At 42.8% G+C, this 246,359-nt stretch overlaps 45 protein-coding genes and 1 pseudogene across 50 annotated transcripts; all 46 read right to left on the bottom strand.

The window, feature by feature from the left end:
• Positions 1 to 17,142: 17,142 nt before the first annotated feature.
• LOC141013154 (protocadherin gamma-A2-like) lies at positions 17,143 to 124,324 on the bottom strand. Of its 6 annotated transcripts, none has more exons than XM_073486743.1 (4): positions 121,940 to 124,324; positions 24,197 to 24,255; positions 20,515 to 20,612; positions 17,143 to 18,824 (listed from the first exon to the last, which is right to left on the bottom strand). In XM_073486743.1, the coding sequence occupies exons 1-4, from the start codon at positions 124,322 to 124,324 to the stop codon at positions 18,541 to 18,543; spliced, it is 2,826 nt and encodes a 941-aa protein (XP_073342844.1). In that variant the 3' UTR covers positions 17,143 to 18,540. The 6 variants fall into 6 exon arrangements, with proteins under 6 accessions (XP_073342844.1, XP_073342843.1, XP_073342846.1 ...); XM_073486742.1 differs by lacking the exon at positions 121,940 to 124,324 and adding an exon at positions 118,516 to 120,909; XM_073486745.1 differs by lacking the exon at positions 121,940 to 124,324 and adding an exon at positions 83,776 to 86,160.
• Positions 33,032 to 34,468, bottom strand: LOC141013529 (protocadherin gamma-C5-like; the record flags this gene model as incomplete). The annotated part of the gene is made up of 1 exon (XM_073487283.1): positions 33,032 to 34,468. A coding segment is annotated over one exon (1,437 nt), but the record flags the coding sequence as incomplete, so codon positions are not given.
• Positions 34,503 to 37,655, bottom strand: LOC141013528 (protocadherin gamma-C5-like). Its single transcript, XM_073487282.1, has 2 exons — positions 35,202 to 37,655; positions 34,503 to 34,544 (listed from the first exon to the last, which is right to left on the bottom strand). Exons 1-2 carry the CDS (start codon positions 37,653 to 37,655, stop codon positions 34,503 to 34,505), a joined length of 2,496 nt encoding a protein of 831 aa, XP_073343383.1.
• LOC141013527 (protocadherin gamma-C5-like) lies at positions 38,737 to 41,208 on the bottom strand. The gene has a single exon (XM_073487280.1). The coding sequence runs from the start codon at positions 41,206 to 41,208 to the stop codon at positions 38,737 to 38,739; it is 2,472 nt and encodes an 823-aa protein (XP_073343381.1).
• On the bottom strand, positions 42,241 to 44,712 carry LOC141013526 (protocadherin gamma-C5-like). Its single transcript, XM_073487279.1, has one exon. The coding sequence runs from the start codon at positions 44,710 to 44,712 to the stop codon at positions 42,241 to 42,243; it is 2,472 nt and encodes an 823-aa protein (XP_073343380.1).
• Positions 45,680 to 48,145, bottom strand: LOC141013157 (protocadherin gamma-C5-like). The gene has a single exon (XM_073486747.1). The coding sequence runs from the start codon at positions 48,143 to 48,145 to the stop codon at positions 45,680 to 45,682; it is 2,466 nt and encodes an 821-aa protein (XP_073342848.1).
• On the bottom strand, positions 49,187 to 51,655 carry LOC141013525 (protocadherin gamma-C5-like). The gene has a single exon (XM_073487278.1). It carries the CDS (start codon positions 51,653 to 51,655, stop codon positions 49,187 to 49,189), a length of 2,469 nt encoding a protein of 822 aa, XP_073343379.1.
• On the bottom strand, positions 51,860 to 54,956 carry LOC141013523 (protocadherin gamma-C5-like). Its single transcript, XM_073487277.1, has 2 exons — positions 52,503 to 54,956; positions 51,860 to 51,865 (listed from the first exon to the last, which is right to left on the bottom strand). The coding sequence occupies exons 1-2, from the start codon at positions 54,954 to 54,956 to the stop codon at positions 51,860 to 51,862; spliced, it is 2,460 nt and encodes an 819-aa protein (XP_073343378.1).
• LOC141013156 (protocadherin gamma-C5-like) lies at positions 55,801 to 58,275 on the bottom strand. Its single transcript, XM_073486746.1, has one exon. It carries the CDS (start codon positions 58,273 to 58,275, stop codon positions 55,801 to 55,803), a length of 2,475 nt encoding a protein of 824 aa, XP_073342847.1.
• Positions 68,832 to 71,273, bottom strand: LOC141013522 (protocadherin gamma-A11-like). Its single transcript, XM_073487276.1, has one exon. It carries the CDS (start codon positions 71,271 to 71,273, stop codon positions 68,832 to 68,834), a length of 2,442 nt encoding a protein of 813 aa, XP_073343377.1.
• On the bottom strand, positions 74,704 to 77,103 carry LOC141013521 (protocadherin beta-16-like). Its single transcript, XM_073487275.1, has one exon. The coding sequence runs from the start codon at positions 77,101 to 77,103 to the stop codon at positions 74,704 to 74,706; it is 2,400 nt and encodes a 799-aa protein (XP_073343376.1).
• On the bottom strand, positions 77,725 to 80,115 carry LOC141013520 (protocadherin beta-16-like). The gene has a single exon (XM_073487274.1). It carries the CDS (start codon positions 80,113 to 80,115, stop codon positions 77,725 to 77,727), a length of 2,391 nt encoding a protein of 796 aa, XP_073343375.1.
• Positions 80,729 to 83,140, bottom strand: LOC141013518 (protocadherin beta-16-like). Its single transcript, XM_073487272.1, has one exon. It carries the CDS (start codon positions 83,129 to 83,131, stop codon positions 80,729 to 80,731), a length of 2,403 nt encoding a protein of 800 aa, XP_073343373.1. The 5' UTR covers positions 83,132 to 83,140.
• On the bottom strand, positions 87,235 to 89,664 carry LOC141013517 (protocadherin gamma-A7-like). Its single transcript, XM_073487271.1, has 2 exons — positions 89,336 to 89,664; positions 87,235 to 88,048 (listed from the first exon to the last, which is right to left on the bottom strand). The coding sequence occupies exons 1-2, from the start codon at positions 89,662 to 89,664 to the stop codon at positions 87,235 to 87,237; spliced, it is 1,143 nt and encodes a 380-aa protein (XP_073343372.1).
• On the bottom strand, positions 90,672 to 93,086 carry LOC141013516 (protocadherin gamma-A1-like). Its single transcript, XM_073487270.1, has one exon. The coding sequence runs from the start codon at positions 93,084 to 93,086 to the stop codon at positions 90,672 to 90,674; it is 2,415 nt and encodes an 804-aa protein (XP_073343371.1).
• LOC141013513 (protocadherin gamma-A1-like) lies at positions 93,819 to 96,218 on the bottom strand. The gene has a single exon (XM_073487267.1). The coding sequence runs from the start codon at positions 96,216 to 96,218 to the stop codon at positions 93,819 to 93,821; it is 2,400 nt and encodes a 799-aa protein (XP_073343368.1).
• On the bottom strand, positions 96,957 to 99,371 carry LOC141013511 (protocadherin beta-16-like). The gene has a single exon (XM_073487265.1). The coding sequence runs from the start codon at positions 99,369 to 99,371 to the stop codon at positions 96,957 to 96,959; it is 2,415 nt and encodes an 804-aa protein (XP_073343366.1).
• Positions 100,806 to 103,205, bottom strand: LOC141013510 (protocadherin gamma-A9-like). The gene has a single exon (XM_073487264.1). The coding sequence runs from the start codon at positions 103,203 to 103,205 to the stop codon at positions 100,806 to 100,808; it is 2,400 nt and encodes a 799-aa protein (XP_073343365.1).
• LOC141013508 (protocadherin gamma-A5-like) lies at positions 103,338 to 106,228 on the bottom strand. Its single transcript, XM_073487260.1, has 2 exons — positions 103,841 to 106,228; positions 103,338 to 103,403 (listed from the first exon to the last, which is right to left on the bottom strand). The coding sequence occupies exons 1-2, from the start codon at positions 106,223 to 106,225 to the stop codon at positions 103,338 to 103,340; spliced, it is 2,451 nt and encodes an 816-aa protein (XP_073343361.1). The 5' UTR covers positions 106,226 to 106,228.
• Positions 107,450 to 110,551, bottom strand: LOC141013507 (protocadherin gamma-A2-like). Its single transcript, XM_073487259.1, has 2 exons — positions 110,514 to 110,551; positions 107,450 to 109,853 (listed from the first exon to the last, which is right to left on the bottom strand). The coding sequence occupies exons 1-2, from the start codon at positions 110,549 to 110,551 to the stop codon at positions 107,450 to 107,452; spliced, it is 2,442 nt and encodes an 813-aa protein (XP_073343360.1).
• Positions 111,007 to 113,409, bottom strand: LOC141013506 (protocadherin gamma-A2-like). The gene has a single exon (XM_073487257.1). The coding sequence runs from the start codon at positions 113,398 to 113,400 to the stop codon at positions 111,007 to 111,009; it is 2,394 nt and encodes a 797-aa protein (XP_073343358.1). The 5' UTR covers positions 113,401 to 113,409.
• LOC141013505 (protocadherin gamma-A5-like) lies at positions 115,011 to 117,404 on the bottom strand. Its single transcript, XM_073487256.1, has one exon. The coding sequence runs from the start codon at positions 117,402 to 117,404 to the stop codon at positions 115,011 to 115,013; it is 2,394 nt and encodes a 797-aa protein (XP_073343357.1).
• Positions 124,325 to 124,733: 409 nt separating the features above from the next.
• LOC141013012 (protocadherin gamma-A11-like) lies at positions 124,734 to 127,567 on the bottom strand. The gene is made up of 2 exons (XM_073486551.1): positions 125,168 to 127,567; positions 124,734 to 124,754 (listed from the first exon to the last, which is right to left on the bottom strand). The coding sequence occupies exons 1-2, from the start codon at positions 127,565 to 127,567 to the stop codon at positions 124,734 to 124,736; spliced, it is 2,421 nt and encodes an 806-aa protein (XP_073342652.1).
• A 1,287-nt stretch (positions 127,568 to 128,854) lies between these two features.
• LOC141013011 (protocadherin gamma-A2-like) lies at positions 128,855 to 131,284 on the bottom strand. Its single transcript, XM_073486550.1, has one exon. It carries the CDS (start codon positions 131,282 to 131,284, stop codon positions 128,855 to 128,857), a length of 2,430 nt encoding a protein of 809 aa, XP_073342651.1.
• A 923-nt stretch (positions 131,285 to 132,207) lies between these two features.
• Positions 132,208 to 134,577, bottom strand: LOC141013010 (protocadherin gamma-A7-like). Its single transcript, XM_073486549.1, has 2 exons — positions 134,269 to 134,577; positions 132,208 to 132,984 (listed from the first exon to the last, which is right to left on the bottom strand). Exons 1-2 carry the CDS (start codon positions 134,575 to 134,577, stop codon positions 132,208 to 132,210), a joined length of 1,086 nt encoding a protein of 361 aa, XP_073342650.1.
• A 1,021-nt stretch (positions 134,578 to 135,598) lies between these two features.
• On the bottom strand, positions 135,599 to 138,043 carry LOC141013009 (protocadherin gamma-A7-like). Its single transcript, XM_073486548.1, has 2 exons — positions 137,664 to 138,043; positions 135,599 to 136,376 (listed from the first exon to the last, which is right to left on the bottom strand). Exons 1-2 carry the CDS (start codon positions 138,041 to 138,043, stop codon positions 135,599 to 135,601), a joined length of 1,158 nt encoding a protein of 385 aa, XP_073342649.1.
• Positions 138,044 to 138,784: 741 nt separating this feature from the next.
• LOC141013008 (protocadherin gamma-A10-like) lies at positions 138,785 to 147,305 on the bottom strand. The gene is made up of 4 exons (XM_073486547.1): positions 146,972 to 147,305; positions 145,623 to 146,797; positions 142,088 to 144,433; positions 138,785 to 139,537 (listed from the first exon to the last, which is right to left on the bottom strand). Exons 1-4 carry the CDS (start codon positions 147,303 to 147,305, stop codon positions 138,785 to 138,787), a joined length of 4,608 nt encoding a protein of 1,535 aa, XP_073342648.1.
• A 1,417-nt stretch (positions 147,306 to 148,722) lies between these two features.
• Positions 148,723 to 151,240, bottom strand: LOC141013007 (protocadherin gamma-A12-like). The gene is made up of 2 exons (XM_073486546.1): positions 148,857 to 151,240; positions 148,723 to 148,750 (listed from the first exon to the last, which is right to left on the bottom strand). Exons 1-2 carry the CDS (start codon positions 151,238 to 151,240, stop codon positions 148,723 to 148,725), a joined length of 2,412 nt encoding a protein of 803 aa, XP_073342647.1.
• An 876-nt stretch (positions 151,241 to 152,116) lies between these two features.
• LOC141013006 (protocadherin gamma-A7-like) lies at positions 152,117 to 154,845 on the bottom strand. The gene is made up of 4 exons (XM_073486544.1): positions 154,820 to 154,845; positions 154,271 to 154,552; positions 152,252 to 152,983; positions 152,117 to 152,153 (listed from the first exon to the last, which is right to left on the bottom strand). The coding sequence occupies exons 1-4, from the start codon at positions 154,843 to 154,845 to the stop codon at positions 152,117 to 152,119; spliced, it is 1,077 nt and encodes a 358-aa protein (XP_073342645.1).
• A 643-nt stretch (positions 154,846 to 155,488) lies between these two features.
• LOC141013005 (protocadherin gamma-A7-like) lies at positions 155,489 to 158,011 on the bottom strand. Its single transcript, XM_073486543.1, has 2 exons — positions 157,632 to 158,011; positions 155,489 to 156,359 (listed from the first exon to the last, which is right to left on the bottom strand). Exons 1-2 carry the CDS (start codon positions 158,009 to 158,011, stop codon positions 155,489 to 155,491), a joined length of 1,251 nt encoding a protein of 416 aa, XP_073342644.1.
• An 816-nt stretch (positions 158,012 to 158,827) lies between these two features.
• Positions 158,828 to 164,738, bottom strand: LOC141013004 (uncharacterized). The gene is made up of 2 exons (XM_073486542.1): positions 162,300 to 164,738; positions 158,828 to 161,350 (listed from the first exon to the last, which is right to left on the bottom strand). The coding sequence occupies exons 1-2, from the start codon at positions 164,736 to 164,738 to the stop codon at positions 158,828 to 158,830; spliced, it is 4,962 nt and encodes a 1,653-aa protein (XP_073342643.1).
• A 537-nt stretch (positions 164,739 to 165,275) lies between these two features.
• LOC141013002 (protocadherin gamma-A7-like) lies at positions 165,276 to 168,090 on the bottom strand. The gene is made up of 3 exons (XM_073486541.1): positions 167,807 to 168,090; positions 165,745 to 166,513; positions 165,276 to 165,293 (listed from the first exon to the last, which is right to left on the bottom strand). The coding sequence occupies exons 1-3, from the start codon at positions 168,088 to 168,090 to the stop codon at positions 165,276 to 165,278; spliced, it is 1,071 nt and encodes a 356-aa protein (XP_073342642.1).
• Positions 168,091 to 172,498: 4,408 nt separating this feature from the next.
• On the bottom strand, positions 172,499 to 174,853 carry LOC141013001 (protocadherin gamma-A7-like). The gene is made up of 2 exons (XM_073486540.1): positions 174,570 to 174,853; positions 172,499 to 173,276 (listed from the first exon to the last, which is right to left on the bottom strand). The coding sequence occupies exons 1-2, from the start codon at positions 174,851 to 174,853 to the stop codon at positions 172,499 to 172,501; spliced, it is 1,062 nt and encodes a 353-aa protein (XP_073342641.1).
• Positions 174,854 to 175,916: 1,063 nt separating this feature from the next.
• On the bottom strand, positions 175,917 to 181,722 carry LOC141013000 (protocadherin gamma-A11 pseudogene; annotated as a pseudogene).
• A 5,092-nt stretch (positions 181,723 to 186,814) lies between these two features.
• On the bottom strand, positions 186,815 to 189,208 carry LOC141012999 (protocadherin gamma-A6). Its single transcript, XM_073486539.1, has one exon. It carries the CDS (start codon positions 189,206 to 189,208, stop codon positions 186,815 to 186,817), a length of 2,394 nt encoding a protein of 797 aa, XP_073342640.1.
• Positions 189,209 to 191,798: 2,590 nt separating this feature from the next.
• LOC141012998 (protocadherin gamma-A11-like) lies at positions 191,799 to 194,114 on the bottom strand. Its single transcript, XM_073486538.1, has one exon. It carries the CDS (start codon positions 194,112 to 194,114, stop codon positions 191,799 to 191,801), a length of 2,316 nt encoding a protein of 771 aa, XP_073342639.1.
• Positions 194,115 to 197,837: 3,723 nt separating this feature from the next.
• On the bottom strand, positions 197,838 to 200,255 carry LOC141012997 (protocadherin beta-15-like). Its single transcript, XM_073486537.1, has one exon. It carries the CDS (start codon positions 200,253 to 200,255, stop codon positions 197,838 to 197,840), a length of 2,418 nt encoding a protein of 805 aa, XP_073342638.1.
• A 3,244-nt stretch (positions 200,256 to 203,499) lies between these two features.
• Positions 203,500 to 211,161, bottom strand: LOC141012996 (uncharacterized). Its single transcript, XM_073486536.1, has 2 exons — positions 208,885 to 211,161; positions 203,500 to 205,917 (listed from the first exon to the last, which is right to left on the bottom strand). The coding sequence occupies exons 1-2, from the start codon at positions 211,159 to 211,161 to the stop codon at positions 203,500 to 203,502; spliced, it is 4,695 nt and encodes a 1,564-aa protein (XP_073342637.1).
• Positions 211,162 to 213,706: 2,545 nt separating this feature from the next.
• On the bottom strand, positions 213,707 to 216,085 carry LOC141012995 (protocadherin gamma-A11-like). The gene has a single exon (XM_073486534.1). The coding sequence runs from the start codon at positions 216,074 to 216,076 to the stop codon at positions 213,707 to 213,709; it is 2,370 nt and encodes a 789-aa protein (XP_073342635.1). The 5' UTR covers positions 216,077 to 216,085.
• A 1,310-nt stretch (positions 216,086 to 217,395) lies between these two features.
• On the bottom strand, positions 217,396 to 219,810 carry LOC141012994 (protocadherin beta-15-like). The gene has a single exon (XM_073486533.1). The coding sequence runs from the start codon at positions 219,808 to 219,810 to the stop codon at positions 217,396 to 217,398; it is 2,415 nt and encodes an 804-aa protein (XP_073342634.1).
• Positions 219,811 to 221,785: 1,975 nt separating this feature from the next.
• Positions 221,786 to 224,218, bottom strand: LOC141012993 (protocadherin beta-15-like). Its single transcript, XM_073486532.1, has one exon. The coding sequence runs from the start codon at positions 224,216 to 224,218 to the stop codon at positions 221,786 to 221,788; it is 2,433 nt and encodes an 810-aa protein (XP_073342633.1).
• A 1,936-nt stretch (positions 224,219 to 226,154) lies between these two features.
• On the bottom strand, positions 226,155 to 228,587 carry LOC141012991 (protocadherin beta-15-like). The gene has a single exon (XM_073486531.1). The coding sequence runs from the start codon at positions 228,585 to 228,587 to the stop codon at positions 226,155 to 226,157; it is 2,433 nt and encodes an 810-aa protein (XP_073342632.1).
• Positions 228,588 to 229,878: 1,291 nt separating this feature from the next.
• Positions 229,879 to 232,314, bottom strand: LOC141012990 (protocadherin beta-15-like). The gene has a single exon (XM_073486530.1). The coding sequence runs from the start codon at positions 232,312 to 232,314 to the stop codon at positions 229,879 to 229,881; it is 2,436 nt and encodes an 811-aa protein (XP_073342631.1).
• A 1,359-nt stretch (positions 232,315 to 233,673) lies between these two features.
• LOC141012989 (protocadherin beta-15-like) lies at positions 233,674 to 236,109 on the bottom strand. The gene has a single exon (XM_073486529.1). The coding sequence runs from the start codon at positions 236,107 to 236,109 to the stop codon at positions 233,674 to 233,676; it is 2,436 nt and encodes an 811-aa protein (XP_073342630.1).
• A 1,371-nt stretch (positions 236,110 to 237,480) lies between these two features.
• LOC141012988 (protocadherin beta-15-like) lies at positions 237,481 to 239,916 on the bottom strand. Its single transcript, XM_073486528.1, has one exon. It carries the CDS (start codon positions 239,914 to 239,916, stop codon positions 237,481 to 237,483), a length of 2,436 nt encoding a protein of 811 aa, XP_073342629.1.
• A 1,706-nt stretch (positions 239,917 to 241,622) lies between these two features.
• On the bottom strand, positions 241,623 to 244,046 carry LOC141012987 (protocadherin gamma-A11-like). Its single transcript, XM_073486527.1, has one exon. The coding sequence runs from the start codon at positions 244,044 to 244,046 to the stop codon at positions 241,623 to 241,625; it is 2,424 nt and encodes an 807-aa protein (XP_073342628.1).
• Positions 244,047 to 246,359: the final 2,313 nt, after the last annotated feature.

Here is a 246,359-nt window from a genome sequence, read left to right as displayed (position 1 = left end):
CACACGTGTGCCACAGGGCGGTAATGACTCTGGCTCGACACTAAAGAAGATGGTGGATCAAAAATGTCTGCGTGATTTCTTTGTATCCATGTGTGTGTTCATCACTCTTCTGTCTCTTTTGAAGACAGAAATAGGCAGCCCTTCTGCAGCATCTGATCCTAATCAAAGTGAGAATAAACAGGGCTTTTCACTGGTGTTAGTGTGTTCCTTATGTTATCCACATGAGGGTTGCTGGAGCTATTCATGTGTCTCTGTGTTGCAGAATTGCAATAAGGATGTCCTCGCTAGTTAATGTATGTCAATATATGTAGAAAGGAATCTTCTTCATAGTCTTTAATAGTCTAGGAGGAACTTAAATCCTGTCGGGAGACAAACATGAGCCTTTACGAATGTACAGTATGTCTTCTGTGGGTTCATTCGCTTCTAAATGACAGGTTTCGGGTGTGAATGAAGGAAATGTCAGGATAAGGGATGGTGGATGATGAGGCTTTTAAAAGCAAGAAGGAGGAATGTTTTCAACACATGGATAATTTACACAGTAATAAGGAAACAGTGTCTCAAAGAGGCCTCCTTAATCCTGGAGGAGAGAGCTCGAGTGACTACAAGAGTTTGGAGCAGAGTGAGGGAGAGGGTGAGAGTCGCAATTAAAAACAGTGGGGAGTTTTGAGAATGAATGACATGAACATAAAGAGTAAATGAAAGAGGGTTTTGGAGATTTCAACAGAGAGAGGGAAGGCCGGCTGTGATGAAGTGATTAGCTGACAAACAGAAGTGAAGTTCTCTGGATGAAAAAGCTGCAGACTTTGTTCTCAGCCGCTCCCACAGTGCTGCTGGTGTGAACAGACGCACATTTGCATCATTGTGTAGATGTAACCTATAGGTGTGAGTGTGTGCTTATGTTCTGATACACTCATGCTTGTGACTGTTTACACACCACACGTGGCTGTGTAAACATGTGAGCACATCCTGTTCACAGTAGCCACAGGGCGCCAAAACAAGACGGACGGCAAACTCTGGTTTTGACTTCAGTTTGAAGTTTTATTGAACCGCCTCAGATTCACTATGTGTTTAGTGCTAACTGGCATTTGTTAGCAAGCTAAACTAAGATGGTAAACATAATAAACATTAAACCAGTTAGACATGATTATGTTAGCATTGTCATTGTTAGCTAGCGCGACCAGGTACTGCTCTTTATGTGGGAATACACAGCATTTTTCAACAATCATACAGGTCAGGTCTGTGGTAGTAAGCTAGAACATCATTTTTCCTGACTTGGAGAAAAAAAAAAATCATGTGGTCGTACTTAAAAAAGGAGCGTGCTAAGTATGAAACAGGATGCAGGCAACAGGTGTTGTTGTCTCATCCTTACTTTTCATTATATGAGCTTAACATGCTTCTCACTAAATGCTGCAGTTGCACAAGAAGCCAGGGTTGCAGAGGCACCACCTGTAGGAGAATCATACCAGGGGTTAAGTTTAGCAGAGGAACTAAAAATAGAACATATTTAGGTTTTGGTTCAGTCGAACTGTTTTGCGTTTAGTTGTGTTGTTTGTGGTTTAGGTTGGATCAAGGATATAGGGTTGATTGTGATTTATAATGACGTCTCATTGCTATGACTTTCAGGTCCTCTGATTCCCAGACTCCCTCAGCCTCTTGTGACATTGTGGGGAGTCGGAGGAGATTTGTATGCTTGTGTGTCACTGTGTGTGTGTGTGTGTGTGTGTGTGTGTGTGTGTGTGTGTGTGTGTGTGTGTGTGTGTGTGTGTGTGTGCGTCCTTATATGCGTGAAGGGGGTCTGCTGGAGAAAAGAGGTCTGAACAAAGAAAGGGGGCAGTATAATTGGCTTCAGCACTGCCAGACGACACAATGACACGGCCATTGATAGTGGAATGAGTTCCCGGGAGCGGTGGACCAATGGAAGAGCAGGAGTCTGTTTTTCACAGCCTCTGATTGGCTGGCCGAGGGAGGCTGTCGGTCTCCAGGTAGCAAAGTGAACCTCGGAGCATATCTGCCACCCCTCCGCCTCCTGGAGGGAGGGAGGGAGGGAGGGGGGATATGTGACCTCATGTGTGGAGAGAAAAAAACAAGACATGCAGCCAACATATAATCTCTTATATTCTGTATGTCTCCTCTCCCTCATCACTTCTACATGCAACTGTCTGTCTTCTTTCTCTCTGACCCAGACATGTTGTGTGTGTGTGCGTGGGTGGTTGGTTGGGTGGATGTGTAGCCTGTGTGTGTGTGCACTTCTCTGGCTGCCATCAGCATCCACATTGCCAGGGCTCTGAAATAAATTTGTTTCATTTGTCTTTAACTTGGCTGTACACTCCACTGCTTCTCTCTCTGTCTCCCAGTCTCAGTTTCTGAGAACTGTGGATTAAAGCTTCACTTCATTTGTTTAGATTGGCCATTTCTCAACTTTCCTGCTGTTTCAGGAAAGAAATACACACTACTGTGGCATTTAAAGTGCATAGAAACAGGGTTTGACTGGCTGGCTGAAGAATGTTTGAAAAGGAGGGCTGACGCTGATGCTTATGACTGCGTATATATGTGGATATGTGCTGAGTGTGTGTCTGTTTGTGCATTTGTGTGCTTGTTTGCATCGTTTTGCATTTGCCTGCGAGTGAGTGCATAAATTCACACGCCTGCATCTCAGTGTGTAAATGTGTCTGCCTGTTTCTTTCGGTCATCATATCTTGATAATATCTCCCTTGATCAAATTACTCGGCTGCTTGTATAACACTCTCCATGTGACACACAATTAGCAGACAATTAACATGGGCCAGCGAGTGTCAACCGATTGGCTGTGCCATCACACCGCTGAGTGACATCTCCATCATCACAGCGCTGCCCTGCACGGCCCTGAAGCAGCAGGGTGCAGAGATAAAAACACTGTCTGTCTGTCTCGTGCAGAAATCTGTGTCAGTCTGTGTCTGTATACATTCCTCTCTGTTGAGGTGCTCCAATATAGGATTCTCTTTCTCCTTATATGCTCTTTAAAAATGGTTTCTACTTGTTTGTTTCTGTCTGGCTTCCTCTCTCCTTTCATTTCTGATCATCTCCCCGTCCCGTATCTGCCTGTCATCAGATTTTTCTGCCTATTTGTGCTCCTTCTGCGTCTCCTTTGTGTGTTTGTTCATCTGGAAGTGAAGCGTGTCTTGCACTAAAACAATATGATGTGTCTACTGAAAAACAGTCAGCATGTCCTGCACATCAGCGTGAACTTATGTGACTGGCATCTTGTTATAAAAAGGACTTTGATGTGTGTGTGTTTGTTGCGGTGAGCGTCAGATCTGAAGACATCCAGCACCATATAGTGACAACTTAAGCATTAAATCCTATTAAAGAGCAGATGGGGCTTTTGTAAAGAGAATGGTGCATTATCTGAGGCCTCTGTGTGGCTTTTTGAGGAAATGTTGAGAAGTTTGGCGGTATTTTTTTTCCTTCTCCTTGTAATCCAGTTGCAAGGAAGCAAGCTGGCTATTTCTTGTACAGTCAACTAGCGTGATGAAACCGTGAGAAACATCAAATGCAACAGGAATATGCACACACAGACTTGTTTCGTCCCCTTTAAATTTTGAAGGCATGCTGATCTCAAATTCACCATGAACCCCACAATCCCTGAACCACTCCAACACCCATAAATACACACCAATCCTGCCACCACCCACAATTTTCATTTTTGAGCATTTTCTCACCCCTAATCCGCAATGTCATGGCTCATCTCGACGGATCATCGTCTCTCTCCGGGGATGAATTTCTCCCCTAAATATGGGAGAGATTTAGAGAGAGGAGGGTCTGTCTGCTCTGCAGGCTGTGCTGAAGGCTGATGCCAACAGAATATCAATAAGCACCGGGGGGTCACACAGCCACATGCACAACCACAGTGCTCTCTCTCTTTGACCCCCCTCCTCTTTCTCTTTCGGTCACGTGCACACAGGCTGTCGGGAATACCCACAGGGGTCCTTCTTATAAGCATTAGTCAATAGGTAAAAACACCCTGATAAGGCCTTTGTAAGATGCATATTAACTTTGGTAAGTCTATACAAGTGTTAATGAACATGTTAGATCACGAGACATTTATAAGCACTCATATGAAACTCGTTAACAGTTAATAAACTGCTTAGATTGTTTACTTTAATTCAACTTAAGCATTCAATCCGATTAAAGAGCAGATGGAGCTTTTTGAAGACATTCTTCTCACTTTAGATCTGGTAGCTGCAAAAATCAACAATTAACTGTTGATAAATGTATAATAAAGGATGTATAATCTTTAATAAAGCAACAGCTTAGTAAAGGTTTAACAATTATATAATGGGTAAATTAGTTAAACTCAGTAAATTCTCATATGAACAGTTATAAGAAAACTTAAAGGCTTTTATTAATGTGCTTCAGTGTCGTTAAACTGTTAACAAGTTTCCTATAAGTGCTTATAAATGTCTTATAACAGGAGTCAACAACCTGAGGCGCTGAGTAGCCTGACCAATGGCATACAAGCACTAAATCTGCAAGTTAGGCCATTTTTATTGCTGCTGAACAAGATTAATGATTTTACCTCAGATGTGGATGTTTTCATGAGGATAGCAGAGTTCTTGTATGGCGCTAATTTCGCTGCCATTTTCGTGCCATATCATTTGCAATATTCTACTGTTGTTTGTAGTATTTATGTAGCATTTATTTATACTGTTAACTACTGTCAGTTATTACATGCTGCAATATTTGTCAATATTATCTGTAGTTACAGTGTAGTACTAGGCACATATGTTACATCTCTGTTTCTAGTGGCAATTCTTTTTCTGAATCTAAGTGTATATATAGTTGTCACATATTACAGTTAAATACACATATTTTTTAAAGTTATATTATAATTTATCACATGTATGTTTATTTTTATTTATTCTTATTTCTTAGCTTCTCTCTATTTTTATCTTATTAAAATCCCTCTCTAGTGTCTACAGGGACCAACTGGATCTGACCAATTTCCCCTCTGGGACTTATAAAGTATTCTGATTCTGATTCTGATTACAACACTGGGAATGAGAGAAAGGCATTGAAAGCAGTAAGATGAAATGGAAACTCTGCCTTTAATCTGTAACCACAAGGAATAAGAACTTTTTTTTTTTTTACTTTATTGCTGATGAACAAGATTGGTGGAGGGCCGGTTGAGTTCATGATTTCAAGTTGATGTGGATGTTTTCAGGAGGGTGGCAGCCTTTGTGTATAGTGCTCTCATGTATATATCACAACAATCTCCTCATTATGGGAGAAAATTGTGTTTTAAAAATGTTGCTATGCATGTTTTGATGAAATGAAATTACAAATCTGTTGGATATTGACATTTTGATGTGGTGTCATAATAAAACTTATGTTAACCTTAAAGTTGATGTCTAATCAAGAAGAAGACTTTGGCATCATTAAGGTTGCCAACCACCTTAATATAAAGTGTTCACACACACAGCTTACAGTGACAAGTTAACAACCTATGGCCATATTTAGTGTCATAATCTTACAGTCCTGTCTGAGACACAGCTCCTGATGTTGTTAATGGTCATGACAGTGTGTTCATGTGACACAGCTGACCGATGCGAGGCGTTTTTGAGAGTCAGAAAAAAGTCTGTGAATGTAAAAGTGCAGGACGTCTGTCTGTCTGTCTCCACCAGTACTTCCTCAACTGTCTGTCAATGCTGTTAAAGTCTTTCATTAGAGCGTTCTCTCCTGCGTAGTTTATCTGGCTGTATTTAGTAACCAGTGATTGAAATAGAAGTTAAAAAAAGGCAGACACTGCCACAAGACAGGTTCTGGCTGCTCTTGGAACAATGCAGCTGCTCTGTGGCTTATGCTGAATGTTTGTGGTTTATAAAAAGACAGTAATGATTCTGTTCCTGCATTCGCTTGCTGAGAAAATAAGTAGTGTTCTTCAAGATCCAGAAATTATAATGCTGCCCTGTTTGTGGGCTTCATCGCTGTCCTTGAAGGTGCTTTATTGTGACGGTATAAACCACATGTTTTCTCAGGGCAGAGAGAACACTGATTATGGCTTATTGAGGTAAACAGATGAATAATCTTTATTCGTAAAGACCTGTTTCATCAAGATATATGTGGATGTCGGCGTCAGTGGTGGAGCTGTAGATGGTGACTGTTAACACTGATGTGAAGAAGTGATGCTGGCGTTCACGTGGAGACCTTGAGGCTGTTGTGTCTGTCTGGAGTAGTCATCCTCTGATCACGAGGGTCTGAGCCCCTGACCCATTTGATGAGGTCATCCTGTTTGCTTACTGTATGTTCATGTGCATGTTGTTTATACCTGCATGTTAAATTTTTAGTCAGTAGTTACAATTTCATGTTTTGTAGAAGAAAAGATTGAAACCAAGAGAGTTTGTTCTTATGTGTGTGTTTTTGTTTTAAACTGCATGTGTGTGTGTGTGCGTGCGCCCCTCCCTCCTGCTCTCTATCTGTCCGCACACATCGGTGGAGGTAGGGCATGTTGTCAGTCAATTGACCTACATTAGCTGAGCCTGCAGCAGTCTGATTTCCTCTGAGGGCAGTAAATGTCTGGGTGTGGTCCTTATGTTATATGTGTTTGTGTGTGTGTGTGTGAGGTTGTGCGTGCATGTCTTTGCCAGCATGTCTTGTGTGTGTGTGTGTGCATGCGTGTGTGTCCTATATAATGTATAACCCCGTCTCGAGAGGGTGAAGAAGGGGTGAAGTGAAGAGGCCAACATCCAGTGTGACATTTAGAGGTTAAACAGAGCAGACTGAAGCAGAGACAGACATTTAAAGCTCATAAAATGCTTTTGGCCACAGTGCTGAAGGATGGAGACGAGCTTTTATTGTGATCTGAGAAGTGATTTGTGTAAGTGCCATGTTATTGAGAGTCTTTGACTCTTGCTGTTTACTGTGTGGAAATCTTTGTGATCAACATCACAACCAAAGTGGAAAACAAGAGTTTAATGCCAAAATAGATCGATTAAATCCACAATAAACTATGAGTACATTTTTATTTTAACAATAGATCAATCGCTGAAATGATCAGTCTTGCAAAAATGCCAAATATGTTCAGGCTCCTGCCTTTCAAATTTGAGGATTTGTTGCTTTTTTCTTTTATATTTTCCACTGATAATCTCTTGAACTGATTGGTAAAGTAATAAACCAATCTGCTGATAATTACAATATTTTATAAGTGCAGCCTTACTCATATTTGAGCAGATGTTGTGGCCTTATCACTTCCTGTATTTAAGGGAAAAGAAATGAGCTTGGAGGACATGATTCAGAAAAGAGGTTAAGGTAAAACTGCAAGGTAATGATGAAGCTGGCACACACTGGGAATGTCTGATGTTGTGCCAGTGCATCTTTTATTATCTGTAAAGACTAAATTAAACTCATAAATCCAAAATTCACCAGCTCATTTACAGGATTGTCACCATTTTTTCTCCTGATGTGCAACAATAAAGTGCTGAGGGTGAAGAACAGACTCGCACTGCCAACCCCCAAAAATACCCCCACAATGCCAAGCACCTATTACAGGCGATGACATCACTCCTTTGCCTGGTAACCATGGTTACACTCACCTCCTGCTGGCAAAAATCAGCACCCATACCCGACTTTCTTTGATTTTTCCTTTTTTTCCCTTCTCTGTCTGTCTCGTCTGTGTTTCCTCTCTCAGGTCTCTTTCTCTTCTCTCATCATTTCCCCTTTTTATTCCTTCATGCCCTCCCCGTCTCTTCCCCACTGCTTGTTCTTTCTGGGCTTAATGTCTTTTGTCTTTTAAGGTTTCCTCCTCAAAATGGAGGCTGAGGTTGCGTTACCAGAGGAAAGGGAGCAAACAAAGACAAATGCAGAGATAGGGATGACCTACATAGACAAAGGCGACGCAGATGTGAACATACTATAGCTGCAGCTGAAACAGAGGGGTGATAAAACAGTGGATGTTAGTCAGTCAGGCATAAAATAAGGTTTGCAGCAGGCGATGAGAGGGAAAGATCAGGCCTGTAAACAATGACTAAACTGAGATTGGTGGACAGTTAGTACCACTGGACCGTGCAGGCGGGATGAGTCACCGCTCTATACTGATAAGGTAAAGGACAGATGGGTCAAGTGCTGCATTAAAATCCATTCCAGAGACGTAGTTCTGCAGGGAGGAAAGTTCAGAAAAGATACAAAGAAGTGCATGAGGATAGGGGCCAGTGCACTGCATTACAATCCATTTTACAGACAGACAGGCAGGCAGTGTGGGTAGGGGGTAAAAGAGGAGTATTAAAAGGCATTGTGAAGCTGTATTATAGTAAGCAGCTTACAGTCCCTGTGCCAGGCTGAAAGGACAAAGAAGCATCACAGAGGAGGAGACCAGGAGAGGCGAGAGCTGCGTGGAAGGCAGGAGAACAGGGAGACACGTCTTGGTGTCCTCCCCTCCTGAGAGATTTGTTTTTTGTCTTACATTCAATACACAATTACCACTTTTTTTTCTCCTTTTCTCTGATCAGTATGATTTTTTTGTAGTTTTCCTTCCACTCCTGACTTCATTATCTCCTCTACAAGTGATCTACTCCGTGTGATGCTTACATGTCTCCCCCCCTTTCTGCTACATGTTGCCAGAAAGGTAATCACCGCCGCCGCCACCATCCCTCTCTAGGCTGAGGCAGAGCGAGGAGGGGATGGATGGTGGATGGTGGAGGTTGCCATGGAAACTGTGAGTCTGTTGCCGGCCGACATCATCTGTTGTTGCACGATGCGGAGCGGGCACATGAATATTTGAGCTTTATGGACACGGGCAGACGAATGACACAAACTGCTCTCTGGACCTTCACCGCCATCTCTGACGGAAACACAGAGAGGTCACTAAAGGGGGAGAAGAGGGAGGGAAGGCAGGGGTGGATGGATGGATGGCTGGATGGATGGGTGGAGGAAAGGCGGGGTCACAAAGAGAAACTGACAGACCTCCATTTTATCTAGGGCAGAGAGTGTTTGGTTATCTGTGTTAGCAAAAGACAGACAAGGAAGTGGATGCATGGACAGGAATAGAAACGATTGGGGAAAACTGAAATGATTTCAACCACTGAAACAAGTTTTCTGGCTGAGAGAAATGCAGAGTAGATGATGGGAGCCGGAGAACAAAGAGAGAGATAGAGGGAGGGAGGGTGGGTGACGTGCCATGAGAGCAGTAAATTGGGGCACTGGAGCTTGTTTTTCCTCGCTCTTCCCTCCTCCTTTTTTTCTCCTTATTTCTCAGAACGTCCTGCAGTATTTTCTAATTAATCCTCTCGGAGGGTTGTTTCCTTTGCCTGCTGATACACACACACACACACACACACACACACACACACACACACACACACACACACATCCATGCAAACAAACTTCATGATTCATGCAGATTTCCAAATGAGACGCTGCACTGACTTGGGAAGTTTAATTGTGCACAGTGTGACTGCACTGCGTCAAAAGCACAGAAACTAGAACAAATATAGCTCATGTTTTCCCGTCCTCACCGGCTTACAGCTCTTATGGATTTTCTCGCACACTTAAAATACATTTAATTTACATAATAGATGCTGGAGTGAGCCTCATGCTGTAGGAATGTGTTTGTCTTTCCTTCTACATATTTCTATAATCAGTTTAAACCTCTGGCATGTCTTGTATTTTGAGTATTTCCCATGGTCCAAGAGTGAATTCCCAGCTTTGTGAGTGTCCTCCACTGCTGATGGGTTTAACACCTGCCCCAGAGGTCCCGGCGTGCAGCCCAGTCCCACCAACACTGCTGACATCAGACCACTGTCAGAATGTGAGATATTGCTCCTAAAATATTCCCATGATCCCCCTTGTTGATTTCGAATGTGTTTGGGTCCAGTTTGTTATTCCCCAGGGTTTCACAAATATTCAGCTTTCTCATATATTTTCCAGTTGTGTGTATATGTGTGTTCTGTTTGGACCCATTAGTGCTTGATTCAGTTTGTTCTTCATTGTAGATTTTAATTTCAGTCTTTAGAGACTCCACATGGGCATAAAAAGGCCCAACTAGTCTTTCTTCCATTGTCATGACCATGTACAATTATAGATGAGTTGAACATTAGATAGCAGTTTGCTGATATTTTGTCATCTTTTTGTGCAATTTGTTACCAAAAAAACTTGGATGTGCTTCTTATGATAGCAAAATATTAAAAGGCCCTGGACACGTATTTTCTATTTCCTCTTCTTTCAGTCATTATCTACTCACCTCCATGCCGATGGAAGGTCAGCTGAAGTTTCGTAGTCCACAAAACATTTCTGGAGCTTCACAGTAAAACAGTGTTTCTGACTTGTTTTAAAGCGTAACAAATTAATAAATATTCACTATTATATATAATTATTTATCACTAACACATCAATCTTATCAAGCCTGTTTGTACAGCTACAATTTTATCATACCTGATCAAAACAGAGGCCATACTTAACCTTAACATTATGCTTGAGCTCAGCAGAAAAAGGAAAAATTTTGAACTTTGGATAGAGGCAGGAGATCTGTTTCCCCGTGCTTCCAGTCTTTATGCTAAGCTAAGCTAAGTAGCTCCCGGCTCCAGCTCCATACATTATGGGAGTACTGACATTCTCATGTAACTCTTTGTAGCAAAGCAAATAAGTATATTTCTCATAATATCAAACAATTTCTGTGAGATATGAAATTAGGTTTTCAGGTTTAAGTTTGGGGTTTATAGTTAAGTCTTCTTTTGATGACAGCAGTTCTCGTGTCAGGGTGGCTGAAGATTCTTCATTAGCTCGGTCCTTTATCAAACAGCCAGCTGAATATGTAATAATGTTCAAGATGGACTCCCCTCAGTGTTTGCATTCTGGTCTTCAGCATGAGGCAGGGGTGTGTTGTTTCAGGGAACACAGAGGAGGAGTGGGGAGGGGAGCGTAGAGGAGCTTGATGGTGCATGCTTGTTAGCCTGAAATATCCATGCAGCAGCTGCACCATTTCCGCGGCAACACCTGTCGCCATGGCGCTGAGTTGTCGACATGCCTCTGTGTCAGTGTCTGCATGTCTGAGGCGCCGCAAATTCACAGCGTGTCCGACCTCTGAGAACGCACACACAGAGTACACACTTACTTCCCAAGCTAATGCTGTGCAATGTTCAAAATCTCATGCATGCAGCACAGCATCCTTCATGCAGTGGTGCCAACATGTCGCCCACTCACACACACACACATACATACATACACATACACCTCTATGGCAGTAGTGGGAAGAAACAGCGAAATACGTAAGAATACTTTTTAGCTCATCGGCTTCTTTGCTGCATCCTTACATATTTAATTCCCTGCTTCCCTCCCCGCTCCATTCCTTCTCTCGTCACTCAGATGGGGAATTTTGCGTTTCCATGACAACCACAGTGGTGGAGGAAATGGATTAGATACTCTGCACTGTCTGTACTGGGGGTGTGGTCGCTGCTGGATGGGGGGAGGTTATGGGTTTATGGGGTATATGGCTTGTAAAGAGGGATTGAGGTTATGGTTGAGAGTAGTTTGCATGTATGTGTGTGTGTGTGTGTGTGTGTGTGTGTGTATGAATGTGTGTGTTGGAGAGAGTGTAAAAACAGGGTGGGGGCAGGAGATGCCCTCAAACCACACTGCACCAGATGGAAGCTTTGGATCCCCTCAAAACAAACACATTGTTCCATCTTGTCGAGTCAATGGAAACCAAATTGAAGCTTCATTTTGCCTTTTGAAGATCACATAACTTTATTGATTTGTTTTGCACATTTGACTCTTATAATGAAGTGAAGTGACACCTGATGCAACCTCTTCCTCTCATCTTCTCTCTCCAACCTGCTGCAGTAAAATCATAACGAGGCAATTAACCCCAACTCTCACTATCCCCCAGCCTGTCTTTCCCCCCTTCATTCCTCGTCTCCCTGTCTCCCCTCTGTCTGATTTCCATCCTCCCAGCTGAGAAAACAGGCGCGAGAGCTCTTGGCAGAGGAGATGAGGCGAGAGCGGGAGAGGGAGAACGAGTAGAGAGGGGGCTTTTCAGAAGAAGAGAAAAAGGGTCCGCTGCTTTGAAAGGGAGCATTGTGTTCTTCTTCCACATTGCTACAGCTCCATCTCTGTGATTCAGTCGAGCCAGCAGCCAGCACATTACTGTGTCTCTTTAAATCAGGGTACTGTTAGCCTTAGCAACGCTCAGGCTCCAGTGCTCCAGTGCTCCTGCTCAATGGCCTGCTCCTCTTCTTTCAGCCCAAGACCCATGAACTTGTGGTTAATGGGCACATTCCTCTCAGCTGACATGATGAATGAAAACAGGCTTTTTGGAAATTATCTGAGAATCATCGTAAATATAGAGAGTAAGTTTAAAGTAATGGATCAGTGGACTTGATATTTGTTGTCGTGCAGGACAGTCAGGGTGTATTTTTGGAGCTGGCTGAGTGTGCCAACAGGACAAAAAAAGACTCCATTCCTCTCTCTCCGTGTTAATTTTTTATTAGGAACATCCATCCAAAACTCAGCAGAGTCTCTTTCTCTCTGTCTCTGCATGAGGAGAACTCACATTAACCCACTGCTGTCTGAGACTTTCATATGTAATCTCCTCTAAGTGTTCCACTTGGATTTAGGCCATGTTTAACTTAACTGTGGCACTCTGACCATGTACATTTCATCCCAGAGTCGTTGCCTGGTAAAAGTCCACATTAAGCTGGTCTTTATCCCTGCAGTGTGTCCACAGAGACGTGCTCTGTCCTCCAACATGTGGTGACCCAGAGACAGCTGCAGGATAGGAAGAAGGAGGGAGTCGAGTGGAGGGGGTGCAGGGAAGGAAGAAGAGAGGAAGTCAGAGAGAGAGGATGGGGGGGTGGAGGGTTCTTTCCTTTTGCTGCACTACTGGGGAGGGGGGGAGTAAAACAGGCGCGTAAACTCACTTCCTGTCCCGCCACAAGCAGCCGTTACGTCACATCCTGCTCTTTCCTCACATGGATTAGACGTGATCCTCCCCAGCCTGAAATCAGATCCTGGTTTCCTCTGGCTGGACTTGTCTGGCAGCTCACACACTGTGAGAGAGAAGAAACAGCTCCACTCTTCTCTCTGCTCCAATTCTAGACAAATTACATTCAATTTGTTTATGAGGCTATTCAAGAAAATTGGTTTTCCACACTTTTGTTTGTGAGTGTGTTGGAAAGTTTCGACTTATTTTTGTTTCACTGACTTACCAGTATGTATGAGTGTGCCACATGCCTGCTTACATAGACATGTGACACATTCAGGAAGTGATGATGCCTGTTGCTCTCTCTTGTGTCCGGGCTGTCTGACTAATGTTATTAAGTTCACAGGCGGGCCATTGTAAAGTTCCAGTCTGCTACGGCTTCCCTTCTTTGGACAGCACCGCTATACATTACTGATTTGAAGTTTTTTGCCTGTGTGTGACTGTGTGTGTGTCACTCTATTGTGTGTATGTCTGTGTGTGTGTAATCAGTAGGAATGTGCTTAATTAAGCGAGATAGGGTGGGGGGACCTAAACGGGGCAATAAAAGAACAATCTCTCCATTCTGCTGGGTCTCCCCTCAGGGAAATGGATGACACATGGGGACAGTGAGGACAGCAGGAGTCTCTGTGAATCACCGGATGACAAACATCAGCTGACAAAGTGACTCTAAAGCTACTCTTATAGCAAATATCAATGCAACACGTTTGTCTTTCCTCCCATTTTCCAAGATCTAAGACTTTCCTCACACAAAAGGTTTATTTCTCTCAAAGTTGGTTAGCCAGGATTATCTTTTAGGTGTGTCTTGGGCTGGGCACTAAAAAGGCCACTCTAAAATGTTCAGTTTCCTCTAAAAAAAGACATTTACTGGCTATTGGTTTCCACATGACTGGGCCTACAGATATGCATGTTTTGGTCACAGATACTCTACTCTAGCCTGACTCATCGGATGTGGACTGTGGGTATGACATGCACAAGAAAACCAGTCAGTATCTTGTCCACTCCTCTTCAGTAGCTGTGCAAAGCCTGGATATTACAGAGAAATGTAACACACTGCAGTACGTGTTGATCCAGAGCATCCCAAACATGCTCGCTGCCATGCAAGAACTAGGAGGGGAGAAGCACGCAGATGAGCTTCCCTGAGAAGATTTCTGACAATATGTGCCAAATTCTTTGGTTTTGTAAACCAACAGTTGTATCAGTTGTCTGGATGGCCGGTCTCTGGCAATCATACAGGTAAAGAAGCTGTAGATGGAGGTCCTGGGCTGGCGCGTCCACACGTGGTCTGGATCTGTAAGGCCAGTTGGATGTATTGCAACAGCTCTTGTGGACATTCCTGCAGTCAGTGTGCAAAAAAGACACTCCCTCAAAACTTGTGACATTTTTCCAGCTCGATATTTTATCGCGATATGTTGATATCAACCTGATATCAACACCTATCAGGTTGATGGATTATCTTGGCAAAGGAGAAGTGCTCTCTGACAAAAATTTGAGAGAACTGAGCCTTTTTGTGTGCACAGAAAAAGACTTGGATCTTTAATTAAAAAAGGAATGGGAGCAATAACAAGTGTTCTATTTTTATTTTTTGCCAAAGAGCATATAAATCATGGACCCTTTATAAATACTAATTCAATTTCCTTTCATTGTTCCTCACAATTAGAATAGCTCCCAAATGAAGTCACACAGTGAATCAAACTGGGATAAACCCAGTGCATTATTACCTCTGACTCATCCCTGTGTGTGGGATATCCTCCTCTCCACTCTGCCATGTTTCCTGCATATGACTCTGACAAAAAAAGTGTCCAGCTTTGACTAATGACTGAATATGTTTGTCTTCCTGCAGGTCATTCAGCTCAGAGCGGAGCCAATAATGGCCAGTGCATGGATCTGTAATGAAGACGTGGAGAACAGAGGAAAGCATCCAGCCGCTGGGGCTGACAGTTGCTGTGGCAACAACATAACACAATGAGAGAAGGGTGAGAGGAGTCGGCCATTTTGGGTATGTGAATCTGCAGTGTTTGATGTGGGAATGCTGCTGTGTGAATAACTGGATTATTGACTCAGAATGATTTTATTTAATCTAAAAGAAGGAATGTTCACCATGAAAACTAGTTTATTTTAAATAAATTAAGTGACCTTTTTCAGGTTTTCTCTCACGTCTCATAGCATTCGGTCTTGTGTTATCTTCAGCCTGTAACCTTAACTTGTAAGAATTGCATTAGCTGGCGTTGCCATGATTCATGAACAACATTCACATCATCGCCATCCCTCCAGCCCTCCTCCTTCCATCCCCCAACATCTGCAGCAGAGCCTGCTCCTTTTGTTTTGCTTGGTGACGTCCCATGGGCTATTTATAGGGACGTATGTTATTGTGTAAGACCTTATGAAAGGCACAAAGAGCCTGAGCAGGCTACCATGTTCCCTGTAGTGGCCCCAGGATCTCTGAGAGGAAAGCTTAAGAACATGTGGCTTTAGTATGATGAGCCAGAGGAGGAGATGGATAGTTTAGGTGGAATGAGCTGCGTGAATATAGATGTTTTTACTTTGATCGTTTCCTCATTGTGTTGTCTGAATACAAAAAACTGATTTATGGTAACAATAGCAGACATCACACAATGTAAGGTCAGGTGTTTATATGAGGTCAATTTACAGCCATTGTTTTTTGTTTAACCTTCTGATGATACCTATATCAATTGTATTAATCACCACTCTATGAGGACAAATCAGCTGACATGCTTGCCAGTAAACAGCAGTTAGGGAAGTGTTATCTGTACTGCTACATCAAAATGAAAGATTATCTAAAATACCACATTTTACTCCTAATTGGGGATTTGATATTTACTAAAATAATTCTCTTGCTGACTTTTAAAATGTACATTTTTATAATTAATTAATATTTTGTCTTCTTTTTACAGCCTTTTATCTGCCACAAAGAAACCCTGAAATGAACCAGGTATACAGCAAAGCTTCATGGGAAACATTGGGAGTGCTGCAGTCCTGCTGAATGTGGGTCACACAGACAAAAAGCCCCAAGCAAAAATTTTAATGCAAGACACGCTGGGTCTTAAATGATGCACAAAGTTAACTCACTCAAACTGTAGTCTGTATGAAATTTACACATATTAGCATAAAACAAATTACAGACACAAGTATTTTTTAAATGAATTTCAGAATCTTTTTATTTGAAATGTCAGTGTTCAAGAGAAAATAAAACAGCAATATAAATATTAGCATAAAAATAAGAGTAACACAGGGGTATAGCGTGGGGGGCTAAGCATTTGATAAGAAAGATAATACAGCAGGATAGAGTAGTATTAATTCAGCAGCGGACGGACTTACACATATATAATATTTATAATCATTTGTTCATATGGACAGAAAGAGAATGAGAGGCATTCTTTCACAAATGCACGAGATAAAATCACCGCAAAAGAACATTAAGAGGTTACAGAAGGATAGAAACATTTCCATATTTTTTTGTTTTGTTTCTTTACAGGGTGATAAAAGATAGAGAGAAAATGAACACAAAAATATGCGCAACACATATCACAAGTTAACTAGTCTACGTGTGTCACTTTGTTTACTTATCTAAAGTTATCTTTAATTCATTTATTTACACTGAAGAGTTAGTTGGCTTCCATGGTGCTTAGTTACTACATTGCAACACAAACTGTTGAAGAACATCTCAGATTTTTATTCATTATTGATTTTTTTTTTTTTAAACCGTGGTTTTCTTATTTTTCTTGAAAAACAAAATGCAACACATTCCAGTAGTAAGCCACGCCTTGTGGAGAGGGACTCTTGTTTTTGAAAATGTTGGACGTGGTCCCTGCTATACAAACAACTGGCTCATACCGTCGACAGGACTCGTGTTTATTTACAGTGGGAGAAGAGCCTCACAGGACCGGGGAGTGAAGGGGAGAGGGGAGTGGTAGAAAGGCTGGGGTTTCCCATTGATTTCAATGAAGAGGAGGGATATTTCAAAGGGCTCTCGAGTGGCATCTCCTCACCAACAGGGACAGCTGTGCTCGGCTCTGTTGACCTCTACCTGGGTCAGTGCATTAGAGAAAGTTTCAGGGATGGGCGGGTCAACAGTGGTTCCTCTGTACATTCAGTGGGTAGAGCCAAGGTGTTTTCCCCACCCCCCTGGTTGATGCCATGGTGCCACCCCAGCCTGTGTACCCCTCACCACAGCCCCCTCACTCCCCCTGACCTAGCCTGCAAGCTGCCTTTTCTCATGCAGTTGTATCTGGCCAAGAGGCCTGACAGACAGATGGACGTCAAAGTAAAGACTTCATATCTTATACAAACATTTCCTCTATGCTATCGAATCGTTATCTCCCAAAGAAAAAACATGTTACTGTGTCACATCAAGAAGTGTCTTCACTTCATAGATAGTGAGGGGAAATACTCTAGTGGCTTGCAAAGTCTCTAGAAACTCCTAAGCACTTAAGTTGACCACATCTATGCGTTTCCCTAAAGACTGAAGTGATTACTACCCCTACATCATCTCATCAGAATACGAACAGTGCATTTCTCTTTGTTTGGCTCTCAACGTGGGGTAGTGAGTGAGGGGAGGACACGAGCTGGGTGTGAAGAGGGGAGGGTAGAGGGTGCAGGGCAGCATGACATGTCTGTGCCCATCTGGAGGTGTTATACAAGAAGCCAGTCCCTGCTGCTATACCACCTGCATGGACAGCATGGCTCGTGACTCCATGACACAACGCCAGGCCACACCACCCCCACCCCCACCCTCTGCCAGCCACTCCTCTGGGTGCATGCTCAGGTCATAAAAATATCATTAAAATCCTTTTTTTAAACTATGATTACAAAAGTAATTCTCATTTTGTGTCAAGTAAATGCTACATGTGCATTATATTGACCTGCGATTGGAGGGAGGATTACAGATTCAGGATTTCCTCCTCTTTGCTTTTGCAATGCATAGTTTGCATCTCTAAACTAGTATATGCAGTTTGAACCTTAAAGAGCATGCAGAAGAGTTTGTAACACCTGTCAAACGAAAGCCTCATATCTACAGGACTTATGCTTTAAGACCCTGCAAGGCTGACCCTATATAGGAATCTAATGGATGGCAACTAGCGTACTTTACAATAGATGACTTTCCTCCTCAGGGAAAGAGCACAATAAATCCAACATGAACGACACTAACATTTCGTCTCTGAATACATCACTGCGTATAGCCTTGTCATCCCAGCAAGGTTCCTTACACTGAATCTTTTTGTCCAAGTTCATTTGATTTTGCCAAAATAAAAAACAAACAAAACAAAAATCACTATAACCCCCCATACCCTGCCAAAACTATCCACCGACAAAGATTACGTGAGAAATACTCGACCTTCAGCACAACACGGGTTATCAACACCAGTAACAGCCTTCAGCACATTCAGATTCTTTAGACACTCTTTCAAAGAACCATCAACATCGTCCATGTGGTCAAAAGTGATTTGCTGTCATTATTTAGACCGTGGCTAGCATGAGTGACAGCAGAGCAGTAAGATATTTAATGGGAAGGGTATGGGAGGTCGAATTTCTCATCAGATCAGGCCGGGTTTATCTCCACCTCTCTCCGTCCAGCTCTACTTCTTCTCCTTCTTGGTGGACTTCTTCTTGGAGGCAGGGGTCTGGGCGGCCTTGGGGGGCTCGGGCTGGGCTGAGGCCTGGGGCGGGGGCAGCGCCTGCTGGGTGGCCTGCTGGGCTGTGGCCTGCTGCTGCTGGGGGTTGGAGGTGAGGGTGGCCGTGCTGCCGGGGATGTAGACGTTCTGGCGATAGTCGGGCACGTGCTGCAAGGTGAACTGGGGGCTGTAGCGGGTGCTCAGGCCCATTGTGCCGGGTCCCAGAGTGGCTGTAGCCTCGCTCACTTCTGGGGAGAAGAGAGACAGAGTGGGGGAATAAGGGATGAGGAGGGAGAGGAGAGAGGGATGAAACTTGTTAGACAACAAGAAATTGAAAGTTTTAGTGTTGCAGTGTTATATTGAAGCAGTGAAATGAAAAAAGGGTCATAAAAGGAGACTAATCTCATTACTTTTAAAGCCTATTAAAGAGTTAAGGTACTTGATTGAAGAGGGATTCTGTATCAACATTGGATTTAATTTAAACAAATCCCAATGCTCAGCAAAACATGAGTTTGCAGTGAGCGAAACTAAAAACTGAGGGCATGAGTAGAAGAAAAATGAGCAAGAGAGGCAAAAGAGGTGTTACAAAATGGTCGATTGTGTGCAGATGTTTTCTTTCTACAAGCAATGATGAAACGATCTCCCCAGCAAACTCCTCTGCCTTCTGGTTTTCTATCACGCCTGCCCTGAGTGAGTATGTGCACGAGCATGACGTAGCTGCTCAGCTCATAATTCTCCCACAGCCCCTGCATTGCAGAGCCAGAGACACAAACGCTCCCTCCCCCAATCCTGTAGCTGCTCTCAGCCTACATAAACACACATGAGCACACAGATACTGTCATGCTCACCACACTGGCTTCCAAAAAGCCAAAGCAGTGACAGAAAACATTATGTTTTAATACTCTTTCTTCTCTAGCACAGCGCTTTATTAATTCATTGCGTTGTGCTTATCAACACAGTGACATTAAGTTTAGAGGAGACAGAGACGACCTTCAGTGTTTATCACATGCACTGTTTGCTCTTTCCTTCCTGATGGCACTGACTGTTCCTTCTATCTAACTTTGTGCTGACATGCAGGTTACAACGTAGCCCAAGACAGAGCCTTTTCTCTCTCTGTCTCTCTGTTCACTACAATGGAAAAATTTCACACCATGTCCGGTGCAGTGTCCAAGAGGGGGAGGGTGTGTGTGAGGAGGGAGGGCGGTGTGATGTGTCAATGGTTAAAATAACAGTGGAAACAATGACTTGAGTCTATGAGGTAATACATCTTGTTGAGTTTGTCCCTGCATCATTTCTGTGTATTTTGTGTTAGACTGTCACTGTAATTTGTGTTGCTCAGCCCATTCTCAAGGCCAACTTGATGTGTATTTTTCCAGGTTATTACGAAGGCTTCCACAGTAACAGCCCAAAGATGAATCACTGTATTCCCCTCCGTGCTAGTCACTGCAGGAACAGAGATATAGGACAGTAGATACGTTGTGAAATATGTGAATCTCTGGTTATGTATGAACCTACAGGTTGTATATTACATAACTGTTCATGTTGCTCTTCAGCCATCTGTTTATGATAAAACACTGTGCATGTGATTCATGTGTACAGTGGCAACATGCATCTCTGTAATGTTATTCAGTTCAACACATCAACTTGACTGTTTATCTGAGGAACTGCAGGTAGTGACGTCCAGTGTCTGGGTATCATATGAGGCTTCCTCTGGATGCTTTTTAGCACACGTAACCCCATGGAAACATCAATGTGGGCACAGAGAGGCTTTATCAATAAGCAAGTCTGGCTATTTGCCCTCTAACCAAACAGGAACCTAAATAAACTGCCGCTGCCCACGCACACCCTCGCTTAGCTTATGGAAGAAAGACATTGATGTGGAAAAGAGAGGATGAGTTGATATAAGGCAGGAAGAAGATGACGAGGTATAGGACTCACCGTTAGCTGCAGCCATCAGGGCCTGGAGCTGCTCAGCTTCAGTTGGGGGCTGGGGCCAGGGGCCAGTTCCCATGGCAACCTCGGGTCCTCCAGTTGCCCTGTGGCGAAAACGAGGAAAGAATAACTGTAAACAACTAGTGGCTCATCCTCTGCATTGTGTGTGTGTGTGTGTGTGTGTGTGTGTGTGTGTGTGTGTGTGTGTGTGTGTGGTTAGCTGACTGGTTTTAACAGTTGGTGGTTTATGGTGTAAAGGCAAAGCAGCTGATGGCAAAGGCACACAGCCTGAGGAGACCTCGGCAAGGATAACAAGGAGGATGTATAGTATACAAAACAGGGCGTGTCGCATACAAAGGTGCACTCTTAAACACACTCTCGTTAAGGCATGTGCAAATTGTGTCTGCACACAGACGCACAGTAGCAAGCGTGTTCGCGCACTCACACACAGTAAACACCGAGCAGCATTCACTCTCTCTCTGTAATGACCATGAGCACTGCGCCGTCTAGTAAATCTGATTAAATATTTAATGATGCCACCTTTAAAGGAAATAGCAGTCTGCATAGTCACACATGCAGCGCTCAGTGAGCACTGAACATTTCCATCTGGGCAAACTTCACCTTCAAAGGCTTGTTTACTTACAGTCTGCAATTTGCATGTGGGGCAACAGAGGAGAAAGCAGACCTGCGATTTATTATACCCACCTACTTATTTCCATTCCCACACTTGTGACACACCAACACTAGCTCTACAACTGACAACTGGGCTCTGCTCCTGTTCCCAAAGTGCTAATAAAGCCTTATCTTCTTTTTTACAGCACGTCAGTGTGATATCTTCACACTACTTGTACACTATGTAAAAAAAAGAAAAAGAAAAAACGAATAATGCAACTTTACTTCATTAGAAGACCTGCCAAAGTCACAGAAAATCAAATAAAACCACTATGGATGCTGCATCTAGAGTTGTTCCAGAGAAAAATCACTATTTATGGTTTAAACTACTCTCTGAACCTCTTGAATTTTGTTTCTGCGTGTGCAATATATTGGTTATTTGACTGTTCGGGGTATAACAAACCAACTGAGGACATTTAGCAGAGGATCATTATCCCACAGGGACATGGGTAAGAGGTCGTGGTGGAGTATACAGCTCCAAAGAGGATAGTAAACAACACATCAGGGATTAAAAGGACACAGAGGTTTCAGGTTCATCTTCCTCACAAATAAGGGCTGTAGTAGTAAATGAGGGAAGCTGGAATGTATGTAATAGATATTGTGTTAAATGCATGGGATGTGGAGAGGAACGCTCTTTTTTATTAAAACTAACAAAAAAGAACTCCTGGATAAATTGGTCTACTCTTAAAAGAAAGTAAAGGACACAGTGAGGGGAAAAAGTGAAAAAGGAATTCTAACAAAAAACAGCAATTTGTTTTAGAGCAGGTTGCCAGGTCTCACTGCCAAAACTCTGAAGTGGTTTTCAGTTCGGTGCCAGAGAGAGACCGAGGGAGAGAAACATGTACGTCCTGTGCCAGGCAGCCAATGAGAAACAGGCTGGGTAAAAGCAAGGTCACTGGAGCCAGGGGCAGCCATTTTGTGCCTCTCTTCATATCTCTTAAGATAAAAGGGAATGCTTCATTTGTGCTAAATTAGCGTCTCTCTGTACTTATCACATCCTGTGGTTGTGTAAAGCCCTTCCTGTGGTCAGGGTTATCACTTCCTGTGGGCAAGATTGTGAACTGTGGTCCAGAGGGATGTATGTGGTTGGCCAGACAGGGCTATCGTTTTTCCTCTGCAACCTTACATGACATGCTTAATGTCTACAGATGGCTCCCCTTGTTGTTTTGCAGAAAACCTCCTAGACTTTAACTTGAAACTTTAACTGAAGCCCATTTAGCCAGTCACATGGTGACCATGCTGACATCTGTCTCATCTGCATGTTGACCACAGGAGTTTAATGTGGATAACTGTTTCCTTCATGGAGGAACTTTTTAACCTCCACCAGGCATTTTAAGGTAATCAATCATGAGACAGCTGTCTGCATTGTCTCGGTCTTGTCTCGGTTGTCTTTAACTGGACAATTCACATGAAGAAGCCAAATGTGGGTGGTGATTGAGCTACAACCATCACAGACATACATCAAAGGCAACACTGTATGGTAAGCCAGTCTTCTAGAAGGAACAAGAGCTCTAACGATATAATGACCAAATGTATAGCACACATACAAGGCATAACAAATCTACAAAACACTGCACGCAAACTCAAAAGTGTCACAATCCTTTCTACGCCACAGCAGGCATTGTGGCCTATGCACATCGATCAACAAACCCCATCAAACTTTTAGGGAGACTAACAGAAGCTATGGGTTAGGTACATCTACACACAGCACAGCACTCAACTGCAGTGCACTATCTAAAAGATTTTAGCCACTCTCTGCCCTTATCAGCTGATGTGTGATCAGGTCAGTGAGTGAACAAAACTGAACACTGATCAGGTACTAAGGACAGAAAATGATCAAATACAGTCTACATCTAAATAGGTACCTTGTCCCATTCTTCGGAGTCCATCGTATGTGTGTACCGTATGGCATGTGGGGACTAAAAACACAACAAGTTATACAGTCTGAAAGAATCATTGTGTATTTGAAAGTTGGAGTTAGTCTAAGGAAAAGGAAACTGCTGCGCTGTTGTGCTCTAGATCTCAGTGGAAAATATGTTGAGTCTGTCATGTCCATTTAAAATACCAGAGATGGAGAGAGTTAGGTTTATTTTTCTCCACCACTGACATGAATCAGTTCCAATGTGTCTAAACTCCCTGTGGTATTCCATAACGACAGTGCCGTGTGTTTGTGTGTCTAACATTTTCCTGACTTGGCTCATAAAAGTGTTCTGCCCCAGCTGGTATGTTTCAGGGCGAAGCCTTGACTCACAGAATGTGTTGTGCAATCATTGTTGTGAAAACTGCACGCGCCCCATTTGAGCCCACAGAATATCGACAAATAGCATCATCAACCATCAACACAAAAGCTCACTAAAACACACAACTGAAATACAGAAACACAATTCATCTATTGGCATTTAACAGACGAGTCACAAGTGTCGAAATTAAATGTGACAGAACTAGTCAGTGCGACCTCTCAGATATCAGTATATGAAGAGAGAGCAAGAAGGATAAATACACTGTCCCATCCCCCCACTAGCTCTGGTCGCCGTCCCTCATCAGTAGTACTGAGTGATGGCGCACAGGCTCAGAGAGCGCAGAGAGGAGAGGAACAGGAGGAGGGGGAGGGGGAGGGGGAGTGGAAGCTGCGGCAGCCATTTTATAAAGCAGCCTGGAAACAGGCAGAGATGCTCAGTCAGGAGTGTAAATCAACAATCTGAATTCACTGAGCAGAATCATGCAGTAAAAAAAAATGCATCATCACTACACCATAATTAAAAGTCAGGTTCAGATGTTTGCATTGTGACTTTGATGTCATCACTACTTTTACAATCAGCATCCTGCAGGCAGCCAGTTCTTATGGTTACAGCACTCTCTATCCACCGTCTCCCGCTTTTTTTATTCCTCATCCTTCATCACTCCCTCTATCTTTATGATAAGCTCGCCTTGTGCAGCGCAACAACATGTCCTTCACATACTGGGCATTTTATCAGTGTGTGTGTGTGTGTGTGTGCGTGTGTGTCAGTTTACTCACCCGCTAGGTCCGGGTCTCTGTCCCTGTGTGAAGCGCCAGTCATTGTTGGGAGGCTTTTGCTGTGAAGAGAAACAGAAGATGCAACATGAATTGTATGTTTCATTGCAACAACAGTGAGACGTTTCCAAAGTGTAACCTTGTTCTGTGTGTGATGTTGTATGTCTGTGTGTCTGTCTGTGATTTAGAAAAAAGCTTTTCAGATTTTCAGTGACGCTCAACAAAAGGGTTACAGATGGCAACAAATATCTGTATGCTCAGGCATCCATGTTGTCCAAAAGCTGTGGAGCATAAAATGCTGCAGAGGAACACACACACGCTCATAAACAAACAGACTGGGGCTTTGCTGATAAAATGGGACTCATAACTACAAACAAAAGACAGTAATAATATCAAAGAAAAGAACTACATGATCACATAAATGAGAAAATAGCTATAAAACAGTGTAATAAGAATGAACCAATGAAGCCAGAAGATTAATCAAAGAAGAAGAATTTTGATACCAATAAGGCTAGAATGGTGGCTCTGCAGTGATAAAAGCCTCTCTCATATCTACATGTCCTTGCTACTCTCTATTAATGACTCCAAGCCTATTGCACTCTTGTCCATCTCTACCTCACTGACCATGCCACCATGTCTCTTCCATCTCTCTAGCTCTTTCCCTCTCTCTCAGGCTCTCTTGTTGTGCAGTGATGCGGTGAATAGACCTCTTGGCTTGGCTCCAGATTCTGCCGCCTAATCGACACAAGAGCTCCCGGGAGAGTGAGGCCAGCGGGATGATGTGCTGCATTATTAAAAGAGCTGTTCTACCCGAGGGAATGATGGGACGAAGCGAGAGAGCAGGAGAGTAAACAGAAGGAGAAAATCTCTAAAAACATATCTACACAAAAAGAACAGTATTGGAGGATAAACTGGAGCATCTACTGTAAAAGATAACAGGTAACTAAGAAACAAATGCACCGTAATGTAGTGGATGCACAAAAAGAACAAGTGAAATGGGGAATAGTGTTCAGTATCCATGCAGACAAAACTGACTGCCTCGCCACAAAAAAAGAATTACAGAGAAATTAACAGCAACCTAAATAAGGGAGTAAAAGAAGGAACTGTGGTGTATCGTCTGGTCTAAGGACCTGTGAAGGCCACGGGGGAAGTGTGGATGATAACGAAGCAACATAGCCATCAGTTTTCGTTCAACAATACAAAAATATTTGGCAGTGGATTAAGATTTGGTGTCATCTATAAAAGGGTCTGTTTCATCTTAGTGGTAACTCAAGACAATCCGTCTTCAACATTCGGGAATAAGAAAAAAAAGTCTGCTTGGTTATTGCAACACATTGCAATTCCAGCACTCAGAAGCTGTCATTATTATAACATAAAAGGATAGAGGTTGAGGATGAGAAGAGGAGGGCGGATCTGACCTCTTCTTCATAGCAGAGCTTGGTCGATGTTTATCTAAAAATGGATTGAGAGATGAGTTTATGTGCGTGGGCACATGAGTCTGTCTGAGCTTTGGTAGGGAGAGAAAAAGATCAGCACTGAGTGGAGGCAAACATCCACTGAGGGGCCCAGCATTCCAGCTGTGTGACTCGTTCTCACCACACAAACACTCACGGACACACGCTCGTCATTTCCAAGGTCAGATCCCACCGCAGGCATGGTGAATAAAGGGTAACTGACTGACTGGGCTGCACTGCTAGCTTAAGGTAAACACCTCATGTGCTCTTATCTTGCATGCTTCATTACACATAACAAACAGAGAGGTAATGTCCATACAAATGCAACTATTCTCTGCTTAAGAAGAAAGTCATACTGAGGGAGTTCAACCTTTTACTGAACTGAGCCACAAAATGGCATGCAGGCATGGATCAAAATGTAATTGACTTTAGCTCAAATTATCAGAGAATCTTTAGATGTGCTTGTTATTTTATTACATAGTCTCTGAAGTGAGTTGATCCCTTGAGTTGATCCCTTCAAAATGTACAAGACTATTTTTTTGTACAGTGCAAGTTAAAGGCACGAGCTACAGAGAGAGGGTCAAATAGTCTACTCAGGGAGACTAGCCAGCGGAAGAGATTACAGTTCTGTTGGCCTGAATTCTCATTCAATAGAAAGACTTTCATACCAGCATGGAAGCTTTAAACACTGTCAGTCTGCTTCCTTTACAGCTGTAAGAGCTTTGAGGGCTCCCCATGTGAATTACAACCTGACTGAGCAAACGGCAACACAGTCTGTCAGTTGAAGTACTATCATGTTAAGAGATGAGATGGATATTCATCATGTGAGCACTGGGTTCATCAGAGGGTATAAGCTGGACTTAGTGGCATATGTGGACATCTGGACTTCATCCACCATATGTAGAAACAAGTGAATGTGAACTTTGCTAAAACATCTGGTTTACTGCTTAACCAAGTCTCTATTGTGTTACAAAAAGATTTATCCAGGTGTACAAAAGAAAATCAATGCAATCACCTCCCTTTCTCTTTCTCTCTCTATGATAGGGGTGGAAAACAATACAATACACACAAACACTTCACACAGGTCCATCTGGTACTCTTTGTGGAAGATTCAGTTTCCTAACACGCACACACAAATTGTATTAGTGTTAAAAGAGCTGAGGCTGGACTGCAGCTGGTGCTCTGTCTGAAAAGAGGAAGTCGTGTCTGTTCTGTTGCTCTGATAACCTTCAATGTACACACACATACACGCCACGCCATAAAACCTTCAGCACACAGGCATACATTCACTCTGTTCTCAATTCTCAGCAATAATTAGACCAATAGAAACCTGAAAATATATTTAAAAATAGTAAACGTAACCACTAACATGCTGTGTCCCTTACACTGTTGAATCATTACTAGCATTATAGGGAAGTCCTGAGCACTGAGACAGAGCACAATGTGTGGTGTTGATTTTAATATTCCTCTCCCTTAAACAAACATCATGACTCAACTGACAAAAGCCCCGAGGACAGTTTTCCTGAATGAACTGCATGAGCCAGTTTGTCGCATGTTTAGCCTTATCAACCATAAAAAAAGCATATTTAGAAAACACTCGGCCAAACTCAGTGCACGCGCCAACCCTTATGAAGTCATACGGACTCAAAGAGTGAAAACTAACACATGGTCATGGTATTTTTCACATCCTGCTTTAAATCTAGGATTCTACAAGTATAGAGAGGGGAATAACTGAATAACTGGAAATAGAAGTGCAAGTGATAACAGGCAAATCAGTAAGTGAGTCCAACTCATGACATGAGGATTACATGATATTAACTTTGTCCACTGAACTGGAAAGCCCCTTTCATCATGGGAATATTTCTCTTTCAATGCAAAGATTTACATGTTGCACGCAAATAAACTGTATAATTTAGTTGCCAATGTTTCAGGAGAAAAAACTTCATTTTTTCGCAAAGTTTCTGTGTTAGCACCTGCTTAAATAAAGCATGCCAAAACAGCACACTGCAAATGAATAGAGGATCCAAACTAGGGGAACTGGGAAGTGACAGACAATCGGGCACTAAGGCCCCAGGGTCCTACTAAAATTACACACTACTGGAGGGCTCCTCTGTACACACGCAGGCATATAAACACCCACAGTGATGGCTCCTGCTCTAAAGCCATTATAGTGCAGTTACTGTGCAGTCTGTTGCTGCGGCACACGTGCGTAAAAGCTATCCTTCCTTTTCCCTTTATCCATCCCTCTATCTCTTTTTCTCTGTTGTCCTCATTGCACACGTGTCACTAGAGCAGGGAGACAGATGGTACCCTGCTGACCTCAGGGCCAACCTAATTCAGCACAGAGAGAGTGGATATATAATACAGACTCATGAGAAACAGGAGATTCTTATGGATATTAAACACACACTAGGATAAACATCCTGTTGTGTGGAAATGAAATAGTTTTCACCAATCACCTTCAATCATCAACTCTACATTAAACATGACTGGGAATGAACCCTGAGGATGAATGGACTTGAAAAAGGATGTTTTCATTGAACTCCCTAAAATGATTCATCCTAGTGACAGAACTGTCAGCCATTTTCTATCCCTAACAGTGCCTCCACGGCATTAAAACCCAAAATGGGTTGTCTGTGTCTCATTCATGCGATTATTCCATTTGCTAGCCTTCCTTCACACCCCACTCTGAACACATGGAAAACAAAGTGCCATTTCTGACGAAGGATGTAAGAATGGAAATTAGAAAAGTCTGTAGAGAACTGACACAGTGAGAACAGCCTAGCTCATGTGATGCTGAGTCCTGGAACCAATCACTGAAGGTTCAGAGGACAACAGGAAGTCAGAGGTCAGGCCACTGACCCCATGAATTCCTGTTTTTCAGCTACTGCTTTATTCTTTGACTCTGTCCTCCCCACCCCTCTCACCATTTTCTTTGCTTGGCCCTTTTCCTCTCCTTCAACCCCATCTCTCCCTCTGTCATACTGTTCCCCTCTGTCTCCCAGCCATTTCACTGAGCCAACACTGCAGGACCTATTTTCATCTGTTTGTCTCCTCCTCTCCATCTGTTAGAAGCACTTATGTTCCCCCCTTTCCCCTCTCTTTGCCTTTTCTTCAACCATCTCCAACTATGTTCTCTCTGCCTGACTTTATCTGTATCTCTCTTATCCATTAAGAACAGATCCTCTCTGCCAGTTTAGTTACTGGAAGTCAGACATAGTAACCACATTTCCTAGCCTGAGGCCAGATTAAATATTAAGCCCAAACCTGTCTAGTAGGACAACAAAGCTCTAAGAGCTTTTGTGCCATGTAGAGAGAGGGATCTTTGTGCTGGAGCAAGCAGAATCTCAGATAAAATACTGCAGAGCTACGTGACTGAGAATATCTAGGTTAGCACTCCACTGTCATGAGTCACAGCATCAAAACTTTGATTAACCCAATCATTGTATCGATAAACCATCAAAATATCAAGAGTGCATGTGATAAACATTTCTTGAGTCACTTAATGCATTTCTCAAACCTGTCTATAAATACTTAAACACATGTACTGGTCCTATCCTGCAATGGCATATCTCACTAATGCCATGCTTGTTCTCCCATTTAATCCCTCACCTCACAGGCTGAGTTCATAAGGTACTTCCTGCTGAGTGTCGTGTTGAGTGTGTTGTTGTGACTCAGCATGGGTGTCTTCATAAATACAAAGTCACTCCGGCTGGATATGGTGGAGTAGCAGGGCCTGTAGGTGCGTGTGTGCGGCTCCTGGGAGCCTCCCACAACCTCCATATAGCGTATGGGTCCATCAGTATTGATCTGCAGGTGCAGGTCCTTGCTGGGCCTCTGATGGTAGCGGCTGGACCTGTGGCGACCATAGCAGCAGCAGTCAGAGCCTCCTAGCCCTGGGTCACGGTGCCGTAGGCAGCGCACAATGACAACAACAAAGGTGATGAAGGACACAGCTGATACACAAGCTAGAGAGATGATCAGGTACAGGGTGATGTCTGACATCCCAGTGCGGTGGTAGAAAGGTGGGTGGCGAGGGCTTGCTGGAGCATCGCTGGCTGTGCCCTTCTCATCCACAGTTACTGTAATGTTCACAGAAATGGACTTCGGCGGGTCGCCGTTGTCCTGAATTATGATCATGATGTCATAAGTCGAGCCCTCTTCCTCCTCAGCCCACTTGCGGGCTGTGCGGAGCTCACCGCTGTGTGCCCCAATACGAAACATGCCAGCATTTGGTCCAGGGGCAATGGAGTAAAACAGCCACGCATTGTGCCCACTGTCTGCATCCACCCCTACAAGTTTATTTATGAGGTGCCCTGGGCCAGCAGATGGGGGCACAGTGAGCTGTAATCTTTTGTCTTTTGGGTAGGAGGGGTGTACAATCACTGGTGCATTGTCATTTACATCCACCAGAAAAACATGTACAGTGACGTTGGCTGTCCGTTGGGGCACCCCTGCATCCCGGGCCTGCACCTCAATACGGAAAGCGTTAAGCTGTTCATGATCCAGAGAGCGCATGCTGTAGATGTGGCCGCTCTCTGGGTTAATGTAGACATAAGAAGAGATGGGCGAGCCCTGGACCATACTGGGAAGGATGGAGTAGGAGATGCGAGCATTGTCACCTACATCTGGATCAGTGGCTGAAACGACAGCAATGGGGGCACTGGGAGCATTGTTCTCTGGGATGTCCACAGAGTATGAAGGCTGGGAGAAGATGGGGGCATTGTCATTTACATCAGAAAGCTCCACCACAAAGGTGATTTGTGATGAAAGGGGAGGTGAACCAGCATCAGTGGCCGTGATGACAACTGTGTACTCTGCCACAGTCTCACGGTCCAGGTTTCCAGCAGTAATGAGGCTGTAGTGCTTTTCATAAGGTGAATTTAGTTTGAATGGCAAACCTGGTTGGACAGTTACTGTAACCTTCCCATTCATACCAGAGTCCAGGTCCCGTGTACTTATGTACGCTATCACAGTCTCTGGTGCGGAGTCCTCTCTAACAGGACTGTGCACTGATGTCAGTGTCACCTCTGGCGCGTGGTCATTCACATCAATGACGTCCACTATGACGTTACAGGAGCCCTCCATAGCGGGAGAGCCTCCATCTCTGGCCTGCACTGTGATGTGGTATGCAGCAGCTTTCTCATAATCCACAACACCCTTCACACGGATCTCCCCGCTTTTAGGATCCACACTGAAAAGGCTGCGAACGTTTTCCGGTGTGTATTTACTAAACAGGAAAGATATGTCCCCGTTGTTCCCCGAATCCGCGTCAGTCGCGTTCAGTTTCGTTACTAAAGTGCCCCGTGTAACATTTTCTAATAGCCTAACTCTCTTAACCGGCTCGTCAAAGACGGGCGCATTGTCATTTACATCCAGAATTTTAATGAGCAGAAGTGTTGAGCCAGACTTCTCTGGCTGACCCCCATCTACAGCAGTGAGCAACAGGCGAAACGAGGCCTGCGTCTCCCTGTCCAAAGCCTTATCCACTACTAGCTCTGGAAACTTGCTGCCGTCACTTTTAGTTTCCACTTTCAAAATAAAAAAGTCATTTGTTGCGAGATGATAAGTGCGTAATGAGTTGGTCCCCACGTCTGGATCGTGTGCGCTCTCCAAGCGGAACTTGGTGCCCGGTGCGGCCGCCTCTGATATCTCCAAAGAAAAGTTGCTGGTTGAAAACTGCGGTGAGTTGTCATTCACATCCAGAATGTCCACCACGACGCGATGAATGTCTAAAGGGTTCTCCAGAAGTATTTGAAGGTGTAGTGAACATGTTGAACTTAGTTCGCACATTTGCTCCCTGTCAATTGTTTGTTTAATAACCAAATCTCCGGTCGCCTGCTTTACCTCAAAATACTGCGTTGTGGATTCGGAGACCACCCGTAACCTCCTCTGAACAATCCCCTCAGCCGTGAGACTCAAATCTTTAGCGATATTTCCAACGACAGAGCCCGGGCTTAGTTCCTCCGATACAGAATAGCTGAGCTGAGCGGACGCAGAGGAGAGGCAAGCGAGATAAAAGTAGAGCCTCCACAGCCTCCCTCCTCCGGAGCGCTTCCTCTGTCTGGAGTCCATTGTGCTGCGCTCCGAGGATCGGAGAATGGGAAAGTTTTTAACTTCTTCTTTCACCGTAACGTATCCATAGTACTGTTAAAACGAGGCTGCCAGGCTTGATAGTAAACATTTCCGCTTTAAAAACAGATCGATGGGAAGTTTTGAAGTGATCATGACGGCCGTCTTTTGAGAGAAAACGAGGACGAAAATCAAAGTACTTTCTGCCTCCAGTGAAACTCTCTGCTCTGTCTCCTCCGCCTCACTCCCCTCGTGGGCGGGGAGAGGCCACAGAGGCCTACCCTCTCATTGGAAGACAGGGGTGGACCAGCTCTGTCACACAGCTCACACACACACAGGCTGAAAACTCTTCAGTGGCTCCACTTCCACTGACAGGCAAGTATCAACTTATTCTCATTTTAAAGGTTTGAGAGGACAATGAGATTAGACTAACAGAAGGAGGAATAAGTTATGACTGTGAAAGATGAAATTTAACAAGATCCAAGACAGAATAAATATGAAGGCTAGATGTTATCTTCCTGAATAACATTCATTGAAAGATTCAGTCACGTGCTCTCATTGAGAAGTCCTCATAGTCAAAATCAAGCAGCTGTTATTTATAGCAATGCTATTTGTATCCGCAGGGGGGCATGGTTTCCAAACTGGTTTTCTCCCTTCTCTAAGTACCGGTGTATATCAGAGGAAAGTTTAAATGGGGCTTCGTAATAAAGTAAAGACAATCTACAAAATGTTTCAAAGTTTATGGTAGTGACAGAAATGCCACGTTGCACACAGTTTGAAGATTCAGGCAATGTAGCCCAAATTAAAGAGAACACATATTGTGTTCTATGAGCAACAGCAAAAATAAAACATCATTGTTGTGAACAATACAAAAAAAAAAGGAAAAAAAAAAAAAGTATGAATTGGACAATGAAAGGGGTTGGGCAGAAAAATAGTGATGTGACCAGTATCACATTATCTTATTATAGCACACCCAAGGTGTATGTGTATATGTGTATACATTTTATTTTAATCGATAGCTAAAGTGAATAAAAGGTATTATTACAAAACTGTGCTCTGTCATGTAACTTAAGAAAAGGAATAACAACCAACCTAGTCCTGACCCCAGGTCAGCAATACAAAACTTCAATTTAAAACGAGTTTGTTTGGATTTGGTTTCCATTAAAGAGAATCAGTACACACACTTCCAATGGTCACCTATAACCAACCGAAGAAATAGAGACAAAATATCGAGCATCGCTAATGATTATATACATATATATATATAGAGAAAAGCTTAATTAGGGGAAATCTTTTCATCCTTAAAACCAGATCACACAACGCTTTGCTGTTTTCTGCTCACCTGCTGGCTCTCAAAGGTCCAGGTGCTGTCGGGTAAAGACGCATCCAGGACACTGATCACCTCCTTAAAGTCAGTGGTGCTGCTGGGTTTGATCAAAGTGAAATCACTGTACTCTGACATCGGAGACATACAGGACCTGAAGGACTGACTCTGAGACAACATGTCTCCTCCCAGGACCTCCACGTACTTTATAGGTCCGTCAGTGTTGAGCTGAATCTGCAGGTTTCTGTTGGGGTTCTTGTAATCATCACAGTCGCCCCGTCTCATGCAGCAACTCCCGCTGCTTCTGCTGTTCCTGATGCATTTAACCGCTAAGATGAGAAAAGTCAGCACGGACAGCACGGACACCGAGGCCAGAGACAGAATCAAATAAAGGGTGATTCTGCCAGTTTTCTTGCTGGGCTCGGCCGCTTTCTGTCGGAGGTCTAAGATGGGCTCATGGAGGCCGTCCTCCAGCAGGATGGACACCGTGACGGTGGCAGACTGGACCGGTTCCCCGTCGTCCTTGACCTCTATAAGTAGCCTCTGAGAGGAGTCGTCCTGCTCGGACACAGCGCGTTTAGTCCTCACCTCCCCTGTGTACAGATTGACAGTGAACAGAGAGGCGTCTGTGGCCTCCGCCAGTTTGTAGGAGATCCAGGCGTTATGGCCCGAGTCAGCGTCCACGGCCGTCACCTTGGTAACCAGGTGACCCGCTTTAGCGGAGCGGGGCATCCTCTGATGAGAGAGGGAGCCCAGGGCAGCGGAGGAGGGGTAAATAACAGCGGGGGCATTGTCGTTCTGGTCCAGGATAAAAACATGGACAGTGGCGTTGCTGCTGAGAGACGGAGAGCCCTGGTCCTTTGCCTGAACCTGAATCTGAAACACCTTCAGTTTCTCATAGTCAAACGAGTGCATGCTGTAGATGCTGCCGTTATCTGAGTTAATGTAAACATAAGAGGAGACAGACACGTCCTGCACTTTAGAGTCCAGTATAGAGTAAGAGATTTTAGCGTTTTCACCAAAATCCAGGTCAGATGCTGATACTGAGTACAGTATAGACCCTGCTACCCCATTCTCTTTTAAATAGACATTATAGGAGGGCTGAGAGAATATAGGAGGGTTGTCATTCACATCAGTGATGCTGACAGGTATCATTTTCTTACTGGACAGAGGAGGAGAGCCTGAATCAGTGGCTGTTATCTCAATATTATACTCGGAAAATCTCTCTCGGTCCAAAACACCACTTGTAACCAGTGCGTAATTATTAGAAAACGATGGTTTTAGACTAAAGGGAGAGCCTTTAGTGAGATGTAACGTCACTTTACTGTTATCACCGGAGTCAAGGTCTCGTGCACTGATCAAAGCTACTACAGTACCACTTGGTGCGTCTTCACGTACTGGCTTTGGCTGGGAAGTGAACACGATTTAACCTTATACTCCGAGTATATGAGCCATTTACTTACTCTCCTCCCACCCCGATCATTGTGGTTTGGTGCTGAAGCTGCATGGGATGGGGGAGGGAGTAGATCTCTTTGTACAGTTCTCACTGCTATTGGTACACAGCCTCCATCTCTCTTATCCAATGAGAGGAAAACTGAGCAGCATCGTTAAAGACACACTAACCCTTTTGCACTGTCATCACAGAGCAAGTGAACGACCAGGAGAAGCTGATAAACATTCCCACGACTTATGTGAAGTACATACATGTTTTAAAATAGAAGTCCGTGTATTTATAAATTATATTTACTGTTAACATTATCACAGAAACAAAATGTATTTCCCTTGGTTTTAATTGATGATGCGTAAATACCATTTTTTTTTTTAACTTTATTTAAATATAATGTCCAGTAAATATAATACCTAAAATTAGTCATTAAATGTATTGGTTATATGTTTATGTATTTTCATTTTCATCCCTTGAGTTAAGGTCATCAACAACAATCTATTCTCGTACCGACAATACGCCCTATAGGTCAGAGTCGCTGTCCAACCCTGTGGTGCTGAAATGCTCAGCTCGAAAAACTGTTCAATATCCAACACACTCTTCAGGTCAACTGATAACAGCTGCTGTGTCACAAAATATGTTGAAGTTAACTAGACAAATTGCAAGTTTTAATTTGGGGATATATAAACCTCTTTTGTTCTTCTCACTGCTTACCTGCTGGCTCTCAAAGGTCCAGGTGCTGTCGGGTAAAGACGCATCCAGGACACTGATCACCTCCTTAAAGTCAGTGGTGCTGCTGGGTTTGATCAAAGTGAAATCACTGTACTCTGACATCGGAGACATACAGGACCTGAAAGACTGACTCTGAGACAACATGTCTCCTCCCAGGACCTCCACGTACTTTATAGGTCCGTCAGTGTTGAGCTGAATCTGCAGGTTTCTGTTGGGGTTCTTGTAATCATCACAGTCGCCCCGTCTCATGCAGCAACTCCCGCTGCTTCTGCTGTTCCTGATGCATTTAACCGCTAAGATGAGAAAAGTCAGCAGAGACAGCACGGACACCGAGGCCAGAGACAGAATCAAATAAAGGGTGATTCTGCCAGTTTTCTTGCTGGGCTCGGCCGCTTTCTGTCGGAGGTCTAAGATGGGCTCATGGAGGCCGTCCTCCAGCAGGATGGACACCGTGACGGTGGCGGACTGGACCGGTTCCCCGTCGTCCTTGACCTCTATAAGCAGCCTCTGAGAGGAGTCGTCCTGCTCGGACACAGCGCGTTTAGTCCTCACCTCCCCTGTGTACAGATTGACAGTGAACAGAGAGGCGTCTGTGGCCTCCGCCAGTTTGTAGGAGATCCAGGCGTTATGGCCCGAGTCAGCGTCCACGGCCGTCACCTTGGTAACCAGGTGACCCGCTTTAGCAGAGCGGGGCATCCTCTGATGAGAGAGGGAGCCCAGGGCAGCGGAGGAGGGGTAAATAACAGCGGGGGCATTGTCGTTCTGGTCCAGGATAAAAACATGGACAGTGGCGTTGCTGCTGAGAGACGGAGAGCCCTGGTCCTTTGCCTGAACCTGAATCTGAAACACCTTCAGTTTCTCATAGTCAAACGAGTGCATGCTGTAGATGCTGCCGTTATCTGAGTTAATGTAAACATAAGAGGAGACAGACACGTCCTGCACTTTAGAGTCCAGTATAGAGTAAGAGATTTTAGCGTTTTCACCAAAATCCAGGTCAGATGCTGATACTGAGTACAGTATAGACCCTGCTACCCCATTCTCCTTTAAATAGACATTATAGGAGGGCTGAGAGAATATAGGAGGGTTGTCATTCACATCAGTGATGCTGACAGATATAATTTTCTTACTGGACAGAGGAGGAGAGCCTGAATCAGTGGCTGTTATCTCAACGTTATACTCGGAAAAGCTCTCTCTGTCTAATGGACCAGTGGTAACCAGTGCGTAATTATTAGAAAAAGATGGTTTTAAACTGAAGGGTGAATTCTTTGCGAGTTTTAACGTCACTTTTCCGTTATTACCGGAGTCAAGGTCTCGTGCACTGATTAAGGCTACAACTGTGCCTCTCGGTGCATCCTCGCGTACTGGGTTTGGGTCAGAAGTGAGAACTATTTCTGGGGCATTATCATTAATGTCTATTACTACTACTTGCACACGACAGTGGCCCTCCATCTCAGGGACTCCTTTGTCTTTTGCAGTGATATCAATTTCATGTATTGCACTGCTCTCATAATCTAATGGCCCTACTAAGGATATCTCACCTGTGCCTGAATGTAAATGAAAAATGGATAACAATGACTGCGGTGTGTGCTCAGCAAATGCGTATTCAATCTCTCCATTAACACCCTCGTCTGCGTCGGTTGCCTCAACTTTTAAAAGCACAGAACCAGCGACACTATTTTCATGTACAGTTACATTATACAACGGCTTTTTGAAAACAGGGACATTGTCGTTGTTGTCGAGTACAGTAACTAAGATTTTTGTGGTTCCAGTTTTGACTGGATTGCCTCCGTCTAGTGCTGTCAGTAATAACTGATGGACACTTTGTTTCTCTCTGTCAAGTGATTTCTCTAACACTAGCTCTGGAACCTTTCGATTACCAGACAACTCTTTAATTCTTAAACTAAAACACTCATCTTTACTGAGAGTGTAAGATTTTACCGAATTACTACCAACGTCCTGGTCCTGTGCTGTTTCTAAAGGAAAGCGTATGCCTGTGGCTGTAGATTCTGCTATCTTTAAAGATCGCTCCTCTGTTGAAAAAATAGGAGAATTGTCATTTATGTCTCTTATTTCCACTTCTATCCGGTGAAGTTGTAGCGGATTCTCTGCTACAACCTGTAAAGTCAACACACAGCTGACGCTTTGTCCACATAAAGCCTCTCTGTCTATTCTGTCATTCACCACCAGCTCGCCCTTCCCCGCATCCACACTGAAATACTGCTTACCAGCCTCAGAGGCGACACGCAGCTTGCGGTCAAAAATGTCTGATAGTCCCAAACCCAGATCTTTGGCTAGATTTCCTACCACAGAGCCCTGTTTTAGTTCCTCTGGGATGCTGTATCGCGTCTGTCCGTTTATTGTACTCCACAAGAGAAAGAAATGATGCCACCAGAGCGCCTGCCATCTCCAGTCTCGGTATCCTATTGTCTTTGTCATCCTTGGTCCGTTAGAATACGCTATTTCCCATCGAGGTATTGTTCACATAGCATAACCAGCTCAACATTAATTCCACCGCCAGGATCGACACTCCAATATCAACAAATCCCCGAATAATTGGCAAAAACAAATGCCTAAATTCCGGACGCCTTCGAATAAGCGCATCTCCTCTCCTGCTCCGTTCACTGTGAGTGTTACCGTGGTGAGACTGAATGGGGGGATGGAGTAGATCTCTTTGTACAGTTCTGCATGCTATTGGTTCACACCATTCATCTCTGCTATCCAATCACAGAGAGGTAACAGTGCTGGTGAGGCAACTGCAACCCCTCCGTTGCAGTACAAACATGGCACAGAGGTGAATCTGACTTCTTTGAGAAGTCTCTTTGTATAAAATTTAAATGAAATAAAGCACATGAGAAAAGATGAATTATATTCTTATTTTCTGGACTGCTGCCATAACGAATCCTGACTATGCATATTCTTAAAATAATACTGATAACTGATGATTCAATTACTAAAAGGTTGGTAACATTCATTTTCAAATGTACAGTTTACTTCCGTTTAATAAATACTGTTTATTCTGGGAGTCTAATTAAAACATGTAAATAGTCCTATTTATGTGCAAATTTCCTGGTAAAACCTGGTCATTAAAAGATTTTTTTTCCTCCTTTGGAAAAACATTGTCTGAAACACCACATATATATTTCGACAAGATAACTAAATATACTTAAAAAGAAAACTTATTTATATTATGTTCAGTCTCATAAGACACAGAAATTGATAATAAAAACCCAACCAACTTTCGTAACATGTCAAACAGCACTCTCTGCATATAAGGCACCAAAGGTTTTTAAATGCTTATTGCATGAAGTTTACATGAGGATACTGATCATTACTAAAAGATAGAAGAGGCATCACAAATTTTACTCATGCTAAAAGTCAATCCATAAACTTGGAGCTGACAATAGAAAAATCAAAACAACACTCAAATTCCCTCAGCAGCACACATTAGTCACCACGGTTTTCTACGTTTAAAACGAAATTTCTATGATGGCAATTTCTGAAAATGTATAAAGCGGATCTATTGTTTTCTGCTCACCTGCTGGCTCTCAAAGGTCCAGGTACTGTCGGGTAAAGACGCATCCAGGACACTGATCACCTCCTTAAAGTCAGTGGTGCTGCTGGGTTTGATCAAAGTGAAATCACTGTACTCTGACATCGGAGACATACAGGACCTGAAGGACTGACTCTGAGACAACATGTCTCCTCCCAGGACCTCCACGTACTTTATAGGTCCGTCAGTGTTGAGCTGAATCTGCAGGTTTCTGTTGGGGTTCTTGTAATCATCACAGTCGCCCCGTCTCATGCAGCAACTCCCGCTGCTTCTGCTGTTCCTGATGCATTTAACCGCTAAGATGAGAAAAGTCAGCACAGACAGCACGGACACCGAGGCCAGAGACAGAATCAAATAAAGGGTGATTCTGCCAGTTTTCTTGCTGGGCTCGGCCGCTTTCTGTCGGAGGTCTAAGATGGGCTCGTGGAGGCCGTCCTCCAGGAGGATGGACACCGTGACGGTGGCGGACTGGACCGGTTCCCCGTCGTCCTTGACCTCTATAAGCAGCCTCTGAGAGGAGTCGTCCTGCTCGGACACAGCGCGTTTAGTCCTCACCTCCCCTGTGTACAGATTGACAGTGAACAGAGAGGCGTCTGTGGCCTCCGCCAGTTTGTAGGAGATCCAGGCGTTATGGCCCGAGTCAGCGTCCACGGCCGTCACCTTGGTAACCAGGTGACCCGCTTTAGCGGAGCGGGGCATCCTCTGATGAGAGAGGGAGCCCAGGGCAGCGGAGGAGGGGTAAATAACAGCGGGGGCATTGTCGTTCTGGTCCAGGATAAAAACATGGACAGTGGCGTTGCTGCTGAGAGACGGAGAGCCCTGGTCCTTTGCCTGAACCTGAATCTGAAACACCTTCAGTTTCTCATAGTCAAACGAGTGCATGCTGTAGATGCTGCCGTTATCTGAGTTAATGTAAACATAAGAGGAGACAGACACGTCCTGCACTTTAGAGTCCAGTATAGAGTAAGAGATTTTAGCGTTTTCACCAAAATCCAGGTCAGATGCTGATACTGAGTACAGTATAGACCCTGCTACCCCATTCTCCTTTAAATACACATTATAGGAGGGCTGAGAGAATATAGGAGGGTTGTCATTCACATCAGTGATGCTGACAGATATAATTTTCTTACTGGACAGAGGAGGAGAGCCCGAGTCAGTGGCTGTTATCTCAATATTGTACGCGGAGACATTTTCTCGATCTAAAGCTCCACTAGTAACCAGTGCGTAATTATTAGAAAAAGATGGCTTCAGAGTAAATGGAGACCCTTTGGGGAGCTGTAATATTACTTTACCATTGTCACCGGAGTCAAGGTCTCGGGCACTGATTAAAGCTACTACAGTGCCACTTGGTGCGTCCTCAGGCACAGAGTTTGGCTGGGAGGTCAGAAATATATTTGGCGCATTATCGTTAACATCTAACACTTCAACATGGACAGTGCAGTGTCCCTCCATTCTTGGAGTTCCTTTGTCTCTTGCGCAAATGTCTATTTCATAATTTGCATTTGTTTCGAAATCTAATTTCCCTATAAGACGTATTTCTCCGGTTAATGAATCAATATCAAACACAGATAAGACACTGTCTGGTGTGTGCGCTCCAAATGAATACTCTACCTCTCCATTAGGACCTTCATCAGTATCTTTTGCTGTAAGTTTTAGGATAGATGCACCTTGTACACTATTTTCGCTTATTGAGACTTTGTAAACATTTTTCTCAAATACAGGAAAATTGTCATTATTGTCAAGCACATTTATGGTTATCTGTGAGGTCCCAGATTTTACTGGGTTTCCCCCGTCCAGAGCTGTTAGTTGAAGCTGATGTATGGGCTTTTTTTCTCTGTCGAGAGATTTAGACAAGACTAGCTCTGGGACTTTCCTACCACCAGACACATCTTTAAGCTTTAAACTAAAAAAGTCATCTTTACTCAATGTATAGGACCTCACTGAATTTACTCCCACATCAAGATCTTGTGCGGTCTCCAAAGGAAAACGTGCCCCTGCCGCTGTCGACTCTGCTATTTGTAATATAATATCCTGCGAAGGGAACCTTGGAAAATTATCATTGATGTCTTGTATTTCCACCTCAACTCGGTACAGTTGTAACGGTTTATCAATGACCACTTGCAGAGGCAACACACAGCTGGCGCTTTGTCCACATAAAGCCTCTCTGTCTATTCTGTCATTCACCACCAGCTCGCCCTTCCCCGCATCCACACTGAAATACTGCTCACCAGCCTCAGAGGCGACACGCAGCTTACGGTCAAAAATCTCTGTTAGTCCTAAACCCAGATCTTTGGCTAGATTTCCTACCACAGAGCCCTGTTTTAGTTCCTCCGGGATGCTGTAACGAGTCTGTCCGTTTATTGTACTCCACAAGAGAAAGAAATGATGCCACCAAAGCGCCTGCCATCTCCAGTCTCGGTATCCTATTGTCTTTGTCATCCCCGATCCGTTAGAATTATTTCCCAATGAAGTAATCAAAAAATAGATAGTTCCCATCCATTGCCATCAAGCATTAATGCAAAACAAAGATCCAAAATCGCTTCATACCGAAAACTAAATACATTTTTTCCCTCTTTTTAATTCCGGTAAGAGCATCACTCCCTCTCATCCAGCTCCATACAATGAAATTGTGTACGGAGCTTTCGGCTGCGTGGGGGAGGGAGTAGATCTCTTTGTACAGTTCAGCGTTTCATTGGTGCACCATATCTGTCTCTACCAACCAGTAAGAAGGAGGGTGAGCAGCGCTTTTAAAGACACAGCCACCCTCGAAACAGTCTGGCTTGATGTATTGAGAGTGTGGAAAAAGAAACGATACGAGACCAGCTGTTACACTTCGACAATAACACAAATGAAATGAAATCTTATTGTAAAAATACAAATACAAAACACAGCCTGTCTTCTGGTTATTTCAACTTTTGATTCAACAATGTTTGTGATTTGAATCAGCAAAAGTCAAAAGCAGTTTAACCCTTTAATAGGCAAACTTGTCCAGGCTGTCGCTGTCCACATGTGTGGTGCTGAAACAAAGGGCCAGTCATACATCTATAAAAGGAGCAGTCCAAAATGCTAAAATACACCATACAAAAAGAGTTAAATACAAATCCTAACCTTTGTAACAATGCAGGCCCTTCTGGCAGAAACAAATATTAGGCAAGGTGGAAAGTCAGAATCAATTTTTCATAAACATTGGACGTGAGAATATGACTGGGTTGAAATGAAAACCTTGTGATGACCTTCTCGGGATCTTGTTGCATTGTTTAATTGACAATAACGATCGAACGAAATGATAGGATGTGATATTAAAAGTGTAAACTACGATCAGGACAGAAAACATAGAAATTCACCAGAACTCAAAAGAAAAAAAAATGCTTGTAATTATTACATGTGCCATACGTTTTAAAGGCACCGTGAAAGAGGATTTACAATTGACAAAAAAAGTAAAGAGGGATGTAAAAGTATAATGCAAGTCTACTATTGTTTGCTGCTCACCTGCTGGCTCTCAAAGGTCCAGGTGCTGTCGGGTAAAGACGCATCCAGGACACTGATCACCTCCTTAAAGTCAGTGGTGCTGCTGGGTTTGATCAAAGTGAAATCACTGTACTCTGACATCGGAGACATACAGGACCTGAAGGACTGACTCTGAGACAACATGTCTCCTCCCAGGACCTCCACGTACTTTATAGGTCCGTCAGTGTTGAGCTGAATCTGCAGGTTTCTGTTGGGGTTCTTGTAATCATCACAGTCGCCCCGTCTCATGCAGCAACTCCCGCTGCTTCTGCTGTTCCTGATGCATTTAACCGCTAAGATGAGAAAAGTCAGCACGGACAGCACGGACACCGAGGCCAGAGACAGAATCAAATAAAGGGTGATTCTTCCAGTTTTCTTGCTGGGCTCGGCCGCTTTCTGTCGGAGGTCTAAGATGGGCTCATGGAGGCCGTCCTCCAGCAGGATGGACACCGTGACAGTGGCGGACTGGACCGGTTCCCCGTCGTCCTTGACCTCTATAAGCAGCCTCTGAGAGGAGTCGTCCTGCTCGGACACAGCGCGTTTAGTCCTCACCTCCCCTGTGTACAGATTGACAGTGAACAGAGAGGCGTCTGTGGCCTCCGCCAGTTTGTAGGAGATCCAGGCGTTATGGCCCGAGTCAGCGTCCACGGCCGTCACCTTGGTAACCAGGTGACCCGCTTTAGCGGAGCGGGGCATCCTCTGATGAGAGAGGGAGCCCAGGGCAGCGGAGGAGGGGTAAATAACAGCGGGGGCATTGTCGTTCTGGTCCAGGATAAAAACATGGACAGTGGCGTTGCTGCTGAGAGACGGAGAGCCCTGGTCCTTTGCCTGAACCTGAATCTGAAACACCTTCAGTTTCTCATAGTCAAACGAGTGCATGCTGTAGATGCTGCCGTTATCTGAGTTAATGTAAACATAAGAGGAGACAGACACGTCCTGCACTTTAGAGTCCAGTATAGAGTAAGAGATCTTAGCGTTTTCACCAAAATCCAGGTCAGATGCTGATACTGAGTACAGTATAGACCCTGCTACCCCATTCTCCTTTAAATAGACATTATAGGAGGGCTGAGAGAATATAGGAGGGTTGTCATTCACATCAGTGATGCTGACAGGTATAATTTTCTTACTGGACAGAGGAGGAGAGCCGGAATCAGTGGCTGTTATCTCAATATTATACTCGGAAAATCTCTCTCGGTCCAAAGCACCACTGGTAACCAGTGCGTAATTATTAGAAAACGATGGTTTAAGAGTGAAAGGAGAACCTTTGGGTAATTGTAATGTCACTTTGCTATTGTTACCGGAGTCAGCGTCACGTGCATTGAGCAATGCCACCACTGTGCCACTTGGAGAGTCTTCGCGGACCGACTGCGGTTCAGAAGTGAGAACAATTTCTGGAGTGTTATCATTAACATCTACAACATCGATCTGTAAACGACATTGGCTCTCCATTTCAGGAAACCCATTGTCTTTCGCAGTTATTTCAATTTTGTAAGACGTGGCTCTTTCATAATCTAAGTCTCCTTTCAAACGTATTTCCCCTGTCAGTGAATTTATTTCAAATACTGATGAGACAGAATCTGGTGTCCGCGAGCCAAAAGAGAATTTAACTTCTGCGTTTGGGCCCTCGTCAGCATCAGTTGCTGTAATTTTGATAACGAAAGCATCTTTTGCAGTATTTTCTCCTAACGAAACTTTATATACATTCTTATCGAAAACTGGAAAATTGTCATTTGCATCAAGCACTGTGATTGTGATCTCTGAGGTACCAGACATGACTGGGTTTCCTCCGTCTAATGCAGTGAGCAGTAGCTGATGAACAGCTTTCTTCTCTCGGTCAAGGGGCTTCTCTAACACTAACTCCGGGACTGTTTTGCCGTCCTCCACTTCCTTCATTTTCAATGTAAAACAGTCGTTTTTAGTCAACATATAGGATTTAACTGAATTACTGCCAACGTCAGAATCTTCTGCACTCTCCAGGGGAAAACGAGTTCCCACCGCTGCCGATTCAGAAATTTTTAATGACAGTTCTTTTGTATGAAAAATAGGCGAATTGTCATTTATATCTTTTATTTCCACCTCAATTCGGTGTAAATTTAGAGGTTTTTCAAGAACAACCTGCAGAGGCAACACACAGCTGGCGCTTTGTCCACATAAAGCCTCTCTGTCTATTCTGTCATTCACCACCAGCTCGCCCTTCCCCGCATCCACACTGAAATACTGCTTACCAGCCTCAGAGGCGACACGCAGCTTGCGGTCAAAAATGTCTGATAGTCCTAAACTCAGATCTTTGGCTAGATTTCCTACCACAGAGCCCTGTTTCAGTTCCTCCGGGATGCTGTAACGAGTCTGTCCGTCTATTGTACTCCACAAGAGAAAGAAATGATGCCACCAAAGCGCAAGCCATCTCCAGTCTCGGTATCCCATTCTCTTTGTCATCCCGGATCCGTTAGAATATATTGTTCCCCATCGAGAAAAACGAAGGTAATATCCACTTCCGAGGAGCGTTAGCTATTCCCATAAATTTGTATAGATCATTTTTGCTCATGTCTGGAGCCTAAATTAACGATTTCTTTTTCAGCTTTGAGATATGAGCGCATCACACCGTCCTGCAGCTCTTTGCATTGTTAACGTTTACAGTGCTGAGGCTGCAAGGGGGAAGGGGTAGATCTCTTTGTACAATTCTGTACGCCATTGGTGCGCAGCATCCATCACTAGCATCCAATAGGAAGGGGGATGAGCTGATCTTTTAAAGACACAGCTGCGCTCATGAGAATCGGCCTACATGCACTGCTGTGTGTGATGGATGCAAAATCTCTCTCATTTCTCTGGTTTTATAAGTGTACTGCTGAGACAATATGCAATTTGTACGATCGAAGAAAATAAGAATTCCCAAAACAGAATATGCAGCAAAATGACAAAAGTATGCCAAGTCAAAACGTTATCAGCCCTACATAGCATGTACGAAAGGGTAAAAGCCGTCCTTGAAGTCAGAAATCACTACTTTCAATCATAAGTAAATAAAATATAAAATAAAAATAAATTGTGCCACTATTATGGAAAAATATGAGCTGTATGCTTTAGATACAGCTCATATTTTTTGAGTTGTTAGGTCAAATCTTTTTAGACAATTGTGAGTTGTTGATGTGGAGAGGTGTTGCTAAATATATCAGTTATGTATTACGCGTTTTAAAACAGCATCAACTAAGTCCACTCTTGACACAAACTATACAACAGTGGTCTTTGTATATTTTTCAGCATATGCGTTTGATAAAAACAAGATTAAGCAGGTCACCTTTCTGTTTTTGCCATAAAAAACACGATTGTCAGATGACAACCAGACATCACCACATATTATTTAAACAAAAACTTTTAAGAAACTTGACGGGGGATCAAAATAAACATGTCATCTGCTCACCTGCTGGCTCTCAAAGGTCCAGGTGCTGTCGGGTAAAGACGCATCCAAGACACTGATCACCTCCTTAAAGTCAGTGGTGCTGCTGGGTTTGATCAAAGTGAAATCACTGTACTCTGACATCGGAGACATACAGGACCTGAAGGACTGACTCTGAGACAACATGTCTCCTCCCAGGACCTCCACGTACTTTATAGGTCCGTCAGTGTTGAGCTGAATCTGCAGGTTTCTGTTGGGGTTCTTGTAATCATCACAGTCGCCCCGTCTCATGCAGCAACTCCCGCTGCTTCTGCTGTTCCTGATGCATTTAACCGCTAAGATGAGAAAAGTCAGCAGAGACAGCACGGACACCGAGGCCAGAGACAGAATCAAATAAAGGGTGATTCTCCCGGTTTTCTTGCTGGGCTCGGCCGCTTTCTGTCGGAGGTCTAAGATGGGCTCATGGAGGCCGTCCTCCAGCAGGATTGACACCGTGACAGTGGCGGACTGGACCGGTTCCCCGTCGTCCTTGACCTCTATAAGCAGCCTCTGAGAGGAGTCGTCCTGCTCGGACACAGCGCGTTTAGTCCTCACCTCCCCTGTGTACAGATTGACAGTGAACAGAGAGGCGTCTGTGGCCTCCGCCAGTTTGTAGGAGATCCAGGCGTTATGGCCCGAGTCAGCGTCCACGGCCGTCACCTTGGTAACCAGGTGACCCGCTTTAGCGGAGCGGGGCATCCTCTGATGAGAGAGGGAGCCCAGGGCAGCGGAGGAGGGGTAAATAACAGCGGGGGCATTGTCGTTCTGGTCCAGGATAAAAACATGGACAGTGGCGTTGCTGCTGAGAGACGGAGAGCCCTGGTCCTTTGCCTGAACCTGAATCTGAAACACCTTCAGCTTCTCATAGTCAAACGAGTGCATGCTGTAGATGCTGCCGTTATCTGAGTTAATGTAAACATAAGAGGAGACAGACACGTCCTGCACTTTAGAGTCCAGTATAGAGTAAGAGATTTTAGCGTTTTCACCAAAATCCAGGTCAGATGCTGATACTGAGTACAGTATAGACCCTGCTACCCCATTCTCCTTTAAATAGACATTATAGGAGGGCTGAGAGAATATAGGAGGGTTGTCATTCACATCAGTGATGCTGACAGGTATCATTTTCTTACTGGACAGAGGAGGAGAGCCTGAATCAGTGGCTGTTATCTCAATATTATACTCGGAAAATCTCTCTCGGTCCAAAGCACCACTTGTAACCAGTGCGTAATTATTAGAAAAAGATGGTTTAAGAGTAAAGGGAGAACGTTTGGGAAGTTGTAAATTCACTTTACCGTTATCACCAGAATCAAGGTCACGGACGCTGAGTAAAGCCACTACTGTCCCACTGCGAGAGTCTTCCGGCACAGAAGTGGGTTTTGAAGTCAGCACAATTTCTGGAGCGTTATCATTTACGTCTAAGACATCCACCTGCACACTGCAGTGACCCTCCATTTTGGGCAAGCCTTTGTCTTTTGCACTAATGTCTATTCGATACGAGGCTTGAGTTTCGTGGTCCAGCTGCTTTTTCAAAGATATATCTCCCGTCACAGGATCTATGTGAAATAATGACAGCACTGATGGCGGTGTGTGTATACCAAGCGAGTACTCTATTTCTCCATTTAAACCTTCATCTTTGTCTGATGCCTTTGTTGTGATTACAAATGAGCCGTCTGCACTGTTTTCTTGAACAGCAACTTTATAAAAAGTATTTTCGAATATTGGTGCATTATCATTAACATCAAGCACATTTACGGTTATTTTAGAAGTGCCAGACTTGACTGGATTTCCTCCGTCCATAGCAGTAAGAAATAAATTGTGAGTGGCTTTTTTCTCGAAATCCAATGATTTATTTAATACTAATTCTGGTACTTTTCTTCCATTTTCAATTTCTTTAACTTTTAAAGTGAAGCAATCATCTTTGCTTAGTATGTACGTCTTTAATCCGTTACTCCCAACATCGGGATCCTCTGCACTCTCTAAGGGGAAACGCACACCTACAACGGTGGATTCTGCGATTTCTATTACATGGTCGCTTTTGAGAAAACTAGGAGCATTGTCATTTACGTCTCTTATTTCCACTTCTATTCGGTGTAACTGTAGCGGGTTCTCTATTACAACCTGCAGAGGTAACACACAGCTGGCGCTTTGTCCACATAAAGCCTCTCTGTCTATTCTGTCATTCACCACCAGCTCGCCCTTCCCCGCATCCACACTGAAATACTGCTTACCAGCCTCAGAGGCGACACGCAGCTTACGGTCAAAAATGTCTGATAGTCCCAAACCCAAATCTTTGGCTAGATTTCCAACCGTAGAGCCCAGCTCCAGCTCCTCTGGGATGCTGTAACGCGTCTGTCCGTTTATTGTACTCCACAAGAGAAAGAAGTGATGCCACCAAAGCGCAAGCCATCTCCAGTCTTGGTATCCCATTCTCTTTGTCATCCCCGGTCCGTTACAATACGACGTGATTCCACATAGAAATATTGTTCAAAATAAAGAGGTCAATGTGAAAATCCACCAAAGATGAAGTTCCTTTACTCCAAAAATATCCATACTGATGCATCATGAGGCGCAAATAAAAGATATATTATTTAATCTGAGTGTTTAAGCGCATCCTCCTCTCACCTCGGGCTCAAAGCAATGTACTGACTACAGTGGTGAGGGTGGGGGGAGGGAGTAGATCTCTTTGTACAACTCCTAATGCTATTGGCGGAGCGCCTCTCCCCTACATCCAATGACATCGAGAGAGCAGTGTGTTTCAGACCCTGCACTGCAATTCAGAAATGTATGAAACGGCACAACGGGGAACCTCTTAATGATGAATTACATGAAATTGAACAAGTGTATTATATTACAGTGATTGTTATGGTTTTAAAAATCATTGCAAAGTCATTCACGCTGCAGTTTCCATAACTACATTCATTTCAAACTTGCAAGGTGTCTAAAAATGGAATTCACACTCAAATGAATAAAACTAAATGGAACATTAGACTTCCAGTACATGAGAGGGTCTTAATTAAGTAACTTGCAATGCCATCCATCACTGATATAGCCTCAAAAGTATTTCGCTATTTGAAACAGACAACCATTCAGTCTCAGTAGACTCTCTTACATAGTAGCTCACGGCAGTCTATGTAAGATGGAAAACATCAGTGCTGCAGGAGCATGTGACAATTGTGATGCTTAAATATGTCAAAACCCTACATACAGGCTAAAACACTTGACAATGAGCTATGTTAACATTTTGTCAGTTTGTTTTTATTTATCCAAGCGATTCCTTACTGGCACGTGTGCAGTAAAAATATGACAATGACCCAGAGCATGGCTGCAGAGGCCGTATCGCTCTATTGTATGTCACTTAAAAATAATATAAACCTGATTGTGATAATGCTTTAAAAGTCTGAATGCATCATAACGAATCAAATCCATCGAGACAAAAATACATGTGAATCCTGTCAGAGAATAAACAAATGGGAGATTATTTTACTCTCTGCTCACCTGCTGGCTCTCAAAGGTCCAGGTGCTGTCGGGTAAAGACGCATCCAGGACACTGATCACCTCCTTAAAGTCAGTGGTGCTGCTGGGTTTGATCAAAGTGAAATCACTGTACTCTGACATCGGAGACATACAGGACCTGAAGGACTGACTCTGAGACAACATGTCTCCTCCCAGGACCTCCACGTACTTTATAGGTCCGTCAGTGTTGAGCTGAATCTGCAGGTTTCTGTTGGGGTTCTTGTAATCATCACAGTCGCTCCGTCTCATGCAGCAACTCCCGCTGCTTCTGCTGTTCCTGATGCATTTAACCGCTAAGATGAGAAAAGTCAGCAGAGACAGCACGGACACCGAGGCCAGAGACAGAATCAAATAAAGGGTGATTCTCCCGGTTTTCTTGCTGGGCTCGGCCGCTTTCTGTCGGAGGTCTAAGATGGGCTCGTGGAGGCCGTCCTCCAGGAGGATGGACACCGTGACGGTGGCGGACTGGACCGGTTCCCCGTCGTCCTTGACCTCTATAAGCAGCCTCTGAGAGGAGTCGTCCTGCTCGGACACAGCGCGTTTAGTCCTCACCTCCCCTGTGTACAGATTGACAGTGAACAGAGAGGCGTCTGTGGCCTCCGCCAGTTTGTAGGAGATCCAGGCGTTATGGCCCGAGTCAGCGTCCACGGCCGTCACCTTGGTAACCAGGTGACCCGCTTTAGCGGAGCGGGGCATCCTCTGATGAGAGAGGGAGCCCAGGGCAGCGGAGGAGGGGTAAATAACAGCGGGGGCATTGTCGTTCTGGTCCAGGATAAAAACATGGACAGTGGCGTTGCTGCTGAGAGACGGAGAGCCCTGGTCCTTTGCCTGAACCTGAATCTGAAACACCTTCAGTTTCTCATAGTCAAACGAGTGCATGCTGTAGATGCTGCCGTTATCTGAGTTAATGTAAACATAAGAGGAGACAGACACGTCCTGCACTTTAGAGTCCAGTATAGAGTAAGAGATTTTAGCGTTTTCACCAAAATCCAGGTCAGATGCTGATACTGAGTACAGTATAGACCCTGCTACCCCATTCTCCTTTAAATAGACATTATAGGAGGGCTGAGAGAATATAGGAGGGTTGTCATTCACATCAGTGATGCTGACAGGTATCATTTTCTTACTGGACAGAGGAGGAGAGCCTGAATCAGTGGCTGTTATCTCAACGTTATATTCTGAGAATCTCTCTCTGTCTAAAGGACCACTGGTAACCAGTTCGTAATTATTAGAGAATGATGGTTTAAGAGTGAAAGGAGAACGCTTAGAAAGCTTTAAAGTTACTTTACCATTATCACCAGAGTCAAGGTCTCGTGCACTGATCAGAGCCACTACTGTGCCACTTGGTGCGTCTTCACGTGCTGGACTGGGTTTTGAAGTGAGCACAATTTCTGGAGCATTATCATTTATGTCTTCTACGTCCAACTGCACACGACAGTTACCGTCCATTTCAGGAGTGCCTTTGTCTTCAGCAGTTATATCGATAAGGAAAGATTTAGAACTTTCATAATCTAATGATCCTTTCAATATGAGTTCTCCTGTTCTTTCATTTATTTCAAATGTTGATAACACAAAGTCTGGAGTGCGGGACCCGAAAGAATATTTAACTTCACCATTAAGACCCTCGTCCGCATCTGTAGCTGTAAGTTTAATTACAAATGTTCCTTTGGTGCTGTTCTCCTTTAAAGAAACTTTGTATTCATTTTCACTGAATATTGGAAAATTGTCATTATTATCGAGTACATTAATCATTATCTTACAGGTGCCAGATGTGACCGGGGTTCCCCCGTCTAATGCTGTTAACACCAGCTGATGAAGAGCAATCTTTTCCCGGTCTAATGGCTTCTCTAACACTAATTCTGGGACCGTTTTACCATTTTTTGCATCTTTAAATTTGAGAGAAAAATATTCGTTTTTGCTTAGAGAGTACGTTTTCAAAGAATTGCTTCCAACATCAGGGTCCTCAGCACTCTCCAAAGGAAAGCGTTTGCCAAGTGCAACTGATTCTGGTATTTTAAGGTTAATCTGTTGTGTCAGAAAACGAGGAGAATTGTCATTTATGTCTCTTATTTCCACTTCAATTCGATGAGACTGCAAAGGATTTTCAACCACAACTTGCAGAGGTAGAACACAGCTGGCGCTTTGTCCGCATAAAGCCTCTCTGTCTATTCTGTCATTCACCACCAGCTCGCCCTTCCCTGCATCCACACTGAAATACTGCTTACCAGCCTCAGAGGCGACACGCAGCTTACGGTCAAAAATCTCTGATAGTCCCAAACCCAGATCTTTGGCTAGATTTCCTACCACAGACCCTTGTTTCAGTTCCTCCGGGATGCTGTAACGAGTCTGTCCGTTTATTGTACTCCACAAGAGAAAGAAATGATGCCACCAGAGCGCCTGCCATCTCCAGTCTCGGTATCCTATTGTCTTTGTCATCCTCGGTCCGCTATAACACAATAATTCCAATCGAGAGCTTGTTCATAAGAATGCTGGTATCCATGAAAGTCGGAAAAACCCCCAAAGAAACATTTCTACAAAATCTGCGCATTGCTGTAAGCTAAATTCACACGTTTAAATCTAAGAAAATACGAGCTCATCACCGTCTCTCCTCCAGCTCTTTGCATTCAAAGTGTTACAGCGCTAAGGCTGCATGGGGGCAGGGACAAGATTGCTTTGTACAGTTCTGAATCCTATTGGTGCACAGCATCCACCTCTACCATCCAATGAGAGAGACGCTGATCGACCCTGTTAAAGAGACAGCATCTATTCTTGCTGTGAGCTGTCGTCTGGGATGATTATAACTAGTATCATTGAATATGAAGTAATATAAGCAAACCTTGGCCTTTTCAAACATAAAATATAAATAAAAAACACCTTACAGTCTGTACATGAAATTAATTGAAAAGATTCAAATGTCATTTCTGACAACATAAAAAAAACTGAGTCCAAACATATATAAATTCATCAGACATCTATTGGCAAAATAGTTTTACAGAAAAAATAAATCAACACTGTTCCGACGTTAAGTGACCGTGGCTGCACTTCACAGCCGCTGTCCGCTCTCATGGTGCTGAACTGTTCAAATGTATGCGTGTAACACGAAACTGATGAATGCCTTCAACACGGTTCTGTTAACCGTCTTTGAATAGGCTACATTTACTGCACATTAACTTTTATTTCAGACAGATAGATAGATAGATAGATAGATAGATAGATAGATAGATAGATGCTTAATGATATTTTTTCTTTTCATTATAAAGATCAATGGTTCTTTTCTGCTCACCTGCTGGCTCTCAAAGGTCCAGGTGCTGTCCGGTAGAGACGCATCCAGGACACTGATCACCTCCTTAAAGTCAGTGGTGCTGCTGGGTTTGATCAAAGTGAAATCACTGTACTCTGACATCGGAGACATACAGGACCTGAAGGACTGACTCTGAGACAACATGTCTCCTCCCAGGACCTCCACGTACTTTATAGGTCCGTCAGTGTTGAGCTGAATCTGCAGGTTTCTGTTGGGGTTCTTGTAATCATCACAGTCGCCCCGTCTCATGCAGCAACTCCCGCTGCTTCTGCTGTTCCTGATGCATTTAACCGCTAAGATGAGAAAAGTCAGCAGAGACAGCACGGACACCGAGGCCAGAGACAGAATCAAATAAAGGGTGATTCTGCCAGTTTTCTTGCTGGGCTCGGCCGCTTTCTGTCGGAGGTCTAAGATGGGCTCATGGAGGCCGTCCTCCAGCAGGATGGACACCGTGACGGTGGCGGACTGGACCGGTTCTCCGTCGTCCTTGACCTCTATAAGCAGCCTCTGAGAGGAGTCGTCCTGCTCGGACACAGCGCGTTTAGTCCTCACCTCCCCTGTGTACAGATTGACAGTGAACAGAGAGGCGTCTGTGGCCTCCGCCAGTTTGTAGGAGATCCAGGCGTTATGGCCCGAGTCAGCGTCCACGGCCGTCACCTTGGTAACCAGGTGACCCGCTTTAGCGGAGCGGGGCATCCTCTGATGAGAGAGGGAGCCCAGGGCAGCGGAGGAGGGGTAAATAACAGCGGGGGCATTGTCGTTCTGGTCCAGGATAAAAACATGGACAGTGGCGTTGCTGCTGAGAGACGGAGAGCCCTGGTCCTTTGCCTGAACCTGAATCTGAAACACCTTCAGTTTCTCATAGTCAAACGAGTGCATGCTGTAGATGCTGCCGTTATCTGAGTTAATGTAAACATAAGAGGAGACAGACACGTCCTGCACTTTAGAGTCCAGTATAGAGTAAGAGATCTTAGCGTTTTCACCAAAATCCAGGTCAGATGCTGATACTGAGTACAGTATAGACCCTGCTACCCCATTCTCCTTTAAATAGACATTATAGGAGGGCTGAGAGAATATAGGAGGGTTGTCATTCACATCAGTGACGCTGACAGGTATCATTTTCTTACTGGACAGAGGAGGAGAGCCTGAATCAGTGGCTGTTATCTCAATATTATATTCTGGGATATTTTCTCGGTCTAAAGCACCACTGGTAACCAGTGCGTAATTATTAGAAAACGATGGTTTTAGGGAAAATGGGGATTTCTTGGGGAGCTGTAATGTGACTTTACCGTTAACATCCGAATCAAGGTCTCGGGCACTGATTAAAGCTACTACGGTGCCACTAGGCGAGTCTTCGCGCACTGGCTTCGGCTGAGAGGTGAGTATTATTTCTGGGGCATTATCGTTAACATCTAAAACGTCAACATGCACAGTACAATGCCCCTCTGTTCTCGGACTGCCTTTATCTTTAGCACTTATATCTAATTCATAATTTGAATTCACTTCGAAATCTAGTTTTCCTTTAAGAGATATTGCTCCCGTTATATGATCAATGCTAAAAACAGAGAGAACAGTGTCTGGTGTGTGAGCTCCAAATGAATATTCTACCTCTCCGTTTGGACCATCGTCCATATCCGTCGCCTTTGTTTGTACTATCAATGCACCTTCTGCAGCATTTTCACTAACAGATACTTTATACAACGGTTTCTCAAAAGCTGGGGCGTTATCGTTGATGTCAAGGACTCTAATAGATAGCTGAGCGGTCCCTGATTTCACAGGGTTGCCTCCATCTAGAGCTGTCAACAAAAGCTTATGAACAGCCTTTTTCTCTCTATCTAAGGTTTTTGCCAAAATCAATTCAGGGACTTTCCTTCCACCGGCAACTTCCTTAACTCTAATGTTAAAACATTCATCTTTACTGAGAGTGTATGACTTCAATGAATTACTGCCAACATCTGGATCTAAAGCGCTCTCTAATGGAAAACGAACCCCTAAACTCATAGATTCCGCAACCTCCAATGTGATATCATTTGATGGAAATCTAGGCGCGTTATCATTAATGTCTTGTATTTCTACCTCAACACGAAAAAGTTGTAATGGGTCTTCAATTACAACCTGCAGAGGTAGAACACAGCTGGCGCTTTGTCCACATAAAGCCTCTCTGTCTATTCTGTCATTCACCACCAGCTCGCCCTTCCCCGCATCCACACTGAAATACTGCTCACCAGCCTCAGAGGCGACACGCAGCTTACGGTCAAAAATCTCTGATAGTCCTAAACCCAGATCTTTGGCTAGATTTCCTACCACAGACCCTTGTTTCAGTTCCTCCGGGATGCTGTAACGAGTCTGTCCGTTTATTGTACTCCACAAGAGAAAGAAATGATTCCACCAGAGCGCCTGCCACCTCCAGTCTCGGTATCCTATTGTCTTTGTCATCCTCGGTCCGCTATAACACAATAATTCCAATCGACATATTGTATAGAACGATGCTGAAATCCATCATCGCAGATGATATCCCAACAGGAAATGTTCCGTAATTACTGAGCATGGCTGTGAGCTTAAATATAACATTTCCATATTGTAAAATACGAGCTCATTGCTGTCTCTCCTCGAGCTCGTTGCATTCTGTGTTACTGCACAGGGGCTGAATGGGGGCAGGGACAAGATTGCTTTGTACAGTTCCAAATCCTATTGGTGCAAAGCATCCACCTCTACCATCCAATGAGAGGGAGAATGATCTACACTCTTAAAGTCACAAGATCTATTCTCTTTGTCAGCCTGTACTTCAATCAAAGGCTGTTTTAGAATTAAGAGACGTCCAGGAACGTAAAGGTAGCATGCCACTATAACATACGTTTTTAAACCAGAAAGAAAGAAAGAAAGAAAGAAAGAAGATTTTTTTTAAAAGAAAGAAGAAAAAAAAAGAAAAAGAAAAAGCCAAACGCGCTCACACACATACTTTGATTACAGCCTACACGCCTCCCTGTATTCAACAAAGAATCGCTGTCCACCTGAGTGGTGCTGAACTATTCAGATATGACTATGGGAATGTGCGCGTGTGAGACCATACTGACAGATGTCTTGAACACAATTATTTTAACACTTCCTGAACACATTCTTGCCAGCTATTATTTTTTTCTTGCAAGATTTTAATCAAACATTAGATAGATTATTAGATTGTAAATGACTGTGAATGACTACTGTCACATTTTGTAGACAGATTATTGAATTTAAAAAAAAAAAATTGTATACAGCAACACAAAATTGCAAAATAGGTCTACTATTGTTTTTTGCTCACCTGCTGGCTCTCAAAGGTCCAGGTGCTGTCCGGTAAAGACGCATCCAGGACACTGATCACCTCCTTAAAGTCAGTGGTGCTGCTGGGTTTGATCAAAGTGAAATCACTGTACTCTGACATCGGAGACATACAGGACCTGAAGGACTGACTCTGAGACAACATGTCTCCTCCCAGGACCTCCACGTACTTTATAGGTCCGTCAGTGTTGAGCTGAATCTGCAGGTTTCTGTTGGGGTTCTTGTAATCATCACAGTCGCCCCGTCTCATGCAGCAACTCCCGCTGCTTCTGCTGTTCCTGATGCATTTAACCGCTAAGATGAGAAAAGTCAGCACGGACAGCACGGACACCGAGGCCAGAGACAGAATCAAATAAAGGGTGATTCTGCCAGTTTTCTTGCTGGGCTCGGCCGCTTTCTGTCGGAGGTCTAAGATGGGCTCGTGGAGGCCGTCCTCCAGCAGGATGGACACCGTGACGGTGGCGGACTGGACCGGTTCCCCGTCGTCCTTGACCTCTATAAGCAGCCTCTGAGAGGAGTCGTCCTGCTCGGACACAGCGCGTTTAGTCCTCACCTCCCCTGTGTACAGATTGACAGTGAACAGAGAGGCGTCTGTGGCCTCCGCCAGTTTGTAGGAGATCCAGGCGTTATGGCCCGAGTCAGCGTCCACGGCCGTCACCTTGGTAACCAGGTGACCCGCTTTAGCGGAGCGGGGCATCCTCTGATGAGAGAGGGAGCCCAGGGCAGCGGAGGAGGGGTAAATGACAGCGGGGGCATTGTCGTTCTGGTCCAGGATAAAAACATGGACAGTGGCGTTGCTGCTGAGAGACGGAGAGCCCTGGTCCTTTGCCTGAACCTGAATCTGAAACACCTTCAGTTTCTCATAGTCAAACGAGTGCATGCTGTAGATGCTGCCGTTATCTGAGTTAATGTAAACATAAGAGGAGACAGACACGTCCTGCACTTTAGAGTCCAAGATGGAGTAGGAAATCTTCGCGTTGTCGCCCGAATCAGCATCAGTTGCTGACACTGAGCACAGAATGTTCCCAGGAGGATAGTTCTCCTTTACATAAATGACATAGGAAGGCTGGGAGAAAACTGGTGGGTTGTCATTTACATCTAACAGTTCAACAAGTATTACTTTCTCACTCGATAATGGGGGCTTTCCAGAATCAGTAGCACGTATGTTGACACTATACTGGGCATTTTTTTCACGGTCAAGTGGCCCATTCGTCACTAAAGCATAATGGTTAGAGACCGATGGATTTAACTTGAAGGGGGATTTAGAAGTCACGCTCAACTTAATCTTGCCATTGTCGCCCGAATCTGGGTCTTTTGCACTTATTAGTGCAATAACTGTTCCGATTGCCGAATCTTCAGGAACAGGTGTTGTTAAAGACGTCACAATTATTTCAGGAACATTGTCGTTAATGTCAACTACTTTAATTTCAACACTACAATGTCCATCCATCTCAGGATTTCCTTTGTCTTTAGCAGTTATGTCAAATCTATGTAAGGGGTTCGTTTCATGGTCTAAATTTCCCTTGACAACAACAGCTCCAGATGGTTCAATGTTAAATAATGATAAAATCAGATCTGTAGTTTGCTCTGCAAAATGATATTCAATCTCTCCATTTAGTCCTTCGTCTGCGTCTGTAGCTTTAACATGCAATATCTCTGTTCCAGGTGTTGCCTTTTCGCTCACATTAGCTTCATATACCTGTCTCTCAAACTGCGGAGCATTGTCATTGTTGTCAAGTACTATGACTTTTATATCAGAGGTCCCTGAACGCACCGGGTCTCCACCATCTACAGCAGTGAGGATTAGATTGTGTACAGGCAGCTTTTCTCTGTCAAGTGTTTTTTCAAGCACCAGTTCAGGGATCTTTCTTCCGTCCTTGAGGGTTTTAACAGTCAATTTGAAATTGTCATTTTTGCTAATGAGGTAAGAGCGTACAGAATTGCTGCCTACATCGGGATCCTGTGCACTTTCTAAAGGAAAACGCGCGCCTGGATTTACCAGCTCTGCAATTTTCAACACTTTCTCTTTATTAAGAAAACTAGGAGAATTATCGTTTGTATCTTGTATTTCAATTTCGACTCTATGCAGCTGCAGGGGGTTATCTATTACTAGTTCCAAAGGCAACAGACATGACGGTCTTTGTCCACACAGTTCCTCCCTATCTATCCTATCAATCACCACCAGTTCTCCCTTCCCCAAGTCTATGTTAAAATACTGCTTACCAGCATCGGAGGTTATCCGCAATTTACGTCGATACAGTTCAGATACAACCAAACCCAAATCTTTGGCTAGATTTCCTACCACAGATCCCTGTTTCAGTTCCTCCGGAATGCTGTAGCGAGTCTGTCCGTCTATTGTACTCCACAAGAGAAAGAAATGATGCCACCACAAAAACACCTGCCATACAGGGAATTTGTTCCACATTATTCCTCGTTCCATAAATCCCATATCGCTTCGTTCCAATCCCAACTTCTCAACTGAGTGAATATAGATGGTCTATAATCCAATGTAGACGCGTCCTCACACATAACAGAGACATTCATGCTTTGTGTCTGCATATGCATCCCTCTCCTCCTGTGCAGATCATTGTAATGGGTACGACGCTGAAGCTACTCGCTGAGAGAGAGTAGATCTCTTTGTACAGCTCTGATTTTCATTGGTGGACAGAGTGTACCCATTTCCACCAATCGTGGCATCAGTAAACATCTACAGAGCAGTGACGTAAAAATATGATGCATAGAGAAGTCATTCTGGTTATTGTGGCTCCATCACATTAAATATCATTATACTACTAAATACACAGCCTCGACACACAGCCTACAATGTTTTGTAATTGTTTATCTGACGACTATCAACATAAATATGAATACTATACAATACATTCATTATTGATCAAAGCTGTAGAAAAATAGATGCCAGAATAGTGTCTTATAAATAATTGAATAGCTGATCATTGTAGGGTCACTCATATAATGCTTTGTGTTAATCCATCAATCCCCCTGCCTCTAAATACCTGCATGCATGCACATGCCTTTGTGGCTGACAAGGCTCTTCGTTGCCTTCCTGTGGCCAGAGAAAGCCAATGCAGCCTGCCTACGTCATGACGTCTTCATAGCTCTCAACGAGCCTCAGTGAAATAATTATGTCAGCAGCCAACGTAAAATACCCGTATGGAGGTCTGTAGAGCAAATGAAAAGGGAGGGGGAGCGCAGATGGTGTGGGAGGGCGTTTACTCCCGTTTTGCTTCTCTCTCTCTCTCTGTCTCTGTCTCTCTCTGTCTCTCCCATAGACAGACAGACAGACAAATAACAAAAACGGATAATATCTCATAATAAACAATAATACCAGTAATTATGAATTAACCCTCCGCTTGCAACAGGAATCACATGATGACATATTCAATAAAAATAAAGCTAAACACGCGAAATTCTGTGCTGCGGATGATTAAAAAAAATGCTTACATATATAATTTAATATGATCAAATAAAAAATAATCTCAGTAAAGTCATAAGTATGCAATAGTCATCTGCTCTAAATGGAGGCGGGTGACAGAGGGAGATGTGGAGAGGCAGTGTGGAGACAGGGAGAGGGAGGGGGAGAGCGCTGAGCTGATTTCAGCACCACACGTGTGGACAGCGCCACACAGGCGGCCAACTGCTGCTGCTGCAGGCTGCAGGCTGGAGAGGCAGCCAGCCCTATTACACAGGCTCTCACTGAGGACAGCAAGCAGCCAGGACAACACAATTTCAACCTTCTTACTATTGCTATTTTCTTACTACTTACTGTGAAGACAGGAATAAGTACAGGAGTACATTTTACTGCAGTAAACACATTACATGAAATATTACAAAAGTAAAATATGCTCAAGGATGTACTGTCAGACTTTAAAAAATCAAGTCTGGATAAATACAAAGTATATCGGTATGCTCACTTGATACTTTTTTTATCAATGAGAAGAGGACGAGAAAGAGCAACATTCAGATGTTAGATAATGAGATCATTTTAGGTTAAATTATGAAGTCAGTACAATATTTTTTGATGCTATTTTGCTTATAGTCCAGAGATGTTATTTTCATAAAGAAACACACAAAGTTTAATTCTGATGAAACACTTGGTTGCACACATGTATTTAAATGTCATGTTAAGCTTCATCAAGCATGTGTTCACTGTCTGGTGTTGACCTAGAGTACAAAGTACTGAGGCTGCATAGACTAACGTGGTTTCATTTTTTAACACACATTACTGATATTTCACCTCCATCCATTTAATCATTAATTTATTATTTATACCATCTTGTGCTGTGCAGGCTGGAACCTATCCCACCACACACAGGACAGGCCACCAGTTTAGCAGAGGGTAAACACATATCAACAAGCATACACAAAAGGACCACAAAATTGGACCAAGCTCCCCAGTGGATTCAAACTTCATTCAGTCACTGATCAATATGAAAATGACTGCAGTTAATGCATACTTTTAGTTAATACCCTAACATGTATCAGATGAATTGAGACTGAATGATAAGAAAGACACATGTACGGTATAAGCAATTTAATATAAGAGATCATCTATAAATACAACCCGACATACAGTATGTCTAGGTTATGTTAAGACTACTATGTTAGTGTGTTAAATTAGTTGCAGGGTTTGTTTACAGCTGTAGTGTATCGTGTTGGTCTGCATTATATAAAGTCTTTTCTAGTATTTGTCTAGTTCAGTTACATATACATCTGCCAGTTGATTAGGCACACCTATTTAAAAGATAAGTTCACCTAAAAAATGAAAAGTCAGTCATTGTCTATTCACCCCCTTGCAGATAGAAAGCTGGTGCTTCATAGTCCACTAAACATTTCTGGAGCTTGACGGCAAAACAGTGTTGCAGCATTCTCCTAAAAGTAAAACTTAAAAAGAAATAACTGACAACACAACAAAATGGCTCCATAAAGATTGTCCCTGGAAGTCTCTGGAAGCCCCAAGATCCCAAACTGATTCGGAAAGAAGTTATTAACACTCTTTTTTTGCAATGACTGTGCATCAAGGGAGTAAATAATCCCTTTTCAATTCAAATTGGGATCTCAGGGCTTCCAGAGACTTGAATTGCGCAGGACCAGCTGTATGGAACCATTTTATGTTTATTTTGAGTTGTTTGTTCAAGTTTTAAAAAAAGTCATCATCTACTCCAGTTGTTTTGGAGAATGCTGCAATGCTGTTTTGCTTTGAAGCTCCAGAAATGTTTTGTGGACTAAATAATTTCATCCGACTTCCCACTGCAATGGGAGTAGATAATGACTGAATTATCATTTTTGAGTGTATCCATCCTTTAAGTTCACACAGTCCAATACAACAGTCCTCAATACATTCTGTGGAAGTATTATAGTAGTAGTAGTAGTAATATTTTGGTCAGCTTTTGTTGGAACTGTTTTGGAAAGGTGTTGATGCAACTGTAAGTTAATTTTTGAGGCTGCATTTTCTAATGCTGGTGAAATGCATTGTGTTAAACTCACAGGTGTTTCTATTAATTTGTCCATCATATCTATGAGTGTAGGCTAAATAACAGAAACAATTCTCTTAAAATTATCACCCAGTTGAATCAACATCTCTCCAAAACAATTTTAACAAAAACAGATCATTATAACTTTCATAAAGGTCGGATTTATTGCAGAACTGATGTATTACGCTGCATTAGTTCTAATCTAGGTGTACCCAATATACTGGCAATTGAGTGTATGAACACACCTTACCATATAAAAAAATAACCTAAATTCATTCAACACTTTTTCCTATGATATGTTAAAATACTGTAGGTAGGCTTATAATGTCCCCTTGACATGCTATGTTTGTGTACATAGTTTACATATTTTCTGCACTGTTATTTGTCTTGTACTTTCTTTAATCACTGCATTGTAACATTTTTTTTAATTACTGTATTGTGTTGCTTTAGATAAAGTGGATCCAAGAAAAGTAAGGACAGTACAATCATTGCAACTGTATTCTGGCAGGAGTTACTTTAACAGCTGGTGTTCACTGCTAATACTTTCTTTAAACCATATAAGCCTGTTAGTAAGTAGAGCTGTTCAACTTATTCCATTGTTTTGCTCAAATGTACTTTGGTGCACTGATAAAGAGTGTATGTACAAAGGAGCAAGAGCACTGATTTAAAGTATTTAAGATTACTGTCTAAAAGTTAAACTTATATTTTATATATTTTTTGAAATTCAGTTACAGTGTAGATTATAAATTATGTTCATGTGATAATGAGTGTAATTCAGTGCCCAGTCAGATTAAACACATCAAACCACTCACACTCATACATGTTGTCAACAAAATGTCCGTCCATCAACACTTGATTGAAGCAATCATCAGTGCTGACAGATGTGTTGTGAGGTATGTGAACAGATGTGTTGCTTGTGGAAAATCTGATTAAATGCTTGACTAAGTGCCAATGCGTAATGTTTACACACTGTAAAACATGTCACCGCTATGTCTGTGTTTGATTTCTGTTCCTGCATGGTGATCTAGAGTGTGCTGTTCAGTCATCAGTGCATCAGTAATGTGTGCTGTGATATAGATGTAAACTATTTCTTACCTTATTTGGTGAGTCAGGATATAACAGGAGTCAGCGAGGAAACAGGAACAGCACCAGGCAACAAAGGGGACACATGAAAGAGAAAAACAAGAGAGAAAGGAAGTTAGTTAGACGGGTGGTCAGCATACAGAGTCTGGCTTTGGGAAGTACAGAAACCTAAATACTTACCATGTGGCCCCACCACAAATGGGGTTGTGAATTTGTGTGGTTATTCAATGAGTATGGAATTTCCGTTTATTAATAATAAATGGACTCTCACGAGTAGACAAAAACAATCTGCTGTGAGTGCACATAAGTTGTTTAAGTTAACAAATGTGGAAACAATTATGTGTTGTTTGATCAGCATCTAGTAAGTATGATAATAATAATAATAAGATTGAGCGCCCATCAGCATGTAACGTAAAAAATAAACACTAAGAAAATTCTTGTGAATGAACCAAGCTGGGTGTCAATCCAGGTCACAGAGCCTGAAGTAACAAACCCAAAAAATAGGGAACACATTGCCATATGAGCGTGTTTGTGTGTGTGTTAGTGAGTAAGAGAGAAAGATGGAGAAAGAGAAAAGAGTTTCAGGGAAACTGTGTTATAGCATCACTGTCCTTGTAAGAGAGCTGATAATTACAATCTAGAAAAAAGTTGGGACGATGTGTAAAACATAAATAAAACAGAATGTGATAATCTTGCGAATCCTTTTTGATATATGCTCAATTGAAACAGTACAAAGACACTATATTTAATGTTTTAACTCATCAACTGCATTGATTTTTGTAAATATATGCTTATACTGATTTTGAACAAGTTGGGACAGGAGCAACAAAAGACTGGGAAAGTTGTGGAATGGGCCAAAAACGACTGTTTGGAACATTCCACAGGTAAACAAATTGGCAACAGGTGACAGCATCATGATTAGGTATGAAAAGTGGCATCCTCTGAAAGCTCAGTCTCTTTCACAAGCAAGGACAGGGCGAGGTTCACCACTTTGTGAAACACATGATATAAGGGATATCACTACATGGGATTGGGAACATCACTGTCTGTAAAGACAGCTAGTTGGCAAATGATTGCATTCTGTTTTTATTTACATTTTACACAGCATCCCAACTTATTTGGAATTGGGGTTGTGTGATGAAACAAAATAAATAACATTGTTGAGTTAGATAGTGGCAGAATCTCAGTGGATGGAGTGTGGCTGATATGCCAAAAATGTATCAAGTCATAGTTTTGTGAATAATTTTCAACAGCATTCACTAAATAATATCTGGTATGTTACATTATGTTTGTCAATAGGAAATAGATTAACAATCACCTCCTCATTCAAACAGAAGCATGTAAATATATTGGTATGGCACAACCATTTCAGCCTGAACCAAAACACTAACACAATCATTACTGAGGGTACTTAAGAATGGAAAACCCTTTTAACACCACCAATGTATGAATCGTAACCCAAATACTGCACTGCACTGCTGCACAAAGCCACTACCCTCATCACAACAGCAGGGGGCCTCGAGGCGATGCCCTCACACAAATCCATGCCTTATTAATGAGATTCTCTGCTGTGTTACCCTGTGTTTGTCACAGCTGATGTCTGCAGAGTGTTTTTGAGAGAGCAAATTTAAGCTTCTTAGACAAAGCAGCAACTGCTTTTAGTTTAAATTGTACACTGTAGGAAATATACCTTTTGTTTGTGTACATGAATAAATATTAGATAGTAGCACAAGATCACAGTGTTGGTCCAAAAGCCACATACATGCAAAATAAACAGATCAACCAGGAAAATGAAAAAAAGAAAACAGGACAAAAAAGGCCTTTGTTCCTTTCATATAACAGAAACAAAGAATTTAATAATACTTTGGTTAATTTGAGCCTCTATATTAGTCAATATACTAATTATGGACATGGGTTTGCTGAAACAAGGGAAGGCGAGACAAACAGGGCAGCATCGATTAAAGCAGAAATCAAAAGCAGCCATGATCACCCTCTCCCCCCCCCCTTTTCTCCATCATCAGCCACCCCAGGTCTGAGGATGCTGCACCTAAGTGCCTAAAACAGGGGTGTCTCCTGCCCTCCCAGTATCAACAAATACCCAGAGCCATCACAGCTAAGAGGCTGTATCCGCTGCTGATCCCCCTGTGACTCAATGAAAAGTGGTACAGTCCTGCCCGTGAGTCAGCTTGTTGCTATGGTAACACATCCCATCTCGGTTGCTCGCATCCCACCCTGCATCATGTGAATTGGCAATGGAGGTAAAAAAAGAGCTACAAAAACAACAGGGATGATAGATGAGAAGACAGAAGACAGGAAGAGAAATGATGCTCAGACAGACACACATTTGCACACTGATGATATGGTGATCACACAAAGCACATGTTCAAGGACTTCTGGGTGATACAGAATCTCTTGATAAATGGCTGAAAATGACACATAAGAGATATTTTTTCTTGTCATGACCTACATAGGGATAAAATGACACTCTGGCATATGATACCTTTTTATAGACCAAACAAAATGTCCTACACAGAGCAATCTCCTCTCCCTTTCTCTATGTCTCTTTCTTTCTCTGCAGCAGAGTGGTGCAGCTGGAGAGGGGGAGGGGAGGGATGCAGAAAATGAGATCAAGAGGAAAAAGGAAGACTGTTGGAAACCAAGAATGACTGCTGAACAGAGGCCACCCAGTTTTAGCTACAATTTGTCACAATGTTGACTACTGTGATTGAGTAAAGAGCAATTCAAGTAGCAAAACATTTTTCAGTTATGATGCAAAATAATAAAATGAATATAATCCATGCTAATAATATTATGTAACTACAATATCATAGTTTAAATGCACTAAAGCTTCACTCTTAAAGAATGCAAGGCTATATCCTTCCAAATCACATTAGAAGTATTGGGGATGGGAACTAGATATGGTTTGATTAGAAATTGTGTATGTTTGAGTAGGAGAAACAGACACACACATAAATCATCCTACACTGACATCAAAATGTAAGAAATTTGACCTTTGAGAAAATATTTTACTAAAGCCTATACGGCTAGGTTTCTGGGTCTTTGTGTGCTTGACATGAGTTTGGCATTGCCCCATATTAAACTGTTCGAGGTAATCCCTGGTGTAATCCTTCCCAGAGAATCAGCCAATGCATAAACTCCGCACTTCCATCTCCGAGACACTGACACACAAACCAAAAGACGACACAAACTTATGTCTGGTTTACCTGACTTCATGCAAAGAAAGGTACAGTTAATTATACTATGTATGCGTTTGCTTGTATTCTCTTTAGTTTTCTTGCAAATAAACACTGTACAAATCAATTATCATCTTGTCATCAATCTAATGCACCTGAGGAATACAGTAAAATTAGGATCTGCACTACAGTAATCAACACATTTGCCATCTCTACATGTTTGACCAAGAAACATATCAATTACTGTTACATGCAAAGTGTGATCTTTACTAATAATGGCTGCACAGCCTTATTTCAATGTCATTGTAAGGGAAAATGTACTCTTTCCACAATGAAAGACAAAGTCAGCATCAGAAACAGAATAACTTTGTGTTGAGAGGACATTGAAGCTGAAGTTTAAAAATCCTCTTTAACTGCTCTGCCCCATCCTGTACAAGTTCAAATGCACCCTTTTGTATAAAGCAACAAAACAACAGTCCCAGGGGGACAGGCAGCAGCAGCAGTCATCAGTGGAGAGAGTCTTATACACTGGGGCTACGTATATACTACTGTTTTTCTTCTGTTGATATCATGTTCAGTGTATTAAAGTGTAGCATGCTTGCTTTGTGGGAATTAAATCACAACCAAAGGTTTCAGATATCTGGGATATCTTGTAAAAAAAAACACAATGAGGGGTTACAGTACAAACATTAACCACATCCCCAAACACACACAGTGCACAGTGTGTGGATGAGCCCCAACGGCATACACATGGACACACAGCTGCTCACCAGACAGCTTGGCTAAGAAGGCGGGACACCTAAACAAGAGCTGTGGCCTGTGGGAACCAGGAGCTTCATGCACGTGATTATAGTTTTGTGGCCAGTAACAAGTTGAGCAAGCTGATGATTGGGGTTTGTGTAGGATCAAAAATGAAGGATGACAGCTTCAAGGTAGGTTTTTCAAACAAGAGAAGATAAAACATCAACACACCAAAGAGGTAGAGGGCATGAAACAGGCTGAACCATTTAGCTGCCTGCAAAGACGTTTCTGTGAGCTTTGACCCCTATGGAGACACTGCCCAAAAGAATTTATGGTACTCAGTAAAAACCTGCGCCACTAACAAACCTGAGAAAATGAGACATTGTGGTTTAAACGCAGTTGAAACAGGTAAAGCAGTCACAGATGTGGGCTGATAATGATGACAAACTGCTTCCAGCGGATATGGGGGTTAACACCGTTAACCCAGGTTTCTGCCTTTAGTAGTTTCTATTTTCACATGCGCACACCCTGAACATCAAGCAGATTTTACTGCTTAAACCCATACACCACCCAGAGTGAACAGACAAGGCACATTATGACTTAATACTTCCTCTGATGTTTAACAAACCTCAAAAAGCATAACTATAAACAGACCACATCATACAAGCATTTAGTCATCACTCATGCATCAAGCTGGGTCTTTAAATGAATCTTTAAGCACCTTTTTATCTAAAGACACATTATTTTTACTAAAAGACAACAGATATTAAACACACACACCTTTATTTTCCTCATCACATGTATATAATGTAGGGAGATTTATACAGGAGGTGGAGAATCTAGTCTGTTACTGTGTAACTCTTACTAGCAGTTTATATTATGCTGATTAAAACCATGGTTTCATAGACTTTGTGGACAGCTAGATTTTTAATACATTCTAGGTCAGTTTTGTCATTACACTTTTCTTGTTCAGACACATTCAGCCTCTGTCCTCATTTCTCACATCCCCTTGCCATTTGTTATATAACTAATGTAGATTTCTCTCACTCTCTTTGTCTCTCTCTCTTGTCCATTCCTCTGTATTTTATCTAAGGTATCTCATCCTGTCCGTGTCCTTTACCTGACACAACTGTTTCACACATACAACTTCCCTGAGCCCTGTATTTCAGCACACAAAGAGGTCTGCACATCAAAATGGCTGCCGAGCATTGCACTAACACGAATGCTGCACAGGGATGGTGAATACTGTGCCGGTTTACCACGTGCCTCTTCCCCTCCCCCGCTGCATCTCTCATCCTCTCCATCACACTGCTCTTCTCCCTCGCTCCCAATCTCCCCAGCACCAGTTGTGACTGTTGCTTCTCATCCTCTAACACAATTTAAACCTAACCTAAATACATTTTATTATGTCAGTCTTTGTATTGTATATTGATTTGCATGACCTGCCTTTGTGATAGTTTGCCTGCATCCCTCCCTGATCCCTTTCTCTCTGTGTGTAGCCCTATGCCTTTGCCTTCACCGTGTTATGAAGTGAAGTAGGTCACTGAAAATGTAGTGCACTGTGTGGTTGTGTGTCTCTATGTGGAAGCAATCTGTAGCAATGCTGTAGTAGGGATGAAATCCAGAATGTTTTTCTTTAATTGTAGCTTCTGTATTGCTTCTGTACGTTATAAGTCAGTCTGCCAACTTGGAATGGGATCTAAGCATCAGTAGTCAAACATAATTCTACTTGTTTTGTCTGCACAAAATATAATTTGTCAATGCAAGATGATGCACAGAACTGCCAACACAATATGACAAATGAATCCATATAAATATTTTTAAAAATGAGCAGCAAAAAATCTGCCAATATATCAAGCAAGATGTGGTGCTATAAGGCAAAAACAAGAAGTATCTGACACAGCATACCATACACAAAATATACGAAAACCTACAGGTAGAGCCTCTGTACAAAGCATGCAAGAGAACCAACTACAGTGTGTATGTGCATGTGTATGTGCATTAAGTTTATGGAACGTTATTGGATGCATTTTGAATACTGAGCAAAACACAAAAAAAGAGAAAACCACAAATACATAATATTTAGCAATAGTCCCTGTTTTACTGAGTATCTTAAAATCTATATCCTTTTGTTGGGTAGAATTGGGCCACTAGAAAAGTAAGTGACATGAAGGTGGGCACAATATAAAGTCTATTGTTCATAGTTGCTGAACCACTGGAAAAAAAAACAGATGTTCAATTCAGTATTAAATGCAACATTTTCCCACTATCCCTAACACAATATTTAATTCTTACCCCAAAATATAACCACAACAAACTGTGAGATGCAAAGAGATACTTGAAGACTATTTTTAGGATGATAAGAATAGTCTCAAAATGGGTTGACGTGGGAGTATTTGTAATAGGTATATATACAAGAGCTATCCGAATAATGAGTGAGCAATGGCAAAACACAAACACCAAACAAAAATATGGGACCAAGGGTGTTAAAGAAGCAAGGAAGAGGCTGATCTCACCTCTATGAGTATATTCTCTGACTCTGTCTTATGTCTTGGCACTGTCCTGGTGGCACTATGGTCAACACTCAGAGTGCTCTGACTGAAGGGACGGGAGCAGTTTATATCACTCTTCCTGGAGTCAGTAGTTCCGTACACCTCGTAACTGAATGCCGGCTTCAATGTACCGGTACCTCCTACATCTGCGTAAAGGGGTGGGTAGTATGGAATAACAGGAAGATTCCCACTGGATTTGTAAAACAGGCGCTCATGTCTCCATCTGTAGATTTTCACTGATATAATAACCACTAAACACGTGATGAACAGGAAGGACACTACAGCCAAAGCCAGCACTAAGTAAAAAGTCAGGTTGTCATTGTACTCCTTGTCGTGAGGAAAGTCAGTGAACTCCGACAGCACTTCAGGGAAGCTGTCCGCCACCGCCACGTTAACAATGACTGTAGCTGAACGAGAGGGCTGCCCGTTGTCCTCCACTATAACAGTCAGTCTTTGTTTCACAGCATCTTTATCAGTCACCTGGCGGATAGTTCTGATTTCTCCATTCTGTAAGCCCACTTCAAACAGCGCCCTGTCTGTGGCTTTCTGCAGTTTATAGGAGAGCCAGGCATTCTGTCCAGAGTCAACATCAACAGCCACCACTTTAGTCACCAGGTAGCCCACATCTGCTGAACGAGGCACCATTTCAGCCACCAGAGAGCCACCAGTCTGGACTGGGTACAGAACCTGAGGGGGGTTGTCGTTCTGGTCCTGGATCATTATTTTCACACTCACATTACTACTGAGTGGAGGAGAGCCTCCATCCTGAGCTTTGACACGAACATGGAACTCTTTTGTCTGCTCATAGTCGAAGGATCGCACAGCAAGTATCTCTCCACTCTCTGCATGCACTGAAAAATAAGCTGAGGCTGACATCCCATTCAGTTGAGTATCTTCAAGGAAATAGGAAATGCGTGCATTGTTCCCAGAATCTTTATCACTGGCTTTAACAGAGACGAGTGACATGCCAGGAGAATTATTTTCAGTGATGAAAGCAGTCATAAATGGTTGTGGGAACATTGGGGCGTGGTCGTTTACATCTGATATTCTTAAATTAATAGTCTTATTTGTAGAATAAGGAGGGGAGCCCTCGTCCATTGCTATTATTGTTATGTTATATTCTGGCACCGTTTCACGGTCCAAAACATCGTCAGACATTAGGCTATAAAAATTAGTGGATGATGACTTGATTTTGAAAGGTAAATCTGGACTAATAAGACACTTAACTTGGCCATTTTTGCCTGAGTCCAAGTCTTTGATGTTGAGCATTGCTATAACAGTATCTGGAGCCGAATCCTCTGGTATGGGATTGGAGAGGGAAATTATGCTTATGACAGGGGCGTTATCATTTAGGTCGGTCACTTCAATTAGCACCTTGCATGCATCTGCTAACCCTCCTTTGTCTGTAGCTTCAATATCTATTTCATAATGTTTAGCTTTTTCGTAATCTAACAAACCAATTACGGTCATTTCCCCGGTATGAGGATCCATATTAAAGAGGGATGATGCACTATCGGTGTGCTGGGAAAACGAATACAATATCTCTTCGTTTGCTCCTTTATCATTATCAGTGGCACTGACTGTTAAAATCACACTGCCCCTTGACGCGTTTTCAGAAACAGTTACTCTATACACAGCCTGGCTGAATACTGGTGCATTGTCATTTGCATCCAACACAACGACATTTATTTTGACAGAGCCCGATTTCTGAGGATTACCACCGTCAAATGCTGTCAGTGTTAACTTATGCTCTTCTTGTTTTTCTCTGTCAAGCGACGTGTGAAGGACCATCTCAATATATTTTGTTCCGTCAGGTCGAGAAACAACATTTAATTTGAAATGATCTGTCGGGTTAAGTTTGTATGTTTGAATGGTGTTGTGTGCTACATCGGGGTCTCTGGCACTCTCAAGCAAATAGCGAGCCCCTGGTGAGGCAGATTCACTAACCTGGAAATTGTACTCCTTCTTTGAAAAAAACGGAGCATTATCATTAATATCTGTAATCTCTACATCAATTCGATGCAGCTCCATTGGATTTTCTAGGATGATTTGGAAATGAAGAGAGCAGGGAGACACTTGCTTGCACAATTCTTCTCTGTCTATTCTTTTAGCCACGACCAGAGTTCCCTTCTCTGCATTCAGACCAATGTACTCACTGCCGTCCTCGGTAAATATCCGAGCACGCCCAGATCTCAGTCGCTTAACATCCAAGCCAAGGTCCTGAACGATATTCCCGACAACCGAGCCTGTCGCCATCTCCTCGGGTATAGAATAACGGACCTGTCCGAGAGCCATTTCTGCGACGCAGATGCACATAAGGAGCGGCAACCATGATGTGGATTTTTTTTCGGCCGAACAACAAAGAAAAACCGTCATGATGATTTCAAAATCCCAACGGAAAAACAAAACCACCGTATCAAAATCCGACAAAATACTTGATCATGAGTTCATTGCTGAGTGCTGGGCGGCTGGAATGGTCAGGCTTGCAGTTCCGATTAAAATAGAGCTCTAACAACGCATCAGACAGACGAGGGAGGACTTCAGCCAGGAAAGAGCTGGATTTCCCTCACACTAACCAACAGCGGCACTTAGGGACGAGAAATGAAATAGCAGAAATGGCTATATAAATACGCAGTCATATGTTATTACTTATAGAGACTACATTAGATAGATAGATAGATAGATAGATAGATAGATAGATAGATAGATAGATAGATAGATAGATAGATAGATAGATAGATAGATAACATGGTTTCGAATATGTAATCACGTCACTCTCCAGGGTGCTGAAAATAAGAGGGAAGTGATTTAAAGCGTCAAACAGATACCTAGCGAATTCTAACCTCTAGAGGAGAGTCTGGTTCATCCAGGATGCTCTTCTCATTCTGCATCCGCTGCATCGTCCCTGTAGAACTGGGGTCCATTATCAACACGTTCTGACTACCAGCTCTGCCGAACTTACAGTCACTCTTTCTGGAGTCAGTCGTCCTGCACACCTCGTAGTTGTACACGTGTGGGAGAGTCCCTGTCCCCAAAGTGTCTGAGTAACGTGGTGGATAATATGGAATCACAGGGAGACTGGAGTGATACAGGACGCGAGACTGTCTCCATCTGTAGATTTTCACTGATATAATAACCACTAAACACGTGATGAAGAGGAAGGACACTACAGCCAAAGCCAGCACTAAGTAAAAAGTCAGGTTGTCATTGTACTCCTTGTCGTGAGGAAAGTCAGTGAACTCCGACAGCACTTCAGGGAAGCTGTCCGCCACCGCCACGTTAACAATGACTGTAGCTGAACGAGAGGGCTGCCCGTTGTCCTCCACTATAACAGTCAGTCTCTGTTTAACAGCATCTTTATCAGTCACCTGGCGGATAGTTCTGATTTCTCCATTCTGTAAGCCCACTTCAAACAGCGCCCTGTCTGTGGCTTTCTGTAGTTTATAGGAGAGCCAGGCATTCTGTCCAGAGTCCACATCAACAGCCACCACTTTAGTCACCAGGTAGCCCACATCTGCTGAACGAGGCACCATTTCAGCCACCAGAGAGCCACCAGTCTGGACTGGGTACAGAACCTGAGGAGGGTTGTCGTTCTGGTCCTGGATCATTATTTTCACACTCACATTACTACTGAGTGGAGGAGAGCCTCCATCCTGCGCTTTGACGCGGAACTGGAAATCTTTGATCTGCTCGTAGTCAAAAGAGCGCACTGCATGGATGACTCCACTATCAGCACTGACGGACACATATGAGGAGACTGGCACTCCGTTAACAGAGGAGTCCTCCAGGATGTAAGAAACACGAGCATTCTGGTTCCAGTCAGCGTCTCTGGCTTTCACTGTGAATATAGAGAGGCCTGGTGTGTTGTTTTCTACAATGTAGGCCTCATATGAGCTCCTCTCAAAGACAGGCGCGTTGTCATTCACATCAGAGATCTGTAAGGTGAGAGTGACGCTGCTGGAGAGGGAGGGCACTCCCTCATCAGAGCAGGTCACTGTTACATTATATTGGGACGCGATCTCTCTGTCTAAACCACTGTCTGTTATTAAACTATAGAAATCATTCGTTGTAGACTTCATCTCAAAAGGAATATTCTCATTTATACTGCACTGTACTTTGCCGTTTTCACCCGAGTCAGCGTCCTCAATATTTATCATTGTAACAACAGTACCAGGTTTGGCATCTTCTGATATCACATTTGATTTTGACAGTATATGGATATCGGGTTTATTGTCATTCATGTCAATGACGTCGATAATCACTTTACAGGAGTCAACTAGTCCTCCATCATCACTTGCACGAATGTTTATCTGAAAGGTTCGAGCTTTTTCATAGTCAACATTTCCTTTTAGCCGAATTTCACCACTTTCTTCATTTACTTCAAACAACCCTCGGGCATTATCTAACATACTTGAAATAGAATAAGTTATCCGACCATTAGATCCATGATCTGCATCTGTTGCAGTAACAGTCGCTACAACTGTTCCTACTGCTGCATTTTCTTGTATAGAGGCTTTATAAATAGGTTGTGTAAAGACAGGAGCATTATCATTAGCGTCTAAAACAGTGATCAGAATCTGCATTGTTCCTGTCATCTGTGGCTCTCCTCCATCCACCGCCGTCAGGAGTAAAGAAAGGTGCTCATTTTTTTCTCTGTCGAGAGGCTTTTCTAAGACCATCTCGACGTTTTTCGTCCCATCTGCTTGATCGTGTAATTTAACAACAAAATTGTCTGTCGGTTCAAGTTTATATGTTTGCAATCCATTTGAGCCTACATCACGATCAACTGCCCGGTCTAATATGAATTTAGCTCCACCGACAGCGGATTCACTTATCTTAAATTTAACGTCGGTCTTTTCAAAGGATGGAGGGTTGTCATTAACATCTGTGATCTCAATAGTCACACTGTAAAATTCCATCGGATTCTCTAATATAATCTTAAAATGCAAAGCGCAAGGCGTCGTCTGTCCACAGAGCGCCTCTCTGTCTATCCTTTCTTTGATGAGGAGGACTCCTCTGTCGTTATTCAGCTCAATGTATCCGTCACTGTCTCGAGTAAAAATGCGAGCCTTACCCGATTTCAGTCTTTTCACATCTAAACCAAAATCCCTTGCCATGTTGCCTACCAAAGAACCTTTTGGCATTTCCTCGGGAATGGAGTAGCTGACCTGTCCGAGCACCGAGCTGAGAGAGAAGACCGAGAAAAACAACAGCACTTGCCCTCTCATTGTTCTGTCCGACGATATCCCAGTGTAAACCAAGAATGGCTTTAGGATTTTTGCCCTCGGGATTTTTCAATCAACGCCAGTTTTTAAAGCATATTCCCAACGTGAAGAAAGCTTCCCTGTTCTGTAACTCCGGTAAATTCCAGACAGTGAGCTCCGCTTCTGCCTCTTTCTCTCTCTAAAATAAAGAGATGATGGGAGGTGCAATGAGTCTGCGGTAAATCTAATACAGGCTGGCCAACAGCGGCACTCTGAGTTCATAAAGTAGCATTGCATGTGAAAGTGCAAAAGAAATGGATATGGCGAGGTCAACAGCAAAGAAAACCTTTCTTTCGTGTGTGGACAGTATTGTTTCATACGCCAAATACTTGATCAATAAAATGGTGCCAAAATGGAGGACATGAGATGCACAAGTGTGAGAAAAAATAAATTGTGTGACAATAAAATAGCAAGTTTAAAAAGACACGAGAAGTGCAACTGAAAAATATACACAGGTTTGAATATGTAATCACGGCGCTCTCCAGGGTGCTGAACGGAGAGGAGCGCGATTTAAAACGTGACTTCAACGTAGGAACAGATAACTAGCACATTCTAACCTCTAGAGGAGAGTCTGGTTCATCCAGGATGCTCTTCTCACTCTGCATCCGCTGCATCGTCCCTGTAGAATTGGGGTCCATTATCAACACGTTCTGACTACCAGCTCTGCCGAACTTACAGTCACTCTTTCTGGAGTCAGTCGTCCTGCACACCTCGTAGTTGTACACGTGTGGGAGAGTCCCTGTCCCCAAAGTGTCTGAGTAACGTGGTGGATAATATGGAATCACAGGGAGACTGGAGTGATACAGGACGCGAGACTGTCTCCATCTGTAGATTTTCACTGATATAATAACCACTAAACACGTGATGAACAGGAAGGACACTACAGCCAAAGCCAGCACTAAGTAAAAAGTCAGGTTGTCATTGTACTCCTTGTCGTGAGGAAAGTCAGTGAACTCCGACAGCACTTCAGGGAAGCTGTCCGCCACCGCCACGTTAACAATGACTGTAGCTGAACGAGAGGGCTGCCCGTTGTCCTCCACTATAACAGTCAGTCTCTGTTTCACAGCATCTTTATCAGTCACCTGGCGGATAGTTCTGATTTCTCCATTCTGTAAGCCCACTTCAAACAGCGCCCTGTCTGTGGCTTTCTGCAGTTTATAGGAGAGCCAGGCATTCTGTCCAGAGTCCACATCAACAGCCACCACTTTAGTCACCAGGTAGCCCACATCTGCTGAACGAGGCACCATTTCAGCCACCAGAGAGCCACCAGTCTGGACTGGGTACAGAACCTGAGGGGGGTTGTCGTTCTGGTCCTGGATCATTATTTTCACACTCACATTACTACTGAGTGGAGGAGAGCCTCCATCCTGCGCTTTGACGCGGAACTGGAAATCTTTGATCTGCTCGTAGTCAAAAGAGCGCACTGCATGGATGACTCCACTATCAGCACTGACGGACACATATGAGGAGACTGGCACTCCGTTAACAGAGGAGTCCTCCAGGATGTAAGAAACACGAGCATTCTGGTTCCAGTCAGCATCTCTGGCTTTCACTGTGAATATAGAGAGGCCTGGTGTGTTGTTTTCTACAATGTAGGCCTCATATGAGCTCCTCTCAAAGACAGGCGCGTTGTCATTCACATCAGAGATCTGTAAGGTGAGAGTGACGCTGCTGGAGAGGGAGGGCACTCCCTCATCAGAGCAGGTCACACTAATATTATACTCAGAGGCTCTCTCTCTGTCCAGATCACTGTCTGTCACTAAACTATAGAAATTATTTGATGTTGATTTCAATACGAAAGGAATATTCTCATTTATGAAACACTGAACTTTACCATTTTCACCTGAGTCTGGGTCTTGGATGTTAATCATTGTAACGACTGTGTTGGGGTTCGCACTCTCTGATATAACAGCTGATTTAGACATGATTTTAATCGTTGGTTCATTGTCATTTATATCGACGACATCCACAATCACCTTACAAGAATCCGTTAGTCCCCCATTATCCATTGCACGTACATTGATCTGAAAATTTCTTTTCTTTTCATAATCTAACCGCCCCATCAACCTAACTTCGCCATTTTCCTCATTTACTTCAAACATTTGTCTGACGTCATCAAAAGTATTTGTGATTGCATAAGTTATTTTACCGTTTAAACCCTGATCAGCATCTGAGGCACTGACAGTCGTCACTATTGTGCCTTTCGCAGCATTTTCAGCTACAGTGCCTTTGTATATCGGCTGTGTAAAGACAGGAGCATTGTCATTCACATCCAACACTGTGATGAGAATCTGCATTGTTCCTGACATCTGCGGCTCTCCACCATCTAAAGCCGTTAACGCCAAAGACATGAACTCATTTTTCTCTCTGTCCAGAGGTTTTTGTAAAACCATTTCAACATTCTTTGTACCGTCGGCCTGGCTGTGCAGTTTCAGTAAGAAATTATCACTGGGCTTGAGCACGTAGCTTTGGAGACTATTTGTACCTACATCTAAATCCACAGCTCTTTCTAGTACAAATTTTGCTCCAACGACTGCAGACTCACTTATTCTGAATTTCATGTCGCTCTTTTCGAAAGATGGTGCGTTATCGTTAATATCTGTGATTTCAACTGTTACGCTGTAAAATTCCATCGGGTTCTCTAACACAATCTGAAAATGAACTGCACAAGGTGTCGTTTCACCGCACAACGCCTCTCTGTCTATTCTCTCCTTGATGAGGAGGACTCCTCTTTCGCTGTTCAGCTCGATGTATTCTCTGCTATCACCAGAATAAACACGAGCGTTACCCAACCTCAGTCGTTTCACATCTAATCCTAAATCTTGAGCTATATTACCAACTAAAGAGCCTTTCGCCATTTCCTCCGGAATGGAGTAGCTGACCTGTCCGAAGACTGAACTGAGAGAGAGGATCGACATAAACAACAGTACTTGCCGTCTCATTGTTTGAAATTATTCCGACAAGAAGAAACAATAACCTGTTAAAATCCGACGGAAAGATGGGCAGTCATTCAAACAGAATATGAATCCAAAATAGTCCTCGATTTTGACGCAAAAGTATTAAAACTGTGTCTCGTCGTGTATATCGGTCCTTCGACCGAAGACAATGCGGTCCGCGCCTGCCTTTCCTCTCTAATACACCGAAATGAAGAGGCGGTGCTGCTGTAAAGATACTACAACTGCAACAGACTAGGCAACAGCGGCCCATTGAGTTCAGAGAGGAAAACTGCAGTGAAGTGGTTTGAGAGGTGGAAAAAGCTGTGAAAATAACTTATAAAGGTTGGAAGTAAATTGTAACAGTACCCAGTCCAAGTTAAAAAATATACATATATCATAATTATTACATAATATAAATGTGCTGGAAAATATTTCAAAAGATCAACAACATTCAAATGAATGGGTGAGGAGTGATAATTTTCTTATCTGATACATTGAATAACACGAATGTATAAATACTGCTTGTTGCTCTCCAAGGTGCTGAAAAGAATTGACCAAATACTAGCGCATTTGATTAAAGCGTTCGGTACTGACAAGTCATAAAGGAGGGTGTGTGTAATGTAACACCTATCTAACCTCTAGAGGAGAGTCTGGTTCATCCAGGATGCTCTTCTCACTCTGCATCCGCTGCATCGTCCCTGTAGAACTGGGGTCCATTATCAGCACGTTCTGACTACCAGCTCCGCCGAACTTACAGTCACTCCTTCTGGAGTCAGTCGTCCTGCACACCTCGTAGTTGTACACGTGTGGGAGAGTCCCTGTCCCCAAAGTGTCTGAGTAACGTGGAGGATAATATGGAATCACAGGGAGACTGGAGTGATACAGGACGCGAGACTGTCTCCATCTGTAGATTTTCACTGATATAATAACCACTAAACACGTGATGAACAGGAAGGACACTACAGCCAAAGCCAGCACTAAGTAAAAAGTCAGGTTGTCATTGTACTCCTTGTCGTGAGGAAAGTCAGTGAACTCCGACAGCACTTCAGGGAAGCTGTCCGCCACCGCCACGTTAACAATGACTGTAGCTGAACGAGAGGGCTGCCCGTTGTCCTCCACTATAACAGTCAGTCTTTGTTTCACAGCATCTTTATCAGTCACCTGGCGGATAGTTCTGATTTCTCCATTCTGTAAGCCCACTTCAAACAGCGCCCTGTCTGTGGCTTTCTGCAGTTTATAAGAGAGCCAGGCATTCTGTCCAGAGTCCACATCAACAGCCACCACTTTAGTCACCAGATAGCCCACATCTGCTGAACGAGGCACCATTTCAGCCACCAGAGAGCCACCAGTCTGGACTGGGTACAGAACCTGAGGAGGGTTGTCGTTCTGGTCCTGGATCATTATTTTCACACTCACATTACTACTGAGTGGAGGAGAGCCTCCATCCTGCGCTTTGACGCGGAACTGGAAATCTTTGATCTGCTCGTAGTCAAAAGAGCGCACTGCATGGATGACTCCACTATCAGCACTGACGGACACATATGAGGAGACTGGCACTCCGTTAACAGAGGAGTCCTCCAGGATGTAAGAAACACGAGCATTCTGGTTCCAGTCAGCGTCTCTGGCTCTCACTGTGAATATAGAGAGGCCTGGTGTGTTGTTTTCTACAATGTAGGCCTCATATGAGCTCCTCTCAAAGACAGGCGCGTTGTCATTCACATCAGAGATCTGTAAGGTGAGAGTGACGCTGCTGGAGAGGGAGGGCACTCCCTCATCAGAGCAGGTCACACTAATATTATACTCAGAGGCTCTCTCTCTGTCCAGATCACTGTCTGTCACGATGCTATAGAAAGTGCTCGATGAAGGTGTAATTGTAAATGGTATATTTTTATTAATTGAACATCGGACCTTCCCGTTTTCCTCAGAATCAGGATCATTTACACTCATTACAGCTACCACTGTGTTGAGACGAGAATCTTCTCCGACTGAATTTGACGATGAAATCATATTAATAACAGGACTATTGTCATTAATGTCACCTACATCAATGATTACTTTACTTGAATCAGATAAACCGCCTTTGTCAACCGCCTCTATATCAATCTCGTATTTCTTAGCTTTTTCATAATCAATAGGCCCGTTTAATATGAGATGGCCGTCTTCAGTAACATGGAATAATTTTGAAACGCTCCTCATGCTATTTCCAATTACGTAGCTAACCTCTCCATTCGAGCCTTTGTCTGCATCGGAGGCACTCACTTTTGTTATGAGTGTTCCTGTGGGGGAGTTTTCTTTGACACTTGCTTTGTAAATGTTTTGCGTAAAAACAGGAGCATTATCATTAACGTCTAATACAGTAATATGAATCTGCATGGTCCCAGACCTCTGCGGCTCTCCTCCATCTACAGCCGTAAACAGTAATGATGCAAACTCCTGTTTCTCTCTATCCAGAGGCTTCTGTAAAATCATTTCGACCTTCTTACCGCCATCAGACTGACTATGCAATTTAAGTATGAAATTATCATTAGGTTTCAGTACATAGCTTTGAAGACCATTCAGCCCTATATCAGGGTCGATTGCTTTCTCTAGCATGAACTTAGAGCCGATGACTGCAGACTCGCTTATTTCAAACCTCCTCTCTTCCTTGTCGAAAACGGGAGCATTGTCATTAATATCTGTGATTTCGACAGTAATCGGGAATATTTCTATTGGGTTTTCTAAGGCAATCTGAAAATGCAAAGCGCAAGGCGTTGTCTGGCCACAGAGAGCTTCGCGGTCTATTCTCTCTTTGATAACGAGGAGCCCTTTTTCCTTGTTAAGCTGAATGTATTCTGCACTGTCTCCTGTGTGGATACGAGCTCTGCCAGCTTGCAGTCGTTTCAGATCTAAACCTAAATCCTGAGCTATGTTACCGACCAAGGAGCCTTTGGCCATTTCCTCGGGAATCGAGTAGCTGACCTGGCCGAGCACTGAACTGAGACAGAGGACCGAGAAAAACAACAGTACTTGCCGTCTCATTGTTCTGTCAGACACATCCGTCGAGCAAAACTAACGTGCACTCCTGCCTTTTGCAATCTGCGTCACCGATGCAAATCAAAAATGCAGAAGAGTCTTCTTAATCAACGACAGATGATGAAATGATCCAGATATGATATTCCGTGCATGGTGTTTCATCCACTGTCGCCTGTGCGTTATGCTTCGGAGTCCGTCTCCCTTGTGAAAGCACAGGGGATGTCCTCGTGTATAAAGATACATTTAAACGCCAAGACGCTGGTCAACAGCGGCCCACTGAGTTCACAACACGAAACTGCACGAGTTAAGAAAAAAGCAATACAGTTACCTCTTACCTTTCAATACATCACCATCAAGAACACAGTACTGTTATGATTTGATTGAAAAAATATGCCAAACAGCACAATATCATCAACGAGGAAATTACTACGAATATTGGCCAGACAAAATGGCAATCAACTTCAGTGTGAACGAAAGAGAAAATGTTCAGGTAAAGGAGGAATATAAAGGGAGAAAATTCAAGATAGGTCGTTCGATCGCTGTCCAAGGTACTGAGACAGTGTTGGTACTAATTGACAACACTGAAAACAAAATGAATATATAAAAATATGTTTCATTATTAGAATTGTAACAGTCTAACCTCTAGAGGAGAGTCTGGTTCATCCAGGATGCTCTTCTCACTCTGCATCCGCTGCATCGTCCCTGCAGAACTGGGGTCCATTATCAACACGTTCTGACTACCAGCTCTGCCGAACTTACAGTCACTCCTTCTGGAGTCAGTCGTCCTGCACACCTCGTAGTTGTACACGTGTGGGAGAGTCCCTGTCCCCAAAGTGTCTGAGTAACGTGGAGGATAATATGGAATCACAGGGAGACTAGAGTGATACAGGACGCGAGACTGTCTCCATCTGTAGATTTTCACTGATATAATAACCACTAAACACGTGATGAACAGGAAGGACACTACAGCCAAAGCCAGCACTAAGTAAAAAGTCAGGTTGTCATTGTACTCCTTGTCCTGAGGAAAGTCAGTGAACTCCGACAGCACTTCAGGGAAGCTGTCCGCCACCGCCACGTTCACAATGACTGTAGCTGAACGAGAGGGCTGCCCGTTGTCCTCCACTATAACAGTCAGTCTCTGTTTCACAGCATCTTTATCAGTCACCTGGCGGATAGTTCTGATTTCTCCATTCTGTAAGCCCACTTCAAACAGCGCCCTGTCTGTAGCTTTCTGCAGTTTGTAGGAGAGCCAGGCATTCTGTCCAGAGTCCACATCAACAGCCACCACTTTAGTCACCAGGTAGCCCACATCTGCTGAACGAGGCACCATTTCAGCCACCAGAGAGCCACCAGTCTGGACTGGGTACAGAACCTGAGGGGGGTTGTCGTTCTGGTCCTGGATCATTATTTTCACACTCACATTACTGCTGAGTGGAGGAGAGCCTCCATCCTGCGCTTTGACGCGGAACTGGAAATCTTTGATCTGCTCGTAGTCAAAAGAGCGCACTGCATGGATGACTCCACTATCAGCACTGACGGACACATATGAGGAGACTGGCACTCCGTTAACAGAGGAGTCCTCCAGGATGTAAGAAACACGAGCATTCTGGTTCCAATCAGCGTCTCTGGCTTTCACTGTGAATATAGAGAGGCCTGGTGTGTTGTTTTCTACAATGTAGGCCTCATATGAGCTCCTCTCAAAGACAGGCGCGTTGTCATTCACATCAGAGATCTGTAAGGTGAGAGTGACGCTGCTGGAGAGGGAGGGCACTCCTTCATCAGAGCAGGTCACACTAATATTATACTCAGAGGCTCTCTCTCTGTCTAGATCACTGTCTGTTACGATGCTATAGAAATTACTCGATGTAGGTGTAATTGTAAATGGTATATTTTCATTAATCACACACTGGACTTTCCCATTGGTTTCAGAATCAGGGTCATTTACACTCATTAAAGCTATTACTGTTTTGTGGGCTGAATTCTCTGGTATTGAGCCCGATGTTGATATCATATTTACAACAGGACTATTATCATTCACGTCAATCACATCAATTATTATCTTACTAGAATCAGAGAGTCCGCCTAGATCAATCGCCTCTATATCGATGTGATAATTTTTTTCTCTCTCATAGTCTATTGGACCATCTAGTATCACATCTCCCTCACTACTAATGTGAAATAGCTTTGACACAGTGTCCATGCTATTCCCGATGACGTAGGTCACCTCTCCATTTGAGCCTTTGTCTGCATCAGAAGCACTGATCTTAGTAACAAGTGTTCCTATAGCCGAGTTTTCTGTAATGCTTGCTTTGTAAACGGCTTTACTAAAAACAGGAGCATTGTCGTTTATATCCAACACAGTGACATAAATCTGCATTGTTCCAGTCATTTGAGGTTCTCCTCCATCCTCCGCTGTCAAAACTAAAGATATGTGTTCTTGTTTCTCTCTGTCTAACGGCTTTTGTAAAATCATTTCTACCTTTTTGCTTCCATCAGACTGACTGTGCAGTTTAAGCACAAAATTGTCAGTCGGCTTCAGAGTGTATCTCTGCAGACCATTCTGTCCGATATCAGGGTCCATTGCCTTCTCTAGCATGAATTTAGAGCCGACGACCGCTGACTCGCTTATTTCAAACCTCCTCTCCTCCTTTTGAAATACTGGAGCATTGTCGTTAATATCTGTGATTTCAACAGTAACAGGGAATAATTCCAGTGGGTTCTCTAACGTAATTTGAAAATGCAAAGCGCAAGGCGTTGTCTGTCTGCAGAGCGCTTCGCGGTCTATTTTTTCTTTAATAAGGAGGACTCCCCTCTCTCTATTCAGCTCGATGTACTGAACACTGTCTCCCGTATATATACGAGCTTTACCTGACTTAAGCCGTCTGACATCTAAACCTAAATCTTGTGCTATGTTGCCGACCAAAGAGCCTTTAGCCATTTCCTCCGGAATCGAGTAGCTGACCTGCCCGGTCACAGAACCGAGGCAGACGATGGAGAACAACAACAGTACTTGCCGTTTCATTGTTCTGTCCGATAGCTCTGTCGCACCACAGCCACCGAGTTTAATTCCGTTTCAAGAGTAAGATCCCGTTACGTGTAAATTACAAATGGAGGAGAAACAAGATGTAGATCCGCTCGTTAAAAAAATAGAATTCCAGCTGAAAATGTCCGTGGTTAGTATGGTCTGATCTCCGAAGTGTGCATTCTGCGTATGTGACTGTGCCTCAGCATTATGCCAGGACGATGACTGAGACACCCTGTTACAACAGCAAATCGCAACTGCAACATATTGGGCAACAGCGGCCCGATGAGTTCAGATGGTGAAAGTACATAAAAACAGCAATAGTGTCATGTAAATTCAAATACCAGAGTCAGGAAATTATAACAAAATCAGAAATAGCCCGCCAAACCTGCCGGAATAAAAAATAATAACAATAATTATCTTCTTCCTAAAGTGATACATTCGTATAAAATGGGAATAAAAATAATGCATAAAAAGAGACTATTACAGAGAGAGAGAAACATGAGGGGGATGCACAAACTGGAACTTTGGTGTCATTGTCACTGTCCAAGGTGCTGATATGGTGCCTAACTGACGCCTTTAAAATAAATGATCATTCACATAGTGCCAGCCAGCGCTTAAAACAGATTAACCATTTGACCAACCTCCAGAGGAGAGTCTGGTTCATCCAGGATGCTCTTCTCAGTCTGCATCCGCTGCATCGTCCCTGTAGAACTGGGGTCCATTATCAACACGTTCTGACTACCAGCTCTGCCGAACTTACAGTCACTCCTTCTGGAGTCAGTCGTCCTGCACACCTCGTAGTTGTACACGTGTGGGAGAGTCCCTGTCCCCAAAGTGTCTGAGTAACGTGGAGGATAATATGGAATCACAGGGAGACTGGAGTGATACAGGACGCGAGACTGTCTCCATCTGTAGATTTTCACTGATATAATAACCACTAAACACGTGATGAACAGGAAGGACACTACAGCCAAAGCCAGCACTAAGTAAAAAGTCAGGTTGTCATTGTACTCCTTGTCGTGAGGAAAGTCAGTGAACTCCGACAGCACTTCAGGGAAGCTGTCCGCCACCGCCACGTTAACAATGACTGTAGCTGAACGAGAAGGCTGCCCGTTGTCCTCCACTATAACAGTCAGTCTCTGTTTCACAGCATCTTTATCAGTCACCTGGCGGATAGTTCTGATTTCTCCATTCTGTAAGCCCACTTCAAACAGCGCCCTGTCTGTGGCTTTCTGCAGTTTATAGGAGAGCCAGGCATTCTGTCCAGAGTCCACATCAACAGCCACCACTTTAGTCACCAGATAGCCCACATCTGCTGAACGAGGCACCATTTCAGCCACCAGAGAGCCACCAGTCTGGACCGGGTACAGAACCTGAGGAGGGTTGTCGTTCTGGTCCTGGATCATTATTTTCACACTCACATTACTACTGAGTGGAGGAGAGCCTCCATCCTGCGCTTTGACGCGGAACTGGAAATCTTTGATCTGCTCGTAGTCAAAAGAGCGCACTGCATGGATGACTCCACTATCAGCACTGACGGACACATATGAGGAGACTGGCACTCCGTTAACAGAGGAGTCCTCCAGGATGTAAGAAACACGAGCATTCTGGTTCCAGTCAGCGTCTCTGGCTTTCACTGTGAATATAGAGAGGCCTGGTGTGTTGTTTTCTACAATGTAGGCCTCATATGAGCTCCTCTCAAAGACAGGCGCGTTGTCATTCACATCAGAGATCTGTAAGGTGAGAGTGACGCTGCTGGAGAGGGAGGGCACTCCTTCATCAGAGCAGGTCACACTTATATTATACTGGGAGGCGACTTCTCTGTCCAAAGCTATCTCCGTAACTAAACTATAAAATCCATTCATGTTTTTTTGTATTTTAAAAGGAATGTCATCATTAATATTACACTTCGCCTCTCCATTCCTCTCAGAGTCAGGGTCATTTACGCTTAGCATAGCAATGACAGTGCTCTCAGGAGAGTCTTCTAAAATGCTGTCTGATTTAGAGAGTATTTTCATCTGAGGGCTGTTGTCATTGACGTCAGTGATATCAATTAGGATTTTACTAGAATCAGAGAGTCCTCCATTATCTGAAGCCTCGATATCAATCTGGAAGAGCTTCGTTTTTTCATAATCTATATCACCGATCAGGATAACCTCTCCTGTTTTTCTGTCGATCTGAAATAGGTCGGATAATCGACGCTTGCTATTCGAAATTGCGTATGATATTTCTGCATTAGAGCCTCCATCTTTGTCAGACGCACGGACAGTTATAACACTGGTCCCCCTCGGGGAATTCTCGGTTAGTGTTGCCTTGTATAACGGCTTAGTGAAAATCGGTGCGTTGTCGTTTGCATCTAACACGTTAACTGTTATCTGCATTGTACCTGACATACGCGGCTGTCCGCCATCTACAGCAGTTAATAGCAGTGATATCTTTTCCTGCTGCTCTCGATCGAGAGGCTTCTGTAGCACCATTTCTACCTTTTTACTTCCGTCTGCCTGATTCTCCAGTTTCAATGCAAAATTATTTGTTGGATTAAGCGAATAGCTTTGGAGATCATTTGTACCAATGTCAGCATCAATAGCTTTCTCCAGTACAAATTTAGACCCAATAACTGCAGACTCGCTGATTTCAAAATGTTTCTCAGTCGATGCGAAGCTCGGAGCATTATCGTTTATGTCTGTGATTTCTATTGTAATGCTAAACAATTCCATCGGGTTTTCCAAAATCATCTGTAAATGTAATGCACAGGGCGTCGTTTCTCCACACAACGTTTCCCTGTCTATTCTCTGTTTGATGAGGAGGACTCCCCTCTCTCTATTCAGCTCGATATATTCTGCACTGTCGCCTGAATGAATACGAGCTTTACCCGATTTGAGCCTTTTAACATCTAAACCTAAATCCTGAGCTAAATTACAGACCAATGAACCTTTCTCCATTTCCTCGGGAATGGAGTAGCTGACCTGCCCGATCACCGAAGCGAGAGGGAGGACGAGGATGAACAACAGTACTTGCCGTCTCATTGTTTTGTCGGTGTATTCCAGTGTCGTTTAAAGAAAACTGTAATCCATATGAATGTAGTCAAAATTGCCGACCGAGCATGAAGGAAACGTTCAACAAAAAATAGCAGCTTTCCGTGTCCGTGAGCAGTTTTCCATTTCAACGAGGACTGGCGGTTAGTGCCTGTTTTATTGTCTACCATGTCACAATCTGAGGGGGAGGTACAGTTACCAGCCCTGTCGAAGACTGCCACACTCTGGCCAATAGCGGCCCTTTCTGTTCAATACACAGAACAGCAAATGTTGGAGAAAGGAGGATGAGAAACGTGGTTGATGATGGAAAAACAAACAGAAAAAATATTGTTATAATTATTATTATTATTATTACTATTATTATTATTATTATTATTATTATTATTATAACTACTACTATAGAAGCAATATTAGTAGCAATCTAGTATTTGGCTAGCCTCAGAACGGTTTTGGTTAAAGTCTGTGATATCACTATCTAATTACAGATCTATCAAAATGTAGTGTTTGCATTAAGATATCACAATTAGTAAAAGTATCATCTGATAGTTTCGTGAATGGATGAAATTATCCTGAAAGTCCATTAAGGATAAAATGAAACTATGAAGAGTTTGACACAAATCACTTCTTTTAACCACCAAACTCTGTGCCACCAAACCAAATAGGTAGAGTCAAAAGGTAAGAGTCACTTAACAAGCAGACAGTGATGTCAAAAAATGAAGAAATCAAGGCAAGCAAGCTCATGTATCATCTTCAATAGAGGGATGAAATCTAAGATATTAAGACATTGATACTCACAAAAAATAATACTAAAGTACAAATAATCAAGTCCTGCAACAAGGAATCATTTCAGAAAAATACTGGCCCCACCCACATCCCCTGCAGACTTACACGAACACACCTAGTCTATCAGACACACTCGCCACTGGCAACTGTATTAAGGGTCAAACAACACACGGAAACAATGTCCAGGGCTACAACAGCGCCTCTGTCCATGGTGCTGATAGCAAAAAAGTGATATATGGTGCTTGGTAAAACATCTATGATCACAGGGAACATGCAAACAGATTACACTGAAATTACCACATTAGGACCGACCTCTAGAGGAGAGTCTGGTTCATCCAGGATGCTCTTCTCAATCTGCATCCGCTGCATCGTCGCTGTAGAACTGGGGTCCATTATCAACACGTTCTGACTACCAGCTCTGCCGAACTTACAGTCACTCTTTCTGGAGTCAGTCGTCCTGCACACCTCGTAGTTGTACACGTGTGGGAGAGTCCCTGTCCCCAAAGTGTCTGAGTAACGTGGAGGATAATATGGAATCACAGGGAGACTGGAGTGATACAGGACGCGAGACTGTCTCCATCTGTAGATCTTCACTGATATAATAACCACTAAACACGTGATGAACAGGAAGGACACTACAGCCAAAGCCAGCACTAAGTAAAAAGTCAGGTTGTCATTGTACTCCTTGTCGTGAGGAAAGTCAGTGAACTCCGACAGCACTTCAGGGAAGCTGTCCGCCACCGCCACGTTCACAATGACTGTAGCTGAACGAGAGGGCTGCCCGTTGTCCTCCACTATAACAGTCAGTCTCTGTTTCACAGCATCTTTATCAGTCACCTGGCGGATAGTTCTGATTTCTCCATTCTGTAAGCCCACTTCAAACAGCGCCCTGTCTGTGGCTTTCTGCAGTTTGTAGGAGAGCCAGGCATTCTGTCCAGAGTCCACATCAACAGCCACCACTTTAGTCACCAGATAGCCCACATCTGCTGAACGAGGCACCATTTCAGCCACCAGAGAGCCACCAGTCTGGACTGGGTACAGAACCTGAGGGGGGTTGTCGTTCTGGTCCTGGATCATTATTTTCACACTCACATTACTACTGAGTGGAGGAGAGCCTCCATCCTGCGCTTTGACGCGGAACTGGAAATCTTTGATCTGCTCGTAGTCAAAAGAGCGCACTGCATGGATGACTCCACTATCAGCACTGACGGACACATATGAGGAGACTGGCACTCCGTTAACAGAGGAGTCCTCCAGGATGTAAGAGACACGAGCATTCTGGTTCCAGTCAGCGTCTCTGGCTTTCACTGTGAATATAGAGAGGCCTGGTGTGTTGTTTTCTACAATGTAGGCCTCATATGAGCTCCTCTCAAAGACAGGCGCGTTGTCATTCACATCAGAGATCTGTAAGGTGAGAGTGACGCTGCTGGAGAGGGAGGGCACTCCTTCGTCAGAGCAGGTCACACTAATATTATATTGTGACGCGATCTCTCTGTCTAATTCACTGTCTGTTACTAAACTATAGAAATTATTTGATGTCGACTTTATAGTCAAAGGGGTGTTATCGTTTATAAAACAGTGAACTTTACCGTTTTCATTTGAGTCTGGGTCTTGAACGTTCATCATTGCTACAACAGTGTTCAGTTTAGAGTGTTCAGATATCATGTTTGATTTCGACATGATATTAATTGTTGGTTTGTTGTCGTTCACATCCACCACTTCAACTCTGACTTTACATGAATCTGTGAGTCCACCATCATCACTTGCACGTATATTAATATCGTAATTCCGTGCTTTTTCATAATCAATGTGTCCAATTAATGTAATTTCACCACTGTCTTCGTTTATCTGAAACAGTGCATGTGCTTGATCTAAACTGTTTGTAATTGAATATTTTATTCTGCCATTCATTCCATAATCTGCATCTGACGCAGTAACGCTGGTGACAACCGTCCCATCTGGGGCATTTTCAAACACAGTGGCTGTGTAGGTGGACTGTGTAAAAACAGGCGCATTATCATTCACATCTAACACTGTGATGAAAATCCGAATTGTTCCTGACATTTGCGGGTCTCCTCCATCAAACGCTGTTAAAACTAAAGATATCAATTCTTCCTTTTCTCTGTCGAGAGGCTTCTGTAAAACCATCTCAACCTTTCCTGTCCCATCACCCTGACTGTCTCGTTTTAGTACAAAATTATCGGTGGGTTTAAGATCGTATTTTTGCAGACCATTTTTTCCGACGTCCAGATCTATTGCTCTGTCTAAGACAAATTTAGACCCAATTACAGCAGACTCGCTGATTTTAAAACTGACTTCATTTTTTTCAAATGTGGGAGGATTGTCATTTACATCGGTAATCTCGACTGTGACACTGTAGAACTCCATGGGGTTCTCCAAAATGATCTGAAAATGTAAAGCACAAGGCGTAGTCTGTCTGCAAATCGCTTCTCTGTCTATTTTGTCTTTGATGAGGAGGACTCCTCGTTCTTTATGTAGCTCGATGTATGCCGCACTGTCTCCCGTATAAACACGAGCTTTACCTGATTTTAGTCGTTTTATATCCAAACCCAAATCCTGAGCCATATTACCGACTAAAGATCCACTCGGCATTTCCTCAGGGATGGAGTAGCTGACCTGGCCGAGCACCGAAGTGAGATGAAGCACCAAGGAAAACAACAGTACTTGCCGTCTCATTGTTCTGTCCGACATTTTCCTCGCGAAATTTAATAAGACGAATTATGTTCCACTGTATCCGGATATGTATGGTCCATTACAATGAAAGAAAAACTGCAGAAATGTATCACTCCATATTCGTCCAAATCGGCATAAAACACGAGCTTGTGCGCTGTCGTCGTTTAAGTGCACGCCGACGTTGTAGCCCTGTGCCTTTCTTTCTCTCTCTGATATCATCATGATGGGGGAGGTTTCTCTTCAAATGTACCGAGAGACATCAACACACTGGCCAACAGCGGCCCTAAGAGTACAAAGGAATGAACTACAGAAAACACCGGGAGAAAAATAAACATACTGTACAGGAGGGAACACAATTAATATGTGTGCCAGATGAAAAGGCCAATTAAATAGTTGATAACATGTGCGCACAACAGGATAATGAGGGGCTTACTCCTTACTGTGGTTAAAGAAGGCCATCATATTTTACATTAAAACCCAGTAGAAATGAAACAATCATGACGCCATTTTCTTAAATGGACGAAGACTGAAATTCGAACAATAATTAACAACACGAATAAGTTAAAATAATTTGAATAATTTACGTGTTACGTTAAAGTTGGCATATAATGACAGACAGACAAAACAGACAGATAGACAGACAGACAAATAGTGAGTCCTTATCCGAGTAATCACTTCAGAAAAATGCTGGCCCGATCCAAACTCCCTGCAAACAAACACATGCAGGCTTTCAATCACACTCGTCATTGTCAACTATTTAAGGGTCCAAGGCGACAACAGCGCCTCTGTCCATGGTGCTGATAGCAAACAAATGACATATGAGGCCTGATACACCCCCTGCTGATTAAACACACACACGTAATCTTTCAAACACACTCGCCATCGGCAACTGTATTAAGGGTCAAACAAAACATGGGAACAAAGTCCAGGGCGACAACAGCGCCTCTGTCCATGGTACTGATAGCAAACAAGTGATATATAGCGCCTGGTAAAGAATCTGTGATCACAGACAACATGCAATTAGGTTACACTGAAATTACCATATTAGGACCGACCTCTAGAGGAGAGTCTGGTTCATCCAGGATGCTCTTCTCACTCTGCATCCGCTGCATCGTCCCTGTAGAACTGGGGTCCATTATCAGCACGTTCTGACTACCAGCTCTGCCGAACTTACAGTCACTCCTTCTGGAGTCAGTCGTCCTGCACACCTCGTAGTTGTACACGTGTGGGAGAGTCCCTGTCCCCAAAGTGTCTGAGTAACGTGGAGGATAATATGGAATCACAGGGAGACTGGAGTGATACAGGACGCGAGACTGTCTCCATCTGTAGATTTTCACTGATATAATAACCACTAAACACGTGATGAACAGGAAGGACACTACAGCCAAAGCCAGCACTAAGTAAAAAGTCAGGTTGTCATTGTACTCCTTGTCGTGAGGAAAGTCAGTGAACTCCGACAGCACTTCAGGGAAGCTGTCCGCCACCGCCACGTTCACAATGACTGTAGCTGAACGAGAGGGCTGCCCGTTGTCCTCCACTATAACAGTCAGTCTCTGTTTCACAGCATCTTTATCAGTCACCTGGCGGATAGTTCTGATTTCTCCATTCTGTAAGCCCACTTCAAACAGCGCCCTGTCTGTGGCTTTCTGCAGTTTGTAGGAGAGCCAGGCATTCTGTCCAGAGTCCACATCAACAGCCACCACTTTAGTCACCAGATAGCCCACATCTGCTGAACGAGGCACCATTTCAGCCACCAGAGAGCCACCAGTCTGGACTGGGTACAGAACCTGAGGGGGGTTGTCGTTCTGGTCCTGGATCATTATTTTCACACTCACATTGCTACTGAGTGGAGGAGAGCCTCCATCCTGCGCTTTGACGCGGAACTGGAAATCTTTGATCTGCTCGTAGTCAAAAGAGCGCACTGCATGGATGACTCCACTATCAGCACTGACGGACACATATGAGGAGACTGGCACTCCGTTAACAGAGGAGTCCTCCAGGATGTAAGAAACACGAGCATTCTGGTTCCAGTCAGCGTCTCTGGCTCTCACTGTGAATATAGAGAGGCCCGGTGTGTTGTTTTCTACAATGTAGGCCTCATATGAGCTCCTCTCAAAGACAGGCGCGTTGTCATTCACATCAGAGATCTGTAAGGTGAGAGTGACGCTGCTGGAGAGGGAGGGCACTCCTTCATCAGAGCAGGTCACACTAATATTATATTGTGACGCGATCTCTCTGTCTAAAGTGACCTCTGTGACTAAAGTATAAAATCCATTTAATGTACTTTGTATTTTAAAGGGAATGTTACGGTCTATATTACACTCTACCTCTCCATTATTCTCTGAATCTGGATCATTCACACTTAACATCGCTATAACAGTGTTTGGAGGCGAGTCCTCTAATATGGAGTCTGATTTAGAAACAATGTTTATTTGAGGATTATTGTCATTTATATCAATGACATCAACTATCACTTTAGTAGAATCAGACAGTCCTCCGCTGTCTACAGCTTCTATAGCCATTTGATATATTTTCGCCTTCTCATAATCTATTTCACCGACTAGGATAATTTCACCAGTCTTTGAATCAATCTCAAACAGTTCAGATATAAGACGTTTGCCGGTAGATATCAGATACGACACTTCTCTGTTTGAGCCGATGTCTTTATCAGATGCACTCACAGTAGTTACACTTGTGCCTTTTGGAGAGTTTTCCAGTATTTTTGCTCTGTATAGCGGTTTAGCGAATGTAGGTGCGTTGTCATTCACGTCTAATACATTAACAAATATCTGCATTGTCCCTGACATCTGCGGCTCTCCTCCATCTACAGCAGTTAACAGCAGTGAGATGTGCTCCTGCTTTTCTCGATCTAAAGGCTTCTGGAGAACCATTTCGACCTTTTTACTTCCGTCTAACTGATTTTCTAGTTTTAACACAAAGTTATCAGTTGGAGAAAGTGAGTATTGTTGTAATCCATTCATCCCGATGTCTGAATCAATGGCATTCGCTAATATGAATTTCGATCCAATCACAGCGGACTCGCTAATTTCAAAGCGTTTTTCTGCATTTGTAAAACTGGGGGTATTGTCGTTTATGTCGGTAATCTCCACTGTTACACGAAACAATTCCATCGGATTCTCCAGAATTAACTGGAAATGCAAAGCACAAGGCGTCGTCTCTCCACACAGCGCCTCTCTGTCTATCCTCTCCTGGATGAGGAGGACTCCTCTGTCTTTATTCAGCCCGATGTATTCTACACTGGCTCCTGTATAGACACGAGCTTTACCTGATTTCAGCCTTTTAAGATCCAAACCTAAATCATGCGCTATGTTACCAACTACAGATCCTTTGGTCATTTCTTCAGGAATTGAATAGCTGACCTGCCCGAGCGCGTAGCTCAGACACAGGACCGAGAGAAACAACAGTACTTGCCGTCTCATTGTTCTGTCCGCAGTCGTTTCCTTCACCATTAAAACAAAAGCATTCCCAATGCAGCCAATGCGACGGTAGGTATCAAAAATATCGTCGAAAATCCGACTGAAGGAAGCAAATAATGAATCCAGTTATTCCATTCGTCGCAGGGAGACTTATGAGCGCGGACCGTGTGCTCTGTCTTTCTCTGATTGTGCAAAACGTACCGACACGAAGGGGCAGGACACACAGAGAAAAAATAACATCTAGATACATCGCAACACGCTTGCCAACAGCGACGCTTTGAGTTGAAAATACAAATTACATCAAATAAAATCACAGAACCAGTTGAGTGCAAAGTCACACTGGTTATCAAGCTGAGCCAAGACCAAAGAGACAATTTGACCATAAATGTATGATATTGATATTTATAAATATATCCTTTGATTTTATTGTGCTCAAGTGGTTCAATGACATATGTGAATGTTAGATATCCAAAAGCAGCGCTTTTGAATTGTAGAAAGAGCAAAAGTTTTGAAGCAGAGACCTGAAATAAAACCTCAACACGTGTAGATTTACTGGTGTTGGCAGCGGTCAAGCGTCGCTGTCCATGGTGCTGAATAGGAAGTTTGTAGCATTACCTAAACCTCTCAATCATTTATATATGTTCTTTTTCAGACTGCTGCTGAAATAAACTGACTCATAAAATCAATGCACTAGTACCATGACTTTGATTTGAATGGATTAAAACATATGAAATGTTAGTGTTTTCTAACCTCCAGAGGAGAGTCTGGTTCATCCAGGATGCTCTTCTCACTCTGCATCCGCTGCATCGTCCCTGTAGAACTGGGGTCCATTATCAACACGTTCTGACTACCAGCTCTGCCGAACTTACAGTCACTCCTTCTGGAGTCAGTCGTCCTGCACACCTCGTAGTTGTACACGTGTGGGAGAGTCCCTGTCCCCAAAGTGTCTGAGTAACGTGGAGGATAATATGGAATCACAGGGAGACTGGAGTGATACAGGACGCGAGACTGTCTCCATCTGTAGATTTTCACTGATATAATAACCACTAAACACGTGATGAACAGGAAGGACACTACAGCCAAAGCCAGCACTAAGTAAAAAGTCAGGTTGTCATTGTACTCCTTGTCGTGAGGAAAGTCAGTGAACTCCGACAGCACTTCAGGGAAGCTGTCCGCCACCGCCACGTTAACAATGACTGTAGCTGAACGAGAGGGCTGCCCGTTGTCCTCCACTATAACAGTCAGTCTCTGTTTCACAGCATCTTTATCAGTCACCTGGCGGATAGTTCTGATTTCTCCATTCTGTAAGCCCACTTCAAACAGCGCCCTGTCTGTGGCTTTCTGCAGTTTATAGGAGAGCCAGGCATTCTGTCCAGAGTCCACATCAACAGCCACCACTTTAGTCACCAGATAGCCCACATCTGCTGAACGAGGCACCATTTCAGCCACCAGAGAGCCACCAGTCTGGACTGGGTACAGAACCTGAGGGGGGTTGTCGTTCTGGTCCTGGATCATTATTTTCACACTCACATTACTGCTGAGTGGAGGAGAGCCTCCATCCTGCGCTTTGACGCGGAACTGGAAATCTTTGATCTGCTCGTAGTCAAAAGAGCGCACTGCATGGATGACTCCACTATCAGCACTGACGGACACATATGAGGAGACTGGCACTCCGTTAACAGAGGAGTCCTCCAGGATGTAAGAAACACGAGCATTCTGGTTCCAGTCAGCGTCTCTGGCTTTCACTGTGAATATAGAGAGGCCTGGTGTGTTGTTTTCTACAATGTAGGCCTCATATGAGCTCCTCTCAAAGACAGGCGCGTTGTCATTCACATCAGAGATCTGTAAGGTGAGAGTGACGCTGCTGGAGAGGGAGGGCACTCCTTCATCAGAGCAGGTCACACTTATATTATATTGTGACGCGATCTCTCTGTCCAAAGTGACCTCTGTGACTAAAGTATAAAATCCATTTAATGTACTTTGTATTTTAAAGGGAATGTTACGGTCTATATTACACTCTACCTCTCCATTATTCTCTGAATCTGGGTCATTCACACTTAACATCGCTATAACAGTGTTTGGAGGCGAGTCCTCTAATATGGAGTCTGATTTAGAAACAATGTTAATTTGAGGATTATTGTCATTTATATCAATAACATCAACTATCACTTTAGTAGAATCAGACAGTCCCCCACTATCTACAGCTTCAATATCCATTTCATATATTTTCGCCTTCTCATAATCTATTTCACCGACCAGCATAATTTCACCAGTCTGTGGATCAATCTTAAACAGTGCAGTTATAAGACGTTCACTGGTAGATATAAGATACGACACTTCTCTGTTTGAGCCGATGTCTTTATCAGATGCATTCACAGTAGTTACACTTGTGCCTTTTGGAGAGTTTTCCAGTATTTTTGCTCTGTATAGCGGTTTAGAGAATGTAGGCGCGTTGTCATTCGCGTCTAATACATTAACAAATATCTGCATTGTCCCTGACATCTGCGGCTCTCCTCCATCTACAGCAGTTAACAGCAGTGAGATGTGCTCCTGCTTTTCTCGATCTAAAGGCTTCTGGAGAACCATTTCTACCTTCTTGCTTCTGTCTGCCTGATTTCCAGATTTTAATACAAAGTTATCGGTTGGAGAAAGTGAGTATTGTTGTAATCCATTCATCCCGATGTCGGAATCAATAGCTTTGTCTAATATGAATTTCGATCCAATCACAGCGGACTCGCTGATTTCAAAGCGTTTTTCTGCATTTGTAAAACTGGGGGTGTTGTCGTTTATGTCGGTGATCTCCACTGTTACACGAAACAATTCCATCGGATTCTCCAGAATTAACTGGAAATGCAAAGCACAAGGCGTCGTCTCTCCACACAGCGCCTCTCTGTCTATCCTCTCCTGGATGAGGAGGACTCCTCTGTCTTTATTCAGCCCGATGAATTCTACACTGGCTCCTGTATAGACACGAGCTTTACCTGATTTCAGCCTTTTAAGATCCAAACCTAAATCGTGCGCTATGTTACCAACTACAGATCCTTTGGTCATTTCTTCAGGAATTGAATAGCTGACCTGCCCGAGCGCGTAGCTCAGACACAGGACCGAGAGAAACAACAGTACTTGCCGTCTCATTGTTCTGTCCGCAGTCGTTTCCTTCACCATTAAAACAAAAGCATTCCCAATGCAGCCAATGCGACGGTAGGTAACAAAACTATCGTCCGAAATCCGACTGAAGGAAGCAAAATAATGAATCCAGTTATTCCATTCGTCGCAGGGAGACTTATGAGCGCGGACCGTGTGCTCTGTCTTTCTCTGATTGTGTCAAACGTACCGACACGAAGGGGCAGGACACACAGAGAGAAACAAATAACATCTAGATACATCGCAACACGCTTGCCAACAGCGACGCTTTGAGTTGAAAATACAAATTACATCAAATAAAATCACAGAACCAGTTGAGTGCAAAGTCACACTGGTTATCAAGCTGAGTTAAATCCAGACACAATCTGGCCACTAAAATATCATACTGATATTTCCCAAAATGTGAACTTTAAAAATAATGTGTCATATATTCTTGGAGACATAATAGAATGATGTAGCAACAGAAGCATTGTTTTAAAAAAGTTAATAATATAGAAGGTATGAAGCAGAGACGAATAATGAAAACACATCACATCGGGACATTTACTGGTGTTGCAGCGGTCAAGTGTCGCTGTCCATGGTGCTGAATATGACCGTTCGAGCATTGTCTAAATCTCTCAATCATTTACATATGGTCTGTTTTGGACTGCTGCTGAAATAAATTACCTTATTAAATGAATTCACCAGTACTATAGCTCTGATTTGTATAAGATTAAAACATATGAAATGTTAGTGTTTTCTAACCTCTAGAGGAGAGTCTGGTTCATCCAGGATGCTCTTCTCACTCTGCATCCGCTGCATCGTCCCTGTAGAACTGGGGTCCATTATCAACACGTTCTGACTACCAGCTCTGCCGAACTTACAGTCACTCTTTCTGGAGTCAGTCGTCCTGCACACCTCGTAGTTGTACACGTGTGGGAGAGTCCCTGTCCCCAAAGTGTCTGAGTAACGTGGAGGATAATATGGAATCACAGGGAGACTGGAGTGATACAGGACGCGAGACTGTCTCCATCTGTATATTTTCACTGATATAATAACCACTAAACACGTGATGAACAGGAAGGACACTACAGCCAAAGCCAGCACTAAGTAAAAAGTCAGGTTGTCATTGTACTCCTTGTCGTGAGGAAAGTCAGTGAACTCCGACAGCACTTCAGGGAAGCTGTCCGCCACCGCCACGTTAACAATGACTGTAGCTGAACGAGAGGGTTGCCCGTTGTCCTCCACTATAACAGTCAGTCTCTGTTTCACAGCATCTTTATCAGTCACCTGGCGGATAGTTCTGATTTCTCCATTCTGTAAGCCCACTTCAAACAGCGCCCTGTCTGTGGCTTTCTGCAGTTTATAGGAGAGCCAGGCATTCTGTCCAGAGTCCACATCAACAGCCACCACTTTAGTCACCAGATAGCCCACATCTGCTGAACGAGGCACCATTTCAGCCACCAGAGAGCCACCAGTCTGGACCGGGTACAGAACCTGAGGGGGGTTGTCGTTCTGGTCCTGGATCATTATTTTCACACTCACATTGCTACTGAGTGGAGGAGAGCCTCCATCCTGCGCTTTGACGCGGAACTGGAAATCTTTGATCTGCTCGTAGTCAAAAGAGCGCACTGCATGGATGACTCCACTATCAGCACTGACGGACACATATGAGGAGACTGGCACTCCGTTAACAGAGGAGTCCTCCAGGATGTAAGAAACACGAGCATTTTGGTTCCAGTCAGCGTCTCTGGCTTTCACTGTGAATATAGAGAGGCCTGGTGTGTTGTTTTCTACAATGTAGGCCTCATATGAGCTCCTCTCAAAGACAGGCGCGTTGTCATTCACATCAGAGATCTGTAAGGTGAGAGTGACGCTGCTGGAGAGGGAGGGCACTCCCTCATCAGAGCAGGTCACAGTAATATTATACTCAGAGGCTCTCTCTCTGTCTAATTCGCTGTCAGTCACTAGACTGAAGAATTTTTTCGACGTCGTTTTCATCAGAAATGGCATGTTTTCGCCGATATTACATGCGACTTTGCCATTTTCTCCAGAGTCAGGATCTTGAACATTAAATATAGTTACCACAGTTCCTGGCTTAGAATCTTCCGATATTGAATTAGTTTTAGACATAATATTAATAGACGGGTGATTATCGTTTGTATCTGTCACCTCTACAATAATCTTACATGAATCAGTCAGTCCTCCATCATCACTAGCCTGTACGTGTATTTCATAGTTCTGCGCCTTTTCATAATCCAGGTTTCCAGATAAAGCTATGACACCATTTTCTTCGTCAATTTGAAAAATAACGGGGACATCATCCAACGTGTTTGTTATTGAATATGACACTTGTCCATTTGAACCTTGATCTGCATCTACAGCACTAACAGTACATAAAATCGTGCCCTTTTGCGCAGTCTCCATTACAGTAACCTTATATACTTCCTGCGTAAATACCGGGGCATTGTCATTAGCGTCTAGCACTGATATTTCTATTTTCATTGTTCCCGACAGCTGAGGATCACCACCATCGATAGCTGTTAGAGCTAAAGAGAGGTGCTCTTGCGCCTCTCTGTCTAGTTGTTTTTGCAACACCATCTCCACTTTTTTACTCCCATCTTGCTGATTCTGGAGTTTCAGATGGAAATTGTCTGTAGGTTTTAGCGAATAACTCTGCAGTCCGTTCACACCGACGTCGAGATCCATAGCTCTTTCTAGCACAAATTTTGCTCCAATGACAGCAGACTCACTAATCCTGAATTTCATCTCATCCTTTTTGAAGCTGGGTGCATTATCGTTAATATCATTAATTTCGACTGTAACAGTGAAGAATTCAATCGGGTCTTCCAGTGTAATCTGCAGATGTAAAGCGCAAGGTGTTGTCTGTCCACAGAGCGCCTCTCTGTCGATTCTCTCCTTCACAAGCAGGACTCCTCTGTCTTTATTCAGCACGATGTACTCTGCATTGTCCTCTGTATATATGCGAGCTTTACCAGACTTCAGTCTTTTTACGTTTAACCCTAAATCCTGCGCTATGTTACCAACTAGAGAGCCTTTTGACATTTCCTCGGGAATGGAGTAAGTGACCTGCCCGAACACTGAGCTGAGCGAAAAAATCGAGATGAACAACAGTACTTGCCGTCTCATTGTTCTGTCCGACATTTTATCTCCGACAAACACTGTAGATGTAAAGAGATATTCCAAAGCATTCAGGTCCCCGTATCACCAAGTAATCCAGCGGAAGATTGATTATCTTCGTGTGTCTCGAAACCGAAATAAATGAATCTCAGAGCGGATATGTCCCGGTCACTGCGTCGACGGCTGTGTGCTTTCTGCGAGTCTCTTTCTCTGTTAAATATAACAAATGATGAGGGGGAAGGTTCTACACTAGCCAACAGCGGCCCTGAGAGTCCAAACACTTGCACTGCAGAAAACTACACCATGCAGTAGGAGGTTCAATATGAAGATAGAAAAACGACTTTCAGTCATTATAAAATGAATCAGGCAACACCTTACTTCCACATAAATTAAATAATATGTAACTGCCTAATTAAATCATGTAAATAACAAAAACATTTAAATTATCTCCCAAATAAATGCTCATTTAATATGAACTTAATTATCTCTTTTTAATAGGAACAGAGAACAAATTGTTTATTGGGGTACATTTTCTCTTAAAAGGAAGCTATAAAAAATGTATTATTAAATTCTAGTGAATTACTGAAATTATCTGTAATAAAAAGCCTTTTTTGAAGTTATGATGGTTGCTGATCACTGAGAAGAAAAATCCAACAGGCCATCCTTGAGCAGCTGGTACAACTTATTTCAAGCAGGAACTCCTTCTTGGTAATTAAACGTGTCAGCAATGACCAGCACCAAGCTGATAAATTCAACAACTAACATCATTCACCTGCCCTTTTTCTTTGCCACAGAGATGGAGCACAAGACGACTCATCGTCATATATGCAGCATGGAAATGTTACTCTGACAACATAATACACACTTACTGACTATTCTCTATTCATTCTCCACAGATTTAAATTTGATTTCAAAGTGACAAACACTCTTCATTTGTTGCTGTTGGTGTGTCTTTGCTGGGACTAATAGTTGATCAACAGGAGGTGGATAATGCAAACAACATACATGTAGAAAACTACGAAGTCACCCAAAAAGGCTGACACTGACCAGTTCTGAAAATTCCTGGATTACATTCAACAACTGTATTTTTTTTTTACCATGATGTGCCCTACTTTTTGCATATTCTAAAGTATTCCTACTATTGTAACACATATAAAGTATGATGAGGGTAGGGCTTGTATGTATAGGATTGAAAGGATCAAAGCTTAAATGTTACTGAATTTTACACAAGAGACTACTAGGTATGTCAAGATTTTATAAGACAATTAAAATGTGAAGTAGTGGATATTAAAGTGTCTTCTACAAGTATAAGGGCGGCCATTTGTAAGGATGCAAAACTGGCTAAAGACGAAAGAATAGCCACATTATGAACTTTCTAAGATCTGCAAGGTTAGTGAGCAACACTTCTGTCATGAATAGAAACAAATGCTGTCAGAAGGTGCAATGCCACACTTCATGTCATTCCACAAAACTAACCTCTATAGGAGAGTCTGGTTCATCCAGGATGCTCTTCTCAATCTGCATCCGCTGCATCGTCGCTGTAGAACTGGGGTCCATTATCAACACGTTCTGACTACCAGCTCTGCCGAACTTACAGTCACTCTTTCTGGAGTCAGTCGTCCTGCACACCTCGTAGTTGTACACGTGTGGGAGAGTCCCTGTCCCCAAAGTGTCTGAGTAACGTGGAGGATAATATGGAATCACAGGGAGACTGGAGTGATACAGGACGCGAGACTGTCTCCATCTGTAGATTTTCACTGATATAATAACCACTAAACACGTGATGAAGAGGAAGGACACTACAGCCAAAGCCAGCACTAAGTAAAAAGTCAGGTTGTCATTGTACTCCTTGTCGTGAGGAAAGTCGGTGAACTCCGACATCACTTCAGGGAAGCTGTCCGCCACCGCCACGTTAACAATGACTGTAGCTGAACGAGAGGGCTGCCCGTTGTCCTCCACTATAACAGTCAGTCTCTGTTTCACAGCATCTTTATCAGTCACCTGGCGGATAGTTCTGATTTCTCCATTCTGTAAGCCCACTTCAAACAGCGCCCTGTCTGTGGCTTTCTGCAGTTTATAGGAGAGCCAGGCATTCTGTCCAGAGTCCACATCAACAGCCACCACTTTAGTCACCAGGTAGCCCACATCTGCTGAACGAGGCACCATTTCAGCCACCAGAGAGCCACCAGTCTGGACTGGGTACAGAACCTGAGGAGGGTTGTCGTTCTGGTCCTGGATCATTATTTTCACACTCACATTACTGCTGAGTGGAGGAGAGCCTCCATCCTGCGCTTTGACGCGGAACTGGAAATCTTTGATCTGCTCGTAGTCAAAAGAGCGCACTGCATGGATGACTCCACTATCAGCACTGACGGACACATATGAGGAGACTGGCACTCCGTTAACAGAGGAGTCCTCCAGGATGTAAGAAACACGAGCATTCTGGTTCCAGTCAGCGTCTCTGGCTTTCACTGTGAATATAGAGAGGCCTGGTGTGTTGTTTTCTACAATGTAGGCCTCATATGAGCTCCTCTCAAAGACAGGCGCGTTGTCATTCACATCAGAGATCTGTAAGGTGAGAGTGACGCTACTGGAGAGGGAGGGCACTCCTTCATCAGAGCAGGTCACTGTGATATTATACTCAGAGACTCTCTCTCTGTCCAGATCACTGTCTGTCACTAAACTATAGAAATCATTTGAAGAAGTTGTTATAGTAAAGGGTATGTTGCCATTTATTCTACAGGTCACTTGACCATTGTTATTTGAATCTGGGTCAAGGACACTGAACATAACTATGACTGTATTTTGGGGAGAGTCCTCTGGGATCGAATCAGATTTGGAGAGTATACTGATTACAGGCTTGTTATCATTAATATCAATAACATCAACTATGACCTTACTGGAATCAGAAAGACCACCACTGTCATTAGCTTCAATATCAATTTGATAATACTTGGCTTTTTCATAGTCCACTGCCCCAACTAAAATCACTTCACCTTTTTCATTGATTGTAAATATGTCAGAGACACTGTCCATAGTGGTCGACACTGAATAAGACACGTCCCCGTTTGTTCCTTTGTCTGCATCAGAGGCACTCACTGTTGTCAGTGTTGTTCCTTTCGGAGAATTTTCCGCTATGGCTGCCTTATAAACTGACTGCATAAAAACAGGAGCATTGTCGTTTGCATCGAGCACAGTCACATAGATCTTTACTGTACCAGACATCTGAGGTTCCCCTCCATCTACAGCTGTTAACAGCAGTGATATTTGTTCCTCTTTCTCTCGATCTAACGGCTTGTGTAAGACCATTTCGACCTTTTTATTTCCATCTGAATGACTTTGTATTTTCAGTACAAAATTATCTGTAGGTTTCAAGCTGTAATTTTTCAGACCATTGACGCCAATGTCGGCGTCAACCGCTCTTTCTAACACAAATTTAGACCCTGTAACAGCGGATTCGCTAATTTCAAAACGTTTCTCCTCATTTTTAAAACTGGGGCTGTTGTCGTTGATGTCGGTAATCTCTACTGTAATTCGAAAAAGCTCCATTGGGTTTTCTAGAATAATCTGCAAATGCAGAGCACAAGGCGTCGTCTGTCTGCAGAGCGACTCTCTGTCGATCCTCTCTTTAACGAGCAGGAGTCCCCTTTCTCTACTCAGCTCGATGTACTCTGCACTGTCGCCTGTAAATATACGGGCTTTACCTGATTTCAATCTTTTCACATCCAAACCTAAATCCCGTGCTATGTTGCCTACAACAGAGCCCTTCGCCATTTCCTCCGGAATGGAGTAGCTGACTTGACCGAGGACTGAACCGAGAGAGAATATCGAGATGAAAAACAACACTTGCCGTCTCATTGTTCTATCCACAGTTTACGGTGCGCCACAAAAAGGGTGTCGGACTCAGGTTCACAATAAAAATATTTCCATGTGAAGATAAAAAAGGAAAAGGAATATCGATACAATCCGCAAATGTTGAAGGAGAATACATCAACTGAGTGTATCCATCGAGGAGACAATTTGTCCGTGAACACTGCTCTCTGCCTTTCTCTTTCTCTGAAATAAGGACATGACATGGGAGGGTCTGCTTTAAATCCTGTCTACATCTGCAACACGTTGACCAACAGCGGCCCATAGAGTTCAAAGAGTGACATTGCAAGAAAGGTAAACCTAAAATCAGCTCGACATAGTTGAAGAATCTGCATTTTATGCGCTACAGAAACAATGAAACAACTTTAAAATGAATCGTAAACGTGGGGCACTGTCCATACAATCATCATCAAATTGGCATGTATGAGCATGAAAAATAAATGTCAGAATAACCAAAACAACTCCAGGAAAATTATTCGAGCTGTGAGACACGTACTGAGAGAGAGGAAAAAGTGGTAGAGGGGTTACTGCCTCTGTCCGAGGTGCTGAAATTAAGATGTCAGCGAGCAGACAAACATTTAAACATGCAGCTTTGTCACAACCAAAAGGGGAACATTTCTAACCTCTAGAGGAGAGTCTGGTTCATCCAGGATGCTCTTCTCACTCTGTATCCGCTGCATCGTCCCTGTAGAACTGGGGTCCATTATCAACACGTTCTGACTACCAGCTCTGCCGAACTTACAGTCACTCCTTCTGGAGTCAGTCGTCCTGCACACCTCGTAGTTGTACACGTGTGGGAGAGTCCCTGTCCCCAAAGTGTCTGAGTAACGTGGAGGATAATATGGAATCACAGGGAGACTGGAGTGATACAGGACGCGAGACTGTCTCCATCTGTAGATTTTCACTGATATAATAACCACTAAACACGTGATGAAGAGGAAGGACACTACAGCCAAAGCCAGCACTAAGTAAAAAGTCAGGTTGTCATTGTACTCCTTGTCGTGAGGAAAGTCAGTGAACTCCGACAGCACTTCAGGGAAGCTGTCCGCCACCGCCACGTTCACAATGACTGTAGCTGAACGAGAGGGCTGCCCGTTGTCCTCCACTATAACAGTCAGTCTCTGTTTCACAGCATCTTTATCAGTCACCTGGCGGATAGTTCTGATTTCTCCATTCTGTGAGCCCACTTCAAACAGCGCCCTGTCTGTGGCTTTCTGCAGTTTATAGGAGAGCCAGGCATTCTGTCCAGAGTCCACATCAACAGCCACCACTTTAGTCACCAGATAGCCCACATCTGCTGAACGAGGCACCATTTCAGCCACCAGAGAGCCACCAGTCTGGACTGGGTACAGAACCTGAGGGGGGTTGTCGTTCTGGTCCTGGATCATTATTTTCACGCTCACATTACTACTGAGTGGAGGAGAGCCTCCATCCTGCGCTTTGACGTGGAACTGGAAATCTTTGATCTGCTCGTAGTCAAAAGAGCGCACTGCATGGATGACTCCACTTTCAGCACTGACGGACACATATGAGGAGACTAGCACTCCGTTAACAGAGGAGTCCTCCAGGATGTAAGAGACACGAGCATTCTGGTTCCAGTCAGCGTCTCTGGCTTTCACTGTGAATATAGAGAGGCCTGGTGTGTTGTTTTCTACAATGTTGGCCTCATATGAGCTCCTCTCAAAGACAGGCGCGTTGTCATTCACATCAGAGATCTGCAAGGTGAGAGTGACGCTGCTGGAGAGGGAGGGCACTCCCTCATCAGAGCAGGTCACACTTATATTATACTCAGAGGCTCTCTCTCTGTCCAGATCACTGTCTGTTACTAAACTATAGAAATTATTCGTTGATGCTTCCAAAGTGAAAGGTATATTATCGTTGATAAAGCATTGAACCTCTCCGTTTTCTCCTGAGTCCCTGTCCTCAATATTTATCATTGTAACAACTGTATTGAGTTTGGCATCCTCTGAAATCACAGTTGACTTTGACATTATGTTGATTTCAGGCTTGTTGTCATTAACATCTTGCACATCGACAATTAACTTGGAAGAATCAGTGAGTCCTCCCTCATCACTGGCAAGTAAATTAATTTGATAGTTTCGTGACTCCTCAAAGTCAATATTTCCAATTAAAGTCACTTCACCAGTTTCCTCATTTATCTCAAATACTCTCCCGACGTCATCTAACGTATTTGTGATTGAATAAGTTATTTTACCATTAGAGCCCTGATCAGCATCTGAGGCTGTAACAGTGGCTACAACAGTTCCTTTAGGTGAATTCTCAGTAACAGTAGCTTTGTATGTTTGCTGTGTAAAAACAGGAGCATTATCATTAGCGTCTAAAACTGTGATGACAATCAGCATTGTTCCTGACATCTGCGGCTCTCCTCCATCTACAGCCGTCAACACGAGAGATATCTGCTCTTGTTTCTCTCTGTCTAAAGGCTTCTGTAGCACCATCTCAACGTTTTTATTCCCATCAGCGTTATTGTGCAGCTTCAGAGCAAAATTATCTGTTGGTTTTAATTCGTAGCTTTTAAGATCGTTAATTCCAACATCAAGATCCACAGCCCTTTTCAGTACAAATTTTGCCCCGAGAGTCGCTGACTCGCTAATCTTGAATTTCATCTCATTTTTTTCAAAGGTTGGTGCATTATCATTAATGTCAGTGATCTGGACAGTAACCGTGTAAAATTCCATAGGATTTTCCAAAATGATCTGAAAATGTAAAGCACACGGCGTCGTCTGTCTGCAGAGCGCCTCTCTGTCGATTTTCTCTTTAACGATGAGGACTCCTCTTTCTCTGTTCAGCTCGATGTACTGGTCGCTGTCTCGTGTAAAAATTCGAGCTTTACCAGATGTGAGACGTTTCGTTTGTAAACCTAAATCGTGTGCTATATTACCGACTAAAGATCCTTTCGCCATTTCCTCCGGTATTGTGTAGCTGACCTGCCCGAGCACGGAGCCGACGAAGAGGACACAGATAAACAGCAGTACTTGCCTCGCCATTGTTCTATTCCAGTTATTTCCGTGTGATTCAGTGTTTATATCCCAAAAATATGATATCGATTCCACAATCAAACCTCAGTTTAGCGCCCGCATAATCCACAAAAGAGGAAGAAGGTCTCAAAGGTCGATGTTTTCTTTTCAAATATAGTACAAGACTCGAGAGTCCGTTCCTTCTCGTCGAGCTCTTTCTTTATTATGTCGACGTTACATGGGAGGTGCTGCTACAAACCTACAGTCAGCCATCGACACTCTGGTCAACAGCGGCCCTAAGAGTCCACATCATAAAACTGCAGAAAACCAACACAATAATCCTGTTCAGAGGACTTTCCATGAAATAACTCTGAAGTTGCATGAAAGTGATTTTGAATACAATGACAATGTCAACATGTTCTCAGTCCCATATCTTATCTCAAAAGGTGTTGTTGTACGTTTTTGCAGTCAATATTAAGCCACCTTTACTATATAACGCTGCATTTACTCTGTCACATATAACAGAATGCAGCCATTTGATTGAGGGAATGAAAACACAACATAGATTAAAGGAGTTTGAAACGATTTAGCCAGAAACCTGAATTGTGTACAAACGTATTTCACCATACAAACTGTGAACACTGAAGCAAGGTAAGACAAGCAGACACATTTGATGTCGCTGTCCGACGTTCTGAAATGGATACATTCTGATGAACGACCGACATCACCCCTCACTCCTGTCACGATACACATATTTTCTGTACTGATGCCCACAAAAAATATTATTGCGAAGACAAGAAGACGACCACATTACATATTATGCGGAAAATTCGCCAGTGTGTGTTCAAAATCAGTGGCAAAATATAAAAACAACAGGTTTATGGGTATGGGAAGGAAGTAGTGAAACAATCAGCTGAGCTTTTAAACATTATGCCAAGTCAGATTGTAAAAAAAATGACAGTTGTGTATCTGCCTCTAAAACAAGTTAAGAAAGAGGAAAGCAACAACGATATTAATACTAAACCCATACCATAGAACTGAACGTCAGCACAGAGATATGAAAAGAGATGGAAACACTAATGGATCCCTTTAAAGGACGAAAATTAAGTGATGAGGCCAAAAGAACAAATACAGACAGTTTAAGTAGACATGAAGATGATCTCTAATCCAGCGATTCGCATTATGTCTACTGGAAAACTATACGTGCTTTAAATTTAAAAGATAAATACCATTGTTTATCGTGAAGAAACAACGTTAAAACAGTCTAACCTCTAGAGGAGAGTCTGGTTCATCCAGGATGCTCTTCTCAATTTGCATCCGCTGCATCGTCCCTGTAGAACTGGGGTCCATTATCAACACGTTCTGACTACCAGCTCTGCCGAACTTACAGTCACTCTTTCTGGAGTCAGTCGTCCTGCACACCTCGTAGTTGTACACGTGTGGGAGAGTCCCTGTCCCCAAAGTGTCTGAGTAACGTGGAGGATAATATGGAATCACAGGGAGACTGGAGTGATACAGGACGCGAGACTGTCTCCATCTGTAGATTTTCACTGATATAATAACCACTAAACACGTGATGAACAGGAAGGACACTACAGCCAAAGCCAGCACTAAGTAAAAAGTCAGGTTGTCATTGTACTCCTTGTCGTGAGGAAAGTCAGTGAACTCCGACAGCACTTCAGGGAAGCTGTCCGCCACCGCCACGTTCACAATGACTGTAGCTGAACGAGAGGGCTGCCCGTTGTCCTCCACTATAACAGTCAGTCTCTGTTTCACAGCATCTTTATCAGTCACCTGGCGGATAGTTCTGATTTCTCCATTCTGTAAGCCCACTTCAAACAGCGCCCTGTCTGTGGCTTTCTGCAGTTTATAGGAGAGCCAGGCATTCTGTCCAGAGTCCACATCAACAGCCACCACTTTAGTCACCAGATAGCCCACATCTGCTGAACGAGGCACCATTTCAGCCACCAGAGAGCCACCAGTCTGGACTGGGTACAGAACCTGAGGGGGGTTGTCGTTCTGGTCCTGGATCATTATTTTCACGCTCACATTACTACTGAGTGGAGGAGAGCCTCCATCCTGCGCTTTGACGCGGAACTGGAAATCTTTGATCTGCTCGTAGTCAAAAGAGCGCACTGCATGGATGACTCCACTATCAGCACTGACGGACACATATGAGGAGACTGGCACTCCGTTAACAGAGGAGTCCTCCAGGATGTAAGAAACACGAGCATTCTGGTTCCAGTCAGCGTCTCTGGCTTTCACTGTGAATATAGAGAGGCCTGGTGTGTTGTTTTCTACAATGTAGGCCTCATATGAGCTCCTCTCAAAGACAGGCGCGTTGTCATTCACATCAGAGATCTGTAAGGTGAGAGTGACGCTGCTGGAGAGGGAGGGCACTCCTTCATCAGAGCAGGACACACTAATATTATACTCAGAGGCTCTCTCTCTGTCCAGATCACTGTCTGTCACTAAACTATAGAAATTATTGGCCGATGTTTTTAAAATGAAGGGTACATTTTCACTGATAAAACACTGCACTTTTCCGTTTTCTCCTGTGTCTTTGTCCTCAATATTTATCATTGTAACAACTGTATTGAGTTTGGCATCTTCTGAAATCACAGTTGACTTTGACATTATGTTGATTTCCGGCTTGTTGTCATTTACATCTTGCACATCAACAATTAACTTACAAGAATCAGTCAGTCCTCCATCGTCACTTGCAAGCAAATTTATTTGAAAATTTCGGGACTCCTCAAAGTCAATATTGCCAATTAAGGTAACTTCACCAGTTTCTTTGTTGATCTTAAATACTCTCCTGACATCATCAAATGTATTAGTGATTGAATAGGTTATTTTACCATTAGAGCCCTGATCAGCATCTGAGGCTTTAACAGTGGCTACAACAGTTCCTTTAGGTGAATTCTCAGTAACAGTAGCTTTGTATGTCTGCTGTGTAAAAACAGGAGCATTATCATTAGCGTCTAAAACTGTGATGACAATCAGCATTGTTCCTGACATCTGCGGCTCTCCTCCATCTACAGCTGTCAACACGAGAGATATCTGCTCTTGTTTCTCTCTGTCTAAAGGCTTCTGTAGCACCATCTCAACGTTTTTATTCCCATCGGCGTTATTGTGCAGCTTCAGAGAGAAATTATCTGTTGGTTTTAATTCATACCTTTGGAGATCATTCATTCCAACATCAAGATCCTCCGCCCTTTGTAGGACAAATTTTGCCCCGATTATAGCTGACTCACTTATTCTAAATCTGATTTCCCCCTCCTCAAAGTTTGGTGCGTTATCATTAATGTCAGTGATCTGGACAGTAACCGTGTAAAACTCCATAGGATTCTCTAAAATAATCTGAAAATGTAAAGCACACGGCGTCGTCTGTCTGCAGAGCGCCTCTCTGTCGATCCTGTCTTTGACGAGGAGGACTCCTCTTTCTCTGTTCAGCTCGATGTACTGGTCGCTGTCTCGGGTGTAAATTCGCGCTTTACCTGAAGTCAAACGTTTGCTTTCTAAACCCAAATCTTGTGCTATGTTACCGACTAAAGACCCTTTCGCCATTTCCTCCGGTATTGTGTAACTAACCTGCCCAATTACCGAGCCAAGGGAAAGGAGAGAGATCAACAACAGCGCTAGTCCCTCCATTGTTCTATCCGAGTATATTCTCAGCGAGGCTCCACAGTCCGGTTATTTATTCCATAAACTGAGATCCAGTCCAAAGTAAATCACAAATGCAGCAGCTGTATAATCCATACAATCAAAAGAAGAGTCTTGGACCTCGTCGTGTCTGTTATATATTCAACATATCCAGAATGTCTGTTCTCTCCCGTCGTGTTCTCTCTTCATTATGGCGATGGTACATGGGAGGTGCTGCCACAAAACTACTCTCAGCCGTGCACACTCTGGTCAACAGCGGCCCTAAGAGTTCATTCCACAAAACTACACAAGACCTACATTAATTCATCTCTGCAGAAAACGTGCTCTGAGAAAGGTCTCACCTGAAATAATGAAATAAAAGCCGAATAAGTAACATTATTCTCCTCACAAACAATGAGCTGCCGCCTCAAATCCGTTTATGGTTCTAATTTCTCCCCCTTTTTTAACTTCAGTTATAAGAATATGTAGAAAGAGACACAAACCACAGTAAAGTTATAAGAGTGAGGGGAAAATTAGAAAAGAAAAGAAAAGAAAAAACAACAAAACTACTTAGACATATGAGTAATACAAATCATGAAAACATGCGGACACAGAGGAAGAAGCTGAGTACAGAAAGTCGCTGTCCGAGGTGTTGAAATGATGAAAGTCTTACGAACGGCCACCACTATTGACAGTCACAAGAGCTTTCATGTAGACACAATTATTGCATGTACCGATCTTAACATACACATTAAAACGTCGCTGGTGTTTGAAAGAAATAATATATCAACAATTTGGATGACCAAACATATACCAACACTCTGTCACTGAAGAACTATGAATAGAAATGGGCAGCATTTTGGATACCATATACAGCGCTTATGATGGCATGTTATTAGTTGCTATTGAAAGCCAGAAGGTAAGTATACAAACAACCTGCATGAAAAACAGGTCAAAGTAGTCTGACCATAGTCCGTTTTAACACACAACGCATCCAAGTCAAAGTAACGTACATGTGAACTAGAACAGCCTGTCAATGACTGAGAATGCAAATAATGAGAAGCTGTCCATGGTTCTGAAATCTATGAAATAGCGTGTAAGAGTCCACGATCGATGCAACTAAACACTGAAAGACAAATGAAAGTGGAGAGACGAAACTGCATTATTTAACTGACCTCTAGAGGAGAGTCTGGTTCATCCAGGATGCTCTTCTCACTCTGCATCCGCTGCATCGTCGCTGTAGCACTGGGGTCCATTATCAACACGTTCTGACTACCAGCTCTGCCGAACTTACAGTCACTCTTTCTGGAGTCAGTCGTCCTGCACACCTCGTAGTTGTACACGTGTGGGAGAGTCCCTGTCCCCAAAGTGTCTGAGTAACGTGGAGGATAATATGGAATCACAGGGAGACTGGAGTGATACAGGACGCGAGACTGTCTCCATCTGTAGATTTTCACTGATATAATAACCACTAAACACGTGATGAACAGGAAGGACACTACAGCCAAAGCCAGCACTAAGTAAAAAGTCAGGTTGTCATTGTACTCCTTGTCGTGAGGAAAGTCAGTGAACTCCGACAGCACTTCAGGGAAGCTGTCCGCCACCGCCACGTTAACAATGACTGTAGCTGAACGAGAGGGCTGCCCGTTGTCCTCCACTATAACAGTCAGTCTCTGTTTCACAGCATCTTTATCAGTCACCTGGCGGATAGTTCTGATTTCTCCATTCTGTGAGCCCACTTCAAACAGCGCCCTGTCTGTGGCTTTCTGCAGTTTATAGGAGAGCCAGGCATTCTGTCCAGAGTCCACATCAACAGCCACCACTTTAGTCACCAGATAGCCCACATCTGCTGAACGAGGCACCATTTCAGCAACCAGAGAGCCACCAGTCTGGACTGGGTACAGAACCTGAGGGGGGTTGTCGTTCTGGTCCTGGATCATTATTTTCACACTCACATTACTACTGAGTGGAGGAGAGCCTCCATCCTGCGCTTTGACGCGGAACTGGAAATCTTTGATCTGCTCGTAGTCAAAAGAGCGCACTGCATGGATGACTCCACTATCAGCACTGACGGACACATATGAGGAGACTGGCACTCCGTTAACAGAGGAGTCCTCCAGGATGTAAGAAACACGAGCATTCTGGTTCCAGTCAGCGTCTCTGGCTTTCACTGTGAATATAGAGAGGCCTGGTGTGTTGTTTTCTACAATGTAGGCCTCATATGAGCTCCTCTCAAAGACAGGCGCGTTGTCATTCACATCAGAGATCTGTAAGGTGAGAGTGACGCTGCTGGAGAGGGAGGGCACTCCCTCATCAGAGCAGGTCACACTGATATTATACTCAGAGGCTCTCTCTCTGTCCAGATCACTGTCTGTCACTAAACTATAGAAATTATTTGTTGATGTTTTTAGATTAAATGGAACATTTTCACTGATAAAACACTGCACTTTTCCATTTTCTCCTGAATCTAAGTCCTCAATATTTATCATTGTAACGACTGTACTGAGTTTGGCATCCTCTGAAATCACATTTGATTTTGACATTATGTTAATTTCCGGCTTGTTGTCATTTACATCTCTCACATCGACAATTAACTTACAAGAATCAGTGAGTCCTCCATCGTCACTAGCACGCAAATTTATTTGAAAATGTTTTGACTTTTCGTAGTCAATGTTCCCAATTAAGGAAACTTCTCCATTTTCTTTATTTACCTCAAATATTTTCCTGATATTTCCTAACGTATTAGTGATTGAATACGTTATTTTACCATTAGAGCCTTGATCAGCATCTGAGGCTGTAACAGTGGCTACAACAGTTCCTTTAGGTGAATTCTCAGTAACAGTAGCTTTGTATGTTTGCTGTGTAAAAACAGGAGCATTATCATTGACGTCTAAAACTGTGATGACAATCAGCATTGTTCCTGACATCTGCGGCTCTCCTCCATCTACAGCCGTCAACACGAGAGATATCTGCTCTTGTTTCTCTCTGTCTAAAGGCTTCTGTAGGACCATCTCAACGTTTTTATTCCCATCAGCGTTATTATGCAGCTTCAGAGCAAAATTATCGGTTGGCTTTAATTCGTATCTATGAACACCATTAATTCCAACATCAAGATCCTCAGCTCTTTCCAGATCAAATTTTGCCCCGGTGATCGCTGACTCACTTATTTTAAAGGCAATTTCACCCTTTTCAAAGGTTGGTGCATTGTCATTAATGTCTGTGATCTCGACAGTAACCGTGTAAAACTCCATCGGATTCTCTAAAATAATCTGAAAATGTAAAGCACAAAGCGCCGTCTCTGTACACAGCACCTCTCTGTCGATCCTGTCTTTGACGAGGAGGACTCCTCTTTCTCTGTTCAGCTCGATGTACTGGTCGCTGTTCCTCGTGTAGATCTTAGCTTTACCGGATATTAAACGTTGTATTTCTAAACCTAAATCTTGTGCTATATTACCCACTAAGGAGCCTTTCGACATTTCTTCCGGAATAGAGTAACTGACCTGCCCGAAAACCGAGTCGAGCACAAGGAGAGAGACAAACAACAGTACTTGCCGATTCATTGTTCTATCCGATATTTCCCCACTGAGGCTTCACACTCTGTTTATATTCCAGAAAAAACAGATATCTCTTAAATACTGATGTGAGAAGTCAAACAAACAGCTCCATAATCCACTCGTTAGAAGCAAATCTCTTGCATGTCGAAATTTCTCCTCTTCTTTTAAAAAGATGTTTCGCAGTCAGAAATGTCCGTTCTTTCCCCGTCGTGATCTCTCTGTATTGTGTCGACGTAACATGGGAGGTGCTGCTACAACCCTGCTCTCATTCAGCAACACTCTGGTCAACAGCGGCCCTAAGAGTCCACATTATAAAACTGCAGAGCACCAACTAAAATTCAACACCGGAGAACACACTGTAAACCATCCGGACATTAAGTTACAGTACATTTACTTAAGTAATATCCTGGACTGCCCAAAAGACTGCGAGATGAAGACCTGAGTCATATACCTCATGTGATAGTAGGTCATGACAATAATATATTTAAAAGAGAATAGTGAAAGACACGGTTTATCAGATACTGAAGATTTATAAGGGATAGATGGATATAAAATCATATAGAAGAAGAATAAGACAAACACCTCGGAAAACAAAGGTCTCTCTACACAATGATAATTTGGGGGAATAAATGACAAGAATACAGGAAGATACCAATATTCATACTGTGGATACAGCAGCTGACAGACAAGATAAACATGTGGCTGTAATATTTAGGTTGCTGTCCGCAGTGCTGAAGTGAATCAACTCTGAATGAGAGTTAAAACTCCCATACTGCAATAGTTGTTTGAGTAACATGATAGTATACAGTGCTAAAACATCTGGAATCTGTTTTGAAAATTTTGAATGAAAACACAGTAATGTCGAATACTCCCAGGGTCACTACTGCTATAAATATTGCTAAAAGGAATAATCATTATTATTACCACTGTTTTCAAAACAAACCATCGTGTCTTGCAAGAAGACAAGTTGAGGTTAAAATGTTTTTGAAATTCCTTTAAGGAATGATCAAGTTGTGTTCACCTAAACTGTCTGAAAAAGAATCTAATTTACGAAGTTAGACAGAGAATAAAACCCCGTCCCCTAAAAGCAAAATTAATATATCGTAATACCAGAGAAGTCATTTGGATGTTTAATCAAAACCAGACACCAAGTTTCCCTCCAGAGAAATTACAGAATTGAAGAAAGGTTGCCATTTAAGAAAGGACAAAAAAACAACAACTTTTAAAATACAAATGTTCTCAAAAGAGCTAAGAAGTCATATGGACAGAGACTTTGACAGATATATGAAGTGTTTAAAATTCACATATCCAATTATCTGTCATTGAAGGCTGTAACAGATTTACTATTAAAAAGGTCTGTGGGGGGAAATAAATAAAAATGAGGGAGTTAGACCACTCAAACATCTATGGCAAAACTCGGTTCGCTCTGACACGCAACACATCCACGTAGAAGTAAGGTAGGAGAAAAACAGTACAACAGCCTCTCATTGAGTGAGAAAGTAGAAATTGAGGTGCTGTCCATGGTGCTGAAAACGGCGGAAAGCGTGCAGTAGTACACGATCGATGCAGTTTAGAACTAAAAGCGAAACAAAGACAAATAGACGAAACTGCATTATTTAACTGACCTCTAGAGGAGAGTCTGGTTCATCCAGGATGCTCTTCTCATTCTGCATCCGCTGCATCGTCGCTGTAGAACTGGGGTCCATTATCAACACGTTCTGACTACCAGCTCTGCCGAACTTACAGTCACTCTTTCTGGAGTCAGTCGTCCTGCACACCTCGTAGTTGTACACGTGTGGAAGAGTCCCTGTCCCCAAAGTGTCTGAGTAACGTGGAGGATAATATGGAATCACAGGGAGACTGGAGTGATACAGGACGCGAGACTGTCTCCATCTGTAGATTTTCACTGATATAATAACCACTAAACACGTGATGAACAGGAAGGACACTACAGCCAAAGCCAGCACTAAGTAAAAAGTCAGGTTGTCATTGTACTCCTTGTCGTGAGGAAAGTCAGTGAACTCCGACAGCACTTCAGGGAAGCTGTCCGCCACCGCCACGTTAACAATGACTGTAGCTGAACGAGAGGGCTGCCCGTTGTCCTCCACTATAACAGTCAGTCTCTGTTTCACAGCATCTTTATCAGTCACCTGGCGGATAGTTCTGATTTCTCCATTCTGTAAGCCCACTTCAAACAGCGCCCTGTCTGTGGCTTTCTGCAGTTTATAGGAGAGCCAGGCATTCTGTCCAGAGTCCACATCAACAGCCACCACTTTAGTCACCAGATAGCCCACATCTGCTGAACGAGGCACCATTTCAGCCACCAGAGAGCCACCAGTCTGGACTGGGTACAGAACCTGAGGGGGGTTGTCGTTCTGGTCCTGGATCATTATTTTCACACTCACATTACTACTGAGTGGAGGAGAGCCTCCATCCTGCGCTTTGACGCGGAACTGGAAATCTTTGATCTGCTCGTAGTCAAAAGAGCGCACTGCATGGATGACTCCACTATCAGCACTGACGGACACATATGTGGAGACTGGCACTCCGTTAACAGAGGAGTCCTCCAGGATGTAAGAAACACGAGCATTCTGGTTCCAGTCAGCGTCTCTGGCTTTCACTGTGAATATAGAGAGGCCTGGTGTGTTGTTTTCTACAATGTAGGCCTCATATGAGCTCCTCTCAAAGACAGGCGCGTTGTCATTCACATCAGAGATCTGTAAGGTGAGAGTGACGCTGCTGGAGAGGGAGGGCACTCCTTCATCAGAGCAGGTCACACTGATATTATACTCAGAGGCTCTCTCTCTGTCCAGATCACTGTCTGTTACTAAACTATAGAAATTATTTGTTGATGTTTTTAGATTAAATGGAACATTTTCACTGATAAAACACTGCACTTTTCCGTTTTCTCCTGAGTCTAAGTCCTCAATATTTATCATTGTAACAACTGTATTGAGTTTGGCATCCTCTGAAATCACATTTGACTTTGACATTATGTTGATTTCCGGCTTGTTGTCATTTACATCTCTCACATCAACAATTAACTTACAAGAATCAGTGAGTCCTCCCTCATCACTGGCAAGCAAATTTATTTGAAAATGTCTCGATTTTTCGTAGTCAATGTTCCCAATTAAAGACACTTCTCCGTTTTCCTCATTAACCTCAAATACATGTCTGACATTGTCTAATGTATTAGTGATTGAATAAGTTATTTTACCATTAGAGCCCTGATCAGCATCTGAGGCTGTAACAGTGGCTACAACAGTTCCTTTAGGTGAATTCTCAGTAACAGTAGCTTTGTATGTTTGCTGTGTAAAAACAGGAGCATTATCATTGACGTCTAAAACTGTGATGACAATCAGCATTGTTCCTGACATCTGCGGCTCTCCTCCATCTACAGCCGTCAACACGAGAGATATCTGCTCTTGTTTCTCTCTGTCTAAAGGCTTCTGTAGCACCATCTCAACGTTTTTATTCCCATCAGCGTTATTGTGCAGCTTCAGAGAGAAATTATCTGTTGGTTTTAATTCATAGGTTTGAAGATCATTAATCCCAACATCAAGATCTACAGCCCTTTTCAACACAAATTTTGCTCCGATGATCGCGGATTCACTTATTTTGAATTTCATCTCACCCTTTTCAAATGTTGGTGCATTATCATTAATGTCTGTGATCTCGACAGTAACCGTGTAAAACTCCATCGGATTCTCTAAAATAATCTGAAAATGTAAAGCACAAAGCGCCGTCTCTGTACACAGCACCTCTCTGTCGATCCTGTCTTTGACGAGGAGGACTCCTCTTTCTCTGTTCAGCTCGATGTACTGGTCGCTGTTCCTCGTGTAGATTTTAGCTTTACCGGATATCAGGCGTTTTATTTCTAAACCTAAATCTTGTGCTATATTGCCAACTAAAGAGCCTTTCGACATTTCTTCCGGAATAGAGTAACTGACCTGCCCGAACACCGAGTCGAGCACAAGGAAAGAGACAAACAACAGTACTTGCCGATTCATTGTTCTAGCCGATATTTTCCCACTGAGGCTTCACACTCTGTTTATATTCCAGAAAAAACAGATATCTCTTAAATACTGATGTTAGAAGTTAAACAGACAGCTCCATAATCCACTCGTTAGAAGCAAATCTCTTGCAGGTCGAAATTTCTCCTCTTCTTTTAAAAAGATGTTTCGCAGTCAGAAATGTCCGTTCTTTCCCCGTCGTGATCTATCTGTATTGTGTCGACGTTACATGGGAGGTGCTGCTACAACCCTGCTCTCATTCAGCAACACTCTGGTCAACAGCGGCCCTAAGAGTCCACATTATAAAACTGCAGAGCACCAACTAAAATTCAACACTGGAGAAAACACTGTAAATCTTCTGGACATTAAGTTACAATACATCTACCAATATAATATCTTGGACTTCTCATACGACTGAAGGAAGAAGACTTGAGTCATATTCAGCAAGTTTACCCTCAAAATGATTGTAAATATACATTTAAAGAGAATAGACACCCCACTGAAGACACTGTTTATGAGACGTCCCAGGGATGGGTGGATACAAAATCCGATTGAATGACTGGGACTGACAAATAGCTCAGAAAACAAAGGTTTCACTACATTTTTTTAATTATGGGGGAAATGAAAAGAGCAAAGAAAGAAACAGTTATTAAAACTATGTAAAAAGCCGTGGACAGACATATGTTGATGTCCTATTTATGTCGCTGTCCGCAGTTCTGAAGTGAATCACATATGAATGAGAGCCAGACTGCACAAGCTGTTCAAGTAACGGGATGTTAAGGTATAAAATATCCGGAAAATATTGCTGATACAATACTACTACTACTACTACTACTAATAATAATAATAATAATAATAATAATATGTATTACTATTGTAAAAAAAATCGTCGTGTCGTTCACGATGCAAAGTTTAAGTTAATACCTATTCGAGGAGCATGAGAAGTAAACTAGGGATCTCTTTTAAAAAAACAACCAGTTTACATTGTAATAAAGAGAATGATGCATAGTATATGCTCCCCAGTTTGTCACTTCAAGAAAAAAAAAGTTGTGCGTTATTGACTACAAACATTAAGACAATACTTAAACAGTTTAAAAAGCAGTCAAACCTCTAGAGGAGAGTCTGGTTCGTCCAGGATGCTCTTCTCACTCTGCATCCGCTGCATCGTCCCTGTAGAACTGGGGTCCATTATCAACACGTTCTGACTACCAGCTCTGCCGAACTTACAGTCACTCCTTCTGGAGTCAGTCGTCCTGCACACCTCGTAGTTGTACACGTGTGGGAGAGTCCCTGTCCCCAAAGTGTCTGAGTAACGTGGAGGATAATATGGAATCACAGGGAGACTGGAGTGATACAGGACGCGAGACTGTCTCCATCTGTAGATTTTCACTGATATAATAACCACTAAACACGTGATGAACAGGAAGGACACTACAGCCAAAGCCAGCACTAAGTAAAAAGTCAGGTTGTCATTGTACTCCTTGTCGTGAGGAAAGTCAGTGAACTCCGACAGCACTTCAGGGAAGCTGTCCGCCACCGCCACGTTAACAATGACTGTAGCTGAACGAGAGGGCTGCCCGTTGTCCTCCACTATAACAGTCAGTCTCTGTTTCACAGCATCTTTATCAGTCACCTGGCGGATAGTTCTGATTTCTCCATTCTGTAAGCCCACTTCAAACAGCGCCCTGTCTGTGGCTTTCTGCAGTTTATAGGAGAGCCAGGCATTCTGTCCAGAGTCCACATCAACAGCCACCACTTTAGTCACCAGATAGCCCACATCTGCTGAACGAGGCACCATTTCAGCCACCAGAGAGCCACCAGTCTGGACTGGGTACAGAACCTGAGGGGGGTTGTCGTTCTGGTCCTGGATCATTATTTTCACACTCACATTACTGCTGAGTGGAGGAGAGCCTCCATCCTGCGCTTTGACGCGGAACTGGAAATCTTTGATCTGCTCGTAGTCAAAAGAGCGCACTGCATGGATGACTCCACTATCAGCACTGACGGACACATATGAGGAGACTGGCACTCCGTTAACAGAGGAGTCCTCCAGGATGTAAGAAACACGAGCATTCTGGTTCCAGTCAGCGTCTCTGGCTTTCACTGTGAATATAGAGAGGCCTGGTGTGTTGTTTTCTACAATGTAGGCCTCATATGAGCTCCTCTCAAAGACAGGCGCGTTGTCATTCACATCAGAGATCTGTAAGGTGAGAGTGACGCTGCTGGAGAGGGAGGGCACTCCTTCATCAGAGCAGGTCACACTAATATTATACTCAGAGGCTCTCTCTCTGTCTAACTCACTGTCTGTCACAACGGTAAAGAAATTATTTGTTGTTGATTTAATGGCAAACGGAATATTTTCGTTTAAAACACACATGACTTTGCCATTTTCATTAGAGTCCGGATCTTGTATATTCAGCATTGTTACAACCGTCCCCTGTTTCATGTTCTCTGATACCGTGTTTGACTTAGACATGATGTTAATAGATGGAGGGTTATCATTAGTATCTGTCACGTCTACAATTACTTTACATGAGTCGGATAATCCTCCCTGATCTGACACCTGAACATCAATCTCATACAGTCTCCTTTTTTCATAATCTACATTTCCACTTAAGGTCAATAGTCCGTTATTGGCATCAATTTGAAAGAGACCCGCTGCTCCAGATTTTGAAATCATGTATGTTACTTTTCCGTTATTGCCTTTATCTATATCTGTAGCCCTTACAGTAGTTATTACAGTGCCAACAGGAGCGTTTTCTGTAACACTTGCCTTATACTCCGGTTTTGAACACACAGGCGCGTTGTCATTGACGTCTAACACAGTTATGATAATCTGCATAGTCCCCGAGAGCTGTGGTTCACCGCCATCCAGAGCAGTTAGTATTAATGATACATGCTCTTGATTCTCTCGGTCTAATGGTTTCTGTAAAACCATTTCGACATGCTTAGTCCCGTCTCCTCGGCTGACGGTTTTCAAAACAAAATTATCACTGGGTTTTAGGGCGTAGCTGCTCAAGCCGTTTACACCAACATCATCGTCTATGGCTTTCTCTAACACGAATCGAGCTCCAGTAAGGGCTGATTCGGGGATATCATATTTCATCTCACCTCTCTCAAATGTGGGAGGATTGTCATTTATATCGGTAATTTCGACAGTAACCGTGTAAAACTCCATTGGGTTTTCAAGGATCATCTGAAAATGGAGAGCGCAGGGCATTGTTTGACCGCATAGAGACTCTCTGTCTATTTTATCTTTAATCACTAGGACTCCTCTTTCTCTCTTCAGCTCGATATGCTCCTCGCTGTTCCCACTATAAATACGAGCTTTACCGGACTTCAGTCTTTCCACACTTAAACCTAAATCCTGGGCTACATTGCCTATTAAAGCCCCCTTTGCCATTTCCTCTGGAATGGAGTAGCTGACCTGCCCCTGCACTACACTGAGAGAGAGCACCGAGAAAAACAACAGCACTTGCCATCCCATCGTTCCCGTCGACATGTCTGTGAAGAAAAACCCCCAGAAAATCCTCTGTTTCTCTGCCTCAGGTTCCGATTTTGACTCGTAGGTACACGTATTTGGTCGAAAGATGGCACTTATCCTAAATTGTCGAACAAAGAAATCCCCTTGTGTCGTCCTGGCTCGTGGTAGTCCCGACTGTTAACTCTGCCTCTCTCTATGTCCCAGTGTAATATGTTGAGGTATAGGGGAGGTACTGCAACGAATGCTTCCTCAGCAACTCGATGGCCAACAGCGTCCCTCTCTGTTCAATGGACTGAACTACATGGCAAATTACTCTGGTAAACCAACTTGAATGAATTTTAACAAAAGGCAAGAAAGAGATCAGACCAATCTGCTGAACTGAACTCGAATATGAACATTAACACTCATATCTGTTTGCATTTATTAAAATGACAAACACGACAACAGCAACGGATAATAAAAAGTAAAATATGAAGCAATAATACAATCACGCAGGCAGCTACACATACCACAGTGTCAAAGAGCACAACAAAGGACGAAAGGTAAATGATTTGTCAAGTTACTGTAGCCTATTTAGTGAAGTGCAGAGACACAGCTTTCGTTTGCTCTGTCCGTGGTGCTGAATAATAATAAAAAAAACACTATTTAACGGAATGATTCTTTATGACCCTCTTTACATATGTATACAGAAACTGATTATACAAACTGCAGAATACAGAGGGACTTTTAAATGACACACATATTCACGAACACACAGGGAAATAGAGAGAGAGAGAAAAAAGAGAGAGAGAGAGTGAGTGAGAGAGAGAGAGAGAGAGAGAGAGAGAGAGTGAGAGAGAGAAATGGCACGTTTTTCTAGTCCTTACAGTGGCATATAAGTAACATGACTGCTCTGAGCGCTGTCCGTGGTGCTGCATCAGGATAACCGCAAAAATGACGTACACAACTGTTCCCAACGAGCTAATCTCAATGTGGCAACGTACCGTATTTGGGCCTACACCTAGTGGATGTAACAAATATGTATCTTCTGATCTTCTGGTATACTAACCTCTAGAGGTGAGTCTGGTTCGTCCAGGATGCTCTTCTCATTCTGCATCCGCTGCATCGTCCCTGTAGAACTGGGGTCCATTATCAACACGTTCTGACTACCAGCTCTGCCGAACTTACAGTCACTCCTTCTGGAGTCAGTCGTCCTGCACACCTCGTAGTTGTACACGTGTGGGAGAGTCCCTGTCCCCAAAGTGTCTGAGTAACGTGGTGGATAATATGGAATCACAGGGAGACTGGAGTGATACAGGACGCGAGACTGTCTCCATCTGTAGATTTTCACTGATATAATAACCACTAAACACGTGATGAACAGGAAGGACACTACAGCCAAAGCCAGCACTAAGTAAAAAGTCAGGTTGTCATTGTACTCCTTGTCGTGAGGAAAGTCAGTGAACTCCGACAGCACTTCAGGGAAGCTGTCCGCCACCGCCACGTTCACAATGACTGTAGCTGAACGAGAGGGCTGCCCGTTGTCCTCCACTATAACAGTCAGTCTCTGTTTCACAGCATCTTTATCAGTCACCTGGCGGATAGTTCTGATTTCTCCATTCTGTAAGCCCACTTCAAACAGCGCCCTGTCTGTGGCTTTCTGCAGTTTGTAGGAGAGCCAGGCATTCTGTCCAGAGTCCACATCAACAGCCACCACTTTAGTCACCAGGTAGCCCACATCTGCTGAACGAGGCACCATTTCAGCCACCAGAGAGCCACCAGTCTGGACTGGGTACAGAACCTGAGGGGGGTTGTCGTTCTGGTCCTGGATCATTATTTTCACACTCACATTACTACTGAGTGGAGGAGAGCCTCCATCCTGCGCTTTGACGCGGAACTGGAAATCTTTGATCTGCTCGTAGTCAAAAGAGCGCACTGCATGGATGACTCCACTATCAGCACTGACGGACACATATGAGGAGACTGGCACTCCGTTAACAGAGGAGTCCTCCAGGATGTAAGAAACACGAGCATTCTGGTTCCAGTCAGCGTCTCTGGCTTTCACTGTGAATATAGAGAGGCCTGGTGTGTTGTTTTCTACAATGTAGGCCTCATATGAGCTCCTCTCAAAGACAGGCGCGTTGTCATTCACATCAGAGATCTGTAAGGTGAGAGTGACGCTGCTGGAGAGGGAGGGCACTCCTTCATCAGAGCAGGTCACACTAATATTATACTCAGAGGCTCTCTCTCTGTCCAGATCACTGTCTGTTATCAGGTTAAAGAAATTCCCTGAGGTCGGCTTCAGTGTGAAAGGAATATTTTCATTGATTGCACACTGAACTTTGCCATTATCTCCGGAATCTAAATCCTGAACATTTACCATAGTAACAACTGTTGCTGGTTTAGAGTCTTCGAGAATTACATTAGTCTGTGACATTATATTAATCACTGGCTTGTTATCATTAATGTCAATCACTTCAACCGTAATCTTACATGAATCTGTCAGCCCTCCTTCATCACTGGCTTGCACATGTATTTGATAGAAACGTGCTTTTTCATAATCCACACTACTTCTCAAAATCAAATCCCCATTTACTTCATCCATCTCAAACATGTCTCGTACACCTGCAGCTGTGTTTGATATTGAATACGTAACCTTTGAGTTTGATCCTTTATCAGCATCTGAAGCACTGACCGTGGTTATGACTGTACCTTTAGGGGCGTTTTCGGGTATTGTAGCCTTATACACCGTCTTTGTAAAAACGGGTGCATTGTCATTTATATCAAGCACCGTAACATGTATCTGTGCTGTGCCAGATAGGTTTGGTTCCCCTCCGTCCACTGCAGTTAACACCAGAAATATCTCCTCTTGTTTTTCTCTGTCAAGAGGTTTTTGTAAAACCATTTCAACTATCTTCTCTCCATCGGGCTGTTCTTTTAATTTCAGAACAAAATTCTCGGTTTTGGTGAGAAAGTATCTCTGCAGACTGTTCATGCCAACATCAGCATCTATTGCCCTCTCTAACATGAATTTTGCTCCGATTACAGCAGATTCACTTATTTTGAATTTCATGTCAGATTTTTCAAAAGTTGGGGTGTTGTCATTAATATCTGTAATCTCGACAACAACCGTGTATAATTCCATAGGGTTTTCTAAAATGACCTGAAAATGCAAAGCGCAGGGCGTCGTCTGTCCACAGAGCGCCTCTCTGTCTATTTTCTCTTTGATGAGGAGGACTCCTCGTTCTCTGTTCAGCTCGATGTACTCTGCGCTGTCTCCTGTAAAAATCCGAGCTTTGCCAGATGTCAGTCGTTTTCTGTCCAAACCTAAATCCTGAGCGATGTTACCGATTAAAGACCCTTTAGCCATTTCCTCTGGAATAGAGTAGCTGACCTGCCCGACCACCGATGTGAGAGAAAGGATTGAGATGAACAACAGCACTTCCCCCCTCATTGTTCTGTCCGGTATTTCCATGAAGCACAAATCCCGTTACAGTCCTATATCCGTCGGAAAGAAAATCCGATGTATTTCCTCGGCAAATACAGCAATTTGAAGTAACCGATGAATTACAGTTAAATGCAACCGTCCGTGTCGGTGATAACAGCTCGCTTACAGTGCTATGTCCCTACTGCGTGTCTGCTTTTCTCTGACTTAAGAAAAAAGACGATGGGGAGGTACTGTTGAAACCTGCCCTACAATTATCACTGACTGGCCAACAGCGGCCCTACGAGTTCAATTTAATGTACTACACAGATCTGACAAAGAAGAAAGTATTGAAGCCCAGGAGCGTAGATAGACCAGGTATATGTCAGCCATTTCACACTAAAAGCTGCGCCTCATAACCGATTTCGAGAGGCACAATTTAACTGCAGAGGTCCACTACCTAAATCAGACAGCAATACTTTAAGATTTTATGAAGTTGGTAGAAGTACTCATCAAATAAAGGCTTCACCTTGTTTCAGGAGAAGTAATACCGCTCTCTCTCTCTCTCTCTCTCTCTCTCTCTCTCTCTCTCTCTCTCTCTCACACACACACACACACACACACACACACACACACACTCTCTCTCTCTCTCTCTCTCTCTCTCTCTCTCTCTCTCTCACACACACACACACACACACATTTTTTTTTTTTGCCTAATGAACAGCAAATATGAAACCAATATAAAGAGACAGACTTTGAAACCGAACGACAGTGCTAAAAACGAAAGGAGACTATCCACGCAAAAGTTGTGTGACATTAATTACATTTTTTTATCATTAAGAAAACACTGGAACAGTTTTGAAACAGTCTAACCTCTAGAGGAGAGTCTGGTTCATCCAGGATGCTCTTCTCACTCTGCATCCGCTGCATCGTCGCTGTAGAACTGGGGTCCATTATCAACACGTTCTGACTACCAGCTCTGCCGAACTTACAGTCACTCTTCCTGGAGTCAGTCGTCCTGCACACCTCGTAGTTGTACACGTGTGGGAGAGTCCCTGTCCCCAACGTGTCTGAGTAACGTGGAGGATAATATGGAATCACAGGGAGACTGGAGTGATACAGGACGCGAGACTGTCTCCATCTGTAGATTTTCACTGATATAATAACCACTAAACACGTGATGAACAGGAAGGACACTACAGCCAAAGCCAGCACTAAGTAAAAAGTCAGGTTGTCATTGTACTCCTTGTCGTGAGGAAAGTCAGTGAACTCCGACAGCACTTCAGGGAAGCTGTCCGCCACCGCCACGTTCACAATGACTGTAGCTGAGCGAGAGGGCTGCCCGTTGTCCTCCACTATAACAGTCAGTCTCTGTTTCACAGCATCTTTATCAGTCACCTGGCGGATAGTTCTGATTTCTCCATTCTGTAAGCCCACTTCAAACAGCGCCCTGTCTGTGGCTTTCTGCAGTTTATAGGAGAGCCAGGCATTCTGTCCAGAGTCCACATCAACAGCCACCACTTTAGTCACCAGATAGCCCACATCTGCTGAACGAGGCACCATTTCAGCCACCAGAGAGCCACCAGTCTGGACTGGGTACAGAACCTGAGGAGGGTTGTCGTTCTGGTCCTGGATCATTATTTTCACACTCACATTACTACTGAGTGGAGGAGAGCCTCCATCCTGCGCTCTGACGCGGAACTGGAAATCTTTGATCTGCTCGTAGTCAAAAGAGCGCACTGCATGGATGACTCCACTATCAGCACTGACGGACACATATGAGGAGACTGGCACTCCGTTAACAGAGGAGTCCTCCAGGATGTAAGAAACACGAGCATTCTGGTTCCAGTCAGCGTCTCTGGCTTTCACTGTGAATATAGAGAGGCCTGGTGTGTTGTTTTCTACAATGTAGGCCTCATATGAGCTCCTCTCAAAAACAGGCGCGTTGTCATTCACATCAGAGATCTGTAAGGTGAGAGTGACGCTGCTGGAGAGGGAGGGCACTCCTTCATCAGAGCAGGTCACACTAATATTATACTCAGAGGCTCTCTCTCTGTCCAGATCACTGTCTGTTGTCAAACTGAAGAAATTATTTGATGTTGAGGACATTGTGAATGGAATATTCTCGTTGATATAACACTGAACCTTTCCATTTTCACCTGAGTCTGGATCTTGGACGTTTATCATCGTCACAACAGTGCCAGGCGGAATGTCCTCTTTTATTGCACTGGACTTTGACATGACATTTATAGCAGGTATATTGTCATTTGTGTCCGTTATTTCAACTATAATTTTACATGAGTCAGTTAATCCTCCTTCATCACTGGCTTGGACATGTATTTGATACTGTCGCTTTTTTTCAAAGTCAGTGTTGCCGATCAGTATAACCTCTCCGGTCTCTCTATTTATCTCAAACAATTCCGATATATTATCGAGTACATTTTGTATAGCATAAGAAATTTTGCCATTAATTCCTTCATCGGAGTCCGAAGCACTAACAATCACTACTTGTGTCCCTGAGGGCGAGTTCTCTCTTATAGTGGACTTGTAGATTTTCTGAGTAAAAACTGGAGCATTATCATTGATATCTAGCACACTGATATGTATCTGAACTGTACCGGAGAGCTGCGGGTCACCACCGTCTACTGCAGTCAATACAAGCGACAAATGATCCTGTTTCTCTCGATCTAAGGGTTTCTGTAAAACCATTTCTACCATCTTGCTTCCGTCTGCTTGATTTTGCAGCTTCAAAACAAAATTATCGGTTGGCTTTAACAAATAACTTTGAAGGCCATTCACACCGACATCCAGATCTACTGCTTGTTGCAACAAGAACACTGCTCCGGTGATGGCTGACTCACTTATTCTGAATTTCATTTCACCTCTTTGAAAAATCGGGGCGTTGTCATTGATGTCTGTAACCTCGACAGTAATGCTATAAAACTCCATTGGATTCTCTAAAATGACCTGGAAATGCAAAGCGCAGGGCGCTGTCTGTGCGCAGATCACCTCTCTGTCTATCCTCTCTTTGACGAGGAGGACTCCTCTCTCTTTATTTAGCTCGATGTACTCTGCACTGTCTCCTGTATAAAGGCGAGCTTTTCCTGATTTCAGTCTTTTCACATCCAAACCCAAATCTTGCGCAATATCACCCACGAAAGAGCCTTTCGGCATTTCCTCTGGGATGGAGTAGCTGACCTGCCCAATCACTGAACTGAAAGAGAGAATCGAGATTAACAGCAGCACTTGCCGTCTCATTGTTCTGTCCGTCATGGTCTTGTAAAATGAACCGCGTGGTATTCCTGTTAAAAACGATTTTTTTCTTCGAAGATAATCCTTATTACGTCCTCCGTTGTATGTAATCACCAGTTATGTAAAAAAAATCAATCAAAAGAACAGTATCCGCCCAAATGAACGTTTAGAGCTCTGGTCGTCGTATTCTGTACTGATCCCTGTGTCTTTCTCTCGTTTTCTATCTGAAATGATGGGGGAGGTACTGCTGCTTGCTTCTCCTTAACTTACACAGACTGGCCAACAGCGGCCCTAAGAGTTCACAATGCTGAACTACAGAACACTATGAAATATAGAAAGTGATCAATGGTTTCAATATTGTTTGGTCCTGGATGCAGGTTGACCAGTTGTGTCAAATCTACAACAAATATTAAAATAAAAAAATATTCTTTTAACGATCTCTTGGGAAAATGGAGCAGAGCCTGACAGGTCAACCCCATTGAATGAAAAAAGAAGAAGAAAAGGGCCTTGGTAAATAAGATACAAACAGTGATGAGGAAAGATAAAGTCTCACAGTAGTAAACTCATACATTATGTTACACACACACACACACACACACACACACACACACACACACACACACACACACACACACAGTAGAGGTCTTGAAACTCACTCTGTCTACAGTGCTTTGAAGCTGTAATAACACGTTCCATCCTAAGCTAACTATATCATTTAAAATGAGTGGAAATCAAATTGATCGGTCTCATGCTTTGTAAACTATAATATCTCAAAAAGGTAGGAGAAATGCGAGCATTCCTCATTAGCAAAACAAGTTTGCTGCTCTCCAACATGAAGTAAATTGACGCCAAAGAAACGAAATAAAAAACAGATCATATGTACAAGTTTCAAATTGTGGAAGGACTTTCATTTAGGCAACATGCAGTCACACTGCAACAATGAACCGTTCTAGCATTCAGACCTAAAGAAATGAGGCAGCTGTCCATGGTGCTGAATTGAGAAAAAAGTAGTGAAGTATTTGTTTAATGAAACAGACTTTTTTATAACAGTCGAAAAGCTACTACACTGAAGAAAAATTCAAATATCCTTTTGGAAATAAGACTCCTGAAACATAAATCTGTAAAAGGAAAATAAAAGAAAAAAAAGAAAGAAAAACAAGCACGAGTTTAAGAAAATAGTTTGTTCATATTCAAGAAACAAAATACTACCGGAATGCCCAAGAAGTGTCAATATACTAACTTAAATGACAGGGGAAAATGAAAACACTCAACCACTTCACCTCGTAAAAAACATGGATATGCCATTAGTTACATTATCATTTCTGTAAAACTGACCTCTAGAGGAGAGTCTGGTTCGTCCAGGATGCTCTTCTCACTCTGTATCCGCTGCATCGTCCCTGTAGAACTGGGGTCCATTATCAACACGTTCTGACTACCAGCTCTGCCGAACTTACAGTCACTCCTTCTGGAGTCAGTCGTCCTGCACACCTCGTAGTTGTACACGTGTGGGAGAGTCCCTGTCCCCAAAGTGTCTGAGTAACGTGGTGGATAATATGGAATCACAGGGAGACTGGAGTGATACAGGACGCGAGACTGTCTCCATCTGTAGATTTTCACTGATATAATAACCACTAAACACGTGAAGAACAGGAAGGACACTACAGCCAAAGCCAGCACTAAGTAAAAAGTCAGGTTGTCATTGTACTCCTTGTCGTGAGGAAAGTCAGTGAACTCCGACAGCACTTCAGGGAAGCTGTCCGCCACCGCCACGTTAACAATGACTGTAGCTGAACGAGAGGGCTGCCCGTTGTCCTCCACTATAACAGTCAGTCTCTGTTTCACAGCATCTTTATCAGTCACCTGGCGGATAGTTCTGATTTCTCCATTCTGTAAGCCCACTTCAAACAGCGCCCTGTCTGTGGCTTTCTGCAGTTTATAGGAGAGCCAGGCATTCTGTCCAGAGTCCACATCAACAGCCACCACTTTAGTCACCAGATAGCCCACATCTGCTGAACGAGGCACCATTTCAGCCACCAGAGAGCCACCAGTCTGGACCGGGTACAGAACCTGAGGAGGGTTGTCGTTCTGGTCCTGGATCATTAATTTCACGCTCACATTACTACTGAGTGGAGGAGAGCCTCCATCCTGCGCTTTGACGCGGAACTGGAAATCTTTGATCTGCTCGTAGTCAAAAGAGCGCACTGCATGGATGACTCCACTATCAGCACTGACGGACACATATGAGGAGACTGGCACTCCGTTAACAGAGGAGTCCTCCAGGATGTAAGAGACACGAGCATTCTGGTTCCAGTCAGCGTCTCTGGCTCTCACTGTGAATATAGAGAGGCCTGGTGTGTTGTTTTCTACAATGTAGGCCTCATATGAGCTCCTCTCAAAGACAGGCGCGTTGTCATTCACATCAGAGATCTGTAAGGTGAGAGTGACGCTGCTGGAGAGGGAGGGCACTCCTTCATCAGAGCAGGTCACTGTTACATTATATTGTGACGCGATCTCTCTGTCTAATTCACCATCTGTCACCAAAGTAAAGAAATTATTTGATGTTGACATGATTTTAAATTGACTATTTTCATCTAAAACACAGTGGACTTTGCCATTTTCATCCGAATCTGGATCCTGAACGTTCATCATTGTCAGAACTGTGCCTGGTTTAACATCCTCAGATATACTGGATGACGTTGACATAATATTAATAGCTGGTGGGTTGTCGTTTGTGTCCAGCACCTCGATTATGACTTTGCAAACATCTGAGTTACCACCTTCATCTGATGCTTGGACATCTATCTCATAATGTCGAAATTTCTCATAGTCAAGTGTCCCCACTAACGTAACCACACCATTTTCCTGATCTACGTGAAAGAGGTCAAGTGCGCCCTCTGGAACATTAGACATTGAATACTGTATGTGTCCGTGCAGACCTTCATCTGCATCAGATGCGCTCACAGTGGTTAGAACAGCTCCTTTCAACGAATTTTCCTTTACATTAGTTTTATACTCTGTCTGAGTACAAACAGGTGAATTATCGTTTGCGTCCAACACAGTAATGACAATTTGGATCGTTCCAGAGAGCTGCGGGTCGCCACCATCTAAAGCAGTCAACACTAAAGACAAATGATCCTGTTTCTCTCGGTCAAGCTGCTTCTTTAAAACCATCTCAACATTTCTACTGCTGCCAATTCGATATGGGTTTAAAGTGAATGTATCACTTGAACTCAGTGAATAGCGCTTTAGACCATTTACCCCGACGTCATAATCTATTGCCTTTTCTAAAACAAATTTCGATCCGATTTGCGCCGTCTCACTAATGTCAAATTTCATTTCCCTATTTTTAAAACCAGGGGAGTTGTCGTTAATGTCGGTGATCTCGACCGTAATGCTGTAAAACTGCATAGGATTCTCCAAGATTATCTGAAAATCAAGAGCACAGGGCGTCGTCTGTCCGCAGAGCGCTTCTCTGTCTATCCGCTCTTTCATTACAAGGACTCCTCTCTCTTTATTCAGCTCGATGTATTCTGTACCTTCCCCGGTGTAAATACGAGCCTTCCCCGATTTCAGCCGTTTCACATCCAAACCTAAATCCTGAGCTATGTTGCCAACTAAAGATCCTTTTGCCATTTCCTCAGGAATAGAGTAGCTGACCTGCCCTAAAACCGAGCTGAGAGAAACAACCGACACAAACAACAGCAGGCCTACTTGCCGTTTCATTGTTCTGTCCGACATTCTGCCGTCCATAAAAATGGTAACAAATCCTTTATCCAGTGAAAGATTTTCGATACAAAAATCAGTAATCCAAACTCCCAAGAATGCTGATAATTCGCCTGGTATCTCCGTGTTTGATCATCTCCCTCTTCCACAACGTGCCTTTTAATTCTGTTTTTTCTTCCTCCGTAACATTTGGAGATGATGGGGGAGGTACAGCTGCAATGAGCTCTGAAATTTCAGCAGACTGGTCAACAGCGTCCCTGTGAGTTGGATTCACTGTACTGCACATTACAAAGACACTGCTGATTTTCAGGGGTGTTGATCAAAATGTATGTTCAGATATGTTTATGTTTACACGTTAAATACTAAAACATAGAGATAACTTGCTGTGCACATCAGTGAAATGTAAAACACACACACACACACACACACACACACACACACACACACACACTTATATACACACACACATATACACAGGCTCAGTGAAGCAGCTATACGAACACACGGAGGAGAGGCACTGGAAAAGGGAAAGGGACACAATGTTGCGCTGTCCATGGTGCTGACGGGCACTGACAGGACGGACAGAGGCAACAAGCAGACAGACCGTATAACTCTTACAGTGTGAATCTGTATATCTGACGCTAATTCGGATTGCATTAGCAAAGTTAAAATAGACAAAATAAAAGGCAGGACAAGGTACCCATTTTTTGCCGGTCAGTGCGCTTTGGCGGATGAAACAGGTTTAAAATGTTCATGCGGTACAAATTGATTCTTGTCAAATTTGTGTATCGGTCCACTTTTGATGAATACTTGAGTACTGATATTATTGATGCTGCAAAATGTGATGTGAGTAATTATCTGATAAGGCTAAATATTTGTATCGACACCAAATATCTAATATTTAAAAAAATAACATAAAATTGTACATTAATAGAACTTTAGAAAAAGACAAAGCTAACCTCAAGAGGAGAGTCTGGTTCATCCAGGATGCTCTTCTCACTTTGCATGCGCTGCATCGTCCCTGTAGAACTGGGGTCCATTATCAACACGTTCTGACTACCAGCTATGCCGAACTTACAGTCACTCCTTCTGGAGTCAGTCGTCCTGCACACCTCGTAGTTGTACACGTGTGGGAGAGTCCCTGTCCCCAAAGTGTCTGAGTAACGTGGAGGATAATATGGAATCACAGGGAGACTGGAGTGATACAGGACGCGAGACTGTCTCCATCTGTAGATTTTCACTGATATAATAACCACTAAACACGTGATGAAGAGGAAGGACACTACAGCCAAAGCCAGCACTAAGTAAAAAGTCAGGTTGTCATTGTACTCCTTGTCGTGAGGAAAGTCAGTGAACTCCGACAGCACTTCAGGGAAGCTGTCCGCCACCGCCACGTTCACAATGACTGTAGCTGAACGAGAGGGTTGCCCGTTGTCCTCCACTATAACAGTCAGTCTCTGTTTCACAGCATCTTTATCAGTCACCTGGCGGATAGTTCTGATTTCTCCATTCTGTAAGCCCACTTCAAACAGCGCCCTGTCTGTGGCTTTCTGCAGTTTATAGGAGAGCCAGGCATTCTGTCCAGAGTCCACATCAACAGCCACCACTTTAGTCACCAGATAGCCCACATCTGCTGAACGAGGCACCATTTCAGCCACCAGAGAGCCACCAGTCTGGACTGGGTACAGAACCTGAGGAGGGTTGTCGTTCTGGTCCTGGATCATTATTTTCACGCTCACATTACTACTGAGTGGAGGAGAGCCTCCATCCTGCGCTTTGACACTGAAAACCAGCTGCTTGATCTGCTCATAATCAAATGAGCGCACTGCGTGTATCACTCCGGTTTCAGAATTTATGGATACATAAGAGGAAACTGGGCTGCCACTGACCTGAGTGTCCTCAAGAAAGTATGAGATTCGTGCGTTCTGATTCCAGTCAGAATCTTGCGCGCTCACGGTGAATATTGACAAACCAGGGAGATTATTTTCAATTATATATGCAGAATAACTCGGTTTACTAAAGAGTGGAGCATTATCGTTTACATCAGAAAGTCTTAGGTGTAAAGTTGTTTTAGTAGAAAGTGGGGGTGACCCTGAATCAGTTGCAGTAATGGTTATGTTGTATTCTGTTTTCGTTTCACGATCAAAAGCTACATCTGAAAGCAAATTGTAATAATTAGTCAAAGAAGACTGGATTTTAAAAGGAAGACTAGAATCTATTGAGCATGTAATCTGACCGTTTCTTTCAGAATCTGCATCTTTAACATTAAAAACAGCTATAGTTGTGCCTGGAGGGACATCCTCTGAAATCAGGTTGGAGAAGGACATTATATTTATAACCGGTGCATTGTCATTTATGTCAGTGACCTCGATGACAACTTTAGTTGCGTCACTTAAGCCACCCTGATCTTTGGCGATCACTCTTATTTCGTATTTTTTGTCTTTTTCGAAATCAATATTATCAGCAACAGTTATTTTGCCTGATACACTGTCGATTTCAAATTTTTCGCCAGACTTTCCCTTTAAATTAGAAAAAGTATACGCGACCAAGCCATTAGACCCACTGTCGGCATCTGAAGCATTCACAGTGGTTATGTAGGTGCCTATGGGTGCATTTTCTATCACAGTAGCAGTGTAGAGTGATTGATTAAATACTGGAGGATTATCATTGACATCAAGAACAGTGATTTCTATATTCACTGTACCAGATCGCTGTGGAGTTCCTCCGTCTACTGCAATCAGCTTCAAAGAGAGGTGTGGATTTAGCTCTCTGTCTAATGGCTTCTGTAAAATCATCACAGCGAATGTGATTCCATCAGCGTTGGAGTGCTGCTTCAAAGCGAAATTATCATTCCGTGATAAAACATATTTCTGCAAGCTGTGAATTCCTGCATCGGGATCATATGCGCTTTCTAAATCAAAATGAGATCCTATCGTTGCAGATTCACTAATCTCTAGATTAATCACGTTATTTTTGAAGGTTGGCGCATGGTCATTGACGTCTAATATTTCTACTGTCACCCTGTGCAGTTCAATTGGATTTTCTAAAATAATTTCGAAGCTGAAGCTGCACGGTGTTACGTCTCCACAAAGCTCTTCCCGGTCTATTCTCTCATTCACGACTAGAATCCCTTTGTCTGTTCTTAGCTCAGTGTACTGGTTGTTTTCTCCGGTCACGATACGGGCCCGACCAGAACGGAGCCGATTCAGATCCAAACCAAGGTCTTGCGCTACATTACCGATCAGAGAGCCTTTCTTCATCTCCTCCGGTATTGAATAACGGATTTGAGCGTTGATAGTGGAAATCATGGAGACAAAAATGAACAGCTGCCATGTAAGTGTCCAACACAACAGCCATTTTCCGCATCGATGCTGGCGTGTCCCCATGTCGTAAAGAATAAAATCCTAAATGTATCTCAAAAAATATATCCACACACACACCACACATAGACGCAAGGTGTATTTCCAGTTCAATAGTCCTGCATTTATGTCCAGCAAAACTGTTCTTATCAAATAGAAAAAGCTGCTTCAAACCAGGCGACTGTATTCCCGTCGAACGCCTCCTTGTATGAGAACAGTGTTTCTCCCTCTCCCCTTTCTCTCCTCTATCACGGTTCTAACAACACCACACTGTTTTACTGATCAACAGCGTCGCTTAGAGTCCAAAAGGGGGAAAGAACCGAGCCAACTGCCATTAGATTATATAATAAAACATAAATAAAAATGTTTCAGTGTATTTTAATCTAGGGATACAGCAATTAGAAAATGAATAGGTGAAATATATCAATCCAGGATTTAACATATAAATACACACTCCTACCCAAACCAAGATCAGATAGTCAGCAATATGGCTGTGTGACCAAACAAGTCTCATTGAGTAAAAATGTTTAGCACTGCAGTTTATCATTTAATGGTTCAATTCTGCCAAAAGTTAGAATGTAGTAAATATAAATGTTAAAGAGACTAGAGAAAGAGACAAAGAGAAAGGAAATACATCATAGCAAACAAACATATACAAAAATGGCATTTTTGATTGCCAGTATTTAGCATATTTATAATATTGGGAACAAAACTAATTTTTAGTTCGCTTTAACATACAATGTAACTGAGTGAAGTAATGTGCGTGTGAAATAACCTGTCAGCATATCAACGGTTGAGAGTGTAGGTAATATTACAATTTTGAAGATCTGAATGTGAATAAAGAGGAAAGTGATACAAAGTGAGATGCTGTCCATGGTGCTGAAAATGTAGGTATAGAGCGCAGAGGTTCACTATCAATGTGACTAAACACAGGAGGAGAAATAATGACATCGAGACGAAGCTACATTATTTAACTGACCTCAAGAGGAGAGTCTGGTTCATCCAGGATGCTCTTCTCACTCTGCATCCGCTGCATCGTGCCTGTAGAACTGGGGTCCATTATCAACACGTTCTGACTTCCAGCTCTGCCGAACTTACAGTCACTCCTTCTGGAGTCAGTCGTCCTGCACACCTCGTAGTTGTACACGTGTGGGAGAGTCCCTGTCCCCAAAGTGTCTGAGTAACGTGGAGGATAATATGGAATCACAGGGAGACTGGAGTGATACATGACGCGAGACTGTCTCCATCTGTAGATTTTCACTGATATAATAACCACTAAACACGTGATGAACAGGAAGGACACTACAGCCAAAGCCAGCACTAAGTAAAAAGTCAGGTTGTCATTGTACTCCTTGTCGTGAGGAAAGTCAGTGAACTCCGACAGCACTTCAGGGAAGCTGTCCGCCACCGCCACGTTAACAATGACTGTAGCTGAACGAGAGGGCTGCCCGTTGTCCTCCACTATAACAGTCAGTCTCTGTTTCACAGCATCTTTATCAGTCACCTGGCGGATGGTTCTGATTTCTCCATTCTGTAAGCCCACTTCAAACAGCGCCCTGTCTGTGGCTTTCTGCAGTTTATAGGAGAGCCAGGCATTCTGTCCAGAGTCCACATCAACAGCCACCACTTTAGTCACCAGGTAGCCTACATCTGCTGAACGAGGCACCATTTCAGCCACCAGAGAGCCACCAGTCTGGACTGGGTACAGAACCTGAGGGGGGTTGTCGTTCTGGTCCTGGATCATTATTTTCACACTCACATTACTACTGAGTGGAGGAGAGCCTCCATCCTGCGCTTTGACGACGAGCTGCAGCTGTTTAATTTGCTCATAGTCAAACGAGCGCACTGCGTGTATAGCTCCAGTTTCACTGTTTATGGAGACGTAAGAGGAGGTGGGACTCCCATTGATCTGTGTTTCTTCGAGAAAGTATGATATCCTAGCGTTTTGGTTCCAGTCATTGTCCTGTGCTTTGACGGAAAATATGGACATTCCAGGGGAATTATTTTCTGGCACGTGAGAAACGTAGCTATTTTTTTCAAATACTGGAGCATTGTCATTCACATCAGAGATTCTCAGACGTAATATTGTTGTGCTTGACAAGGGTGGCGATCCCGAGTCGGTTGCTCTTACAGTGATATTATATTCTGGTACAACTTCTCTGTCAAAAGCTGAGTCCGTTACTAATGCATAGTAATTAGTTAATGTTGATTTAATTTTAAACGGGAGGCTGCTGTCTGTTGTACATATAATCTGGCCATTTTGCTCTGAGTCTGCGTCAATCACATTAATTATTGCAACTGTGGTACCCGGGGCTGAATCCTCCGGCACGGGGCTGGAGAATGACATCACATTTATGACAGGTGCGTTATCGTTGACGTCCACAATCTCAATTAGCACCTTACTTGAATCTGTCAGACCTCCTTGGTCCATAGCTTCAATCATAATCTCATGTTTCTTATCCCTTTCGTAATCTACCTGCCCTGTGAGTGTGATGACTCCCGTAATTTCGTCTAAGTTAAATATATCAACCAGCTGTTTTTTCATATTTGAGAATCTATATGTGACAAGACCGTTAGATCCACTGTCTGCATCACTGGCATTTACTGTGGTAATATAGGTGCCTTTTAATGCATTCTCTGAGACAGTAGCCCTGTAAAGAGTCTGGTTAAAAATGGGAGGATTATCATTAGCATCAAGCACTGTAATATCTATATTTACTGTACCAGATCTATGCGGAGTTCCACCGTCAACAGCGATGAGCTTCAGTGACATTCTTGGCTCGCTTTCTCTGTCTAATGGCTTTTGTAAGATCATTTCGGCATATTTTCGGCCATCTGGACTCGAGTGTTGCTTTAAACCAAATATGTCATTGGTAGTTAGTATGTATTTCTGGAGACCGTTACTGCCTACATCTGCGTCTTCGGCACTGGGTAACAAAAAGCGTGATCCCAGTGTGGCAGATTCGCTTATTTCAAATTTAATTTCATCCTTCGTAAACGTCGGAGCATTGTCATTTATGTCAACTATCTCCACTGTTACTCGGTGTAATTCCATAGGATTTTCTAAAATCACCTCAAAGCTGAAGCTGCAGGGTGTTACGTCTCCGCACAGCTGCTCTCGGTCTATTCTCTCGTTGACGACTAAAATGCCTTTGTCTGTTTTCAGCTCGGTGTACTGGATGCTTTGTCTTGTCACGATACGGGCCCGACCAGAACGAAGCCTTTGCACATCCAAACCAAGATCTTGAGCTACATTACCGATAAGAGATCCCTTTTTCAGCTCCTCCGGAATTGTATATCTGATTTGGCCAGACACGGTGTGAGTGAGACAGCAAAGGAACAGCAGAAACAGCCATACTGACCTGCTGTACAAACGCCATTTTACGCAAAAAGGAGGAGACCTTTCAAACGCCATTGCAAAAATAAGAAAAGGTGAAAACATATACAATCCACAGAGAACAAAGGCAGTATCATCAAACGATCCTCTGATTTTAAAGTCCTCGCTCCGAATGAAATTGTGACCGCAGCCCTGCTTATGAAGCCCACGGTTTGTCTTCTCTCCTGACTGAACAGAAAAATGAGGGCTCTGCCTCCTCTGAATCAACTCTGATCACTTGTTTCACTGACCAACAGCGTCCCTTACTGTCCAAAGCACGAATATCATGAACACAAGCAGAAAATAAAAGATAAAATGCCAAGCACTTTAGGTGTCGAAGAGCTAGAATTGTAGATCAAAACGCCAATACTGTAATCCATTCATATAAAACAGAAAACCAAAACTGTGTTTGATTCTTTCGCAAGTTTGTGTTGTATCTTTGATTACCATACCTTGTGTCTTTAATCAGAATAAAGGCTTTAGTCTCTCCGGATCTGCATTAATTTACATTGGACCAAATGCTATAAGGCATTAAATATGTGAAAATGCATCTATAGGAATTCAGGTAAGAAATGACATTAGGTTTTCAGTTAAAACAACACAAGGTTTTGCTTCATAGCGAATCAATTCACGAAATACGATTAACCTCCAGTCAGTGGAGCTGTCCATGAGCTGTAGTTCTGAAAATGTTTTATGGATTACCAGTGACATGTGAGCCCAAACACCACCCGCTGGTTAGTGATGCCTCTGAAAAAGCACACACACAATTAAAGGTGAAGATCAGTATGTCAAAGGCCTCACCTCTAGAGGAGAGTCTGGTTCGTCCAGGATGCTCTTCTCACTCTGCATCCGCTGCATCGTCCCTGTAGAACTGGGGTCCATTATCAACACGTTCTGACTACCAGCTCTGCCGAACTTACAGTCACTCCTTCTGGAGTCAGTCGTCCTGCACACCTCGTAGTTGTACACGTGTGGGAGAGTCCCTGTCCCCAAAGTGTCTGAGTAACGTGGAGGATAATATGGAATCACAGGGAGACTGGAGTGATACAGGACGCGAGACTGTCTCCATCTGTAGATTTTCACTGATATAATAACCACTAAACACGTGATGAAGAGGAAGGACACTACAGCCAAAGCCAGCACTAAGTAAAAAGTCAGGTTGTCATTGTACTCCTTGTCGTGAGGAAAGTCAGTGAACTCCGACAGCACTTCAGGGAAGCTGTCCGCCACCGCCACGTTAACAATGACTGTAGCTGAACGAGAGGGCTGCCCGTTGTCCTCCACTATAACAGTCAGTCTCTGTTTCACAGCATCTTTATCAGTCACCTGGCGGATAGTTCTGATTTCTCCATTCTGTGAGCCCACTTCAAACAGCGCCCTGTCTGTGGCTTTCTGCAGTTTATAGGAGAGCCAGGCATTCTGTCCAGAGTCCACATCAACAGCCACCACTTTAGTCACCAGATAGCCCACATCTGCTGAACGAGGCACCATTTCAGCCACCAGAGAGCCACCAGTCTGGACTGGGTACAGAACCTGAGGAGGGTTGTCGTTCTGATCTTGAATATTTAATTTAACTGTGGCGTTACTGCTTAAAGGCGGGGAACCCCCATCCTGTCCCCTTACAAAAATATTTAGACTTTTAATTTGCTCAAAGTCAAATGATCGAACTGCTTGTATAACTCCACTCTCTGCGTTAACAGATATGTAGGTGGATATGGGGTTACCATTTAATTCAGTATCAATAAGCAGGTAAGACACACGTGCGTTTTGGCCCGAGTCAGAGTCGTGTGCTTTCACAGAAAATACAGATAACCCTGGGGAGTTATTCTCCATGATATTAGCTTCATAATAACTCTGTTCAAATACAGGGGCATTATCATTAACGTCGGACACTCGAAGTGTTATTGTCTTGTTAGTCGAGAGTGCTGGGCTGCCTTCATCCATAGCAGTGAAAGTGATATTGTAATCAGGATTACGCTCCCTGTCAAGGACACCGTTTGTCACCACAGTATAATAATTCTTTAGAGATGAGTGGATTGCAAACGGGATGTTGCCATTAACTGAGCAGTCTACTTTCCCATTTTTGCCTGAATCTATATCTTTAACGTTTATGATTGCCACAGTGGTTCCAATAGGAGAATCCTCAGCGATGGCGCTAGAAAACGAGGTCAGCGTTATTACAGGTGCATTGTCATTAACATCCATCACCTCGATTATCACTTTTGTGGATGTGCTTTGTCCACCTTGATCTTTTGCCTGCACGCTAATCTCAAATACTTTATTCTCTTCATAATCAATCATACCGTTGACAGTTAAATCACCGCTGTTTTCATCCAGATGAAATAGCTCTGCAACATTACTAGACATGCGATTAAAGTGGTAGGTAACGCGGCCATACATCCCATCATCTGCATCCGTAGCGCTCAAGCGCACCACTAAAGTTCCCTTTGGAACATTTTCTTTAACAGTCGCCTTGATATTTGATTGCGTAAAAACCGGAGCGTTGTCATTTGTGTCGAGCACGGTTACATGTATTTTTAGTGTCCCTGATCTCTGTGGTTCGCCACCGTCCACAGCAGTAAGCATAAGGAGCAGCGTGTCTTCTTTCTCGCGGTCTAAGGCATTAGAAAGATACAACTGTGCATATTTATGACCATTTGGGCTGGACATGACCTTAATATTGAAATGCGTTGTGGGGTGTAACGTGTAGCCTTGTAAAGCGTTGATGCCTACATCAAGATCGGTGGCACTCTCTTGTAATATTTCTGTTCCAAGAAGAGCCGATTCTACTATTTCTACACGCACTTCTTTCTCAGGAAACACAGGCGCATTATCATTTACATCTAACACTTCCACTACGACGCTGTGTAGTTGCATTGGATTCATCATTATCATTTCGAAATTCAAGCTACAGGGCGATGTCTGCCCGCAGAGCTGCTCTCTATCTATCCTTTCTCCCACCACAAGAATCCCTTTGTCTGCATCCAGCCGGATGTACTCGCTGCTATCACCGCTAACAATCCGGGCACCGCCTGATTTCAGCCTTTTAGCGTCGATACCTAAATCTTCAGCCACATTTCCCACAAAGGAGCCCTTTCTCATCTCCTCTGGGACAGAGTAGCGGATTTGACAGCCTGCCGCGTCAATAAGAAAAACAAGGATGAAGGCCCTTACTTGCCATTTAATCGTGGGTTCACTGCTGATAAAAGGCATATTCCTGAAGCAATCCACCCAACTCCACACGAAGGTATCTCACAAAAACCCGTCCTATTATCCCCTATCGTCCTTCTGTTGATGTCTCTATAATCCACAGTGTCGAAACGACTACATTCGTCTGAGAATCCAAATGAAGACCGAATGTGTTGCTCTCCGCGAGACACTAAGAGAAATACAGGAGGTGTAGCTGCATTTCAAAAGCTCTAAACGTGCTTTAAAGACCAACAGCGGCCCTTAGAGTCCAATGGTAAAATGACAAGTGCTGTGAGTAAAGAAAAGGGGGGAAATATCATCTTTGAATAGTAGCAAAGAGAGTGTGGCTAACGTGTGGATTGATGTTTACTTCAATGAGTGCACGTGTGTTGTGTTAATATAGCTATACAGACATACAAAAAGCAGCTTATACAGGTGTTTAAATAAAGGGAAGAGATCAAGTGGAAGAGCAAAATGCTGCTATGCCACGATGTTGCTCACTGCAAACACGCTTTCATTATACTATTAAATTTGCTTTCGTTCTCCACCAAAAAAAAGAAAAACGCTTTGAAGGAAGCACAAAGTCTACGGATATTTTCTAATTACAAAAGACACAAACAACTCATCAAGTGCAGACAGCATCACAGGTAGGTAACACTTAAAGGCATCAGAGTAGTTCTGGGAAAGATGTTCATTCTCCTTAATTACTTTTTCAAACTTCAGTGAAATGATACAATTCAAAGAGGAGCTGTCCACCACGCATGGTGCTGAAGATGCTCTCTGAGAAGGCAGTGACACAAACCACAAAACCAAGTCATATTTGTGATCCAGAAAATACAATATGAATAATGCATTGAAGGTTTGTTAAGGAGGATGATGGACAAAATAACCCACCTCTAGAGGAGAGTCTGGTTCGTCCAGGATGCTCTTCTCACTCTGTATCCGCTGCATCGTCCCTGTAGAACTGGGGTCCATTATCAACACGTTCTGACTACCAGCTCTGCCGAACTTACAGTCACTCTTTCTGGAGTCAGTTGTCCTGCACACCTCGTAGTTGTACACGTGTGGGAGAGTCCCTGTCCCCAAAGTGTCTGAGTAACGTGGAGGATAATATGGAATCACAGGGAGACTGGAGTGATACAGGACGCGAGACTGTCTCCATCTGTAGATTTTCACTGATATAATAACCACTAAACACGTGATGAACAGGAAGGACACTACAGCCAAAGCCAGCACTAAGTAAAAAGTCAGGTTGTCATTGTACTCCTTGTCGTGAGGAAAGTCAGTGAACTCCGACAGCACTTCAGGGAAGCTGTCCGCCACCGCCACGTTCACAATGACTGTAGCTGAACGAGAGGGCTGCCCGTTGTCCTCCACTATAACAGTCAGTCTCTGTTTCACAGCATCTTTATCAGTCACCTGGCGGATAGTTCTGATTTCTCCATTCTGTAAGCCCACTTCAAACAGCGCCCTGTCTGTGGCTTTCTGCAGTTTGTAGGAGAGCCAAGCATTCTGTCCAGAGTCCACATCAACAGCCACCACTTTAGTCACCAGGTAGCCCACATCTGCTGAACGAGGCACCATTTCAGCCACCAGAGAGCCACCAGTCTGGACTGGGTACAGAACCTGAGGAGGGTTGTCATTCTGGTCCTGGACTATTATTCTGACTGTAGCCACTGAGCTCAGAGGAGGGGATCCAGCATCGCGAGCAGTCACGTTAAACTCAAACCACTTGATTTGCTCATAATCAAACGACCTCACTGCATGAATGACGCCATTTTCGGAATTTACAGACACTAACGAAGACACAGCAGCTCCATTAATCTCTTTCTCCTGCAGAAAGTAAGAAACTCGAGCGTTTTGGCCCCAGTCTGCATCAGTAGCACTGACAGTAAACACTGACAATCCAGGAGAGTTGTTCTCTGGTACAGTCTTACTATATTCTGACTGATCAAACTTTGGTGGGCTGTCATTCACGTCAGACACTTTAACATTGATGCTTTTACTGCTAGACAGAGGAGGAGAGCCTTGGTCAGAGACGGTGATGGTGATATTATACTCAGGAGTACTTTCTCTGTCTAAGAAGTCCTCTGTTACTATAGTGTAATATCCTGTTAATGAAGACTCGATTTTGAAGGGTACGTCAGAGTTAATGGAGCACTTGACGACACCGTTACCATCAGAGTCTTCATCATCAACGTTAACAACAGCTATAGTTGTACCTGGAGGAGAATCCTCGGATATGGAGTTAGAAAATGACATAAGCTGAATTGTAGGGACGTTGTCATTCTCGTCAATTATTTGAATATTAACTTTACACGTGTCTGTAAATCCCCCGTGGTCACTGGCCTTGACATTTAATTGATACATTTTAGACTTTTCATAATCCAGTTTACCTGCAACTTTAATCTCTCCAGTCTTAACATTTACTTCAAACAGCTGCTTTGTCTCTTTGGCTACATGTCCTATAGAATAAGTCACTTCAGCATTAACTCCTTTATCTGCATCATTTGCACTGACAGTGGTGACCACTGATCCTACAGCAGAGTTCTCCTTCACATCAGCTTTATAAACAGGCTGGCTACACACTGGCGCATTATCGTTAGCATCCAGCACAGTGATGTGAATACGCACCGTCCCTGATCTGTGTGGCTCCCCTCCATCTGAAGCGAGCAGCACCAGTGTGTGAGTCTCCTCTTTCTCTCGGTCTAACGGGTTTTGTAAAACCATTTCGATAAATGCTCCTCCATCAGGCTGACTCTGTACTTCCAATTTGAAATTATCTGATGGTTTAAGTGTGTATTTTTTAATATCATTAACACCAACATCGGGGTCGTCTGCACTCTCTAGTGAGAAACGAGTCCCTGCTGCAGCATTTTCAGCAATATTAAGATGTATTTCATCCTTTGGAAACGACGGACTGTTATCGTTGATGTCTATTACCTCCACTGTTACACGATAAAGCTGGATTGGATTTTCCAAAATGACCTCGAAACTGAAGCTACAGGGCGTCGTCTTCCCACACAGCTCTTCTCGGTCGATTCGCTCTTTAATAACAAGAGTGCCTTTGTCTCGGTTTAAATCAACGTACTGTCGGCTTCCTTTTGTAATGATACGAGCTTTACCTGATATGAGCCTCGCCACATCCAAACCCAAATCTCTACCAATGTTTCCGACGAAAGATCCCTCTGCCTGCTCCTCCGGTACGGAATACCGAGCCTGTCCGCTCACTGAGCTCAGCTTTAGTAGACAAAGAATGACAAACAGCGCTTGCCATCGGCCTCTGCGAGCGGAAATCCACAAACAATCCATCATAAATCCAGACGAAAAGACGCAGTGATCGCTTTCAATCAAAAACTGGTGTCATTAAATCCACAAAGTGAAAAGGTAAACGGGATTTCAGCTGAGAAAATAAACGAGAAACGCCACACGTTAGACCTCGACAGGCCAGACCGTCTTCTTTCTCAGCAGTAAAACACTGAAACGCATTAAAGGGGTGGACCACTGCACTGCTGGTTTACACTGTTAGTCAGTGATGTATCAACAGCGGCGCTCAGAGCCCATCCACGGTAATGTATGTGATGTGCACAGTATGGAGATCAGTTTAAATGTTATATTCAAACTTCATAAATAGTTTTAGATTTAAGTTTAATCTACAGAACACATGTAAAAATAAACAAAGATCAGTGTTAAACAAAAAAGCATATGTGAAACAAAGAAAAAATACAATGAACGAGACAAAAAAGAGTGAGGTGAAATTGTCTGTCCTGGTCCTTTTGTTATCAGTTGTCAAAGAAGTTTTGTTTTACCCTGTAAAATGTATATAAAGTCTTACTACAGCACAATTGTGGGTTCATGAAAAAAACTCTAATGAATATTAATAAAATCAAAACGTCACAAAGCAGGTTTGTAATGAAAAAAAACAAACAACAAAACTTCACAATTATTGATGCCACTTCCAATGAATTGAGTGTAACTGTTGTGGCTTCTGCCAAAAACAACAACCACATTACGGTTAGTGTGAATGTATTTTAATTTCTTACATTGTATCGTTGTCAGAGTAATGGTAGTGTTTTAACTTAGACAAATAGAGCGTCCTTTTACTACAAGACGGAAAGTAAGTTACATCAACATGGATCCATCGACCGTTTCAGTACCATGGACAGAGACACTATGGCGTCACAGACAGCCGTGCTCGTGCACGTCACTGTAAATAATACAGGAGAAAAGATTACAAGAACAAGAAGTAAACAGAGAACGAAGGATTAAATATATCACTCACCAAAGTTGACATTTGAGAACAGGTGCCTGACAGTTGCTTTTCCACCAGCGGTGCATCAGTCTCAGCTCCTTCCACACTCACTAAACTTTGACTCATCGGCTGCATATATTTCATGTCACTCTTTCTGGAGTCAGTCGTCCTGCACACCTCGTAGTTGTACACGTGTGGGAGAGTCCCTGTCCCCAAAGTGTCTGAGTAACGTGGTGGATAATATGGAATCACAGGGAGACTGGAGTGATACAGGACGCGAGACTGTCTCCATCTGTAGATTTTCACTGATATAATAACCACTAAACACGTGATGAAGAGGAAGGACACTACAGCCAAAGCCAGCACTAAGTAAAAAGTCAGGTTGTCATTGTACTCCTTGTCGTGAGGAAAGTCAGTGAACTCCGACAGCACTTCAGGGAAGCTGTCCGCCACCGCCACGTTAACAATGACTGTAGCTGAACGAGAGGGCTGCCCGTTGTCCTCCACTATAACAGTCAGTCTCTGTTTCACAGCATCTTTATCAGTCACCTGGCGGATAGTTCTGATTTCTCCATTCTGTAAGCCCACTTCAAACAGCGCCCTGTCTGTGGCTTTCTGCAGTTTATAGGAGAGCCAGGCATTCTGTCCAGAGTCCACATCAACAGCCACCACTTTAGTCACCAGGTAGCCCACATCTGCTGAACGAGGCACCATTTCAGCCACCAGAGAGCCACCAGTCTGGACCGGGTACAGAACCTGAGGGGGGTTGTCGTTCTGGTCCTGGATCATTATTTTGACTGTAGCCACTGAGCTCAGAGGAGGGGATCCAGCATCGCGAGCAGTCACGTTAAACTCAAACCACTTGATTTGCTCATAATCAAATGACCTCACTGCATGAATGACGCCATTTTCGGAATTTACTGACACTAACGAAGACACAGCAGCCCCATTAATCTGTTTCTCCTGCAGAAAGTAAGAAACTCGAGCGTTTTGGCCCCAGTCTGCATCACTAGCACTGACAGTAAACACTGAAAATCCAGGAGAGTTGTTTTCTGGTACAGTCTTACTATATTCTGACTGATCAAACTTTGGTGGGCTGTCATTCACGTCAGACACTTTAACATTGATGTTTTTACTGCTCGACAGAGGAGGAGAGCCTTGGTCAGAGACGGTGATGGTAATATTATACTCAGGAATACTTTCTCTGTCTAAGAAGTCCTCTGTTACTATAGTGTAATATCCTGTTAATGAAGACTCGATTTTGAAAGGCACGTCAGAGTTAATGGAGCACTTGACGACACCGTTACCATCAGAGTCTTCATCATCAACGTTAACAACAGCTATAGTTGTACCTGGAGGAGAATCCTCGGATATCGAGTTAGAAAATGACATAAGCTGAATTGTAGGGACGTTGTCATTCTCGTCAATTATCTGAATAATAACTTTGCACTTATCTGTATATCCACCATGGTCACTAGCCTGGACATTTAATTGATACATTTTAGACTTTTCATAATCAAGTTTACCTGCAACTTTAATTTCCCCAGTCTTAACATTTACTTCAAACAGCTGCTTTGTCTCTTTGGCGACATGACCTATAGAATAAGTCACTTCACCGTTAACTCCTTTATCTGCATCATTTGCACTGACAGTGGTGACCACTGATCCTACAGCAGAGTTCTCCTTCACATCAGCTTTATAAACAGGCTGGCTACACACTGGCGCATTATCGTTAGCATCCAGCACAGTGATGTGAATACGCACCGTCCCTGATCTGTGTGGCTCCCCTCCATCTGAAGCGAGCAGCACCAGTGTGTGAGTCTCCTCTTTCTCTCGGTCTAACGGGTTTTGTAAAACCATTTCGATTATTTTTTCTCCATCAGGCTGACTCTGTACTTCCAATTTAAAATTATCGGACGGTTTAAGTGTGTATTTTTGAATATCATTAACACCAACATCAGGGTCCTCAGCACTCTCTAGTGAGAATCGAGTCCCTGTTGCAACACTTTCAGCTATCTTCAAACTAATCTCATCCTTTGGGAAAGACGGACTGTTATCGTTGATGTCTATTACCTCCACTGTTACACGATAAAGCTGGATCGGATTTTCCAAAATGACCTCGAAACTGAAGCTACAGGGCGTCGTCTTCCCACACAGCTCTTCTCGGTCGATTCGCTCTTTAATAACAAGAGTGCCTTTGTCTCGGTTTAAATCAACGTACTGTCGGCTTCCTTTTGTAATAATACGAGCTTTACCTGATATGAGCCTCGCCACATCCAAACCCAAATCTCTACCAATGTTTCCGACGAAAGATCCCTCTGCCTGCTCCTCCGGTACGGAATACCGAGCCTGTCCGCTCACTGAGCTCAGCTTGAGAAGACAAAGAATGACAAACAGCGCTTGCCATCGGCCTCTGCGAGCGGAAATCCACAAACAATCCATCATAAATCCAGACGAACAGACGCAGTGATCGCTTTCAATGAAAAACTGGTATCATTAAATCCACAAAGTGAAAAGGTAAAGGTGTTTTCAGCTGAGAAAATAAACGAGAAACGCCACACGTTAGACCTCGACGGGCCAGACCGTCTTCTTTCTCGGCAGTAAAACACTGAAATGCATTAAAGGGGTGGACCACTGCACTGCTGGTTTACACTGTTAGTCAGTGATGTATCAACAGCGGCGCTCAGAGCCCATCCACGGTAATGTATGTGATGTGCACAGTATGGAGATCAGTTTAAATGTTATATTCAAACTTCATAAATGGTTTTAGATTCAAGTGTAATCTACAGAAAACATTTTAAAGTAAACAAAGATTAATGTTTAACCGATAAGCACATTTGAAATAAAGAAAAATGGCATGGGCAAGAGACAATGAGTGAGGTGAAAGTGTCTGTTCTGGTCCTTTTGTTATCATTCGTCAAATAAGTTAAATGTATATAAAGTTCTTACTACAGCACAATTGTGGGTTTCTGAAATAGATCTAATGAAACGTCAAAAAGCCGGTTTGTATTTTAAAAAATACAAAATAAAACTTCATAATTATTGATGCCACTTCCAGTGAGTTTGAGTGTAACTGTTGTGGCTTCTGCCAAAAACAACAACCACACTGCGGTTAGTGTGAATGTATTTTTACTTCTCACATTGTATCGTTGTCAGAGTAATGGAAGTGTTTTTATTTAGAAATGTAGAGCATCCTTTTTACTACAAGACGTAAAGAAAGTTACATCAACATGAATCCATCGACCGTTTCAGCACCATGGTCAGTGACACTATGACGTCATAGACAGCCGTGCTCGTGCACGTCACTGTAAATAATACAGGAGAAAAGATTACCAGAACAAGAAATAAACAGAGAACGAAGGATTAAATATATCACTCACCAAAGTTGACATTTGAGAACAGGTGCCTGACAGTTGCTTTTCCACCAGCGCTGCATCAGGCTCAGCTCCTTCCACACTCACTAAACTTTGACTGATCGGCTGCATATATTTCATGTCACTCTTTCTGGAGTCAGTCGTCCTGCACACCTCGTAGTTGTACACGTGTGGGAGAGTCCCTGTCCCCAAAGTGTCAGAGTAACGTGGAGGATAATACGGAATCACAGGGAGACTGGAGTGATACAGAACGCGAGACTGTCTCCATCTGTAGATTTTCACTGATATAATAACCACTAAACACGTGATGAACAGGAAGGACACTACAGCCAAAGCCAGCACTAAGTAAAAAGTCAGGTTGTCATTGTACTCCTTGTCGTGAGGAAAGTCAGTGAACTCCGACAGCACTTCAGGGAAGCTGTCCGCCACCGCCACGTTAACAATGACTGTAGCTGAACGAGAGGGCTGCCCGTTGTCCTCCACTAAAACAGTCAGTCTCTGTTTCACAGCATCTTTATCAGTCACCTGGCGGATAGTTCTGATTTCTCCATTCTGTAAGCCCACTTCAAACAGCGCCCTGTCTGTGGCTTTCTGCAGTTTATAGGAGAGCCAGGCATTCTGTCCAGAGTCCACATCAACAGCCACCACTTTAGTCACCAGGTAGCCCACATCTGCGGAACGAGGCACCATTTCAGCCACCAGAGAGCCACCAGTCTGGACTGGGTACAGAACCTGAGGGGGGTTGTCGTTCTGGTCCTGGACTATTATTCTGACTGTAGCCACTGAGCTCAGAGGAGGGGATCCAGCATCGCGAGCAGTCACGTTAAAATCAAACCACTTGATTTGCTCATAATCAAACGACCTCACTGCATGAATGACGCCATTTTCGGAATTTACTGACACTAACGAAGACACAGCAGCTCCATTAATCTCTTTCTCCTGCAGAAAGTAAGAAACTCGAGCGTTTTGGCCCCAGTCTGCATCAGTAGCACTGACAGCAAACACTGAAAATCCAGGAGAGTTGTTCTCTGGTACAGTCTTACTATATTCTGACTGATCAAACTTTGGTGGGCTGTCATTCACGTCAGACACTTTAACATTGATGTTTTTACTGCTAGACAGAGGAGGAGAGCCTTGGTCAGAGACGGTGATGGTGATATTGTACTCAGGAATACTTTCTCTGTCTAAGAAGTCCTCTGTTACTATAGTGTAATATCCTGTTAATGAAGACTCGATTTTGAAAGGTACGTCAGAGTTAATGGAGCACTTGACGACACCGTTACCATCAGAGTCTTCATCATCAACGTTAACAACAGCTATAGTTGTACCTGGAGGAGAATCCTCGGATATCGAGTTAGAAAATGACATAAGCTGAATTGTAGGGACGTTGTCATTCTCATCAATTATTTGAATATTAACTTTGCACGTGTCGGTATATCCACTGTGGTCACTTGCCTTGACGTTTAATTGATACACTTTAGACTTTTCATAATCCAGTTTACCTGCAACTTTAATCTCTCCAGTGTTCACATTTACTTCAAACAGCTGCTTTGTCTCTTTGGCGACATGACCTATAGAATAAGTCACTTCACCATTAACTCCTTTATCTGCATCATTTGCACTGACAGTGGTGACCACTGATCCTACAGCAGAGTTCTCCTTCACATCAGCTTTATAAACAGGCTGGCTACACACTGGCGCATTATCGTTAGCATCCAGCACAGTGATGTGAATACGCACCGTCCCTGATCTGTGTGGCTCCCCTCCATCTGAAGCGAGCAGCACCAGTGTGTGAGTCTCCTCTTTCTCTCGGTCTAACGGGTTTTGTAAAACCATTTCGATAAATGTTCCTCCATCAGGCTGATTCTGTACTTCCAATTTGAAATGATCTGATGGTTTCAGTGTGTATTTTTTTATGTCATTATTACCAACATCAGGGTCGTCTGCACTCTCTAGTGAGAAACGAGCACCTGGTGCAACACTTTCTGCAATTTTCAAACTGATCTCATCTTTTGGGAACGACGGACTGTTATCGTTTATATCTATTACCTCCACTGTTACACGATAAAGCTGGATCGGATTTTCCAAAATGACCTCGAAACTGAAGCTACAGGGCGTCGTCTTCCCACACAGCTCTTCTCGGTCGATTCGCTCTTTAATAACAAGAGTGCCTTTGTCTCGGTTTAAATCAACGTACTGTCGGCTTCCTTTTGTAATGATACGAGCTTTACCTGATATGAGCCTCGCCACATCCAAACCCAAATCTCTACCAATGTTTCCGACGAAAGATCCCTCTGCCTGCTCCTCCGGTACGGAATACCGAGCCTGTCCGCTCACTGAGCTCAGCTTGAGTAGACAAAGAATGACAAACAGCGCTTGCCATCGGCCTCTGCGAGCGGAAATCCACAAAAAATCCATCATAAATCCAGACGAAAAGACGCAGTGGTCGCTTTCAATCAAATACTGGTGTCATTAAATCCACAAAGTCAAAAGTTAACGGTGTTTTCAGCTGAGAAAATCAGCGAGAAACGCCACACGTTAGACCTCGACGGGCCAGACCGTCTTCTTTCTCAGCAGTAAAACACTGAAATGCATTAAAGGGGTGGACCACTGCACTGCTGGTTTACACTGTTAGTCAGTGATGTATCAACAGCGGCGCTCAGAGCCCATCCACGGTAATGTATGTGATGTGCACAGTATGGAGATCAGTTTAAATGTTATATTTAGACTTTATCAATAGTTTTAGATTCAAGTTTAATCTACATAATACATTTTAAAGTAAACAAAGATCAGTGTTAAACAAAAAAGCATATGTGAAACAAAGAAAAAATACAATGAACGAGACAAAAAAGAGTGAGGTGAAATTGTCTGTTCTGGTCCTTTTGTTATCAGTTGTCAAAGAAGTTTTGTTTTACCCTGTAAAATGTATATAAAGTCTTACTACAGCACAGTTGTGGGCTTCTGAAAAAAGTCTAATGAATATTAATATAATCAAAACGTCAAAAAGCAGGTTTGTAATGAAAAAAAAAAAAACAAAAAAAACAAAATCATAATTTTTTGATAACACTTACAATGAGTTGGGTGTAACTGTTGTGGCTTCTGCCAAAAAACAACAACCACATTGCGGTTAGTGTGTTTGTATTTTAATTTCTTACATTGTATCGTTTGTCAGAGTAATGGAAGTGCTTTAATTTAGAAATGTGGAGCATCCTTTTCACTACAAGACGTAAAGAAAGTTTCATTCATCAACATGAATCCATCGACCGTTTCAGCACCACGGACAGTAACCCTAAGGCGTCACAGACAGCCGTGCTCGTGCACGTCACTGTAAATACTACAGGAGAAAAAGAAGAACAGAACAGGAAGTAAACAGAGAACGAAGGATTAAATATATCACTCACCAAAGTTGACATTTGAGAACAGGTGCCTGACAGTTGCTTTTCCACCAGCGGTGCATCAGTCTCAGCTCCTTCCACACTCACTAAACTTTGACTAATCGGCTGCATATATTTCATGTCACTCTTTCTGGAGTCAGTCGTCCTGCACACCTCGTAGTTGTACACGTGTGGGAGAGTCCCTGTCCCCAAAGTGTCTGAGTAACGTGGTGGATAATATGGAATCACAGGGAGACTGGAGTGATACAGGACGCGAGACTGTCTCCATCTGTAGATTTTCACTGATATAATAACCACTAAACACGTGATGAACAGGAAGGACACTACAGCCAAAGCCAGCACTAAGTAAAAAGTCAGGTTGTCATTGTACTCCTTGTCGTGAGGAAAGTCAGTGAACTCCGACAGCACTTCAGGGAAGCTGTCCGCCACCGCCACGTTAACAATGACTGTAGCTGAACGAGAGGGCTGCCCGTTGTCCTCCACTATAACAGTCAGTCTCTGTTTCACAGCATCTTTATCAGTCACCTGGCGGATAGTTCTGATTTCTCCATTCTGTAAGCCCACTTCAAACAGCGCCCTGTCTGTGGCTTTCTGCAGTTTATAGGAGAGCCAGGCATTCTGTCCAGAGTCCACATCAACAGCCACCACTTTAGTCACCAGATAGCCCACATCTGCTGAACGAGGCACCATTTCAGCCACCAGAGAGCCACCAGTCTGGACTGGGTACAGAACCTGAGGAGGGTTGTCGTTCTGGTCCTGGATCATTATTTTCACACTCGCATTACTACTGAGTGGAGGAGAGCCTCCATCCTGCGCTTTGACGACGAGCTGAAGCTGTTTGATTTGTTCATAATCAAAAGAACGCACCGCATGTAAAACCCCAGTTTCAGAGTTTATCGACACATAGTTAGACACTGGATTACCGCTGATTTGCGTGTCCTCCAGGAAATATGAGACTCTCGCGTTTTGACTCCAGTCAGAGTCTCGCGCGCTGACAGAGGTGATGGACATTCCAGGTGAATTATTCTCTGTGACGTAAGCAGAATATGCGTTTCTGTCGAACAATGGAACGTTATCGTTGACGTCAGAGACTCTAAGCTGCAGTGTGACGGAGCTAGAAAGAGGAGGAGAGCCTGAGTCGGTGGCTGTGATTATAATCTCGTATTCAGAAGTCGTCTCTCTGTCAAAATGTTGATCCGCCACTAAATTATAGTAATTCGTTAACGATGACTGGATTTTAAACGGAAGCGTTTTGTCTATGGTACATTTTATCTGTCCATTTTTCTCTGAATCGGCGTCCTTGACATTGATTACAGCTATTGTTGTGCCGAGAGGGGCATCCTCTGATACAGTATTAGAAAATGACATGATATTAATCACTGGAGCATTGTCATTAACGTCACTAACATCGATTATAACTTTACTGGTCCCAGTCAGACCTCCTCGATCCCTTGCCTCTAACCTAAGCTCGTATTTTTTCTCTTTTTCAAAGTCTATAAGTCCAGCAACTGATATGACACCTGTGTTTTCATCGATACTAAACATAACCACCGTATTGCCTCTTATTTTTGAGAAACTGAATATTATTTCCCCGTTACTGCCTATGTCTAAATCAGTGGCGTTAACTGTTGTAATGTAAGTTCCTTTCGGAGCATTTTCAACGACGGTGGCCCGATAAACTGACTGGTTAAAAACAGGGGCATTATCGTTTGCATCTATAACAGACACATTTATATCCACCGTACCTGATCTCTGTGGGTTTCCACCGTCGACAGCTATTAATTTTAGAAGGACACGGGGGTGTTCCTCTCTGTCTAATGGCTTCTGAAGCACCAACTCAGCGTATTTACTGCCGTCTGGATTTGCATGTTGTTTCAGAACGAAATAATTATTCGGAGATAGAATGTAATTCTGTAATGCGTTCAGTCCAACGTCAGGATCAACTGCGCTTTCAACGGGAAATTTGGCTCCGATTGTCGCAGATTCGCTCAGTTCAAACTGAATGTCTTTATTTGGAAAGAAAGGGGTGTTGTCGTTTATGTCTAAAATTTCGACAGTGACACGATGAAGCTCGATTGGGTTTTCTAAAATTATTTCGAAGCTTAGGCTGCATGGTGTCACGTCTCCACACAGCTGCTCTCGGTCTATTCTCTCATTCACGACCAGAATCCCTTTGTCTGTCTTCAGCTCGGTGTACTGGTTGTTCTCCCCACTAACGATGCGGGCACGGCCAGAGCGGAGCCTTCTCAGATCCAGACCGAGGTCTTGTGCTACATTGCCAATAACGGAGCCTTTTTTCATCTCCTCCGGAATAGAATAACGAATCTGCCCGGCCACTCTATCACCAACACATGTCAGCAAAATGAGAAATCCCACTTGACATCGTAATATACTAGAAAATCGCCATCTTACACTTCTGGCGTAGGATTGGCCTCGAGTTGCCATGACAGAAACAATAGATCTTGGATGAATGATGCGTCCTCACTCGAAGAAAACAATTATGAGCTCGTAGTCCAGCTTCAAAATATTGCACTGCAACAACGTGTTCCTGGTATATTCCAAAGACAAACGTATAAAGAATTGCCTCTTCACTCCCTCTCCTCACACGAAGAACAGTATCTCCGCTGTCATGCTAAACTGTGGTAGTGAGGGAGGAGGAAAGGCTGGGTGTTAACACTGAAATTGTTTTGCTGACCAACAGCGTCCCTTAGAGTCCAAAACTTGAACTCATTACACTGGGACTTAGAGGCTCAGCAGGTATCGCCTGTTTGCATGTAGTTCTCAATTATTTACTAATACTATATTTACAAATTGTATTATGTTGAAAATAAGAATTCAGTTGAACCATTAAAACAACACAAAGCAATACACAAACTGCAACAACATCCCATTCAATCGTTTACGGTTTGAAAGAACAGATTACTTCCAAAGGGATAAAGTTGACTGTAATGAGAAAGTATAGGAATGTCGCTGTCTGTGGTACTGAAAAAGGCAGCATTAGGAATGCTGTGAAAAGACAGCAGGAGTCAGAGGGAAGTTGTGAAAATAATTATATGAAATCAAATGCAGTATCTCAACTACATTAACTGTGTGCTGCAGAGACCAACAAGTCATTAGTCAATTAATATGGAATACAATAGTAGCAATAAGTAAACAAAGTCATATACCTAATTTCTGCGGCAGAGATATAATATGGATTTACTTCAGTCAGGGCAAGGATTTCATCCCAGCTATCGGTTACTGTCATTTAAAATTCAAACAGCTGGCAGTGGAGTCAACAAACACAGCAAACAATCATCAGGGAGGAAATGGTGGGAGTGGAGTGCGCATGGAGCCAGGGAGTGTGAGTCAGGTGACGAAGTGAACTGACCTCTAGAGGAGAATCTGGTTCATCCAGGATGCTCTTCTCACTCTGCATCCGCTGCATCGTCGCTGTAGAACTGGGGTCCATTATCAACACGTTCTGACTACCAGCTCTGCCGAACTTACAGTCACTCCTTCTGGAGTCAGTCGTCCTGCACACCTCGTAGTTGTACACGTGTGGGAGAGTCCCTGTCCCCAAAGTGTCTGAGTAACGTGGTGGATAATATGGAATCACAGGGAGACTGGAGTGATACAGGACGCGAGACTGTCTCCATCTGTAGATTTTCACTGATATAATAACCACTAAACACGTGATGAAGAGGAAGGACACTACAGCCAAAGCCAGCACTAAGTAAAAAGTCAGGTTGTCATTGTACTCCTTGTCGTGAGGAAAGTCTGTGAACTCCGACAGCACTTCAGGGAAGCTGTCCGCCACCGCCACGTTAACAATGACTGTAGCTGAACGAGAGGGCTGCCCGTTGTCCTCCACTATAACAGTCAGTCTCTGTTTCACAGCATCTTTATCAGTCACCTGGCGGATAGTTCTGATTTCTCCATTCTGTAAGCCCACTTCAAACAGCGCCCTGTCTGTGGCTTTCTGCAGTTTGTAGGAGAGCCAGGCATTCTGTCCAGAGTCCACATCAACAGCCACCACTTTAGTCACCAGATAGCCCACATCTGCTGAACGAGGCACCATTTCAGCCACCAGAGAGCCACCAGTCTGGACTGGGTACAGAACCTGAGGGGGGTTGTCGTTCTGGTCCTGGATCATTAGTTTCACACTCACATTACTACTGAGTGGAGGAGAGCCTCCATCCTGCGCTTTGACGACGAAAACCAGCTGTTTGATCTGCTCATAATCAAATGAGCGCACTGCGTGTATGACTCCACTTTCTGCATTAACTGACACACAGCGAGATACTGGAGATCCGTCAAGATCAGAATCCACCAGAATATAAGATATTCGGGCGTTTTGGTTTTCATCCGGATCTTTAGCCCTAACAGTGACAAGAGAAACACCTGGAGAGTTGTTCTCTGTGATAAACGCATTGTAAACACCTTGTGGAAACACTGGAGCATTATCGTTCATATCAGAGATCTTTAAATTGAAGGTCTTCTTTGTCGAGAGAGGAGGCATTCCTGCATCTGTTGCAACTACAGTGATGTTATATTCTGAAACACTTTCACGATCTAATACAGTATCTGTTACCAAAGTGTAGTAATTCCTTAAATTAGATTTAATCTTGAAAGGTGCATTTTGTTCGATTCTACATGATACCTGTCCATTTTCACCTGAATCAAGATCTTTTATATTGATAATGCCAATAGTTGTGCCAGGAGGAGAGTCCTCTGATACAGGACTGGTGAATGACATGACGTTAAGAATAGGGGCGTTGTCATTTACATCATTCACCTCAATTATTACTTTACTTGAATCTGTCAAACCTCCCTGATCTTTTGCATCGATTCTAAGCTCATATTTTTTGTCTTTTTCAAAATCTATTGGACCTGAAGCAAATAATGCACCAGAGACTTGATCTATGGACAACAAATCAGCGATATTGCTTCTCACGTTTGATATTGAATATGTGATGTAACCATTCGATCCGCTATCTGCGTCTGTAGCATTAACAGTGACGATATTCGTGCCCTTTGACGCATTTTCAATCACCGTGGCTTTATACACTGACTGGTTGAAAACAGGAGCATTGTCATTTACATCTAGGACCGTTATGTCTATACTTACGGTGCCAGATCTCTGTGGATTCCCACCGTCTACTGCTATTAGCTTTAAAGAGAGATGGGGAGCCTCCTCTCTATCTAACTGCTTCTGCAGCACCATCTCTGCATATTTACTCCCGTCCGGATTTACATGCTGCTTCAAAACGAAATTGTCGTTTGAGGTTAAAACATAATTCTGAAGGCCATTGACGCCAACATCGGGATCCTCCGCACTGTCCAGCACAAATCGCGCCCCGAGGTTAGCTGACTCGCTTATGTCTAACATAATGTCTGATTTCTTGAACACAGGGGGATGATCATTCACATCTAACACTTCAATCGTTATGTGATGGAGCTCCATGGGATTTTCTAAAATGATTTCAAAGCTGAAACTGCACGGTGTTACGTCTCCACAAAGCTGCTCTCGGTCAATTCTCTCATTCACGACGAGAATCCCTTTGTCTGTCTTCAGCTCGGTGTACTGGATGTTTTCTCCGGTCACGATACGGGCCCGACCAGAACGGAGCCTTCTCAGATCCAAACCAAGATCCTGTGCTACATTACCGATCAGAGAGCCTTTCTTCATCTCCTCTGGTATAGAGTAGCGGATCTGTCCAGCCACAATATTAAACAAGAAAAACAACAACAGGATCATTACCCGCTGAGGTCCGAAATACAAACGCCATTTGCAGAGTGGTTGCTGATACGCCATGTCAGAGAGGGAAATTTCCGAGGAAAAAACAACTGAGATCCTCCGATCTGAATTCGTTAACATCCACTCCTCAAGATGTGCTTTGTTCAAATATCAAAAATGAGAAGAAAAAGCCAAGACCCGGAAAAAAAATATTATTTTCCAACAATGGATAGCTTCCTGATGCTGCCTCAAAGGCTACTTCAGTATGATCTCACAAAGAACGCCCCTGAATGCACCAGAGAGATGATGGGTACAAATTATATCCTTGTTCAACAGCGTCACTTAGAGTCCAAAACGTGAACACCAAACAGATTGAAAAAAAAACAATGATGAGTCTATCAAAAGCAATAAAGACAAATACTGCTCGCTATAATGTCAGCGCTTCTGACTAAAGAAAAAATGCAATTAATTTATTCTATAGGGTAAATTCACTTTGCGATTGTTGAGAAACGTGCCAAGCATGCGATAACAACAGCAACAGCTACAACAGTTACAACAACAACAACAACAACAGTAAAGAGGAAGGTTATTATTAATATTAATATTAACATTAATATAATTATAATATAAATTATTGTTATTATTATTACTACTACTATTATTGTTATCAATATTATCAGAAGCAGTACTATTTACAAACGGTAGTAATTCTAATGTTGATTGATGTGGACAGTGCAGAGTTATCAGGGCAGAAAACAGTGTCAGTTAAAGGGGAGCTGTCCGCACTGTGGTGCTGAAAAGAACCTTGTGCACTTGTTTTCGGTGAAACGGCAAGTAAATACCTATTGCGATGGCATTTCGATTCACAGCAACAGTGTTCACACAAGTGAATAATTACGTATTGCAACTCACCTCTAGAGGAGAGTCTGGTTCATCCAGGATGCTTTTCTCACTCTGCATCCGCTGCATCGTCCCTGTAGAACTGGGGTCCATTATCAACACGTTCTGACTACCAGCTCTGCCGAACTTACAGTCACTCCTTCTGGAGTCAGTCGTCCTGCACACCTCGTAGTTGTACACGTGCGGGAGAGTCCCTGTCCCCAAAGTGTCTGAGTAACGTGGAGGATAATATGGAATCACAGGGAGACTGGAGTGATACAGGACGCGAGACTGTCTCCATCTGTAGATCTTCACTGATATAATAACCACTAAACACGTGATGAACAGGAAGGACACTACAGCCAAAGCCAGCACTAAGTAAAAAGTCAGGTTGTCATTGTACTCCTTGTCGTGAGGAAAGTCAGTGAACTCCGACAGCACTTCAGGGAAGCTGTCCGCCACCGCCACGTTAACAATGACTGTAGCTGAACGAGAGGGCTGCCCGTTGTCCTCCACTATAACAGTCAGTCTCTGTTTCACAGCATCTTTATCAGTCACCTGGCGGATAGTTCTGATTTCTCCATTCTGTAAGCCCACTTCAAACAGCGCCCTGTCTGTGGTTTTCTGCAGCTTATAGGAGAGCCAGGCATTCTGTCCAGAGTCCACATCAACAGCCACCACTTTAGTCACCAGGTAGCCCACATCTGCTGAACGAGGCACCATTTCAGCCACCAGAGAGCCACCAGTCTGGACTGGGTACAGAACCTGAGGGGGGTTGTCGTTCTGGTCCTGGATCATTACTTTCACACTCACATTACTACTGAGTGGAGGAGAGCCTCCATCCTGCGCTTTGACGACGAAAACCAGCTGTTTGATCTGCTCATAATCAAATGAACGCACTGCGTGTATCACTCCGCTTTCTGCATTTATAGAAACATATTCAGAAACTGGAGACGCACCGATATTAGCATCTTCCAGAATATAAGATATTCGGGCGTTTTGGTTTTCATCCGGATCTTTAGCTCTTAGCGTGAGAACAGAAACACCTGGAGAGTTGTTCTCTGTGATAAACGCATTGTAAACACCTTGTGGAAACACTGGAGCATTATCGTTCACATCAGAGATCTTTAAATTAAAAGTTTTCTTTGTCGAGAGAGGAGGCATTCCTGCATCTGTTGCAACTACAGTGATGTTATATTCTGAAACACTTTCACGATCTAATACAGTATCTGTTACCAAAGTGTAGTAATTCCTTAAATTAGATTTAATCTTGAAAGGTGCATTTTGTTCGATTCTACAGTTTACTTGTCCGTTTTCACCTGAATCAAGATCTTTTACATTTATAATGCCAATAGTTGTACCAGAAGAGGAATCTTCTGATACAGGACTGGTGAATGACATGACGCTAAGAGTTGGGGCGTTGTCATTTACATCAATTACTTCAATTACTACTTTACTTGAATCAGATAAACCTCCCTGATCTTTTGCCTCGATTCTGAGTTCGTACTTTTTGTCTTTTTCATAATCAACAGATCCTGTAATTGAAATAGTACCGCTCTTTTCATTTACTGTAAACAAATTACTGAGTCCACTGCTGAGGTCCGAGAAATAATACGTCACTACACTATTTGACCCCAGATCCGCATCACTGGCATTAACAGTGGTGACGTAAGTGTCTCTGGGAGAGTTCTCCATCACTGTAGCTTTGTACACAGATTGATTAAATACAGGCGCATTATCATTGATATCAAGAACACTGATATCTATGTTTACTGTACCAGATCTCTGCGGAGTTCCACCGTCGACAGCTATTAGCTTCAGAGACAGATGAGGATTTGTCTCTCTGTCTAATGGCTTCTGTAACACCATCTCTGCATACTTCTTTCCATCTGCATTGGAGTTTTGCTTCAGAACAAAATTATCATTCTCAGTCAGAAAATATTCTCGGAGTCCATTCACATCTACATCTGGGTCTTCAGCACTAGTTAATGAAAAACGAGCACCAGCATTAGCTGATTCGCTGATTTCAAATTGCATTCTGTCTCTTTTAAACGAGGGCGAATGATCGTTTATATCTGTGATTTCAACTGTAATTTGATGAAGCTCCATGGGGTTTTCTAAAATCACCTCAAAGCTGAAACTACACGGTGTCACGTCCCCGCAAAGCTGCTCTCGGTCTATCCTCTCTTTGACGACTAGAATCCCTTTGTCTGTCTTCAGCTCGGTGTACTGGATGCTCTCTCCGGTCACGATACGGGCCCGACCAGAACGGAGCCTTCTCAGATCCAAACCAAGGTCCTGTGCTACATTACCGATTAAAGAGCCTTTCTTCATCTCCTCTGGGATTGAATATCGGATATGTCCGCTCACCATAGAGGTGAGATAAAAAAGGAAGAACAGAAGACGCCAATTCTGTCCGCAGCCAAAGCGCCATTTTACGCACCGGGTGTAGGCTGCTATTCCACGAGCCATAGCGAAAGAAAAGAACGAAAATATGTCCAACAGTGATCCAAGCACGACACTTATTCTGAAATAACTCTCAACAAAGAAGTAAGATAATCCTTTCTGGTCAATATACTGTATACATCTGGATGGTGATTTCAGTAAATGCGAGTCTGTTTTCCTCGCAAATCAGCCCACATAATGCACACTGTCTCCTTTTCTCTCATAGGCCACTGTGCTAAGGGAGGAGACAGTGTGGTAATGTTTTACAGGTTCTGTTGGATTGACCAACAGCGTCCCTTAGAGTCCAAAATCAGTAACACCATGCAACGTGGTAATATATCTGGAGATGTTAGGTGGTTTTAATAAAATTTAAATGGTGGATAATCACTACATTTCAATACAGTATTCCGCAGAACAACAGCAGCATTAAAACAAAACATAAATTTCACTATTTATGTATATTGCTGTCGTCATGTAATCCGATCCAAAATATATGCATGTGAATAAAAAAAACGAGGAAGCACACATCACAAAAATGAACAAAATCAAAATACCACGAAACGTCTCTCATGTGTCGGCTACACACGGGAAAACAAAACATAAGAAGCTTTATATAACTAGTTGATGTTAAACGATATGCAGCGAAGAGAGCATTCTTGATTGCCATGATAATAATTAAAGTCACATGCAAACCATTTGTTTCCAACTATGACGAGTGGCTGCACAAGAGACTCTAGAGATCAACTACACAGCATGAGCACATTTAGAAAATAGCAAGATATCAGCCCACAACAACACAAATTAGTAAGTCAGAGCAATGTGCCTGTCAAAAAGATTAGCATATTACTGACTGACAACTAAAGGCAACGTTGTAAAGTTCTTCATATCAAAAAAGAGGCAACACTCTTTTAAATGATCGAGAGGGAGATGCTGTCCAAGGTGCTGAAATTGAGTGTATGACGTGCAGCAGTTCACCATCAATGTAACCAAACACAGAAAGAGAAATAATGGCACAGAGACGAGACGACATTATTTGACTAACCTCTAGAGGAGAGTCTGGTTCATCCAGGATGCTCTTCTCACTCTGCATCCGCTGCATCGTCCCTGTAGAACTGGGGTCCATTATCAACACGTTCTGACTACCAGCTCTGCCGAACTTACAGTCACTCCTTCTGGAGTCAGTCGTCCTACACACCTCGTAGTTGTACACGTGTGGGAGAGTCCCTGTCCCCAAAGTGTCTGAGTAACGTGGTGGATAATATGGAATCACAGGGAGACTGGAGTGATACAGGACGCGAGACTGTCTCCATCTGTAGATTTTCACTGATATAATAACCACTAAACACGTGATGAACAGGAAGGACACTACAGCCAAAGCCAGCACTAAGTAAAAAGTCAGGTTGTCATTGTACTCCTTGTCGTGAGGAAAGTCAGTGAACTCCGACAGCACTTCAGGGAAGCTGTCCGCCACCGCCACGTTAACAATGACTGTAGCTGAACGAGAGGGCTGCCCGTTGTCCTCCACTATAACAGTCAGTCTCTGTTTCACAGCATCTTTATCAGTCACCTGGCGGATAGTTCTGATTTCTCCATTCTGTAAGCCCACTTCAAACAGCGCCCTGTCTGTGGCTTTCTGCAGTTTATAGGAGAGCCAGGCATTCTGTCCAGAGTCCACATCAACAGCCACCACTTTAGTCACCAGATAGCCCACATCTGCTGAACGAGGCACCATTTCAGCCACCAGAGAGCCACCAGTCTGGACTGGGTACAGAACCTGAGGGGGGTTGTCGTTCTGGTCCTGGATCATTATTTTCACACTCACATTACTACTGAGTGGAGGAGAGCCTCCATCCTGCGCTTTGACGACGAAAACCAGCTGTTTGATCTGCTCATAATCAAATGAGCGCACTGCGTGTATCACTCCGCTTTCTGCATTTATAGAAACATATTCAGAAACTGGAGACGCACCGATATTAGCATCTTCCAGAATATAAGATATTCGGGCGTTTTGGTTCTCATCCGGATCTTTAGCTCTTAGCGTGAGAACAGAAACACCTGGAGAGTTGTTCTCTGTGATAAACGCATTGTAAGCACTTTGTGGAAACACTGGAGCATTATCGTTCACATCAGAGACCTTTAAATGAAAAGTTTTCTTTGTCGAGAGAGGAGGCATTCCTGCATCTGTTGCAACTACAGTGATGTTATATTCAGAAACACTTTCACGATCTAATACAGTATCTGTTACCAAAGTGTAGTAATTCCTTAAATTAGATTTAATCTTGAAAGGTGCATTTTGTTCGATTCTACAGTTTACTTGTCCGTTTTCACCTGAATCAAGATCTTTTACATTTATAATGCCGATAGTTGTACCAGAAGGGGAATCTTCAGATACAGGACTGGTGAATGACATGACGCTAAGAGTTGGGGCGTTGTCATTTACATCAATTACTTCAATTACTACTTTACTTGAATCTGTCAAACCTCCCTGATCTTTTGCCTCGATCCTGAGTTCGTACTTTTTATCTTTTTCGTAATCAACAGATCCTGTTATTAAAATGATACCACTCTTTTCATTTACTGTAAACAACTCACCGAATCCACGATTGAGATCTGAAAAATAATACGTCACTACACTATTTGAGCCAAAATCTGCGTCACTGGCATTAACAGTGGTGACGTAAGTGTCTCTGGGAGAGTTCTCCATCACTGTAGCTTTGTACACAGATTGATTAAATACAGGCGCATTATCATTATTATCAAGAACACTGATATCTATGTTTACTGTACCAGATCTCTGCGGAGTTCCACCGTCGACACCTATTAGCTTTAGAGACAGATGAGGATTTGTTTCTCTGTCTAATGGCTTCTGTAACACCATCTCTGCATATTTCTTTCCATCTGCATTAGAGTTTTGCTTCAGAACAAAATTGTCATTCTCGGACAGATAATATTCTCTGAGTCCATTCACACCTACATCTGGGTCGTCTGCACTAGTCAGTGGAAAACGAGCACCAGCATTAGCTGATTCGCTGATTTCAAATTGCATTCTGTCTCTTTTAAACGAGGGCGAATGATCGTTTATATCTGTGATTTCAACTGTAATTTGATGAAGCTCCATGGGGTTTTCTAAAATCACCTCAAAGCTGAAACTACACGGTGTCACGTCCCCGCAAAGCTGCTCTCGGTCAATTCTCTCTTTGACGACTAGAATCCCTTTGTCTGTCTTCAGCTCGGTGTACTGGATGCTCTCTCCGGTCACGATACGGGCCCGACCAGAACGGAGCCTTCTCAGATCCAAACCAAGGTCCTGTGCTACATTACCGATCAGAGAGCCTTTCTTCATCTCTTCTGGGATTGAATATCGGATATGTCCGCTCACCATAGAGGTGAAATAAAAAAGGAAGAACAGAAGATGCCAATTCTGTCGGCAGCCAAAGCGCCATTTTACGCACCGGGTGTAGGCTGCTATTCCACGAGCCATCGCAAAAGAAAAACCCGAGAATATGTCCAACAATGATCCAAGCACGACACTTATTCTGAAATAACTCTCAAAAAAGAAGTAAGATAATCCTTTCTGGTCAATATACTGTATACATCTGGATGGAGATTTCAGCAAATGCGAGTCTGTTTTCCTCGCATATCAGCCCACATAATGCACACTGTCTCCTTTTCTCTCATAGGCCACTGTGCTAAGGGAGGAGACAGTGTGGTAATGTTTTACAGGTTCTGTTGGATTGACCAACAGCGTCCCTTAGAGTCCAAAATCAGTAACACCATGCAACGTGGTAATATATCTGGAGATGTTAAGTGATTAATAAAATGTAAATGGTGGATAATCACTCTATTTCAATACAGTATTCCGCAGAACAACAGCAGCATTAAAACACAAAACAATTTCACTATTGTTGTATATTGCTGTCGTCATGTAATCCGATCCAAAATATATACATGTGAATAAAAACACCAGGGAAGCACACGTCACAAAAATGAACAAAATCAAAATACCACGAAACGTCTCTCATGTGTCGGCTACACGCTGGAAAACAAAACATGAGGAGCTTTGTATAATTTTTAACGATATGCAGCGAAGAGAGCATTCTTGATTGCCTTGATAACAATTCAAGTCACATGCAAATCATTTGTTTAAAAACTTTGACGAGTGACTGCACAAGAGACCCTAGACATCAACTACACAGCATGAGCACACTTAGAAAATAGCTAGATATCAGCCCACAACAACACAAATTAGTAAGTCAGAGCAATGTGCCTGTCAAAAAGATTAGCATATTACTGACTGACAACTAAAGGCAACGTTGTAAAGTTCTTCATATCAAAAAAGAGGCAACACTCCTTTTAAATGATCGAGAGGGAGATGCTGTCCAAGGTGCTGAAATTGAGTGTATGACGTGCAGCAGTTCACCATCAATGTAACCAAACACAGAAAGAGAAATAATGGCACAGAGACGAGACGACATTATTTGACTAACCTCTAGAGGAGAGTCTGGTTCATCCAGGATGCTCTTCTCACTCTGCATCCGCTGCATCGTCCCTGTAGAACTGGGGTCCATTATCAACACGTTCTGACTACCAGCTCTGCCGAACTTACAGTCACTCCTTCTGGAGTCAGTCGTCCTGCACACCTCGTAGTTGTACACGTGTGGGAGAGTCCCTGTCCCCAAAGTGTCTGAGTACCGTGGTGGATAATATGGAATCACAGGGAGACTGGAGTGATACAGGACGCGAGACTGTCTCCATCTGTAGATTTTCACTGATATAATAACCACTAAACACGTGATGAAGAGGAAGGACACTACAGCCAAAGCCAGCACTAAGTAAAAAGTCAGGTTGTCATTGTATTCCTTGTCGTGAGGAAAGTCAGTGAACTCCGACAGCACTTCAGGGAAGCTGTCCGCCACCGCCACGTTAACAATGACTGTAGCTGAACGAGAGGGCTGCCCGTTGTCCTCCACTATAACAGTCAGTCTCTGTTTCACAGCATCTTTATCAGTCACCTGGCGGATAGTTCTGATTTCTCCATTCTGTAAGCCCACTTCAAACAGCGCCCTGTCTGTGGCTTTCTGCAGTTTATAGGAGAGCCAGGCATTCTGTCCAGAGTCCACATCAACAGCCACCACTTTAGTCACCAGATAGCCCACATCTGCTGAACGAGGCACCATTTCAGCCACCAGAGAGCCACCAGTCTGGACTGGGTACAGAACCTGAGGAGGGTTGTCGTTCTGGTCCTGGATCATTATTTTCACACTCACATTACTACTGAGTGGAGGAGAGCCTCCATCCTGCGCTTTGACGACGAGCTGCAGCTGTTTAATTTGCTCATAATCAAATGAACGAACCGCGCTAAGAACTCCAGTTTCAGAGTTTAAAGACACATAAGTAGAAACTGGACTTCCGCTGACTTGTGTGTCTTCTAAAAGATACGAGATTCTCGCGTTTTGATTCCAATCAGAGTCTCGCGCGCTGACAGCAAATATGGAAATTCCTGGGGAATTGTTCTCTGTGACGTAAGCAGAGTAGCTGTTTTTATTAAATAATGGTGCGTTGTCATTTACATCAGAAATCTTAAGGTGTAACTTTGTTGAACTGGAAAGAGGAGGAGACCCCAAATCAGTTGCTGTTACTGTTATGTTATATTTTGAGACAGATTCTCGATCAAAATGTTGATCTGAGATCAAATTGTAATAGTTTGTCAGAGATGACTCGATTTTAAAGGGAAGTTTTCCTTCTATCGAACATTTAATTTCCCCGTTGTTCTCAGAATCTGCGTCTTTCACGTTGAAAACAGCAATGGTTGTACCGGGAGGCGCATCCTCAGACAAGGGACTAGAAAATGACATAATATTTATAACTGGGGCGTTGTCGTTGATATCAACAACATCAATTATAACTTTACTTGTCCCGATTAGGCCACCGTGATCCTTTGCCTCCACCCTTACTTCATACTTTCTGTTTTTTTCATAATCTATCTGACCGGACACAGAAATTGCGCCGGTGTTTTCATCAATACTGAATATATCTGCTGCACTGCCTTTCATTTTAGACAAACTGTAAGTAATGAGTCCATTTGAACCGCTGTCAGCGTCTGTAGCATTTACTGTGATAATACTAGTGCCTTTAATTGTGTTTTCCATCACAGATGCTTTATACACTGATTGGTTAAAGACTGGAACGTTGTCGTTGGCATCTAACACAGTGACATCTATATTTACTGTACCAGATCTCTGTGGTGTTCCTCCGTCAACTGCGATCAGTTTCAAAGACAAACTGGGACGTTGTTCTCGGTCTAAAGGCTTCTGGAGCACAATTTCACAATGTTTACTCCCATCTGGATTTGCGTGTTGCTTCAATATGAAATTGTCGTTTGGGGATAAAATATAATCTTGCAGAGCGTTTTGCCCCACATCTAGATCCTCCGCACTCTGCAGAGGAAACTGCACTCCGACTGCGGCTGATTCACTTATCTCAAAAGTGATAGGTGTATCTTTATTTGGGAAGACAGGAGCGTGATCATTTATATCTAAAACCTCGACAGTAATTCTGTGCAGTTCGATTGGATTTTCCAAAATCACCTCAAAGCTGAAGCTACATGGCGTAACGTCTCCGCAGAGCTGCTCTCGGTCTATTCTCTCATTCACGACGAGAATCCCTTTGTCTGTCTTCAGCTCGGTGTACTGGATGTTTTCTCCGGTCACGATACGGGCCCGACCAGAACGGAGCCTTCTCAGATCTAAACCAAGATCCTGCGCTACGTTACCAATAACAGATCCTTTCTTCATCTCCTCTGGTATAGAATAACGAATCTGTCCACCTACCATGTTAACCACATGAAGCAGCAACACAAGCAGTCCTATTTGCCGTCGAAATCCATAAAACAATCGCCATCTTGCGCATATGTAGGTGAGAGATCCTCGAGTTGCCATCATGGCAACAAAGAATAGAAAAGGGTGACTTATATCCACTTGATATGACGATAAAGATGCCTCTAATATGTCCGTATCCTGGTAATATCTCAAGACGTCATCAACGTTTACATGTAAGTCTGAGAGACCATGTTCTCTCTTTAGTGCCTCAAACCTCGATTAAACACAGAGAGCCTTCTTCACTGTGCAGTCAGTCAGGGGATGGACTGAATGACGACACAACACAGAAAACATTTCACTGACCAACAGCGTCGCTTAGAGTCTAAAGAGTGAACATCAGGCTGAGACCACAGTACTGACACTGTAAAACAGACTGATAGAATTAACATTTCTAATATTGTGAATTAAAGATTGTCAGGATCACAATATTTGTAAATTAAAGCAAGTAATAATACAGCACATGTTATTATAACTAAATCACTGAAAACGAATAAAATGACGTATGACAACGACTTATTCAAAGTGAAAGAGAAAAAGATAGTAAACTCTTAATTTTCAAAAATGAGCCTACAACTCAGCTGGTCCACCTTAATACATGAAATTTCCGTCTTCAAATGAAGTAACACATACACATGAGCTAAAAGACAGTTATTGTAGTCAAAAAAAAGAGAGGTTTTTATCATAAAACCAAAGTTATGCATCCCAACAACAATGAATTTCCATACATGGTTTTACACTACATGTAGACTAATATGGAAATTAATCTGTCGTCAATGTAATATTGATGTGAAAAAAAATCTGTGTGATGATTCTGTTTAATGGGAAAATGTGGTGCCAATAGGAAGAGTAGGTTGTAGGGTGATTTTCATAAAGTGCAGCAGCAGAATTCCTATCAGGTGTCGCAAACAGAGTGAGGCACTGTCCAAGGTGCTGAAAGTGACAGTGTAGCGTCAAACTGCTTTTAATCAACGGAACGACAAAACACAGAGACCACAGGTGAATTTAAATTGTTTAACTAACCTCTAGAGGAGAGTCTGGTTCGTCCAGGATGCTCTTCTCACTCTGCATCCGCTGCATCGTCCCTGTAGAACTGGGGTCCATTATCAACACGTTCTGACTACCAGCTCTGCCGAACTTACAGTCACTCCTTCTGGAGTCAGTCGTCCTGCACACCTCGTAGTTGTACACGTGTGGGAGAGTCCCTGTCCCCAAAGTGTCTGAGTAACGTGGAGGATAATATGGAATCACAGGGAGACTGGAGTGATACAGGACGCGAGACTGTCTCCATCTGTAGATTTTCACTGATATAATAACCACTAAACACGTGATGAACAGGAAGGACACTACAGCCAAAGCCAGCACTAAGTAAAAAGTCAGGTTGTCATTGTACTCCTTGTCGTGAGGAAAGTCAGTGAACTCCGACAGCACTTCGGGGAAGCTGTCCGCCACCGCCACGTTAACAATGACTGTAGCTGAACGAGAGGGCTGCCCGTTGTCCTCCACTATAACAGTCAGTCTCTGTTTCACAGCATCTTTATCAGTCACCTGGCGGATAGTTCTGATTTCTCCATTCTGTAAGCCCACTTCAAACAGCGCCCTGTCTGTGGCTTTCTGCAGTTTATAGGAGAGCCAGGCATTCTGTCCAGAGTCCACATCAACAGCCACCACTTTAGTCACCAGGTAGCCCACATCTGCTGAACGAGGCACCATTTCAGCCACCAGAGAGCCACCAGTCTGGACTGGGTACAGAACCTGAGGAGGGTTGTCGTTCTGGTCCTGGATCATTACTTTCACACTCACATTACTACTCAGTGGAGGAGAGCCTCCATCCTGCGCTTTGACGACGAGCTGCAGCTGTTTAATTTGCTCATAATCAAATGAACGAACCGCGCTAAGAACTCCAGTTTCAGAGTTTAAAGACACATAAGTAGAAACTGGACTTCCGCTGACTTGTGTGTCTTCTAAAAGATACGAGATTCTCGCGTTTTGATTCCAATCAGAGTCTCGCGCGCTGACAGCAAATATGGAAATTCCTGGGGAATTATTCTCAGTGACGTAAGCAGAGTAGCTGTTTTTATTAAATAATGGTGCGTTGTCATTTACATCAGAAATTTTAAGATGTAACTTTGTTGAGCTGGAAAGAGGAGGAGACCCGAAATCAGTTGCTGTTACTGTTATGTTATATTCTGAGACAGATTCTCGATCAAAATGTTGATCTGAGATCAAATTGTAATAGTTTGTCAGAGATGACTCGATCTTAAAGGGGAGTTTTCCTTCTATCGAACATTTTATTTGCCCATTTTTCTCAGAATCTGCGTCTTTTATGTTCAAAATAGCAATGGTTGTACCAGGAGGCGCATCCTCAGACAAGGGACTAGAAAATGACATAATATTTATAACTGGGGCGTTGTCGTTCACATCAAAAACATCAAATATCACTTTACTTGTTCCAGTTAGGCCACCCTGATCCTTTGCCTCAACCCTTACTTCGTATTTTCGGTCGTTTTCATAATCTATCTGACTGGACACATATATTGTGCCGGTGTTTTCATCAATACTGAATATATCTGCTGCACTGCCTTTCATTTTAGACAAACTGTAAGTAATTTGTCCATTTGAGCCGCTGTCAGCGTCTGTAGCATTTACTGTGATAATACTAGTGCCTTTAATTGTGTTTTCCATCACAGATGCTTTATACACTGATTGGTTAAAGACTGGAGCATTGTCGTTGACATCTAACACAGTGACATCTATATTTACTGTACCAGATCTCTGTGGTGTTCCTCCGTCAACTGCGATCAGTTTCAAAGAGAAATGTGGGTGTCGCTCCCTGTCTAAAGCTTTCTGCAGCAGCATTTCAACATATTTGCTGCCGTCTGGATTTGCGTGTTGCTTCAATATGAAATTGTCATTTGCTGACAAAACATAGTCTTGCAGAGTGTTTTGCCCCACATCTAGATCCTCCGCACTCTGCAGAGGAAACTGTCCTCCAACTACAGCTGATTCACTTATTTCCAGGCTGATAGGTTTATCTCTATTTGGGAAGACAGGAGCGTGATCATTTATATCTAAAACCTCGACAGTTATTCTGTGCAATTCCATCGGGTTTTCCAAAATCACCTCAAAGCTGAAGCTACATGGCGTTACGTCTCTGCAAAGCTGCTCTCGGTCTATCCTCTCATTCACGACGAGAATCCCTTTGTCTGTCTTCAGCTCGGTGTACTGGATGTTTTCTCCGGTCACGATACGGGCCCGCCCAGAACGGAGCCTTCTCAGATCTAAACCAAGATCCTGCGCTACGTTACCAATAACAGATCCTTTCTTCATCTCCTCTGGTATAGAATAACGAATCTGTCCACCTACCATGTTAACCACATGAAGCAGCAACACAAGAAGTCCTATTTGCCGTCGAAATCCATAAAACAATCGCCATCTTGAGCATATGTAGGTGAGAGATCCTCGATCTGCCATCGTGGCAACAAAGAATAGAAAAAGGGGATTTATATCCACTTGATATGACGATAAAGATGCCTCTAATATGTCCGTATCCTGGTAATATCTCAAGACGTCATCAACGTTTACATGTAAGTCTGTGAGACCATGTTCTCTCTTTAGTGCCTCAAACCTCGATTAAACACAGAGAGCCTTCTTCACTGTGCAGTCAGTCAGGGGATGGACTGAATGACGACACAACACAGAAAACATTTCACTGACCAACAGCGTCGCTTAGAGTCTAAAGAGTGAACATCAGGCTGAGACCACAATACCAACATTCTAAATTAGACTCATAAAATTAACATTTCTAATATTGTGATTTTTATATTGTAGAAAATCACAACATATGTAAACTAAAGCAAGTAATAATACAACCAATGTTAATATAACTAATTCTATGGGTGAAAAAAAGAAACAGTGAAGCATAATAACGACTTATTAGAGGTAAAAGAGAAAAGACACTGAAGTCTTAATTTTCAACAATGTGCCTGCAACTCAGCTGGTCCACCTGAATACATGAAACTGCAGTTCTCAAACGAAGTAAGACATGAACATGAGCATAACGATAGTTATTGTTGTGAAAAAGGTTTTGGTCATGAAAACACAGTTATGAATCCCTACAACAACGCATTGCTGTACAAGGTGTTACGCTACAGAAAAACTAATATGTCAATCACAAAGTCGTTATTGCACTGTTCATGTCGGGAAAGAAAAAACATCTGTGTGAGCATTTCTGGGCAGAATTCATATCATGCGATGCAAACTGACTGAAACGCTGTCCAAGGTGCTGAAAGTGACAGTGTAGCGTCAAACTGCTTTTATTCAACGGAACGACATAACACAGAGACCACAGGTGAATTTAAATTGTTTAACTGACCTCTAGAGGAGAGTCTGGTTCATCCAGGATGCTCTTCTCACTCTGCATCCGCTGCATCGTCCCTGTAGAACTGGGGTCCATTATCAATACGTTCTGACTACCAGCTCTGCCGAACTTACAGTCACTCCTTCTGGAGTCAGTCGTCCTGCACACCTCGTAGTTGTACACGTGTGGGAGAGTCCCTGTCCCCAAAGTGTCCGAGTAACGTGGAGGATAATATGGAATCACAGGGAGACTGGAGTGATACAGGACGCGAGACTGTCTCCATCTGTAGATTTTCACTGATATAATAACCACTAAACACGTGATGAACAGGAAGGACACTACAGCCAAAGCCAGCACTAAGTAAAAAGTCAGGTTGTCATTGTACTCCTTGTCGTGAGGAAAGTCAGTGAACTCCGACAGCACTTCAGGGAAGCTGTCCGCCACCGCCACGTTAACAATGACTGTAGCTGAACGAGAGGGCTGCCCGTTGTCCTCCACTATAACAGTCAGTCTCTGTTTCACAGCATCTTTATCAGTCACCTGGCGGATAGTTCTGATTTCTCCATTCTGTAAGCCCACTTCAAACAGCGCCCTGTCTGTGGCTTTCTGCAGTTTGTAGGAGAGCCAGGCATTCTGTCCAGAGTCCACATCAACAGCCACCACTTTAGTCACCAGATAGCCCACATCTGCTGAACGAGGCACCATTTCAGCCACCAGAGAGCCACCAGTCTGGACCGGGTACAGAACCTGAGGAGGGTTGTCGTTCTGGTCCTGGATCATTATTTTCACGCTCACATTACTACTGAGTGGAGGAGAGCCTCCATCCTGCGCTTTGACGACGAGCTGCAGCTGTTTAATTTGCTCATAATCAAATGAACGAACTGCGCTGATAACTCCAGTTTCAGAGTTTAAAGACACATAAGAAGAAACTGGACTTCCGCTGACTTGTGTGTCTTCTAAAAGATACGAGATTCTCGCGTTTTGATTCCAATCAGAGTCTCGCGCGCTGACAGCAAATATGGAAATTCCTGGGGAATTGTTCTCTGTGACGTAAGCAGAGTAGCTGTTTTTATTAAATAATGGTGCGTTGTCATTTACATCAGAAATTTTAAGGTGTAACTTTGTTGAACTGGAAAGAGGAGGAGACCCCAAATCAGTGGCTGTTACTGTTATGTTATATTCTGAGACAGATTCTCTATCAAAATGTTGATCTGAGATCAAATTGTAATAGTTTGTCAGAGATGACTCGATCTTAAAGGGGAGTTTTCCATCTATCGAACATTTTATTTGCCCATTTTTCTCAGAATCTGCGTCTTTTATGTTTAAAACAGCAATGGTTGTACCAGGAGGCGCATCCTCAGACAAGGGACTAGAAAATGACATAATATTTATAACTGGGGCGTTGTCGTTTACATCGAAAACATCAAAAATGACTTTACTTGTTCCAGTTAGGCCACCGTGATCCTTTGCCTCTACCCTTACTTCATATTTTCTGTTTTTTTCATAATCTATCTGACCAGACACAGAAATTGTGCCGGTGTTTTCATCAATACTGAATATATCTGCTGCACTGCCTTTCATTTTAGACAAACTGTAAGTAATGAGTCCATTTGAACCGCTGTCAGCGTCTGTAGCATTGACTGTGATAATACTAGTGCCTTTAATTGTGTTTTCCATCACAGATGCTTTATACACTGATTGGTTAAAGACCGGGGCATTGTCGTTTGCGTCTAAAACAGTGACATCTATATTTACTGTACCAGATCTCTGTGGTGTTCCCCCATCAACTGCGATCAGTTTCAAAGACAAATGTGGGTGTCGCTCCCTGTCTAAAGCTTTCTGCAGCACCATTTCAACATATTTGCTGCCATCTGGATTTGCGTGTTGCTTCAATATGAAATTGTCATTTGCTGACAAAACATAGTCTTGCAGAGTGTTTTGCCCCACATCTAGATCCTCCGCACTCTGCAGAGGAAACTGTCCTCCAACTACAGCTGATTCACTTATTTCCAGGCTGATAGGTTTATCTCTGTTTGGGAAGACAGGAGCGTGATCATTTATATCTAAAACCTCAACAGTTATTCTGTGCAGTTCGATTGGATTTTCCAAAATCACCTCAAAGCTGAAGCTACATGGCGTTACGTCTCCGCAGAGCTGCTCTCGGTCTATTCTCTCATTCACGACGAGAATCCCTTTGTCTGTCTTCAGCTCGGTGTACTGGATGTTTTCTCCGGTCACGATACGGGCCCGCCCAGAACGGAGCCTTCTCAGATCTAAACCAAGATCCTGCGCTACGTTACCAATAACAGATCCTTTCTTCATCTCCTCTGGTATAGAATAACGAATCTGTCCACCTACCATGTTAACCACATGTAGCAGCAACACAAGCAGTCCTATTTGCCGTCGAAATCCATAAAACAATCGCCATCTTGCGCATATGTAGGTGAGAAATCCACGATCTGCCATCATGGCAACAAAGACGAGTAAAGGGTGACTTATATCCACTTGATATGACGATAAAGATGCCTCTAATATGTCCGTATCCTGGTAATATCTCAAGACGTCATCAACGTTTACATGTAAGTCTGAGAGACCATGTTCTCTCTTTAGTGCCTCAAACCTCGATTAAACACAGAGAGCCTTCTTCACTGTGCAGTCAGTCAGGGGGTGGACTGAATGACGACACAACACAGACAATATTTCACTGACCAACAGCGTCGCTTAGAGTCTAAAGAGTGAACATCAGGCTGAGACCACAGTACTGACACTGTAAAACAGACTGATAGAATTAACATTTCTAATATTGTGAATTAAAGATTGTCGGAATCACAATATTTGTAAATTAAAGCAAGTAATAATACAGCACATGTTAGTATAACTATATCACTGAAAAAGAATAAAATGACGTACGACAACGACTTATTCAAAGTGGAAGAGAAAAAGATAGTAAACTCTTAATTTTCAAAAATGAGCCTACAACTCAGCAGATCCACCTTAATACATGAAACGTCCGTCCTCAAATGAAGTAAAACATACACATCAGCTAAAGGACAGTTATTGTAGTAAAAAAAAAAAAAAAAAGGTTTTGATCATAAAACCAAAGTTATGCATCCAAACAACAATGCATTTCCATACATGGTTTTACGCTACACATAGAGTAATATGGAAATTAATCTGTCGTGAATGTAATATTAATGTGGAAAAAAAAAATCTGTGTGATGATTCTGTTTAATGAGAAAATGTGTTGCCAATAGGAAGAGTAGGTTGTAGGGTGATTTTCATAAAGTGCAGCAGCAGAATTCCTATCAGGTGTCGCAAACAGAGTGAGACACTGTCCAAGGTGCTGAAAGTGACAGTGTAGCGTCAAACTGCTTTTAATCAACCGAACGACAAAACACAGAGACCACAGGTGAATTTAAATTGTTTAACTAACCTCTAGAGGTGAGTCTGGTTCGTCCAGGATGCTCTTCTCATTCTGCATCCGCTGCATCGTCCCTGTAGAACTGGGGTCCATTATCAACACGTTCTGACTACCAGCTCTGCCGAACTTACAGTCACTCCTTCTGGAGTCAGTCGTCCTGCACACCTCGTAGTTGTACACGTGTGGGAGAGTCCCTGTCCCCAAAGTGTCTGAGTAACGTGGAGGATAATATGGAATCACAGGGAGACTGGAGTGATACAGGACGCGAGACTGTCTCCATCTGTAGATTTTCACTGATATAATAACCACTAAACACGTGATGAACAGGAAGGACACTACAGCCAAAGCCAGCACTAAGTAAAAAGTCAGGTTGTCATTGTACTCCTTGTCGTGAGGAAAGTCAGTGAACTCCGACAGCACTTCAGGGAAGCTGTCCGCCACCGCCACGTTAACAATGACTGTAGCTGAACGAGAGGGCTGCCCGTTGTCCTCCACTATAACAGTCAGTCTCTGTTTCACAGCATCTTTATCAGTCACCTGGCGGATAGTTCTGATTTCTCCATTCTGTAAGCCCACTTCAAACAGCGCCCTGTCTGTGGCTTTCTGCAGTTTATAGGAGAGCCAGGCATTCTGTCCAGAGTCCACATCAACAGCCACCACTTTAGTCACCAGATAGCCCACATCTGCTGAACGAGGCACCATTTCAGCCACCAGAGAGCCACCAGTCTGGACCGGGTACAGAACCTGAGGAGGGTTGTCGTTCTGGTCCTGGATCATTATTTTCACACTCACATTACTACTGAGTGGAGGAGAGCCTCCATCCTGCGCTTTGACGACGAGCTGTAGTTGTTTGATCTGCTCATAATCAAATGAACGTACTGCGTGTATCACTCCACTTTCTGCATTAACAGAAACATACGCAGAAACAGGAGTTCCGCCTATCTCAGACTCTTCCAAAATATAGGAAACACGGGCGTTCTGGTTTTCATCGGGATCTTTAGCGGTAATACTTAGTACAGATACACCTGGAGAGTTATTCTCGGTGACGAAAGCAGTGTAAGAGCCTCGTGGAAATACTGGAGCATTATCATTAACATCCGAGACCTTCAGATAAAAGGTTCTTTTGGTTGAGAGAGGAGGCGATCCTGCGTCTGATGCAATAACAGTGATGTTACATTCTGACAGATTTTCACGATCTAACGCAGCATCAGTCATCAATGCATAATAATTTCTCACGTTGGATTTAATTTTAAAGGGAACATTGCCTTCGATCGTGCACCTTACTTGTCCGTTTTCACCCGAATCAAGATCTTTAACATTAATTATGCCAATGGTGGTACCAACGGGGGAGTCTTCTGAGACAGGACTCGTGAATGACATGACATTAATGACCGGAGCATTATCATTTACATCGATAACCTCAATTTCAACTTTGCTAGAATCAGTCAATCCGCCTTGATCTTTAGCTTCAACCCTGAACTCAATTTTTCTGTCTTTTTCAAAATCTATTTCCTTTGCCACATATATTCTTCCAGTAGCCTCATCGATATCGAACAGATCAGCTATTCCTGCTTTTGATTTTGAAAAGGAATACGTTACATGTCCATATGAACCGCTATCTATGTCGCTTGCATTCACAGTGACAATATGACTGCCTTTTGGTGCATTTTCAATCACTGTGGCCTTATACACAGATTGATTAAACACAGGAGCATTATCATTAGCATCTAGAATATTGACATCTATATTTACTGTACCAGATCTCTGTGGATTTCCTCCGTCCACAGCCAACAGTTTGAGGGACAGGCGTGGCTGTGCTTCTCTGTCTAAGGCTTTCTGAAGCACCATTTCAGCATATTTACTGCCGTCCGGATTAACATGTTGTTTCAAAACAAAATTGTCGTTCGGAGTTAAAATGTAGTTCTGCAGACCGTTTTCCCCAACATCAGCATCGTCCGCACTCTCTAGAACAAAACGGGATCCGAGCGCAGCTGATTCGCTTATTTCAAACTCCAAGTGGCTGTTTTGGAAAGAAGGAGCGTTGTCGTTTACGTCTAATACTTCTATGGTCACCGGGTGCAGCTCCATTGGCTTTTCCAATAAAATCTCAAAGGTAAAGCTGCACGGTGTGACGTCTCCACAAAGCTGCTCTCGGTCTATTCTCTCATTCACCACCAAAGTCCCTTTGTCTGCCTTCAGCTCGGTGTACTGGATGTTTTCTCCGGTCACGATGCGGGCCCGACCAGAACGGAGCCTTCTCAGATCCAAACCGAGGTCTTGTGCGACGTTACCAACAAGAGATCCTTTCTTCATCTCCTCTGGGATCGAATACCGGATCTGTGCCTCCGCTTGATTAAGAAAAATAAACTGAATAATAACCAGGCAGACTGCCCCACGCAATTTTCCGAACAATCGCCATCTTACTCCTCTGTCTAGATGATGTTCTTCAAATGCCATCTGAAAAACAGCGTCCTCAAGCAAAGCGAATAATGGACTGAAGATGAGTTCAACTCACTGATGAAAACACATACATTCCAGGTTAATTTAGATCAGCGTTAGAAGTGTAAATCAACTGCTTATCCGATGAGCTTCAGCTCGAATGAAACACAGACCACCCCTTCTTGTGAAACGCAGTAACAGGGGAGGGAACAGCGCTGCCTCATGAGGAACAGTAGAATTGGTTTACCAGGCAACAGCGTCACTTAGAGGATAACATGTGGAACTCGTACAGCCAGAGATCCAACTCTACGAGTTTGGTCTTTCAGGTGTTATTCTCTTTAGAAAAAGCATATTTAGCAATATAAATACATAAATTTTTGCTAATTCAAATCCCTGATTTAATGCTTCAACATGAAATGAGAATAGAGACAGAAATGTATGGAGAAAAGGCTCTCTTTAATTACCCAGAAACTTCTACCTAATATGCAGAAATCAAAGTTTTCTTTTCTGTTGGCAAACGTGTACATCTCTAAGACCATCAGCGGTTGTCTGGTTAAAATAAAGACAGAGATAATATCGAATAGACAAACGTGATGATTAATGTGTTTTGTTGTTAATATGTGTGATTTTAATATTCTGTATATTTCACGGCAAAATCAGACTTGCCGAAATGAGCGTGTCGTTGTCTCCATAAAAATAAACAAAGCAGAAGCCGAAAGTTCCTTGAAATGAATGAATATATATAAAAATAAATAAATACATTGTTATTGTTATCATTAAAATCAACCAGGGTCTCTTCAAAGTCAACCCAGCCCAACAACCTCGAATAACAACAGTATCTCAGTGCAGAGCAGCACTTCAGCACCATGGACAGAGGAAGAGCTGTCAACACGGTCCTGTGCAACATGGTTTTATCTGCTCACTATTCCAGCAACAATTAATAATAAACACCTTCTATGAACATTTTGTTATTGTGACAACTTACCAGAGTAGACATGTGAGACATGACTGATGACTGCCCTCCATTCTGCAGAGTTTCAGTTCCATCCACACTAACCAAACTTTGAGTCAGTGGTTGCGCATACTTGACGTCACTCTTTCTGGAGTCAGTCGTCCGGTACACCTCGTACGCGTGTGGGAGAGTCCCTGTCCCCAAAGTGTCTGAGTAACGTGGTGGATAATATGGAATCACAGGGAGACTGGAGTGATACAGGACGCGAGACTGTCTCCATCTGTAGATTTTCACTGATATAATAACCACTAAACACGTGATGAACAGGAAGGACACTACAGCCAAAGCCAGCACTAAGTAAAAAGTCAGGTTGTCATTGTACTCCTTGTCGTGAGGAAAGTCAGTGAACTCCGACAGCACTTCAGGGAAGCTGTCCGCCACCGCCACGTTAACAATGACTGTAGCTGAACGAGAGGGCTGCCCGTTGTCCTCCACTATAACAGTCAGTCTCTGTTTCACAGCATCTTTATCAGTCACCTGGCGGATAGTTCTGATTTCTCCATTCTGTAAGCCCACTTCAAACAGCGCCCTGTCTGTGGCTTTCTGCAGTTTATAGGAGAGCCAGGCATTCTGTCCAGAGTCCACATCAACAGCCACCACTTTAGTCACCAGATAGCCCACATCTGCTGAACGAGGCACCATTTCAGCCACCAGAGAGCCACCAGTCTGGACTGGGTACAGAACCTGAGGGGGGTTATCGTTCTGGTCCTGGACACGCACAATGACTGTTGTGTTACTACTTAGTGGTGGAGAGCCTCCATCTTGCGCTTTGACTCGTATGCTGTACTCCTTTACTTGTTCATAGTCAAGTGAACGCAGAGACTGAATGACTCCACTCTCCGTATTAATGGAGAAATATACGGAGACAGGATTTCCACTGACCTCACCGTCAATTAGAAAATATGATATGCGTGCATTCTGGCTCTGATCTGGATCTGTGGCGTGGATCTGAAGCAGAGTGACACCAGGAGAATTGTTCTCCATTATCTGAGTACTGTAAACACTTTGGCTGAAAGCTGGTGCGTTATCATTAACATCAGTAACGTCTAAAACGACAGTTTTCCTGCTTGATAAGGCAGGCAGGCCCTCATCTGTGGCAGTGAGAGTGATGTTGTACTTGGAATGCTTTTCTCGGTCAAGATTTTGATCCGTGACCAATGTGTAATAGTTTCTGAGAGACGATTTAATTTTGAACGGAAGATTTTCATCTATATTCAAATGAACCTGTCCACTTTTACCTGAATCTTTATCTTGGACACTGATCAGCGCCACAACTGTGCCAGGAGTTGAATCCTCTGAAATTTTACCAGCATATGAAGCCATTGTGATTATTGGACTGTTATCATTAACATCTCCTATCTCGATTATTAATTTGCTGGCACCTGCTACACCCCATGGATCTTTTGCTTGAAGGTTTATTTCGTAATTTTGAGAAACCTCATAATCGATGTCGCCGGTGAGTTTAACCTCTCCCGTGTAAGAATTTATTTCGAAAGGACAATCCTCCTCTAAATGGGTGAAAGAATATGTGACGTTACCATTGTAACCTTGATCCGCATCCGCAGCACTGACTTTTGCAATAACTGTACCTCGCAAAACATTTTCCAAGACAGATGCTTTGTATACGGACTGCGTAAAGACAGGTGCATTGTCGTTTGCGTCCAGAACAGACACATGTATCTTTACTGTTCCAGACCTCTGCGGCTCCCCACCATCCACAGCCGTTAATATGAGTGCATGCTCGCTTTGCTTCTCGCGGTCCAAACTGCTCTGAAGCATTATTTCAGCATATTTACTCCCATCTGTTCGAGTGTGTTGTTTGAGAACAAAATGATCGTTTGTCTTTAAAGAGTAGCTTTGCAGTGAATTTATTCCTACGTCGGGATCAGCTGCGCTATCAAGCAAGAACACAGTCCCTGTGGGCGTCGATTCGCTTATTTCCAAATTAATCTCCTTTTTGGGGAAAGCAGGAGCATGATCGTTTACATCTTGTATTTCGATGGTAATGGAAAACAATTCAAGTGGATCTTCGAGGACAATTTCTAGACTAAAGCTGCAGGGCGATTTCTTGGCGCATAATTTTTCTCTGTCAATTCTTTCATTGACAATGATGTGCCCTTTGTTCTGGTTCAGCGCGACGTATTGGTTTTCACCATCTATAACAAGTCGAGCCCGACCAGAAACCAACCTTTTGATATCCAAGCCCAGGTCTTTTGCAACGTCTCCGACGAAGACGCCTTTCCTCATCTCCTCCGGTATAGAATAACGAATTTGTCCGCTCGCCGCAGCAACAACACAGAAAAGCAAAATGGGGACTCTCAAATCCAGTGAGGTGCCTTTGCTCTTCAGACTATCCATTTCCTCCCGAGAATATCAGATCAAAAATTACAGTTATCCGTGTAGGGAGTCACACCTCGCTTAAAATATTGACCAAATAGTTTGTTGTCTTCAGTCAAAGCCATACAATCCCACCACCCATGGTAGAGCCTTATATGCACATAACCATCGCCTATTTCTTTCGAAGACGGGCGTTGACTAGTAATAAGGCTCATGTTAGACAAAGAGTCTGCTTAGGCAACAGCACCACCAACAGTGGCCAAGTGAAACAACACCATCAGCATCGGTGCGAGGACAAATAACTGTCTGGTCTGTATAATCAAATGTAACCAAACTTTATGAGCCCTTCCTGTCTAACCTATAATTTTGTGGATATACAAAATTCAAATTCAGTAAGGAAGAAAAGTCTGTCTAAGATGTCACTATTTACAGATTGATTATTAATCACAATGTTATTATATAGTAACCTGTCAATTGTCACCACGTTAAAATATCAATTTACGGGGGAAAAAAACAGGTCATCACCTCAGGGAAACTGTGTATGGTTTTGGAAAATTGGTCCCAGTAATCACACAACTTCCCTCGAGGTCCTTTTAAAAGTGTAACATGTGGCAGAAATGTGGACAAATACGCACATAAAATAAAAATGTACAGTATGGATGGACAGATGGATAGATAGATAGACAGACAGACAGATAGACAGATAGACAGATAGATAGATAGATAGATAGATAGATAGATAGATAGATAGATAGATAGATAGATAGATAATCTCTTCTTTCCTTATCTAGTCTGACTGATAAATCCAGTGACCTACATTTGAGCACTGGAATTAACATCCACAGTACAACTACTGCAACACTCATCCACAAGCACGAATGAACACTGACACAGTTCACAGGAGTAGGTTTCTTTACCATGCAGCTAAAACATGTCGGCTCAGGTAGGATTGCGCATTTTTTAAATGGGTCACGGTGGAGCTTTGCTCACTCAAAATATTAGCATGTACTGCTGCAGAGCATAACATTCTGCACATCATGATTGTGCATTATTCAGGCAATGACTGCACGGCAGCAGCCCGATGATTAATATTCATGTAGTTTAAAGCCTAGCGGCGGAAGCACACAACACACAAAAATAATAGAGCAACACAGCAGCCTGTGTTACAAGACTGTTAGCTACAATTTCAGTCTTGCATAAATATGACTTTCAAAGCAGCATTTTGGTGTCATCCATAATTTTATGTTTGTTAGTTGGTTTCAATACAGTTTGTGTGTGGTGAAAAATAGATACAGAGGGAAAGAGACAGAGTTGAGAAAGGAGATGAATAAAAGGATAGAAACTCATTCTGGGTCAACTGTGTTCCCTATTGATTTTGGGCGTTAAGTGTGGTGTTGATGAGGCTATAATACGAACATAATAAACCAATACATAGTGGTGTACTGTATTAGAAAGAAGGAGAAAGAAAAATGATAATCGTCTTACCTGCTGCATGGAAAAGGAAGTTTCATTCAAGGATTGCACCAAAAAAAAGAAGAGAAAAAAGAAAACAGTTAGTGTGAATCTTGATAAACACAAATTAATTACATCTTGTCACATTATTTTACATTCATATGCATTACATACATATTCATAGTGAAATAACAAATAATATATACGTTGATCTTGTGATATATCAGACACTGTCACTCTATAACTGCCCTGATGAAGTCACTACAAACAAAGTGCTATAAGAGAACTGTCAGAGACTGCTTTACATCAAGATACAACCAAACCATGACACATTTCAAACAAATAGTCTGATTCCTGATAGATGTCCAAGTTCATCAGTTGCATAATGCAGTCTATTTATTGACTACTTTGCTGTTTTATGGAGCCGTGTTTTCATCTTTGACTTGAGTCTTCAAAAGGTACCTTTGTCAGTCGGCAGCCGGTAAGAGTGCGTCTGATTATTGCCACAAAAAGACAGCTCTCTCACCTTTAACTTGAGGTTAGATACCCTTTGTGGTAACCTACTAGGTAGCGATAAGGCATAATGTCTATTTCTGAGCACTTAACTTACATTATACTATGCAGCTTTTATTCTTTAACCAGCCTAACTTAAAAACTGTCATCCTGTGAGGTTTCTATTTAGAGCAGTGACACACAAAAAAAGGTTCACACACTTCACAGCTACAATATCGAAATTATCTAATGCACTAACGGACTAAAGTGACACTGCACAACGACAATTAATGTACACATGAGGGCAGTCACGCGCAGTAATGTTAACACTATCTGAAAAGCCAAAATTAGTCCAATATGCATACACGGTACATACATTTAAATGATATTACACATAGTCCCTGATAGATTTAGTAAAAGATAGTGAGATGATACCAAAAGTGTTACATTCCTAAACAAACATCAGTACATCAGTCTATATAAATACACACAAACAAAGCAGTATCATAGAGAGCAATATCATCCTTCTATGATATAGCCTTGTTTGTGTTTATTTTTACAGACTAATGTGTTGATATTTGTTTGAGAAGTTAACCCTTTTGAGTACTATCTAGCTATCAGGGCCTGTGTGCAATATCATTTTAATGTTTGTATATGCATATTGGTATACTTCTGACTTTTCAGAGACTGTTATTGTGACTGCTCATGTGGCTTTTCACATGACTGCTCTTCATGTGTACATAAGATGGCATTGTGCATAGTCACTTTAGTCTGATGAAGGGCAGGTTTGATCCAAATGTAATGTATTTGGTGCAGCAAATATTTTGGACATTGAAGCCCTGCAGTGTTTCATGTTTTGCATATATTGGAATTAGCACGTCCTTCTGTTTTTGCACAATTATTTAGAAAAGTCACATTTTCAAAGTATATGACAGTTTATAACATTAAAACAAAAGTAGAGTGTTGTGCAATAATCATTTGACAACATATAATCAGATGTATGTGATAAGAAAAAGAAACTGATGCCAACACAGTTACCTAGTAAAAGATATTCTTTCTGTGTTTTAAACAAATACACACAAAAAATTATAGCTTGAAGGGGCAAAAATGCCCATTTTAAAGAGTTATGTGCTGCAGATAATGTGTCATCGGTTTTCCAACATTTCTCTACATAAGATGTTTCTATAAAGCACAACTAAACTACTCACACTATTCAATGAACACTGAAAACTCTGTGATGCTTGTGTTAATTGAAATCAGCCATGCTGTTAAACTGACATACTTTTCTATCATGCTCCAATATGTCAACCGCACTGCTCAAAACTGTGTTCTTGTGACCCAGATAATAAAAAAAATTAAACAGTGCTTGTTTTTTCCCCTTTTCCCTTCCAAGGCTGAAATTAGGAGCACAAATGACCCTGCAGCTGTAACATGAAACAGGAATACACATGAATTCACATGGGAATTGTTTTGATGACAAAACCTCTATGCTTCACTACATGACACATTCAGTAGCAGGCAGGAATATGTGCAAACACACACACACACACACACACACACACATCACCATTTAACTGTTGTATAAGACTCTACCCACTAACCTAGCTACAAACTATGGTACTTTTCAACATTCATACATATAAAAACGTTCTTGCCACTTACAAAGTACTTATTTCTTACACATTTTTTCTTTTCTTTTGAACTGTTGTATGTATATAAAAAATAACAATATGGTTTAAATGAAAGGAAGAATTACTATTCTTCTATTTTTCTGTCTGTTTTGTAGCAGCAGTGGCAGCACTGTGCAAGACATCAGACTGATATCTAATGCAACAGCTGAATGTTTTTTTAAAAATCATCCTTTCATTCTCCATAACACCAAGGTAAATAATATTAAGCACTGGTATTTAAGCATCACATTACTTACTGATGTCTACAGATTCAAATGCAACATCTTACACACTGGATATTAAATGGACCCATGAGAAATGTCACTGGACAATTACCTAACAATCAAACTGAATATTTTAAATGAGCTGCTAAATGATGGCAATCTACTCATGTTGTTTTCCATTAACTGTGTATGACTTGTAGGTGCACTGTGAGCAGAAAAGTAAAAGGATCTAGAGGAGGTTTATTTGAGTTTTATTTACCAGCATGTTGCGAAAATGTTTTGCTCAAATCTGAGAGGAGGCATGTTGTACTGCACAGAAATGCATGCAAGTCTTTGTCAGCATGCACGTTTTATTTATCGCGTTGTTGGATTTTTGTTATGATGACCATAAATTTGGGTTTATGTTATGAATGTCCTTCACTTGTGTCCTTCGCCAGAAAAGCAAAACACAATCTTCTCTTCAACTTTATTTTTCATCAGTTTGCAGTCATACTCTGTTTACATAATGTTTGATTCACAGCATGTAGTGCAAAGCTTTTATTATGTCTCTGTCACAAACATGTCATTATGTATTATTTTGTGAAAACATTATAAAGCATTTTCAAAACTTGGTTGCAGTGTATTCCACTTCAAAAATGTACTAAAAGTGAAAAGGCCGTTTAACAAAAAATACAAATAAAAGAGCCAAAGACAAATATGCCACGTACAAAGCAAAAGATGAAAGCTAAATTCTCAACTGTATCACTATCATAAACAGCTGTCAGAAAGATCAGCCATGAATTTCAAAGAGAGGAAGGAAAAATAAGACACATCAACTCTATATAATGTATCACATAGGTTATATCCCTGTCACAAAGCCATACTATCTGTTGATTGTTCAGTCTTTGAATGAAAAAACAACAATAACAACAAAAAAACAATTTCAAATAAAACAGATTACTGTGTTTATGAAACTATGAGACTGTTTACGAGAATATTTCTTTAAACTATCTACAAGTTAAGATTACTATGTTCAAGGTTTGGTCGTGGAGAGATGAGGTTCAGGTTATATAAAAAAACCTCCAGTTTATAACAAAACATATTGATGCATTGACACGTTTTCATGCACAGGTACTTCCGTGGAAAATGTTCACATTTTTAACTCACACAACCACAATATATTTGACAACTATGACAAAATCTAATTATAATATATTTGGCAGTCAGAGGATTCAAAGTGATGTCACAGTACAGTGATTCATTTACAACATATTTACATTATGTTATGGCCAACTCTTATTGCAACACGTAACAAGGATGCGGTGCACCTGCCCTCACCTTCAGAGTATTTCTATCTGTACTAGTGCGCCTAAGGGTGCTTTGATAGGCTGCACTTCGTTTCTTAAGTGTGTCAGTGTCTGTGTTTGAGACGAAACGAAAATCGCCTCTCCAGGACCCGGTGGTCAAGAAGGAATCGTACCGCTCATCTTTCAGCAGGGTCCCACACCGGCTTAGATCTGTAAAACTAGGCGGGCAGTAGGTCGTGGGGAAAACGGGGAGACTAGTGGTGGTCGAACGGTAAACATAACCACGCCTGCACAGCTTAAAATAAAACACACCGCTGATTAAGAGGATGAAAAGAGAGGAAACTGCTGCCAGGGCGATAATCAAATAGAGAGTTATGTTTTCGCTGTCTTGTGATTCTTCTGCAAACTCAAAGAGTTCGTTTAAAACTGGCAGCCCGTCTCCAACTGCTATGCTGACTGTGACAGTGGCGGAGAGAGTTTCGTGCCCGTTATCCGTCACTAAAACTAACACAGTATGTTTCGGCTCATCGTCCTCCATGAATGCTCGCACAGTTCTGATCTCTCCTGTATGCAGTCCGACCATGAACAGGTTGGGCCGCGTTGCTCTGATTATTCTGTATGAAAGCCAGGCGTTATGGCCGGAGTCGGCGTCCACAGCTACCACCTTAGTGACCAGGTAACCTCGAGGCGCTTCAACTGGCACCATATCTTCAGCTATGAACCCGGTGGTTTGGACAGGATATAAGACGACAGGTGCATTGTCATTTTGGTCTTTAATGAAAACGTTTACGGTGCAGGTGCTGGAGAGTGGAGGGTCGCCTCCATCTCGAGCTGTCACCTTAATTTGGAAGTGAACTGACTGTTCATAATCAAAGAGGCGTGATGTGAACAGCTCTCCTGTTTCTGCGTTGATGGTAAGGAAGGAGGACGCTTCTGAGTTTGTATCCCTTAATATTTGGTACAGGATTTTAGCATTGGACGCGTCATCAGTGTCCTCTGCCTTCACTTTCATCACAAACGTACCAACGGGTTGGTTTTCCAAGATGTTGGCATCGTACTCTTTCTGCGTAAAAGTTGGAGGGTTGTCATTTATATCAGTAACCACGATTTTTAAAACTTTTAAACCAGAGAGTGAGGGAGAGCCCGCGTCAGTGGCAGTCACTGTGATATTATATTCTGATTGAAATTCTCTGTCTAATATCCCGTCAGTCACCAACATGAAATAGTTTTTGACCTCTGATACAAGTTTAAATGGAACATCGTCTGGAATTGTACACGTGACGCGCCCACTGCTGCCAGTGTCCAAGTCATAAACATTAATCAGAGCAACCATAGTTCCTGGTTTAGAGTCTTCAGCCACGTTAGCAGAAGCTGACTTTATCTCAATCACAGGTTTGTTGTCATTAACATCAATGACGTCAATTACAAGTTTACAGTGAGAAGCCTGACCACCACCGTCTTTAGCCTGAACATCCAGCTCATGCGTATTGGCCTCTTCATAGTCAATAAGACCTGCCACCCGAACTTCTCCACTTAGGGGGTTAATTTCAAAAACTCCCCCCATCTTGTCTGACAGGTGACTGAAAGAGTATGTTATCTCTCCATAAACACCTTCATCCAAGTCTGTGGCATTGAGCGTTGCGATTACAGTCCCTATGGGCGAGTTTTCTGGCACAGAGACTTTGTAAACTCGTTGGCTAAAAACTGGGACATTGTCATTGGCGTCCAGAACACGGATAAAGATAGAAGCGGTTCCTGATCTGACTGGATTCCCGCCGTCAATCCCATTGATTTTCAGTACATGTTCAGCTTTTGCCTCCCGGTCCAGGGGTTTTTTAAGAACAAGTTCAGGATAAGCATTGCCGTTTATTTGTGTGCTCATTTCCAGTGCGAAGTGTTCATTCGGGCTCAGTTTATATTCGCGGACTGAGTTGGTTCCAAGATCGGGGTCATGCGCGCTCTCCAAGGGAAAGCGTCTCCCCAGAACTGTGGATTCGACCAAATCTAGTTTTATCTCTCCTGCAGCGAACACCGGGCTGTTGTCATTTATATCATTAATGTCCAAAACTAAACTGTATGCTTGAAGGGGATCTTCCAGCAAGAGCTGATACTGTAGGATGCAGACATTGGCTTGTGCGCAGAGCTCCTCTCGGTCTATCCGTTGGCTGATCAAAAGATTTCCTGACGCAGTGTCCAGCTCACACAGCTGTCGAGTTCCTTCGGCAACAACACGGGCTCGACGAGCATCAAGATCCCTTACTTTCAGCCCCAGGTCCCGCGCAACATTCCCGATAACCGAGCCCCGCTGCATCTCCTCGGGAAGGCTGTAACGGACTTCTCCAAACGAAACGCCAAATAGGGGGATAAACAGTAAAAAATGCATCCACCCTTTCAAGTTTTTCCGCTGGTCCATTATTAAACATGCTTTCAGAAACCGATGCGCTGTCGACATTTTAACTAAATCCTAAATGTAAAAATATCGACTGAAAATGCAGCTGTAACCCAACGGTTCCCTGCTTCTGTAGCCGAGTTAATCATGCTCTATTAGGGAAGCTGTCAGCTCGGATTCCTCTCTCTCTATCCCCATTTCACCACTACGCACACACACACACACACACACACACACACACACACACACAGTCTCTCTCTCCCTCTCCCTCCCTCGCTCTCACTCTCTCTCTCTCTCAGTAACTCACACACTCATGCACAGTCTCTCTCATTCTCTCCCTCACACCCACACAGAACACGCATGCCTACACAGCCTTCGGCTCTAACCCAATGCTCCAGTTCCACTGGCACAGATAGAGTGAGGCACGACAGAGCATCTCTGAGTCAGACAGTATAAAAGAGCGTCATCTAGAGACTGGGATGATTATTACAACAGTAGACAGTATGCTATGGGATGCATTATATTTGCTGATATTTTAATATCATTTTGCACGGTGACCTACATAAGACCAGGCAAAAATCCGTGTGTGGTAGAGTAATATTACACAAGACGAGCATTCATGTTTGAAGCGAGGGATGGACTCCTTAAAAGAAACAATACTTTGCGGCACAAAGCTTATTTTTGTTGATATTCTCTGAGATGTGTTGATTAATCGATGTGTCATATTAATTTAGTTTGTCAGACTATAGTTTGTGGTGCTCTACTGCATTACACTGCATTGAATCTGAACACATTCATACTATATCTGAGGAGATGACACTGGCCACCAGGAGAGGTCCAACACCGAGAGAGACACAGACAGACAGACAGAGAGTAAAAGAGAGCGAGAGAGAGAGAGAGAGAGAGAGAGAGAGAGAGAGAGAGAGAGAGAGAGAGAGATTACAGTCTGGTCTGTGTCCAACAGGGTTGAAAACACAGTTAGATCTGCAAAATATCAATGATGCCAAATGCCCAGCATCTAGGACTTGTACACACAGGAAAACGATTCCAGAAATCTCCCAACCTGGACATTACTTACAACGTCTTCCCTACATGCTACAGAGAACTCTACACCTGAACAACCAGCACAGGAAGAGTTTGTATACACACAACATCACACTCACAGACAGTTAAATCAGCCAAATATATGCAGGCGAAAAATCATCATTGATCACTACAAAATAGAGTGACCTCAGTAGGTTGAAGTTGTCTTGGTAAAAAGATGACCACACAGATAGGAATGTGGAAGTTCCTACATATTTCAGGAACATATGATGAAGTCCAGTGACCACATGGTTTGGTCACTGAACATGTTCTATTGATCCTGCTTGACATGGAGATTTCTAGAGCTACTGAGACAGTAAACTCTTTGAAAGTTAGTAGGGCATTACCACTGAAAATGAATGAAGACAATAGAGGGTTGGGACTTGCAGAATGCAGAAAATTATCAAACTTTATCACAGGTCTGATATGTGTGAGGTTAATTCAAGTTTGATTACAACAACAGGTCTATACTTACTACTAACAGTAAAGTCAAATAAATGAAATAAAAATGATTCATTTAAGCTGTTTGTGTAAGGATTCTTAGTTATGTATGTGCAGCTGATTTAAATCTCACGTCAAAAACTCAAAATTGAGGGAAACAGTTTATTTACTGTCTAATCAGACATGTAGTTATGTTGATAAACAATTATAATCCCTTCGTGATTCACATCCAATGCTAATATTTAGTATAAACATAAGAAGTGGTGTTGACAAAACTAACTGCAGGAGGGTTCCTAACAGTCAATCGACAGTCGATTGTATAGCAAACTGTTCCACCTTATCAGCAACTGTCAATTCACAAGTGTCAGGCATAAGTAACAAAACATAAACAATGTCTGCCTTTCACTGGCAACAAATGACAATAATTGTTTTTGAAAGTAAGTAAAATAAAGTAAAATGAAAAATAAGATAAAATATACAAAAATGTTCCACATGAGAAAAAGTATCAATTGTTCAAAAACAGATGAGGGTAGTGTCTACTGTAATATTTTTAAAAAGTTATTTTACATACTGTGTTTCTTTAAATAAATGTCATTATGTTACTATCTAACTATTTAAGTTATTATCACTTAAACCAAATAGTCATTGTTTGTTTAAGTTGACTTCGAGGGAGGTCAACTAATGTTTCATCTCAAGGGACTTGTGAAACCAGACATAAAGACTTAAACTGAAAAGATCTAAACAAAGACAATGTAAATATTTTGGAAAAGATGTCAAACGGAACAAATGAAACTCAGCATGACACAAAAGTGAAAGAGAATATAAGGCAGAAGTCAAGGGACCAAAAAATGGACCAAAAAGTGTTCAGCACCATGGACAGAGAAATTAGTTAGACCAGTTAAAGTTACTCCCCTGGATAAAAAAAGAAGAGGGACATGACATGGAACACTAACCAAAACAAGTGTGTGTGTGTGTGTGTGTGTGTGTGTGTGTGTGTGTGTGTGTGTGTGTGTGTGTGTGTGTGTGTGTGTGCACGCGCGCTCAAAATAAAGTGAAGGTGTTACACATCTGGGACAGATAATGTGACACATGTGCCTACCTCAGGAGAACCATCACAGTCTCCAAACACATCTGCAAAGTCTGATGGACTTTTCCTCAGAGTCTGGTCAGCAGGCAGTGTGTTGTCATTGTAAGATGTCACAAACTTAAAGTCACTGGTTCTAGATCCTGTTGTCAGGTATGCGTCATAGTTGTAAGCGCTGCGTAAAGTTCCTGTGCCGTCAACATCTGCGTAATTAGGAGGGAGATAAGCGCTGGGGATGGCGACTGCTCCATCAAACAACAATCTGGGCTTTCTCCTGCGACAAAACCTCACACCCAGGATGATGATGATGAAGGTCAGGAAAAAGGTGGACACAGACACCAGCGCGATGATCAGATAAGAGGTCAGTTTGGAATTCTTCTCATCATAAGAAATGTCCTTCAGTTCTGGCACCTCAGCCAAGTTATCAGAAATAAGTAAATACATGGAACAGGTGGCAGAGAGAGAGGGCTGTCCGTTATCTTTCACTGCCACAATAAGGTTCTGTTTCATGCTGTCAGATTCAGAAATGTCCCGCTGTGTCCTGATCTCTCCGCTGTGGACACCAATAGTGAAAAGTCCCGGATCTGTGGATTTCACTATATGATAGGAGAGCCAGGCGTTCTGTCCGGAGTCCGCGTCCACCGCTATCACTTTGGACACCAGAGAGCCTCCGTGTGCAGCTTTGGGGACCAGCTCGGTCATGAAGGAGTTGCCCTCCGGGGCGGGGTACAGTATCTGAGGAGAGTTGTCATTCACATCCGATATGAACACACTGACGGTCACGTTGCTGCTGAGAGGAGGAGAACCGTTGTCTCTGGCCATCACCTGCACTTTAAAACTCCTGAACTGTTCATAATCAAACGACCTCACAGCGTGGATCACCCCCGTGTCTCCGTTAACAGACAGATAGGAGGACACCGGGGCACCGTTCACCTCACCGGGTAACAGAGAATAAATCACTGTACCGTTTTGTCTCCAGTCAGGGTCTCGAGCAGTAACGGAACATAAAGTGGAGCCAGGTTTGTTATTTTCACTCACATATGCGCTGTACGACTGTTCCTCAAACACAGGTGGGTTGTCGTTGATGTCTGCTACAGATAACTGAACAGTTTTAGAGGAGGACAGAGGTGGAGAGCCCTCGTCAGTGGCAGTGATTGTAATGTTGTAATCAGACACTAGTTCACGGTCCAGTTGTCCTGTGGTCACCAGAGAATAATAGTTTTTAATAGAAGGAACCAACTTAAAAGGGGCTCCTTGCTGAATGGAGCAGCGGACCTGTCTGTTGCGCTCAGAGTCTCTGTCCTGCACGTTAATGATGCCCACCTCTGTACCAGGTGTGGTGTCTTCTGGTATGGGATTCGTCAGTGATTTTAAATTGACTACAGGGGCATTGTCATTCACATCAGTGATAGAAATGATTGCCTTCGCATAAGATGACAGCCCCAGTCCATCTTTTGCTTTAACGCGTATTTCATATGATGTTGTAGTTTCATAGTCAACGGCGCCAATTACTCGTATCTCACCTGATTTACGGTCAATACTAAATATCTTCTTTACATCTTCAGTGACATGTCCAAAGTCATAAGTCACATCTCCATTAATTCCCTCGTCTGCATCAGCAGCGCTCACTGTGACCACTACAGTATCTACAGGAGAGTTTTCAGGCAGACTGGCTTTATAAACGGCCTGGCTGAACACTGGCTCGTTATCATTAGCATCCAGCACAGTGACGTGTATGACTACAGTACCTGATCTCTGAGGAGAGCCACCATCTAGAGCTGTGAGGAGCACATTGATCTCTTCTTGTTTTTCACGATCAAGCTCTTTGTCAAGAATAAGGTGTATTGTGTTTCCATTAGCAGCCAAAATGAAATTATCATTCTTTTTAAGGCTGTACTGCTGAACTGAATTCTGTCCCACATCCGCATCGTGCGCCTCTTCTATCACAAAACGAGCTCCCCTGACTGCTGACTCTCGGATTTCTAAATTAATCGATTCTTCGTTAAATTGAGGCGAGTTATCATTGATATCTTGAATGTGGAGACTAATCCGATGAAGCTCGAGAGGATTCTCCAGCACAATCTCGTGTTTTAGGATGCACGAAGCCTTTTCTCCACAAAGCCCCTCTCGGTCAATCCTGTCGGCAACAATCAGCTCTCCGTTATTCAGGTTGATGTCACAGTAACGTTTATCGGTCCCGTCGGTGTCAATACGGGCTCTTCTGTTAGAGAGAGCGCCCGTCTCCAGCCCGAGATCCTTGGCTAAATTCCCAATGACCGATCCTCGTTTCATCTCCTCCGGAAAAGAATAGCTCAGGTCTCCATATGCGACATGCGAAAAAAGAAGCAGGAAATAAAACCCGCACGTGTAAAACAAGATTATTTTCGGATCCATCATCAACGACGAGCTCCTAACAGGTCGAAGAATAAAGCGGACAAAGGCAGTTCAACCACATAACACAAATAGCAACTGCGATTTAAGGGCACAGGAAGGTACGTCCACACCGAAGGACAGAGGAATTCATCTTAAGGCTGGTGTATAGCGCCACCGTGAGTTAAATTCAACACAAACACCGATGAAAAAAAATAAAAGAAACAGAGCGATTTGGCTACAGCCTGAATATAAATACAGTTAATCTGTAAATAAAACACAAACTACAACTAATATTATGTATAAGCAATATTTACAGATGCACTTATCCACTCTTGGTCCTGTGCTTAAGACCTGATCTCCTCACACAGTGATCAGCCTGTCATTTTGCTGTCACATTGCTGCATACATTAAATCTATATAAATAATGGACCCTCTGAGTGTGTAAGTGGTGTAATTTTAACCTGCTGGTCTGCAGGAGTATTCTCATACAGGATATCTTGGACTTAAAAGGTTTAGCCTCAGCTGTGTGTATGCCCTGATCAGTGTGGTTATATTTGTATTAACTTTTGGATATCTGACTCCTACTGTTGTCCCGTTGATGCTGTCTGCTTGTGTCCTGTGTGACCAAAACATAAAATAAAATAAAATATGTCCTACTTGTAAAAGCGGTGGAGCTGAATTTACTGTAATTACTTTAATAATGATTTGCACACCAGCAGGGTCACAAGGGTTTAGAATGAACACCTGCATCTGTAGTTGGATTAAAAAGGGAAGTAGTCGTCTGTGATATTTAAAAGGGAAGTTACTTTACGTTCTTATACTGAAGCACTAAAGGTTTACAGTTAACTGTTTACATTGTTCAGAGTATGTTCTGGGCTTTCAGTCTTGTTTTATTTGATAGGACACCTTAGATACTGATGGGAAAGATAGGAGAGAGGATGGTGGAGGACATGCAGCAAAGGGTCACATGTTGGAATCAGACAAAGGAAGCTGCTGAGGAATCAGCCTCTGTACAAGGGGCAGCAACAAGGGCACCCCTGATTAGATATGTATAAGTTTATGTACTTTACCAGCAGCTTAAATCACTTTCAGTTTAATTTAGTAAATCACCTATGAGGGAAAAAACAAACTAGTAATTGTGTGGAATTGATGAAACTATGGGGGAAACTAAACTAAAAGCTGCTGAAAAGTTACAATTCTCCATCTTGTTTCTTCTTCAAATTTGAAATCAGCTCACCATATAAACTCTTAAATTAGAGAAGAGTCCCAGCAAAGCTTTGTTTTGTTTGTATTTTAACAAGTATCAATTACTTTTGTTTTCTGTTTTGAGTTTTCTTTACTGGTTGCAGCTGTAGGATAATCCATAGGTTTATATCCATTGTAAACTCAATGCATGTTTGTTAAATTTAATCCTGTTGATATCACAAAGCTGACAGAGAAAGACAGAAGGAGGGAGAGATATGCAGCTTTGGCTGCTACTTGTTCTGTTTCATTTTAAACTTTATAGGAAAGGACTTGCAGAAACAGTAACTTAGCCTTCATATTCTTATGTAAATGCACCACAGTAAAGCTCAAAATATTGTAATAAAGTTGATTCCTGCACACTGCTCTTGCACTCAAGAAGAACTCATTTAATAAACAGGGTCTGAGGGGTTCCAATATCATATTTTATGTGCAGATAAAAAAAAAAGCCATAAATACAAGAGCAGAGCGTGGGAATCTCCTCTTTTCAAGATACTTTATGCAGACAAATGTAGTGTTGTTTTGTCTCTTGTTTAAGCAAAAAAAGACATGGTCTTTAAGGATTTTAAAGACCACCTGTGAGCATACTAAGACAAACTTGCAAAACACTGCAGATGTACAAATACTATGGTGATTTATGGTGATTATAACTGCTTTCCACACCCCATACAGCAAAAGAAGGAGTCAACCAGCCGTTCTCCTCTTTACCATCACAGAATAGAAACATAGGATAAACTTTACCACTGACTTTCAACAAGACAACAACAGATGCATTCTAATCTCACTATACAAAATATAATAAAACAAGCAGACCTGGCAGCACAGCCTTGACACATGTAGTTAAGACTTGTAATATAAACCCAGTCAATCCATAGAAGAAAAAAAATCAGGCAGAACAGCTGTTACCAAATTCACTGTACCATAAAAACTACTTGGGCTACCTGGAAGGGAAACTCCCTCATTCTGTCAGCATGACTGTCTAGAATACCTGTATGAAACACAGACTGTATTTTGATGAACATGGTGACTGATAATCTGTCAAGTCACAACCTGATAAAACATGTTTTATTGGTCTTCAACACAAGTATAAGCCTGGATCTTCACAATGAAAACAACCTGGACAAAATACACACATGATTCACAATGTAAGGAATAAAATAAAGGCCATTCATTCAGAGCATATCATTGAGCCAGCACAATCACTGCACACATGTCCACACTACATTGCAAACTGACAACTGCAATTAAAATCTCCCTACATTTGTATTATTTGTATTTCATAATCACGGTGGTCAGAAAGGACAGCGATCACCCACAACAAAAGTCAAACCAATTTAAGCCTGAACAAACACAGCTGTAAATAAAGTGTAGTGGACTTGATTCAAAATAACGTCAAACTATACATGTAATGCCATTCACCTGAAGAACCACCATTAGACAACAGTAGCATGTCTCATTCACTTCGTCATTATGATGTGAATTTCCTGATCTTAAGTGTAAGACCAATGTATACATAATTTTGGAGGAAATTTCTGATCAAAGCAATGAACAAATGATGAACAATCCGAGCAACATTAAATTGAGAACAAGCAATCAAGCTCAGTTTGAAATTTCTGATGGGACAAGTAGCAGAAAATTGCAGGCGTATGAAGAGAAATGCATTAAAAGTGAGATGTTTCTGTTTGTTTTGTCTGTTTTAGAGAGGAGAGACAGAGACAGAGATGTATCTGCCAGAAAGCATGAGCAAATCAGTCACATACTGAAAATGACATGAGTATAGCATACGTAATGTACACAGACGCAGTTTCCACTGCATCAACCAACATGTAGAATCTGTCAAAGGTCATCACTCAAAACTGAGTCACATTGCAGCCTTTATACTCCAGCTGACCAGTGGCAGAGAGGTTAGTGGGTAATCTTAAAAATGAATGTCGCTGTCACAACTTCACATGAACATTAAATGTCCTCTATGCTGACCAAAAACCAATAAAAAAAAAAAAAAAATACACCTACAAATGAATAATAGGCTCCAACAAAGTGACAAAATAAAAGCAGTTAAGGGAAGATTATGAAACCATGACTTTTGATAAAGACATATGCAAAATAAACATAAAATAATATGAATAAAAAAAGTTATTTGAGCAACAACAACGACAACAGCAACAACAAAAACTAAACAAATTATTGTGCAGACTTGGACAGCAAACATCTGATGTCACATGTTTACAGTTTGATAAAAATTAACATGGTTGAAATGAAATTGATTTTAGGAAAAAATAAATCAATAGCTTGTGGTGAAACAAGATTCAACAATGTGTGTGTGTGTGTGTGTGTGTGTGTGTGTGTGTGTGTGTGTGTGTGTGTGTGTGTGTGTGTGTGTGTGTGTGTAAAGTGAAGGTGTTACACATCTGGGACAGATAGTGTGAACCATGTTCCTACCTCAGGAGAACCATCACAGTCTCCAAACACATCTGCAAAGTCTGATGGACTTTTCCTCAGAGTCTGGTCAGCAGGCAGTGTGTTGTCATTGTAAGATGTCACAAACTTAAAGTCACTGGTTCTAGATCCTGTTGTCAGGTATGTGTCATAGTTGTAAGCGCTGCGTAAAGTTCCTGTGCCGTCAACATCTGCGTAATTAGGAGGGAGATAAGCGCTGGGGATGGCGACTGCTCCATCAAACAACAGTCTGGGCTTTCTCCTGCGACAAAACCTCACACCCAGGATGATGATGATGAAGGTCAGAAAAAAGGTGGACACAGACACCAGAGCGATGATCAGATAAGAGGTCAGTTTGGAATTCTTCTCATCATAAGAAATGTCCTTCAGTTCTGGCACCTCAGCCAAGTTATCAGAAATAAGTAAATACATGGAACAGGTGGCAGAGAGAGAGGGCTGTCCGTTATCTTTCACTGCCACAATAAGGTTCTGTTTCATGCTGTCAGATTCAGAAATGTCCCGCTGTGTCCTGATCTCTCCGCTGTGGACACCAATAGTGAAAAGTCCCGGATCAGTGGATTTCACTATATGATAGGACAGCCAGGCGTTCTGTCCGGAGTCCGCGTCCACCGCTATCACTTTGGACACCAGAGAGCCTCCGTGTGCAGCTTTGGGGACCAGCTCGGTCATGAAGGAGTTGCCCTCCGGGGCGGGGTACAGTATCTGAGGAGAGTTGTCATTCACATCCGATATGAACACACTGACGGTCACGTTGCTGCTGAGAGGAGGAGAACCGTTGTCTCTGGCCATCACCTGCACTTTAAAACTCCTGAACTGTTCATAATCAAACGACCTCACAGCGTGGATCACCCCCGTGTCTCCGTTAACAGACACATAGGAGGACACCGGGGCACCGTTCGCCTCACCGGGTAACAGAGAATAAATCACTGTACCGTTTTGTCTCCAGTCGGGGTCTCGAGCAGTAACGGAACATAAAGTGGAGCCAGGTTTGTTATTTTCACTCACATATGCGCTGTACGACTGTTCCTCAAACACAGGTGGGTTGTCGTTGATGTCTGCTACAGATAACTGAACAGTTTTAGAGGAGGACAGAGGTGGAGAGCCCTCGTCAGTGGCAGTGATTGTAATGTTGTAATCAGACACTAGTTCACGGTCCAGTTGTCCTGTGGTCACCAGAGAATAATAGTTTTTAATAGAAGGAACCAACTTAAAAGGGGCTCCTTGCTGAATGGAGCAGCGGACCTGTCTGTTTCGCTCAGAGTCTCTGTCCTGCACGTTAATGATGCCCACCTCTGTACCAGGTGTGGTGTCTTCTGGTATGGGATTCGTCAGTGATTTTAAATTGACTACCGGGGCGTTGTCATTCACATCAGTGATAGAAATTATTGCCTTCGCATAAGATGACAGCCCCAGTCCATCTTTTGCTTTAACGCGTATTTCATATGATGTTGTAGTTTCATAGTCAACAGCGCCAATTACTTGTATTTCACCTGATTTACCGTCAATACTAAACATCTTCTTTACATCCTCAGTAACATGTCCAAATTCATAAGTCACATCTCCATTAATTCCCTCGTCTGCATCAGCAGCGCTCACTGTGACCACTACAGTATCTACAGGAGAGTTTTCAGGCAGACTGGCTTTATAAACGGCCTGACTGAACACTGGGGCGTTATCATTAGCATCCAGCACAGTGACGTGTATGACTACAGTACCTGATCTCTGAGGAGAGCCACCATCTAGAGCTGTGAGGAGCAAATTGACCTCTTGTTGTTTTTCACGATCAAGCTCTTTGTCAAGAACAAGCTCTATGGTGTTTCCATTAGCAGCCAAAATGAAATTATCATTCTTTTTAAGGCTGTACTGCTGAACTGAATTTTGTCCCACATCCGCATCGTGCGCCTCTTCTATCACAAAACGAGCTCCCCTGACTGCTGACTCTTGGATTTCTATATTTATCAATTCCTCCTTAAATTGAGGCGAGTTATCATTTACATCTTGAATGTGGAGTGTAATCCGATGAAGCTCGAGAGGATTCTCCAGCACAATCTCGTGTTTTAGGATGCATGTAGCCTTTTCTCCACAAAGCCCCTCTCGGTCAATCCTGTCGGCAACAATCAGCTCTCCGTTATTCAGGTTGATGTCACAGTAACGTTTATCAGTCCCGTCGGTGTCAATACGGGCTCTTCTGTTAGAGAGAGCGCCCGTCTCCAGCCCGAGATCCTTGGCTAAATTCCCAATGACCGATCCTCGTTTCATCTCCTCCGGAAAAGAATAGCTCAGGTCTCCATATGCGACATGCAAAAAAAGAAGCAGGAAACAGAAGCTGCACAGCCGAAACGCGATAAATTTGTAATCCATCTTCAAGCACGAGTTCCTAAGACGTTAAAGAGTCGACGCAACAACACAGCTAAACACATAACACGAAATGTGCCAGCGATTCAGCGTGATTGTGGCTGTATCAAGAGCACGCAATGGGCGTACAAGAACGTCTGTCCACAAAGGATAGAGGAATTATAATCTTAAGGCTGGTGTATAGCGACACCGTGAGTTAAATTCAACAATAACACTGAACTGCAAAAATAAAAAGGGACACTTAAAATTAGTTGTAGCCTACATATCTTTATCCACTGTTCTTCAAAATAAAACAGAAGAAACTCCTAATTCGATGTCTACAACATTCAGAACAACATTCACCCACAATCAGTCCAAATCGGGACACCAGTTGCAACAAGCACTACTGTGTTTAATTCAATGCACTCATGACTGACTCACATTAAAGCCTGAAGACAGGATGCACTTCTTCAAGCCACCCTTTGTTCAGATGACTATATTGTGCATGCAAGCTTCATGCACAACCTGTAAATTAGTAAACATAAAGTACTGAATTACAACTGTGCTGAGCTGCTTACTGCTGCATTAAAACCTTCAATGGGCAAGTTTGCAGGTTAAACTAAAATAATGACACACCCGAGTCACCTTTGCAATCACATCACAGAGTTTTACAAGTTTGTTATACTAAACACTATGTCTTCAGTGGGATTAAGATAGTACAACTCCCCATTTAGTGCACTGCCTTAAATCTACCATACATTAGTGAAATTATTTGATTTTTGTTTTGAATTTTTCAATTGGTTGCAGCCTTATCTCAAGGTACGCTAACAGTTTTGCATCGTGTATTGTAATAAGGTGTTTGCTGACTACATCATAACTTAAATGTATGTGAACTAAATACATGTCTGTAAACTCTAGACTGACATCACCATGTTTGTAACTAGATCCGGGAGAAATATGGACTGTCTTTGTTCCTTCTTGGTCTGACATCCTACAACCAGCTTCAACTTGTGTTGACAAAGGTTTCATCTTTCAAACTCCATAAAGAGTGACAGGCATGCATTAAGTTTGTAAGCAGAAAAAAGTATTCAAATTCAGACTAAGAAACAACTCCGGTTAACGCTGTATCTCAGGAAAAGGGACAGCAAACAATTAAGAGACAGCTCCAAGAAAAAAATCACAATGTCTGAAAAATTGCTGCGGGGGACGACACTGCTCTACCACCACTAACGTTATACAACACTGCAAAGCGACAGATTGTATGGTGGTTTTTAGTTATTGCAGGAATTTAATCTCAATTCCCCACATGAAATGATGGGTAAATAGGGCTCAGTCGACACTTTGCAGGGATTTCTTTCTTCTCAGAGATGGAATAGATTTAAAATCATCTTGCAAAAAAATCACAATAAAGATCCAGGATACAGTCTGAAAGTGATATCCTCTCAGAAACACAACTTGTAGTTAGCACAAGCACTGAAGGTATCTCCGTCAGACAAACACTTCTTTTGAAAGCTGACAGGCTAAAATTATCATCCAAAAATGATACAAAGACATTTTATCTTAATATGTGGTCAAATCAGACAATAATCGAACACAACTAGAGAGGCCAACTTAGTATGTGTTTATAAAGGGGAATGGGACGGATTTAAATGTAAACATACATTCTTTAGGAAGTGTCTTCCACCTGTGATATACGTATATGCAACTCTTACAGAACAATAGCATGTCTGAGTCAGTCATCCAAGACGTGAGATGCATTTTAAAGTCTGCCATATATCACCAGACCATATCTCCCTGGACTATAGATAAAGAACAGTGCTAGCCAGAAATATTTAGCAATAAAGTCAACAATTGTACATTAAATATGGTGGCATATGTGGCCACAGACATCATTTCCTCTTCAACAGTGACCATGTGATTGCATGACAGAAATCATTTATTACTGGCAGTATGTATTGAAGCTGATTACTAAGACTCTGTTACACAATAGACTGTATGTTGCTATCTAGCTGATAAGTGATGTGTATATGTAATATGTAGATATTATATTTTATTGCTATTATGGTGTTCATTTCTGTAAAGACATCAGGGCATTAGAGGCAGTTACATTTGTAACTAAAGACCATCTTGAGATGGAATCATATCAGCCACGACTCCCATCAACATGTTGACGTTTCAAAACATGAGTACTCACAAGTCATTACTACAAGTTTACATCAGCACTCAATACACATTGGTCCAACTACACCAATCTTTGAACTCAACCTTCATTTTGATCTCACACCTACACACCTGTAGAGTTTTGTGACTGCATCATGCACAGTTGTGGTATTATCACACCGCATAAATCTGTCCACAGACAGACAGAAACATTGACACCTGCCAAACTTCTCAAAAAAATTTCTGGAGGAATTACCACCGCATGAGATGCCTCCAGGACCACACTGTACTATGATGACATAAACACACACAGACTCACAAAATAAAAATAACTCCTACTATGTTGTCAGTGCTGGTAATAAAAGAAGTAAAGAGGACTAACAATACAAGAAACAACGCCCTTAAAAGGTATGTCATCCTTTATGCAGGTCAAAAAATAAAAACAATCACAGATGCAAAATGAACAATCATTCCAAACAGTGTAGGTCCCACATCCTTCCAGATGTACAACGTAAAGATAAAGAATAATTCTAGGAAACGGCAAAGAGAGCAATGCATAACTCTAGCAGTTACTGACAATAAATTGAATCAACTGAGATTTCCTCCACGTGAGGGAGAGAAGCATCATATCCAGAATACCCTGATTTCTTTTAATAACGTGTTCATAATAGAAATCAAATGTAACAGCTCATGGCATTTCCAGTAATAATGAACCTCATGTCAGATCTTGAGACAGTGCTCATGATTGATTGCAAAGAGCAAGCCAGTCATTAACAATGACACCAGGATGATGACAAGAAAATGCGGTTTGGAGATGAGCTCACAACTGTGCCGAAATATAGAAATGAAGGATTAATTTTCAAAAGGAAGGATGACTGAGAACGCATTTAAAAATATATAGAGAAACAGAACATGAAAAATACCTCAAGATGAAATACACACTAGTGTAATTAAAGCAGTTTTTGAAATGCCAAAAATACTGCTGGGAAAAAAGGTCAATATGTGAACTAAAGAAAAAAAAATGCTAAAAACAATCATTCAAAGAGAAAAACAAAACAGAACAATCAAGTAGAGTATGGAGGACATACAGAACCTAAGAAAGGTTAGCATGTTACACATCTGGGACAGATAACGTGACACATGTGCCTACCTCAGGAGAACCATCACAGTCTCCAAACACATCTGCAAAGTCTGATGGACTTTTCCTCAGAGTCTGGTCAGCAGGCAGTGTGTTGTCATTGTAAGATGTCACGAACTTAAAGTCACTGGTTCTAGATCCTGTTGTCAGGTATGCGTCATAGTTGTAAGCGCTGCGTAAAGTTCCTGTGCCGTCAACATCTGCGTAATTTGGAGGGAGATAAGCGCTGGGGATGGCGACTGCTCCATCAAACAACAGTCTGGGCTTTCTCCTGCGACAAAACCTCACACCCAGGATGATGATGATGAAGGTCAGGAAAAAGGTGGACACAGACACCAGCGCGATGATCAGATAAGAGGTCAGTTTGGAATTCTTCTCATCATAAGAAATGTCCTTCAGTTCTGGCACCTCAGCCAAGTTATCAGAAATAAGTAAATACATGGAACAGGTGGCAGAGAGAGAGGGCTGTCCGTTATCTTTCACTGCCACAATAAGGTTCTGTTTCATGCTGTCAGATTCAGAAATGTCCCGCTGTGTCCTGATCTCTCCGCTGTGGACACCAATAGTGAAAAGTCCCGGATCGGTGGATTTCACTATATGATAAGACAGCCAGGCGTTCTGTCCGGAGTCCGCGTCCACCGCTATCACTTTGGACACCAGAGAGCCTCCGTGTGCAGCTTTGGGGACCAGCTCGGTCATGAAGGAGTTGCCCTCCGGGGCGGGGTACAGTATCTGAGGAGAGTTGTCATTCACATCCGATATAAACACACTGACGGTCACGTTGCTGCTGAGAGGAGGAGAACCGTTGTCTCTGGCCATCACCTGCACTTTAAAACTCCTGAACTGTTCATAATCAAACGACCTCACAGCGTGGATCACCCCCGTGTCTCCGTTAACAGACAGATAGGATGAAACCGGGGCACCGTTCACCTCACCGGGTAACAGAGAATAAATCACTGTACCGTTTTGTCTCCAGTCGGGGTCTCGAGCAGTAACGGAACATAAAGTGGAGCCAGGTCTGTTATTTTCACTCACATATGCGCTGTACGACTGTTCCTCAAACACAGGTGGGTTGTCGTTGATGTCTGCTACAGATAACTGAACAGTTTTAGAGGAGGACAGAGGTGGAGAGCCCTCGTCAGTGGCAGTGATTGTAATGTTGTAATCAGACACTAGTTCACGGTCCAGTTGTCCTGTGGTCACCAGAGAATAATAGTTTTTAATAGAAGGAACCAACTTAAAAGGGGCTCCTTGCTGAATGGAGCAGCGGACCTGTCTGTTGCGCTCAGAGTCTCTGTCCTGCACGTTAATGATGCCCACCTCTGTACCAGGTGTGGTGTCTTCTGGTATGGGATTCGTCAGTGATTTTAAATTGACTACAGGGGCGTTGTCATTCACATCAGTGATAGAAATTATTGCCTTCGCATAAGATGACAGCCCCAGTCCATCTTTTGCTTTAACGCGTATTTCATATGATGTTGTAGTTTCATAGTCAACAGCGCCAATTACTCGTATTTCACCTGATTTACCGTCAATACTAAACATCTTCTTCACATTTTCAGTAACATGCCCAAATTCATAAGTCACATCTCCATTAATTCCCTCGTCTGCATCAGCAGCGCTCACTGTGACCACTACAGTATCTACAGGAGAGTTTTCAGGCAGACTGGCTTTATAAACGGCCTGGCTGAACACTGGCTCGTTATCATTAGCATCCAGCACAGTGACGTGTATGACTACAGTACCTGATCTCTGAGGAGAGCCACCATCTAGAGCTGTGAGGAGCAGATTAATCTCTTGTTGTTTTTCACGATCCAGCTCTTTGTCAAGAATAAGGTGTATTGTGTTTCCATTAGCAGCCAAAATGAAATTATCATTCTTTTTAAGGCTGTACTGCTGAACTGAATTCTGTCCCACATCCGCATCGTGCGCCTCTTCTATCACAAAACGAGCTCCCCTGACTGCTGACTCTTGGATTTCTATATTTATCAATTCCTCCTTAAATTGAGGCGAGTTATCATTTACATCTTGAATGTGGAGTGTAATCCGATGAAGCTCGAGAGGATTCTCCAGCACAAGCTCCTGTTTTAGGATGCACGAAGCCTTTTCTTCACAAAGCCCCTCTCGGTCAATCCTGTCGGCAACAATCAGCTCTCCGTTATTCAGGTTGATGTCACAGTAACGTTTATCAGTCCCGTCGGTGTCAATACGGGCTCTTCTGTTAGAGAGAGCGCCCGTCTCCAGCCCGAGATCCTTGGCTAAATTCCCAATGACCGATCCTCGTTTCATCTCCTCCGGAAAAGAATAGCTCAGGTCTCCATATGCGACATGCAAAAAAAGAAGCAGGAAACAGAAGCAGCACAGCCGAAACGCGATAAATTTGTAATCCATCTTCAAGCACGAGTTCCTAAGACGTTAAAGAGTCGACGCAACGACACAGTTAAACCACATAACACGAAATGTGCCAGCGATTCAGCGTGATTGTGGCTGTATCAAGAGCACGCAATGGGCGTACAAGAACGTCTGTCCACAAAGGATAGAGGAATTATAATCTTAAGGCTGGTGTATAGCGACACCGTGAGTTAAATTCAACAATAACACTGAACTGCAAAAATAAAAAGGGACACTTAAAATTAGTTGTAGCCTACATCCACTGTTCTTCAAAATAAAACAGAAGAAACTCCTAATTCGATGTCTACAACATTCAGAACAACATTCACCCACAATCAGTCCAAATCGGGACACCAGTTGCAACAAGCACTACTGTGTTTAATTCAATGCACTCATGACTGACTCACATTAAAGCCTGAAGACAGGATGCACTTCTTCAAGCCACCCTTTGTTCAGATGACTATATTGTGCATGCAAGCTTCACGCACAACCTGTAAATTAGTAAATATAAAGTACTGAATTACAACTGTGCTGAGCTGCTTACTGCTGCATTAAAACCTTCCATGGGCAAGTTTGCAGGTTAAATTAAAATCACGACACACCCGAGTCACCTTTGCAATCACATCACAGAGTTTTACAACTTTGTTATACTAAACACTATGTCTTCAGTGGGATTAAGATAGTACAACTCCCCATTTAGTGCACTGCCTTAAAGCTACCATACATTAGTGAAATTATTTGATTTGTGTTTTGAATTTTTCAATTGGTTGCAGCCTTATCTCAAGATACACTAATAGTTTCGCATTGTGTATTATAATAAGGTGTGTGCTGACTACATCATAACTTAAATGTATGTGAACTAAATCCATGTCTGTAAACTCTAGACTGATATCACCATGTTTGTAAATAGATCCAGGAGAAATCTGGACTGTCTTTGTTCCTTCTTGGTCTGACATCCTACAACCAGCTTCAACTTGTGTTGACAAAGGTTTCCTCTTTCAAACTCCATAAAGAGTGACAGGCATGCATTAAGTTTGTAAGCAGAAAAACGTGTTCAAATTCAGACTAAGAAACAACTCCGGTTAACGCTGTATCTCAGGAAAAAGGACAGCAAACAATTAAGAGACAGCTCCAAGAAAAAAATCACAATGTCTGAAAAATTGCTGTGGGCGACGACACTGCTCTACCACCACTAACGTTATACAACACTGCAAAGCGACAGATTGTATGGTGATTTTAAGTTATTGCAGGAATTTAATCTCAATTCCCCAGGTATGAGGATGGGTAAATAGGGCTCAGCCAACACTTTGCAGGGATTTCTTTCTTCTCAGAGATGGAATAGATTTAAAATCAACTTGCAAAAATCACAATAGAGATCCAGGATACAGTCTGAAAGTGATATCCTCTCAACAACACAACTTGTATTTAGCACAAGCACTGAAGGTATCTCCGTGAGACAAACACCTCTTTTGAAAGCTGACAGGCTAAAATTATCATCCAAAAATGATACAAAGACATTATTCACTTTTATCTTAAGCTGTGGTCAAATCAGACAATAATTGAACACAATAAGATAGGCCAACTTGGTATGTGTTTATAAAGGGGAATGGGACGGATTTAAATGTAAACATACATTCTTTAGGAAGTGTCTTCCACCTGTGGTATACATATATGCAGCTTTTACAGAACAACAGCATGTCTGAGTCAGTCATCCAAGACGTGAGATGCATTTTAAAGTCTGCCATATATCACCAGAATATATCTCCCTGGACAATAGATAAAGAACAGTGCCAGCCAGAAATATTTAGCAATAAAGTCAACAATTGTACATTAAATATGGTGGCATATGTGGCCACAGACATCATTTCCTCTTCAACAGTGACCATGTGATTGCATGACAGAAATCATTTATTACTGGCAGTATGTATTGAAGCTGACTACTAAGACTCTCTTACACAGTAGACTGTATGTTGCTATCTAGCTGATAAGTGATGTATGTATGTAATATGTAGATATTATATTTTATTGCTATTATGGTGTTCATTTCTGTAAAGACATCAGGGCATTAGAGGCAGTTACATTTGTAACTAAAGACCATCTTGAGATGGAATCATATCAGCCACGACTCCCATCAACATGTTGAAAACGACTCCTACTATGTTGTCAGTGCTGGTAATAAAAGAAGTAAAGAGGACTAACAATACAAGAAACAACGCCCTTAAAAGGTATGTCATCCTTTATGCAGGTCAAAAAATAAAAACAATCACAGATGCAAAATGAACAATCATTCCAAACAGTGTAGGTCCCACATCCTTCCAGATGTACAACGCAAAGATAAAGAATAATTCTAGGAAATGGCAAAGAGAGCAATGCATAACTCTAGCAGTTATTGACACTAAATTGAATCAACTGAGATTTTCTCCACGTGAGGGAGAGAAGCATCATATCCAGAATACCATGATTTCTTTTAATAACGTGTTCATAATAGAAATCAAATGTAACAGCTCATGGCATTTCCATTAACAATGAACCTCATGTCAGATCTTGAGACAGTGCTCATGATTGATTGCAAAGAGCAAGCCAGTCATTAACAATGACACCAGGATGATGACAAGAAAATGCGGTTTGGAGATGAACTCACAACGGTGTTGAAATATAGAAATGAAGGATTAATTTTCAAAAGTAAGGATGACTGAGAACGCATTTAAAAATATATAGAGAAACAGAACATGAAAAATACCTCTAGATGAAATACACACTAGTGAAATTAAAGCAGTTTTTGAAATGCCAAAAATACTGCTGGGAAAAACGGTCAATATGTGAACTAAAGAAAAAAAAATGCTGAAAACAATCATTCAAAAAGAAAAACAAAACAGAACAATCAAGTAGAGTATGGAGAACATACAGAACCTAAGAAAGGTTAGCATGTTACACATCTGGGACAGATAACGTGACACATGTGCCTACCTCAGGAGAACCATCACAATCTCCAAACACATCTGCAAAGTCTGATGGACTTTTCCTCAGAGTCTGGTCAGCAGGCAGTGTGTTGTCATTGTAAGATGTCACAAACTTAAAGTCACTGGTTCTAGATCCTGTTGTCAGGTATGTGTCATAGTTGTAAGCGCTGCGTAAAGTTCCTGTGCCGTCAACATCTGCGTAATTAGGAGGGAGATAAGCGCTGGGGATGGCGACTGCTCCATCAAACATCAATCTGGGCTTTCTCCTGCGACAAAACCTCACACCCAGGATGATGATGATGAAGGTCAGGAAAAAGGTGGACACAGACACCAGCGCGATGATCAGATAAGAGGTCAGTTTGGAATTCTTCTCATCATAAGAAATGTCCTTCAGTTCTGGCACCTCAGCCAAGTTATCAGAAATAAGTAAATACATGGAACAGGTGGCAGAGAGAGAGGGCTGTCCGTTATCTTTCACTGCCACAATAAGGTTCTGTTTCATGCTGTCAGATTCAGAAATGTCCCGCTGTGTCCTGATCTCTCCGCTGTGGACACCAATAGTGAAAAGTCCCGGATCAGTGGATTTCACTATATGATAGGACAGCCAGGCGTTCTGTCCGGAGTCCGCGTCCACCGCTATCACTTTGGACACCAGTGAGCCTCCGTGTGCAGCTTTGGGGACCAGCTCGGTCATGAAGGAGTTGCCCTCCGGGGCGGGGTACAGTATCTGAGGAGAGTTGTCATTCACATCCGATACGAACACACTGACGGTCACGTTGCTGCTGAGAGGAGGAGAGCCGTTGTCTCTGGCCATCACCTGCACTTTAAAACTCCTGAACTGTTCATAATCAAACGACCTCACAGCGTGGATCACCCCCGTGTCTCCGTTAACAGACAGATAGGAGGACACCGGGGCACCGTTCACCTCACCGGGTAACAGGGAATAAATCACTGTACCGTTTTGTCTCCAGTCGGGGTCTCGAGCAGTAACGGAACATAAAGTGGAGCCAGGTTTGTTATTTTCACTCACATATGCGCTGTACGACTGTTCCTCAAACACAGGTGGGTTGTCGTTGATGTCTGCTACAGATAACTGAACAGTTTTAGAGGAGGACAGAGGTGGAGAGCCCTCGTCAGTGGCAGTGATTGTAATGTTGTAATCAGACACTAGTTCACGGTCCAGTTGTCCTGTGGTCACCAGAGAATAATAGTTTTTAATAGAAGGAACCAACTTAAAAGGGGCTCCTTGCTGAATGGAGCAGCGGACCTGTCTGTTGCGCTCAGAGTCTCTGTCCTGCACGTTAATGATGCCCACCTCTGTACCAGGTATGGTGTCTTCTGGTATGGGATTCGTCAGTGATTTTAAATTGATTACAGGGGCATTGTCATTCACATCAGTGATAGAAATGATTGCCTTCGCATAAGATGACAGCCCCAATCCATCTTTTGCTTTAACGCGTATTTCATATGATGTTGTAGTTTCATAGTCAACCGCGCCAATTACTCGTATCTCACCCGATTTACTGTCAATGCTAAACATCTTCTTAACACTGTCAGTAATATGTCCAAATTCATAAGTCACATCTCCATTGACCCCCTCGTCTGCATCAGTAGCGCTCACTGTGACCACTACAGTATCTACAGGAGAGTTTTCAGGCAGACTGGCTTTATAAACGGCCTGGCTGAACACTGGGGCGTTATCATTAGCATCCAGCACAGTGACGTGTATGACTACAGTACCTGATCTCTGAGGAGAGCCACCATCTAGAGCTGTGAGGAGCAGATTGATCTCTTGTTGTTTTTCACGATCAAGCTCTTTGTCAAGAACAAGCTCTATGGTGTTTCCATTAGCAGCCAAAATAAAATTATCATTCTTTTTAAGGCTGTACTGCTGAACTGAATTCTGTCCCACATCCGCATCGTGCGCCTCTTCTATCACAAAACGAGCTCCCCTGACTGCTGACTCTCGAATTTCTATATTTATCAATCCCTCCTTAAATTGAGGCGAGTTATCATTTACATCTTGAATGTGGAGACTAATCCGATGAAGCTCGAGAGGATTCTCCAGCACAAGCTCGTGTTTTAGGATGCACGAAGCCTTTTCTTCACAAAGCCCCTCTCGGTCAATCTTGTCGGCAACAATCAGCTCTCCGGTATTCAGGTTGATGTCACAGTAACGTTTATCGGTCCCGTCGGTGTCAATACGGGCTCTTCTGTTAGAGAGAGCGCCCGTCTCCAGCCCGAGATCCTTGGCTAAATTCCCAATGACCGATCCTCGTTTCATCTCCTCCGGAAAAGAATAGCTCAGGTCTCCATATGCGACATGCGAAAAAAGAAGCAGGAAACAGAAGCTGCACAGCCGAAACGCGATAAATTTGTAATCCATCTTCAAGCACGAGTTCCTAAGACGTTAAAGAACCGAAGCAACAACACAGTTAAACCACATAACACGAAATGTGCCAGCGATTCAGCGTGATTGTGGCTGTATCAAGAGCACGCAATGGGCGTACAAGAACCTCTGTCCACAAAGGATAGAGGAATTATAATCTTAAGGCTGGTGTATAGCGACACCGTGAGTTAAATTCAACAATAACACTGAATGTAAAACTAAAAAGGAACACAGTTAAAATTGGTTTTAGCGTACATCACTTTAGCCAATATTCTTCAAAAATAAAACAGAGGAAACATTTACTTCGTCTTTTACAGCATTTAGACCAGCCACCCACTATCAGTCCAAAATCAGGACGCCAGTTGCAACAAGCACTTCTGTCAATGTATTTAATTGAATGCAGTTAAGACTGACTCACAGAAAGGTCTGAAAACACAGCATGTACTTTTTTCGAGCCACCCTTCAGATGACTATTAATGCAGGCTACATACAAATCTTCTAAATTAGTAAGTATAAATTACTGAATTGCAATTATTAAGGAAAATACTCTGTCAGATAGTAGGACATACAAAATAATATAATTTCCTGTATTTGTAAATGCAACACAGCTGTAAATAGATGTTCCAAAAGGGGATGTTGATTTAGATTTTTGCCATTTTATTACAGGGACATTTCTGCAAGGAGTAGACAAGGTTTCAGTTCATCTTTACTTTAAGTGATCTGGTAAAATAAGTTAAACTGGACTGCTTTAGTCAGCATAACTATGATGCGAACATCAGAGGGTGTGAAACCCTGGACTTTAAACTGTGTTTGTTTTCATCAGAATTTGGTTGTGTTACTGTGATATTTTGGCAGAGAAACATGGAGATTTATTACTCTATATGTAGTTTTATTAAAGTAAGCGCATAATTCAAATTTACTGTAAAACAGGCATGACTGCAGTGAGCTGCTTACTGCTGTATCAAAACCATCCATGAGCAAGTATGGTGATCTTTAATTTTTGCAGGAATATAATCTTACCGCGCCACAAATGATGAATAGGACTCAGCCTACACTTAGGAGCAAGTTCTTTCTTCTCAGAGATGGAAAAAAAACTAAAAATCATCCTGCAAAAAAATCACAGTAGAGATCCAAGATACAGTCTGAAAGTGAGTATCCTCTCAAAAACACAACTAATTGCAAGTCACATGTAATAAAAGGCCTTAATCAAAGGCTTGCACACTGAACTAAATTAGCAACAACCCATGGGAACTCACTAATATACTACATCATAGCATGAGTCCTCAATACTCATTGGTTGAACTGCACCAATCTTTGAACTCAGCCTTCATTTTCATCTCACACCGACACACCTGTAAAGCTTTGTGACTGCATCTTGCACAGTTGAGATATTATCACGCCAACAAAATCTCTTCACAGACGTATAGACAACTGCCAAAGTACTCAAAATTGATTCCATAGGAAGTCCCACCACATTAGGTGTCTCCAGGACCACACTGTGCTATGATCACACACACACACACACACACACACACACACACACACACACAGGCTCTCAAAGTGAAAACAACACCTGCTATGTTGTTGGTAATAATAAAAAAAGTAAAGTGAACTAACAATACAAGAAAACAACAGCTTGAAAAGGTATGTCATCTTTTATGCAGGCCAAACAGTAAAAACAATAACAGCTGCAAAATGATAAATCAAACCCAATAAAGCATATGGCTCAAACTGAAGCTTTGAGATGAACCACATAAAGAGAAACAAGCATCTGAGGATGTGAGAGAGCAATGCAAAGATCACTTGTAGTTAATGACAATCCATTTGATCAATTCAGAATTAGTCCACATGTGAGGGAAAGAAGCATTGTATCCAGAACACCCTAACGTACTTTAACAACCTGCTAACCGCAGAAATGTAATCAAATGGAACATTTCCAGTAATAATGAATCTCATGTCACATCTTAAGACAGTGCTCAGGGTCTGAATAAAGTATAGCGATTGCACAGAACAAGCCAGTTATTAAGAACGACACCAGTATGATAACAAACTGCAGTTTGTAGCGGTGCACACAACTGTTTTTGAAAGCTGGAACTGAAGGATGACTTTTCAAACATAACGTTAAGAGCACATTTAAAACCATACACATGAACAGAAACGAAGAGGCATCAAAATGGAACCTACACTAGTTGACATTAAAGCAGTTTTAGAAATTCAAAAATTACTGTTATGGGAAACATCAATGTGTGATCTAAAAATAGGTGAAAAATGCTTAAAAAGAAAAAAAGTCGGGGGAAAAATGAGAGAATAACATCATAAGAGACCTATATTATAGGTAGATGAGCTGTAATATGCTTGGAACAAAAACAAAAGCATGTGCTTGAAATGCATGATTAATCAAACTTATTTTTATGAGTAAATTAGATGTCACATAGGCTATTCATACCTCTGAGGACTCCTCCAAGTCCCCAAACACTTCAGCAAAGTCTGATGGACTTTTTCTCAGAGTCTGGTCAGCAGGCAGTGTGTTGTCATTGTAAGATGTCACGAACTTAAAGTCACTGGTTCTAGATCCTGTTGTCAGGTATGCGTCATAGTTGTAAGCGCTGCGTAAAGTTCCAGTGCCGTCAACATCTGCGTAATTAGGAGGGAGATAAGCGCTGGGGATGGCGACTGCTCCATCAAACAACAGTCTGGGCTTTCTCCTGCGACAAAACCTCACACCCAGGATGATGATGATGAAGGTCAGGAAAAAGGTGGACACAGACACCAGCGCGATGATCAGATAAGAGGTCAGTTTGGAATTCTTCTCATCATAAGAAATGTCCTTCAGTTCTGGCACCTCAGCCAAGTTATCAGAAATAAGTAAATACATGGAACAGGTGGCAGAGAGAGAGGGCTGTCCGTTATCTTTCACTGCCACAATAAGGTTCTGTTTCATGCTGTCAGATTCAGAAATGTCCCGCTGTGTCCTGATCTCTCCGCTGTGCACACCAATAGTGAAAAGTCCCGGATCGGTGGATTTCACTATATGATAGGACAGCCAGGCGTTCTGTCCGGAGTCCGCGTCCACCGCTATCACTTTGGACACCAGAGAGCCTCCGTGTGCAGCTTTGGGGACCAGCTCGGTCATGAAGGAGTTGCCCTCCGGGGCGGGGTACAGTATCTGAGGAGAGTTGTCATTCACATCCGATATGAACACACTGACGGTCACGTTGCTGCTGAGAGGAGGAGAACCGTTGTCTCTGGCCATCACCTGCACTTTAAAACTCCTGAACTGTTCATAATCAAACGACCTCACAGCGTGGATCACCCCCGTGTCTCCGTTAACAGACAGATAGGAGGAAACCGGGGCACCGTTCACCTCACCGGGTAACAGAGAATAAATCACTGTACCGTTTTGTCTCCAGTCGGGGTCTCGAGCAGTAACGGAGCATAAAGTGGAGCCAGGTTTGTTATTTTCACTCACATATGCGCTGTACGACTGTTCCTCAAACACAGGTGGGTTGTCGTTGATGTCTGCTACAGATAACTGAACAGTTTTAGAGGAGGACAGAGGTGGAGAGCCCTCGTCAGTGGCAGTGATTGTGATGTTGTAATCAGACACTAGTTCGCGGTCCAGTTGTCCTGTGGTCACCAGAGAATAATAGTTTTTAATAGAAGGAACCAACTTAAAAGGGGCTCCTTGCTGAATGGAGCAGCGGACCAGTTGGTTATTCTCAGAATCTGCATCCTGCACATTAATGATGCCCACCTCTGTACCTGGTGACACGTTCTCAGGTATGGGATTTGCCAGAGATTTAACATAGATTACAGGTATGTTGTCATTGACATCGGTGACATCAACAGTTACCTTTGTGTATGATGATAACCCTAAACCATCCTTTGCTTTAATGCGCAAATCATAGGTTGCAACAGTTTCAAAATCAATCGCACCATTAACTGTTATTTTTCCATTTTTACGATCAATAGTAAAAACTTTCTTTACATCCTCTGAAACATGTCCGAAGTCATAAGTCACATCTCCATTTACCCCCTCGTCTGCATCAGCAGCGCTCACTGTGACCACTACAGTATCTACAGGAGAGTTTTCAGGCAGACTGGCTTTATAAACGGCCTGGCTGAACACTGGGGCGTTATCATTAGCATCCAGCACAGTGACGTGTATGACTACAGTACCTGATCTCTGAGGAGAGCCACCATCTAGAGCTGTGAGGAGCAAATTGATCTCTTGTTGTTTTTCACGATCAAGCTCTTTGTCAAGAACAAGCTCTATGGTGTTTCCATTAGCAGCCAAAATGAAATTATCATTCTTTTTAAGGCTGTACTGCTGAACTGAATTCTGTCCCACATCCGCATCGTGCGCCTCTTCTATCACAAAACGAGCTCCCCCATCTGCTGACTCTCGAATTTCTAAATTGATCGATTCTTCATTAAATTGAGGCGAGTTATCATTGATATCTTGAATGTGAAGACTAAAAGGGTGCAGTTCCAGAGGATTCTCCAGTACGAGATCGCGTTTTAGTACACACGACAGCCTTTCTCCACAAAGCCCCTCTCGGTCAATCCTGTCGGCAACAATTAATTCTCCGGTACTGAGGTTGATGTCACAATAACGTTTGCGATTCCCTGCGGCATCAACACGGGCGTTTCTGGCAGACAGCTTACTCAAGTCCAGGTTAAGATCCTTCGCTATATTCCCAATAAGAGATCCGCGTTTCATTTCCTCTTGAAAGGAATAGCTCGCGTCCCCGTTCACGGCTTGCCACATGAGAAAGAAAACAAAGCAGCTTATTTGGAGCGCCATCATGGCAATGCCTTTGTTACAGAAAGAAACAATCCTCTTTTAGATGAGAAATTCTGCAGGGATTATACAGTTCGGCCAAAAGAAAATCGACATCAATCCTCAATTACTCGAGTCTCATCCTAGGACCAACAGCAACTGACAAATATCCCGTCTGTTGGTCTAAACACCAGAGGGTGGAGAGGAAATGTTTCACGTAGACTGGTGAATAGCGACACCATGAGTGGAATAAAGAAATGACAAACTTAAGATATCTAATAAATGATGACAATAACAACAATAATACATTACTACTACTATTATTATTATTATTATTATTATTATTATTATTATTATTATTAATAATAATAATAATAATAATAATAATAATAATAATAATAATAATAATAATAACAATATTGATATTGGTAAAATTAGTAGAAGTAGAAGGAGTAGAAGTATAATAACAATTATAATACTACTGCAAGTGGCATCTTACAATTATAGGAATGATATGAACAAGTTTAACATTTCTTGCACCGACGTAGCTGAACGCAAGCTATGGGTGTAAAAGTAGTTAAAGTTATAGGTGAGTTGCACTCAATAATTTGAAATGTCAAACCTTGTTTCCACTGTGATTTACTTGGCCTATGCAAATATTTGTGACTGGAATTAAAACACCAAGCCCCCCGAGCAAAATGATATCGTGCAGCCATAAGAGAGTATGTATCTGACAGAGCAATGCTGTGATGTAATCACGGACAGGATAACTTTAAGAAAATATTATGATTTCACTGTTTTTCAAGGTGCACAGACATAAACTGCTCGAAAGAAAACACAGCGTAAGGACACTATCAAATCATGAATAAGGGACAGTCTGGGAAAGAAACACTCCATGAAACCAGAGGACAGACAGGCAGGCAGACAGACAGACAGACAGACAGACAGACAGACAGACAGACAGACAGACAGATTGAGAATACTTCTCAACACTCAATTGGTCCAATTTAGAATCCCAACTGCCACTCAGAGGTCTGAGAAAACCGACACTTGACGATTGCAGCCGAATATAAATCAACGTCTGAATCAGAAACACTAAAATGAAAAAAAACTGTGACGAAGATAAGAAAGGTATCAAGTACACCTAGCCTATATGAGAAAACACCCTTATCTTGTGAAAATCTGTGACTGGAATCACATGAGTGAGAAGAGAGAGAGAGAGAGAGAGAGAGAGAGAGAGAGAGAGAGAGAGAAAGAAAGAAAGAAAGAACGAAAGAAAGAAAACTACTCGATTTATATTTGTACTTGCATTTCAGGCACTTGAAAATTAAAAAAATAATTTAACACTAGGATTTGTCAGGATCTCCTACCTCAGGAGAAGCATCACAATCTCCAAACACATCAGCAAAGTCTGATGGACTTTTCCTCAGAGTCTGGTCAGCAGGCAGTGTGTTGTCATTGTAAGATGTCACAAACTTAAAGTCACTGGTTCTAGATCCTGTTGTCAGGTATGCGTCATAGTTATAAGCGCTGCGTAAAGTTCCGGTGACATCAACATCTGCGTAATTAGGAGGGAGATAGGCGCTGGGGATGGCGACTGCTCCATCAAACATCAATCTGGGCTTTCTCCTGCGACAAAACCTCACACCCAGGATGATGATGATGAAGGTCAGGAAAAAGGTGGACACAGACACCAGCGCGATAATCAGATAAGAGGTCAGTTTGGAATTCTTCTCATCATAAGAAATGTCCTTCAATTCTGGTACCTCAGCCAAGTTATCAGAAATAAGTAAATACATGGAACAGGTGGCAGAGAGAGAGGGCTGTCCGTTATCTTTCACTGCCACAATAAGGTTCTGTTTCATGCTGTCAGATTCAGAAATGTCCCGCTGTGTCCTGATCTCTCCGCTGTGGACACCAATAGTGAAAAGTCCCGGATCGGTGGATTTCACTATACTATAGGAGAGCCAGGCGTTCTGTCCGGAGTCCGCGTCCACCGCTATCACTTTGGACACCAGAGAGCCTCCGTGTGCAGCTTTGGGGACCAGCTCGGTCATGAAGGAGTTGCCCTCCGGGGCGGGGTACAGTATCTGAGGAGAGTTGTCATTCACATCCGATATGAACACACTGACGGTCACGTTGCTGCTGAGAGGAGGAGAACCGTTGTCTCTGGCCATCACCTGTGCTTTAAAACTCCTGAACTGTTCATAATCAAACGACCTCACAGCGTGGATCACCCCCGTGTCTCCGTTAACAGACACATAGGAGGACACCGGGGCACCGTTCACCTCACCGGGTAACAGAGAATAAATCACTGTACCGTTTTGTCTCCAGTCGGGGTCTCGAGCAGTAACGGAACATAAAGTGGAGCCAGGTTTGTTATTTTCACTCACATATGCGCTGTACGACTGTTCCTCAAACACAGGTGGGTTGTCGTTGATGTCTGCTACAGATAACTGAACAGTTTTAGAGGAGGACAGAGGTGGAGAGCCCTCGTCAGTGGCAGTGATTGTAATGTTGTAATCAGACACTAGTTCACGGTCCAGTTGTCCTGTGGTCACCAGAGAATAATAGTTTTTAATAGAAGGAACCAACTTAAAAGGGGCTCCTTGCTGAATGGAGCAGCGGACCTGTCTGTTACTCTCTGAGTCTCTGTCCTGCACGTTAATGATGCCCACCTCTGTACCAGGTGACACGTTCTCAGGTATGGGGCTAGACAGTGATTTCAGGTGTATAACTGGGGCGTTGTCATTTATGTCAGTAATCTCAATTAATAAAGATGCGTATGACACTAATCCCAGACCATCTTTTGCACTTATCTGCATTTCATAGGATGACACTTTCTCATAATCAATAGCTCCAGCTACTCTCACTTCTCCAGATTTAGAGTCCAAAGAAAAGACGTTGTTATTTTCATCTGAAACATGATCAAATTCATATGTAATTTCGCTATTTAAACCCTCGTCAACATCAGTAGCACTCACTGTTATCACCGATGTATCCAGAGGAGAGTTTTCTGGCAGACTGGCTTTATAAACAGTCTGGCTGAACACTGGTACATTATCATTAGCATCCAGCACAGTGACGTGTATAACTACAGTACCAGATCTCTGAGGAGAGCCACCATCGAACGCGGTAAGCAATAACATAATCTCTTTTTTGTCCTCTCTGTCTAATTCTTTGTCTAAGACTAATTCACCATATTTGCGTCCTCCTGCTTTTGTGTTGACATTTAATTTGAAATGATCATTCTGCTGAAGTGAGTAGCCCTGAACAGCGTTTTCTCCGATGTCTCCATCGTGCGCCTCCCCAAGTGGAAAACGCGTACCCTTGTCCGCCAGTTCATTAATGTCAAATTTAAGTGACTCCTCTTTAAACTGCGGTGAATTATCGTTGATATCTTGAACACGGATACTAATACGGTGCAGCTCTAAAGGATTTTCCAGTACGAGTTCCTGTTTCAGAACACATGACGCCTTTTTCGCACAAAGCCCTTCTCTGTCAATCCTCTCTTGGACGATCAAGTCTCCGGTGTTGAGGTTTACACCGCAGTACTTAACACTGTTATCCTCAGTATCGATACGCGCCTTGCGAGCAGACAGTCTGCCCAAATCAAGTCCCAGATCCTTAGCGATATTTCCAATCACAGATCCACGTTTCATCTCCTCCGGGATAGAGTAGCTCACGTCTCCATAGACGGGGTGGAGGACAAGGAAAATAAAAGCAAGGCCGCAGAGCAGCGCAAATCTGCTGGATCCCATCGTTACTGCGAGAAATGCAGTACACACATTAAAAACTATCACTGAGCAGGTCAAAATATGTCAACGATGCATTCGTGATTCCTTCCAATGAAGAAAACCTGTCACACTGCAGTCCAACACGAAGCAGTTGTTGTCAGCTGCGGTACAATAGCAGAGTCAGGCTTTAAATTCGTTGAGACAGAAGGGTGGAGAGACCGAGCCATCTCGTTTACTGGTACACACTGACACCATGAGTATTTCTTTAGGTATAACAAGGCGAGGTTTGACTTCTCTTCCTATACATATTTAAACTACAGATAAATTTAATGGCCTGGTTTTATTAAATAAACAAAACAAGAAAGGCAAACTTTTCAACAGGTTGACAGGGACAAACGGTTGTTGCAAACGTGAAGCGAATGCAGCTGAAAATGATGTTAGAGATATAACAGTAAAAAGTTATCGAATACAACAAACTATCAGGAAGCCATTTCTGAACTGCTCTGTCAATCTTGAATGCAATTACCTGCATCTGCAATACATGATTTTTGTGATGTACAGTGTTACGAACTAGTACAACACAAACAAAATACTTTTTTATGAACAAAATACTGGAATAGCTTGTGTTATTTTTTTCAAAGACATACACGCTCTGTGAAAGACTGCATTGCAATAACTTAAGGAAGAACGCATAGCTCACGGAGGCAGATATCAATCATTTACATTTAGTCGGCTACCAGCAAATCAGGGTAATCAGAGAGAACCCATTTTCAAATTCGCCTTACTAAAACCAATTTCAGCAAAGACAAAGAGTAAGAACAGCATAAACAGAGAGGGACACTACCACTAAAATGCATCGACAAATCAAACGGAGTTCAGCACCAAGGACAGAGAAACAAGGAGAGTAATGTTAAAAGTTTTCCCTCACTGGCACATAAAACATAAAAAAAAGAGCCAGCATGACCAGGAGGAGTAAAATAGACTTCAAATCCTAATCGTCTCAAAAACATTTCAACACATTGCAATGGTCCAGTAAGTGTTGTTTTATTTATCTTTTATTTTTTGGGAAACAATAGTGGAACAGCATAAACTGCAACGGTCTCTAGCTTCCAAGATAATGCTGGTATTTCTGTGAGCTGCACTTTAACTACTTACACTTGATTTAGATTCATTTTGTGTTCTACAGTGGTGGTGGTAGTTGTTCTATGAATACGGATAACACTATTTGGTATGTGTCAAATAAACAAGTTATAGAATGACAAACGAAAGTAGCGTATGCTATCCTAAAATACACACACGGTTTGTGAAAGACTGCATGTGAAATTGACTTAGGCAAAGCGTCATTTTCACGATTGCAGGTATAAATAATTTCACATATAATTGGCTAATTTAAAAAATTGAGACTTCACAAGAAAAACACACTGAAAACAGAGGCTCTATTTTAAATTCCATCATACTGCTCGTATACCAGTTCCGATTGTACAATACACGTTATATATTTGAAATCAGTATCGACCCAGAAGACATGCTCACAGTGAGACGCGATTAAAACGACATATTTGTATGAAAACATCAAAGCAAGAAAAACTTGACTATCATAGCATGATTATATTGTGCCAAAATCATTCACACGACATTAAGTGAAGCAGAAGAACGACATCAGTGTACAGAACAGATGTAAAGCATCCCTAAGAAGGTTTCAGCAGATCAAACTGAGTTCAGTACCATGGACAGAGAAACAAGGAAGGTATCATTCGAAAAGCTTTCCATCACTGGAAATCAGAATGAGAAAACAAACGACCAGATGGAGTCAAATACACTCATGAATAACTGTCTCAGAAACATTTAAAATGTTGTGTATATAGCGGTTAAACTCTAACTGACATCATGACTGCCGAACAAGCCTGAGACCGATGAAAGCTGTATTGAACCACGACCACCACCACGGAAAAGAACAATACGACAAAAACTTTCAGGGCAGAACGCAACCATGGCTTCTTCAGGATGTTAAACACGAGTTCAGTGATGTGAAATGTGTTCCTACCTCAGGAGAAGCATCACAATCTCCGAACACATCAGCAAAGTCTGATGGACTTTTCCTCAGAGTCTGGTCAGCAGGCAGTGTGTTGTCATTGTAAGATGTCACAAACTTAAAGTCACTGGTTCTAGATCCTGTTGTCAGGTATGCGTCATAATTGTAAGCGCTGCGTAAAGTTCCTGTGCCGTCAACGTCTGCGTAATTAGGAGGGAGATAAGCGCTGGGGATGGCGACTGCTCCATCAAACAACAGTCTGGGCTTTCTCCTGCGACAAAACCTCACACCCAGGATGATGATGATGAAGGTCAGGAAAAAGGTGGATACAGACACCAACGCGATGATCAGATAAGAGGTCAGTTTGGAATTCTTCTCATCATAAGAAATGTCCTTCAGTTCTGGCACCTCAGCCAAGTTATCAGAAATAAGTAAATACATGGAACAGGTGGCAGAGAGAGAGGGCTGTCCGTTATCATTCACTGCCACAATAAGGTTCTGTTTCATGCTGTCAGATTCAGAAATGTCCCGCTGTGTCCTGATCTCTCCGCTGTGGACACCAATAGTGAAAAGTCCCGGATCAGTGGATTTCACTATATGATAGGACAGCCAGGCGTTCTGTCCGGAGTCCGCGTCCACCGCTATCACTTTGGACACCAGAGAGCCTCCGTGTGCAGCTTTGGGGACCAGCTCGGTCATGAAGGAGTTGCCCTCCGGGGCGGGGTACAGTATCTGAGGAGAGTTGTCATTCACATCCGATACGAACACACTGACGGTCACGTTGCTGCTGAGAGGAGGAGAACCGTTGTCTCTGGCCATCACCTGCACTTTAAAACTCCTGAACTGTTCATAATCAAACGACCTCACAGCGTGGATCACCCCCGTGTCTCCGTTAACAGACACACAGGAGGACACCGGGGCACCGTTCACCTCACCGGGTAACAGAGAATAAATCACTGTACCGTTTTGTCTCCAGTCGGGGTCTCGAGCAGTAACGGAACATAAAGTGGAGCCAGGTTTGTTATTTTCACTCACATATGCGCTGTACGACTGTTCCTCAAACACAGGTGGGTTGTCGTTGATGTCTGCTACAGATAACTGAACCGTTTTAGAGGAGGACAGAGGTGGAGAGCCCTCGTCAGTGGCAGTGATTGTAATGTTGTAATCAGACACTAGTTCACGGTCCAGTTGTCCTGTGGTCACCAGAGAATAATAGTTTTTAATAGAAGGAACCAACTTAAAAGGGGCTCCTTGCTGAATGGAGCAGCGGACCTGTCTGTTACTCTCTGAGTCTCTGTCCTGCACGTTAATGATGCCCACCTCTGTACCAGGTGACACATTCTCAGGTATGGGGTTAGTCAGTGATTTCAAGTGTATAACTGGGGCGTTGTCATTTACGTCACTAATCTCAATAATAATCGTTGCATATGACGCCAACCCCAGACCATCTTTAGCGCTGATCTGCATTTCATATGAAGATTCTTTCTCATAATCAATAGACCCAGCCACTTTAACTTCTCCGGTTTTAGGGTTTAAAGAAAAAACTTGAGTTTCATCTGAAACATGATCAAATCCATAAGTAACTTCACCATTCATTCCTTCGTCTGCATCAGTAGCACTCACTGATATCACCAACGTGTCCAGAGGAGAGTTTTCAGGCAGACTGGCTTTATATACAGTCTGGCTGAACACTGGTACATTATCATTAGCATCCAGCACAGTGACGTATATGACTACAGTACCTGATCTCTGAGGAGAGCCACCATCAAACGCGGTAAGCAATAACATAATCTCTTTTTTGTCCTCTCTGTCTAATTCTTTGTCTAAGACTAATTCACCATATTTTCGTCCTCCTGCTTTTGTGTTGACATTTAATTTGAAATGATCATTCTGCTGAAGTGAGTAGCCCTGAACAGCATTTTCTCCAATGTCTCCATCGTGCGCCTCATCCAAAAGAAAACGTGCACCCTTCACGGCCGATTCCCGAATTTCAAATTTAAGTGACTCCTCTTTAAACTGCGGTGAATTATCGTTGATATCTTGAACACGGATACTAATACGGTGCAGCTCTAAAGGATTTTCCAGTACGAGCTCCTGTTTCAGAACACATGACGCCTTTTTCGCACAAAGCCCTTCTCTGTCAATCCTCTCTTGGACGATCAAGTCTCCGGTGTTGAGATTTACACCGCAGTACTTAATACTGTTATCCTCAGTATCGATACGCGCCTTGCGAGCAGACAGTCTGCCCAAATCAAGTCCCAGATCCTTAGCGATATTTCCAATCACAGATCCACGTTTCATCTCCTCCGGGATAGAGTAGCTCACGTCTCCATAGACGGGGTGGAGGATAAGGAAAATAAAAGCAAGGCCGCAGAACAGCGCAAATCTTCTATATCCCATCGTTACTGCAAGAAATGCAGCACACACATTAAAAAGTATCACTAAAGAGGTCAGACAATGTCCACGATGTATTCGTTATATCTTGCAATAAAGAAAACCTGTCACACTGCAGTCCGACACGAAGCAGTTGTTGTCAGCTGCGGTACAATAGCAGAGTCAGGCTTTAAATTCGTTGAGACAGAAGGGTGGAGAGACCGAGCCTTCTCGTTTACTGGTACACACTGACACCATGAGTATTTCTTTAGGTATAACAAGGCGAGGTTTGACTTCTCTTCCTTTACATATTTGAAAGGACAGAACGATTCCGTAACCTGATTTCATTAAATAAACAAAACAAGAAAGGCAAACTTTTCAGTAGGTTGAGAGGCACAAACAGGTGTTGCAAACATTAGGCAAAAAGAGCGGAAAATATCTTTTTCAAGGTAAAACAGTAGGATGGCATCAAAACAATCAAACTTTCTGAAAGCTATTCTGGGCTGCTCTGTCAAAATATAAGTGCACCTGCATTTGTAATACTAGATGTTCCTGTTGTACAGTGTTAATAACTGGTACAACACAAAACAAATACATGAATATGACCAAAACACTGGATTAGCTTGAGTCATTTTATCAAAGGCATACGCGTTTCTGTGAAAGACTGCATTATATTAACTCAAGTAAGGGCGCATTTTTCACGGAGGCAGATATCAATCATTTACGTTTAGAGGGCCGTCAGCAAAACAGAGTAATCAGAGAGAAGCCATTTCCAAATTTGCCTTACTGAAACCAATTGCAGCAAGACACAAACTGACACCAGCATTAAACACAGAGGTAAGCTACCACTAAAGATGCATCGACAAATCAAACGGAGTTCAGCACCAAGGACAGATAAACAAGGAGATTAATGCCAAAGTTTCCCCCCACTGGCACATAAAAAAGAGCAAGCATATAGACCAGATTGAGTAAATAGACTACAAAACCTAATCGTCTCACAAACATGTCAACACTTTGCAACGGTCGAGTAAATATTTTGTCTATTTTTTTGTAAACAATAGTGGCATAGCACAAAGCAACAGTCTCTACCTTTAAGGATAATGCTGGGATTTCTGTGAGCTGCACTGTCAAACGTTGACTTTAACTATTTACAATAGATTTGGATTCATTTTGTGCTCTAATAGTAATGAAACTATTGATATTGGACAACAACATATGGTTTGTGTGAAATAAACAGTTCATGGAATGACAGACGAAAGTGCAACGTGCTATTGTAAAAGACATACACGTTTTGTGAAAGACTGCATGTGATATTAACTTAGGCGAAGCGTCATTTTCATAGATGCCGGTGAGAGCAATTTCACATATAATTGGCTAAATTAGGAAAGTGAGACTAGGAAAATAAACCAAACACAGAGGCTCTGTTTTAAATTTCTTCATTCTGCTCTTATACCACGTCCTATTGTACAGTATTAGCTATGCATTTACAATCAGAATGGACCCAGAAGAAACGCTAATAGTGAGACCTATTCATATTCGTATGAAAACATCAAAGCAAGAAAAACCTGACTATCATAGCATGATTATATTATAGCAAAATCACTGAAACGACATTAAGCAAAGCAGAAGAAAGACATCAGTATAAATAGCAGATGTAACGCATCTCTTAGAAGGTTTCAGCAGATCAAACTGAGTTCAGTACCAAGGACAGTGAAACAAGGAAGGTATCATTCAGCAAGCTTTCCCTCACTGGAAAACAGAATTAGAAAACAAACGACCAGATGGAGTCAAATACACGGCTCAGAGACATTTCAAATGATGTGTATGTGGCGGTTTAACTCTAGCTGACATCAAGACTTCTGAACAAGCCTAAGACCGATGAAAGCTGTATTGAACCACGACCACCACCACGAAAAAGAACAATACGACAAAAACTTTCAGGGAAAAACACAACAAGACTTCTTCAGGATGTTAAACACGAGTTCAGTGATATGAAATGTGTTCCTACCTCAGGAGAACCATCACAGTCTCCAAACACATCAGCAAAGTCTGATGGACTTTTCCTCAGAGTCTGGTCAGCGGGCAGTGTGTTGTCATTGTAAGATGTCACAAACTTAAAGTCACTGGTTCTAGATCCTGTCGTCAGGTATGCGTCATAATTGTAAGCGCTGCGTAAAGTTCCTGTGCCGTCAACATCTGCGTAATTAGGAGGGAGATAAGCGCTGGGGATGGCGACTGCTCCATCAAACAACAGTCTGGGCTTTCTCCTGCGACAAAACCTCACACCCAGGATGATGATGATGAAGGTCAGGAAAAAGGTGGACACAGACACTAGCGCGATGATCAGATAAGAGGTCAGTTTGGAATTCTTCTCATCATAAGAAATGTCCTTCAGTTCTGGCACCTCAGCCAAGTTATCAGAAATAAGTAAATACATGGAACAGGTGGCAGAGAGAGAGGGCTGCCCGTTATCTTTCACTGCCACAATAAGGTTCTGTTTCATGCTGTCAGATTCAGAAATGTCCCGCTGTGTCCTGATCTCTCCGCTGTGGACACCGATACTGAAAAGTCCCGGATCGGTGGATTTCACTATGTGATAGGACAGCCAAGCGTTCTGTCCGGAGTCCGCGTCCACCGCTATCACTTTGGACACCAGAGAGCCTCCGTGTGCAGCTTTGGGGACCAGCTCGGTCATGAAGGAGTTGCCCTCCGGGGCGGGGTACAGTATCTGAGGAGAGTTGTCATTCACATCCGATATGAACACACTGACGGTCACGTTGCTGCTGAGAGGAGGAGAACCGTTGTCTCTGGCCATCACCTGCACTTTAAAACTCCTGAACTGTTCATAATCAAACGACCTCACAGCGTGGATCACCCCCGTGTCTCCGTTAACAGACAGATAGGAGGACACCGGGGCACCGTTCACCTCACCGGGTAACAGAGAATAAATCACTGTACCGTTTTGTCTCCAGTCGGGGTCTCGAGCAGTAACGGAACATAAAGTGGAGCCAGGTTTGTTATTTTCACTCACATATGCGCTGTACGACTGATCCTCAAACACAGGTGGGTTGTCGTTGATGTCTGCTACAGATAACTGAACCGTTTTAGAGGAGGACAGAGGTGGAGAGCCCTCGTCAGTGGCAGTGATTGTAATGTTGTAATCAGACACTAGTTCACGGTCCAGTTGTCCTGTGGTCACCAGAGAATAATAGTTTTTAATAGAAGGAACCAACTTAAAAGGGGCTCCTTGCTGAATGGAGCAGCGGACCTGTCTGTTACTCTCTGAGTCTCTGTCCTGCACGTTAATAATGCCCACCTCTGTACCAGGTGACACATTCTCAGGTATGGGGTTAGTCAGTGATTTCAGGTGTATAACTGGGGCGTTGTCATTTACGTCACTAATCTCAATAATAATCGTTGCATATGACGCCAACCCCAGACCATCTTTAGCGCTGATCTGCATTTCGTATGAAGATTCTTTCTCATAATCAATAGACCCAGCCACTTTAACTTCTCCGGTTTTAGGGTTTAAAGAAAAAACTTGAGTTTCATCTGAAACATGATCAAATCCATAAGTAACTTCACCATTCATTCCTTCGTCTGCATCAGTAGCACTCACTGATATCACCAACGTGTCCAGAGGAGAGTTTTCAGGCAGACTGGCTTTATATACAGTCTGGCTGAACACTGGTACATTATCATTAGCATCCAGCACAGTGACGTATATGACTACAGTACCTGATCTCTGAGGAGAGCCACCATCAAACGCGGTAAGCAATAACATAATCTCTTTTTTGTCCTCTCTGTCTAATTCTTTGTCTAAGACTAATTCACCATATTTTCGTCCTCCTGCTTTTGTGTTGACATTTAATTTGAAATGATCATTCTGCTGAAGTGAGTAGCCCTGAACAGCATTTTCTCCAATGTCTCCATCGTGCGCCTCATCCAAAAGAAAACGTGCACCCTTCACGGCCGATTCCCGAATTTCAAATTTAAGTGACTCCTCTTTAAACTGCGGTGAATTATCGTTGATATCTTGAACACGGATACTAATACGGTGCAGCTCTAAAGGATTTTCCAGTACGAGCTCCTGTTTCAGAACACATGACGCCTTTTTCGCACAAAGCCCTTCTCTGTCAATCCTCTCTTGGACGATCAAGTCTCCAGTGTTGAGATTTACACCGCAGTACTTAACACTATTATCCTCAGTATCGATACGGGCCTTGCGAGCAGACAGTCGGCCCAAATCAAGTCCCAGATCCTTAGCGATATTTCCAATCACAGATCCACGTTTCATCTCCTCCGGGATAGAGTAGCTCACGTCTCCATAGACGGGATGGAGGACAAGGAAAATAAAAGCAAGGCCGCAGAGCAGCGCAAATCTGCTGGATCCCATCGTTACTGCGAGAAATGCAGCACACACATTGAAAATTATCACTAAGGGGGTCAGACAATGTCCACGATGTATTCGTTTTATCTTCCAATAAAGAAAACCTGTCACACTGCAGTCCGACACGAAGCAGTTGTTGTCAGCTGCGGTACAATAGCAGAGTCAGGCTTTAAATTCGTTGAGACAGAAGGGTGGAGAGACCGAGCCTTCTCGTTTACTGGTACACACTGACACCATGAGTATTTCTTTAGGTATAACAGGGCGATGTTGGAATAATAAAAATACTTATTAACATCATCATTATTATTATTATAATTATTATTATTAGTATCGTGCATATTTGAAATATAGACCCATTAATTAAACCTTATCGATAAAAAAGAACAATAACAAAACATAGCTTTACTACTTCAGGGTTATTCTATCATGATTACAGAGAGTAAATATAATGCCAGTGCCCCATCTGTGATTGAAAAAAGCCCACAAACATGCCATTATTGTAACTGTGTCTCGGATGAGCCCCTGTTTCCAAACAACAACAAGAAAACTAACATAAACTCTGAGATGTCCGACCAAAATAGGGGGACCACTTTCATTTGAGATTTCTTCCGTGAGATTTTCATTTTATCTCAAAACTTAAGGACAAATAATGTCCCAAAATCTGTCACTTGCTGACAAAATTATGTTTTCTGTCTCTCTGCGCCATGTTAATATTTCCATTTTACTGGGAGAATACGGGGTCAAGAAAGAAGGGGAAAATATTAACTGTGTTTAGAAATGCCTTGTTTCCTCATGTCCTATGAGAAAATACTCTTCAATGTGTAATTTTGCCGATTGGTAACATGTAAAAATGTCTAACTGCATTTTGTGTTTCAACCGTAGATAGCCATCAGATACAACTTTCCAAGACTCGCATACAACTGTTTCTATATATACAAAAAATGTGGCACCGTGTAAAACCTATTTATCATAGCAAAAGCAGTATGAAAACAAATTGACTGAAACCAAAGCAGAAATGCAGATCTATCTCTAAAAATGCATTAATAGATCGAATTGACTTCAGCACCATGGACAGGGAATAAAGGAGGGCATTATTCGACAAGATTTCTCTAACACGAACATAGAAAGAGCAAGCAGATGGAGACAAATACTATCATTTCAAACTGACTCAAAAACCTTTAAAAAGTTGTCAATGACTCCTTAACACCCCTGAGACCGATTAAGCTGTATTTAAGCACCACGGAAAAGAACAATGCGACTGAAAAGAATCAGAGCAAAAAACAAAAACATGTACGCTTCAGAATGCAAAACACGAGTTCAGCGATGTGAAATGTGTTCCTACCTCAGGAGAACCATCACATTCTCCAAACACATCAGCAAAGTCTGATGGACTTTTCCTCAGAGTCTGGTCAGCAGGCAGTGTGTTGTCATTATAAGATGTCACGAACTTAAAGTCACTGGTTCTAGATCCTGTTGTCAGGTATGCGTCATAGTTATAAGCGCTGCGTAAAGTTCCTGTGCCGTCAACATCTGCGTAATTAGGAGGGAGATAAGCGCTGGGGATGGCGACTGCTCCATCAAACAACAGTCTGGGCTTTCTCCTGCGACAAAACCTCACACCCAGGATGATGATGATGAAGGTCAGGAAAAAGGTGGACACAGACACCAGCGCGATGATCAGATAAGAGGTCAGTTTGGAATTCTTCTCATCATAAGAAATGTCCTTCAGTTCTGGCACCTCAGCCAAGTTATCAGAAATAAGTAAATACATGGAACAGGTGGCAGAGAGAGAGGGCTGTCCGTTATCTTTCACTGCCACAATAAGGTTCTGTTTCATGCTGTCAGATTCAGAAATGTCCCGCTGTGTCCTGATCTCTCCGCTGTGGACACCGATACTGAAAAGTCCCGGATCAGTGGATTTCACTATATGATAGGACAGCCAGGCGTTCTGTCCGGAGTCCGCGTCCACCGCTATCACTTTGGACACCAGAGAGCCTCCGTGTGCAGCTTTGGGGACCAGCTCGGTCATGAAGGAGTTGCCCTCCGGGGCGGGGTACAGTATCTGAGGAGAGTTGTCATTCACATCCGATATGAACACACTGACGGTCACGTTGCTGCTGAGAGGAGGAGAACCGTTGTCTCTGGCCACCACCTGCACTTTAAAACTCCTAAACTGTTCATAATCAAACGACCTCACAGCGTGGATCACCCCCGTGTCCCCGTTAACAGACAGATAGGAGGACACCGGGGCACCGTTCACCTCACCGGGTAACAGAGAATAAATCACTGTACCGTTTTGTCTCCAGTCGGGGTCTCGAGCAGTAACGGAACATAAAGTGGAGCCAGGTTTGTTATTTTCACTCACATATGCGCTGTACGACTGTTCCTCAAACACAGGTGGGTTGTCGTTGATGTCTGCTACAGATAACTGAACAGTTTTAGAGGAGGACAGAGGTGGAGAGCCCTCGTCAGTGGCAGTGATTGTGATGTTGTAATCAGACACTAGTTCACGGTCCAGTTGTCCTGTGGTCACCAGAGAATAATAGTTTTTAATAGAAGGAACCAACTTAAAAGGGGCTCCTTGCTGAATGGAGCAGCGGACCTGTCTGTTACTCTCTGAGTCTCTGTCCTGCACGTTAATGATGCCCACCTCTGTACCAGGTGACACGTTCTCAGGTATGGGGTTAGTCAGTGATTTTAGATATATAACAGGTGCGTTGTCATTCACATCAGTGATGTCAATTATCACCTTTGCATCTGAAGATAGACCATAACCATCTTTGGCCTCAACAAACACTTCATATTTGCGTCCCTCTTCATAATCTATGTCACCTGACACACTGATCTCTCCAGTTTTCTCATCGAGTGAAAAAAGCTTTTGTAATTTGTCAGAGATCCTGCTAAATTCATATGTAACCTCTCCATTAACACCTTCGTCTGCATCTGATGCACTCACAGTGATAACTGGAGTTTTCATCGGTGAGTTTTCTGGTAACGTGGCTGTGTATACGGCCTCAGTGAACACTGGGGCGTTATCATTAGCATCCAGGACAATGACGTGTATGACTACTGTCCCGGATCTCTGAGGAGAGCCACCATCTACAGCTGTGAGTAATAATTTCATTTCCTGCTGCTCCTCTCGGTCTAATTCTTTATCTAAAACCAACTCACCATATCTACTGCCAGCACTTGTCGTCTGAATACTGAACACAAAGTGAGGGTTTTGTTCCAAAATGTAGCTTTCAACCGAGTTCTTGCCTATATCTGCATCTTGTGCCGCATTAATACGATACCTAGCTCCTTTAAGAGCTGATTCTCCGATTTCCAGCTTCACGGTATCCTTCGGGAAAATTGGTGCATTGTCGTTCACATCTTGCACCTGCAAGGACAACCGGTGCAGCTCCAATGGATTCTCTAACAGCAACTCGAATTTGAGAACACACGAAGGCTTTTCTCCACAATGCTCCTCTCTGTCGATCCTCTCCGCAACGACTAAATCCCCGCTTCGAAGGTTAATTCCGATATATTGTCCGTCGTTTTCTTCCATGTCAACACGAGCTTTGCGAGCAGACAGTCTCCCCACCTCCAGTCCGAGATCCTTGGCGATATTTCCGATAACAGATCCGCGTTTGAGCTCCTCCTGTACGGAATAGCTCAGGTCTCCGTGTGCGTAGTGCACCGCAACAAAGAAAAATACAAAGCCGTAGCTTTGAAGAACGTTCCGTAAATGCATCATCCTCACACAGCACTAAATGAACTAAAACACGTCAGTTTCGAATATTAAAATACGTTATTCAGTCGATGAATGTCGTCCAGGCCTTTGTCTTCGGTGTTGAAGACACAGAACACAGGGATGGTCGACACAAATGTTGGGTGGTGTGCAAAGCTGACTGAATATTGGACTCCTGAGTTGGTCTATACTGACACCTTGAGTGAAAATGAAACATAGCAGTTTCATAAAAGTGATGTCCATTTTCTTACCACATCAACAACTCGTTTGGCCTCAATGTTTAAATAAAAACGAGTTATAATGAAGTATTTAAAAGTTTGACGAGATGCTAAATAGTTTCATGTCTTTCCCAAGTAAAGTGGGATGCGTGTTGTTCGTGTAAAACGGTTTGATAGACAGGATTATGTCCCTCTTGTCTTTCTGCGATAGTAGAAAGACAACATTCAGAAAATGTTAAACAGTATTTTCCTATATATCATTTTATTTAGTGTTACAAGGTAAATACAAGAAGTTGCTTCGAAGCAAAACACCTTTTCCTTCTCTCTACCTCTAATTATAATTAAACAGATTCTAATAAGTTATGTTGTAGTGAAACATGCAAGAATCTGCCTCCAGAGTCCTCCAAACACCAGTTAAATCACATATCAAGATCTTATTAAAAACAGATGATTCAGTCAAACAACCCAACAACAGTAGAGCGACAGAATGCCTGTTACGTAGCACTGATAGTATAAATTATGTCTTCAAGTTGAATTTAATTTTGGGGATTGAAACAGAAGGGGAATAACAAGTGTCAGACTGTAATGTAAAACGCTTTAAATGTGAGACAGTGAAAGACAGAGGTAAGTTGCTCATGACAGACATCACAAAAGCGGCAGCGAACTTCAGCACCAAGGACAGAGACACAAAAAATAGAACGAGCTGCAGCTCTACTCAAAAGACAAAAGCAGAGACTTGTGTTAGACAGAACTGGGGATTATAATACGAGAAATAGACCAACAGCCTTTACTCAAATGTCCACATAACTTGAAATATCTGCATACGACGTTAAAGAAAATTATTTCTCTGGATTATTGATGCGTTATTACTTCAAACAATTGTATGATTTGGCTGGTGAGACAGAAAGATCAACGAGCCGCATGCATATTTTACCAGCAACTGGGGCTTGCTAACTTTGTGCTGTAAAAGTATTTGGCTATATCTTGAAAATGTAAAAACGTCGAAAAAGCTAATCTCAGTCCAAAGTTTGTGGCCTACATCATGAAATCATATAACATATTAAAAGCGTGTGTAACCAACTCCATCACCACATGGGAACAATACAACTGAAAAGAGTCCGAGTAAAAGACAAGCATGGCTTCGTCAGGTTGGAAAATACGAGTTCAGTGAAATGAAATGTGTTCCTACCTCAGGAGAACCATCACAATCTCCAAATACATCTGCAAAGTCTGATGGACTTTTCCTCAGAGTCTGGTCAGCAGGCAGTGTGTTGTCATTGTAAGATGTCACAAACTTAAAGTCACTGGTTCTAGATCCGGTTGTCAGGTATGCGTCATAGTTGTAAGCGCTGCGTAAAGTTCCTGTGCCGTCAACATCTGCGTAATTAGGAGGGAGATAAGCGCTGGGGATGGCGACTGCTCCATCAAACAACAGCCTGGGCTTTCTCCTGCGACAAAACCTCACACCCAGGATGATGATGATGAAGGTCAGGAAAAAGGTGGACACAGACACCAGCGCGATGATCAGATAAGAAGTCAGTTTGGAATTCTTCTCATCATAAGAAATGTCCTTCAGTTCTGGCACCTCAGCCAAGTTATCAGAAATAAGTAAATACATGGAACAGGTGGCAGACAGAGAGGGCTGCCCGTTATCTTTCACTGCCACAATAAGGTTCTGTTTCATGCTGTCAGATTCAGAAATGTCCCGCTGTGTCCTGATCTCTCCGCTGTGGACACCAATAGTGAAAAGTCCAGGATCAGTGGATTTCACTATTTGATAGGACAGCCAGGCGTTCTGTCCGGAGTCCGCGTCCACCGCTATCACTTTGGACACCAGAGAGCCTCCGTGTGCAGCTTTGGGGACCAGCTCCGTCATGAAGGAGTTGCCCTCCGGGGCGGGGTACAATACCTGAGGAGAGTTGTCATTCACATCCGATATGAACACACTGACGGTCACGTTGCTGCTGAGAGGAGGAGAACCGTTGTCTCTGGCCATCACCTGCACTTTAAAACTCCTGAACTGTTCATAATCAAACGACCTCACAGCGTGGATCACCCCCGTGTCTCCGTTAACAGACAGATAGGAGGACACCGGGGCACCGTTCACCTCACCGGGTAATAGAGAATAAATCACTGTACCGTTTTGTCTCCAGTCGGGGTCTCGAGCAGTAACGGAACATAAAGTGGAGCCAGGTTTGTTATTTTCACTCACATATGCGCTGTACGACTGTTCCTCAAACACAGGTGGGTTGTCGTTGATGTCTGCTACAGATAACTGAACAGTTTTAGAGGAGGACAGAGGTGGAGAGCCCTCGTCAGTGGCAGTGATTGTAATGTTGTAATCAGACACTAGTTCACGGTCCAGTTGTCCTGTGGTCACCAGAGAATAATAGTTTTTAATAGAAGGAACCAACTTAAAAGGGGCTCCTTGCTGAATGGAGCAGCGGACCTGTCTGTTACTCTCTGAGTCTCTGTCCTGCACGTTAATGATGCCCACCTCAGTACCAGGTGACACGTTCTCAGGTATGGGGTTAGTCAGTGATTTTAGATATATAACAGGTGCGTTGTCATTCACATCAGTGATGTCAATAATCACCTTTGCATCTGAAGATAGACCATAACCATCTTTGGCCTCAACAAACACTTCATATTTGCGTCCTTCCTCATAATCTATGTCACCTGTCACACTGATCTCTCCAGTTTTGTCATCGAGTGAAAAAAGCTTTTGTAATTTATCAGAAATTCTGCTAAATTCATATGTAACCTCTCCATTAACACCGTCGTCTGCATCTGATGCTCTCACAGTGATAACTGGAGTTTTCATAGGTGAGTTTTCTGGTAACGTGGCTGTATATACGGCCTCAGTAAACACTGGGGCGTTATCATTAGCATCCAGGACAATGACGTGTATGACTACTGTCCCGGATCTCTGAGGAGAGCCACCATCTACAGCTGTGAGTAATAATTTCATTTCCTGCTGCTCCTCTCGGTCTAATTCTTTATCTAAAACCAACTCACCATATCTACTGGCAGCACCTGTCGTTTGAATACTGAACACAAAGTGAGGGTTTTGTTCCAAAATGTAGCTTTCAACCGAGTTCTTGCCTATATCTGCATCTTGTGCTGCATTAATACGATACCTAGCTCCTTTGTCAGCTGATTCTCTAATTTCCAGCTTCACGGTATCCTTCGGGAAAATTGGCGCATTGTCGTTTATATCTTGCACCTGCAGGGACAACCGGTGCAGCTCCAATGGATTCTCTAACAACAACTCGAATTTGAGAACACACGAAGGCTTTTCTCCACAATGCTCCTCTCTGTCGATCCTCTCCGCAACGACTAAATCCCCGCTTCGAAGGTTAATTCCGATATATTGTCCGTCGTTTTCTTCCATGTCAACACGAGCTTTGCGAGCAGACAGTCTTCCCACCTCCAGTCCGAGATCCTTGGCGATATTTCCGATAACAGATCCGCGCTTGAGCTCCTCCTGTACGGAATAACTCAGGTCTCCGTGTGCGTAGTGCACCACAACAAAGAAAAAGACAAAGCCGTAGCTTTCAAGAACGCTCCGTAAATGCATCATCCTCACACAGCACTACATGAACTAAAACACGTCAGTTTCGAACATTAAAATACGTGATTCAGTCGATGAATGTCGTCCAGGCCTTTGTCGTCGGTGCTGAAGACACAGAACACAGGGATGGTCGACACAAATGTTGGGTGGTGTGCAAAGCTGACTGAATATTTGACTCCTGAGCTGGTCTATACTGACACCTTGAGTGAAAATGAAACATAGCAGTTTTATAAAAGTGATGTACATTTTCTTACCACATCATCAGGTCGTGTGGCCTCAATGTTTAAATGAAAACGAGTTATAATGAAGCTTGTAAAAAATGTGAGGACACGCTAAATAGCTTTATATCGTTTCCAAGTTAAATGAGAGGCGTGTTGTTTGTGTAATACGGGTTGATAGACAGGATTATGTCTCTGTTGTCTTTCTGCAATAGTAGAAAGAAAACATTCAGCAAATGTTAAACAGTATTTCCCTATATATAATTTTCTTTAGTGTTACAAGGTAAATACAAGAAGTTTGCTTCGAAGCAAAACTCATTTTCCTTCTCTCGCCATCTGCAATTGGAATTAAACAGATTCTAATAAATTATGTTGTAGTGAAACATGCAACAATCTGCCTCCAGAGTCCTCCAAACACCTGTTAAATTACATATCAAGATCTTATTAAAAACAGATGATTCAGTCAAACAACCCAACAGCAGTAGAGCGACAGAATGCCTGTTATGTAGCACTGATAGGATAAGTTATGTTTTCAAGTTGAATTTAATTTGGGGGATTGTAACAGAAGGGGAATAACAAGTGTCAGACGGTGATGTAAAACACTTAAAATGTGAGACAATAAGACAGATGTAAGTTGCTCATGACAGACATCAAACAAGCAACAGCGAACTTCAGCACCAAGGACAGTGACACAAAAACAGAAGGAGTTGTAGCTCTACTCAAGAGACAAAAGTAGAGACTCCGAGGCTGTGTTAAACAGAACGCTTTGGGGGAAATAATACGAAAACTAGACCAACAACCTCTACTCAAATGTCCACATAAGTTGAATTATCTGGATACAACGTTAAAGACAATTCTTTTTCTGAATTATTGATGCGTTATTACCTCAAACAATTGTATGATTTGGCTGGTGAAACAAAAAGATCAACCAGCCGCATGCATATTTTACTAGCAACTGGGGCTTGCTAACTTTGTGCTGTAAAGGTATTTGGCTATATCATGAAAATGTAAAAACGTCGGAAAATCTAATCTCAATCCAAAGTTTGTGGCCTACATCATGAAATCATAAAACATATTAAAAGCGTGTGTAACCAACTCCATCACCACAGGAGAACAATACAACTGAAAAGAGTCCAAGTAAAAGACAAGCATGGCTTCGTCAGGTTGGAAAATACGTGTTCAGTGAAATGAAATATGTTCCTACCTCAGGAGAACCATCACAATCTCCAAACACATCTGCAAAGTCTGATGGACTTTTCCTCAGAGTCTGGTCAGCAGGCAGTGTGTTGTCATTGTAAGATGTCACAAACTTAAAGTCACTGGTTCTAGATCCTGTTGTCAGGTATGCGTCATAGTTGTAAGCGCTGCGTAAAGTTCCTGTGCCGTCAACATCTGCGTAATTAGGAGGGAGATAAGCGCTGGGGATGGCGACTGCTCCATCAAACAACAGTCTGGGCTTTCTCCTGCGACAAAACCTCACACCGAGGATGATGATGATGAAGGTCAGGAAAAAGGTGGACACGGACACCAGCGCGATGATCAGATAAGAGGTCAGTTTGGAATTCTTCTCATCATAAGAAATGTCCTTCAGTTCTGGCACCTCAGCCAAGTTATCAGAAATAAGTAAATACATGGAACAGGTGGCAGAGAGAGAGGGCTGTCCGTTATCTTTCACTGCCACAATAAGGTTCTGTTTCATGCTGTCAGATTCAGAAATGTCCCGCTGTGTCCTGATCTCTCCGCTGTGGACACCAATACTGAAAAGTCCCGGATCAGTGGATTTCACTATATGATAGGACAGCCAGGCGTTCTGTCCGGAGTCCGCGTCCACCGCTATCACTTTGGACACCAGAGAGCCTCCGTGTGCAGCTTTGGGGACCAGCTCGGTCATGAAGGAGTTGCCCTCCGGGGCGGGGTACAGTATCTGAGGAGAGTTGTCATTCACATCCGATACGAACACACTGACGGTCACGTTGCTGCTGAGAGGAGGAGAACCGTTGTCTCTGGCCATCACCTGCACTTTAAAACTCCTGAACTGCTCATAATCAAACGACCTCACAGCGTGGATCACCCCCGTGTCTCCGTTAACAGACAGATAGGACGACACCGGGGCACCGTTCACCTCACCGGGTAACAGAGAATAAATCACTGTACCGTTTTGTCTCCAGTCGGGGTCTCGAGCAGTAACGGAACATAAAGTGGAGCCAGGTTTGTTATTTTCACTCACATATGCGCTGTACGACTGATCCTCAAACACAGGTGGGTTGTCGTTGATGTCTGCTACAGATAACTGAACAGTTTTAGAGGAGGACAGAGGTGGAGAGCCCTCGTCAGTTGCGGTGATTGTAATGTTGTAATCAGACACTAGTTCACGGTCCAGTTGCCCTGTGGTCACCAGAGAATAATAGTTTTTAATAGAAGGAACCAACTTAAAAGGGGCTCCTTGCTGAATGGAGCAGCGGACCTGTTTGTTACTCTCTGAGTCTCTGTCCTGCACGTTAATGATGCCCACCTCTGTACCAGGTGACGCGTTCTCAGGTATGGGGTTAGTCAGTGATTTTAGATATATAACAGGTGCGTTGTCATTCACATCAGTGATGTCAATTATCACCTTTGCTTCTGAAGAGAGACCATAACCATCTTTAGCCTCAACAAACACTTCATATTTGCGTCCCTCTTCATAATCTATGTCACCTGACACACTGATCTCTCCAGTTTTGTCATCGAGTGAAAAAAGCTTTTGTGATTTATCAGAGAGTCGGCTAAATTCATATGTAACCTCTCCATTAACACCTTCGTCTGCATCTGATGCACTCACAGTGATAACTGGAGTTTTCATAGGTGAGTTTTCTGGTAACGTGGCTGTATATACGGCCTCAGTGAACACTGGGGCGTTATCATTAGCATCCAGGACAATGACGTGTATGACTACTGTCCCGGATCTCTGAGGAGAGCCACCATCTACAGCTGTGAGTAATAATTTCATTTCCTGCTGCTCCTCTCGGTCTAATTCTTTATCTAAAACCAACTCACCATATTTACTGCCAGCACTTGTCGTCTGAATACTGAACACAAAGTGAGAATTTTGTTCCAAAATGTAGCTTTCAACCGAGTTCTTGCCTATATCTGCATCTTGTGCGGCATTGATACGATACCTAGCTCCTTTGGCAGCTGACTCTGTAATTTCCAGCTTAATAATATCCTTTGGGAAATTTGGTGCATTGTCGTTCACATCTTGCACCTGCAGGGACAACCGGTGCAGCTCCAATGGATTCTCTAACAGCAACTCGAATTTGAGAACACACGAAGGCTTTTCTCCACAATGCTCCTCTCTGTCGATTCTCTCCGCAACGACTAAATCCCCGCTTCGAAGGTTAATTCCGATATATTGTCTGTCGTTTTCTTCCATGTCAACACGAGCTTTGCGAGCAGAAAGTCTCCCCATATCCAGTCCGAGATCCTTGGCGATATTTCCGATAACAGATCCGCGCTTGAGCTCCTCCTGTACGGAATAGCTCAGGTCTCCTTGTGCGTAGTGCACCACAACAAAGAAAAGGATAAAGCCGTAGCTTTGAAGAACGCTCCGCACATGCATCATCCTCAGTCAGTAGGCTATCACACCACTTAAAACACGGTCGTTTCAAGCATTAAATACGTTATTGGATCAACATATGTATCATCCGAGCATTCACCGTCTTTGTTGAAGCCTGTAAGGAGCACAGGGATGGTCGATACAAATACTGGGTGGTGTGCAAAGCAGAATGAACATTTGAGTCTTAAGCTGGTCTATACTGACACCCTGAGTACAAGTGAAATATAGCAGTTTATTTTGAAATAATTCATTCGTTGGATTGGATTCATTCATTAAGAGATAAGTCTACATATGTTTATGTTAAATAATGTGTGACTAAAAACTGATTTCGTATTGTACCGCGCTACATACTGTATATAATATTGGTCACTTTACTAAGTTTAACAATTCCCACTATCTGAGAGCCTGGCCTTGAAGCTTTTATTCTGGTATAAATATTCCGTAGAGAGACAAGCTCAAGAGAAGTCCAACAGTCTGTCTCTATTTCTGTGTGTATGTCTCTTCGAGTAGATGCTGGGTTAACTCAGACAAATGTTTTCAAGAGATGTTGGTGTTAGATCAATAAAATCAACTAGTGCACCAACTATACTGATTATAATGGACAATAATCGTCTTTTATTTGAGATTAAAGTCAGCCATGCTGCGATTGTTGAATATTAAAATTAATAGATCAATTACGTGCCAAACAATTACTTTATCTTTTTTTAAATGAAAGATGTGCACTTTTTACGTTGGTTTGAAACGCACACTTCTTTCGTAATTAACTTTATAATCGAAGTCAATCAAAGGATATTGGGAGGCAATTAAATGCATCAAACTTTACTGACTAAACAGACAAGTATTTCCACCACCTCCAACATCATGGAGAGGAATAATGTTAATGTAATTTAAAAAGTGGAAGATGTATGTCTGAATATAAGGAAAGGGAAGCATGTTTATAATTTTAAATGAGGTAAATTAAAAACACAGGACAAATACACAGTAAGTTGTCCTTGAAAACGTATCAACAGAGCAACAGCGAGGTTCAGCACCAAGGACAGCGACACAAAGCACTTCATGCAGCTCCACTAACTCTACTAAAGACACAGAGGCGAACACATCAGCGCTGGGTAAACAAAGCAACACAAAGAGAAGACGAGACTATGTAACTTATTTGCATGCTTTTCCGTAACTTATCACATTATTTGGCAAAACAACAACAACAACAAAAAAACAAAAAAAAACAAACATACAATTTAAAATATATGCACTACAGGTGAAGTTTCAATTAAAGGGTTTGAGAAAGAGGGACCAAAATACAAATAAGCAGCAAGGAATGAAAACCACATGAGCGGATGACTGAAAAGGAATAAATAGATAGACATTCCCCATTATTTCAACAGACTTACTCAACAAGGGTTCACGGATGTGAGATGCAAAAATGCTAATGCAATGCACTTGAATGTAAAATACTTGGGCAACGTTTAAAAATCTGGCCAAAGAACGGCGTGAAACCGCTTGAAAAGGATTTACTCCAGTCCTAACTCAAGAAAATGATCAGTAAATCTGCAACTAAAGAGACAACCAATGTCGATAATACACATGCTAAACTGCCCGAAACTGTATCTCGTTCAAGGTCGACAATTAGAAAAACAAGAAAGTTAACTATTTAACAATACGATTGAATAGAGTCAGAGAAAAACACAAGCATGGCTTCTTCAGGATGTATGTCACAAGTTCAGTGAAATGAAATGCGTTCCTACCTCAGGAGAAGCATCACAATCTCCAAACACATCTGCAAAGTCTGATGGACTTTTCCTCAGAGTCTGGTCAGCAGGCAGTGTGTTGTCATTGTAAGATGTCACAAACTTAAAGTCACTGGTTCTAGATCCTGTTGTCAGGTATGCGTCATAGTTGTAAGCGCTGCGTAAAGTTCCTGTGCCGTCAACATCTGCGTAATTAGGTGGGAGATAAGCGCTGGGGATGGCGACTGCTCCATCAAACAACAGTCTGGGCTTTCTCCTGCGACAAAACCTCACACCCAGGATGATGATGATGAAGGTCAGGAAAAAGGTGGATACAGACACCAGCGCGATGATCAGATAAGAGGTCAGTTTGGAATTCTTCTCATCATAAGAAATGTCCTTCAGTTCTGGCACCTCAGCCAAGTTATCAGAAATAAGTAAATACATGGAACAGGTGGCAGACAGAGAGGGCTGTCCGTTATCTTTCACTGCCACAATAAGGTTCTGTTTCATGCTGTCAGATTCAGAAATGTCCCGCTGTGTCCTGATCTCTCCGCTGTGGACACCAATAGTGAAAAGTCCCGGATCAGTGGATTTCACTATATGATAGGACAGCCAGGCGTTCTGTCCGGAGTCCGCGTCCACTGCTATCACTTTGGACACCAGAGAGCCTCCGTGTGCAGCTTTGGGGACCAGCTCGGTCATGAAGGAGTTGCCCTCCGGGGCGGGGTACAATATCTGAGGAGAGTTGTCATTCACATCCGATACGAACACACTGACGGTCACGTTGCTGCTGAGAGGAGGAGAACCGTTGTCTCTGGCCATCACCTGCACTTTAAAACTCCTGAACTGTTCATAATCAAACGACCTCACAGCGTGGATCACCCCCGTGTCTCCGTTAACAGACAGATAGGAGGACACCGGGGCACCGTTCACCTCACCGGGTAACAGAGAATAAATCACTGTACCGTTTTGTCTCCAGTCGGGGTCTCGAGCAGTAACGGAACATAAAGTGGAGCCAGGTTTGTTATTTTCACTCACATATGCGCTGTACGACTGATCCTCAAACACAGGTGGGTTGTCGTTGATGTCTGCTACAGATAACTGAACAGTTTTAGAGGACGACAGAGGTGGAGAGCCCTCGTCAGTGGCAGTGATTGTAATGTTGTAATCAGACACTAGTTCACGATCCAGTTGTCCTGTGGTCACCAGAGAATAATAGTTTTTAATAGAAGGAACCAACTTAAAAGGGGCTCCTTGCTGAATTGAGCAGCGGACCTGTTTGTTACTCTCTGAGTCTCTGTCCTGCACGTTAATGATGCCCACCTCTATACCAGGTGGCACGCTCTCTGGTATGGGGCTAGACAGTGATTTTAGATATATAACAGGTGCGTTGTCATTTACGTCAGTAATCTCAATTATTAATGTTGCGTATGACACTAATCCCAGACCATCTTTTGCACTTATCTGCATTTCATAGGATGACACTTTCTCATAATCAATAGCTCCAGCTACTCTCACCTCTCCAGATTTAGGGTCTAAGGAAAAGACGTTGTTATTTTCATCTGAAACATGATCAAATTCATATGTAATTTCGCTATTTAAACCCTCGTCAGCATCAGTAGCACTCACTGTGATCACCGATGTATGCAGAGGAGAGTTTTCTGGCAGACTGGCTTTATAAACAGTCTGACTGAACACTGGTACATTATCATTAGCATCCAGCACAGCGACGTGTATGACTACACTACCTGATCTCTGAGGAGAGCCACCATCGAACGCGGTAAGCAATAACATAATCTCTTTTTTGTCCTCTCTGTCTAATTCTTTGTCTAAGACTAATTCACCATATTTTCGTCCTCCCGCTTTTGTGTTTACATTTAATTTGAAATGATCATTCTGCTGAAGTGAGTAGCCCTGAACAGCATTTTCTCCAATGTCTCCATCGTGCGCCTCTCCAAGAAGAAATCGTGCACCCTTGTCCGCCGATTCCCGAATTTCAATCTTAAGTGACTCCTCTTTAAACTGCGGTGAATTATCGTTGATATCTTGAACACGGATACTAATACGGCGCAGCTCTAAAGGATTTTCCAGTACGAGCTCCTGTTTCAGAACACACGATGCTTTTTTCGCACAAAGCCCTTCTCTGTCAATCCTCTCTTGAACGATCAAGTCTCCGGTGTTGAAGTTAACGCTGCAGTACTGGACGTTGTTATCCTCAGTATCGATACGCGCCTTGCGAGCAGACAGTCTGCCCAAATCAAGTCCCAGATCCTTAGCGATATTTCCAATCACAGATCCACGTTTCATCTCCTCCGGGATAGAGTAGCTCACGTCTCCATAGACGGGGTGGAGGACAAGGAAAATAAAAGCAAGGCCGCAGAGCAGCGCAAATCTGCTACATACCATTGTTACGACGACAACAAACCCAACCAACATTTAATTGGTCAATAAAATATATCAATCACGCATTAGTAGTATCTGCAGATCTTCGAAATGGATTATACGGGAGTAATAGTATGAAGTGTATGTCGTCCAGTGCAGCACAATACTGGAATCTGCTTTAAATCTGTCGACATAAAAGGGTGGGGAGTGAACGTTCAATCTCGTTTATTAGTGCACACTGACACCTTCAGTATTTGTTGAGATATAACACTAGAAAGTATTACACCTACAAACGGGTTATAATGAGAAACCTTTACAAGGTACAATATAAATCCTTAAACAAAATGACAAAAGGACTTCAAGACTGCCTTACAATAACTATGAAAGGAGAACTAATTATTTTATTCTGTTTATTGTTGGAAAAGGCAAATGTAAGGAATCGTTTACCGTATAAAATGTGTTTTGAATAATCATGCACCGTAGCAATATGTGTACACACGACAACACTGAAGAAGACGGTGAAATGACACGAACTAATGCAGCAGGAGACCGAACTGTGTTCAGCACCATAGACAGAGACACGAGGAGCTGAAATCGAAAGACTTCTTCCAAAAAAGAGAGCAACTTTGAGGCCAGAAAGATAGAGAGATGACAAAAAAAAAAAGACAAAAAACAAAAGAGCTGCCTAATTTAGCTTTTGGTTTGTTGACCAAACAATTTACAGAGTGGTCACAATGAACACGTGTGTGTGTGTGTGTGTGTGTGTGTGTGTGTGTGTGTGTGTGTGTGTGTGTGTGTGTGTGTGTGTGTGTGTGTGTGCGTGCGTGCGCGTGTGTGAGTGAGTGGGTTAGTCAGTGAGTGAGTGAGTGAGTGAGTGAGTGAGTGAGTGAGTGAGTGAGTGAGTGAGAGAGAGAAACAGAAAGAGGTGGGCGTACTGAGATTGAGTCCATCGAAACACAATTGTTGAGCTGAATCTCAGGAATGGGTCAACTACACTTCCCAGAGTGCACCAGCAGCAGCAAACTGGCTGCTGGTTACTTGATCATCAGTCATTGTGACTGATTTGGAGCACCTGTGATGACATGGAGGATCTCAGTCATTCAGAGAAACAAACTTCAGAGAGAAGAAGCGGCAAGTTCACTCAAAGGTTCAGTCTAAAGACGCCAATGGTCGGTGAAATGTTTATTTAATTTCATGGTGTTTGAAATGCTGCTCAATATGTTCAAGTTTATGTTAACTGTAGATTGGTTAAGAAACACATTGCAGCAGTGACTTAATTGATTTTGTGGTAAATGAGTTTGTGCTAAAACAATATATCATTTTGAGTTTGGAAAACTAGTATAAGGTACAAAAGGATAATACAAAGTTAAAAATGTTAAAATTCTGTTAAATGTTAAAACTTTACTAAAAATTTGGGAAATTCATTTAAAATGCTTAATTGAATATTTAGGTTCATTTGAAATGTTTAGTTAAATGTTTGGATTCATTTAAAATGTTTAATTAAATGTTTGAATACATTTAAAATATTTAATTGTTTGAATTCATCTAAAATTCATTAAAAATGTTTAATTAAAATGTTTAATTAAAATGTTAACTTTTGTTTCTGTCTTTAAAGGTTTACAACCTAATTAACTGAAAAGACCAATCGACTGACAAAGCCAAAAGGAAAATAAAAGATTGAGTCACAAATTTGAGTTGTCCCTGTGTCCTTTGGAAATTGAACTGGAGGAGAACTTGACAGTTGTAAACCACGCGGAGCGGCCTGGCCCTGAAGATAAACGGCTTCAGATCCAGAAATAAGCTGTTGATGCAGAGGAAGTCAAGATGGCGGAAGATGCCCTGGGGAAGTCGGTCCAGCAGCTCAAAAAGGAGAGGACCACTGCAAAAAGCAGCTTCACCAGACAAGCCAACTTCATTTCAAGAGGAGCAAGCAGCATGCTTCAAGTGGAGTTAAAGGAGGAATTCACTAAGCTTTCAGACTGTTTCAGAAAGATGCTCGATGCCAATGAGGACTACAGGATTGGACTGGAGGCTGACATTAAGACTGAGGATGAAGAAGCAGGTCTTGATGAACAGCAAGAGGCCGACATTGATAGGTCTGTAAAAGAAGGCGAAACAAAGTTGGCAGAAATAAGAGACATTGTTCAAACAAACCTGTGGTCGAGGTATGGGAAAAGTGAACTTCTTGTGGCAATCCTGGAAGCAGAAAAAGCCAATGATATAGCAGCTGATGTACCTGTGGAAAGTGCCAATTTAGAGGGCTATGAAGTGCACCTCGCTCTCTTGGACAAGAGAATAAAAGAGGCCATCTCAGCAATGTTAACATGGGAGAGATGG

The sequence above is a fragment of the Pagrus major genome, chromosome 18 (genome assembly GCF_040436345.1).
Source record: "Pagrus major chromosome 18, Pma_NU_1.0".
Taxonomy (NCBI): Eukaryota; Metazoa; Chordata; class Actinopteri; order Spariformes; family Sparidae; genus Pagrus; species Pagrus major.
The sequence above is the reverse complement of the archived record's forward strand: the minus strand, read 5'-3'. Positions and strand labels throughout refer to the sequence as shown.

Excerpts from the sequence above, each read along its gene's own strand:
- LOC141013154 (XM_073486740.1), bottom strand. The coding sequence starts at position 31,722 with ATGGACTCCAGACAGAGGAAGCGCTCCGGAGGAGGGAGGCTGTGGAGG. Across the intron at positions 20,613-24,196 it reads CAGAGACCCGGACCTAGCGG|GGCAACTGGAGGACCCGAGG; the intron begins GTGAGTAAACTG and ends TTTTCGCCACAG. Across the intron at positions 18,825-20,514 it reads CCTGATGGCTGCAGCTAACG|AAGTGAGCGAGGCTACAGCC; the intron begins GTGAGTCCTATA and ends TCTTCTCCCCAG.
- LOC141013528 (XM_073487282.1), bottom strand. The coding sequence starts at position 37,655 with ATGACAAAGACAATAGGATACCGAGACTGGAGATGGCAGGCGCTCTGG. Across the intron at positions 34,545-35,201 it reads GGACCTTTGAGAGCCAGCAG|CTTCAGCACCAAACCACAAT; the intron begins GTAAGCAGTGAG and ends CATCCCATGCAG.
- LOC141013527 (XM_073487280.1), bottom strand. The coding sequence starts at position 41,208 with ATGACAAAGACAATAGGATACCGAGACTGGAGATGGCAGGCGCTTTGG.
- LOC141013526 (XM_073487279.1), bottom strand. The coding sequence starts at position 44,712 with ATGACAAAGAGAATGGGATACCGAGACTGGAGATGGCTTGCGCTTTGG.
- LOC141013157 (XM_073486747.1), bottom strand. The coding sequence starts at position 48,145 with ATGACAAAGAGAATGGGATACCAAGACTGGAGATGGCTTGCGCTTTGG.
- LOC141013525 (XM_073487278.1), bottom strand. The coding sequence starts at position 51,655 with ATGACAAAGACAATAGGATACCGAGACTGGAGATGGCAGGCGCTCTGG.
- LOC141013523 (XM_073487277.1), bottom strand. The coding sequence starts at position 54,956 with ATGACAAAGACAATAGGATACCGAGACTGGAGGTGGCAGGCGCTCTGG.
- LOC141013156 (XM_073486746.1), bottom strand. The coding sequence starts at position 58,275 with ATGGAACGAGGAATAATGTGGAACAAATTCCCTGTATGGCAGGTGTTT.
- LOC141013522 (XM_073487276.1), bottom strand. The coding sequence starts at position 71,273 with ATGACGGTTTTTCTTTGTTGTTCGGCCGAAAAAAAATCCACATCATGG.
- LOC141013521 (XM_073487275.1), bottom strand. The coding sequence starts at position 77,103 with ATGAGACGGCAAGTACTGTTGTTTATGTCGATCCTCTCTCTCAGTTCA.
- LOC141013520 (XM_073487274.1), bottom strand. The coding sequence starts at position 80,115 with ATGAGACGGCAAGTACTGTTGTTTTTCTCGGTCCTCTGTCTCAGTTCA.
- LOC141013518 (XM_073487272.1), bottom strand. The coding sequence starts at position 83,131 with ATGAAACGGCAAGTACTGTTGTTGTTCTCCATCGTCTGCCTCGGTTCT.
- LOC141013517 (XM_073487271.1), bottom strand. The coding sequence starts at position 89,664 with ATGTCGGACAGAACAATGAGACGGCAAGTACTGTTGTTTTCCTTGGTG. Across the intron at positions 88,049-89,335 it reads ATTTTGGAGAACCCCATGGA|TAATGTGAGTGTGAAAATAA; the intron begins GTTCTACAGTGT and ends TCCACTCAGTAG.
- LOC141013516 (XM_073487270.1), bottom strand. The coding sequence starts at position 93,086 with ATGAGACGGCAAGTACTGTTGTTTCTCTCGGTCCTGTGTCTGAGCTAC.
- LOC141013513 (XM_073487267.1), bottom strand. The coding sequence starts at position 96,218 with ATGAGACGGCAAGTACTGTTGTTTCTCTCGGTCCTGTGTCTGAGCTAC.
- LOC141013511 (XM_073487265.1), bottom strand. The coding sequence starts at position 99,371 with ATGTCGGACAGAACAATGAGACGGCAAGTACTGTTGTTCATCTCGATT.
- LOC141013510 (XM_073487264.1), bottom strand. The coding sequence starts at position 103,205 with ATGAGACGGCAAGTGTTGTTTTTCATCTCGATATTCTCTCTCGGTTCA.
- LOC141013508 (XM_073487260.1), bottom strand. The coding sequence starts at position 106,225 with ATGGCGAGGCAAGTACTGCTGTTTATCTGTGTCCTCTTCGTCGGCTCC. Across the intron at positions 103,404-103,840 it reads AACCAGACTCTCCTCTAGAG|AGAAAGAGAAAGGCAGAGAG; the intron begins GTTAGAAATGTT and ends TCCTTATTTCAG.
- LOC141013507 (XM_073487259.1), bottom strand. The coding sequence starts at position 110,551 with ATGAAAGCTCTTGTGACTGTCAATAGTGGTGGCCGTTC. Across the intron at positions 109,854-110,513 it reads GTCAATAGTGGTGGCCGTTC|AACAATGGAGGGACTAGCGC; the intron begins GTAAGACTTTCA and ends ATACTCGGATAG.
- LOC141013506 (XM_073487257.1), bottom strand. The coding sequence starts at position 113,400 with ATGAATCGGCAAGTACTGTTGTTTGTCTCTCTCCTTGTGCTCGACTCG.
- LOC141013505 (XM_073487256.1), bottom strand. The coding sequence starts at position 117,404 with ATGAATCGGCAAGTACTGTTGTTTGTCTCTTTCCTTGTGCTCGACTCG.
- LOC141013012 (XM_073486551.1), bottom strand. The coding sequence starts at position 127,567 with ATGACGGACAGAACAATGAGACGGCAAGTGCTGCTGTTAATCTCGATT. Across the intron at positions 124,755-125,167 it reads AACCAGACTCTCCTCTAGAG|GTAGTGGACCTCTGCAGTTA; the intron begins GTTAGACTGTTT and ends TGTCTGATTTAG.
- LOC141013011 (XM_073486550.1), bottom strand. The coding sequence starts at position 131,284 with ATGTCGGACAGAACAATGAAACGGCAAGTAGGCCTGCTGTTGTTTGTG.
- LOC141013010 (XM_073486549.1), bottom strand. The coding sequence starts at position 134,577 with ATGATTTCCACTATCAACGCTCAAATCCGTTATTCAATACCGGAGGAG. Across the intron at positions 132,985-134,268 it reads TGACAGTAGAAATATTAGAC|GACCAGAACGACAACCCTCC; the intron begins GTCAATGACCAT and ends ATAATGATCCAG.
- LOC141013009 (XM_073486548.1), bottom strand. The coding sequence starts at position 138,043 with ATGGCGTTTGAAAGGTCTCCTCCTTTTTGCGTAAAATGGCGTTTGTAC. Across the intron at positions 136,377-137,663 it reads ATGGAATTACACCGAGTAAC|AATAATGATCCAGGACCAGA; the intron begins AGTGGAGATAGT and ends TGTGAGTGTGAA.
- LOC141013008 (XM_073486547.1), bottom strand. The coding sequence starts at position 147,305 with ATGGTTTTACAAAACCCGTTAGACCGAGAGAAAGAGGAGACTCACACA. Across the intron at positions 146,798-146,971 it reads TGGGGAAATTAAAGTTGCAG|GTACAACTATAGCTGTTGTT; the intron begins GTAAACTTGATT and ends ATTCTCCTCCAG. Across the intron at positions 139,538-142,087 it reads AACCAGACTCTCCTCTAGAG|GTTCTGTACCCAGTCCAGAC; the intron begins GTGGGTTATTTT and ends AACCCTCCTCAG.
- LOC141013007 (XM_073486546.1), bottom strand. The coding sequence starts at position 151,240 with ATGATGGATTTTTTGTGGATTTCCGCTCGCAGAGGCCGATGGCAAGCG. Across the intron at positions 148,751-148,856 it reads GCGCTGGTGGAAAAGCAACT|TGACGTGCACGAGCACGGCT; the intron begins GTCAGGCACCTG and ends TATTATTTACAG.
- LOC141013006 (XM_073486544.1), bottom strand. The coding sequence starts at position 154,845 with ATGACAGCGGAGATACTGTTCTTCGT. Across the intron at positions 154,553-154,819 it reads GCGGAGATACTGTTCTTCGT|AGTGGCCGGGCAGATTCGTT; the intron begins GTGAGGAGAGGG and ends TGTTGGTGATAG. Across the intron at positions 152,984-154,270 it reads ATCGAGCTTCATCGTGTCAC|AATAATGATCCAGGACCAGA; the intron begins TGTCGAAATTTT and ends TGCGAGTGTGAA.
- LOC141013005 (XM_073486543.1), bottom strand. The coding sequence starts at position 158,011 with ATGGCGTATCAGCAACCACTCTGCAAATGGCGTTTGTATTTCGGACCT. Across the intron at positions 156,360-157,631 it reads CATCACATAACGATTGAAGT|TGTGAAACTAATGATCCAGG; the intron begins GTTAGATGTGAA and ends TAGTAATGTGAG.
- LOC141013004 (XM_073486542.1), bottom strand. The coding sequence starts at position 164,738 with ATGGCTCGTGGAATAGCAGCCTACACCCGGTGCGTAAAATGGCGCTTT. Across the intron at positions 161,351-162,299 it reads AACCAGACTCTCCTCTAGAG|AGTTATTTCAGAATAAGTGT; the intron begins GTTAGTCAAATA and ends TTCTTTGTTGAG.
- LOC141013002 (XM_073486541.1), bottom strand. The coding sequence starts at position 168,090 with ATGGTAGGTGGACAGATTCGTTATTCTATACCAGAGGAGATGAAGAAA. Across the intron at positions 166,514-167,806 it reads ATCGAACTGCACAGAATTAC|AATAATGATCCAGGACCAGA; the intron begins TGTCGAGGTTTT and ends TGTGAGTGTGAA.
- LOC141013001 (XM_073486540.1), bottom strand. The coding sequence starts at position 174,853 with ATGGTAGGTGGACAGATTCGTTATTCTATACCAGAGGAGATGAAGAAA. Across the intron at positions 173,277-174,569 it reads ATCGAACTGCACAGAATAAC|AATAATGATCCAGGACCAGA; the intron begins TGTTGAGGTTTT and ends TGTGAGCGTGAA.
- LOC141012999 (XM_073486539.1), bottom strand. The coding sequence starts at position 189,208 with ATGCATTTTTTACTGTTTATCCCCCTATTTGGCGTTTCGTTTGGAGAA.
- LOC141012998 (XM_073486538.1), bottom strand. The coding sequence starts at position 194,114 with ATGAAACGAGGATCGGTCATTGGGAATTTAGCCAAGGATCTCGGGCTG.
- LOC141012997 (XM_073486537.1), bottom strand. The coding sequence starts at position 200,255 with ATGGATTACAAATTTATCGCGTTTCGGCTGTGCAGCTTCTGTTTCCTG.
- LOC141012996 (XM_073486536.1), bottom strand. The coding sequence starts at position 211,161 with ATGAAACGAGGATCGGTCATTGGGAATTTAGCCAAGGATCTCGGGCTG. Across the intron at positions 205,918-208,884 it reads ATTGTGATGGTTCTCCTGAG|ATGGATTACAAATTTATCGC; the intron begins GTAGGCACATGT and ends TCGTGCTTGAAG.
- LOC141012995 (XM_073486534.1), bottom strand. The coding sequence starts at position 216,076 with ATGATGGCGCTCCAAATAAGCTGCTTTGTTTTCTTTCTCATGTGGCAA.
- LOC141012994 (XM_073486533.1), bottom strand. The coding sequence starts at position 219,810 with ATGGGATCCAGCAGATTTGCGCTGCTCTGCGGCCTTGCTTTTATTTTC.
- LOC141012993 (XM_073486532.1), bottom strand. The coding sequence starts at position 224,218 with ATGGGATATAGAAGATTTGCGCTGTTCTGCGGCCTTGCTTTTATTTTC.
- LOC141012991 (XM_073486531.1), bottom strand. The coding sequence starts at position 228,587 with ATGGGATCCAGCAGATTTGCGCTGCTCTGCGGCCTTGCTTTTATTTTC.
- LOC141012990 (XM_073486530.1), bottom strand. The coding sequence starts at position 232,314 with ATGCATTTACGGAACGTTCTTCAAAGCTACGGCTTTGTATTTTTCTTT.
- LOC141012989 (XM_073486529.1), bottom strand. The coding sequence starts at position 236,109 with ATGCATTTACGGAGCGTTCTTGAAAGCTACGGCTTTGTCTTTTTCTTT.
- LOC141012988 (XM_073486528.1), bottom strand. The coding sequence starts at position 239,916 with ATGCATGTGCGGAGCGTTCTTCAAAGCTACGGCTTTATCCTTTTCTTT.
- LOC141012987 (XM_073486527.1), bottom strand. The coding sequence starts at position 244,046 with ATGGTATGTAGCAGATTTGCGCTGCTCTGCGGCCTTGCTTTTATTTTC.